The sequence below is a fragment of the Pollicipes pollicipes genome, unplaced genomic scaffold (assembly GCF_011947565.3).
Source record: "Pollicipes pollicipes isolate AB1234 unplaced genomic scaffold, Ppol_2.1 Scaffold_6052;HRSCAF=7182_pilon_pilon_pilon, whole genome shotgun sequence".
In the NCBI taxonomy this organism is placed as follows: domain Eukaryota; kingdom Metazoa; phylum Arthropoda; class Thecostraca; order Pollicipedomorpha; family Pollicipedidae; genus Pollicipes; species Pollicipes pollicipes.
In genome coordinates this window covers 6,210,917-6,442,897 of record NW_023596805.1, presented here as the reverse complement: position 1 = coordinate 6,442,897, position 231,981 = coordinate 6,210,917, and the positions used below count along the sequence as shown (strand labels likewise).

At 54.6% G+C, this 231,981-nt stretch overlaps 5 protein-coding genes and 1 pseudogene across 20 annotated transcripts; all 6 read left to right on the top strand.

Annotated features, from left to right (window-relative positions):
* The first annotated feature begins 5,197 nt into the window (after window positions 1–5,197).
* Window positions 5,198–190,989, top strand: LOC119104919 (calcium/calmodulin-dependent protein kinase type II alpha chain). 15 transcript variants are annotated; one of them, XM_037228657.1, is made up of 20 exons: window positions 16,398–16,497; window positions 21,632–21,845; window positions 40,310–40,404; window positions 46,474–46,533; window positions 70,032–70,086; window positions 82,743–82,881; window positions 87,462–87,564; window positions 91,260–91,343; window positions 144,150–144,244; window positions 147,693–147,815; window positions 153,237–153,320; window positions 154,304–154,346; window positions 155,668–155,757; window positions 160,629–160,679; window positions 164,871–164,939; window positions 182,647–182,691; window positions 185,628–185,703; window positions 186,385–186,479; window positions 187,801–187,918; window positions 189,021–190,989. In XM_037228657.1, exons 2-20 carry the CDS (start codon window positions 21,694–21,696, stop codon window positions 189,127–189,129), a joined length of 1,686 nt encoding a protein of 561 aa, XP_037084552.1. In that variant the 5' UTR covers window positions 16,398–16,497; window positions 21,632–21,693; the 3' UTR covers window positions 189,130–190,989. The 15 variants fall into 15 exon arrangements, with proteins under 15 accessions (XP_037084557.1, XP_037084567.1, XP_037084566.1 ...); XM_037228658.1 differs by having other exon boundaries at window positions 16,399–16,497; window positions 187,804–187,918; XM_037228662.1 differs by lacking the exons at window positions 16,398–16,497; window positions 21,632–21,845 and adding an exon at window positions 5,198–5,291.
* LOC119104923 (microfibril-associated glycoprotein 4) lies at window positions 93,794–95,287 on the top strand. Its single transcript, XM_037228674.1, has one exon. The coding sequence runs from the start codon at window positions 94,095–94,097 to the stop codon at window positions 94,992–94,994; it is 900 nt and encodes a 299-aa protein (XP_037084569.1). The 5' UTR covers window positions 93,794–94,094; the 3' UTR covers window positions 94,995–95,287.
* Window positions 95,408–102,248, top strand: LOC119104922 (techylectin-5A-like). Its single transcript, XM_037228673.1, has one exon. The coding sequence runs from the start codon at window positions 99,561–99,563 to the stop codon at window positions 100,557–100,559; it is 999 nt and encodes a 332-aa protein (XP_037084568.1). The 5' UTR covers window positions 95,408–99,560; the 3' UTR covers window positions 100,560–102,248.
* LOC119104925 (microfibril-associated glycoprotein 4) lies at window positions 109,761–113,487 on the top strand. The gene is made up of 2 exons (XM_037228675.1): window positions 109,761–110,960; window positions 112,589–113,487. Exons 1-2 carry the CDS (start codon window positions 110,690–110,692, stop codon window positions 113,209–113,211), a joined length of 894 nt encoding a protein of 297 aa, XP_037084570.1. The 5' UTR covers window positions 109,761–110,689; the 3' UTR covers window positions 113,212–113,487.
* On the top strand, window positions 125,503–130,271 carry LOC119104926 (techylectin-5A-like; annotated as a pseudogene).
* Window positions 190,990–199,273: 8,284 nt separating the features above from the next.
* Window positions 199,274–216,239, top strand: LOC119104918 (uncharacterized). Of its 2 annotated transcripts, XM_037228655.1 has the most exons (11): window positions 199,274–199,441; window positions 200,597–200,664; window positions 201,458–201,565; window positions 205,422–205,544; window positions 206,329–206,438; window positions 209,236–209,317; window positions 210,180–210,338; window positions 211,247–211,359; window positions 212,867–212,937; window positions 213,655–213,790; window positions 214,909–216,239. In XM_037228655.1, exons 1-11 carry the CDS (start codon window positions 199,378–199,380, stop codon window positions 214,934–214,936), a joined length of 1,062 nt encoding a protein of 353 aa, XP_037084550.1. In that variant the 5' UTR covers window positions 199,274–199,377; the 3' UTR covers window positions 214,937–216,239. The 2 variants fall into 2 exon arrangements, with proteins under 2 accessions (XP_037084550.1, XP_037084551.1); XM_037228656.1 differs by lacking the exon at window positions 201,458–201,565.
* The last annotated feature ends 15,742 nt before the right edge of the window (window positions 216,240–231,981 follow it).

Sequence of the window (231,981 nt, the reverse complement as noted above, 5' to 3'; positions counted from 1 at the left end):
ATCGTACAGGTGAATGAGCTTGAACTTCTGTCTAAATGTACGATTTTTTGTCGAACAGCGCTCAAAGTTACTTTTCAAATGCGTCATTATTTTCGTCCACTCGCTGGCCACGGCTAGTGTTAGCCGCGGGGTTGAAGATGTGCAGCCAATAGAAACTGCAGCGTCTGACATCGAGTTTTTGTTACAACGATTCCAAGCGCGCGTGCTTAAAACTAGGCCACATAATTTTCCTCATTTATCAATGCTGACTGAATGTTGAATGCGTCTAGCATACAACTTAGCCATGCTACCACAAATTGTTGACCGACTTCGATTTACATCCGCGGAGTCCTCAATACTTTGCACAACCCAGATAAAGATCCTGACAAAGCCTCTGATTCCTATCAGTTAAGAAATAGTCCACTGGACCATTGGGAAATGAAGAACACCGGCGATTTATTTCATGCAGTTGTTTAATGCACAATTTCTTCAATTCATTGATGATAAAATTCAGGCAAAATTGATCTTGCGGTAGGTTCTGGCTTCTATTCCAGTTAAATAAGGTAGAAATAAAACATAAGAAACATACCCTCATTAACAATCTGGCCATATCATGGCCGTACACTATTTTTTTGGATGAGGGGAGGGCGAGGGAGCGTTCAACTCTCAGGGAGCCTTTTATTTACCCTGTGCCCCCTCCTTACCAAGGCTCTGGCTTCGCGCCTGGGAGGGAGGTACGGGCCATGCTCCCTCCCTTAGGCCCAAAGGGGTCCTTAACCGACCTAATAGACACATGATTTTCAACACAAAACGCAGCAAAATTATGCGTCTTTGGGCCTTGAGGCGACCAAGAACAGCCGCGAGTGCAAGTGAAGGGCACATGAGCAGACAAAACTAACTCTTCGCTGATTGAGAGAGTGGTGATATATATATATATATATATATATATATATATATATATATTTGTATTTTTTGTTTGTTTGTATATTTGTGTATATATATATATAATTATATATATATATATATATATATATTCCAGGTGATATATAGACTGATGTAATGATATTTATATATAATGAATGACATGGTTATATATATATATATATAATGAGAGAGAGAGAGAGGGAGAGAGAGAGAGAGAGAGAGAGAGAGAAGAAGGAGAGAGTAGAGAGAGAGAGAGAGAAGAGAGAGAGAGAGAGAGAGGAGAGAGAGAGAGAGAGAGAGAGAGAGAAGAGAGAGAGAGAGAGAGAGAGAGAGAGAGAGAGAGAGAGAGAGAGAGAGAGAGAGAGAGAGAGAGAAGAGAGAGAGAGAGAGAGAGAGAGAGAGATATATATATATATATATATATATATATATATATATATATATATAGTACATTCTCTCTCTCTCTCTCTCTCTCTCTCTCTCTCTCTCTCTCTCTCTCTCTCTATCTATCTATCTATCTATCTATATATATACAAATGTTGGGGGTCCTATAAGCCGGGTCCATCAGATGGCTAGGCAGCCTTTCTTTCACGTTGCCCTCGATTTCTTTGCACTAGCTCGGAGGGTCGTATGCTGTTGTCGTTACCCTATATGTTACCCTGTCAGTACGCTCTCAAGCCACGCGGGCCTTCCACGAATTCTTCCCATTTGCCAGAAGGGCACTATACACCGTTGCTGGGGACCCATATGTTAACCTATTAGGGTATCTTGGTTGCTCAAGGACCCATCACGTTGGGCTCGACTTCTTTCCACTTGCTTCGACTTCGCAAATGTACCATGCTCAGGGTAGCCTAAATTGGCCTTGGGCTCTTCCCATTTGATGCAAGTTGCCGAGTACCCTCTATCCTGGTCGGGACCCGTTCATGTTTTCTGCTAACCTTCCCGGACATTCCTGATCCCACAGGGGAACGTGACATTGGTCTTGGGACTCATGCTGTCACATCTTCGCAAAGCACTTAGCCTCGAAATGGCAGGATCCATCATGATCTAAAGAGAGTGTACGCACTCCATGTATGTATGCACATGCGTACCTCGCCTCGTTGCAGGCGCGCAGCCAGAACCTTGGCAAGGCAGGGGCACAGGGCCCCTGCAAGTAAAAGCCCTCTTCAAAAACGAGTCGCTGAATATCACCCATTTGCTTATCAAAGTACGTTTTTCTTTGATATTTTTTATCTTTATTTTCTATAATTGGAATAGAAGCCAGAAGCTACCGCGAGGTAAACTCTGCCTGAATTTTATGGTTAATCAACGGAAGAAATCACGCGTCAGATGGTTGCATGACCTACATTACCGACACTCTTCATCTTACACTGATCCCGCGGACTTTTCCTCAACCAATAGAATTGAGAAGCTTTGCCAGAATCTTTACCTACGCTTTACAGAGATATTAAGGACCCCGCGAATGCGAATCGAAGTGGGTTAATTGTATTATTGTATATTGTATGTATTGTGTATTGTATTGTATTAACAAAATGCATTAACAAAACAAGTCATGTTTTTCTTGGAAACGTTCAACATTCAGTCAGAATTGGCTAGTGATACAAATAATGTAACGTAGATCTGAGCATGCGCACTCGCAAATCTTACAACAAAAACCTCGATGTCAGGCGTTGCAGTCTCCGTGGGCTGCGCAACGTTTGCTCTGTGGGTAATACTAATCTGTCGCCAACGGGTGAACGGAAATGAAGACGCATCTAAAAAGTATTTTTTAACGCTCTAGGGCATCAAATCTTACCTTTAGGAGGTAGCTTTCAAGGAAGCTATCCAAGTCAACCGGAACCGATGGAGTGAGTGTATTTATGTTGGAACGCTTTTTTCGCGGGCCTTTGCTACGTGGTGCTGGACGTTGTCAATGCAAGCCTAGTCACAGGAGCGGTGCCAGCGAGTTGGAAGCTTCGTACTTGTCACGGCAATACCGGAAGGAGGAAATTTAGCCAATGCGTCGAACTGGCGACCTATTTCCATGCTGCCCGCTGCGACCAAAATAGCTGAACGACTCGTGCACCGTCTGAAAAGCGGTTATTTCGAGAACAACCATTTGTTTTCGTCCTGCCAGCACGGATACCACGTCATCATTCAACTGAGACTGCCCTCACTGAGTGACTAATCGAGTGTATCGTGAGATGGACTCTGGTGAAATAGCTCTGTTAGTGGTCCTGGATTGTTCAAAATGTTTTGATGTGATCCATCACGGAAAATTGCTCGCCAAACTAAATATGTACAGCGTGGACAGCCATTGGCTATATAATTATTTCGAGGGACACACTCAGCGGGTCAGAATAGCTCGGAGGGACGGTAGTGAAGCCCTTTCAGAGCCACAGCCAAACACAATCGGAGTCTATCGGGGTGGAAGCCTGAGCTGTTTACTGTTTTCTATATTCTCGAGCGAGATGAACTTGTATAGCGGCAGCTCTACAGTGGTCCAATTTGTCGACGATACCCAACTGCTGGTTTGTGGCGGTAAAGAGCAGCTTGCAGATATCATTATTCGCTTTGAAACCGCTCTTCCAAAACTTGTTGACTGGTTTAACCAGAACAACTAAAAATTGATTCGGCAAAACTCGACTTCTGGTACTTAAAACAAAATATATGCTTCGTGATGTTCCCAAAATTGCTATCCAAGTTGGAACATGGACCGTGACTGGAACCAGACCTGTCAAGATTCTGGGTCTCACGATTGACAGAAACCTCACATTTCGACCACACATTGACCAGCTGACAGCTGAGTGTACCGGTACACGCATTGCTCTCATCCACGCCAGCCACCTCGTGCCGCGCTGCGCTCTGCAAACTCCTGAAAGATACTGGAGCCCCGCATTGTTGCAGGGGTCTCGAGCAATGGGCCCGGCCGTACCCCTGCTTGGAAAATGGGCCCCTAGAGCTCAGACGGGCACAGAGCCGACTGTTCTGCGTTGGCAATCTCTGGCGAAACAGAGAAATGCTCTGTCTCAGGGGCCCCCAATCGGTACGAAAGGCCCTCTTACCTGACCTATGAGATCACGGCTACTACATGTGGGGGTCACGTGACATACAGCCAGTCCTTCGGGGCCCTTATTCCCTGCAACCAGGCCTTTGATAGTCGGTTCCGTTTCGTCGCCCGGGTCCCCCTCCGGGCCTCATCGAACACTGACCTTGGTGGAGTCAGGATCCCTTGCGCGCGTGGGAACCTCGGTTAATCGGTGTGCCCCCCCCCCAAAAAAAAAGATACAGTGTTCCGGCCAGTATCAAGCACTGGCACCGGCTTTGTAGCTAATTGGGAGATGGGCACCCGGGCTTGTAACGATAAGGAGTGTGAGATAATGCGGGCCCATTTACGGGTCCATTTTGGCTTGTAAGGGGACCACCACCCAATCCTAGCGCGTCCATTTTGACGCTTTGTAATTTGCTCCCCCCCCCGCCCCACACTTAATAATGCTTCCAGCACCCCCAACGTAACCGCCACTTATAAATCAGGCATGGTTTCAATGCGTTAGCTATATGTGCGACATCTATAAACTTAGGAAATTGAGGTAGTGCTGCCATCTATTAAGTATCGAATCACGTGGTAATCATGGCAAATAAAGACTTTCCTGTTTGTATCGTTATACAGGAAGTATAGACACATAGGTTACGTTTAAATCATACCCAACTATTTTTGCTCAGCTCTGCTTCTGGGATGAGGTCCGGGCAGGGGCGCAACCAAAGGGGTGCTCAGGCAACTCGGGCCCGGTCCTTAGGCCTCGATTTTTTGTTTTTCGCCATAGAGGGCTCCCAACAGAATCGTTAAAATTGGCGTGACTCGTGCTCACCAAGCTCCGGGGTCTCCTTGAAGAAAATCCTCGCTACGCCCATGAGTGCATGCATGCAACACCTTTCATGTGTTTTTAGCACTCCATATGATGCACGACGTTTATGGTGCTGTCATCCATTTATATCTACATGCAGAAAGTTAGTGCTGAAAATACTATTGCATCGCTAATTGGCATTAGAGAAAAATAAGACAGCTACTGAAGATATATCATAACTTACTTTTTAAAAGTACGGGATGAAATCAATACTTCTATGCACGCCCAACATAGAGCCTTTGCAGTTTCTGCATATAGGAGCCTAAAATAACTAAGTCTAACGTTGTAACACAACAACCTGTGATATAGCGTTTTCGTATAGAAATATATGTTTTAACTGGTTGAATTTTTTTGAAAATGTGTAGTCCTTGCGCATGTCCGGCTTGCGCGCTCACCGGTTGCAGTGCGAGTTGATCTGTATGTGTGGGAACTGGCGGTAACGATGGCTAGCGGTGCGACTACGAAATTTAGCGATAATTACGACCTTAAGGAGGAACTTGGCAAGTAAGTTGCGGGCGCACCGTAGCGATTAATCCCACTGATTTACTTAATGTAAACGAACGATCGTGGTGTTTCGGGAGTTTGCACGTATTTTTGCTCCGGAACATTGGAGTCTTGAGTTATAGATCGGGGGCGTTCCGAATAATTATTGTTTCTTGTGATTCGGCTGTGGATCTTGTCGGAGAACGAATTGCACTTTTGGCGTTCCGAGTGGCTTGCATTACTTTGGACATCGCTTCCATGTTTTAAGGCAGTGAAAAACTTCAATCAACTAGCGGTACTGCTAGCTGAGGATGATTGCACTGAGGGCCGAGCCTGTACTGTAAGCGGCACATTATCCAAGTATCCATTGAAATGCAAAGTTTTCATGCTAGTATCTTAGGAAGGGATAAGCTTTTAAAGCTGGTCACCCATTCTAGATAAAATGTGGGATAGAAAAAGTGTGCCTGTACCATGTGATGGGCATTGCTCTCATGCTTACTTTGTAGATGGCACACAAGGGTGCTTACTGGCTATGAGGCCCATTGCTCAGGTCTACAATCTTATATAATCAATTTTATAGATGTACATATACATATGACATTATGCATGCTAAAATGAAATACAGATGCATGAGCAACTGTATCCACAGCATTTGGAATTGTTGGCAGTTCTGCATGACAGGTGTTCATAAAAATAACTAATCCTCTCATATCCTCAAATATTTTGCTTAACCCATAGGGATGACTTGTGAATATTTATTTCTTGTCCATGCTCAGTTTCAATAAAATTTCCTGTGACTTCACTAGAATGAGGGAGCTTTAGCATGGTGGCTGAACTCATGTTGGCAGTCATCAGGGACAGCCAGTGTTCCATGTTTTGTTGTTTGTTTTGGTTTACTGTGTAAAGAGATGTGTATCAGTATTCACATGAATAAATATGGGGCAGCTAGATTAATTTAAACATAAGAATACTTAGGTTTAATACATGCAACATTGTAATATACTACACAATCCTTTTTTGGGCCCACGGTACAATCAATCGGGGTTTTCAGTGACAATGTAGAGATGTGCTCGTGCCATTGGAAAATCTTGTATGTGACTTTGGTTGCCTCCATTTGCTCTCAGCTTTTTGCTGTTTTGGGAGGCAGTGCCATGTCTGCACTACAAGATTTTGTATTAATTATTGCATAGACACTTAACACACCCACCAGTAATCACAGCAGATTCATCACAGAGAACATTGGTTCTCCAGTGGGAGTTATGTTCTATCTATGCAATGCTATGGCCTGTCAATGGACCAAGAACTGCTATTGCACCGCTCCAAGTGTCTGCTAGTTAGAGTACTGATTATCACACTAGAGCTTTGTTGTGAACTCTGAAAGGCTTATTATGGCATTACCTTTCCTAAGACCAGTCTCTTTTCAGTGCAAACAGGTACGCAGGCAGATCTGTATTAAACATCCTTTGCTACTGTAACTTAGAATGGTTCTTGCATCCTGTTTCATTGCTTTTGCATCTCAGTTTCATGACTTGCATCCTGGATTTATTGCTCTTCTAACCTGGATTCATGACTCTTCTATCCTGGATTCATGGTTCTTGCATCCTGGACCCATGGCTCTTGCATCCTGAATTCATGGTTCTTCTATCTGGATTCATGACGTCTATCCTGGATTCATCGCACTTGCATCTTGTATTCATGTCTCTTGCATCTTGTATTCATATCTCTTGCAGCTTGAATTCATGGGTCTTGCATCCTGGATTCATGGCTCTTGCATCCGAACTCATGGCTCTTCACCTCATCACCTGAGGTCACTCCTGGGGCGTGGGATTGGTCACGCCTCGTCACCCGCGCACGTCCAGCGGACGAGCAGGGTGGCAAATGCACGCCAACAGTGGTGGCAATCACCCGGCAGCGGGTTTTTCCGGAGGTGGTTTTTTTCTCATCCAGGGATCGCGGTCACGGGACGGGCTCCTGCCCTGCCCGATCACCTCAAACTCCCAGTTATCATCGTCATCATCGTCATCATTGTCATCATTATCAGCAGCAGCAGCAGCGGCGGCTGTGGCCTGTGGCGGGCGTGCTGTTGACGGAGTGTGACTGATGGCCGCACCGGCTCCTCGACTGCCTTGCTCCGTCACGTCTGGACGCTGTGGCAAACTGCCAGAGATGTCAGGGGTCCGGGCAGCGACGTTGACGCCATGGCGCGGACCAAAGCTGCGCTTCACTCGCCAACTAGCTCATGTTTGGAGCGCTGCCGTTGCCATCTAGACCTGGTAAATTCCACAGCTGTCGGGCCCTTTTTTTTAGCACATGTACTTCCAAGCCTTAAGGAATCGCCAGCCGTATTTGGAACTCAGTAGAAGTGAAAGCTTTCTGTTGGGTTCCGGCTGTGCACTCGTTAAGCTACGTGTCTGGGAAACTGGATCTGGGGTCCGGCTCCCCGCCATGCGCGCTCAAGCAGGCTACGTCACATAGCATCAGCTCCTGAGTGCGGCATAACCCCCATAAAATCAACCAAAGGTTTCCCGCCTCGAGCCTTGAAATCCAGACCTTTCTGCCGCTGTCCCAGCACCTGTAATCGCAGAACATAGGTATCTATTTGCGAGCCTCCACCGAATGGATTTTCGAGCTTCCACGTCATTGTACATGCTAAATGTCACAGAGTATAAAACAAAAAGACGCATCTCAGGTGACCGTGCCGTGGTGGATGACGCGGCCAGCGAGGCCTGGACGTCCCAACAGCCGGCTGTCCCTGCGGGGATCACCGCGGCGTCTGCTCTCCTGTAACCCGGTCCTGGCTTACGCCGCTCCCGCGGTATCAGGTCGCCACGAGCGTGACGTCGTATCCGGCGCACGGACTGACGGTCTGCTTCCGCTCCCACGCGGCGGCACGGGTTCGAACCGCGGTTGCGCCATGGCCGCGAACGCTCGCAAGGCCGCTGTAGCCGATGCGCCGCGTCCACCTGTACGAAAATGAAATAGAAAAACGGTCCTTTGTGTTAGCAGCTATATTAAAGGATGACCACCGCGCGCCGTGGGCGTGGCGCGTGGTGATGTGTTGGTACCTGTGTGTGTGTGTGCTGGTCGTCCACAGTGCGGGTCGTCCGACGCGGGTCAGGTGTGCGACGCGGGACGGGGCGGGAGAGAGAGGGCCGCCGTGCAGTCCTCGCGCAGGTTGTGGCCTAGGTGGGTGGTGACGGGTGCTGGTGGGAGGTCATGGTGATGAGGTTTCATTTAACGCCAGGCCTGACCCGGCTTCGGATCCGGACTCAGGTCCCGCTCCGGTCACATTCAGGTCTGGCTCAGGTCACTTGGGTCTGGTTAAGGTCACATTTAGGTCGGGCTCAGGTCACGCTCAGGTTGGGATCAGGTCACATTCAGGTCGGTCTCGGGCCCCATTCAGATCGGAATCGGATCACATTCAGGTCTAGATCAGGTTTTATTCGCGCTGAGGTCAGGTTCGGCCTCGGTTGAGCTGATTAGATTTGCCAGAGTCTGATCTCTGATTGGGAGACCCCTTAGTCTGATGCCTGAGTAGATTTCGATTGAGTTCACTCCTGGCTGAGGCTCCGGTCGGCCGTGGCTGGCTGCGGTCGACCGTGTACCAGATGAGGTCAAAACACCTCTCTGCAAATCTCAGTGCGCAGCTCGGTAGGATGGGAGACGCCACGAAGATCACGCCGCATGCCAGCGCTTTGATTATGATCCTGACTTCAATGGTTTGACCAAGAGCTGGCTTAACCAGCGCTGATGGTGTTATGCGAACAGAAATCACCCAATATATGAGGCGAATAGGGCGCTCGCCCCACACTGGGCCGCAAAGGGAGTTGGTCTCCTCAGGCCTGGACTCTGCGGCTTTTAACGCTTGTCCCGTGTCAGTGGGAAGTAGCTCCTTTGGTCCGTGATAGGAGTGGAACCCTCACTGAAGACTTCTGCGTCACTGACCACACGCATTTAACATTTCGCTTTATCGATCAGATGTTTTTGATCGCTGGAACGTAAAGGCCAAAAGGCTTAACCCATTGGTTGCTCGGTGGCAGCAGCATGCTCCACGCTGGGGCTGAGGGCGGGTGCCGTGTCCGCATTGATCGATGGCTTGCGTCTCGCAATGCCATACAGCCCAAGACAAATATTTACGCTATCTGGAACGCGAGAACGCTTGGCGGCTGGTACTGTCGGTATCTAAGCAGAGCAGTGCTGCGCGGCGTATATACATGCCGCCTGGAAACGTCACCCAGCGCTTCGGGCTGGCTTGTGCTTTAGCCGGCGCTGACACCCGTTATACTGAAATGGAGGTTGGTGTACGTCATCGCATTCCATATGTATACATGAAAGACGTTGACGAATATTATATATATATATATATATATATATATATATATATATATATATATATATATATTATATATACTATCTTCTTCCCCATCTGTATTACCGATATGCTTGGTATCTCAAGCTGTATTGGAAGCTTGGTTTGGGGGTACGGAGCCGTGTTCGGGTGTGGGATTTTTCGGTTTTACTTGACATCATGGCGAGGATTGCGTTAGGGGATGGTTCGATGGGAAGTGGCTAGTGTGGTTACGGTAATGGCCTTCTGGCGTGCTCATGTGGTCCAGGTGATTGCTGCTTGACCATCGTGCCAGTCTTGGTTGTATGGATCGGCCTTTTATGGACCCCGCCAGCCCAAGCTTCAAAGCCTCGTCGACAACCGGGTTTGAAGCCAAAGCCTTCCTGCTGTGTGAGCTTTTTGTGCGAACGCGCGCACAGCGAGCAGCGGGCGGCGTTCCAACGCTGTCTTTTAGGACGCACGGGCAGCGGTGTGCGATGTGCCGACCTGGTCATCGCCAGCTTTCATTGAACCGGTGCCACGGATGAGGATGCTTTAGTAGACTGCCGCCTGTTTTATGCGGTGAGGTCTCGAATTATCCAACTAGCGCGCGTGATTTACTGATGTGCGGGGACGCCATGCAGTGGCAGGAAGAACTCGGCGCCGATATCTGGATGCCTCTGGAGAGCATGGGCTGTGGTGTGGGGGCTGGCTCTGCGGTTTGTCTACAGACGATGAAGTCGTGGTTTCATCAGTTGGTACCACAACCAGCACGTAGTCGGATGCTGCTGAGCTTCTCTGAATTTCAGTGTTCACATCTGATCTTTTTTCGAGCATTGACAATGACAGCGAACTGGCGTCCAGCTTGTGTTTGGTCTCCAGGAATATTGTTTGTTCAGGGTTGGTAGCAGCTGGTTTAGCTGGTGCAACCCGGTTGGCGGAAACTACTGGTGGCAGAACTGGCACAAACCGGCAAAAATGCAATGATTGCAGGAACGTGTTGTGCGCTATTGAGGCAAATAAAAACAGTTTAATTACATTATAAACTCATGAGTGAAACGACTACACTGACAGAAATGTGGTCGTTGAAACGAGATGGCGGGGCGATGATGAGTACGTTGGTTGTCACTTTGAAAAAATGCATGGACACTACATAGTTGATTGATGAAGTGAGAATCAAGCTGTTGAGACCTAAGCAACGTGCGGCTTTATGTGATGTACACATTCACTACTGCAGTATGATGAATCCGTGTCTCTAAGTGGCAGCATGTGCCAACTATCTCCAGGATGAAAAGGCATGCATGGTGCAAAGGATGCAGACACATTTTTCTGGTGTGTTATTTAAGTGCTTGTTTCATTCGACTAAGCTGAAACTACGAATGAACACATTTGGATGGCATTTGATTGGGATCAGGAGTGTTTTCACCGCCTTAGTATTTGGCGGTTCCTGGCAGTTTTTACCAGCTGTTGCCAGTAAACACAATGAATTGGCGGAAATCAGTTGCAGCCGGCTGAAAAATCCGCCGTGCGTTCATCTAAGGACGCTCGCTGTTCATGCTGTCAAATCTGGACGTTGGAAGTGGCAATCTTTCCGGTGATCGTTTTGAGGCGGGGTTTGAATAACGGGTTGAAAGTTGAAGCTGTTCGTACCTTCTCTCTTGCATTGCGGATGAAGGATCTTAAGAACCCGGTCACCGGTGTTTATTAGGTACAAAGAATGTGAGGATGCAGCCATTTCTAACGATAAGATATCCGATCGTTACAAGCCTCCGCCGTCAGCACTGCGGACACGTCGGTCGCTTGAACGCACTCGGTTGGTGAATGCAATCGACTTTTGCCATGCATTGGTTACCAATGCTGCGTTGCTGTATTGCTATATATGGTGTAACATGCAGCAGTGTTCTACATGTTGGGCTGCGATGTGCAGCACATCGGGTGCAACGTCATACATGCTTAGTTGTGGTATCGATGACTTTGACCGCGTATTTTACCGCGGTGACTACGACCGCGGTCGTTGCCGACCGCAGTGTGTTGCGAAGACTCTGACCCCTGACCATGGGTGGGGGGGTGGGGGAGGGGATGGGGAGGATAGCCAGGTAAGGGATCGCTCAGTCTCGAACACAGCCGGCTTATCAGGGTATTTCTCCGAAAACCTCAGTCAGCTGTTGGCATCACGTAGAATTAGTTCTGCGACACCCATATGCGTGTGAATGAGCAGAATTCCTCAGGACGTGGACGTAAGGACAAATAATGACGTCATACTCAGATGTCTAGCGTGCCCACCTTGGGAGCTGATGGCCCCTGCCTCTGACTTTGACATGTGGCGTTGGAAAAGATACGCGACCGGTGATGAGTTCCGTTCAGAGTTACTGTGTCGGGTGAATACCGAGTACTAGACGTGCGTGCTCATATATACAGGTGGCTCCAAATCTAATGACGGCACTGGATGCTGTATTGTCTCTGGTGACCGCACAAAGCGTCTTGCTTTGTCCCAGCACTGCTCAGTATCCACCGCTGAGCTTTGTGCTATCAGAGAGACGTTGGGGGTACGAAGAGGAATACAGAGGGAGGTGCCGCCATGATCGACCAAGTCTTACGCCCACCGTTTCTCACGTTAACGACGGAAAGCAAATGGTCTTTGCTTGGGTGCCCGGGTACAGCGGGCGGGCGAGAAATGAGAGGGCGGACACTGCTGCTAAAGAGGGTGCAGCCAATATTCGGTCATGCTCAGGTAGGACACCATACTGTGACTTTAAGTAGTTTCCGTCTGCTCATCTTGACGAAAAATGACCAAAGTCCCGGGATTAGGCGAGCGCAGACACCGAAACAGACTCAGATCAGTGCAAAATACAGTGGATGGGTGAACATCTTCCCACCGGAAAAGCAGGGAGAAGGAAGTCAGTGTTTGTCCCCTCCATATACCCCATACCTGCGGAACCCATAATTATCGTCTAGCTGGAGCTCAACCACCAACGTGTTCTAGCTGCGATCACCGAATATCGGTTGGCCACGTGCTCGTTCAGTGTCATAGTGTTAAATTGTTCAGACATCGGAGTGGAAAATGACGCCTTTCCTTTTCTTTTTATGTACCCTCACAATGTTCTTTCCTTCATCCTCTCCACAACAACACCGGTCAAACCAATAAACAATTTTATGGAAGCACCATTAACTGCCATTCAGTACCGGTAGTGTAGTGGTTGACGCGTTTGCGTTAACCGCTGCGCGTCTGGAAACCAGAGGTACGGGGTTCGATTCCCCGCGGTGCCTGCCCTTCCTGCCAGGGTGAGAGGCAGGCGACGCCACATGGCTTCAGCAGCGGAGTACGTCGTTAAGGCCCAATGACACAGAACTTAACAAAGCATTTGGCATACGGGTTACATTGCCCGCATTGGATATGGACAACGTTTGCATTATCCGATGCATTCAATGGCTACAATTTGACTTTATATTTCAGGTGACCCAACAGAAGAACCAAGGCCCATCCTTCATCATATCCTGCATCCTGCAAAATATCATCTATGAGGAATGAAGACGATTATGCCGGCCTCCTGCAACTGTCACGCCGTGCATCCCGCATCACTCCTTCTGTCTGTATTGAGCTGACTTGGACGGTGGATCGCAATACAATTCTGAGACACAAATACATCTTTTTTTAGTTCATGATGAATTGAAATGAGCTACATGCTTACAGAACATGTATTATAAGCGCAGATACAAAAACATACTACTCCTGAACAACATTTGATGATAATGCAGCAGGCATTGGCAGATCCCATCGGCATGCAATGAGACTGAAAGCCACAGTCTACATGTTAATAGCATATTCAACGTCATTTGAATGTTCTATTACACCACACGGTCATAGGGATACAAGAACACCTCAAGGTAGTGACAAGAGTGTTAATTATTTGGAGCCAATTGTAACCAGTCCAAATGCACCATAACCTCAAATGCCACTCTGATCAGACGCATCGGTCCAGTTCTAACGTGCCTTGATTCGTTCGCAACCCACCGATCTCAAGCCACGCTCAGGCCAGGGTGATATGTTCAAGATTGCCCAAACAACAAAAACAAACAAATCAGGATCGTAACACGAGCGCCAGATCAGCTCCCGATAGTTTCATCCTCGCCGGAAACGGGTTGTCGATTACATTCCCAGACGCGGCACTCGATTACGCCCGTCAGCAAGCGCGGATGAAGTTCATAGGCATATGGAACGATATCTTATATATGTTTTCCTATGACTCAGACAATTTTAGGCTAGGTCAAATGTAACCTAACCTTTTGACGTCCCGGCACTAATGATTCACATAAGTTTTTGCACGTCAACAAAACGTGAATTGAGGATGCCGATTCGGTGGCAAAATTTTGGTTTAGCGGCGCTGGAGCTGAGCTGGACTGAGCAGACCCGCGCAAAAGAGACACAGATTTGCGTGAAACACTGGATGGGTGAGGGGTGTAGCGTTTGATTTATGCACTGTGCACTTTGGTGGAACAACCACCAAAATTTGCGCCATTTATGGTGCCTTTGATAAACTTATAAACAAGTTTACCAAGGATAGGTATAAACAAGTACCACCAAGGATAAACAAGACCATGGTGCACCATGCACACCTATGAACACAGATTGAACGGGTGCTGATTGGAAGTCAGTGCTGAACTGTAGACCATGTGTATGGATGTCATTTTTTCACATGACCTCAATATAAAGGCGTGTAGTTACAGTGTTGGGAGGGGGTGGGGAGGGGATTGCCCGGCTTGGCATTTAGCCGTGCCCGCCAATTTGAGGACATGGGCCATGGAAGACCCATTTGTGTAGGCAGCGAGCGCCTTGATTTGAGTGGCATCAAATGAAGGATGTGAAGTTAATTGGAACAGGTCGTTCTCACTGTCATCAAATAAGTTGAGGTTAATCTAAAATGCTCTTATGTAGGTTGCAGGAACTAAAGGGAACAGTTTTCTATATTCCCTAGCAATTTGCTGAAATTTGGTGATGGGCTTATGGACACAGCCGTAAGGCAACTCAATCAAGGCTGCCTGATATTCCTGTTAAGATGAAAGGGCTGTTTATAAGGTAATTACAAAACTTTGAGAGAGAGAGAGAGAGAGAGAGAGAGAGAGAGGAGAGAGAGAGAGAGAGAGAAGAGAGAGAGAGAAGAGGAGAGAGAGAGAGAGGAGAGAGAGAGAGAGAGAGAGAGGAGAGATAGAGAGAGAGAGATAGAGGAGAGAGAGAGGGAGAGAGAGAGGAGAGAGAGAGAGAGAGGAGAGAGAGAGAGGAGAGAGAGAGAGAGAGAGAGAGAGAGAGAGAGAGAGAGAGAGAGAGAGATCATGGTTATTTTATGTCCATCATCACATACACACATGATGGCATGGCTTGTTAGCAGTGGTGCACATTGTGATTCGATTTCTTGTCACTGCTAGTGGATAATCATTTCCAGAGAAAAGTAGTTATTCGCCTTCATTGCTGGCGTTTGGCATGTTGAAAAATAGTGTTGCTTGCCATGAATTGAAATATGTATTTCAATTAAATGTTAGTTATTCGTATGGTCATTCACATGGGTAAAAAGCTAGTGGTTATATATATATATATATATATATATATATATATATATATATATATATATTACGTACAACGAAGACACCATGTGTCTACGCACATATCCACGTTGTGAAAGGAATGAGTGGAATGAATACCACAAACCTACCATATGCAAATTAACCGCATAAATATATGCAAACATATTTGTGTATACGTATACTAATAATAATACAAGTAATACATATATGTGTATAAATATGCAATATGCCAATACAAGGCATGTATACGTGCCAGCTAACCTTAAAAACGATACCATGGCTAGAATGCACAATTTCGTCAAGTGGATTCGTCTTCACGGTTTAACGGTGAAAAGCTATGCACTGCATGTGACAATAAGACAAAGTGTAGGATCCTGGTAAGGAATCGCCGAGCTGTTTCAGATGGAACATCTGATAAACAGCGAGGCAACATGCAGGCGTTGCAGGCATCATTTTCTTAAGGGCGTAAGTGGAAGTCATTATAGAAGTGACACCATGATGAAATTACACACACTTTAATGTGTATGTACTTCTTATGAGGACTGCAAGGTGTGCCTTTATCTCATTTTAACAATATAATATGCTAATTTCCCAACGCCAATCGGATTATGTTTGGTATCAACATCGCGGTGATTGCAAGCAAGTCGAGACGGAGGAAACGGTGCAGTCGACAGGCGCGGCAAACGCACTCCGGCGACTGCCACAAGGGCCTCACAGTTGCACCGTCAGGCACGCCCCGTCCGCTGGCCTTGTGTGCAGAGGCGGACTCAGGAGAAAGCCTCGGGGGGCGGCCGTCGGGGCGTTTGTGCCATCACTGCCCCGATGATGGAGGTGCTGGAGTGTACGCACCTTGTATGTATACTGTTGTAAGAAAATGATACGTTGCCGTAATCGCGTGATTTTTGCGTGATGTTCGGTCGATAAAGGAATACTTTTACCATCACATCTCAACATTTGGAAGTCGGCCCCCGTCGACCGACCTGTATTATGCTTATCATGCTTCGAGCTTCCCCCTCTCCTTTGCATGCCCTGCTTCCGTCCCCGTCCACCTTCCGACGCCACCTGTGGTTCATTGTGACCAGGCCGCATTTGCTCGGCGTGGGCCCTGGAGCCGCCTCTGCCCGCGCGGGCCTTGGAGCCGCCTTCTCTTCAGCGCTCGACGCCGCGCCCTGGCGCGCCTGACGCCGCCCCTGCCGGCACTGGACACTGGAACCGGTCCCACCGATAAACACACCGCGCCAGACCTCTGCTGGGTAAAGTGCGCTGCTGACAGGCCGTGGCGTCGGCCGTGATCCGTGATCGGCGAACCGTGATCCGTGGACGGTGAGCTGCGAGCCGTGATTCGTGATCGCGAGTCGTGAAGTGTGATCGCGAACCGCGAAAACGGACCCCTCGGCGATCCGCTTCCGATCCTGTCCAGCGACGGCGAAGGCAGGGATGGGTGCGATGAGTGACTCCCTCCGACCCCTGTGGTGGCTCCCTCTGCTGACGCGGCTGTCGCGTGCAGCGCGTGCTCTTCTGGCGCTCCTCGGGCCCCCGCAGGTCGCCCAGACGGCGCGCTGGTCGATCGTCGTCTCCTCGTTACGTTTAGTTGTCTGGTCGTGATTCGTTTCGCATTCGTGAAGCATGGTTCGCTGCGCGGGCCGGGTTTTGTGGATCTCTGCAAGGCCTTCGACGTCCGGGACCGAGCGATGCGCGTGACCTAACCCGGATAATGGCTCGTGGCGCGCGACTTGGCCGGGCCGCGTGCGCCTCGGACGGCTCGTGTAATCGAAGCCGGATTGATCCACTGATTGGCGGGCCGTGACTCACGTGATGCGCACGTGACAGTCGGGTACTGAGGGGCTGTCCGCTGGCAGTCGCGGCTGTGTGCTTTATCGCTGGTGCTGGTACTAAGGTTCCGCGCTCCCTGTTGTTGTTACGTCTGATGCGTTTCGAAATCTGATGCATGGCATCAGTGCCCCGCAGTCCAGAAGGAGATTGATCGGGTTTTGGCTGACGCTCTCTGATTTTAATGGGTAATTTTGGTAGATTGGCAAGAAACATCAACATTTGCGATGACCTTTCATGGGCTACCGCCCAGCCGCTGCGTCGTTCGTGCATGACTGTTGCTGTATACAACCGATTTTCTGCGATTGCAGACCTTGTCCGAATATTGCGTCGCCGCACTCCCCATCCAGTAGTAAGAGTGAGCACTGCTGGGTGGTGCTATCGTTGACCCTTGTGGCTGCGCGATTCTCCCCTCCGCTGGGGGTGAGATCGGCAGCGGCACTCATTCGCACAAACGCGGAGCAAATCGACGGGTGTCCCCTCAGGAATGCAGGAACGAACTCTGCTCCGGACCCCGCTGGTCTTTGGCCTGCGCTCGGGTCGTCCAAGATCAGCGTGGGGATGGCAGACTCAAGGTCAGGTGCGGCGTGGTCGAGTCCTTCCTGCGCGGCCGTGCGTTCGCACGGTCCGTCCTTCGGTTTCGGCGCTGTAACAGGCGCGGCGGATAGGACTCCGGCGGCTCCCGAGCAGCTCTCCGCGTCGTTACATCTACGGGGTCACATCTTGCATTACATCATTGCATCTCCCGCTCTGCTGCAGCTCTGCGATTGGTCCCCCTTCCAGTTCTCCGCCAACCTCCGCGATCGGCCATTTTTTCAGATTTCATCTGCCTCAACCTCAGAAGAACGTGTTGAGCAAATTCCAGAACTGCGTCGAATGCAAATATTTTGCTTGGCAAAAGTTGAGTTTTTATTAGGCCTGTCTTGAGCACAGAACTGTGCCAGTCGAATATTGTGCGCTCGGGTGGGGGTCAATTCGACCCTTCCCCTAAAATCTTAGTAACTAAGAGAGCGAGATACGCCAGATTCACGGTGTGTTGGCCTCTATGTAAAGTCACTCTTATCAAAACTTGGGGCTCCTAAGTCTTGACCCCTGGGTCGAATAAGGTCAAACAAAAGAACAGATACATGTGCTAAGCAAAAGTTCATTGGTGCTCATTTAAGGTCAGTGACCTTGTGGGACGACCCTTAGCATGTGACGGTGCCCAAAATCGCACGAGACTGCTTTGAATTTTGCATTTGAATAAACGCCAAAAATTTATAAGAAGCCCATGGAAGATGTATAATATATAATGATGTATAATATTTTATGAAGATGTTTGAGATACATAATGAAGGTATATATTTGATATCATATATGATATATTTCAGGAAGATATATGATATATTATAATGAATATGTGTAAAATGTTATCAAGAAACTCGAAATGAGCGCCAGAATCTACCTCATACAGCAAGCTCCACAGCAATAAAACAGATTAGTTTTGACCATGGTCTGATTCTCGTACCTGACCCTAGGTCGATGGAATTTGTTTTTGGTTAATTTTTGTATTACCTAAGAAATTATCCTACAAATGTATGAATTCGTCTAACACTGCGTTTTTGCATCAAACTTAACGATTCCGTACAAGCTGTTCGCCGAATCTATAGGCCTGACTTGGACCTGCCGTAGGTCAGCGACCTTACAAGGTACATCAAAGTTTTTGGTACCAGCCGATATGCTATACAATTTTCTACAGTCATGCAAGATTTGGCATAATCACGCCGCTTCGTTCGGAAACCATTCCGGAGGAAACTGTCGAGGTGTCGTTAAATTGACCCCCCACCCGAGCGCGTGTTAATCACCCTGAGTGTAAGGCATGAGGACACCTCATTATTTCCAAACCTGCCGGTAGATGCTGAGGCTTTGCTCGGCCCGACTCGACTCGACCTCGGTTCTGATGAGGCGTTCCTCAAGGTCGCTCCCTCGTCCCAACGCATTTTGTGCGCCGCCGTGGGCGGGCGTGCGCGTGGCGGCTATGCGGCCGCGGCTAACGACCTTGGCGTGGGCGGGGAGGGGCGTCTCCGTCTCGAGGTACCACGCGCCCGAGTCTGCGTGTCGCACTCGCGCTCAGGTGCAGCTAGAGATCTGCCACCGGCGTCGCCAAGCCCGTGCGAGGCACAAGCCGGTTCATAGGCCATGCTCCGTGGTTATGTTGCCGAAGTCAGTGCATATGTTCCTTGTTCTTTGTTCCTATGCCCCGTCCTTAGGTCGCAGGGGTGCAACCGGACGCCACTGCGGATGGCCGCTGAGAGCGGCGGCCGCTGCGCGAGCGAGGTTGAGCGCCGACAGCTCACTGATAGCTGCAGGGCGGTCGGGGACGTAAACATGCGGGAAAGGTCACTGCGGCGGACACACGGTTCACTGGGCTCCCGTCCGCTTTGATGTTATTTGATGTGGGCTTAGCCTGACTGAATCTGCTCAGAAGCTGCTGGGTTTGCGACCCCCTCAGACTCCCACCGGTGTTTGTAGTTTTGTTTGTGTCAGTTATTTATGTAACATATATATATATATATATATATATATATATATATATATATATATATATATATGTCATACCTAGATATCTATCTACTGATTTGTTTATACATATGTGTATATTATATCTGTATATGTATTTATTATGGTAGTTGCAGTTGTCCTTTTATCATGGACACACGGCTCGAGTAGTTATGATGAACAACACATGATGTCTGGGATGGAGGTAGCTGTGGGTGATGAGGTGACACAGCTCAGCAATGCCCTGATAGGCTCACCCCCCCCCCCCCCTTTGGGCGCAGTCTAAGAACGGGACACGGTCGTTTGAAGGACTATATGCCGGGACGCAGTATGTCCCAGGACGAGGCAGGCCATGTGATCAGTCCGGCAGCTTGACGAGGCAAGACATATGGCGGCGGATGCCACGGGACCAGCATCCCAAGCGGTCGGCTTCGTCACCGACAGTTTTGAAGTCCGAGGATTTCGTACTGGCTCCTGTCACCGCATATTTGAGTGCACTTTGCCAGACGGCAGGATTTTTCGAATTACTTCGGACTGCTAGATGTGGAAAGAGCTCCGCCCGAAGGAGGCCTTCCGGCACGACCTCGGGTGTTCGGAGTCCATTGGACGGCGACGACGACGCAGCTGCTGGCGATGGTGACGCATGTCTGGTTAGCTACTGGATCCTGAAGAAGTTCGCGACATCTAGGTCCGGTGGTTTTTCTCCGCTTCTGCTGGATGGCCTCGTGATCGTCTCCCGGGGGTGCCGTGGACAACCCAGGCCATCCGTGAGGACAAACCCGCCGCTGTCGGCGTTTTTGCGTCGCTTATGGGCAGGAACGTCGTCGGAGGCCGCTTTCCGATCTTTAATAGCGCATCAGGAGCATGGGATTCGGGGGAGCGAGTGCCAGCTGTTTCCAGCTTCTGGAAAGGCTAATGTTATCTCATTAGCTATGCATGGAGTAAAGCAAGTCGCGACGACGCTAGCTGACTCTTCTCAACCGCTCCCCCGCCCCATCAGATTGTCCGCCTGCTGTGGGTTCGGTGTTGGCCCTCACCACCGCCCCTGCCGTCGCCGCTGCCGTCGCCCCTACCCCGTACCCCGCCATCCTGTGATTCACGTCGGAGCGAGCGGAATGGGTCGCATAACTGGACACGTCACGCTGCGCTGCATCGGCCCTGGTGCAGTGGCGCTCTCAGGGAATCCGCGGGGTAGAACAGTGGCGCGCCCAGGGCTCCAGCAAGGGGAACAGAGGAATCGAACGCCGCGCGAACGTGGAGCGGAGAATAACTCAACGAAAAAATGGCAGAGGCGGAGGGTATGCCCCTCCCCGCACCACCGTCACCGCACCAGCCTTTCTACCGACACTGTCGACTGTGCACACCGTCCCGTCATTCGCCAGCCGCTCTGGTGAGGGATGACCAGACCGCACTGGAGAGGGAGATGGCCAGAGAGCCGTCAGACTGGCCAGTTGCGTAGGCGCAGCAGGCGGCACTTGGGGTAGGTCAGCGGGGGGGAGGAGGGGGAGATACTGGACACCACGCGGCGCGGCCAGCCCCCCATCAGCTTCGAACCACCCGCGCGCTCGTGCTGGAAGCTCTCTGTTGTTGCGGATAGAGTCGCGAAATTCCGCTGCCTCGTTTGCGGGATTTAGCGAAATCCCGTTAAATCCCGCGAAATCCCGCCATGCGTTCAGACAAGCTCCGGATGTTGCTGGGGCTGTTGTGCGCCGTTGGCCGCGGCAAACTCTGCGGCACGTTTCCAATAACATGCTCGGCAGATAAATAGCCACTGGTATGCATAATGCATGCGCTTTGCGGACCCCACATGTAGCTGTTCGAGCCACTCAATTCCCTGTTGAATGATGGATACGTCGCACATTGTCGCGAAGGTCCGGAACGAGGCTTTTCCAGACGCGGTAACCGGAATGGTAGCGGGCGCCGAGGAAAGCGTGACCCGCGGGCGTGGTGGCGTTAAGTGTGCAACAAAGCACGCGGCGGAAACACGCTCCGGAGCTTTCTTCTACGGCCACGCAGGCGCGCCGTGACCCGTGACCCGTGACCCGTGACCCCACTCCGCTCGCTCGACAACGACGCCTCGTCTTCGTAGACCCGTCCGGCCAGAAGCGCGTGACCTTGACCTCAAGTGGCCCCGACGCGACGCGCGGCACCATGTTCATGATGGGCTCGAAGCCGTCGCCGCGGCCGACGGCCGAATCGCCGCAGGCGGCGCGCTCGCCGCAGTCGCCGAAGGACGAGGAGTTCAACTACAATCCGAGCGGGGACTTCGCCCACCGCTACGACGTCCGGGAGTCGCTCGGAAAGTAAGCACTCGGCCAGGCGGGAGCCACTGACGTCATCGCGGGCACTGAGCCGACAGCCGGCACAGTATAACAGCCCCAGATTGTGATCCAGATCCAGCTTGCCGGGCATTAACCATAACATGGCAAATATATTATGTAACCTGTGCGCGGAATCGCGGGAAAAGCCAGCCGCTCGGCTCCGTGCGCCTGGGGATTTGGGATGTAATCACAGAAAAGGCAACGGTAGAGCTGGTGGAGTTCCGTGACGGTTATGGAAGCATGACCATTACTCTGTTGGACTTCGCGGTGGCGCCTGTTGATCGGAATGGCCTAACGCTCTGTGAAGGCGGCTCGACTACTGATGGGGGATGTAACGCGAAACAAACGTACCGTGACCGCCAATGGAGTTAGGATGATGCATGTATGATCATGATGATGATGCATGATGCATGATGATGATGATGATGATGATGCGTGATGATGATGGTGATCACCGGTGTGCAGTATCCACGAATCGGCTGTAGTCAGAGGGCTGTCCTGCGGTCGATACCTCACTGCGACGGCTTGGCGTGAGCATGTGGATTACCATTGGCTGGAGTAAGGGTCGCGGGCCTTCAGGAAAGGCCGCCATTTTGTCACGCATTTCTACACGTGCACACATTGCACTAGGGCGAATGTGATTTTGAGTTGTGGAGCTTTTATAGGAGCCCTTCTCATCTTGTGCTGTTTCGAAAGCCTATGGTCGCTTTTCCGAAAATCTAGCGGCGTTTCCAGAATGCGTAGGCCGGTGCCAACAAACACAGAGACTTGCTGGCCCGAGATTCGCAAGGGGAACGAAAAGCCAAGGAGCTTCTGGCGCGACTTGCTTGCGCTGATAAGCCGATCTGGACGCGGATTTAAGGCTGAGATGGCGGACTCAGCGCCGGAGCCGGCACAAAACGTTGACTGCCGTGAGGCGTTCTAATCTTCAGTGTTGCCAAGTGTGTGGATGCAAGGTGACGCCGGGAAACGACGCCAAGCAGAAGGCAAATGCGTCCACCGGCACGGACACCAGTGACGTCATAAGATCGCTGACGGAGCACAGCTGAAATGTACAGATTGATACGACCGAGCTCAGGTGACGATGCGTCGCCCACCGTCGTTTTGGATCGTCACAGCGTGCCTGGTGCGGTTACGCCAGATCGTCAAAGCGTGTCTGGTGCATTTACGCCGGATGAGTAGTTCTTTGGGGTGGGACTGAGGTAAGCGGCATTCCTCGATTATTGCTGTTGCGTGTCAAAACGGCTGTTGCCCTGCCACTGAAAACAAGACCGGTGCTTGGAAAATAGCTGCTGTGTTGTCATGGAAAATAATGACTACTTAGAAAACAACTTGTCCTGTCATAGAAAACCACAACCGTACTTGGAAAACGACTGCCGTCCTGACATGAAATGTTCGCTCGCGTGTAATGTTTTCTTTTAGAGGAGGGTAGGGGGTCACCTCGAAAACACCATTATCGAAACAAGTCTATTCCGTCGTGTCGTTTCGGCCAAGGAAAGCGAGTGGAGCCAGTGAACCTATGCTAGAACGTCATGCACTGGGATGATTTTAGCGCTGCTGCACGCACCACCGTACTTGATTTGGCCCGTTTTGAGTACTCTGAAAGGCTTCATCCGATCATGAGACTTTGGTCTGCGGTTTGCTTCATCACCTCACGGGCTTCGTGGTGGCTTCCACGTATTTCGCGTCCACATGTTGTGGTGCACAAGCTCCCGGCGTCTCTTATCGGGGAGAGACGAACGTGTCCGGTCCCGTTCGAGTGACACTGGACCACCGCTGTCCGCAGCTCTGGTCGCTGCAGGGGGCAGTGTAATCCCGACCGGTTTCGCACTCGCGAACCGAGCAGCATGTCGTCATGGAGTAAAGGCTGACGTAGCTTTGAGCCTTTGGCACTTGACCTGACGTGTGGAACTTTTCAGCCCGTCGGCTGACTGACCTGTAGCCTCGTGTGCAAATTGCTACGCGGCCCAAAATGTGGAAGACGAACGCCCCACGAGGCAGCCATGGGCTCTGTCCGCGCCAGGCTTGTCTCGTGGTTATCAATATATGAAGTACTACGTCGTGAACGGTATAAGTGCTGTTGACGTCGCATGTTCTTAGAAGTCAAGGCAATGACATGACTTGTTGACAGTCGCTTCGGGTTTGCGTTCTAGCCCGTCATGTTATGAAGCATAGTAACCGGACCATGTCGGTGGTGACCAGTGCTTTGCCATCAGAGCCATGCCAGGGAAATTTCGTCACCTGCCATGCTCAAGACCATATCAGGGGAACTTGCCATCTGTCATGGTCAAGGCCATGTCAGGGAGTTTGTTGCAAATGCCTCAGTATTTTTTGTTCGCGATTTACCAACATTGTCGTCTTACATAAGGATTGTTGTTACAGGCCCGTCCAAGACCAGGATCTTAGGAGGCCTGAGATGTCCTCGGGTTACCCCACATTACCCCACATTACCTCTCAAAAACGGTGTCATTCTTTAACTTGCATTAGCTCGATCCTGCGAACGTAAGGCCTCGAAGAGGCGGCAAAATGCGGTCGAGCTCTGCTCTCACATGAGACCGTAGGCACAGCGCTCTCACGCGAGACGGTGGGCACAGCGCTCTCACGCGAGACGGTGGGCACAGCGCTCTCACGCGAGACGGTGGCACAGCGCTCTCACGCGAGACGGTGGGCACAGCGCTCTCACGCGAGACGGTGGGCACAGCGCTCTCACGCGAGACGGTGGGCACAGCGCTCTCACGCGAGACGGTGAACACAGCGCTCTCACGCGAGACGGTGAACACAGCGCTCCCACACGAGACCGTGAGCACAGCGCTCTCACGCGAGACCTTGAGCACAGCTCTCCCACACGAGACTGAGCACACCGCGTCATTTGTGGCTGTGTGACGGGGCAGGGCAAACCACAATGGGGGCTGCTTGCTGTGACTCATAATAGCGTTTCTGTGACTCATGTTGAGCTTGTCGTGACCCGTATTGAGTTTTCTGTGACTGGTATTGCGCTTGCTGTGACTCGTCTCGAGCTGAGCCCTGGACTTGTGGCGCCCGTCTCCGAGAGGCTGTCCGTTGAGACGAGGCTGTCGTTACAAGCTTCGCGTCGTTGATTTTGCACGCGCCGAAAAGAGGCTGTCGTCGCGAGCTGGGAAAGCGTGGACACGTCGGGGCGTCTCTGGGACGTGGGGTCATCGGTATGTCCTGCTTCCCCTGACCTGACCCCGCCTGGCGCCGCGACAGCACCTCTGGGGTCTGGCTTGTGGGTCAAGATGCCCTTACGCTGGTCAGCCAGGGCTCCCCCCTCGGGCGCAGTACCAACCGAAGTCGTCCAAAATGTGATGGCTGAGATGAGGCGCATTTTGCCCTTTGCATCGCGGGTCTGCCAGTTCGCACAGTGGCGCCGAGTGGTGATCGGTGCTGCTGATAGTGGTGCCCGTGATTGTGGTCAGTGATGTCTGGTGCTGCCCGATGGCCTGCTGCTTGCCCTAACGGATCTCCGCTTGCCCTAACGGATGCTGCTGCTTGCCCTAACGGAACTTGCGCTAACCCCATGTCCGCCATACGGCCGTGGCGACCGCCAAGTGCCCGCGCCATGATCGCTCATTGCCAGTAATGGTCTCACGGTCATGCTGGCAATGACGGCTTAGGTAACGTAATGCCCCGATGCGAAAAATGGCCGCCGCATCATCCTACTGGCTCATCAGCCGTCGCGGCGGCTGTCCTGATCATTTACCAACATCCTCCCCCCAAACAACAACGCCAGGGTGCGTCTAATGACATGGCCATCGTCCAGTGACCCATATACCCCGGGCCGGGCTCCGCAGTGACCGCGCCCCAGCCGTGTCAGCGCCGCCGCTGGTCAGCGGACAGCACCGCTGACGTCAGCACCAGCTGACCGACATCAGTGCCGGTTCCGGTACGCCGTCCCTCGGTGCCGGCGGAAGTGACGTTCTTCCGACCGAGGCGTGGTCTTCTGCGTACGCCGTGCCGGCTCGGGCAGGGCGGAGGGCGGTACTCGTGCGAGATGGGCAGATCAGCCGGGCAGTGGGCATTCGGACGGGGCAGCGGTTAAGTTGAACGGTCTGTGAAAACCCTGATCGGGCAGGGCAGGCCGGCCCAGCAAGGCTGTGGGTGGCCAAGAGAACCGGTGGGCGGCTGACGTGGGCGTTAGGCGTTGTCGCACATGCACGGGGCCTCGCCGTTTGTCCAGCGGCGGTGCGGTGGTGATTTATGCGTGTGACTCATACCAGCCTGTCGGATGACGTAAGGCTGCATGGCTCAGTGCAGAGCTGGAAGGGAGGAGAGATTGCGTCACCGCATGGACGCTCCGGGGCTAGTCGTTGGCAGTGTGGTGGTGCGAGGTCACTACCTCGACGAATGGGGTCAGCGACAGGTGGCGCCACCGAGCGTTGTGGCGTGCGGGCTGACGGTCCTGGTGGGGCGGGCACCACTGGGGCGTGTCGTCACCCTCCGGCGGCGGGGGGCTTCTGAGCACGCCGCCCCGTCGTGGAGCGTGACCCGGCTTGGCCGGACCGGAGCGAAGTCAGCCGGGGGCTTCAGCCCAGAGGCGGCTCCACGACACGGAGGAGGGCAGGCTGACCACCGCTGGCCTGGACGTCCTGGCGGCTCGACCTTCTCTGATGCAGTAATGGGCGACTTCGTTAGCGATTGACGTCCTGGCAACGCCCTGCTGCAGCCGCTGTTTGAAGCCGTTCGACGTCCGCTGTTTGCAGGAGCTAGGCGACGCCGTTCGGTGTCTGGCCGGCCGCGTGACCGACTCAGGCGCAGGTGTGGGCCGGAGGTGCGTCCTGGTCGACGCTTCCGGGCGTGGGCGGCGGGCCCGCCGACCGGCTACGCTGTGCGTTGTCTCGTGACGGACTGCGCTAAAGCCCGCGGCCGCTGCCGGCTGAGATTGCGGGGCGTATTGGCGAGTCGGCGTCGTTTGCTTGTGCGCCCAGTAGAGAGTGTTGGCGTAGTTTAGGACACCCGGTGAACGGCTGAGGCCACGTTCTCGAAGCGGAGCTGCGCAGTTGGCTTCGCGGTGTCTGGGCGGTCGTCACAGCGATTGTAAATTCTCAAAGGTGCTCCTCGTTCGTGGCGCTATTTTTCAACTCTCGACATCTATTGATCCAAAGTAGGTAACCCAGCTGGCGTTGGGCTCCCGGAACTTCATTGCTAAGCGCGACTAGCCCATGCCCAGGTTGTGTTGCTCCAGTCCGTCGGATGCTGGGGCCTGCGGCTTTCACAGACGCCGTCGTCGCGACGAGGTCCTTTCCGCGTCGCGCAGTAGTTCGCCATCCCATGCCATCCACTCCGTGGCCGATTACCAGGTGGACGGTGACCGGACGGGCGTGTCGAGATCCGTGGCTGTCGAGGCCGTGGCTGACACGGCGCGTCCAGAGATGCCACCACCCACCCATGCGGTGCTCGTTGGCCCGTCCCCCCCCCCGCACTTCTCCCAGTCGGCGGTGCGCGGTTTGTTCTGGCTCCGCTCGTGGCGCGGAGTCGCCGGTCCTGGCCGCGGGCGCGCGAGAGTCGTCACGCTCGCCGCAGTATGCTATCCCCGCTCCAGCCGCCTAAATCACCTGCATTTCGGCGTCCCGCGCCCACGTGGCGTGTTTGTTCTGCGGGTCCGCCGGAGCAAACATAATTATGTCGCCGCGCCGGGGCGTCACGATCAACATGCAGCGCTGCTCTGCTCCGTCACGCTCCGGACGCCCGGCGGCGCGTTTTATTAGCTGGTGACCTTCAGCCTGCGTCCCCGGGGCTTCCCGGCGGCTGGAGGGGTCAGAGGTCGATTTTTGAAGTTTGTCCGCCGGGCCCCGCGCTGCGGAGAGGGGACTGGCGGTGGGTGGGAGGGGAACGAAGCGACTGGCCGTGGGCGGGAGGGGAGCGACGCGGCTGGCGTTGGGCTGCGGAAGGGGAGCGACACGGCTGGCGTTGCGCTGCGGGAGGGGAGCGACGCGGCTGGCGGTGGGCTGTGTGGTGGCTACTTCTTCCCGAGACCTTGTGGGATGGAGCGTGCGTGTAGTTCAGGCATGGTTGTCCTGCATTCTATTGGATCTCTGGTGCAAATGTTGACCGTGTCGATAAGCGTCGCCACCTGCAGCGAATGACCGATGGCAGATTACTCACCACGTAGTTCGGTGGACTAGATGTACACCTAGCAAACAGCAGCGTTGACAAACGATACATGAATGAAGCTCGGAAAGCCAGAGTAAACCAAACGTCGGACATTGGACGCTACTTGTGCTGGCACGAGCGTTGCCAGCCGGTGTGCCGCACTACCCAGGCCTCGTCCGTCGTGTCTTCCCAGCATTTCACTCACTCCGGCGTGGGCTACATTCAGGTTTTAATTGCGCTCGTGCCGGCGGTGGAGCGTAACGTTAACGCTTTAAAATTACTTCCGTGAGAATGTAGGCGTCGCAACGTCGGAGGCCGGTAGTATTAGCAGTGCTTGGTTGTAAGTTCTGCCGCGTGAGCTGCTTACCGGAATGGTGTCGGAAGGGCCGGTGTTAGTGGTGTTGGTTTCGGAAAGTCCTCGCTAAGCCTGGCTTGTTGTGTGAATTTTAAAACCGCCACTCAAGTGGTTCAAACTAATTTCGCTGTAATTTTCACTCATCTGTTGGCCAAGTCACATTAAGGAGCCTGTATGGTACCATGTGATACAGGGTTGCCTTTCTGGTCGACATACGACATCCCTCAAATTGACGTGATATTTCTTCACCCGACTGCGACTGTTTGGTCCTCACAGTAGGCATCTTTTCGAACTAGGCAGTTACAAGTCTTCGTGTTTGAGTTCAATCGACTCCGCGATTGTTACGCGTTTTATCGGGTAGGGTATCGCATTGATGCTCAGGTATGGAACGCGGGCAGTCGTGCTGGTTCTCCGCTTCTGTTCTTGACGTTTAGAATTACTGCTTTCGGTGCTCAACTCCAGTTCCCCTTTGAAGTCGCCTTTGGGATAGTCTTTAAGGGCTTGACACAATGGCACTCAACGAAGATTTCAAGGGGATCAAAGGAATCGCTCTAAGGTTTTTGAGTGTTGAGAAATATTCGGGGCGAAATCCAACTGCTGGCCCTATTGTTATCCACAGCTTTAAAATATTGGGCATGCCTGCCTCGGATCTAGCGGGTTTGCCTCGGATCTGGTCGGATCTGGGCTGCCGGCACTTGACTGTGACTGGCAGTGTTGTATTGCCAGGAGCATCAGGTTTGTGTGGCGGTAGCTGGCTTGCGTCTGCCGCATTCGGCAAGCCCCCGAGCTTCGTCGCAGCTGCTCCGAGGCCTCCGGTCGCTTCCTGACGCCGATTACCCGACCGCTACAGCTTGGGAGATATCCTCACTGGCCCCTAAACCCGATTCGCTCGTCTGGGCTTTCCAGCCGTCTATGAAAGGCAGGCTTCGGCCCGGTGCTGGGAATTTTGTTGTCGACTGATGCGAACTCGTCTTGAGCTTGTCGGCTTGGCGACAGCGCAACTGGAGGTCGCAGATTTCGCTCCGTAGCCCGGCGTCTGACCACCCTCTTTTCTGAGCTTCTGTCGGGGTCGGCTCCGAGGGGCGGACAGCCGGTCACCACGTCACCAGGTCACCGGTCACCAGGTCACCACGGTCTGTGATTCGTCCTTGCCTCTCGGGGAAAGAGCACCTCCATAATTACGTGAAGGTTTTGCTCACCGCTTCCGCATGACGTCATCATCTTCCCCCGCCAGCGTGTCATGAGCGTCCCCGCGAATCGCGAATCTTCCCCTCGAGTCGTGTTTTCGCGAGGTCCTTCGTGTCACACTGAGGTCGCAGTCATCAGGGTCGCTCTTCACACCGACAGTCCAGGACGTGGTTCGTGTACACGGACGTGATCTCTTCACAACGCGACACTGGGGGCGTCAGTGGCGTCAGAGGGGAAAGTGCGTCGGGCTGGGGATCGAGGGTTTGGTTTCGACCCCCCTCCCCGTCCTCGCAGAAGTCCTTAATTTGTGTCGTTTTCGCCACAAGTGGGGCGCTGGGGACACTTGAAGTGAAAGGCGCCGGGGTATAGCCGAGTTGTGGGAATGCGGCGCCCGTTGGATGTTTCCAACAGCGTCGTGATCTGTCCGAGTCCAGCCTCAGTTGTGATCGGACAGTGATCACATGATCACGTCCGCTCAGTGAACACATGACGGTCTGCCGTCGTCCCTGCTGTCTGACCCGGGGCATCGGCGTCAGTTTATCAGTTGTTATGATAGCGGCGCGACCGGCATTACCGACCACTCAGTGCAATGTCAGTCAGGGTAAATGTCTGTCGTTGCCAAGGTTAACCAATGTCAGTCAATGCCACTCAATGCCACTGTCAGCCAATGCCAATGTCAGTCAGTGTCAAAGTCAGTCAGTGCAATGGAGATGGGCTATGAACGCGAGCGATTCGTGAGTGACAGGCGTTGTGCCTTGTCGTCAACTGCTAACGGATTTGTGAGGGACCACACGCCTGTCCGCAGACCGACTTCGCGCCGTCGCGTTGGCAAGCATTATCCGACGAAAGGCCGAGATAAGATCTGATTTGCACCGATAAAGCTGTTGCTGATAGAGTGGCAACCTGTTCACGAGCCGGTCCGAGAGCCAGTGATGCGGTGGATGGGCCGTGTCGCGCCGGCCGTGGATAGCTTCTGCAGACTCAGGACAGCCATTTGTGGCCATCTGTTGACGATCGATACTGCCGCGGAGTTGGGCGGCGGAGCGCAGATCGGCACGCGCCACACTGATTGAGACACGTGACATGGTGATTTAAAGGGGAGGTTCCGAGTTTGAAGATGTTCAAGCAAGCATTAGATCTGCTGAAAGTAGCTCACTTGTCATTATTAGTATAGTTATGTAAGTGGAAAAGACTGCTCTAGACAACACGAATTATCTGTTAAATGTGCCCTTCACCATGTCGTTTATTATATCATCACACCTTGCACAACATTGATTAAGAGCCAGTTGACCGCCGTTAAATCTGGAAATCGTGCTTATTAACGCCAGACAGAAACGGCTATACAATTATATTTGTATTGGCCTTGATCGCCGCATGGCGGTGGAATGACAGGATTTGAATGGGGTTATTATGGTGTCGGGGATGCCTGGGCAATGTTGAAATAGTCTCCTCGAAAAAATTATGCTCGCCTTCGCTAGCGTGTTGCTAAGAAACTGCGGGGGTTTAGGTCATAAGCAGGGCAGGACCGCGAACTGCACCAAATGATCTTAAATATGAGCATTTCAGTTCCAAACGCCATTCAAATGTGGAACGCGCCCTTTAAGATACGTGGCACGCTGATTTAGACTCGCGGCACACTTATTTTGACACGTGGCACGTGTCTACATGCCAATGGCACGCGACATGTGTCAAGGACGCTCTCCATGACCATGCACCTCCACTTCATACGTCGGGAGCTGCCACTGGAAGTGACGCTGCTCTTGCCTTACGCTGCAGAGGCCTTGCGCTCAAGAGGCCTCAAGCTGTAGAGGCCTCTGGAGCATTCTGGCCGCTGAGCCCCGCCAAACAGAGACGAACTCACATCGCCGGCTACGGTACGCCCGTACTCGCAAACACGCGCAGCGCGGTCTACTGACGAAGCCGGCAGTCCACGATCGTGAGCCCCAGCCTTCCAGCAGCGTGTTCTTGAATCGGTCCCATGGGCTGACTCCGGGCTTGTTCAACGGCTCCGTGAAAGGAGTGCGCTGCGCTTTTACCGGTTTGTGGTCATCAGATACCCGGGTTGTCGCAAGCGTTCGGCATGCCAGCACGTAGTTGAGTATCGATTTTTAAATGCGAGCAAATGGACTCGACGCCCAGCAAGGCGGTAGCGGTGTAACATGTGCAGGTGCGAGTCTAAATTTAGTCGGAACGTCGGCTTCGGGTGGGGATTAGACACCCAGCTGATCATGATGATAACGTGACCTACATGACCCGCCTTGACAAGTCGTGGTCGCTCCAATGTCTCCACCATCGGAGCGGGTGCAATGGCGTGACGAAAGCAGACGTTGGTGATGACGTAGACGTTGCACTGAGCTTGTGACGGCGTCATTGAGGGACGTTGTGTAGGTTCTGGACGAAACGGTTGGTTGAAATTTTAAGAAAGTGCCTTGAACCGACCAAATTTCCAAGTCCTCCGGAACGCTTCATGTCTGGACTCGCCTGTCGCCGTCTCCTGCGCGCCGTGTTATGTTAGGCTCGTCAAGTTACCATGTATTGTTTATGTTTCTGACACCCGCCACACGTGCCGGCGCTACGTGGGCCTAGCCCAGAGCAGTCTGGCTGCCCAGCAGGCTCATGTGTCAGTTCCACACGGCTGCCATCTGACGGAGCTCCCGACAAACACTTTTAACCAGTCATTCAACCACATTATACGTTCTAAGTTCGGCGATGGCAGTGTTGCTTATTTTCAAGGAGGGCCAGCTGCAGCTGGTATCGTTGCATGGAGAGGTTAGAAGCCCTTTAATGTGATTAATGAGTGGACGGATATTGTTTTTCCCGCGCATCGGGTGTGCTCTAAACAAAAGGGTACCGGGCGCAAGCAACCAAGGTCGTTGACGCGCCTTGAAACCATATATATATACATGTCTATTAAAAACGAAGGGATATACTCATGAAAGAGTGTGCTTCTTATTTTAAGTATATGCCGTGTGGAGGAGGCTACAATTCTGAAGGTCGTTGATCGTCACAGGTCCACACAGTTATGTAACGTGACTTCGAAGCCCCCAGCTGGGTCGTGACTATCACACGTGCTCACCTTTAGTTGCAACATCCACACTACCAAAAACATTGCATAGCTCCCGGTGCGCAGGCACTCTAATCCCTCGCACGTAACGTGTGGCGGGGTTATGCTTAACCAACTAGCCTCTGCACTTTGTGTCGCCCCCCCCCCCCCCTGCTTCCCCCAGAGGAGGCCTGCTGTTGAGCCCTGTCTGGCGACGAGGCCATTTGGATCAGGGGCGTCTGCAGCACGCTGGTTGCATGTGAAAGTAATCTTACGGGGCTGGATTCGCCATGTGAGGACGCTTGTTTGAAAATCACTGTCGGCGTCGAGCCCCTTGTGTGATCGTGTTCATGTTTTTCTTGTTTCTTTTTTTTCTAGTAACCGTGGAGACTTTGGTCCGATAACATCGCATTTCAGCCTGTCTGAAAAGGTCAGGACATAATCCGGGCATAGAGTCCATAAGTTCTTTATGGACCGAATTGGAATCTCGGTCTTGGCCGGGGTAGAGGATGCCGCTGTTGAGCTCAGCCTGAGCTCTCACCCCTTCCTGCTGGAGCCAGTGTGACCCAGGACAGGATGAGACGGCACACCCCGCGGACGTTCGTCCAATGGGAGGAGCCTCGTGACGTCAGATCGTGCCCTGGCCAATCGCCGATCCCTGTAGGGTGTAAAGATGGCTTATAGATTTATGGGGAACCCGTTTGTTTGCTGTTGGGTTTTTACTGGACCGCTTTAAAAGTCGGTGCATGATTTATCTGGGCGAACATTTCGGTTTATTTTAATTCGGTCATTATTTATTAACTGCGGTCGGGTCAAAACGCCAGCGCTTATCCTCCAGTCACGACAGGACGTGGGTTTGACGGCAGCGGTAGGCCGTTGGTCGGGATGACCAGCTGATATTGATCACTGGCCAGCGGTGGGCTCGCGCATTGGCCGCCGACCCCACGTGTGTCCGACTTCCTCATCAAATGTATCACGTGGGTAACTGTATGCGTCAGTCAATGGGGCCAATTCAAGAGGTAGAGTGTAAAACTGAAGCAGGTCAAAAACCTGTTTTAGACATGTTGTTTAACGCCCCGCCATAAATGTTATGGGGCTTTCCATTGCCAAACTTGTCCTTCAGTGAAATTGTTCCAGCTGCCTTTCTCTGATTGTGAAGTCCTGCGCATGCTCCTTTCATGGACCTCACGGTCCATCTCCACCGGCCCATTCGTTTAAAGCTTTGTTGATGCCGCTGCGCCTCTTCCCTTTCGTCGTTCTACATGCGTGGGGAGACTGATGTCGCCGATCTCAGTTGGTCCGTGTGACGCCTTGCGCGCTGTCCGTGACGGGGGCGACGCTGGTGATGATGTCGCCACGTCCGCGTGACCTTCCCGGGCAAGATGGAGAGCAGGTGCACGTGGGAGCAGCTTGTATTGCGGCCTTGACCTTATCTGCGCCTTCCCGGCGGAGGCCGTCCTGACACTAAGAGCATGATGCGAGGATGAGTTTTGCACGGGGTACGTTGCGAATGCTGATTTGGGAGGCTCGCTACCTCCGCTAAACTTGTCTCGAGCCGAGGATCGGTGTTAAGCGGAGGGCCCGAGATGAGCCGGTCATTGTACGGTCCCACGTACCAGACACGGCCCCCGGCTGGCGGTTATGTAACTCCTCTGGGTTATTGAATTCAGTTTCCGCAGCAGCACGTCAGGTGCATCAGGAGGAGGGGAGGGCAGGGACGATGGTTCATCACGTGTGATTTTTGAGTGAGTGAATCAGTCCGTAGTGCAAAGCACCTGTTCTTACCTAGTTGTGCTATAGGTCTTGCGCCCCTGCATTACATAAACTCACGGCAGTGACCCCAATTTACGTCATGTTTGTCCGACCTTCATCTATTGGGCCGTCTGTATGCTGCGCAGATCAATGCATCGGCAGTCACCGCGCATTGCATTGCACCATTGCAGAAGTCAATTGGCTGTAATAGCTGTGCAGGGCTGTTGTGTTGTCTTGCTGCGATGTGCGACATAGAGCCCGACGTCCGGGAAAATAGGTTGTGAATTTAGATTCCCGTGATATTGTGCGTGCATTGATGTGAAATATTGTGCGCGTGATGTTTTTTTTTCTCTGTGCCCCAGCGCGAAGGACAGCGCTCTTGCTATCACCTCGTAGTGGAAACTATCGCGATTGGAAGAGTGCTCGATTGGAGTAAAAAGGACGTGCGTTCGATTCCTTGCTGGACTAAGTTTTCCATGCCTACTCCAGATGAGCAACACCATCTGATTGAAACCTAACAGTTCTGTCGTCATTGAGTCGCCCCAATTTCGCGTCCTTGCATCATGCAGGAACTATAGAATCCATCTGGGAATTGAGTCGCCAATAACGTCCACCGGATTTGCCTTACCGAGTTCTACCGAATTTCCGTGAACGCAACGCCAACTGACGCAGAAACGGACAACGAGAGTTCAGCTATGAATTAGGCAGAGTTTTAGTCCCCAGCCTCATGCTGTTTGGTTGTCTGCATGCCTACAACACCAGAAGTGTTTAGTGATTGTGGAGACTTGTAGTCACCAGGATGGTCACCGTCGTCACTCGTGAAAACCGACACCAGGGGGCGGGTCTTCGGCGCGCTGTGTGGACCTGCGGGCGATACGCTGCTCTCATTGGGCTCACGGAGTCGTTTTATTCATCACTGACTTCAGAAAGGATTTTTCAATAAAAATGACAAGTTATGACCCACAATGGGTATGCAGCATGTTTGTTCATAAACGAAGTATGTTCGATTTCTACTTGCCCCCGCTGAACAGATATATCACGTGCGCTTCGTCCGTGCTTGGCCTGTTTTAGATCATCTCCCTTCACGTACCACCGCGGAAGATCTGGAGGGTGGTACCAAACGTTCCTCCGTCAGCAGGTGCTGAGGTCCTTTGAGATCCTCCGAAGGTCCTCAGAGGTCGGTCTTAGAAGGTTCCTGCGAAGATTTGCAGCGATCTCCGAAAAATCTAGCCCACCATTTATTAGCCAATTTGGGCCCAGGTTTCGTTAGCGGCCAGTTTAGGTGATTGTTTCGATGGCGATTACTGAAGGAAGCACTAGGAAGAGATTGGGTGATCACAGGTGAAATAATTGTATGTACTTTCGGCTCCATCTGTCGCGTTGGCACGTAAACCATGTTTTTGTCAGTTAACTCTCCGGCTGTGGTCAAGTGTTATGAAGTCTTGAGAAGATGGAGTCCTGAAAAGGACTCGGTGATGTTTGGTTTTCAGCCATGTGCGCGACATAACCCGAATCTGTACTTGGAGCTGTTGAGATTTACTGCAGTCTTCTGACTGCGAGACCAGTGCTCTACCAAATGAACTAACTGAGAAGAACCCGCCGCCCCACAAAGCTAGATTATGCGGGTGCTCGACTGGCAAGTACGTTATGTGATCTGTCGTATAATGCTGCGTGTCTGGAAAACCAGGAGTCCGGGGTTCGATTTCTGTCGGTGCCCGCTTTTCCTGTCAGCGTGAGAGACAGGCGACGCCATATAGCCTCTGCAGTTGAGTGCGTCGTAAATTCCCAATGACCACGACGATTACCCCATCAAACTCTAATCGTTCCCAATCCTTGCAAACGAATAGGTCCTGGGGATGCGACCTCTTGCCCGTGTGGGATATTAGTCCTTGGTGTGTTATTTCTTACCAGTATGAGCTCATCGCCGCGGAAGATGGAGCCGTAGCAAATATTTGCGGCTATGAAAAACGCTCTTAATCAGATTCATGTTCTTCGAAAGTCGTATAAATACGTTGTGGATGGCTTAGGCATGTTGGGCACGTTAGGGATGCTGGAACCAACGGCACGAACAATGCCTATCTCAAGGAACAATGGGGAGAAATATCTGTGCAGTTGCGCTCGTACCGACGACTACGCAGAACCGCACCAATCAGTCTCCTTAATCTGATTCCAACCTGAACCCTGGCAACGGTGTCGTACTCGTGCCAGGAGACCGTCTCGGCATTTGACCGTTTCTGGGTTGGCTGATTGGTGCGGCAGTCCCGTGTTCCCCGAATCATGCACCCCGTTTAAGCATGCACCCCGTTGCACCCCGTTTAAGCACGGCCCCGCAACGTGGCTCCTATGACTCCACGTCAAACACACACACACATCTTGCGTGCGTCGCACAGCTCAGGTATCTTTATGGCAGTCGCGTGCTGCCTGTCATATCGCTCGCCGGGTTGGCGTGCTGCCAAATCGCCCGATCGGCTGACCCCGGGCCGCGTCTGCGGCCTACTTCCGGCCGCGTTCCGCGCGCGACCTGTCCGGCTCACGTGTGCGGCGCAGGCTGACACCTGTGTCGCTGCCATTGTCAGCGCGCCGGTGGTGTCGTCTGCGTTGTTCGCGCGTCGATGTATTGATTATCGTGTCGTCTGCCTGCCCCTGGTCCGTGAGGGCGCCACCTCCTAACATGCGGGAAGCGTTGCGGTGTCTCCGCCGGTTATGACAAGACGAGACCGGCGCTTTTGGCGCGGCTGGGGGAGCACCGCGATGGTATTTTTGCGCCGTCAGGCTCTCGTTATTTTTGATAAACGACGCGCAAATTGGACGTCGAGGCAGGTGAAAAAGTGGGCCGCGGGTGGTGGCTGTGTAAAACAGAAAACGATGCTGTCCATCCATTGCGAGGAAGGACCGTATGGCTTATTTTCGGTTGCAGCGGACATGTCACAAGTAATGGGCCAGGTGTGCCGAGGATGCCACTCGGTCAGCACCGCGACACGTGCACAAATTATACACGCAAAATCCTCGCAAAGCTCTCGCCAATCCCCTTTCATTCGTGGACAGCGTCGGCAGGCGAGCCCATCGCTCCACCCTGTCCTACTGTCGTATGCAGCGTAACGCTCCTGCAATATGCAGCGCAGGGCGGCGGCCGGGGCAGCGACTGGCGTGGCCGTGCGCGACTGGTGCGGCGCCCGCGGCCCTGACCCTTGACCTTTCGTGGCGAGGTCGCGGCCGTGGACGGTTTCTCTGCCGCGGCCGACGTTTGGCTGGGCGCCCGGTGGCGGGCGACGCCATGGAAGCGCTCATGGACGTTGTTTGCGTACGGGTCCATGCTCGGCGCTTTCTGCGACGTTCATGCTCGCCCGCGCGGGACGCCGCGTGGTGGACATTGGCTCAGTATTTGGCCACTTGTTTGGGGGGTGGGGGATGGGATGTCGATATTTGTTCTTGGTATTACACCCCCGTCTCAGAGTCACTGCCGGTTTCTCCTCTCTCTGCTCAAGATCGGCCGATCAACCCGCAGGGGCGTCGGCTTCGGCCGGTGTAAGGGGAGTAGCGCCCCCTCAGGTCCCAGCTCCGGTAGCGGCTGGACAGCGCAAGGCGTTCATTTCAGGGCCTAACGACCCTGCCGGAACGTGATTTCCTGTTGCCTGTCCCGTCCCATCACCCGCATTCCCGCATCCGGCCCTCTTATCACCCCTCATCCTCGTTTTATCGGGGTCGCCGTGTCCTCTCGCCCGCCTCCCCGGATTGATTAGATCCTGGTGGCTGAGGGGCTCGTCGTGCGGATTAGTCACGGCGCGTCCCGGCACTCCATTTTCTCCAGGGTATCCGGAGGCGCGGGGGAGGGGGGGCGTGGGGCCCACAAGGGTCTAGCGGCTTGTCGCTCGCGCCGCGGCTGGGTGCTTTGCGAGGGTTTCCGCTTGGGGCGCCTGGCCGCGCGCAGTGACATAAGAGGTCAGGGGGCGATGGCACTGAACCACAGTCGGGACGGGCCACCACGAGACGAGGAGAGAGGAGGGTGTGCTCTGTAGGTTGCGTACTGGCCACACGTGCGAGACTCACCGATACGTGCTGTGTAGTGGTGGCAGACCCCGATGCCCACCCTGGCCAGCGTTCCCCAACGTGCACCACGTGGTTCAACTGGGTCCACTTGACGTCCAGGAGCGTTCATGCTTCTTGGGGCGAAATGCTATGTCCCTTACGTCAAGCGGTATTCTTGATGGTCATTCGCATCTGCTTGATGGTGGCCAGCTGTTTTCATTCCGTACAAAAAATTGGATTCTGCTATTTACACTCACCTCGTTTATTAAATAACGATGTCATTGACGCCATATGACCTCTGCAGTCGGTGCGCCCTGATGCCCTTATTAGCAACAATAAAAACGAACGGCCAATCAGTATCGAGCTGGGCGGCGGTAACCCAGCAACTAGGCGCCTCGGGCTTGGCAGCATCTAGGCGCCTCAGGTTTGGCAGCATCTTGGCGCCTGAGGCTTGGCAAATTGGCCGGGCAGGTCAGCTATCAGGATTTGAGGTCAAAGGACAACGGATTGACAGCCGACAAATTGTGCGAAGAGAGGTCGCCAGATAACTGGAATTCTGGTGCCGCGAATTTATATTTTCCTCCTACATACCCTACCAGATGGGTTTTGCATCGCTAGTGGCGCGTGTTCATCTCTGCTTGTTTTTGCAACGGGTTGTATAACCGGACGCTGGTGGTCATGTCAGATGGTCATGTCTGTCACGTCGGTCTTTTGTTGACGGGAGCACGATTAACGGCCGACAAACGCCCCTGCGCGAGCGGGCTGTCGTGTGGCGAGCCAGCGTGCTCTGCGTTGGGGCGTAGACGCGCCGTGTGGCGCTGCTCGTTGGGGGAAACTTTCCCCGACCAACTGGGGTTTTGTCCCCGACGGGAGGCTGTTGGTCGTGGGTGTTAAGTGCTGACTTCTGGCCCACTTGAGCAGTCATTTTGTTAGGTTTTTGTTGCGTAGCTGGGATAAACGCTGAATGGTCATCGCTCGTTCGAAGTCATAATCGGTTTCGGTCAAAATCTGTTAGAAAAGAGGCAATAGATTGCCACTTCCAATTCGTGCATATTTTTCTTCAAATAAAGGGCGCGTTTCAGGCATACGCATTGATATCTTATGACAGCTAAGCAACGCAGAACGCCAAATAGACGGGAAACGCAATCTAAGCAGGCGGCGCAGTGTCGCGGCGGTTTGGGACTCACTCGGACAGGGTCTCAAAGCGAACTAATGAAAGTTACTAACCCTTCACCTGACTGATAACCAACGAATGCAAAGTTAAACCGTGCGGCGTCGCGGGGGGGGGGGGGGGGGTATAAGAGCTGTGTACGCCAACTCTCCTGTGGTTTTTGTGTATCTTGCGCGAGCGACATCAAGGTGCTGAAACGCATCGCTACGCAATCTGCCGAGCACAGCCATAGCACATTTCTCTCATTGCTAACCATCTCTCATTTCCGTACGGCTCGTTTCCTGAATGGCCGGCTCTGACGCGAGCCGGCGTCGCCATGCTGTACGGCGCCATGCCCCGCTGACATGTCGACGGCCTGTGGAGAATGTAAACAGCCAATCCGCGGGGAATGCGGGCGTGATGGGGTTATTTGCGCCGATGATGAGCTTGGCGGCCGGATCAGCTTGTTACTGCCCTGATGACCACGTGCTGATGTGCCTACGGTATCTTGCGAGTGCGCGTGTGTGTCTGTGTGTTGTGGGTGTGGCGGCAGCAGGACGCAGAACCGACGATAACTGATCATGACGCGCATTCCTCGGGCTTTCCTTCGACCGAGTGTTGTGGTGGCTGCACACGTATGCGGGATGTGGACGGGATGCTACAACAGCACACACAGTAGCATCAAGCTGAATGGATAGTGCCGTACTTAAGTCTTACCTGTGCTTGTATCTGTATGTTTTTGGACATCATTTGAATCTCGCAGACGTCCGGTTGGTGCAGCCTGTTGGCTGCAAAGCTTGCAATTTTGTCCTCTTTTGCAGGGGTGCGTTTTCCATTGTGCGAAGATGCGTGCAAAAGTCGACGGGGCTGGAATTCGCGGCCAAAATCATCAACACCAAGAAGCTCTCCGCCCGGGGTAAGTGCTCGCTGTACAGCTAATCGACACCCTCCTGTTGGGTTGCCAACCAGGTTATGTGCTTGATATTAGCGAGAAGGCTTTAAACTACTGTACTTTTATTTTACATGATCAGCTCGGAGCTCTTATGCTAACAGCAACGGGCTCTCAAACTGGGATCGCTTGTGATCACAGGCGCAGCTTGAAGCGCCGTGTCTGAATCATATAGCCGAGGTTGGCTTAGTAACTCCCTTAACGAATAAGTCCTAATATGAAGATCGACAACTCCAAGCATAATGGCTCTGAACTGATGCTGCCAGGTCATGGGGCAGGCTTTGCGCGATGAACGAGGGCAGGGTCCGTGGAGCCAAACTGTGTCCCGAACTGGGTGGTGGTGCACTGGGACTGAACTGGGAGGTGCGCACCTCTACCGCCTCATCATCTGCTTCGCTGCTCTCATCATCTGCTGCTTCCAAAAACCTTCATCGTCATCATTATTTGTGTTGCGGTTGGCCGACTAGGCACCTAATGTCTTGCCGTTGCTCAGTTGTGTTTTGACAGATCTTCCAAGAGACTCCGACTCTTATAAGATCAATATTTCTGAACGTCGTAGAACAGCATCGTTAGCCGTGGAATGGTCTTATCCACGCTATCGTTGCTGATTAGTGGTTACGTGGTTGATTAGTGGGTACAAAGTGGCGCCCTTTTTCATTGCTTAATTTGTATTGGTATGTCCTTAGCCAAAGACTTAAATCGATGTCGCTGATAAGGTAAAGAGGATATGACTCACCATCGATATGGTGCACCATCGATATGGTTCACGATCGATATGGTCGCGTAGAGTTCGGCACAGCACTTTTCCTACCGCTTCGGCAATGGTGGTTTATCGTCGAGTGTCTTTCAGCGGTATTTCCCTATCGCTACCCTCCCGGTGACAGTGACCCCGACTTCGTCTGCAGTTTTCGACCCTTCAACCCTCTTCCGCGGGACACTTACCCTGGGCCCTACCTGTGGGCGCGGGAGTGGTTGTCCGGGGTTTGTCGCGGACTGTCCACGAATCACCCGTCATCACTCGCTTGCTGACTTCCATGGCTCTAGCCCTGAGCCCGCCTCTGGTCCCCATTCCCAACACGTGACCTCCCCTCCCCATCCCCTGAGCCCGCCTCTGGTCCCCATTCCCAACGCGTGACCTCCCCTCCCCACCCCCTGAGTCCGCCTCTGATCCCCATTCCCGCCACGTGACCTCCCCTCCCCAGCCCCTGAGCCCGCCTCTGATCACGATCTCCAGCACCTGACTCCCCCGCTGCAAACCCTGGATGCGCCTCTGATTGTTCGCGTCGCGCTTCTCCCGCGCGGAGGAGCCCCGGCCGGGCTGAAGGTCAAGCGGCGGCCGGCCGCGCTGACCGGCGCGCCGTCGGCCGTGTACACTTCCGCGCCCACCCGCAATCGGCCCGCCGCGCGCCCGCGCGCCCGACACGGCCGCCAAATCGTGCCAGACGCATTCCGAGGATTCTGCGGCGGGCCACGTGAACCGAAGCCCGCTTGCGTGACGTCACCGGGACGCGCGCCAGCGGCGCAGGTGGGGCGGTGGACGTGGCTCAGCTGCCGCGCCGGTTCGGCCGACAGGCTTTGGGAGATCGGATGCGGCTTGCGTGCGCTCGTTAGTTGTTAAATCGCTGTTAAATCGTTGCTAAATCGCTGGGTGGCGGATTCATAGCGGGCAGATGTATCATATCATTCGATCATAGCAGGTCATCAGGTCATACCAAGTCATGTCGGGATCGCGTCACGATGCCATTGCGGTTGACACGCTGGGAACCTAGCGAGAACACAACGCTGAAGATGCGCTAACGTGTGCAAGTGACGTGCGTTGCTTCGAGTTCATATGCGGTGCAGTTCCGGCCTTTGTACGTTGTTGTAGTTGTCAATATTTTTCCTTTTTCATGGACCAGGCAGCGCGATTGCCATTTGATGTGTAACTTGACTGCAAAATGGAGGTTCTTTTGCGGCTAGTAGGAATACGACTCGGCGTTTTTCGTAGTGTTCCCATCTTTATCACGTGCATTAAACGTGTTACACTTCTGAAATGCACTTTCCGTTTTCGATGTTTGGCGCTGAATATAAGCCGCGGTCAGGCAGGGTGACGACCCGGACCTTCCCGCCAGCTGTCCCGCGGGCAGGCGGGGTGATGACTCGGACCTTCCCGCCAGCTGTCCCGCGGGCAGGCGGTGTGACGACTCGGACCTTCCCGCCAGCTGTCCCGCGGGCAGGCGGGGTGACGACTCGGACCTTCCCGCCAGCTGTCCCGCGGGCAGGCGGGGTGACGACTCGGACCTTCCCGCCAGCTGTCCCGCGATCAGGCGGGGTGACGACTCGGACCTTCCCGCCAGCTGTCCCGCGGTCAGGCAGGGTGACGACCCGGACCTTCCCGCCAGCTGTCCCGCGATCAGGCAGGGTGACGACTCGGACCTTCCCGCCAGCTATCCTGCGGTCAGGCAGGGTGACGACTCGGACCTTCCCGCCAGCTGTCCCGCGGGCAGGCGGTGTGACGACTCGGACCTTCCCGCCAGCTGTCCCGCGGGCAGGCGGGGTGACGACTCGGACCTTCCCGCCAGCTGTCTGCGCCGGCTGCGGGCCGCCGATGCGAACTGTGGCCGCTCGGAGGGAGGGGGCGTCTCTTGGCCGCCCCGCCGGGCTGGGACACGCTATGTGTACCTTGGCCCGCACGCTGCCAAATTACCGGGCGGCACGCTGGGCACGTTCGTTCCCCCTTGCCCGGCGAGGACGTGTCAGGACCGCCCGTCCCTTGCCGTCAGTCGGCCTCCCCCCCTCCCCCCCCCCCGCTCCTGACGTCTGATCAGCTGTTTGGGGTGGTCCGGTCAGTAGGTTTGGCGAATGTTTAGATGGGCGCGAGCCGACCGCTGTAGTCGACACAGTCACAGACATCAAAGCGGCGCCGGTACACCGTTCATAGGTTACCCTCGTGTCTCGAGCGGTGACGAATCTGTAGCTATATCCTTATGTTGTGCATTATAGACAAAATGCAATGCACTACATGCATAGGTAAATGTTCGTGTTCAATGTATGCTACGTTACTTATGTTATAAATTAAACGTGAGAGATACGTTGCAGCATTGCTTCGAAGGCTCATATGGGATGCTGTGGGCCTATGTTGCAGCGCCACGTAAAGTTGAAGTGGGATTTTCGGAGCCCTGTCAGCGGAGGGCAGATCTACGAATATTTTAGTTGACCTGACACTGCATTCGCAAATCATATCTTTCCGTCATTCTGAGCTCTAAAATAAAAACACCGACGAGAAAAGGCCAAACTAAGCTCGGGAAACTAACCTTGGCAGCAAGTTTTCTCTGATTGGTCTTCACGCACTATCACGAATTCTGAAGTGATGGCCACAAGTTCCGCTTAAAAGTCAGTTGCTACATGCGCCACGAACGGGTCACGATAAACTTATTATTAAGAGGTTGTAATGGCCCTTCTTCCCCTCCCCTTCGACGCCCGTGACCGGTATAGCCTAGCCCTGACCCCTGACCTGGTCTGGTGTCGCTGGATGCGGCGTACCACATGCCAATGACCCCTGGCCTTTGCCCGGTCTGGACGGCGGGCGGTTTTTCCGCGGCAGTGATGGATTAACGTCGCTCCCAGCCGTACACGGAGGCCCGTCTCTGCACTATATGACCACTGGCGGCGGCACAGCGCGGCTCTGGGAGACGGACGCCGTCGTTGGACCCGTGCTGCCGGGAGTCCTGTGGCGCCGGGCATGTGCGTATGCCGCAAACATGCATACAGCACACGCATGCGGTGGTGGTGGTCGCGGTCATTGAAGCTTTACAACAGCTCAGCTGACAGCTGCTGGGGCTAAAGGGTGGCGCCTGGCTCTCACACTGGCAGAAAGAACGGACACCGCGGGAATCGAACCACGTACATCTTCTCTCCCAGACGCACAGCGGTTAACGCAAACGCGGCAACCACTTCACAATCAGCAACCTTGCACGCGGCAGTCAGGGAATCTTTACAGATGGAATAAGACGATGTATTAGGATTATAAATGCGACAGCTGTGACACAATGGTCCTTCATGTAGCGTCGGGTATGTGTGCGTGCCTCATGCATGTATACAGCACACGCATGCGGCGGTGGTGGTTGTGGTCATGGGGTCTGTATAAGGACTGACGGCTGCTGAGGTCGGCTATAGGGCGGCCCCTGACTCACAATCAAACCCTGTACCTCTTCTTTTCCAGACGCGCAAACGCGACAACCACTACCTTTAAGCAACCCTGCATGCGGCGGTCACGAAGCCTTTACAAATGGACTGAGGACGATGTGTTCGGATTACGAATGCGGTAGTTGTGACACAATGGGCCTCGTGTGGTGTGCTGGTATGGACACGTATGTGTATGCCAATACCGCGGTATTACCAGTACAGACATTCTACGCATACATGCATACAGTGCATTTTACTAATGCTATAAATTCTATCCATGATCATGCATCTGTAATCCTATGCATCACACTGCTGCCAAAAGCATTCGGAAAGACGGATCGCCGCACGGCCTACATCAGTCGATGCGCCCTACCCCCCCCCCCCCCCTCCCGGAAGAACGGATCGTTGGTTGTTCGTTTTTCCGACTTCAGTTCTTCTTCTTCAGACCTCAAATTTCAGATTCAGATTCTTCAGACTTCCGGGACCAAACGCGCTCTCAAGCGGCAGCATTGTCTGAGATTGTTTGGGAGTTGAACTTCGGGCGAACCGATTTAGTGCTCGATGTTTGAGATTGCGCACGGACTTGCTTGAAAGAAGCATCCTTCTTGCCAAAGCGAATTCAGCACGAAATTCTGGCCGTGAAATCGTTCGCACGCGCTTTTATTTTGGCCCGTGGTGGAGTATTTTCGGTTCTCTAAGTTAGGTTTTCCACTTCGGTGGCCCGGTTGTCCTGGGAGTGCTCATTTGTCTTCGTTCCGACACTTTCTAACTTGTCGGTAGAACTTTGGCGACAGTCCAAACTTCACGACTTAGACCTCGGATCACGTTGTGGGTTTTGCATTGAGTGGCGGCTCTGAAGTCGAGGCCGCCTTATGTCATTGACTGAACGGAGTTAATCCCGAGTTACTCACTCAGTGGCGGACTCGGCCAATGCTGCATTCAACACATCCGCATTAGAGTCGGCAAACACGGCGTTCAATACGTTCGCAGTTTCCGGACCGTTGCGGTCGAGACCACCTAACGCCTGTTCACCGGCCGGAGGGCTTTGCGAATGGAGGCCATGACCCCGGCGCACCGGGGGTCATAGGGGTCACTTCGTCCGGGGTCGGGCGCGGCATCGGGGACTGGTCGCGGTGCCCTGTTGACCCCAGAGCTGCCGCCGGGAGCACTGGGGTCACGGCTGCCGCTCTGCACCGCGACCTCTGCTCCAAAGGGGTGCCAAGCACGACCCTGCCGGCGGGCTGTCCGAGCCAGAACGGCACCACTCTGGCTGATCACTGACCCGCGGGAGCTGACCTCCGCCCGTACCCAGTTGTCAGTCGCACCGACACTGGTGTAACCTGTGGCGTACCCTCACTGTGCGACACAGGCCACGTGGTGTATGGGCGGATACATGTATGTGCATATATATATATATATATATATATATATATATATATATATATATACACGTCTACGTCTACGTCTACATGCGTATACGCTTATGCGTGTGCGAACAATTTTGCCTGCGTACCTCGGTCTCAGGAGTTGTTGTGACCCCTCCGCTCCGTGTCTGGATCGCGAGAGAGGCTATGAATCGGTGCACACGCATGGTGACAGGCATCAGCCTTGCCGTGAGCCCGCAACCCCGGCCCCGTCGTGATCCGCCGGCCATCCCAGCCATGATCCCTGCCTCCTAACGCGGATCCGTGACGCCGATCCGGGCCCCTCTCTCCACCGGAGTTCGTGGTGTTGGTGCGACCTCAACAGGTGTTGACCTGATGTGACCTGACCTGGCGTAACAGTGGTGCTTGCGTGGGGATTACCATGTCCGGGGATCAGTGCTGACCTGGTCTGGTGTAGCGTTGCTGACCGGCGTCCCCTTCGTTGCAGACTTCCAGAAGCTGGAGCGCGAAGCCCGGATATGCCGCAAGCTGCAGCACCCCAACATTGGTGAGTGTCCACTCTGTCTGTCTGTCTGTCTGTCTGTCTGTCTGTCTGTCTGTCTGTCTGTCTGTCTGTCTGTCTGTCTGACTGACTGGCTGGCTGGCTGGCTGGGTGGCTGGCTGGCTGGCTGGCTGGCTGGCTGGCCGGCACAACCCGCCGGCGTTTCTGTTTCCAGTTTTTGTTAGTTTTTTTTTTACTGAGAAAGCCGGTGGGATCTGAAGGCATGGTGTGGTAGGAGTACATGGTTTTCCAAAGGCACGATAATTGCTGTCGTTTCTTCCTAATGTGAACTGTGTAATAAGGGGGTCGTTTTTTACAACACCGCGTAAGATCTCAATACAAATGCTAGTGGTACAGCTCAATGGCTCAGTTAAGATGTGGACAGTTTGCTTTTGTTATACGATAATCATCTGCGAAATATAAATCCAAGTATCACGTTAAATGTCGACAGAATGTCGATGAACATTGCTCACTGACATGGTTGGTGTAATGCAGGCAAAATACTTTGTTTTAGAGGTTTTTTTTCTCAGGTACAATTGTGTCCTAGAAATTCCATGCCTAATTATGCTAACCTCCTTTCTCTTCGCTGCCGTTTTAACATACTTTATTTTTGCTGTTCAGAGCGATAGTAAGAAAACAATTGCAAAAATAGCATATAGGTCACGGCGAAAACAAATTGCGCATCACATAATTTTGTGCCGACTGTTTTACTTGACAAAAGTTTTCGCCTCTGCCCGGTCCAGCTGGGATTTGTCATAAATCACGTGTGAATAAGAAGACGAAAGACCCATGTGTACAACTGCGGCATCGACGACCGATTATCTTAATTAGTTACGAAAAATAGGTCGGCCCTGTTCAAGCGTTTTTTCGACGCCCAGTGGCATCCGGCGACTCGGACAGAACACGCTCGACCTCAGACCGCGATACTGTGAGTTCGATCCGCACGGTCCGCGATGTTTTAGTTTGCCGGATGGTAGCCAACGTGAGACATGTCGACGCTTCAGGCCACGTGAAGGACGCCGATGGGGGAGTGGTACAGGGTTCGATTCCCCGCGGTGCCCGCCTTTTCTGCCTGAGTGAGAGGCAGGCGACGCCACGTAGCCTCAGCAGCTGAGTGCGTCGTAAAGCCCCCATGACGGAGGCAGTCGACGTGGGATATGTCGACGTAGCTTGTCATAGAAGATGCGCGTGTTGTAAAGTAATCCAGTAACTCACCGATGCAAATTGAATGGTAAAATAACGTAGGGGAGAAAGTGCTTCTGCGAAGTTTGCGCTGCCGTGGATTTGTCAAGCCGTGTCTTGCCGGCGCGCCTAGCCCTGCTGTTTGGTATTACCCTTGGCTGTCTCTCAGTCACCGCTTGAAACGGCCTGTTTTTGTCACGGTCGCGGCGGCGTCACGTCCTGTCACGGGCACAAGGGCAGCCCGTGCAGTCCACGACCGCGATTGCCTCGCCGTCTGTTCGTGCGCCGCAGCGGCGGCTCTGGTCCGTGCCCAGACCGCAGCCCTCATATGCGAGCGTGGCAGTCGCACCCGAGCTAGGCTCATGCCTGTCAGCCCGTCCACCGCCGGCGCACAAAGCCCGTCGCGAGCCCAGTGTGCCGCTGTACATTTGCTTCGTTCCCTCCGAGCTTATGTTAATGATGCTGGACGCCGTGCATTCTGTGCGAGGAGCTGCCAGCTAATTGTGACGTCACAGTGCTGAGCATTCAAGACGCTGTGTCCCGGCTTAGCGCCCCAAGCCGGGGCTTCAAGAGAGCCGGGCGGCGTGCGGGCACGGGTGAGGAATGTCCTGTGGGAGATGTGAATCCGGTTGAAGTTGTCTGCCTCCTCCCGGTGCGGGCCGGCGTAAAATCCATCGCAGCAGTGATGCCACGCGGTGATCAAAATTTTGCTGAGACAAAAAGCGACGCTGACCGGTTCGTTATTCGGTCGGCTATTGGGTGCGTTTCCGGTGAAGCTTTGGGCAAGCAATTTTGGAACATTAGATATAGGTTGTTGTTACTGGAGGGGCGGATATTCGTGAACAAAACATTACAGCTATCCTCGCTTCCAAGCCATGTAAAGCGGCGCAGCGGTGGTTTTGTGGCGTAGAGAGTGGATAGCGGCACGATAAGAGAAAAATGTGGATTATTTCAAAGCTGCCATGCGGTTTTCCTGTGTTGTGGTTGCATTGTGTATCCACTTAAGACAGAAAACACCATTTGAGAGACTGTCTCTGGTTCTTCAATGAGAAATACAACATTGTGGCGATTGTGACACAATCGAATGATGTTTGAGCTCGCGTACGCTGTAATGAACTTACGCTTCCCATGACTTAACTCACGCCCGGGTGACCGGTTAGATACCCATGACTTAACTCACGCCCGGGTGACCGGTTAGATACCCTTCGCTCGGGTGGAGTGCGGGGTCAATTTGACCCCCCTGAGATCTCAGGAACTAAGAGAGCTAGTACGTTAAATTTACAGAGTGTGTTGACCTGTGCGTAAACTCACTTAGCTCAAAGTTTGAGGTTCCTAGGTCATGACCTTTTGGTCAAATAAGGTCAAACAAGGTCAAATTCCAGGTTGGTCTCCAAAGTGCTTCTAGAACCTAGATAACTGTTTTAAGCAAAATGTCACATGATCAGTTAAGGTCATTGACCTTGTTTGACCTTAAGAAGGTCATGGCGACCAAAATCATGCAAGACTGCTCTGAGTTTTGCACTTGAATTAGCGACAAAGATTACGCTAGGCAGTATGCTCCTAAAAACAAAATGTTGACCAGGGTGATTTTAAGTCGTTGACCTATTCTGACCTTTAAGAAGTCCATGGAAGATGTATAATGCGGTTTCCGTTATCAATAAACTCGAAATGAGCACCAAAATCTGCCTCATACTGCAAGCTCTGCAGCAATAAAACATATTTTTTTGACCTTGGTCTGATTTCGGTACGTGACCCTACGTCAATGGATTTGTTTTTTTTCTTCAATTTTTGTGTTACCTCAAACTATTCTACAGGTGTATGGCTTCGTCTAACACTCCGTCGTTGCATCAGATTGGACGATTCCTTAGAAATTGACTTCGCTGAAACCATGGCCGATCTGCCATAGGTCAGCGACCTTATAAGGTACATCTAAATGTTTAATGCCAAACGATCCGCCATTTTATTGTCGACACCTGTGGAAAAATTAGGCGCGGCTGCGCCGCACTGTTCGGAAACCATTCTGGAAAACCTTCGGGGAGGAGGCAATTTGCCCTCCTCTGTAAACAGCAAGCTTCCACACGGATGGGTCGTGACCCGGTGGCCTGTAATTTTTGGAATTTGCGATGGCGCATGCCAGACTTCCTTCTGAAAACTGCGTGGGTGGCGGAGACTGGCGCCTGGCGGCCGGACACTTCCATGCGGTGGAAGGTAGAGCCCTGTTGGTGGCTTCACGTGTGGCAGCTTGGAGTCAGAAGTCCCCGAGTCGGCAGTCCCCGATTCAGCAGTCCCCGAGTCAGCAGTCCCTGAGTCGGCAGTCCCCGATTCAACAGTCCGTGGGTAGGCACTCCCCGAGTCAGCAGTCCCCGAGTCGGCAGTCCTTAACCCGTCAGCAGTCCCCGATTCAGCGGTCCCCGAGTCAACAAGCCCCGAGCCAGTAGCACCACAGAATCCAACTCGAAAAGCCGCCTCTCTTTCCGCTAGCCGTTGCCTCCGAGAGCGTTGGGGGGGGGGGGGGGGTGGCGCCCGGCACGTGATGCCGGCCGCCGGTGCCGACGTTCCGTTGGGCGTTTCCCACGGGGACGCGCGCCTGATGAATTTCATCCTCATCCGGTCGGCGGAAGGGCGCTCTCTCGCGCAGCCTCCGCCGCCGCCGAATGGCTGACGAGGTCGACGGCGACCGCGGCGGCGCTAGCGGCAAGACGCGGCGCGACGCTTAGGCCGTCCATGCTCGGCGCCTGGCCGATGGGCCGCCGCGTCGTTGTCGCTGCCGTTGCTCCGCGTTGTCGTCGTTGCGCTCGGCCGGCGGGCGGCCCTGGCGCGGCTGTTTCGGCGCGGCGGCGGCGCTCGGCGGCGCCAGTCCCGTGCCGGTCGCGCCTCCCCGATGTTATCATTGTTTTGGCTACCCGCGCTCGTGACGGCGCCTCTTTGTCGAGCATTGCTGGCTGCGCTCGTTTGGCCGTGGTGACGAGCGCGTAATGGTTTGGAAGAGACTGGGGGAAAGTGGAGAAAACTGTGGGGCGGGGGGAGGGGGCCGAACGTTGGCTCAGACTTCTCTGGCATGCCTCTCTTGCATGCCTCACTCCATAGGACCCAACAAGCACGATCTTCGCACAGGAAGCATTGTTCAGTGCAAGTTTATGTAAGAAAAGCGGGTGGAAGGTACACTGCTGGTGTCTCAAACGGTACGCATGTGGAGCGAACGCCTTCGGGTGGCGATGCTGCTCCGGGCGTCCGGCAGTTCGCAACGCTCAGCAGACAACGCGTGCCAAGCTGGCCGACAGACCATTCAGTCACGGAGGTGCACCTGCGCCTGTTGCCAGCCAACACCCGCAACAGCGTCCGCCCGCGGTGAGCGGCGATGCGCCTGCAGCAGCGTCGGCAGCCGGACACGCCTGCTGCTGGGGCTGGTCATCCGCGGCGACGCAGCGCGGACAGAGGCATTTATTTCCGGGCGACTACGCCCCGCCGCCATCGCCGCCATCCATCTCCATTGCCAGCCGCCGAGCACCGGATATCATGCAGTTGGGACTGTACGCTGGCAATGATCGCGGCTTGTCGCATGCCTTTATGATCTTTATGATCGTGCGCCGACGGGTGGCGGCCGTCGATAGCCGTGTCCTGAGGCGATCAGCAGGGCCGTCACGCCGCTGATGATGAGCCGGTCGGCCGGGCAACAAGGCGTGTGGGCAGGAGCGCACCCAGCGCCGCTAGCAGGGGAGGATGCAGGTGCGCCACGAGCGGAATCTGGATTGGGATCACGGCTCGTTTCAGACTTTCGTACCCAGCATACAATATTGATGTGCCGCAGTACATCTGCAGTCTTGCGCAATATTCTGAAGGTGCATATTTGCTCTCCATTTATGCATTCTAAACGGATGCCGCTGTCACAAATGGCACGCGACGGCGGACGGCGTGCGTTGCCGGGATGGCGGTAAATTGGCTGTGCCCGTCCGCAGTTTGACCTGCGACCGGTGACAGGGGCCGCGCAGGGGTCACGGACCGGAGTCAGGTGACGTCAAAGGGCAGCCCGGGCCCCGCCAAACACTGCGGCACGTTCATCTCTCAACATGTAACTCTGTCGGTGAGCTGCCACGATCGGATGGCAGCGCTCAGGGCTCACGCAATAAGCGCTGCTTGACGTGAACTATGATCCCAGAAATCCATCCATTCAAGAGACTTAGACTAAACTTCTGAGTTTTATAAGTATGAGGATACGAATAAGCTCTTCTGTAAATAGCCCCAGGGATGTGCGAGGCCTGGTTTCTGAGACGCTGCTTTTGTGGCTGAGGATCTGACGGATCTGGCGGATGTGGAGGATCTGGCGGATCTGAAGGATCTGGCGGATCTGGCGGATCTGGCGGGCAGTTTGGTAGCGGCACGCGTTTACCGCCCTGATTGCCGCCCGAGTCGGCGGCGCGAATGACCGCGCCTGTCGAGGCGTCAAGATGCAGCCGAACTCGGCGCACACCCGCTGCCTCCGCTCGGCTGGAGGTGCGCTGGTCTGGCCACATCCCCCCCCCCCCCCCACCCCGAGAAGCGCTCTTCGCCGGGGTCCGAGCCGCGATCACGCGGCGGCCGCCAGTCGCGCCAGAAATAGCCGCGCCACGCCACGCCACGCCGCACGCTCGCCGCCGGAACCGCCGCCTGCGCCGGAGTCGGAACCCGGCCGGAGCGGGCCGTCCGTGCGCGCACCACCGTCTGAGCGCGGCGCGTGGTGGGCCGCGGTACATGCCGCGCTGAACGTGGCGCGCTCAGCGGCGTGCCGCGGTTCCGAGGCGAGCTGCGCTGCCGTGGTAGGCGTCTGCGCTGCACGCGGCCGGGAAGAGAGACGCTTCCGCCGGCGCCGGAGGGCGCGACGCCCGCGGCGCGCCGGTGCGCTGCTGCGGCGTTTATGGCCCGGAAGTGCTTCCCCACGCGCCGGGCAGGCCATTAAATTAAAACGCAGGCCGGCTTTGCATGCAGATGCAGACGGCGGCTGCGGTCCGACGAAAATGAGGCTGCAGTCGAGCAGACAGCGGCCGCTGGCGGCCGATCGAACGCCGCCGGGTTGTGGGGGCCGCGCCCGGGACGGCGGGGACGGCCAGCACCAGCCGTGGCGAGGAGTCGCGCGCCGGCCGCCTCCTCTCCGCCTCGTGCCGATTCTTGTCTGTGATGCCTCGTGTTGCCGTGCGCCGTTGTGCTGCGCCGCCTCGTCGCCCTTGTTGATCAGCGCAGGGTGTGACACGCCTCGGTTGTACCGTCGCGACCGCCAGTGTTAATCGTTATCATGAAGCGAACTAAGCCAGCTGAGTTCGTGTTCGCACGCGGGGTGACGCGGGACCGTTCTGGCTCGTGTTGGACGAACCGCCAGCATGCTTGTACTGGGTGTGGCGATACCAGACAGGGTCCAAGCTGGCCAGGGGGCCGTGGGGATGCCATTTCGCTGCCCGTGCCGCAGAATGGAGCGGGATCTCTTCTTGCCGGCGCATCACTTGTGCGGCACCTACAGCGCAGTGCCAGTGAGCGCGTGCCGGTGAAAAGGACTCGCACCCATGGTTGCCTCACCGGTCGGGAATGTCGAAATGATGAGGCGCAGCTTCCACTGTGGAAGGCGTTGAACGTACGCTCGGAACGGTCGCGAATTCGCCTGCAGCGGCTGCGTGTCTGGTGTCATTTGGCCCGCGGGAAGGGACTTTGGTGATCTTTACGCGAAGCCGCTTGGTTCTTCGCCGCTTGTAACTTCACGTGAAGCGGCTTGGATTTTGACGTGAAGCCGCTTATATCTTGACGTGAAGCCGCTTGAAGCTTCACATGAAGCCGCTTGGATCTTCACGTGAAGCCGTTTGGGATAACGCCGGGCCGCTGTGCTTTCGCTTTGCGCGGAGTCGGGGCGGCGCCACAGACCCATCTGAGCAGTCTCACGGAGGGCTGCGCCGGCCACAATCACTGTCATTATCAGCGGCGCTCACTGCAGCGGGCGGTCTCTGAGAGTCCGGACTTCGGACCCCGGACTCTTGGCTCCGGGCTCTCTGTGTAGCAGTCGGACTCCTGACTCCGGACTCTTTCTGGCAGTCGGACTGCGGACTCCGGACTCCGGACTCCGGTCTCTCTTCTCTCTCTCTCTCTCTCTCTCTCTATCTCTCTCTCTCTCCTCTCTCTCTCTCTCGGCTCTCCTTCCTCTCTCTTCTCTCTCTCTCTCTCTCTCTCTCTCTCTCTCTCTCTCTCCCCCTCTCTCTCTCTCCCTCTCTGGCAGTCGGACTCCGGTGACGTTTCAGCGGGGCTGGCTGTATGAGGAGCTTGGCGCAAGCGGCAAAGGAGGCTCCGCAAACAAATTTCGACGTTTTCGGTGATAAAAGAGCTGCGATGCATTTCGACCAGTTGCCATTCAGTGGGATTCGTATCCTGGGACCTTTTCGGTAAAGATCGAGGTGAAAGGTCAAGGCACGGAGTACGAGGTGGCTGGGCACGGAACTCCATGGAAAGAGGATGGTGCGGTTCGGACCGTTGAATGAAGCCTGTTGAATGTCTGTCGTAAATGGGATGCACGAATTATGCACACGAGTTTGCGGTTATGTAATTTGTGGCTGACTCTAAGTCATAGGCCTGGACATAAATGTTCTGGACAGAGATTAGTTGTTCATCATTGCTCTTGATTAGCTCTTGCTGCGTTACATATTTAGGATGGCAGCAGATTTCAACTCGTAAACTCGTACGTTAGCATGCGTTTTTCATCTTTGTACTGGCAACGGGGTTTCCGTTCGTCAATTTTCGTTTGTCAAGCGTGATAACCGTTCCGTTCGGCGAAGATAGCGCATTGCTTGATGAAAATCCAGACCATGACTGCGGTTAATTCCTGTGTAGAGCAAGGCGTAAGAAAATCAGAAGAATGGCAGAGATGCTAGTTCCCTAAGGCTGTGCCCAACAACCCTGTAAGCTTAGCTCGTGAGCTCTATAAGCTTTCCATTAGACATTCGGCCATAAGACGTCTGTCTGGGCCACACCTCCACTCAGAAGACATGTCCATTAGTCTTATATTGGGTCGCGCGCGTTGCAGGCCGGCCGGTAGCCGGCCATGCCTGGCGGGCGGCTTCCATTGCTCTTTCCACTCCTCTCAGAGGGGTTTCCACTTCTATTTTTCCAACGTGGCGGCGCTGGGACTTACCCAATTGCTCTGATACACCCGACCGCCCGCTGCGACGAATCAGCGGGGCGGCCTCTCCACCGCTGAGCCTCCGGATTGTCCGGGGCGCTCACGCGCGCGCCCGGAACTTATTGGCCGATGGCGGTGAATCTCGGGCGGATCCCGGCCTCGGGCCGGCGGGCCGCCGGGGCACCAGCCGGCGGCCGCTTTGTTCAGCGTACCGGCGCCGGTGCTGTAGTCGGGTTTGTTGCCTGGTCACATGGCTCGGGGAGGCGGTGTTATGTGCAGCTAGTGTGAAGGCGAGTCGCAGCGGTGGGGCAAGGCGCCTCGCGCACGTCGCCGTCGGCTTTGGCGGGTGGGTGGGCGGCTGGTTGGTGGTGTCTGTGGCATGGCCGAGGCATGTGTAAAGTAGCATAGATATTTCGTGCGGGTGAAGTTGGTTTGCTAACATTTGAAATTCGTGCGTCCTATGTATGAATAAATCGTGTTCGCTGGCGTTAGGAACATTTGCGTCTCTGTTTTAAAGTTTTCAAGAATTCTTCCAAGGTGCGACGATTTCTAATGCTTGCAGTAAAGATATGTGTGGGGTTTCGGGTTTTGAAAGGCCAATGACCTCGTATGATATGTTGGTACAATTCACCCGGTAAAATTTAACGCTGCTCTCCGTCACGTGTCGCGTGTGACGGTGTGTGAAAACATGCGTGGTGTGTGAGAACGCGCCCCATTGGTTCAACTCATGAAATGCAAAATCCTCTCTCCACTTACAAAAAAAAAAACGCCGAATGGCGGGAGAAGATTGGGCTTCTACCTCAGCAACAGTGGGTCACACCTTAACCAATTGAGCACATTTCCGCTCAGCAAAAGACGGACAATCTGAGAGATTTTCCTTGCAATCGCACTTAACAAGTTACGTTAAATGAGCAGGTGAAAATGCCAATTATCCTCCTGAAATATGCACGTGTTTCACAACACTGGTCACAGTTGGTGGAGGCGTAGCCCGCTGTATATCTGCGGCTTTGTCATTGGAAAAGCCTCGCGTTCGCTGGCTTTCCGCCGCCCGTGAATTAGTTGTACAGGCGCGTGTTTCTGCCGAAGATCCCCCGCGTGGCGGATACACGTTACAGAGGCGTGTGACTGATCAGTCAGAATCCTGGAGCCGAAGACCCTCGGGAAAAAAGGATTTGACGGAGACAGGAGTATGTAATCGTACTGGCTCGTGTTCCAATGTGCAGCTGACCCTGGGCTCTCGAACGCAATTGGTGAATCGTCTCGCATGCCGTGTCATGCGTCGAAGAAAGTTCGAATCGGCAACAGTTTGGTGCGCGGCGATGACCGCCTTGAGAATGCAAAGTGCTCATCCCTCGGAGGAATCGTGGCGCATTGGATTGCCGTGGTCATTTTCATAAACGAATCGTTAAGCTGATAACAATTTCTTCATAACTGATTACGCCACAGGTTGCGACAAGGATTACGGGAATATCTGACGTGTATAGGGTTGTCTTCCCTCCCCAATAATGGTCGAATAGCTTTGATCCATCTGCACGCTTATCCACGCATGGGTCGTCGAGAAACTATTTCGTTCGTAAGGTCTCCTTACGAAAGAAATGGTCTCGTTTCCTTCATTCGTAAGTAGTCACAAGGCGCATAACAGCGCATGTAAGCAGTGCTGTTGCGTCCCAACCGGCCTTGGTCTCTGCATGGCGCACTTGCGCCCATTTTCATTGTTGCATGTCAGAACTAACCTGCCTATCAGCAATACTTCCAAAGGGACATTTCACAGAAACGTGCCTAGTGTTCAGTGAATTTCTTCGAGAACTCTTGGTAAATTATAACAGAGGACTTGCAAGAGCCTCCCGACCACTTTTCTGTACTGAAGCTTTTGCAAAAATATATACTTGCACAAGGTAACCTTGGAGAACGTTCAGTGTCGACTTTGTATGTGTCTTCACTCGACCAAGAACACAAATGTGATGTTTGAGGCTTATTTCGAAATCAAGTCAACCATTATGTACTAGGTGACCTTTTGAACTTTAGGTAATCTATTGATCGAGCCTCTGCGTAAAGCACAAACATGACCTCTCATTGAAAGCTTGTCGCTGCCAACATCTTAAGTAGCGGTCTTCTTTGTTACACTTTTTATCTCCTCACATGTGTCAAATTAGCCGCTATATATGTCGGAGCTCTGAAGCATCTGTATTGGCTAAGCTTGTGGTATAACTGTCTGATAAATGCTGGAACTTAGCAACATCTGAACCCCAGGATGTCATAATTTCTGGTTGCTACTTTAAAGTGAGTATCAACGAGATCAGCTGCTGTGCTGCCATTTGGAACGCTTCAATTATTTTAAGTCCGACGTGGATCCTTCTCAGCTGGTGATCCTTCGTCTCTGATTGGCGGAATAAAATTGGGAACGGCGATCAACGTTCGGCGATTGGTCCTCCAATTCATGCGGATGGAACGTTGGCCCATCCTTCTCAATTTGGGGAGGGGAAACCTGATTGATCGGGGCGGATCCATTGCAGGAGTTAGACGGTGTCCCTGGCATGGTCTTGGGATTTGCCCCCCGTAATCATGACAAGTAGCTTCCGTCCAAGTTCAAACTTCGAATTTCGATCGACAGATGGCGGGCTGAACGGCGCCTTAGCTTAGGCTGTCCCGCCGAACAGCAAAGCGTGGCGGCACAAGTGGAAGACGTGCGGCAAACACGCTACCGGCATTTCGGGCAGAATAAGAGAATGGTGCCACCTTATTGGTAATGCTGCATACGTGATGCATTTAGGAAATCGGCACGTGTTCCGAGCGCGGTCCGCTATCGAGCATGTCGAACACGTCGAGTTCCTTGACGCCGGGTGACATTGTGTCCGTTACTATGGTTTTGCTCATGAATGATGATTGGATTACGGGTTCCGTGCGCGGAAGTTGTACAAAAGCATGTGATGCATCTTTTTACCCAGTGTTAATGCAGACTTGCGGAGATATACGTTGTCGGCTTAAGCGTGTGGTGGTGGTCAAGCGTGCGGTGGCGTTTCATTTCGTGTAAATGTTTGATGCCTTTGCCATTTGTGGTTCTTATTACCCATGTGTTAACATAAGTAATAGGCCCAAATAACCCACTTCAACAAGCTCGGGTGGCTGTCGTTAAACACCGGAGGATAGCCAACTACTCAGAGGCAGCACCGCCAGCTCATCCTTAGGGGAATTACGGTTATTCAGGCTTCATTTTTCAACGCGACGCCCAGGCCGGATGCCTGGTTTCCAGACAGTTATGGTAGCGTATACTTCGTATTTCCTTTCCTCCGGTGGCGCTGTCCCAGCTGGTAGTCTAAGCAGAGCATCAAGCATCAAGTGATGGAGCCTGGTTCGGCGCTGGGGGCCCGTGCCGAGCCTGCGTACTGTTGCTGTTGTGCGCGAACTCTGTGCGGTGTCTTTCCATTCCAGCTCAGCTAGGTGCACAGCTTTCAACAGGCGATACCGTACAATGCCCAAAGTCGCACCAAAGCGTGGTCTTGAGTGCAGACAGTGAAGTAGTCAATGCGTCTGTGTTTACCGCTGCGCATGTGGGAAACCATAAGCGGGTTGCGGGGCATGGTGTGGTAGGTACGGGGTTCGGTTCCCCGCGGTGCCCACCCTTCCTGCCAGGGTGAGAGACAAGCGACTGAGCTGAATAGCTGAGTGCGTCGTAAAGCCCTGATGACGGCGACGAAAGCGCGTTTGGCCGGCATCCGGCGGCCATTGCCGTGGCGTCAGCCGTTGACGGCTCTGCCCGGCCCGCGGGCGGGGGCGCAGGTGGGCCGCCGCCCATCCAAGTCGTGGCTGTAACTCTCGCCTTGCCGGCCGGCGCACCTGCCCGGCTGGCGGCCAGGCCGTCCGATGTGGACCTTATGTGGGCCTGATGCGGCCCCATGTGGACCCGATGTGGCATCGATGTGGATCGGCCACGGGCGCCGCCGCCCGGCGCGGCGTCTCTGCCCGGTCGTGACGGCGATCACGTGTCGCGGTCGGCCGCCCCAGCCGCGCGCCGCGGGTCATTTGGCGCGAGAGCGTCGCGCCGAATCGCGCTCTGCCGCCGGCGCGCGGAATTGGTGGGAGCGCTGCCAGCGGCGACGCCAGGGACAGTCCTTGGGGTGCGCTCAGATGGCTCATAACTCCGCTCTGGGGACTCGCTGTGCGCTGTTGTCGCGTGGTCCGCGGCCCCGATGAAACTGGAAGTGTCTCAAATAGCATCCCTCCGTATTTTGTGCGCTGGCCGCGCCCCTGCCGGGGCCTCCGGCCGGACGTCGCCTGCGGCCATTACACGGTCCCTGCCGCTGATGGCGTGGTTTAATGGTCCCGGCGGGCGGTCGGCGTGCGACCGTCCGCGAATGGACGGAGCGCCTCCGGCACCGTCTGCCGACCCGTCGTCCCAGGGGAGGGGGAGGGAGGGGGAGCCTGAGGTGGGGCGGCAGGATGCGTTTGCTCGTACGTTGGGTCAAGAAACAAAGAAGGAGCATGCGTGTCGAGATGGTTGTTTGTATTTTTCGGCGCGTGTGGCTGTGGTATCATTGGCGTCGCATTTTATTATTGTAACGCAATATACCGACATGTAAGCATCGTTGTAACATGGGAGAAGGCTCGAATCTTGTCCCGCGCTTCTAAGTCGGGCGCGTTCTACCATCGGGCTGTGGCATCCTTTCTTTGCTAAAATGTCGTTGACACTGAGGTGGAGCGCGGCCTGGAAAGATACATTGCAATGTGACTCAATGTGTCTGCGTACCTGGTCGTGGTATTGATTTTCTGCCAACGCGGCGAGTAATGACTCTGGTGTCGTCCTGCGGCAAGCGGTCATGCAGAACCATCAAGCTGCGCATGATGCGTGCATTTACAAGGCTCCGATACTTGTCTTTTTTAAGATGGCTGTTTTGAGATCGTTCTCATATTTTCTGCGATGTTGAGCCTTGATTGTTGGTGCCGTAGGTCTTGTGGTATAAGACGAATGTCTACGTTTTTTGTACTTAGAATGAAGACAAAGATGGCCCGTTGTGGCCCGCTGTGGACCGGTCAGGCCCTCCCCGGCGCCGTCTGGGGCCACCGGCTTGAGTGGCTGCTGGGGGACGGCGCGAGCGTGGTTCCCGGAAAGGTTCTCGGCCGTGGCGCGTGTCGAGTTCGCGCCGGACCATGGCGTCCCGTTCTCAGAACCGGGTCACGGAGGTCACTTCCGGATGGTGACGTCATCTCCGTGGTTGGCTCGACGATACCCTGATGGAGCGGGTGGCATCATTGGCTGTTGCCGTTTTTCATGCGGGAGAGGATTTTCGCGTCACCACCGAACCTGCGCGTAGTGGTGAGACTCTGGGCAATATCGCCTTGTGGTTGTTGAAGGCCAAGAAAATACAGCTGAGAACCATGAAGTAACGAACTGTCTTGACCTTGACGGTTGGACCTATCCATGAAAACATTATCACGTGCTGTAATGTGCCACCACTGTTCGCGGGAGTTTGGCCAGGCTCAACGCGAGGTGTGAAGTGGTAGCGCGCGCATCACCGACGAAGAATGTGACGTAAGGTCATGAGGTCGTGCGACACAAGGTCTTAGGTGTGGATCGCTAATGTATGAAAAGGCTGGTGGTGACGTGTTGTGTATTTACTGGATGCAGATGTAACAGGATCTGCCTCGCCTGATGAACTGGCATGTGATGACTGTCCTTTCCTGTGTAGTGGTTTGGTTACTCTCTGCACGGTCGCATTCATGCTGATGTTTTGCCGGATGTTCGACATTGTTGGGAAGCTAAGCCCGTGGTCATGGTGATAAATCTCCAGCTCTCGTACTGGTGGCGGTTTAATTGAGATCGCGCTTTTTATCACCGCACGGGACCGCCGTGGCTTCAAGCGCAGACCGGCGCTGTTGAAAACCGAGGCAGCGCAAGACTTGCGCCGCGTGAAATCGAACGCGGGTTTTGCGGTCACGAGTCTAGTGCCCTTGACCACGCGATTACCCTGCTCACACCCTTACATGGACTGAGCCAGCACGCCTCTTGGCGTTGCGCGCTAGCATGGGAGTCATCGCGTGTCACATCAGGCTCAGCATGGGAATCATCGCGTGTCGCATTAGCCTCAGCATGGGAGTCATCGCCTGTCGCATCAGTCTCAGCATGGGAGTCATCGCGTGTCGCATCAGGCTCAGCATGAGAGTCATCGCGTGTCGCATCAGGCTCAGCATGGGAGTCAGCGCCGACGAGAACTGCAGAGGATAGGGGTGTCACAGATGTACCGAACCATACGCGGTACGTTCAGCGGCATGCAGCGGCGGACTTCGCTCCTTCCACTTCTCCGACGCCGGGCGTCAAACATCGTCCGGGCCTGCTGCGACTGCCCTCGTGCGACTGTATACGACCGCCGGCGCTGAACCGGACGCGTGTTGGTGCCGCCCCTCACCACCAGGGCGGCCAGGGTAGGACAGGCGGCGGGCGCGGTCGCCATGACCCGCCGCTTACCCCGCAGTGACCCCGCTGGTGCCCGGGTCGGTCCACCCGGGCCGGCCGGGCCGGCAGAGTTGCGCCAGGGAGGTGGCGTCGCTCATGGCGCGGTGGTGCCCGGTCGAAGGCTCCTCCGGCAGGGTCCGGCTCCAGGCTCCGGCCGGCGGCTGGGAGTCGGAGCCGCACGGCACTGTCTGTCGGCAGCGCAGACTCTCCTCGCCTCGCCTCGCCTGACTAGTCCGTTGCGTCGACCAGCGAGGTCTGTGGCGCTGCGTTGGTCCGTTGCGTTGCGTGTCCGCGCGTTGCGTTGGTGTGTCCGTCACCCACGCAAGGTTGAGCCTTCATTCCTATGCGGACTCGTGGAAGGGGCTTCGGAACAGAAGCCTTACGGAGCAGCCTCTTGTGAGGGTGGGGGAGGGGCGCGTAGCCACCGAGTGCTCCCTTGTGTGGGTTTTATCCACCGATCAATGTAGACTGGTCGTGTCACGCGGCCTTCACGTGGTCTGCTGTCACACTAATGCGCGGATTAAATGGCAATGAGTCCTTAGGGAAATTTACGGGCTCGTAATTGATTTCCCGGACGTTGGCAAGAGAAATGTGTAATGTCGTCCGCCTGATCGACGCACGGGTGGCCAAATTAGAGCGGGCATAGCGCCACTCTCGCAATAGCGGGGGAGCCATAAACTCATCTGTGTACTTCGCGTTGTGATGTTAGATACTATGAAGTGTTTTATTTATTATACGCTAGTTGCATTTCCACGGTACTGTGTCGTAGTGCCAGGGCTCCAGCGTAGTGCAACAAGTTAGTAGTTGACAGTGTTCGAAAATATCTAGCTCGGTCTCGACTTTTCCCCGTTTTGCATCAGTGCAAGTATCGAGTGGCGTCCGATGCACGGGCTGATGTGCGGTTTCTCAGGCCAGCGGAACTTGACGATGCACGCAGCAACTGAGGCCACATGGCGTTGCCTGCTTCTCAACCGGGCAGGAAGGGCGGGCACCGCGGGCAGTCGGGCCCGTGTTGGCGGCCGTTTTTTTTTAATCGGCTGCTGTTTCACTGGTGGTCATCTGACTAAACTCCGTCCAACTACGGCCAGCCCAACTGTTGGACTTGAGTGGTCGCCCTTGTCCGTTGCCATTGTGCGGGATGAAACGATTTTAACGTGACACGTACGTGACATTTCAACGTGCCATATGGCCAAGGAAACCGATGCTCAGTTTGTCTCGTTCACTGAATATGCCGTTTCCACTTGTCATTTGTTGCGGGGCAGTTCTTCGTAATTTAGTATGGGAATATATTGGCATGCTTGTCATGGAACATGGCGGGATTGGACCTACCGAAAAATGCCTTTGTGGCTTGGATGCTCAAAAGTTGGCAATGTGTTCTCATTCGTTTAGCGTCTCCTTTCGTGCCTCGAGCCTTTTATTTTTTATTTTACATCAGCTCCTTTATCGTCTGCCACGTTTTGCGCAGTAGGGCGGCAAGATGGATGTTGTTCATGACCATTACGACGGTGGTAGAATAACTTATCGGCATCCTAGTGACAAACTGTTGGGATGTGAAACGAGTACATGTTGAGCGGCAGAAAAGACTTTGGCGAGGCAGGCGCAATGCATCGGAAGCCATCATTAGCAGGGAAAAAGCGCCGCGATTCGGTCTCCGCGTGCAAATGTAGCTGTCTGCAGTGTTTTGACAGCCGAAATAGAACATGTCATTAAGTAAATGTGTGGATCGGTGTTAAGTGCTGTTCAGAATGGCACAATGCAACGACGGATGATTCGTGGGTTTGTGGATTTGCCTTTGTGAAAATATCTGCATTTGCCGGCATAGCACATGAAGACACGACCGTTGTTGCCATTTTACGCCGACATTGTTAGGGGATAATTATGTTGGCGCGGCTGGCTTCGCTTGACGTCATTGGCTGCCTACTTTGTGTCAATCACTCCGTCCAGATTGACGTGAACACTTCCGAGGCGCTGCTGGAAGCCTCCCCTCCCCCCCCCCCCCCGGCCACGCTGCTCCGAGTCAGCGCGCGTCTATCGCGCGCCCGTGCGACATTCAAACGGCTCGGTCGATCTGGCCGCCTTGGCAGTGCGGTCACATCCGCCGTGCCAAGGCTGATCGCAGTGACCGATGCAGGCTGCGATGCTATCGCCCCTCGTCCGTCCGCGATGGCACGGTGCCAAAGCGCGATCTGCGACGCAGTTGCGACGCGCGGCGGCGGCAGCGCGAGCGACGGTCCCGCGTCTTCGCGGTTGGTTCGCGCCGATCGACGGCGTCTGTTGCCGGCGCCGAAATGTCAGGGGTCACGACACGTGGCGCGAGAGGTCGCGCCGTCTAGACGGCCGACGTCCGAGACGTCTCAAAGTGGAGCTCGCGTAGCATAGCCTATTCAGGATTGGTCTGGCCGGTGCTGACGGAGGGTTTGGATAGGCGCACGTATCTCGTGATTGGTCGGGTCAGGGAAGGCGCACGCAGTTAGGGATGGGAGAGCCAGTGATTTACCGGGTTATATTTGTATTTGGTTTCCCTGTTGCGAAGCGAATGATACCGCGGTTTGAGCCATACGCATTGTGTCTCGTTCCTTTTTGGTCTCCTTTGCCCTATTATCGCGCAGTTTTCAAAACCATCGGGAACGCGGACCGGTTCGTGGACCGTACATGCAGCTTTTAAGCTCGAGGATCGCTTGATCCAAGGTTGAATCTGGAAACGCAGTAATGGAAACATCGTTCTTCGTCATGGCACGCGCGATCACACATTTTACCTTATTTAATTGCGATGGATAATAACCTCTTCACTGAGGGCATGCATTCCTAGTGGAAGCGACTCATTCCGTCGGCAGGTAGGCCTATAAGCAATTTGGGCACGTTGCGGTAGCTAGTCGTACATGTATTGCATTGAACTTTTTGAAAAGCTCTGCCACAGTTGAGAGCAATGTGTGCGTGGACAGCACACATCTTAGTCTATCATTTGGTTGCTTTCGCAACGCTCGAAGCTGCAGAGTTTGTGAGCACCGCGATCGTGCGCATCGACTGAAGTGCAGGAAACCAACCGCAACGCAGGTGGGAGCGGGTCTCGAATTAATGCACTCGCGACGTTAAACTAATTTCCAGCAGGTTTCCGACATATTCCGCGACGCCCGGCAACATGGACAACCGATCTCCTGTCTCCATCCACCGTCCCGGGTTTCATTTTCGGTCTTGCAACCAGCTGCCCGTCTTAAACTCCCTCATGATTCAGTGTCGCGGAACAGACGGCTTTACTGGCGGTGGGCTCACTGGTTACCGGGTCGTGGAGGCCTGTTCGGAACCGTTTTGCGGGCCTATTAACAACTGTTGCCGAGCGCCGCGCAGCTCGTCGGCAACGCGCTGGAATACAATTTAGAAGCGGGTGCGCGGGTTGGAGACCGGCTCCAGCTACGCTGCGGCCAGTGCTCTGAAGTCGCCTGTACCGCTGGCCCAGATCTGTGGAGCCCTACACTGGCGCGGTCTCGTCGCTCAGGAGCGGTGAGAACTCGCTAACGGTCCGGCATCGGAAGGGCCACGCCCTCACCGCCAAACCTCCACGGCTACTCCGCAGGCGGCCGCCTTGCGGCGGGTGCGTAGACGGCGTTCATGAAGACGGGCGTAACGGGGCGTGGGTGGAACTTTGAGCCTTGTTCGCGACATGACCCCGCTGACCCCATCCCCGGTGAGCGCGTAACGCGACCCTGGTTGACCCTAGCAGCCGGCGCTCAGCCAGCTGCCAACTCAGCAGCTGCATAGCCAGCTCAGAACACCCATCGACTGTCAGGAACCAGAGCGTCGCTGGGCCCACCCGGCCGTCGGCTGTCCGATCCATCTCTGGCGATGGGCCTGGTCCCCATCTACAACCAGGCGCTGGAGATGGCGTTCCACGGTTGGTGCGCCCGCTGCTCGTCAGTGTATGGGTGGTGACCGTCCCGCCGCCGTAGCGCACAGTCCACGGAAGTGCCACGGCTCGCCGCGCCAGTTTGTGGCGTTTCCGCAGCGTTCAGCGCGCCTCGCGCTGGACGCTCGAGTTATCGGTTGCCCGGAGACGACATTATCATCTGCCTCGAAGCTACCTCATCATATGCCTAGAGACGGCGTTATCATGTGCCCGGAGAAGACGTTATCGTTTGCCCGGAGACGACTTCATCATCTGTCCGAAGATGACGTTGTTGTCTGCCCGGAAACGACATTATCATCTGTCTAGAGACTATTTCATCATATGCCCGGAGAAGGCGTTATCATCTGCCCGGAGACGACGTTATCAGTTGCCCTGAGACGATGTTATTATTTGCCCGGAGACGACGTTATCATCTGCCTGGAGACAACGTTCCTGCGCTGCTTGCCTACGCGTTTGTCGAGTGTTGTGGCGGCTGAAGGCTTCCGGGCCGCCGGTCGACGCGTCACGCTGCACTGCTGTGGCCGTCAAGGCACCAAACCTGTTTGCCTTCGTGTGTCACCCAGCGCTGCGCAGGGCGGCGATGACGGCGCGTTCCCTTGTCACTCTGTCCATTGCAGGTGGCGAGTGGGGGGGGGGGGGGGGGTCATCGCTGGCTGCGTTCCGCCGCGCCACTCGAGCCCGCTCGTTTGTCTTCGTGAGCGCGCCGCAAACAATAGCCAGCGGCTGCGACGGCTCGCTGGGCTATCGATCGGGGCCGGACGGCGCGCCCGACACGCGACTGCGTGACGTCACTGGGGCACGGACGGGCAGCGGTACCCGGCACCGCTCCTGACGGGTACCTGTCGTGGGAAAGACGTGTGTGAGAGAGAGAGAGAGAGAGAGAGAGAGAGAGAGAGAGAGAGATGAGAGAGAGAGAGAGAGAGAGAGAGAGAGAGAGGGAGAGAGGGAGAGAGGGAGAGAGGGAGAGAGGGGGAGAGGGAGAGAGGGAGAGAGGGCGTGCTCGATAAAGAGGCCAGAGACGCCAAAGCTGAATTTCGCCAAAGCTGAGTCGAAATAAGCCGGCCACGGTCGTAGCCAGCCATGCCAGCTTCCTGCACTTTGAGGATTGCACGCCGGTCTGACACGCTTTCCGCAGATTCGTGTGACTAATCGTGGTCATGTGATCGTGAGATCGTGTTGTTTCCTTCAGACGCCCCTTTTCCAGTATCAGCGCCGCAATTCGCAGGCCACCCACCACCCGCGTGGGCTGCCACGGACTGCGTGGTACGCGGCGGGGCGACCGCGAGCTCACACTCGTTCCGCCTAGCCTCAGTTCCTGTCCCCCCCCCCGCCCGTCCTCCGCAGCGTTTGCTCGGTTTCCATCAGCCTCACCGGTCGCAATTGAAATGTAATGGCTGCTTCAATCGCAGTGGTGATTGGTTCCTCCGCACGCGCCGCTATTGGATGGAGGCCGACGGCTGAGGTGGTTTGTCCGGCCCGGAGAGGAGCTATGCTGGATGGAGGCACGGCCTGGTCGTGGTTTGCTAGGCCCGGAGAGGAGCTATGCTGGATGGAGGCCCGGCCTGGTCGTGGTTTGCTAGGCCCGAAGATGAGCAATGCTGGATGGAGGCACGGACTGGCGGTGGTTTGTCCGGCCCGGAGAGGAGCCATGATGGACGGAGGCTCGACCTGGCGGTGGTTTGTCCGGCCCGGAGAGGAGCCATCTGGACGGAGGCCCGGCCTGGCGGTGGTTTGTCCGGCCCGGAGAGGAGCCATCTGGACGGAGGCCCGGCCTGGTCGTGGTTTGCTAGGCCCGAAGATGAGCAATGCTGGATGGAGGCACGGACTGGCGGTGGTTTGTCCGGCCCGGAGAGGAGCCATGATGGACGGAGGCTCGACCTGGCGGTGGTTTGTCCGGCCCGGAGAGGAGCCATCTGGACGGAGGCCCGGCCTGGCGGTGGTTTGTCCGGCCCGGAGAGGAGCCATCTGGACGGAGGCCCGGCCTGGCGGTGGTTTGTCCGGCCCGGAGAGGAGTCATGCTGGATGGAGGCCCGGCCTGGCGGTGGTTTGTCCGGCTCGGAGAGGAGCCATGCTGGATGGAGGCTCGGGCTGGGTCGCATGGCGGACTGGAGAGAGACGCTCAGTCGACGCTGCACCACCTTCCAGGCTGCTGGGGTGAGAGGGTCATACTGTGTACGGTCAAAGGTTACCAAGCCCGCGCGATTTTAATATGGAAACAGGGGATTGTGCTGACCTGCTGAACTGCAATGAATTTAATGGTGTGGAGAAAAGGTTTGGCTGCTCATGGTTCCACATGCAGTGTTGTGTTAAATGATGGAAATGTGTGTTTGTGTGGTGTTGGGTCCGGTCCCCCCTGGATTTGGCCATTAAAAATGGCACTGTAATGCTTAGGTCTGTAGGAAGTAATGTCAGGACGGGAAAGGAAGAACGCACGCCTAGACGAACGAGAGCCGCCGACGGGAACGGGAACGGGAACGGGAACCACCCCGGCGGCGGCAAGCGCGCCACTCGGCGCCGGACTCGCGACGGCCCCTGTCGGCGGCTGATTGCGCCGGCAGCCTGCCGCCGCGTGCCCGAGCTGAGCGCAGTCAGAATGGCCTGCGGACGGCCCGCAGACGGGGAGCGAATGTGCCGGAGATTGCCTGCGAACCGGCCGGCATTGGCTGCGGTTTGGCCGAGGGCGGAGACGGAGGGGCGCTGCGTCGGGCGTCGGGGGCCGGCGGCTGCTCAGCTGGAGAGGCGATCGTTCCGCCGTGTCGTTCTCCGCCCGAACGCTCTTACGGACGGGGCGACGCTCCGCTGATGACCTTTCTTCCGAACGTGACGAATTGCAGGGTCGTTTGTCCTGTGGGACCAATCTCTTAGCTCGGTTGGTCTCAATATTGACCTGGACCGGGGGCGGCACATCTGGGGAGGTTCGGGGGGAACGGGCACGAGTTGGCGTCCAGTCCAGTTGTCTTGGCATTCAGCTATGTGCTCATAGCTGTGTTTAGGGTGGGGTACAGTTGTCACGCCCACGCTAAGGGTCCGCAGTTGGTCCCCTTCCCCCTCGGGAGCCGGGCTGTGCTTGGGGTGGTGTAGTGCCACGCCCACGCCAGGGGTCCGCAGGTGGTCCCCTTCGCCTTCGGGAGCCGAACGCCCTCCTCCTGTGTTCCCAACTTGGGCTGTTGTTTTCCGCAGCCCGGGAGGTCGGTAGAGTCGATGTTTTCGGACTGGGTCAGCGGAAGCCATATCAGCGATGCTGCGAACGCCAGCGAAATAATTGAGTTGCTGGTCGGTGAGCAGAAAGGCTGTTCGCGAGGCATTTTAAAATGTTAGTTACAGCGACAGTGCACCACCCGTTTCGCTGTGATTGTTTCTCCCCGAGATGCTCTGCTGGAATTATTAAGTTCGCGTAGTGCTTGCGGACTTCAAACACCCCAGCTACTGGTGACTGCGCAACCTGGATGTCATTTATGAAGTTGTATATTGCGGGGGACGTTCGTTTTTTTTGTCACAATAACAATATACGGATGCTTTTCTTGTATCATAGTAAGGGACGGTGAAGGTGGCATCCAACATAACCGAAAAAAGATCAAACAAACACAACTAGAAAGAGCATGGTGTGAACTTTCATGAGTTTGGGGGAGACATTAAAAGCATGCATTTACCAAAATGAACGCCACGCGAATACCGCTGAGCCGTAACAAACGTATACTAAAGCGTATGATGATGATATTAATGATAATACCGATGATGGCGATGATTATGATGATGATTGTTATTATAAGTAGTAGTAGTAGTAGCAGTAGTAGTGATAGTAGTAGTAGTAGTAGTAGTAGTAGTAGTAGTAGTAGTAGTAGTAGTAGTAGTAGTAGTAGTAGTAGTAGTAGTAGTAGTAGTAGTAGTAGTCGTGATGATGATGATGATGATGATGATGATGATGATGATGAGTAAGTGTGCTGTGCCCTGTGTCAGGGACCAGTGATTGAGAGTTCCTGACATCCCCGCACGGTTCGCAAGACCAGTTGGTCTGTCGGCTAGGCCAGTCGGCCCATCAGATGCCCCCTGTCATCTCTCGTCCATCTCCTCGTGTCTCACTTGCCTCCCTAGGTATCACTTGTAACACGCCTCGTATCTCGCTTGTCGCATCGTGTCATCATGGCTCACATGTTTCGCCCCTCTGTTCATCATCCTGACCTTTGCCTCATGTGTCGCAATGCTCGTCATGTCTCATCATGTCAGACCTGCCTCGCCAATTGTCATGTTTGATCTCGTTTCATCTCATCTTGTCCTTGGCGTCATTACCGTGCCTCGTCTTTGGCACCATTTTTGCCTATCTCATCAAGCATCACGAGCGCTGGCTCCTGGAGCAGCTTTTTGCTTTTTAAACGTGGAAAACTTAGCCCACCACTCGCGACTAGTCACCTACTTTTTAAACGTGGAAAACTTCAGCCCACCACTCGCGACTAGTCACCTACTTTTTAAACGTGGAAAACTTCAGCCTAACACCCGAGTAGTCACCTACTTTTTTAGACACAATAGACGTCACTCGATTTATTAAAGTTGACATGACCCGTGAATTGCGTAAGTAAGGCTAACGTATCATAAAGCAACATTGAACCTCAGTCCAAGATTCAAAAAGCCAGTCGCGGTCGACGCGCCACCAGCCCCGAGGGAGGTACCCTCGCACCCTGCCGAACGCACCCTCTTCTCGAGTGTAGCGTGCGGCGCCTAGATTCAAAAAGCCAGTCGCAGTCGACGCGCCACCAGCCCCGAGGGACGTACCCTCGCGACCTGCCGAACACACCCTCTTCTCAAATGTAGCGTGCGGCGCTGTATTGACCAGCCCGTATTGTTTTCAGTGCGTCTGCACGATAGCATACAAGAGGAGAGCTTTCACTACCTGGTCTTCGATCTGTGAGTACACCTAACGTCGGACGCGGCTCGCCGAACGCGCCAGCGTTGTCAGGGAGCCGCGGTGTTCTCTCTATACCGACGTTGACATAGGTCCATTGACATTCGCGTCGACCCGTCAGTGGTTCGGAATGCTCGGTGATGTACTTTCGTTGGCTAGAATTTGTCAGTGCTACGAGAAAATGCGTTGTTTCCCTTGCACCGATTTGAACCGCAATTCAGCAATCAGGACGATTGGGATTTAACAAACCACCAGCTTTGTAGTTATGTTAAGCGTCAAAATAAAAGAAGCCGTCCCCAAAAGCAAATAAACCACCGCCTCGTCCATTTACCATAAATCAGTTTTTTCGGTTCACCCTTATCCATGTGACACTGTCCGTTGGCTTTCTTCCTCTTAAGCAGCAACGCGCGGCCGTCGCCGTCGTCGGCGGCCACCTCCCTGATCAGACAGCTCCACCCCACCTCCCTGATCAGACAGCTCCACTCCACCGCTGGCCGGGTCCGCCCCGCCCTCCCTGACCAGACAGCTCCACTCCACCGCTGGCCGGGTCCGTCCCGCCCTCCCTGATCAGACAGCTCCATTCCACCGCTGGCCGGGTCCGTCCCTCCCTCCCTGATCAGACAGCTCTACTCCACCGCTGGCCGGGTCCGTCCCTCCCTCCCTGACCAGACAGCTCCACTCCACCGCTGGCCGGGTCCGTCCCGCCCTCCCTGATCAGACAGCTCCACTCCACCGCTGCCCGGGTCCGTCCCTCCCTCCCTGACCAGACAGCTCCACAACACCGCTGGCCAGGTCCGTCCCGCCCTCCCTGATCAGACAGCTCCACTCCACCGCTGGCCGGGTCCGTCCCGCCCTCCCTGATCAGACAGCTCCACCCCACCGCTGGCCGGGTCCGTCCCTCCCTCCCTGATCAGACAGCTCCACTCCACCGCTGGCCGGGTCCGTCCCGCCCTCCCTGATCAGACAGCCCCACTCCACCTCCCTGATCAGACAGCTCCACTCCACCTCCCTGATCAGACAGCTCCACACCACTGGGGGCCGGGTCCGTCCCTCCCTCCCTGATCAGACAGCTCCACAGCACTGCTGGCCGGCGTCTATGCCACCCTCCCTGATCAGACAATTCCACTCCACCGCGGGCCGGGTCCGTCCCGCCTGCGGAACACTTCCGTCAGGACGTGTTGCCCCCCCCCCCCCCCCCTCCCCCGCCCCGTGTTCGCCGCCACCGGAGCAGAGGCGGCGGCTGAAGGGGTGGTTTGCGGTAGGAGGTAGACGTTCCTTACCTGGCGGAATGGGACTGATATTTGATGATGTTAGCTCTACTTTCAATCGCGTGCCATGGAAAAAGCCGAGTGCAGTGAGGTCCCGAACTCCTCCGTGGTTGTATTCTGCGGTAGTACTCTGTGGTAGTTCTGGTGGTGTGGTAGTGGTAGTGTTTTAGGGCCGTCGACATCGAGGCTGTTTCGCGCCTACTCGAAAAAGGCTTCCGCCGTCACAGGTACCCTGTTTACATGGGCAGCTGTAATTCGAAGTAAGCCGGAAGCCGTTCTCAATGAAATAACCTGGCACATGCAGTTCTGTTCAAGGCTTGTTCAGTTCCATTTGGTGTTGTCGCTTTTTCAAGGGTTTTGCTTATTGTTCAAAACGATCCGAGTCCAAGATGGATAAGAAAGATAAAAAAAACGGGGAGAAGGCGAAATTAACCATACTGATACAAACGTTCCAATTACTGGGGGCCTGGAATGGCAATAGGCACAGAAATGCTGACGTCAGTTGCGCTTGTTAGGCGGCCGCCCTATTCAGGACGTAGGCGTCAGCTCTGTTTTATTTTATGTTTCTGTCTCAAGGTTAGATTAATTTACATCTGGGGTGGGCTCCATAATTCCAAAAACTATGTGGAGATAACGTTGGCCATTTTACTTAGTTTGGCTTTGTGCTCACCTTATTCGTCTTTGGATTGCTCTTGAAATACTTCCAGGGAATACTATCGAATTTCTGTTAGTTAACACGTATGGGTTCCAGGCCTTTTTGCAGACATTCTTCGTATGTCTTAAATACTTGGTTGACAAGCTGTTGGATGGAGGGATATGCTTTATATTAAATGACTGGCCCCTTAAAGAGATGTGAAGTCACGTCACAATTCAGAACAGTGGGACACCATCTGTCATCAAATGGCAGGGAAACAGAGGACTCAAATAGTTGCTACTGATGTTGTCAGGCAATTGGCTGCTTATCAGTGTGATGTGGGCGAGATTGGTAGTTCAATAATTCCTGCAGTATGTAAAAAGTCAATAATTATTTTGTTACACATGCGTCGCAGTCAGCTCGGAATTGTGTTTATGATTGCACCAGAATTGTTAAATTTAGGTTTGCTTATTTTTGCAAAAAATCACGCATATGAATTACGTAATACTTATCCCAAAAACATATGCAGCATGGACTTGTATGTAGTGCATAATGCTACCCGTCTTTGTATTTGTGAGTAGATATGTTACCTTGGTGCCTGTTTGTAGTGAATATCTGTCAGCCATGAGGCAGGTAGCTTAATTGATGCCATAATAAAACATCTGTCATGAATTTTGAGCAAAGATTGCCTGGCTGGTCCACGTATCATGGTCTTTACACTGTGCAAGTACAGCTGTTTGTGTCACCTATCCATCGGTCTATATCAGCATAATACTGCGAACTGCAATGATATCAAAGCGGTGTTTCGACCCTGGTATGATCAAGAGAGCAAATGTCTGCATTCTGTTTTGCCAGTCCATGGCAAGTCGTGAATGGAAATCCCGCGCTCAGATGCCGATGCTGCATTGGACAGGCAACACCAGGAGATGGTCAAGCTACACATACAGATTGTCTTTCCTTAGTTGACCTGAACAAGGTTGTCATTGTTCCATATTCTGCATGTCGGGCAGGAAAGACAACATTATTGCATCCAATTATTCCAAAAATTGTGAAATGGTCATTTCTCAGTTGCTGCATGATCGTATCATGACACGCAATTTTTAGCATCTTAATTTGCTAACCATAATGGTATGTTTCTTTCCCGAGTGATGGCAGTTGTCATCTGCTTCCATTTATATAATCCAACAAAAATAACTACCTATGCATAATGCTGGCACTCACGTAACACTTGCCGCTGAGCTGCAGGGGGGGGGGGGGGGGGGGGGCACAGCCATCCTATCCGGGGATGTCATCCATATCGTTTAACACTATCGAAAAGTGGCAACGCCGAGCTCCGTGGGAAAAGAGGTAGTCTGGGCGCAAAGCCTGGATGACGTCATGTGCACCATATTTGATGACGTCAGGGGCACGGAAGCCTCCTAATTAGCCAGCTGACTGCTAAACAAGCCATTGGTTTGAATGGTGAGAATGTGTTGGTGGCGTGCGGTTGGCCGTTCCCGGTTTGACTCTGAATGAATAGGTCCACGGTTCTGTCATGTAAACACTTTTTTTTTGAAGGGGATTGAATCTTCAAACATCATATTTTATAACCCCATCATAATTTTATATTTTTCGGTGGGGTTATACACAACTCAGGGGTTATACGTCATGCGGCGTTTGTAGCGCACCGCGTCTCGCAGTTGCTTGGCGTTTCATAACCGTGGGTTGCCATCAGTTGCCATGACTACGATTTGTACGTGAGATTTGCTGTGCAGTTTGTTTTGAACGATACGTAGCATTTAAAATGCTTGACCTGTTAGCATTTTATTATGCATATGTGTGCATGCTTGTAGGTACACATAATAGTAACACGCATGCTTGATGAACATACACATGCTTGATGGTAACACACCATAATGATTATTTTTCCGATTGGGTGTTAGCAATGGTAAAAATAGGCGAATGCAGATGCACACATGAAGCAAAACTATACAAGCCCGTGAAGTACAAAACACTGTTGACTGTAGCATCATAAGGCCCATGTCATAGGAATTTGCTGTACTCACCTGACACCATCACTGTGATGATAAGGGTGGGAGCTGTCACAAATCAATAATGCAAATGTTCATTATAATCATACCCATATATAGAGCAAATTCTGCGAAGTTGAACTGTTCAACTCTACCACCAGGCACTAAGCCTGAGGCTATCTAACGACAAGCCAGCCTTGGACAAGCCTGGTCATGGAATGCAATACACCACAAACGCCGCATGACATATAATCCTGTGTTATACAATCATGCATGCAAGAATGATACATTCTGAGGAGGCTAAACTGTTTCAGGACTCACCGTTCATTCCAGAAATGTGTGCGAATACCGAAGTGACGGATAATTTCTTCTCAGTCCACGTGGGAACCGCCAGCCGCACGCCACCAAGGCACACTCACAATTCAAACTAATGGGTTGTGTAGCAGTCAGCTGGCTAATTGAGAGGCTTCCATGCCACTGACGTAATCAAATATGGTGTACGTGACGTCGTGCAGGCTTTGCCTACAAACTACCTCTATTCTCACGCACGCTCGGTGCTTCACTTTTTCGGAACGGACGGTTCCACCTTGTAAGGAAGCCTTGCATGCTATAACGGAAGTTGTTGCTTTCCAGGCACTTAAGATTGTCACTAAGAGCCAGTAGCAATGTCCAACCACAATTTTGCCACTAAGTATGAATCATTCAGAGGTGGTCATTTCAGTAGTCGAGCTCATTGTGGCAAGCTTCTCATAAATGCATTAGTGTGGGAGTAAGTGATTTGTTGCTGGGGCAAGGCGAATTAAGGTGACATGATGCTGGGTGGCCCATCTGATCAGAATGTGTTTAATTCGCGAATGTAATTGGCCAATTAAGAAAATGCTCATTTCCTGCTAGCCCCCAAATGGCAGCAAATATTCATGTGTCACAGGCTCCAGGTGTATCTTAAGTCATCACAAGTGGTGCCAGTCAGAACAGTAAGCCACTATCTACATTGCAGATCGTGGGCAGTAGCCTTGCTTACACTTTTTGGAGCTATTGCCACTCATGAGTGGTCTAATGTATGTTACTTTGACATTGTCTCTGCTGTTGTCATGAATTGGCCTATAGTGTTATTCTTTAGGTCACTTCCTTGTCATTCTTTTTTATAAATTTGGTCCGAATCCTTTGAATGGACGGATTTCTGGGATCAGCGCTCTTGCTAAGCAGTGCTTGTTGTGTGAGCCCTGACCCCCAGCATCCGATCGCGCAGTTCCATGCAACGGCAGAATTTGGTGGCGAAAGCTTTACGTGCCGCAATGCTCGGCACGGTCCGTCCTGCCCTCTGACGTCAACTGACCTTTAGCGCGACCGCTGCCACCGGCCGCAGGCCATACCTGCCAAGGGCAAATAGCGAGCGCCCTAAAGCGACTCGAACCCATCCCGCCACGGATGGGTGGGTCGGAATGCAGGCGCTCTAACCAACTGAGCCACCGGGACGGACCTGATGTTTGCTTTACTTCTTGATTGCCTTTCAGTGATAAATGATGATGTTTCGAGCTGAAATATATGCTAGAATGTTTGCGAAATGTTCTCTTGTTTCGTGAATTTTTTTGTGGTCTTACTTTTTGCAATGCTCGATGTTTACATGTGTTATGCCCAATATTACGATTTTCATATCAGACTTTAACTACAGCGTACATTTGACAATCTTGACTAGGCAACTTTTGTGCTTTTGTGCTATAGCTTGTGCTTTTGTGCCGTGGTTTTAAAGCCTATGAGTTGCGCGCAGATTATTCTTCGAACGGAGTCCATCTTTCTCCTCGCGCTCCAGGCCGTCTCGCGCCCACCACGCTTCTCCACATCCACCATCATCACATCTCTCCACATCTCCACATCCACCATGTATACACAAAGTGCCGACGGCACAGTTCGTCTCAAAAGCGCAATTTCCGCCCACTTTCCGCTCCCGACTCGAACTACGCAGGATAGAACTGCTGACCGTTCATCTGACGTTAGACCGGTCTCAGCAATGTAAGCGCATCTCGGCGAGAGGTTCACCGTCGCATTATCTGTTCCGATCTTAATTCGGACTCCATCGGCTGCCCGTGTCAACAAGGCGTGTGAGATGAACTCGCTGCGCCGCTGCGGCCGGGTCCGCTTCGGGCCTGTGCTGTCTGACCGGGTCAGGTCGGTCGGCGTCGCCGGCGGGCCAAGGGCATTTATGTTGCATGACCTAATCGGTCTGAGCGACGGCGTTGGCCGGCGGAGGGTGTCCCCGGCTGTAGCTCACAGCAGGCTGCCGGGCAGGGGCGATCCCAGCGACGGCACGGGCAGAGGCGCGTCCAGTGGAGGAGAGGATGGGAGAGGGGCAGGGGAGAGGTGGGCAGTGCGGATGGATCGCGATGATCGCTGGACGTTGGGGAGATCCGATCAGTTCGTGTTTGGGGCGTAAATTGTATTTGTGATTGGCTGCTATCGCTGTCTGGAAGCGACCCGTTCGTTGTCGTCGCCAGCTCTGGGAAAGGGGGCCAATGAATGTATCTTACTATTTAGACCTAGACCTTGAGATTGAAGGATCTGTATGTGTCGCTGATAGGCACTCACGAAAGCTGGCTGGGTGTCAGCTTAGCCACCCTGGGTGTCAGCTTAGCCACCCTGGGTGTCAGCTTAGCCACCCTGGGTGTCAGCTTAGCCACCCTGGGTGTCAGCTTAGCCACCCTGGGTGTCAGCTTAGCCACCCTGGGTGTCAGCTTAGCCACCCTGGGTGTCAGCTTAGCCACCCTGGGTGTCAGCTTAGCCACCCTGGGTGTCAGCTTAGCCACCCTGGGTGTCAGCTGGGTGTCAGCCACTGGCCACCCGCCACTCCAGCGATGGGGTGTGCGCCTCTGTTCAGCGGAAGTGGGTGTTTGACTGTTCGATTCAAGAGCGGAAGCGTGCCGATAGAGGTGAGCGTTTTGATGGCCCTGTTAGGCTGCTCTTGAAGGTATCAAAGCGGACGATGTCATTGAGCTATTGGCGACGCCACTTAGGTGCTGCGTTAACAATGCCAGGGCACAAGGAGCCCTTTGGCCTGAAAATCGCTGCCAACAAAATCGAATTTGAGTTAAGAAGAGAGCACGTGTCTTAGCGTCTAGGACTCATTGCACGCGCTGGTGACACCAACAGCTCAAGCTGCGCCTCGAAGTTGTAGACAGTCTCGCGAAAATGGTGTCATTATTTGTGTTCGTTAAAACTGCATTCAACTTATTTGCCCGGTTCGCCCGCCTGATCTCAGAACATTGGATCGCCGCTGGACGGTTTTTCCTGTGCCTGCGGCGACGGATGTGACCTGGCCCTGCATTTGATCATGGACGTGGAAAGCTAGAGTGCTCTGAGAACACTAGCTGACGTTTCCTTTTTAAGAGATTCCTGGCACGTTGTTAACGACGAGTGATCCCCCTGTGGTCTCAGCCTAATGGGGCCGACGAGGCGTTATACGTGTCAGGCGTTCCCAAGGGCAGTGTGGTGGGTGACATAATTTTTGTGGCGGTTAATGGATTGGTCGCTTGCGCATACTAGATGAGAGCGCAGCGACTTTTCGGGCCGAGGTTGGCTGGTCGGCCGAGCACTATCTCATGTACCAAATGTGCCAGATATGCGTAGTGGACCTGGCGCTCTTCGGATGAACTGATGCAGTCGGCGGGTCTTGGACAAACTTGTACAGTCGGGGCATTTTGGTCGAAATTTTACAGTCTCTGTGTGCTGTTAGGAGAAAGCAGATTTTATTTGTCTTCATTTGATTTGTCTTGCGTTTGGACATGTTGGGCAAGTCGGCAAGTGCGAAGGCATAATCCAATATTTGTCGTGACAGTCAGGCGTGACAACGATACGCTGAATTTCGTGGGGCTTCTCGCGAGCGTGTGGGGTTTGAAATCGAGACTTGACGTCATGAGGCTCGCGGATGGTATGAAATCAGTTTGGCACCACCCGATATCGCTTAAATGCGCTCTATCTCTTCTTTGCATCGGGATATTCAATGTTCTGATTTCCGTTTGTACGCTGAGTGGATGGTAGCGTGTCGTCGAGCCACGGCGAACGGTGCGTCGGCATCAGCGCCTGCCGATGACGGCCGCTTTCGCCACCCGTCAACAGCAGGGGTGGCTGCTTCACGCGCGGCGGGGCACGGCCCTCCACTCGCCCGCGCGCCGCTGGGCCCGGCCGGTGGCCTGCCAGACCGCGCCCGCCGGAGACCGGACCGAGCAGAGTCACGAGCCCCGAGCCGGGCCGGCGGCGCAGAGGTGCCGTTCGGGACGAGGGGGGGGGGGGGGGGCTGCACGGGCGGTGAAGGACGCCGTAGCTCAGGGGTGACGTGCTGGGCTGATGAGTGTGTGGGTCTGGACCTAAGAGTAGAGTTTGCCTTGGTTATGGGCCTGCAGAGTCCAGATCTGCAGTCGTAGACATCGATTCCGGGATCCAGACATACAGTCATCGATCCACCTGATCCGCGGTCCAGACCTATAGTCGTGGACCTACAGGGTCGAGGATTCAGACCTACAGTCGTGAACCTACAGGATTCAGGGTCCAAACTTACAGTCGTGGACCTACCGGGTCAAGGATCCGGACCTACAGTCGTGTGTCTGCAGGGTTCAGGGTCCAGATCTACAGTCGTGGATCTAGAAGGCTCAGGGTCCAGATCTACAGTCTTGAATCTACAAGGTCATAGACCTACATGCCGCGCAGTCGGGGTTTTCAGACCCACCGCCGGCTGTGTCCAAATTTCCTCGCTTTCTAGGGCCTGTCAGGCGGTCAGATCGCACGGCCGTGGCTTCGAGGCTCCCACCGACTGTGTTGGGTTCTCCCTGCTGCAGCACGCGTCGCGAACTGTGGCGCCGGTGGCGGACGCGTTGACACGGGTCGCAAACCAACGGAGCGTGTAGCACGGTCATCACACCGAGCGGAACAGAGGGTCGTGTCAACGCTCCAGGGAGCCGGCGCGCGGCCTCGCCCCAGCTCACTCTATCGCATGGACCGGTGCCTTGGCCCACTCCATCGCATGGACCGGTGCCTCGGCTCACTCCGTCGCATGGACCGGTGCCTCGGCTCTTTCCGTCGCGGTGCATGGGCCGTTGCCTCGGCTCACTCCGTCGCATGGACCGGTGGCGACGCCGACAAAGCGGGCGGCTGCTCGTCTATCCGCTGGCTGCCAACTCGCGCCGCGCGCCGGCCGTCAACGGCGTGGTGACGTCACGCACCGGTGACGTCACGGACAAGCTATTGTTACCGCGGTAACTGGTGTCGTGTCCTGGCTGCATTGCCTTGTCGGTTGGTACGCGGTCAGCGGTTTCAATTTGAAGGCGATTGAGGGAATGTCGCTGCCATCCTCACACCGAGACAGTCTGCATGTTGTGTTTGGTTTAGACCTGCTCCAGTGCAGCCCACCCTGCGTTGTGCTGGGTTAAAGAGTGTCCCACTTTCGTGGCGTTTTGTCTCCGCCTTGGTGGCTTCAGACGTTGCAAAGCACGTTTTTGTTGCAAAGCACCTTTTGGACCAAGATCTCCCTGCGTGGTGCGAAGTTTAGCCCTGTTCTTAGTGACCTTGCATGCTGGTCGTCCAAATGTCGCCAAATCTCGTCGTTGATCGCCAATGTCGGCCCGGCAACCGCACCTCGCCAGAGCAGTGCGAAGCGTTGGGGCCAGACAATCGCAGAAGGGGCTCTGCGGGTTTCACCGCGACGTCTAGTGACCGCCCCGCAAGGCATGGGTGTGTCGCCGAGCCGCAGACACCCATCGGACGGCCCTAGCTTTGTCGTGACAATCTTGGCGCGGCGCGAATATTAGTTATCTTATATATATATATATATATATATATATATATATATATATATATATCTTATATATGATATCTTAGGCTATGGCGCGAATATACGCCCTTGGTTCGAACCATGGCGTGCGTCCGATTGTCCGTGGTATTATCTTTGTGTTTTCTTTCGTTGACAAATGTAGGCATTCGCTTTTCTGTACTTTTGGTTTGTCCGAACTTTTTCAGTTTGCAGTTTTCGCCGCAAAATGTTCGGTATTTATGGCCTTTTTACAGCCTACTTCAAACTGCTGTTTCGGGTCACGTATTGCCACGATATTTTGATTTACGTTTCCAGGTCGTGGAGATTTTTTTCAGGCTTGAATGCCACCAGCCGCATACCTAGACTCAGCCGCTTGGCCGCGGCGGGGAGGCGCCGACTTTAAGAACATGAGCCAAGGCAACCAGTCCGCCGCATTTCCGGCCTGATGTGCTTGATCCTCCTGTCTATCTCGGGGAATAGACGGGATTACATGAGTTTTACTTATCGTGTCTGCCGGTATTAGCACAGGGATGTTTAGCATACGGTCCGATGTGATGTTCTCTGGTGGCAAACGAAAGCACGTGCGTCACTTGTCAATGAAAACCCTTCGGCTGGTGCTGTAAAATTCTTATATGGGATACAGTAATTTTATTTTTTCTTAGGCTGTTCTGCCAGTCATACTGCATGAAAGCTCAACCGCATTGCTGTGTCGCCTAACACATTCATCTGTCGTCAGTCTGAATTAAAAATAAATCGCATTTCTGCGAAATGAAAATGCGCCTCATGTCCGGCCAAACATAGACGCTGGAGGGGGTGGGGCCATTTTGTCGTCATGGCAACCAAAGCGTGGGGCTTAGATTATTTTGGACGTTATGGGGGCTACGCTCCGGCACAACAGCACACTATTTAGTTCATTGAGCAGTTTGCAGTTTATCCTGGTACTTGTTGCTGATCTTTTTGGGTTGATTTACATCTGATCGTATGTTAAGTTCAGGCGTGATAGATCAAGAGCCATTGGGCTTTGGATGAAGCTTAAACGACTCAATACCTCATTCGTTTATGCAACTTATACCAAGATTCCGAGATCATCGCGAACTTTGCACGGACACGGAAGTCAAACACGCGTACGGAAAGACACTGATGTGGAAATTACCGAAATGGACAGCACACGAACAGCGCAACAGATACGGGACTGCGTTAATATTGGCAACGGGAAGCACCTTCGTTCGTAAGTTCGCGGAAATTATGCATAAGACCAGGTGGATAAGGGCTTATGGGAAAGTCCAACAAATAAGTCAAGCTCTTATCTTTGGTAAGATTTCAATGCACAGTTTATTATCGGCCTCGCTGCTACATCCGGACCGGATGGTACATCCGGGATTTCTCCGGGGTACATGGGAAATTATCGGATTTGGTGACTTGACTGGGAGTGCCGACGCAGCGTCAGCGATGTCAAACGTAGCTTTATTGACCGTACCATTCGTGACCATAATAACAGTCGCTTAATTGCTCACGTGTGCTGGTGGTGGTCGGCCATCAGCTGTCTGCCTCTCGTTCCGAGCGGCGCCAAATTAGTTGCGGTGAACTAATTACAGAGCTGTAATTAGTATAGCTCAATATTGGTGGCGGCTCGAGCGTTACGCAGCGCCGAATAGCTCCACAGCGGCCTGACAGCCCCCTGGGGTTCGTCGTGTGCCGTCCACCGTCCGTGGGGGTGATCAGTAGTCTGGTAGGGGTAACTCATCTTGGGGCGTGCTGCCGTCCCATGTCTCCGCTCGCTCGCCGCCGGGCGATTGCGATTCGAGGCACACTTCCTGCCGAGTTTGGGATTTTCCTGCAACGATTGGCGTGACCGACTGCGGCGCGTGTAACGTCGGCTGTTGCAGACGTTTCAGGGTGGGTGAAGGGGTGCCGGTAGTGTAGTGGTTAACACGTCTGCGTTAACCAGTGCGCGTCTGGGAAACCGGAGGTACGGGGTTTGATTCCCCGCGGTGCTCGCCCTTCCCGCCAGGGTGAAAGGCAGGCGACGCCATATAGCCTCAGCAGCTCAGTGCGTCGTAAAGCCCCAATCACACACACATCAGGGTGGGTGAAAATAGCGTCGCAGTTTTGCGGAGCGTACATGGCTGAAAGCCAGACACCATCCGGCCCTTATCGAGGCTCAATAGCGCCCGACGCCGGTCGGGAAATGAACTGGCCGAAACGTTGTGTGCACAGTAATACGCTAGACGACGACGATTGTCCTGACAATTAGGTCGTCCGCGAAGATTTCAGCATTCTCCGTCGTAGGGCCCGGCTAGGTCGGCACGGGAGACAGGGCCTGGACACCACGTATGTCTTTCCGCGCCGTTCCGCCCCGACCTGTGTCGTACAGACTGGGTCATTGATCTCCAGGCGGACTCGACACCCCCGTCAGACTGGATCACTGATGCCCAGGCGAACTTGACACCCCCGTCAGACTGGATCACTGATGCCCGGGCGGACTTGACACCCCCGTCAGACTGGATCACTGATGCCCGGGCGGACTCGACACCCCCCGGAGATCCGAGCTAATCACATCACACAGCAACCCGAATGTCCTTGTGATCTGGACCCCACAGGCTACAGGGCGTAGCACGCCACTGACCCCGACTCGTCAGAAGGTGGTCAGGTTTTCACCATGGGGTGGACGGAAGTTAAAAATGATAATTGGCGAGGTTTCTCGCCTGCCGCAGAACAACGCATTTCCTTGACCTCTTGATTTTTATGCACGAAACGAAATTTTAACCGTCAACATTTAGTCACGTTCGTATGAATATGTCATAAAGCTGATGGGAGGGCGCACTTAGTGGCCCCGGGGGCCACTATGTGCGTGCGCCCCTTGACCCAAGCACGCCACTGATGAGGCGGGCACGGTGCGCGTTATCGGCGCCGCACCGCGCTGACCGCGGCTGGCTCTGTGTGCGCGCAGGGTGACGGGCGGCGAGCTGTTCGAGGACATCGTGGCTCGCGAGTTCTATAGCGAGGCGGACGCCTCCCACTGCATCCAGCAGATCCTCGAGTCGGTGAACCACTGCCACCTCAACAGCATCGTGCACAGGGATCTCAAGGTGAGCTGGCCACTGTGGCTGCGTTGAAACAGAGGGGCGTGTGGGAATCTCGCGGCGAACACGCTCGTCTGGCGAGCTGGAGTTTGGGACGCATGCCATTGATGTTGCGTGGAAAGAACGGGCCGTACAAACCCGCCTGCCGCGCTCCGGTCACGGCCAAGCGTCTCCCGTCTCCTGGAGCTCGGCTGCACCCCTGTGGTGACCTGAAAGGTTACAGTTACAGCTACGCTCACACGTGGCTCTCGGTGATGGGTCAGTGTCGACGCCTCGGCAGCGCCGCGCGCGGAGATCTGGGTGCGGGTATCGCAAGGGTGTGTTCTGTGCGCTGGAGTGTTGGACCTACTACCGGTGACGGACGCCCAACCGTGACCTACATACCGGTGACGGACGCCCGACTGTGGCCTACATACCGGTGACGGGCGCCCGACCATGGCCTACATGCTGGTGACGGACGCCCGACCGTGACCTACATACCGGTGACGGGCGCCCGACCATGACCTACATACCGGTGGCGGGCGCCCGGCCGTGACCTACATACCGGTGACGGACGCCCGACCGTGACCTACATACCGGTGACGGACGCCCGACCGTGAGCTGTCCGTCGGAAGAAGAAGGCGCCGGGTGTGGCTGCCCTGCGCAGAATCCGCGCGGGCAGCGGAGGCAGCATTTCAGAGGCACTTTTGTTGATTCGCGGAGACACGCGATTTTGAAAGCGTGGTGCTGGCTCCAGCCTTGAAGTTATGGACTGATTCCCAGTTTGATTCAGTGCAGTATTGCGTGGTAGAAATGCATCAAATCCCGTGTGTTCGTGTTAAGCAATATCAATAAAACGCATCGCAGTCGCATTCCTGCCAAAGACTACACTGATTTCCTGGGGGCATAGCCTTGCTCTGGCCGTGGATTTGGCAGCGCGGCATGGTGCACAGAACCACCGTGCCGCGCTGCCTGCGTGCACTGTGCACCGTTTGCAGCGCGGCGTTCGTGGCGCGGGCTGGGCTCAAAAGAAGCGAGGTGGAGTTCCCACTTCGTTTAATTATGGAGCTTCGCCCTGCTCTGTTGATGAGATTAGTAAATCCTTTCCGCCCCAGAGCGAAATTGTCCTGTATCAGCCCGATCAGGCTCGTAAAAAGAATTTTTGTCGTAACCATAAAGAACTGCGCAGCACATCAGCACATCTCCAGGAGGTGTGGCGGCCAGAAAGGCACGTTTCTCAGTTAGCACACATGGTTCATCCAGCCAAGAAATATACTGCATGAGATAAAAGCCAATCTCAGGTTTAGACACGAAGCTGCATTTGCATCCACACCAGAGATATGTTGCGTAAGATAAGCCCAGCACTTTTCTGGATTTTCCCAATTTCTTTCGAAGCATATCCATTTCAGTCAGAAATGTACCAGAGGTGTCACAGACGCTTCTACACTGAAATGACGACCACATCGGGACAAATTATTTCTTACATTTGTCATGGCGCAGCTCAACGCGATAGCGCCATATCAGCCGTCAACTGTGAGGCGTGCCCGGTCTTTGAAAATGGCTGCGAAACCGATGCTGATACACAAATATAACTGCCAGCAAGCGAGGAAATGCATTTGTTTGCGAAAAGGTACATATTTAAAAAAAAAAATAATGTGGTGCAAAGAAATCACCACGACTGACGTGCTGAGGGTTAGAAGTTAGGAGAAATTCCATGGTTGTGTGCAGGCATCAGTGGGAGGTTAGAATCCCCTTAAGCTATTCTATGAAAAATAAAAAATAGTTGGATCTTGATTCATTTCAGTGCATGGCCTGACCAGGCCTTAGAATATGAAGATGTGCTCAAGATGCTGTCGGCTGTTTTTATATTCCGATAAGCACGATTTAGACACTCAGCAGAGGGCGTGACCCGAGCCTGTCAGATAAGTATTTTGCATTTAGGTGCTTAAGGCCGTGCGTTTGTGGCTTCGTCTTCAGCTCAGTGTGTTTCAACAGACTGCATGTGTTAATGGTCATCATTGCCCGCTCAGACATGTTGAATTCATCACATGTTCCCATGGATTTTCTCCGCTGTTTTTGGTCATTCCGTGTCACTCACTTTGTCCTTCGTAATCCACTGGAAGACATCAGCGCTATTGAGCGTGCACCAGTTTAAGTAGTGATAGGCATGCTGATTATTACACGGCTGTTGCTGAATAATAGACAGTGCACAATGTTGTATGAGCCTGGACATGTATTTTTATGTTACTTTATCTCACTTTTTGTCGGTAAACTTAGCGCTGGTGGTGTCGAGCGTTGGCAAGAATTGTCTAGGGTCCCAAAAAGTAATCTTGTGATCCTATGCTCCGGAAGCCTACCAAAACTCAACATGTCCAAGTAATACCAACCACAAGCGCCACAAGCCTTTTACCGGGGCTGTGTTGGCCTGTGGGTTCAAAAGCGGCGTCTCTAATGCGTCTCTAATGCCGAGTAGAAGCTGTTGTACAGCAGTCGCCGTGTGCTGGTTACAGGCGTGGGCACGGTAGGATGGCAACGCGCTGGAGTCGTTACTCGACCGCATTAGTGTGGCTTGCTTCCAGCGACGTCGCACATGCAAACGTGACGTGACGTGACGTGTTGGGCGTGACGTGACTAACGTGACATGTTTGGGCCCTGCTCGTCCAGCACTGTGGGCGCCGTTGATCTGGCTGACTCTTCACTAAGCGCTGTGTGCGGTAATCTATAGCGTTTACATGCTTGTTAATGGTGGCGCTGTCGTCGTGCTCATTAATTTGCTTCAAGTTCGGTTCGTTTTTGTCCTTCACTTGAAACCGATGGCCCGCCCGGCGTGATCTTCGACGACCTCGGCTCTTGAAGCAGTCATCGCTGCCGAGGACACCATGGATGTGGCGCTGTGGCGCAAGAGCGCCGCGTCGCCTCCTGCCGGCTCACGCCACGGCTGTGTCGATGTCTTCTGCTGTTGGGCCTGTCTGTCTGTCTCGGCGCTCGAGCCGCTCACATACAGTCGGTCCCCCCCCCCCCCCTCCTCCCCCCCCCGCCCCGCCCCGGGAGTAATTTTGCTTTGGTGGAAACGCTGGCGCGGGTGGAATTTAGGCCTCGGGTGGTTGTGGTGAGCAAACTGCTATCCTCTCTGGGCGCACCGTCAGGGGCTAGCGCGTCCGTGTCGCCCTGTTACGTGCGTTGCCTCCGGCCTCTGGAGAGCCTGATCTTGAAACGGGCGGAGGGAGGGGGGAGGACGGTCGGCCGGCACGTACGTATGACGATGGACGCGAGATGCCTTGAACGTTTTGATGTCGAGACGTCTTGAGAGGTCTCAGCGTTGAAGAGCGCCAAAGTGATACAGACGCGTGCGAATAGTCAAGTAGTAGTTGCATTTGCTGACGCCGGCGCGGAAGAGACATAAAGAAGGCGGGCGAGGGGAGTTAGTTACTTTGAGTTGCTAGCCCGCGGCCAGCGCCGCCTTCCGATGCTTCTGTGCATCTGGGCGCGCCTCTGACTTCCAGAACGCTGCTGGCTTTCAATGATCAACCAATCAGCGGCGGCGGTCGCCACTGACGGCGCGTCTGATTGGCTGGTTATAGCCGCCGGCGGTTCTGTGCCGTGCAGCCGGTCGCTTCGATCTCGGCGTTCGCGGGCAATGGGAGTATGTGGAGCGGACGGTTTTGGCATGTGTAAAGGCTGGTGGCGACACCGGGGGAGAGAGAGAGGCTGGTGGCGACACCGGGAGAGAGAGAGAGAGAGAGAGAGAGAGAGAGAGAGAGAGAGAGAGAGAGAGAGAGAGAGAGAGAGAGAGAGAGAGAGAGAGAGAGAGACGAGAGACGGAGACGGAGACCGGAGACCGGAGACGCGGAGACGCGGAGACGCGGAGACGCGGAGACGCGGAGACGCGGAGACGCGAGACGGAGACGGAGACGGAGACGGAGACGGAGACGGAGACGGAGACGGAGACGGAGACGGAGACGGGAGACACGGAGAGACAGGGAGAGAGCGGCTGCGGTTGTCGGTTTCGAGAGCCGTTAAAAGAAGTTTGTGAGGAGGAGGGTAGGTGGTTGATATTTGTGAAAATGTTTCTTACGCCAGCCCAATAACCCATTCTTGCTGGTCGCCCATCTGTTGTTTTTGTTAAAATCAGCGACACTATGCAGTGTGTGCGTGTTGAAGCCTGAGACGAGCCGCAAAGCCGCCAAATGGGCCACTAGATCGCTAGACCATACCACCAGACCATGCCCACCAGACAGGACCGCCAGACTAGACCACCAAACCAGAGAATCAGACCAGACTAGATCACCAGACCGTACCACCAAACCGGACAACCAGACTAGACCGTCAGGCGAGACCACCAAACCAGAGCACCAGGCCAGGCCGCCAGACCACCGAACCAGAACACCAGACCATACCACCAGACCATAATACCAGACCAGATCATACCACCAGACCAAACCACCAGACCAGGCTACCAGACCAGACCACCGGACTAGGCCGTCAGAATAGACCACCAGACTAGACCATACCACCAGACCGGACCAGACCACCAAACCAGACCACCTCGTGAGCAGCCTGCCTGCCGTGAGGCCGCCAGACCCCGCTGACGTGTCGCCGTGTTTCAGCCAGAGAATCTGCTGCTGGCCAGCAAAGCCAAAGGGGCGGCGGTGAAGCTGGCCGACTTCGGGCTGGCCATCGAGGTGCAGGGCGAGCAGCAGGCGTGGTTCGGTGAGCTCGTGTTGACGCACTCGGCCTGGTCTGGGGACATGTCGGCGCACGAGGGGGCCGAGCCGTGTCTAGCTGGCGTGACAGCGCTCCCGCCACGCTCGGCGGCAGCGTTTTTGCTTGCCGTCTGCCGGGGGCCGTGTCTGTGGATTTGATTTTTCACATTTGCTCTGTCTGTGGATTTCGATTTTATCGCGATTGTCTCAAGTTCCTCCTTTTTAAGTTTTGTATGCGTTTATCTGTTTTCGTTGCTTTTGTCGTTGATTGATGTCGCTTTCACTGGATCTTTGCTTTTTTCTTCTTCAGTCGCTTTTTATGCGACCAGTGTCATCTGTCGCTTCTTTCGCCGTCCCTTTATCTTGTCCGGTTCCCGATGACACATTGGTCATCCGCCAGTCCCTTTGTGCTGTCCAATGTCGTCTTGGTCTCTTCTCTCAATGTCTCTCAATGATCTCTTCCTCGTGTCCTCGTGCTTGCGGCCGCTGAAGGACCGTTGCCGCGGCGTCCCGCTCCCGTCAGCTGTGTCCGGAGCCACAGTGTCCAGTCACGCACTCCCCTTCTGCTGCTGCGAGTTAGCGCATGCGCAGGCTTGCCCGGTCCCTTCGGATACTTGAAAGGAGTGATGCGAGAAGTCCGACGTGTGCGTGCCACCGTGTGTGAGAAGTTGAGAGGGTGAGGAGTGTGGCGTGTGGTGTCGCCAGGGCCTGTTTCCAACCCGCTTGGTGTCGCCAGGGCCTGTTTCCAACCCGCTTGGTGTCGCCAGGGCCTGTTTCCAACCCGCTTGGTGTCGCCAGGGCCTGTTTCCAACCCGCTTGGTGTCGCCAGGGCCTGTTTCCAGGGCGACTGACCGGTGTCGTTGTCAGCGACGTTACCAACGGTGGCGTGCGGAACGGATGTCCGCCTCCCGTTGTGTGGATACTCTCTGTGTCCTCGTCCTCTACTCACTCCCTCCTCCCCGCTAATCCTGTCATTGGTTCTCATTGCATGCGACAGGGCCTGCGGGCACCAATCATTGATACGCTGTCGGTACGTGCTGCCGGTGTCCCATATGGGCCCTTGACGATGACGTCGCTGACCGTTCAGACGGGTTGATGGGAGAAGGCGTCTGCCGGCGCTGTCCGCCGCTCGCGGGCGTGGGCCGGCACAGAACACACAATGGCCGACGGTGCTCGGAGTTGGAGGCAATCTGTTGCGAGTGGGCTGGGCGTGCGATGGGAGGAAGATCGGGTGATGGGAGTGTCGCAGTGCTGTGACGCGGCGCCTTGGCTGAATGAAGTCATTCTTACTGGGCGTGGCGGAAGCGTCCTCGGTGGACCCTTGCGCACACACTCCTATTGTGGCGCGTAGCGAATGCGAAAACCCCGGTGGATGGCGAGACGGTCGCGACGAGGTCGGCTCCTCTAATGAACGCGCCGCTTGGGGACTGGAGTCTTGGTAGGGCACGCCGCGTTTCACCCCGAGAACGGAGAGCATGTCTTTAGGCGCCGGTGCTGGCGGGGAGGAGGGTGATCTCCGATACGTCGTCCCACCCTTCACGAGGATAGCGCAGTGGGATCGTGTACTTCCGCGCCAGAGTCCTGCGGCAGACCACCAAGCCGGACAACCAGACTAGACCGTCAGACGAGACCACCAAACCAGAGCACCAGACCAGACCGCCAGACCACCGAACCAGAGCACCAGACCATACCACCAGGCCATAATACCAAACCAGATCATACCACCAGACCAAACCACCAGACCAGGTTGCCAGACCAGACTACCGGACTAGACCGTCAGAATAGACCACCAGACTAGACCGTGCCACCAGACCGGACCAGACCACCAAACCAGACCACCTCATGAGCAGCCGGCCTGCCGTGAGGCCGCCAGACCCCGCTGACCCCGCGCAGTGGGATCGTGTACCTCCGCGCCGGAGTCGTGCGCCAGTACCGGGCGATATGGCACGCGCGGTACCCTCGTCGAAACGGGTTCATCTCATCCCATGGCCGCCGAACGCGCTCGTCCCTCGGCTTACGGCACTCGCGCAATGCATTGTTTGTCGCAACACGCTCGGTTCGAATGATCTCACCGATCCAGTTCGCCGCGAGTGGCGCTCAGCGCGCCAGGTAAACCCTGCGGAGGGGGGGGGGGGGGGGAGGCTTACACCAGGGGCGATGGCGGTCCTTTGCGTGGAGCTGCGTCGCCGGCGGGGTCACGCCGCTGACCTTTGGAGACACCCGCGGCGCCGGCAGGCGGGCTAAGCACGTCTGCAGAACGCGGAAGTGAGCTTTGAGAGTCGCGTCTGAGTCCGCCCGCAGCGACAGACAGACAGACAGTATGAATTGTGTCAAGGCCGCGGTCCTCGTGTTGGGCGGTTCGATCGAGGGTACGCGGTTATATTGGCTGTGGTGCGCCGATGCCGCCCGTTCGTTGGAAGCTGTCTGTTTATAGCGGCTGGTGAGAGGTCTGGCGTGGGGTAGGGGCATCGAACCGTGCTTTGGCGCTTTAGCGTGGACGTTGTTTTGGCGGACCTTGGACCTTTTGGACGTGGACCTTGCTTTGGCAGGTTCTCGTTGCGTTGTCTGTGGTGCAATTGAGGGAGGTCACGCCGGGTGGCCGAGAAAAGAAGTAGGAAATATCTTTTGAGGAATGTCTTATTCCCTGCATTTACGTACCATCATGCCGGACTTATTGAAAATGTGCGGGGTCATGGCTCCCTAGTGTCGTTTGTCTGTTTGTAAGTTGTTTGAACGTTTGTGTGGTCATCGTTTGGGGGCTTGTCTGCTTGTCTGTACGTCCGCCTATGTATGTTGATCACGTGAGTGCTCAAATGATTTATTCCGCCGCGTTGTTTTTGTGGCAAAACTTTATCTCACTGTGGCTGCAACCCGTCTAGTTGTTCTTCTAGTTCATAGGCACATGTGCAGATTATTGGCTACTCATATCTACTGACTACTGACTTCATTTGGCATTTCTTTCACACAGCCGTCTCCACATAGCGCAGCCTTGTTCGTCGTAGACGGCGTCCGTGTCTTTATGAGGTATCCTCGGCGTCACTTTTCGAGACACCTCATCCGAGTTCGTCCTCTTCCACATGTGAACCAAAAACCCGTCTGCCTGCTGTTCTCTAAGCTCAACGATCCCTCATCTTAAAGCTCTCTCGAGTCCCTAAGACATCTAAGTCTTTAGGGTCTCCGAGATGGAATCCTGGACACACGCACGCACGCACGCACGCAACGCACGACGCACGCACGCACGGCACCGCACGCACGCACGCACGCAGCCCACGCACGCACGCACGCACGCACGCACGCAACGCACGCACGCACGCACGCACGCACGCACGCACGCACGCACGCACGCACGCACTCTCTCTCTCTCTCTCCTCTCTCTCTCTCTCCTCTCTCTCTCTCTCTCTATCTCTCTCTCTCTCTCTCTCTCTCTCTCTCTCTCTTCTCTCTTCTCTCTCTCTCTCTCTCTCTCTCTCTCTCTCCTCTCTCTCTCTCTCTCTCTCTCTCCTCTCTCTCTCTCTCTCTCTCTCTCTCTCTCTCTCTCTCTCTCTCTTTCTGGTCTCTAAGATCTCTAAGATCTCTAAGTTTGAGGGAGATTTGTGATATATCCGCATTCCGTCTGTCTCCGAAGCCGCTAAGAACGCCCGCGCCGGACGCTGGGTGGACACACCGCGTGCCATGTATTCATTCAGTGACCTCCGCCGCCAGGATTCGCCGGCACTCCCGGCTACCTATCGCCAGAGGTGCTGAAGAAGGAGCCGTACGGCAAGCCGGTCGACATCTGGGCATGCGGTAAGTCCAGCTGGCCTCGTTCCCTGTTAGGCCTTTATCGCTGGTGATAACCGACGCCGCCAACAACAAGGTTTAGGTACATGACAACCAGCCCATAGCTGACGTTGAACATCTGGGTTAGGACTGTGTGCGGCTGAGTGAGTAGCTCCCCTCTGCGCACAAATCGAGCCCGGATGTCTCGGCCCCAACAGTGTCACTCACCAACCCCTCGGCCACTGACTCCCCCCCTCCTTTCCGGTCCGCCCCGCACAGCTGTTTCGGATTGTACAGTTCGTGCGATCGCTCGCCCTGAGGGGGTGGCGATGAGCGACACGACCAATGGGACGCGAGCTTTCGTGTGCTGTTGGCGCACTCGGGACTCGACTCCCGGCCGTGGCGTGGCCGGCCGTGGCGGGAAGCTCGGGTCCGAATCTCACTTGCGCCGTGTTTCCCAGACGCGAATATGGTCGTTACGGTCGCTGATGCTCCGTAGAGGTGCGTTGCCCAGTGCGTCGTGTTTTCTTGAAGAAAACAAAACAATGATGCGCCAGTCTTCCGCTGAATCGCTCGTCCGCGGCGCACCGAGACAAACCCGGCCCACAAAGCCTGCGCACTGTCGACGGCGGCACGCCGCCCACGTACGTGCGGGCTGCTTGGGCCCGAACATGTCCGCGTTAGCGTCGTGGCCGCTTTGCGGGCGCGGCGGCGGCCTAGAGTGGGCCTGGTAATGACCGGAATCACGATCACTCGACCGACATCGCAAGCCCGGTGCTTGTAGACCACTCTACCTTCACCCCCTCCTCCCTCGTCCCCCCCTCCCCCCTCCCCCCCCGCTTCCGATCTGGCTGTTGTGACCTAGCTATGGCCAGGTAGAAGCGATGCCAACGAGAGGGGGGAGGAGGGGGCGTGTTTTGGATGATTTTGAGACAACGCATGTTCATGGACGCAACGCCCATGAAAATTCGACGTCATAAAATCGTGGCACAGAAAAGAAATCCTACGAAGCCGCCATCACCTTGAGACGGAAAACATGGAAACACCGTGGAAAACGCAACGGCCGTGAAGCCTCGACCTCGCTTTTGGCGTAGCGCAGGCGCGACGGATCTGAGCCACGCTCGCCGAGCCATCATTCGGTGGTTACCGCCCCGGCGAGGACGCCGACGGCTGCTGTGTCGGTCGGGAATGGGGCTGACACGGCAGCTGTGGGCCGAGCGCCTCTGAATGGCGCGGCCTGGCACCGGCGCCGGCGCCGGCGCCGCGCCCTTCCATGGTTGGTGTTCCCTGGTTTCCCCTGACATGCCGTTGGTACACGATGCTCATTGCTTTTTATTTTTTCCCGGACATTAGTTTGTTCTAACCTTTGCCACCCGCCACTGCGTCGTATACTGCTAGCATTATAAATCTAACACGCAACAAAACGGCACAAAACTTCGAAATCCTGATAATTTCTGAAGCGCAATGATCATTTCACCTCGCTGGATCGGCCGGCGCCTCGCACCAGCGGCCGGCGCTTACTGAATCAGCCAGCGCTCCGCTTTCTCGCCCGTGACCACTGGCGGTAACCTATCAGCGGCAGGCGCGCAGTGGCGACAGCCGGGAGCGCTTTCTTGGCCGGCTAGCCTTCTATTGGCGGGCTATACTGGCCCTGGTCGGCCGCCCGGCGCCCTGGGACGACCCGTCACGTCCGGTGGGGACAGGAGGAGGGGGGGGGGGGGAGAAAGAGCTGTGCGATGCGGGAACATCGGGACGGTGTCGATGCGTGGTTTGTGAGGCGAAGGCCACCCGCCTTGGAGTTATTCATTTGTTGGCTGCAATTCGGGTGCGTGACGATTGCTGGTTTTGGGGATCATCTCTTCTTTCGATTAATTTTGAGGCAGAATAATAAATTATGCTACATGCACAGTGCCTGTGTCGGGTCAGCAGGCACTCTGCATCCATCGCAGACCCCTTAGCCTGCGCAGTCTTCCTATGACAATTCTGTGCCTCCCTCGCACTGAGCTTTTCGTGGGTATCGCGAACGATTCCGCTGTGCTTCTGGTCTTCAGACTGCTTCGGGTCTTTGGAAACATTTCTGTTACATTGCAACGTTACGTTGTGGCCACGATCCGGCCCGGTGGGCCAAAATGTTAGTTCGCCAACATGAAATGGACGAAAAACGTATGTATTGCAACTAAAGTAACATTGCATTGCCCTTTTCTTCTGGCTGAACGACCGCGATCGACAAGCAGCAATTTCGTAGAGAAAAACACTTGCACGAGACATAAAATTCGCGCGCAAGCAAGAGCACAGGCCTGTCTCTTGCGAAACGACACCATCCTAACGTTACCGCACGCTAACTTTCACATAAAACCAAAAAGGATTTTAGCGATGAGTGCATTTAGACATGGCAGACGACAGACATTCTATAGGTTCTAATAATGAAAGCGCTCCTCTGATGTCACGTTCCCGGACTACATTTTTGTCTACGGGTTCGCTTCCTTCGCCCGGGATGCGGTAAAGTTTTTGGCAAATTTTTATCCTTTGGGCGTTTTGTGCTTGGTTTCGTTCAACTTTATACTTGTCTTCACTTTTTGTTTTAATGATTTATCGTGTCCTGTCTTCTTCATCATTGATAAATTCCCTACTGCCTTGCTGCAACCAAATGTAGGATAAAGCCGTTCTGTAAGACACATCGCACCAAGTGAAATAGTGCCTTGAACCCTGGAACAATCATCGTGCAGCGTCATTTGCACTCCAGTCTGCCGGCAGGAGAGGTAGCTCTACACCCACGACATGTTTCTGCTCCGGAGTGGTGCGGCAATATTCCTTCTGGTAGTGCTCGGGGTTCCAGCTCCGTGCGACGGACTGTGCTGTCATTCGTTGGCAGGACAGGTCGCCGACCTGAACCGGATGGTCAGTGAACTCTCTGCGGCCGTGAACTCGGCAGTGCTGCCGCGGTTAACCGACATGCACGCCCAGATGCGAAACCTTACGTTGCAGCGGCAGACGTGCGCGCCGCTGGTCCACAGCGAGCCACTGGCCCGCGACTGCAGCGACCTGCCGACTGGCTCCCCCAGCGGAGTGTACCGGGCGTGGTTGAGTGGGCTGCCTAGACCGGTGCCGGTGTACTGTGACATGTCCAAAGACGGCGGCAGGTGGACCGTCTTCCAGCGGCGCGCCGATATTACACCCAGGCAGAACTTTTATCTCAACTGGCAGTCCTACAGGACTGGATTTGGAAAGCTCGATGGCGAATTCTGGTGGGGCAATGAACACCTGTTCCGGCTAACCTCGCAAGGTGGCCGACGGTACCAACTGCGCATTAACCTGGAGGACTTTAAGGGTGGAAAAAGGTACGCCTTATACTGGACCTTCAAGATCGGGCCAGAGAGTGATGGTTACCGCCTACACGTGAGCGGCTACGAGGGAAACGCCGGCGATAGTTTCAGGTTTCACAACAATCAGCGTTTCTCTACATACGATAGAAACAACCAACGGCGGCAGAGACGAAATTGTGCTCAGAGTTTTAAGGGTGCCTGGTGGTACAGGGACTGCCACCATTCCAACCTGAACGGACGATACCTTTCCGGACCGCATAAATCGTTCGCCGATGGCATCGAGTGGCTGCATTGGACAGGACACCATTATTCCCTGAAAGCAGTGGAAATGAAGATCAGGCCAGTAAAGAAGTAAGGGTTTCAAGCCAAAAACTTGCTTGAGTGATATGTACTCACCCCGACGGCATTTGTGATGGAAAGCAAAGAGGTCTGTGCTTGAAATGCTTGCATGGGGCTTGTAGAAACTAGAATAATCAAATTGTCTGTGCTTCTGGAACCCAACGCAAACAAGCAAACATATGTATCACGTTTCGCAGATCTGTAAGCCTCTGCCGAATCTTCCACATAGTGTTGTGTTTGCATGGTTACATGGACGATCAGAAACAAGTGTATCCATCCAATACTCGACTTATACACCTTGCAGCTTCACACCTGTTTGACTCCGCAAGTAACAGTCGTATCAAACGTGAAAGGCTTTTCCTAGCGCGAGAACATAGCAGTATCGTAGGTGTCAGGGCACGTGGCTCCTCGTTTAGGTCCTGAGGGGCGGCAGGAGCCCGAAGGGCTCTGAAACCGACAAGGAAGTACCCGATTTGCTCTCCAGAAGAGTCTCCGAATGACTGCCCATATGTCGCATGTAGAATCCCCGCCCGAAGGGACGTGACCCCAGGTTTTGGTAAGAGGGTTTCTTGACTGATTAGCGCAACATTCGGCTGACGATAAGGACACGCTCTGGTACTCGTTGGCATTTCGGGTCTCCTATTGGTACCAGAGATCACTGACACCGACCGACCGGTGAATGACTCCCTGTCGGTCTGAGCCCTGTGGGCCTGTTTCCGAAGTAGTGGCAATGCCGGGGCGATTTGCATTGGTCGGGCCCCTGAAACAGGGAGGGGCGTGTTGGTTATTGGTCTACAGTGCCTGGCAGGTTAGTTCAGGTCAGCTAGTTGTATTCATGAATCATTTCAACAAGTGGCTTTTGTTTGATTCGGTATCATTTAAATAGTAATTTAAACGCGGCAGTAGAACATGAGAACAACGTGACCACATTCGCACGTTGTCAGTCTTCCAGTCGTTTACGCATGATGGTCAAAAGCCAAATGATTAATATGAATCTAAATCCTCAACGCGTGTTACACAACGGCAAGCGAGCAATGGTTAAACTAGGAGACCATCTAAACTATCTAGCCTGGTACGAAACTCGTTGCGGGTGCTAGAGGCTGTGATGACCAGCGACAGGCGGCTCCAAAATGGAACTGTGCAATACGAAAAAGTCCTGCGTGCCCCCGATGGAGCCCATGAGACATGAAGGGCTCTGAATACAGCGAGGCCGGCGCGGCGGATGGCCAGATCGGTAATACCGCATCAACCTAGCGCTTGAACAGCCGCTGCCATTTAATCACTTGAAGAGCATCGGTGATGATTCTGACCACAAAGTTCATCACCCCTTGTGCTTGCTTTAGGTTACACGCTTCAGCCCCACCCTAGACCGACAGGCAGTGCATAAGATGAGGAAAAACATGGGAATGGATGAGGAGCTTACAAATCTTGGGCGAACGGAGGTGACGAATTTTGTCCAAGTAGCAAAGGACGGAGCTGCACTTTTTGACATCATGACATATATGCATCTGCTAGGAAAAATTGTAACCACCAGTGTCTTTACCAACGGCGAAGGTCTTCATTTGTATCCCACAATGTCAAGGTGAAAAGATGAGGGTTTTGTCAAGGATTGTAGAGTGCGAAAAAGGAGAAGAATTGTTTTAGCGGGGTTCGTTTGAAGGGAGTTAGACGTCAAGCAGGCTTGAATCATTTGGATGTTTTTTTCTGCCCAAATTTCAAAACGTATAGTTGGCCTGGATAAACGGAGTCTGGCACCAGAATGTCGTCGGCTTGGGACCCTGGACGTCTGTGAGGGAGGTAGAGAGGTAAGATGAGAGGTAGAGAGGTAGAGAGGTAAGATGCAAGGTCGCTCGGGAAGACGCTGAAGAGGAAAGGGCCGATGGGCATGGGCATAGAGGGCATATGCCACACCCTCCAAGGCTTTTGATTTCGCCCAGGGTAGACACTTCGCCGGCTGAAACAAGGAAACATGCCCTGACACCTGACTTGTTCCGTTCCATGGGGCTAAAGCACGTGGCGTCGTACGAGGGGCGCACAATAACTTATACGGACGGATCCAAAACTTCAGGCGGTGTCGGCTGTGCGTTTGCAAGAGGTACTGCCACTCGATCATTCACACTGTCCAAACACGCGCCGGTATTCACGTCCGAACTCGTGGCTATAATCAAGGCGCTCTGTTTTATTGAAGTTGGGAATGAGTCCTCGCACCTCGTTTTAACAGTTTCTTTGAGCCTTTGAGCCTTTGAGCCTTCTCTTGGTCTTGAGAACTTTGAACCCATCGAGTCCCCTTTTACAGGACATTTTGATGCGTCTCGCTGCATTGGACCAAGTTGGAAAGAAGGTGATACTGTGTTGGATTCCTAGTCATGTCGGTATCGTTGGAAATGAGCTCGCTGACGCGGCTGCAAAACGCGCATCACATGTACCATGTACGCGCAGATTGCCTCTTATAGGCCAAAATTTTATCCAGCCATTTGGCCTTTCTTGCAACACAAGTGGTATCTCTGTTGGATTGATGACACAAATAGCAAATTGAAACAATAAAATCCGAATTGGGACCGTGGTCTTCCAGCTTCCGTGACTGGAGGCAGGAAGAAGTTGTGCTTTGCAGGCTGCGTATTGGCCACACGTACGAAAGCCACCGGTATTTGTTGTGTGGTGTTGAGAGACCCCGATGCCCTCGTTGGCCTGCTTTTCTGGCGGTGCACCACGTAGTTGAGCTATGTCCTTATTTCGCCCGGAAGCGTTTGGTTTACTTTGGGCAAAGTGCTACCTCCCTTACGCTAAGTGACATTCTTGGAAATCATTCGCGACTTTTTGAACATGGCCGACTGCTTTCATTCCTTGCAAAAATCGGATTTTGCTTCATATATTCACCTCGTAGCTGAATGACAACGTTATGGGCGCAAAATGACCTATGCAGTCGGCGCGCCCAAAACCCCTAATAACCAACAAAAACAAATGTCTCGTATGCCAAGCTATACTTATCGGCAGCTTGGTCACGACGTGACGCACACTGGTAGTGGCGGTGAGATCGACGTTGAAGTTGTTGAAAGTCAGGGTGCAAACGGCGGCGTGAGGCGTGGGTGAGACCTGCTAGGGTCCTGCCAGGTCGATCTGTGTGACGAGGGGAAGCTGTAGGACACTGGCCAGCGTATGTTCTACCACAGCCGCTGAATCACCAAACTGTGTTTTTGGCTCACGCAGCGCTGCCTCATACACATCACAGAGGAGTGCACGGACAGCCTCTTGGGCTTGCCCGGTGAGACAATATGACAGGTGTGTCAGGCGCTCCGTGCCCGTCAGCACACAGGTACCGTGTTCGAGGGCCTTACGCAGCCTACTTCAAGTGGGCCCCTCCATGGAAGAGCCGTCGTACTTGTCTAGCGTTATCGTGAGGAGTGCTGAAGGTCTTCGGAAGTCTGCGCGTCCACTGGAAGTGTCGATATCCAACTCCAGGGCCGCTCATAGGGTTCAGCTTTCTCTTAGGCTCTTCGGAGTCTCGCAGCGGGCTCGTGATTCATCGTATCATCGCTGTCAGTCTTCCGCTAACCTCGGTCGCCATCCTCCCCAACCAGCTCCTGTGACCACAGCTCTTCCTCTTCCATAAACTACAGCTCAAGGTCATCTACCGCTACCGCGTCGGCAGCTTTACGTACCGCTGCACAAGCCTTACCCACCTAGCCTGACCTACCAGCTGTTCCTCCGCTTCGGTTGCTGCCATCGCTGCCCTCGTCTGAGCCTCAAATGCGCGCTTTGCATCGTTCGCAGGCTCCTTAGTCTGTGCATCTTTCCCTGGAGACATTTGTGCCTAGCTTTTCGCGGATATCGCGAACGATTCCGCTGTACTTCCGGTCTTCAGACTGCTTCGGGCCTTCGGAGACATTTTTGTTACCTTGCAACGTTACGCTCTGGCCACGATCCGGCCCGGTGGGCCAAAATGTTAGTTCGCCAACATAAAATGGACGAAAAACTTGTGTATTGCAACGAAATGAAGTACCTTGCCGCTCACTTCTCGCTGAAGGACCGCGATCGACATGCAGCAATTTCGTGGAGGAAATCACTTGCACGAGGCCCAAAATTCACGCGCAAGTCAGGGCACAGGTCTGTCTCTTGCGAAGCGGCGAATTCCTCGCCTTCCTCTACGCTAATTTTCACGTAAAACCAACGAGGGTTTTTGTGATGAGTGAATTTAGATATGACAGATGACAGACATTCCAAAGGTCATAATATTGAAAGCACTCCCTCGATGTCACGTTCCCAGACTACATTTTTTTAAACGATTTTGCTTGTGTCGCCCAGGATGCGGTGACGTTTTTGGTAAAGTTGCATCCTTTGGACGTTTTGTGCTTGGTTTAGTCCAACTTTATGCTTGACTTCATTTTTGTTTTCAATATTTATCGTGGCTTTTCTTCTTCACGCATAAATTCCATACTGCCTGCCGCAACCAAATGTAGTATAACACCGTTTTGTAAGACACATCGCACCAAGTGAAATAGTGCCTTGAACTCTGGAACAATCATCGTGCAGCATCATTTACGCTCCAGTCTGCCGGCAGCAGAGGTAAGTGTACACCCACGACATGCCTCTGCTCCGGATTGGTACGGCACTGTGCCCTCTGGTAGTGCTCATGGTTCCATCCCCGTGCGACGGATTTTTCTTTAAGCACTCTGGCGGAATGCGGTGTGGCGGCTTGCACCGAAAGATCAGTGAAGTCTCTGCGGCCGTGAAGTCGGCAGTGCTGCCGCGGTTAAACAGCGTGCAGGCCCAGTTGCGACACCTTAAGTTGCAGCGGCCGGTCTGCCCGCCACCGGTCTGTCCGAAGCCGGTTTGCCCGAAGCCAGTCTGCACGCCACCGGTCCACTGCCAGCCGCCGGTCCACGGCGAGCCGCCGGTCTACGGCAAGCCGCCGGCCTACGGCAAGCCGCCGGTCCGCGACTGCAGCGACCTGCCATTTGGCTCGACCAGCGGGGTATACCGGGTGTGGGTGAGTGGTCTGCCTAAACCGGTGCCGGTGTACTGTGACACGTCCAAGGGCGGCGGCAGGTGGACCGTCATCCAGCGGCGCGCCGATATCACACCCAGGCAGAACTTTTATCTCAACTGGCAGTCCTACAAGATTGGATTTGGAAAGCTCGATGGCGAATTCTGGTGGGGCAATGAACACCTGTTTCGGCTAACCTCGCAGGGTGGCCGACCGCACAAGCTGCTCATTATCCTGAAAGACTTTGATGGCGGAAAAAGGTACGCATTAAACCGGAACTTCAAAGTCGGGCCAGAGTGGGATGGTTATCGCCTTCACGTGAGCGGCTACACGGGAAATGCCGGCGATAGTTTTAGTTTTCACAACGGTGCTCGTTTCTCTACACACGATAGAAATAGCCAACACTCGCGAAGAGCGGGAATTTGTGCACAGAGATTTAAGGGTGCCTGGTGGTACAAGTGCTGCCACGAATCCAACCTGAACGGACGATACCTTTCCGGACCGCATCGATCGTTCGCCGATGGCATCGAGTGGAAACGTTGGAAAGGATTTTATTATTCCCTGAAAGCAGTGGAAATGAATATCAGGCCAGTATAGAAGTAGGGGTTTCAAGTCAACTCGCTTGAATGGTGTTACTTAGCCCGACGGCAAAGGCATAGGTGAAGGAAAGCAAGGAGGTCCGTGCTTGAAATGCTTGCACGAAGCTTATAGAAACTAGTATAATCAAATTGTCTGTGCTTCTGGAACCCAGCGGAAACAAGCAAACATGTGCATCACCTCCTGCGGAAGATTTGTAAACTTGTGCCGAATCTTCCACATAGTGTTGTATTTGCATGGTTATATGGGCGATCAAAAACAAGCATATCCATCCAATACTGGACTGATACACCAAGCAGTGTGACTCCTGTTTGACTCTCCAACCAACACTCGACTCAAACGTGAAAGGTCTTTCCTACCGCGAGGGTAAAGCAGTAGGGTAGGCAGCGGGGCGCGTGGCCCCTCCCTTAAATCCTGAGATCCTGCTGGCCAGAAGAGTCCGAATGGCTGGCTTTATGTCGCATTTGGAATCCCTGCCCGTAGGGACGCGACCCCAGATATTGGTAAGAGGGCTTCTTGGCTGATTAACGTACCTTTGACTGACGATAAGGACACGGTTTGGTACTCGTTGACATGTTGGGTCCCCTATTGCTCCCAGAGATCACCGACACCGAGTGGCCGGTGGACAACTCCCTGCCGGTCTGAGCCCTGTGGGCCTGTTTTCGAAGTAGTGGCAATGCTGGGGCGGTATACATTGGTCGGGGCCCCTGAAACAGGAAGTGGCGTGTTGGTTAGTGGTCTCAGTGCCTGGCAGTTTAGTTCAGGTCAGCTCGTTGTATTCATTAATCATTTCAACAAGTGGCTTTTGTTTGATTCGGTATCATTGCGATAATAATACAAATGCAGCAGTGCAACATGACAACAACGTGGCCACATTCGCACGTTGTCAGTCTCCCAGTCGTTTACACATGATGGTCAAAAACCAAATAATGAGTCAGAATCTAAATCGACAACGCATGTTACACAACGGCAGGCGAGCAGTGATTACACTAGGGGACCATCTAAATCATCTAGCCTGGTACGAACCTCGTTGCGGATGCTGGAGGATGTGATGACCAGCGACAGGCGGCTCCAGAATGGAACTGTGCAATACGAAAAAGTTGTGTGCCACCGACGGAGCCCGCGAGTCATTAAGGGCCCCGAATACAGCGAGGCCGTCACGGCGGGCGGCCAGGTCAGTAGTACCTCATTAACCTAGCGCTTGAACAGCCGCCGCCATTTAATCACCGGACGAGCATCGGTGACGATTCTGACCACAAAGTTCATCACCCCTTGAGCTTGCTTTAGCTTAGAAGCTTCAGCCCCACCCAAAACCGAGAGGCAGTGCATAAGATGGGGAGAACATGGGAATGGGTGAGAAGCTTGCGAATCTTGGGCGTAAGGAGGTGACTAATGTTATCCAAGCAGAAAAGGACGGAGCTGCACTTTTTGACAGCATGACATATGTGCATTTGCAAGGAAAAATTACTTTCCTTAGTGACCACCACTATCTTTACCAACGACGAAGGACTTAATTTGTGTTCCGCAGCGCCAGGGTGAAAAGATGAGGTTTGTTAAGGATTGTGGAGTGCGAAAAGGATGATAATTGTTTTAGCGGGGCTCGTTTGAAGGGAGTTAGATGTGAAGCAGGATTGAATAACTTGGACGGTTTCTGTCTGTGAAGATCTCAAAACGTGTAGTTGACGTGGATGAGCGGAGTCTGGCACCAGGGTGTCGTCGGGCTGGGACCCTGGACGTCCGTGAGGGAGGTAAGATGTAAGGTCGTTCGGGAAGACGCTAAAGAGGATAGGGCCGACCAAAGATCCCTGAGGGACACCGTGAGCCATCGGAAAAGCGAGAGAGAGAGAGAGAGAGAGAAGAGAGAGAGAGAGAGAGAGAGAGAGGAGAGAGAGAGAGAGATAGAGAGAGAGAGTGGAGAGAGGGTGGAGAGAGGTGAGAGAGGATGATAGGGAGAGAGCGAAGAGAGAAGAGAGGAGAGAGAGAAGAGAGAGCAGCGAGGAGAGAGAGAGAGAGAGGAAGAGAGAGAGAGAGAGAGAGAGAGAGAGAGAGAGAGAGAGAGAGAGAGAGATCACATCAAATTACATCACAAAACTTGTATTACTAAACGATTACAGCTGTTAAAAAGTAATCGTTTCAGAAGCGTCATCATTTTTGTCCAGCGGTGGGCCACGGCTAAATATTAGCTACTAGGCTAACGCTCCGCGACCTATGAAGACTGCAACGCCCGGTCGAGGTTTTTGTTGGTAAGATTTGCGAGCGCGCATGTTAAAAATTGCGTTACATAAATTGTATCATTAGTCCATTCCGGCTGAGTGGTGAAAATTTTTCAGGCAAACATGGCTTGGCCATGTTAATACACATTGCTGATTACCCGGTCTGCAATAAAAAATTTATATTCAAATTGGAACGAAGCATATCGATCTACAATCTACCTTCACAATATCCTCAATGACTATAGAACCCAGATAAAAAAATGTTGACAGGGCTTCTGAATTCTATCGGTTTAGAAAGAGTCAGCTAACTGTTGTAAATTAAGAGCGCCGGTGATTTATTCCATTCAGTCGTTGAACGTCGGATTTATGCAGTTTATTGACCCCAAAATGCAAACAGAATTGAGCTCACGGTAGCTCTTGATTTCTGTTTAGGTGAGAAGGTAAAAATAACAATGAAACGAAGAAAACCGTGTCACTTGTTAACAAGTAAGCCATATCCGAGGAGTTTGGGGGTGATCACCATAAGATGGGCTTTTGTCAACATTGTGTTCCCCTTCTGGCTACGCCCCTGCCTGCACACAAAAGCAGATCAAGTCGTATACGTTGCATGATGGGCAGTGAAGTGTCCGTTGGACCAATTCATTCCTAAGGCAGACAGCTTCCCGGAGGTTATTTGTCTGCGATGGTGTGGTGTGAGGGAAGATATTCGGAAAAAAGGTACTGTTGCAGGTGTCCAACACATGTTTCATGCACCATGCAGTAGTAACGCTGATCCAAAAGTATGCAACAAAGGCAGCCATATGATCAGTTCGCAGTCAGTCATGCGGGAGACATGGACCAGGGCAGTAGCCACCGACGGCGGACAGGAGCAGGGCCGAGATAAGGAACATATGACAGATTGGTCTTATTATGTGGCTTGATTCTTAAAAGAGAACCTCCAGTGTTATGGCTTTTGTCATTGTTTCTGTCAGTTTCAAGCTCCAGAATTTGTTTCCGACTAAAATGTTGCGACAAGTCTTGTCTCTTGAAAAGCAGCCAGCGAAATGAAGGCGTATGAAAAATCCGTCGCACATGTGAGCTGAGCAAATCTGTGAGCCATCGATCCACTTTCAAAATTCTCGTCAGGCTATATCCAGGCCGTATTTTGGCGTCTGCCCTGTGGGGCAGATGCTTCCGCAATGACTCAAAATGCCTACCTGCTCGTGGAAGTTGGTCTCCCCAGGAAAGACAATGTTACAATGGATGAATAATCTAGGGAAGCTGAATAGCCTTAGTTGCCAAATGATAGATGAGTCGAATAGGCAAGACGCACCAGTGAGAAACAGCTCTAGATGTATATTTAGCATAGCAGCCATGACATTTGAATGAAGAGCGATAGCAACCTCTATATCTGTCCCCCCCCCCCCCCCGGTCATCGGGTTCGCTTTCTAGAAAAAGTTCCCGAAGCACACCCTGAGCTTGCCCCCCTCCCCACACTTTTGAAGCGTTCCTACGCCTATGGTATCAGCCGAAAAAGTTTACGTAACCTGCCCTCCCCCGAAACCTTTTCTCATCGGATTTCGGTCTTTTGAAGTTGCGTGCTCGATATTAAAATGAGAAAACGTGTTATAACTTCCTAGATTCAAAATTGTCTTCTTCGCAGGAATGACTTCTCATTTCAAGGTAAGGTGATCTGTGTACTCGTGAAAAGCTCAGAACGGGGTGTGATTCACAGAAAAACATCTCGGTAAATCTTAGTTATGACATTCAAAATAATGATTCATTTCACAAAACTTCGAAACTATGATTCATTTCCAAAGCGCAATGATCATTTCGCTTTATTTGTTTCCAATCAGAAGTTTAAGCACACATCTAGCAGCATGTCCAAAGACCTGTGCGGCCAACAGCATGTCCACGGAAACTGGCCAGTCTTGCCCTGTCTGAGGCAAACGTCGTCTGAGAGAATCGACTGCGTTCGACTTAAGCAATAATGATTGCAAAACCACGTATAATATGTCACAGCTGTGTCTGCCCGCACTCATCCCTGTTAAGATTTACAGCGCTAAGAAGCGACGAGCTCAGTCCGCTCAAGTGACTTTGTAGGATCACAGGTAGAGCTCCGCTAGCCTGAAGTGGCGTAAAGCAAAGCTCTGGCCCTATGTTGACGACTATATTGCGCCTTCCTGCGTGTACTCTGCGGCCGGGACGGGTCTCAGCGCTGGAGTTCTGCGTCTCCGATCAACGAGCCCAGGTGTGTAGACGGCGAGCCCCGGGCCTCCAGCCGGCGAGCCCCGAACCGCCAACCTCCAACCTCCAGCCAGTGAGCCCCGGACATTCAGCCGGTGACCTCCGGAGCCTCCAGCCGGTGAGCCCCGGGACCTCCAGCCGGTGACCTCCGGAGCCTCCAGCTGGTGAGCCCCGGGCTTCACGCCGGTGAGTGCCGGGAGTTAAGCGGCGAGACCCGCGCCTCCAACCGGGAGTCCCCGATTAATAGCTGAGGAGCCCTGGGTGTGTAGCTGGCGAGATCCGGATCTTGAGTCGGCGAGCCAGCCCCAGACCTCCACTCGATGAGTTCCAGGCGTACAATCGGCGTTTCTGAGGACCGATATTGGCCATCACTTTGATGTCCATATCAGGCCATTTGCCATGGAGAATACTTTGTCAGGCAAGCGACAGGTTCTGCTTCCCTGGATAAGCTATATTGTTCTCCTGTCCTTCTTTGCATTGTCTTGTCCTCATGGTCGATGGCAAAGACGTCCTGAAATGGCCGAAACAGGCCTTTCCGTGGCCCAGAACCTTGGCCCAGTACGCATCATGGGAGCATCGGTAGCAAAGCGGGAGCTTCGACAACAGTCGCTGTTAGCCGTATGGAGTGTTGCGTCCGCTAAATGCTGTCTACCCAAGCGCGATCGGTGCTGATAAGCCCGGCGGCGCACCCCGTGGTATCGGGCCGTGCGCGCTGCCAATCATTATCATGCTCAATGGCGTTTTGTGGTCTGAGGCATCTACCATTTGTATCGGGTTATAATAGTGAGGAGCCGTAAGGCCTTCAAGCCGTTCGGCTGTCACGGAGGGGAGGGTATTTGCGCTGATACACGTTGCTTCATACTCGGACAGATCGGTTCTGTTTCAGTCCTATGAAGTTGGTCGGGAGGAAAATATTTTCATCATTTAAAAACCTTGGGCAAGAAGCTAGAGGACATTGGTTTGCTTATCCGGACATGGGTTTGCTTATCCGGACATGGGTTTGCCGTGATACCGCTGAACCCGCTTCAATCATTCAATCGCAGCACCGCAAGAGACGCTTTAAGCTTTGATTCAGCACGGTTCAGGTCAGCTTAGCTCCGGTTCAGCTCAGTTCAGCTCAGCTCAGCTCAGTTTCGGTGCAGCAGGGTTCAGCTCAGCTTAGCCTCGGTACAAAAGGGTTAACCTCAGTTCAGCTTCGGTTCAAGTCGGCTCAGCTTAGGTCAGTTTAGTTAGTTCAGCGTATTTCATTCACGAGAAATTCCCTCCAGCCATGGCTTTTTCTCCATTATTCCATCCCACCATTCATCACTCGGAGCAGTCAGTTTGATTATGCTGTACCACATTGATATATACCACATATGTACCACATATGTTGCACCACGTTGAGAAACTTGACGTCCCTAACATTTATTGAAGTGTTCGTTTGAAGCATTAATTATTCCTGAAATGAGCGCTGAGCATTACGGCATTAGAGTTATTTGGAAATGAAGAGAAATGCCCTTCACTCAGGGCTTTCGCTTTATTACTCCATCCCACCATTCGTTCCTCGGAACAATCAGTTTGATGCATATGTTGTACCCCATTGAGCAAATGGACGTCCCTACCATTCGGGTTGGCGGCAGTGATCAGGGTCTTGCAAGCATGTAATGACTGATGATACAATATAACAATCAGTGTGACCTCTGTTAGTGAATAGTCACTTAGTGAATGGTCACTCTGTATATGAATGCTAACACAACTGCATTTATCAATCAAAACCAAATGACATTCAGAGTAAAGCACTATCGTAACGACTGAAAGCCTGATTTGTCACAGTAGTAGCGAGACCTATTGCCACATGTGACGTGTGACATCCAAGAGGAGACCACGTCACTGGTGACAAAATTGTGGGCACACGTTTTCTGATAGCCCGATGAACCAATACCATTTGTGGATATTATGGAGATGATCGCCACATCCTGTCGACACGCACGCTTGGATGTAAATAACAACCAAGATGATCGTTTCCTGTCCAAAATCAGGCGGGGCAACCCATCGATTCACTAAGCAATTTGAAAATATCGGTTGGTTCCTAAAGTTACCCCAAAGCCAATGCAAAATTGTTGGCTCAAAGCAGTGCAAGAAAATTACCTGTCGTGGATATGCAACCGTTGCGCAATGGCGATGCCTTTGTTTCAAATAAACGGACATTTTAGCGTCCATAACTGAGTTGGTCACTTTGTGCTCGGTAAACCAGATTATTCACCGCACAATTAAATGGGTAGGTAAAATATGGCAAGATGCTGTTTGCATGTTTGGTTTCTTATGCATTCATTTGTGCATATCGGGCACCTTGTACCAACATCATACTATTACTAAGCAAAAAGCGGCATTAAAAATGCACGAGACATTGCGCAAAATTTGCCAGCTCTCTTGTCCGAGCTGTGAAAAATCGATCGGGTTCCAGCAGCTTCCGCCTGTGGTGGGGTCCGGGCTAATTCTGCAATATTGTTTTTGAGTTGTTCGATGTGTAGTGTTTTGTCGATCTCCTCTGTCGCGGCCTGTGGACAACGTCCAAGTGCATGTCGCCGTCCGCACTTAGAGGTAGAAGGTGCTCGCTGCCATCTCTATCAAGGCTCACTTAGAGGAGGAAGGCGCTTGCAGCCATTTCTATCAAGGCTCAGCGTTGGCCCGAGTGCGTAGCGAAGGAGTCCATCTCAACTTCTGTTGTAACTTAATGTACCTTAGTTTTGTTCTATTCGGCCAATGGCGTGGCCCGCTGAACGTAACGGGCTGTTACAGTTGGCGGATCGGTTATGCCTGGGACACACGTTGCAATGCCGGATCACTGTGATCCGACTTTGTGATCCTCACTCGTCACACTACCTCTCCTTCGGTAGCGGAACGGATAGGCGCAGTAAGGCCAGGGCAGTCGGCGCGCTGGAAAGCTCATATTGTCATCATCGACGTCCGATCTCCGGCCGGCGACGCGGCTACAGCCGTGTCAGCTGGGACGGCACCGTCTTCCACGCGTCCCAGCGCGGCGGGTCCTGAAGGGTTTTGCGGGCGCGCCGCGGCACCCGCATTCGCCCGCATCGGGCCGAGGCGCCACGCCCCGAGGTCATCGACTAACGCGGCCGGTCACCGACCTGGCGCCAGCGGGGGGGGGCACCCACCTGCCGGGCCCGGCGGCGGCAGCCGAGGGGGGGGGGGGGGGGGACGCGGCGGCCTGGCACGCGCCGCTGTTGTGTTTGCGTCCGCCGGCGCCGCACAGCTGGCGCCACTGGCATCGTGCCAGGCGTCGGGGACGCGCGGCGGACATTGTGGTGCAGCTCTCGACCCTCAGGGGGTTTTTAGGCGCCGCAGATGGCTGGAGGTCAGGGGTGTCAATAGTGTTTTGTGGCAGCTTTGCTGTGCGTTTGTGCAGGGGGGGGGGGGGGGGTAAATGAACTATTGGCACAGTAGCCACAGTAGGGTGATTGCTGGCGCCAGGGCGCACACTTTAAGCCAAAGAATGCATGAGAGAGTTCTGTCTTCTCCAGCGTCTTTGCGGGAGATATCGGCGGAACGCTCCGGAGGACCGCTGTTCGGCGCTCAACCCCGAGGCCGCTCAAGCACCGGGCCACGACTTTGGGTCCGCACCAGGGCCGAGACGCTTCAGCCTCAGGCAAGCCTCATAACATGTCAAAGCATCCAAGGCGTTTCAAGGCTGCCCAGCCACTGCGGCCGCGGCGAAGAGCGTCCTGGAAGAAGGTCCTGAAGAAGAAGGTCCTAGCGCTTTCGCCCAGACGCAATGCAGCTCAAGTACCCATAGAACCTCTGGAGACTTTGCCCGTCCATGAACCACTGCCTACATGTACGCCTTCCCTCCGGGATAGTCGACTTCGTGGCGTGGTATGATATGGTGCCCGACGTCGCCTCTTCTTGGATTTCCCCGTGTAAGTTTCCATCGTCGGACTGCGCGAGGTCACATCGCGCCGCCTCTGCTCGTTAACGCCATCGGGAGGCTTGGCCGGTGTCGCCTCCTCGGATGCGGGGCTCATCCGACGTCTAATCTGAAACGAACAGGTTTTGAGCGCAGCTCCCAGCTCCCGGACACCAGGCCGACCTTCGACCCGATTGTCGTGATCCGGATCTCCGTTAGCGCCCACTTAATCCGCCGTCGGCGCCTGCTGGATCGGCCGGCACCTCGCTGGATCGGCCGGCGCCACGCGGAACTGGACGGCGCCCCGCGGGATTGCCCCGGCGCCTCGCTGGATCGGCCGGCGCCACGCGGAACTGGACGGCGCCCCGCGGGATTGCCCCGGCGCCTCGCTGGATCGGCCGGCGCCACGCGGAACTGGACGACGCCCCGCGGGATTGCCCGGCGCCTCTCTGGATCGGCCGGCGCCTCGCACCAGCGACCGGCGCTTACTGAATCAGCCAGCGCTCCGCTTTCTCGCCCGTGACCACTGGCGGTAACCTATCAGCGGCAGGCGCGCAGTGGCGACAGCCGGGAGCGCTTTCTTGGCCGGCTGGCGTTCTATTGGCGGGCTATACTGGCCCTGGTCGGCCGCCCGGCGCCCTGGGACGACCCGTCACGTCCGGTGGGGACACGAGGCGGAGGGGGGGGGGGGGGAGGACGAGCTGTACGAGGCGGGAACTTCGGGATGGTGTCGATGCGTGGTTTGTGGGGCAAAGTCCACCCGCTTTGGAGTTATTCATTTGTTGGCTGCAATTCGGGTGCGTGCCGGATTGTTGGTTTGGGGGATCGTGTTCTCTTATTTCGATTAATATTGAGGCAGAATAATAAATTATGCTACATCCACAGTGCCTATGTCGGGTAGGCAGACGCTCTGCATCCGTCGCAGACCCCTTAGCCTGCGCAGCTTTCCTATGAGAGGAAAGGAAAGGAGAGGAAAAAATTCCTCCTAGAAATTTGTGCCTCCTTCGCACTGAGCTTGTCGTGGATATCGCGAACGATTCCGCTGTGCTTCTGGTCTTCAGACTGCTTCGGGTCTTTGGAAACATTTCTGTTACATTGCAACGTTACGTTATGGCCACGATCCGGCCCGGTGGGCCAAAATGTTAGTTCGCCAACATGAAATGGACGAAAAACGTATGTATTGCAACTAAAGTAACATTGCATTGCCCTTTTCTTCTGGCTGAACGACCGCGATCGACAAGCAGCAATTTCGTAGAGAAAAACACTTGCACGAGACATAAAATTCGCGCGCAAGCAAGAGCACAGGCCTGTCTCTTGCGAAACGACACCATCCTAACCTTGCCGCACGCTAACTTTCACATAAAACCAAAAAGGATTTTAGCGATGAGTGCATTTAGACATGGCAGACGACAGACATTCTATAGGTTCTAATAATGAAAGCGCTCCTCTGATGTCACGTTCCCGGACTACATTTTTATCTACGGGTTCGCTTCCTTCGCCCGGGATGCGGTAAAGTTTTTGGCAAATTTTTATCCTTTGGGCGTTTTGTGCTTGGTTTCGTTCAACTTTATACTTGTCTTCACTTTTTGTTTTAATGATTTATCGTGTCCTGTCTTCTTCACCATTGATAAATTCCCTACTGCCTTGCTGCAACCAAATGCAGGATAAAGTCGTTCTGTAAAACACATCGCACCAAGTGAAATGGTGCCTTGAACTCTGGAACAAGCATCGTGCAGCGTCATTTGCACTCCAGTCTCCGGCAGGAGAGGTAGCTCTACACCCACGACATGTTTCTGCTCCGGAGTGGTGCGGCAATATTCCTTCTGGTAGTGCTCGGGGTTCCAGCTCCGTGCGACGGACTGTGCTGTCATTCGTTGGTAGGACAAGTCGCCGACCTGAACCGGATGGTCAGTGAACTCTCTACGGCCGTGAACTCGGCAGTGCTGCCGCGGTTAACCGACATGCAGGCCCAGATGCGAAACCTTACGTTGCAGCGGCAGACGTGCGCGTCGCTGGTCGACAAGCCACTGGCCCGCGACTGCAGCGACCTGCCGACTGGCTCCCCCAGCGGAGTGTACCGGGCGTGGTTGAGTGGGCTGCCTAGACCGGTGCCGGTGTACTGTGACATGTCCAAAGACGGCGGCATGTGGACCGTCTTCCAGCGGCGCGCCGATATTACACCCAGACAGAACTTTTATCTCAACTGGCAGTCCTACAAGATTGGATTCGGTAAGCTCGATGGCGAATTCTGGTGGGGCAATGAACACCTGTTCCGGCTAACCTCGCAAGGTGGCCGACGGTACCAACTGCGCATTAACCTGGAGGACTTTAAGGGTGGAAAAAGGTACGCCTTATACCGGAACTTCAAGATCGGGCCAGAGAGTGATGGTTACCGCCTGCACGTGAGCGGCTACACGGGAAACGCCGGCGATAGTTTCGCTGGATTTCACAATAATGCGCGTTTCACTACAAAGGATAGGAACAACCAACAGCCGCGGGGATCAAGTTGTGCTCAGAGATATAAGGGTGCCTGGTGGTACAAGTGGTGCCACGAATCCAACCTGAACGGACGATACCTTTCCGGACCGCATCGATCGTTCGCCGATGGCATCGAGTGGAAGCGTTGGACAGGATACCGTTATTCCCTGAAAGCAGTGGAAATGAAGATCAGGCCAGTATAGAAGTAAGGGTTTCAAGCCAAAAACTTGCTTGAGTGACATGTACTCACCCCGACGGCATTTGTGATGGAAAGCAAAGAGGTCTGTGCTTGAAATGCTTGCATGAGGCTTGTAGAAACTAGAATAATCAAATTGTCTGTGCTTCTGGAACCCAACGCAAACAAGCAAATATATGTATCACGTTTCGCAGATCTGTAAGCCTCTGCCGAATCTTCCACATAGTGTTGTGTTTGCATGGTTACATGGACGATCAGAAACAAGTGTATCCATCCAATACTCGACTTATACACCTTGCAGCTTCACATCTGTTTGACTCCGCAAGTAACAGTTGTATCAAACGTTAAAGGCTTTGCCTAGCGCGAGAACATAGCAGTATCGTAGGTGTCAGGGCACGTGGCTCCTCGCTTAGGTCCTGAGGGGCGGCAGGAGCCCGAAGGGTCCTGAAACCGACAAGGAAGTACCCGATTTGCTCTCCAGAAGAGTCCGAATAGCTGCCCATATGTCGCATGTAGAATCCCCGCCCGAAGGGACGTGACCCCAGGTTTTGGTAAGAGGGTTTCTTGACTGATTAGCGCAACATTCGACTGACGATAAGGACACGCTTTGGTACTCGTTGGCATTTCGGGTGTCTTATTGGTCCCAGAGATTACCGACACCGAGCGACCGGTGAATGACTCCCTGTCGGTCTGAGCCCTGTGGGCCTGTTTCCGAAGTAGTGGCAATGCCGGGGCGATTTGCATTGGTCGGGGCCCCTGAAACAGGGAGGGGCGTGTTGGTTATTGGTCTACAGTGCCTGGCAGGTTAGTTCAGGTCAGCTAGTTGTATTCATGAATCATTTCAACAAGTGGCTTTTGTTTGATTCGACATCATTTAAATAGTAATTTAAATGCGGCAGTAGAACATGACAACAACGTGACCACATTCGCACGTTGTTAGTCTTCCAGTCGTTTACTCATGATGGTCAAAATCCAAATGATTAATATGTAGGCTCCAAATGATTAATAATAGGCTCCCCCAGCGGAGTGTACCGGGCGTGGTTGAGTGGGCTGCCTAAACCGGTGCCGGTGTACTGTGACATGTCCAAAGACGGCGGCAGGTGGACCGTCATCCAGCGGCGCGCCGATATTACACCCAGGCAGAACTTTTATCTCAACTGGCAGTCCTACAAGATTGGATTCGGTAAGCTCGATGGCGAATTTTGGTGGGGCAATGAACACCTGTTCCGGCTAACCTCGCAAGGTGGCCGACGGTACCAACTGCGCATTAACCTGGAGGACTTTGAGGGTGGGAAAAGGTACGCATTATACCGGAACTTCAAGATCGGGCCAGAGCGGGATGGTTACCGCCTTTACGTGAGCGGCTACACAGGAAGCGCCGGCGACAGTTTCAGTAATCATAACAAGCATCGTTTCTCTACACGCGATAGAAACAATCAACATCCGCGGAGAGCAGTAAGTTGTGCTCAGAGATATAAGGGTGCCTGGTGGTACACGTACTGCCACGCATCTAACCTGAATGGACAATACCTTTCCGGACGGCATAAGTCGTACGCCGATGGCATTGAGTGGAAGAGCTGGAAAGGATACTTTTATTCCCTGAAAGCAGTGGAAATGAAGATCAGGCCAGTGTAGAAGTAAGGGCTTCAAGTTAATAACTTGCTTGGGTGATGTGTGCTCAGCCCGACGGCATATGTGATGGAAAGCGAGGAGGCCCGTGTTCGAAGTGCTTGCATGAGGCTTATAGAAACTAGTGTAATCAAATTGTCTGTGCTTCTGGAACCCAACGCAAACAAGCAACCATTTGTATCACGTTCTGCAGAAGATTTGTAAATCTCCGCCGAATATTCCACATAATGTGATATTTGCATGGTTACGTAGACGATCACAAATAAATTTATCCATCCAATACTCGACTTAACACCAAACAACTTGACATCTGTTTGACTCTGCACCCGGAGTTCCCGGGAGTTCCCGATTACCAGCTGAGGAGACCTGGGTTTTATTACCAGCTGAGCAGCGCTTCGGAGTTAATTATTTGCTGGCTGCAGTTCGGGTGCTTGACGGATTATTTGTGTTGGTGTCGTCTTCTCTGATTTCGATCAATGTTGAGGCAGATATAACGCATGATGCTACATGCACAGTGGCTCTGTCGGGTCGGCAGACGCGGAAGAAGCATGAAGCTCATCTGTTGCTGATAAATCTGGTGGCATCATTTATGTTATGTTTCACGGCACTGGGTTAGCTAGCTCTTCATAGGTATGTCGTTGCCCACACCCCTAATTTAGCCAGGCATGCGATGGATATCGTCGAGTGGGCTGTGGCTCGTTGGCTCCACACCATATACGTGACCATCGGCGGCGACAAATCAAGTATGCAGAATACAAATGGAAAAGTTCGCCCCTTGCCAGGAGAGCCTTACGCGTTATGAGGTCTGTTTATATATATATATATATATATATATATATATATATATACCTATATATACTTATACACATAGAGATGTATATATGTACATATATCGGTACAGCCGTGCCCAGTCACACCTTGACTCAAGGTGCCATGATATTAAAATCATGCTCCGTCCGTGCTGGCCGCCCACCCAACAGTCCTCGCTCGCTCCGCCCCTCGCCCGCTCGATGCCCTTGACCCCGCTGTGCCCGCGGGCATGAGCCGACCGAGCGCCCTCGACACACAAGGTGTATGGCACGGTGAAGATTCTTTCGTGCTATTTGGATAAGGTACCGAGGCAAAATGGATCCATTGGACGTGCAATACAATAAGCGGATTGGGGTTCCAAGCGGTAGCAAGTAATTGTCTTCAGCACGACATGAGGTTAAAAGTGTGTAGCGGCAAAATTTTCTTTTTTTCCAACTCGTTTCTCATTTCATAGGTGAACTTGACCTATAATCTGAACTGATGATACCGTGCCACCAAAAAACGATGTCGCCCGGTTTAATTTTCTTTTAATGCCTTCCAAGAAAGCAGTTCGGCTCCCAACTTCAAGTAAACCAATGCCATGACGTGTTCGATATACGCGCCGGTACGGTACAGACAAAATTTGGTAAAGGCGTCTGCACGATACAGTTGGATTCAAGCCGTTGTCTGCGTAGGTTGCCGAAATCTGACATCTGTCAGGAAAACCTTAGAGCCATCGAATCCTCGGCTCTCGCGCGAACGCACTTGCGACTCAACGCGTATCGTTTCACACCCTAGCCTGGACGATTACCCACTCCTTTCTACGTCTAAATGTGTTTCGCTGCGATTTTATCTCAAAGCTCCGTTTCTCTGCGAGCTCACGTTGCCGAGCTGGGGGCCGAATTTTGATATGCGATTCGGCGATTTCTCTCACGTTGACAATTTCGCGCTTCCGGAGTTAAGGGGAATGTTTCACATATGTATCGGATTTTGAACTGAAATAGCCATCTTAAAGATCATTTGGTGTAGTACACGGCCCTGCACTTTTCAAGACGTAAATTTTGTCCAGTCTGAGCTACACGCCAAAAATATGTGCAGACTGTTTCGTTGTGACAATGTTAAGGTCACCCAGGCATTCATAACGTCATCATAACTTCATTAAAATCCTGTCATTCTATTAGTCGCGCAGTGGCAATGGCCAAGGAAAATACAGATATGGATTCATTCACATCTGGCATTCGTGAGCAGGGTTTCGAGATATAACAGCCGTTACTTGGCTCGCAATCATTGATATGCAGGGTACGATGACATGAGCAAACAGTTACGGATTGAGGAAATATTTACTAAACATGGACATTATGTTGTCTAGAGCAGCCTCTTAAACTTAAAAGCGTACCAATAGCTTTTCTTAGTTTTATTTCACCATATTTGAGGTCTTTTAATGCCTTCGAATGTGGAACATTCTAGTTAAACCAATGGCGTACTTGTGCACGCACCGGCGGCACCTCGCCAGTCAGATCTTATCCATAATTAAAAACAATGATGACCTGTGGAAGTTCGCTAACATGACATAAACGAAAAACAACTAGAATACAACTAAATGAACGAAGCAATGCCCTCCACGTCGTTCTCAACGAGCGCGAACGACAAGCAGCAATTTGGTACAGAAATATACTTCCACGAGACCGAAAATTTGCGTGCAAGTTAAACACAGATATGTCGCTTGCAAAGTGATATCTTTCGCCTCCAGGGGGCAGGGAGGCAGAGAAAAAGAGAGGTCAGAATGATCGTTATCACGTGCCGTCCTCTTCGCGCACATAGATCCGTCCCGCCCGGCGGTGCACCTCGCCGCCGCGGTCCCGTATGGGTGCCAATCGCCCTCGGCTGTCCCGACCCGGCAACACCTCTGACACGCGGCCAGCCGGCCTTCGCCGACGCGCCACGTCGTCTTCCACTAGCAGGACTGGGTCTCCACGTGTCAAGTTGCTGGTTTCGCAGCGACCCTTTCCGGTGCTCTTTAAAGTGCCGTTCCCGTGGTCTACTGTCGACGTAATGTCATTTCTGACTGCTCGTCCTTCGCACGGCATGATCTGTTGCGGCACTGTGAGACCCAGTGGCCCTTCCCTCGCCAAGGCGTTTGAAGCAGCGTTTGCCGTCTCGCATTAGTCTAGATCTATCGCCGGGAGACCTTTCCTGCAACTGGTGACCCTCCTACAGTCGATGCGTCTCTCCCGCACGCGGAGCAGGCGTTACGGCGCCCTGGGTGGCCAGCGTCGTCCGCCGAGACACACCGCGGCTCGTGACTGGAGCCGTTAGTCTGCGCGCCCACTGCAAGTGTCGATATCCAACTCCTGGGCCGCTCATACGGTTCTGCTTCCTCTAAGTCTCTTCGGAGTTTCGCAGCGAGCTTGCGATGCAGCAAGTCACCGCCGTCAATCTTCCGCTGCTTTACCTTGTTTGAGGAACCGTGACCAGTCCCCACGCCTTTCCGGCGGTCGCCTTCCTCCCCAACCAGCTCCTGTGGTCACATCTCCTCCTTTTCAACAAACTGCAGCTCACGGTCATCTACCGCTGCCGAGTCGGCAGCCTTACGTACCTCTGCACGAGCCTTACCTACCTAGCGCCGGCTGTTGCTCCGCTTTGGTTGCTACCATCGCTGCCCACTTCTATGCCTCAAATGCACGTTTTGTATTCTTCGCAGGTCCCTTAGCTTATGCATCTCTTCTTTGAGAAATGTGTGCCTAACTGTTCGCGGATATCGCGAACAGTTCCGCTGTGCTGCTTCTCTTCAGACTGTTCGAGCCTTCGGAGACATTTTTTGTTACATTGCAACGTTACGTTATGGCCATGATCCGTCCCGGTGCGCCTAAATGTTAGTTCGCTAACATGAAATGGATGAAAAACGTAGGCATTGAAGCTGAAGTAACCTTACATTGCCCTCCACTTCTCGCTGAATGACCGGAGTAGACAAGCAGCAATTTCGTAGATAAAAACACTTGCACGAGACCCAAAATTCGCGCGCAAGTTAGAGCACAGATCTGTCTCTTGCGAAGCGACGAATTCCTCGTCACGTAAAATCAAAGAAGGTTTTTGTGATGAGTGAATTTAGGCGCGGTAGACGACAGACATTCTAAAGGTTATAAAATCGAAAGCACTCCCTCGTTGTCACGTTCACAGGCTCCATTTTTTCTGCAATTTTGATTGCTTCGCCCATGATGCGGTGACGTTTTTGGTAAATTTGCATCCTTGGGCCTTTTTGTGTTTAGTTTCGTTGAACTTGATGCTTGACTTCATTTTTGTTTTCAATGTTTATCGTGCCTCTCTTCTTCATTGATAATTTCCCTACTGCCTTGCTGCAACCACATGTAGTATAAACCCGTTTTGTAAGGCACACTGCACGAATTGATATAGTGCCTTGAACTGTCGAACAATCATTGTGCAGCATCATTTGCACTCTAGTCTGCCGGCAGCAGAGGTAATTCTACACCCACGACATGTCTCTGCTCCGGATTAGTGCGGCATTGTGCCTTCTGCTAGTGCTCGGGTTTCCAGCCCTGTGCGACGGGCACTGCTGTCAAGCGTTGGCAGGAGAGGTCGCCGACCTGAAGCGGAGGGTCAGTGGAGTCCCTGCGGCCGTGACGTCGGCATTGCTGTCGCGGTTCGTTCACATTGAGACCCAATTGCGAGACCTTAAGCTGCAGCGGCCGGCCTGCGCGTCGCTGGTCGACAAGCCACTGGCCCGCGACTGCAGCGACCTGCCGACTGGCTCCCCCAGCGGAGTGTACCGGGCGTGGTTGAGTGGGCTGCCTAAACCGGTGCCGGTGTACTGTGACATGTCCAAAGACGGCGGCAGGTGGACCGTCATCCAGCGGCGCGCCGATATTACACCCAGGCAGAACTTTTATCTCAACTGGCAGTCCTACAAGATTGGATTTGGAAAGGTCGATGGCGAGTTCTGGTGGGGCAATGAACACCTGTTCCGGCTAACCTCGCAAGGTGGCCGACGGTACCAACTGCGCATTAACCTGGAGGACTTTGAGGGTGGAAAAAGGTACGCCTTATACCGGAACTTCAAGATCGGGCCAGAGAGTGATGGTTACCGCCTTCACGTGAGCGGCTACACGGGAAACGCCGGCGATAGTTTCGCCGGATTTCACAATAATGCGCGTTTCACTACAAAGGATAGGAACAACCAACAGCCGCGGAAACCAAGTTGTGCTAAGAGATATAAGGGTGCCTGGTGGTACAAGAACTGCCACGAATCCAACCTGAACGGACGATACCTTTCCGGACCGCATAAATCGCACGCCGATGGCATCGAGTGGAAGAATTGGAAAGGATACCGTTATTCCCTGAAAGCAGTGGAAATGAAGATCAGGCCAGTATAGAAGTAAGGGTTTCAAGTCAACTCGCTTGAATGATATTTACTTAGCCCGACGGCATAGGCATAGGTGAAGGAAAGCAAGGAGATCTGTGCTTGAAATGCTTGCACGAAGCTTATAGAAACTAGTATAATCAAATTGTCTGTGATTCGAGAACCCAGCGGCAACAAGCAAACATGTGTATCACTTTCTGCGGAAGATTTGTAAACCCGTGCCGAATATTCCACATCATGTTATATTTGCATGGTTATATGGGCAATAAAAAAATAAGCGTATCCATCCAATACTGGACTGATACACCGAGCAGCGTGACTCCTGCTTGACTCTCCAACCAGCATTCGACTCGAACGTGAAAGATCTTTCATACCGCGAGGGTAAAGCAGTAGCGTAGGCAGCGGGGCGCGTGGCCCCTTCCTTAAATCCTGAGATCCTGCTGGCCAGAAGAGTCCGAATGGCTGGCTTTATGTCGCATTTGGAATCCCCGCCCGTAGGGTCGCGACCCCAGATATTGGTAAGAGGGCTTCTTGGCTGATTAACGTACCTTTTGACTGACGATAAGGACACGCTTTGGTACTCGTTGACATGTTGGGTCCCCTATTGCTCCCAGAGATCACCGACACCGAGTGGCCGGTGGACAACTCCCTGCCGGTCTGAGCCCTGTGGGCCTGTTTTCGAAGTAGTGGCAATGCTGGGGCGGTATACATTGGTCGGGGCCCCTGAAACAGGAAGTGGCGTGTTGGTTAGTGGTCTCAGTGCCTGGCAGTTTAGTTCAGGTCAGCTCGTTGTATTCATTAATCATTTCAACAAGTGGCTTTTGTTTGATTCGGTATCATTGCGATAATAATACAAATGCAGCAGTGCAACATGACAACAACGTGGCCACATTCGCACGTTGTCAGTCTCCCAGTCGTTTACACATGATGGTCAAAAACCAAATAATGAGTCAGAATCTAAATCGACAACGCATGTTACACAACGGCAGGCGAGCAGTGATTACACTAGGGGACCATCTAAATCATCTAGCCTGGTACGAACCTCGTTGCGGATGCTGGAGGATGTGATGACCAGCGACAGGCGGCTCCAGAATGGAACTGTGCAATACGAAAAAGTTGTGTGCCACCGACGGAGCCCGCGAGTCATTAAGGGCCCCGAATACAGCGAGGCCGTCACGGCGGGCGGCCAGGTCAGTAGTACCTCATTAACCTAGCGTTTGAACAGTCGCCGCCATTTAATCACTGGACGAGCATCAGTGACGATTCTGACCACAAAGTTCATCACCCCTTGAGCTTGCTTTAGCTTAGAAGCTTCAGCCCCACCCAAAACCGAGAGGCAGTGCATAAGATGGGCAAAAACATGGGAACGGGTGAAAAGCTTAGGAATCTCGGGCGTAGGGAGGCGACTAATTTTATCCAAGCAGAAAAGGATGGAGCTGCACTTTTTGACAGAAGTGACATGTGTGCATTTGCAAGGAAAGATTACTTTCGTTAGTGACCACCACTATCTTTACCAACGACGAAGGACTGAATTTGTGTTCCGCAACGTCAATATGAAAAGATGAGGGTTTTTCAAGGATTGTGGAGTGCGAAAAGGATGATAATTGTTTTAGCGGGGCTCGTTTGAAGAGAGTTAAATGTAAAACGGGATTGAATAACTTGGATAGTTCCTGTCTGTGAAGATTTCAAAACGTATAGTTGGCCTGGATGAGCGGAGTCTAGCACCAGGGTGTCGTCGGCCTGGGACGCTGGATATCCGTGAGGGAGGTAAGATAGAAGTCGGCTCAGGGAAAACGCTGAAGAGATAGGGACGACCCATTGAGGGACGACCAAATGATCCTATGTACACCGTGAGTCAGGGAAGACAGAGAGATTGAGATAGAGAGAGAGAGAGAGAGAGAGATAGAGAGGAGAGAGAGATAGAGGAGAGAGAGAGAGATATAGAGAGAGAGAGAAGAGAGAGAGAGAGAGAGAGAGATAGAGAGAGAGAGAGAGAAGATAGAGAGAGAGAGAGATAGTAGAGATTAGAGAGAGAGAGAGAGAGAAGAGAGAGAGAGAGAGAGAGAGAGAGAAGGAGAGGGAGGAAGAGAGAGGAGAGAGAGAGAGAGAAGAGAGAGAGGAGAGAGATAGAGAGAGAGAGAGAGAAGAGAGGAGAGAGAGAGAGAGAGGAGAGAGAGAGAGAGAGAGAGAGAGAGAGAGAGAGAGAGAGAGACGAGAGAAGAGAGAGAGAGAGAGAGAAGAGAGAGAGAGAGAGAGAGAGAGGAGAGAGAGAGAGAGAGAGAGAGAGGAGAGAGAGAGAGAGAGAGAGAGAGAGAAGAGAGATAGAGAGAGAGAGAGAGAGAGAGAGAGAGAGAGAGAGAGAGAGAGAGAGAGAGAGAGAGAGAGAGAGAGAGATGAGGAGAGAGAGAGAGAGAGAGAGAGAGAGAGAGACGACCATCTCTTACCACCTGCCGCCGACCAGCAAGGCAGCTCTGAAACTACTTCGGATCAACTCCATACCATTGCAGATTTGCCAGAAGGACGCCGTGGTTAACCCTATCAAAAGCACGGCTTAAAGCGATGGAGGCGACGGTAGAAATGTATTCAATGTTAATCCGACGTACCGCGTACTCAACGTCGTTGATGAGGGTGTCCTGTGCTGAGTGGCAAGGCCTGTAAGCGTCCTATAATGGGGCTAAAAGCTCGTGGGCAACGAGGTGGCACGACAGCTGCATGCAGAGGACTTTGACGCACGTTTTGGACAGTAAAGGCAAAAATGATATAGGTCTGAAGTTTTTAGCGATGGCACAAGAGCCACATTTGTGAAAAGTGATAACAGAGGCAACATTCCAGTTCCGCATCGCTGCCAGTTCGGTAGCGATGCCTGGGCCAACGGGAGTTAAGTGTCGGCTAAATTCGTTGGCCTTTTCTATGGGCAGGTTCTCAGTGGCACCCAACCTCCCTTCGCGGTCTGGAAAGCGATGTTTTGATGCGTCACCAGAAACCAGCAGGGTCGGTGAGCATGACATCTCACAAGAAACCACACCTCGACCTCTCAAAGTGGCCTTTCACGCGGTTGGGAAGGCGTCGGCAAGTTTACAGGTCGGTTTCGGCCCAAGATTCGCGCCATATTTGGTACGCGCCATCGCGCTGCCGCGTCCGTCGTCGCAGGGCACCGCTGTCCTCAAGCCGTGGACAGTGGGGACGCTAAACTGAACTCCATTCCGCTCAGCTGGACTCCATTCCGCTCAGCTGGACTGCAGGCCGCCTGCGGAAGATAGACCTTATAATAACCTAACCTTTATAACGCTTCCATAGGCTAACTTTTCCTCTCAGCCGAACAGATCGCTGCCAATAAGTTCACGGTCCGGAGACAACTTTTACGTAACTTGTCCTCCCCCTCCCCCCCCCCCCCCACGAACCTTTTCTTGCCGGATTTCGGGCTTTCAACTTCACGTCCTCGATATTGAATTGAGAAAACGTCTTCATACTTCGGAGATTCAGCATCGTTTTCTGCGGAAGAAAGATCTCACATTTCAATGTAAGGTGAGTTGTCTGTTTGCGAAAAGCACGGAATGGGATGCGATTCACAGAAAAACCTCTCGGTAAATTTTAGTTATGGCATTTGAAATAATTATTTATTTCAAAAAACTTTAAAATCATGATTCATTTCTGAAGCGCAATGATTTTTCACTTTTTTCCCATCAGAAGTTTAAGCATACATCTAGCAGCCTGTCCGAAGACCTGCGCGGCCGGTAACATGGCCAGGGAAACTGGCCAGTCTCGCCCTGTCTGAAGCAAGCGTGGTCTGAAAGAGTCGACTGCGTTCGACTTAAGCAATGAGGACTGCAAAGCCGCGCATAATATGTGGCAGCTGTGTTTGCTCTCACGAATCCCTGTTAAAATTAACAACGCTAAGAAATGACAAGCCCAGCCCGCTCAGGTGGCTTTGTAGGATCACAGGCAAAGCACCGTTAACTTCAAGTAGCATAATGCAAAGCTCTAGCCTATGTTGACGACTATATTGCACCTGCCTGCTTATACTCTGCGGCCGGGACCGGGTTCAGCGACGGAGTTCTGCGTCCCCGACCAACGAGCCCAGGTGTGCAGCGGCGAGCTCCGGGCCTCCAGCCGGCGTGCCCCGGACGTCCAACCGGCGAGCCCCGGGCCTCCAGCGGGTGAGCCCCGAGCTTTCAACCGGTGAGCCCAGGACCTCCAGCCGATAAGCCCCGGGCCGCAGACGATAAGCTCTTGGGCCTTCAGCAGGTGAGCCCCAGGCTTTGCGCCGGTAAGATCCGGGTCTTAAACGGCGAGACTTGGGTCTCCAGCCTGTGACCCCCGAGGCCTCCAGCCGTTGAGTGCCAGGTCTTAAGCGGCGAGACTTGCGCTCCCAGCTGGGGGTCCCAATTACCAGCTGAGGAGCCCTGGGCTAGCCCCGGCTGTTCCTCTGCTCGGTTGCTGTCATCGCTGCCCTCGTCTGAGCCTCAAATGCGTGCTTTGCATCCTTCGCAGGCTCCTTAGTCTGTGCATCTCTCCCTGGAGAAATTTGTGCCTAGCTTTTCGCGGATATCGCGAACGATTCCGCTGTACTTCTGGCCTTCAGACTGCTTCGGGCCTTGGTATACATTTTTGTTACATTGCAACGTTACGTTCTGGCCACGATCCGGCCCGGTGGGCCAAAATGTTAGTTCGCCAACATGAAATGGACGAAAAACGTATGTATTACAACTTAAGTAACGTTACATTGTCCGCCACTTTTCGCTGAATGACCGGGATAGACAATCAGCAATTTCATAGAGAAAAACACTTGCACGAGACCCAAAATTCGCGCGCAAGTTAGAGGACACATCCGTCTCTTACGAAGCGACACCAAAGACGCCTTGCTCCACGCCAATTTTCACGTAAAACCAAGCCGGATGTTTGCGATGAGTGAATTTAGACATTGCAGACGACAGACGTTCTAGAGGTTATAATATTGAAAGCACTCCCTCGATGTCACGTTCCCAGGCTACATTTTTTTTTGTACGATTTTGATCGCTTCTCCTAGGGTGCAGTGTTATTTTTGGTGAATTTGTATCCTTTGGACGTTTTGTGCTTGGTTTCGTCGAACTTTATGCTTTATTTCATTTTTGTTTTCAATATTTACTGCGACTTGTCTTCCTCTTCATTGAAAAATTCCCTACTGCCTTGATGCAATCAGATCTAGTATAAAAGCGTTCTGTAAGACACATTGAGCCAAGTGAAATAGTGCCTTGAACTGTCGAACAATCATTGTGCAGCATCATTTGCACTGTAGTCTGCCGGCAGCAGAGGTAATTCTACACGCACGACATGTCTCTGCTCCGGATTGGTGCAGCATTGTGCCTTCTGGTAGTGCTCGGGTTTCCAGCCCTGTGCGACGGGCACTGCTGTCAGGCGTTGGCAGGAGAGGTCGCCGGCCTGAAGCAGAGGGTCAGTGGAGTTCCTGCGGCCGTGACGTCGGCATTGCTGTCGCGGTTCGTTCACATTGAGACCCAATTGCGAGACCTTAAGTTGCAGCGGCCGGCCTGCGCGCCGCTGGTCCACAGCAAGCCACTGGCCCGCGACTGCAGCGACCTGCCGACTGGCTCCCCCAGCGGAGTGTACCGGGCGTGGTTGAGTGGGCTGCCTAGACCGGTGCCGGTGTACTGTGACATGTCCAAAGACGGCGGCAGGTGGACCGTCATCCAGCGGCGCGCCGATATTACACCCAGACAGAACTTTTATTTCAACTGGCAATCCTACAAGATTGGATTCGGTAAGCTCGATGGCGAATTCTGGTGGGGCAATGAACGCCTTTTCCGGCTAACGTCGCAGTGTGGCCGACGGTACCAACTGCGCATTAACCTGGAGGACTTTGAGGGTGGGAAAAGGTACGCATTATACCGGAACTTCAAGATCGGGCCAGAGCGGTATGGTTACCGCCTTTACGTGAGCGGCTACACAGGAAGCGCCGGCGACAGTTTCAGTAATCATAACAAGCATCGTTTCTCTACACGCGATAGAAACAATCAACATCCGCAGAGAGCAGTAAGTTGTGCTCAGAGATATAAGGGTGCCTGGTGGTACACGTACTGCCACGCATCTAACCTGAATGGACAATACCTTTCCGGACGGCATAAGTCGTACGCCGATGGCATTGAGTGGAAGAGCTGGAAAGGATACTATTATTCCCTGAAAGCAGTGGAAATGAAGATCAGGCCAGTGTAGAAGTAAGGGCTTCAAGTTAATAACCTGCTTGGGTGATGTGTGCTCAGCCCGACGGCATATGTGATGGAAAGCGAAGAGGCCCGTGTTCGAAGTGCTTGCATGAGGCTTATAGAAACTAGTGTAACCAAATTGTCTGTGCTTCTGGAACCCAACGCAAACAAGCAACCATTTGTATCACGTCCTGCAGAAGATTTGTAAATCTCCGCCGAATATTCCACATAATGTGATATTTGCATGGTTACGTAGACGATCACAAATAAATTTATCCATCCAATACTCGACTTAACACCAAACAACTTGACATCTGTTTGACTCTGCACCCGGAGTTCCCGGGAGTTCCCGATTACCAGCTGAGGAGACCTGGGTTTTATTACCAGCTGAGCAGCGCTTCGGAGTTAATTATTTGCTGGCTGCAGTTCGGGTGCTTGACGGATTATTTGTGTTGGTGTCGTCTTCTCTGATTTCGATCAATGTTGAGGGAGATATAACGCATGATGCTACATGCACAGTGGCTCTGTCGGGTCGGCAGACGCGGAAGAAGCATGAAGCTCATCTGTTGCTGATAAATCTGGTGGCATCATTTATGTTATGTTTCACGGCACTGGGTTAGCTAGCTCTTCATAGGTATGTCGTTGCCCACACCCCTAATTTAGCCAGGCATGCGATGGATATCGTCGAGTGGGCTGTGGCTCGTTGGCTTCACACCATATACGTGACCATCGGCGGCGACAAATCAAGTATGCAGAATACAAATGGAAAAGTTCGCTCCTTGCCAGGAGAGCCTTACCCGTTATGAGGTCTGTTGTATATATATATATATATATATATATATATATATATATATATATATATATATATATATATATATATATATATATATATATATATATATACCTATATATACTTATACACATAGAGATGTATATATGTACATATATCGGTACAGCCGTGCCCAGTCACACCTTGACTCAAGGTGCCATGATATTAAAATCATGCTCCGTCCGTGCTGGCCGCCCATCCAACAGTCCTCGCTCGCTCCGCCCCTCGCCCGCTGGATGCCCTTGACCCCGCTGTGCCCGCGGGCATGAGCCGACCGAGCGCCCTCGACACACAAGGTGTATGGCACGGTTAAGATTCTTTCGTGCTATTTGGATAAGGTACCGAGGCAAAATGGATCCATTGGACGTGCAATACAATAAGCGGATTGGGGTTCCAAGCGGTAGCAAGTAATTGTCTTCAGCACGACATGAGGTTAAAAGTGTGTAGCGGCAAAATTTTCTTTTTTTCCAACTCGTTTCTCATTTCATAGCTGAACTTGACCTATAATCTGAACTGATGATACCGTGCCACCAAAAAACGATGTCGCCCGGTTTAATTTTCTTTTAATGCCTTCCAAGAAAGCAGTTCGGCTCCCAACTTCAAGTAAAGCAATGCCATGACGTGTTCGATATACGCGCCGGTACGGTACAGACAAAATTTGGTAAAGGCGTCTGCACGATACAGTTGGATTTAAGCCGTTGTCTGCGTAGGTTGCCGAAATCTGACATCTGTCAGGAAAACCTTAGAGCCATCGAATCCTCGGCTCTCGCGCGAACGCACTTGCGACTCAACGCGTATCGTTTCACACCCTAGCCTGGACGATTACCCGCTCCTTTCTACGTCTAAATGTGTTTCGCTGCGATTTTATCTCAAAGCTCCGTTTCTCTGCGAGCTCACGTTGCCGAGCTGGGGGCCGAATTTTGATATGCGATTCGGCGATTTCTCTCACGTTGACAATTTCGCGCTTCCGGAGTTAAGGGGAATGTTTCACATATGTATCGGATTTTGAACTGAAATAGCCATCTTAAAGATCATTTGGTGTAGTACACGGCCCTGCACTTTTCAAGACGTAAATTTTGTCCAGTCTGAGCTACACGCCAAAAATATGTGCAGACTGTTTCGTTGTGACAATGTTAAGGTCACCCAGGTATTCATAACGTCATCATAACTTCATTAAAATCCTGTCATTCTATTAGTCGCGCAGTGGCAATGGCCAAGGAAAATACAGATTTGGATTCATTCACATCTGGCATTCGTGAGCAGGGTTTCGAGATATAACAGCCGTTACTTGGCTCGCAATCATTGATATGCAGGGTACGATGACATGAGCAAACAGTTACGGATTGAGGAAATATTTACTAAACATGGACATTATGTTGTCTAGAGCAGCCTCTTAAACTTAAAAGCGTACCAATAGCTTTTCTTAGTTTTATTTCACCATATTTGAGGTCTTTTAATGCCTTCGAATGTGGAACATTCTAGTTAAACCAATGGCGTACTTGTGCACGCACCGGCGGCACCTCGCCAGTCAGATCTTATCCATAATTAAAAACAATGATGACCTGTGGAAGTTTGCTAACATGACATAAACGAAAAACAACTAGAATACAACTAAATGAACGAAGCAATGCCCTCCACGTCGTTCTGAACGAGCGTGATCGACAAGCAGCAATTTGGTACAGAAATATACTTCCACGAGACCGAAAATTTGCGTGCAAGTTAAACACAGATATGTCGCTTGCGAAGTGATATCTTTCGCCTCCAGGGGGCAGGGAGGCAGAGAAAAAGAGAGGTCAGAATGATCGTTATCACGTGCCGTCCTCTTCCGGCACATGATCCGTCCCGCCCGGCGGTGCACCTCGCCGCCGCGGTCCCGTATGGGTGCCAATCGCCCTCGGCTGTCCCGACCCGGCAACACCTCTGACACGCGGCCAGCCGGCCTTCGCCGACGCGCCACGTCGTCTTCCACTAGCAGGACTGGGTCTCCACGTGTCAAGTTCCTGGTTTCGCAGCGACCCTTTCCGGTGCTCTTTAAAGTGCCGTTCCCGTGGTCTACTGTCGACGTAATGTCATTTCTGACTGCTCGTCCTTCGCACGGCATGATCTGTTGCGGCACTGTGAGACCCAGTGGCCCTTCCCTCGCCAAGGCGTTTGAAGCAGCGTTTGCTGTCTCGCACTAGTCTAGATCTATCGCCGGGAGACCTTTCCTGCAACTGGTGACCCTCCTACAGTCGATGCGTCTCTCCCGCACGCGGAGCAGGCGTTACGGCGCCCTGGGTGGCCAGCGTCGTCCGCCGAGACACACCGCGGCTCGTGACTGGAGCCGTTAGTCTGCGCGCCCACTGCAAGTGTCGATGTCCAACTCCTGGGCCGCTCATACGGTTCTGCTTCCTCTAAGTCTCTTCGGAGTTTCGCAGCGAGCTTGCGATGCAGCAAGTCACCGCCGTCAATCTTCCGCTGCTTTACCCTGTTTGAGGAACCGTGACCAGTCCCCACGCCTTTCCGGCGGTCGCCTTCCTCCCCAACCAGCTCCTGTGGTCACATCTCCTCCTTTTCAACAAACTGCAGCTCACGGTCATCTACCGCTGCCGAGTCGGCAGCCTTACGTACCTCTGCACGAGCCTTACCTACCTAGCGCCGGCTGTTGCTCCGCTTTGGTTGCTACCATCGCTGCCCACTTCTATGCCTCAAATGCACGTTTTGTATCCTTCGCAGGTCCCTTAGCTTATGCATCTCTCCTTTGAGAAATGTGTGCCTAACTGTTCGCGGATATCGCGAACAGTTCCGCTGTGCTGCTTCTCTTCAGACTGTTCGAGCCTTCGGAGACATTTTTTGTTACATTGCAACGTTACGTTATGGCCATGATCCGTCCCGGTGCGCCTAAATGTTAGTTCGCTAACATGAAATGGATGAAAAACGTAGGCATTGCAGCTGAAGTAACCTTACATTGCCCTCCACTTCTCGCTGAATGACCGGAGTAGACAAGCAGCAATTTCGTAGATAAAAACACTTGCACGAGACCCAAAATTCGCGCGCAAGTTAGAGCACAGATCTGTCTCTTGCGAAGCGACGAATTCCTCGTCACGTAAAATCAAAGAAGGTTTTTGTGATGAGTGAATTTAGGCGCGGTAGACGACAGACATTCTAGAGGTTATAAAATCGAAAGCACTCCCTCGTTGTTACGTTCACAGGCTCCATTTTTTCTGCGATTTTGATTGCTTCGCCCATGATGCGGTGACGTTTTTGGTAAATTTACATCCTTGGGCCTTTTTTTGTGTTTGGTTTCGTTGAACTTGATGCTTGACTTCATTTTTGTTTTCAATGTTTATCGTGCCTCTCTTCTTCATTGATAATTTCCCTACTGCCTTGCTGCAACCACATGTAGTATAAACCCGTTTTGTAAGGCACACTGCACCAATTGATATAGTGCCTTGAACTGTCGAACAATCACTGTGCAGCATCATTTGCACTCTAGTCTGCCGGCAGCAGAGGTAATTCTACACCCACGACATGTCTCTGCTCCGGATTAGTGCGGCATTGTGCCTTCTGCTAGTGCTCGGGTTTCCAGCCCTGTGCGACGGGCACTGCTGTCAAGCGTTGGCAGGAGAGGTCGCCGACCTGAAGCGGAGGGTCAGTGGAGTCCCTGCGGCCGTGACGTCGGCATTGCTGTCGCGGTTCGTTCACATTGAGACCCAATTGCGAGACCTTAAGTTGCAGCGGCCGGCCTGCGCGCCGCTGGTCCACAGCAAGCCACTGGCCCGCGACTGCAGCGACCTGCCGACTGGCTCCCCCAGCGGAGTGTACCGGGCGTGGTTGAGTGGGCTGCCTAGACCGGTGCCGGTGTACTGTGACATGTCCAAAGACGGCGGCAGGTGGACCGTCATCCAGCGGCGCGCCGATATTACACCCAGACAGAACTTTTATTTCAACTGGCAATCCTACAAGATTGGATTCGGTAAGCTCGATGGCGAATTCTGGTGGGGCAATGAACGCCTTTTCCGGCTAACGTCGCAGTGTGGCCGACGGTACCAACTGCGCATTAACCTGGAGGACTTTGAGGGTGGAAAAAGGTATGCATTATACCGGAACTTCAAAATCGGACCAGAGCGCGATGGTTACCGCCTTCATGTGAGCGGTTACACAGGAAACGCCGGCGATAGTTTCAGGATTCACAACAATCAGCGTTTCTCTACATACAATAGAAACAACCAACAGTCGCGGAGATTTAATTGTGCTCAGAAATATAAGGGTGCCTGGTGGTACAAGTGCTGCCACCAATCCAACCTGAACGGACGATACCTTTCCGGACGGCATAAGTCGTACGCCGATGGCATTGAGTGGAAGAGTTGGAAATGATACCGTTATTCCCTGAAAGCAGCGGAAATGAAGATCAGGCCAGTGTAGAAGTAAGGGCTTCAAGTTAATAACTTGCTTGGGTGTTGTGTGCTCAGCCCGACGGCATATGTGATGGAAAGCGAAGAGGTCCGTGTTCGGAGTGCTTGCATGGGGCTTATAGAAACTAGTGTAATCAAATTGTCTGTGCTTCTGGAACCCAACGCAAACAAGCAACCATTTGTATCACGTTTCGCAGAAGATTTGTAAATCTCCGCCGAATATTCCACATAATGTGATATTTGCATGGTTACGTAGGCGATCACAAATAAATTTATCCATCCAATACTCGACTTAACACCAAACAACTTGACATCTGTTTGACTCTGCACCCGGAGTTCCCGGGAGTTCCCGATTACCAGCTGAGGAGACCTGGGTTTTATTACCAGCTGAGCAGCGCTTCGGAGTTAATCATTTGCTGGCTGCAATTGGTGTGCCTGACGGATTATTTGTGTTGGTGTCGTCTTCTCTGGTGTCGATCAATTTTGAGGCAGATATAACGCATGATGCTACATGCACAGTGGCTCTGTCGGGTCAGCAGACGCAAAAGTAGCATGAAGGTCATCTGTTGTTGATAAATCTGGTTGCATCATTTAAGTTACGTTTCATGGCACTGGCTCTTTATTGGTATGTCGTTGTCCACACCTCTTAAGTTAGCTGGGCATGCGAAGGATACCGTTGAGCGGGCTTTGGCTGGTTGGCTTCACACCATATACATCACCAACGGCGGCAACAAATGAAATATGCAGAATACAAATGGAAAAGCTCGCGCCATGCCGGGAGAGCTTTACACGTTACGAGGTCTGTTGTGTATGTTGAGAGATGGAGAGCAGAGAGAGAGAGAGAGAGAGAGAGAGAGAGAGAGAGAGAGAGAGAGAGAGAGAGAGAGAGAGAGAGAGTGAGAGAGTGAGAGAGTGAGAGAGTGAGAGAGTGAGAGAGTGAGAGAGTGAGAGAGTGAGAGATGAGAGATGAGAGATGAGAGATGAGAGATGAGAGATGAGAGATGAGAGATGAGAGATGAGAGATGAGATGGATGATGGATGAGAAGATTACAAATCCCGGATCTAAGGAGGTGACGAATTTTATCGAAGCAGAAAATGATGGAACTGCACTTTTTGACAGCATAACATATGTGCATCTCCCACGAAAAAATACTTGCATTAGTAACCACCAGCCTCTTTACCAACAGCAAAGGACTTAATTGCAATGCCGGGGTGAAAAGATGAGGGTTTTCTCAAGGGTTGTGGAGTGCGAAAAAGGAGAATTGTCGCAGCGAGGTTCGTCTGAAGAGAGTTAGATGTGAAGCTGGATTGTATAACTTGGATGGCTTCTTTCCGTCAAAATTTCAAAACGTATAGTTGGCATGGACGAGCGGAGTCTAGCACCAGGGTTTCATCGGTCTGCAGCTCTGAAACTACTTCGGATCAATACCATACCGGGAACCAGTGTGGGACGTCATACATGATGTCAGCGCAGTGTTTATCAAGCCTAGACTTGAACTGGTCAACTGAGGTTGACGACACGACCTGGTATGGAGGAGCGTTCCAATCGTTGACGACCCGCGTGCTGAATGAGTCACGACGGACGAGAGTCCTAGCTCGAGGTTTTCTGAGCTACCATTGGTGTTCTCTTGTCACATCCGAGCAGTGCCTCTTCAGGAAATCCTCTTCCGACGGCGACATACCTCCGTGAAACAGCTGGTACACTGTTACCATGCCTCCCCTGCGACGACGGTAGCACAGCGAGGGCAACTGAAGGAGAAACATACAAACATACAATATGCAAACCTTGCTTGTGTGTGATATTGTTGTGGCTGATTTATATTGATTATTACGGGTTGGATAGTGTTTTTTTTTTGGGGGGGGGGTGAGCAATAACAAGTGAATAAAATAGAACTGTTGTTCCGCATTCCCACACGGAGTGACCTCACCATCAGCAGGCTTGATTCCTTGACGTCATACTCCCTTTGGGTCTTAGATAAACGAAACATGTGATACTTCCTTCCATATCTGCGGCCTTGATGAGTGACACGCGGTGGCGCCACATTGATGTGCGGGATGTTGTGAATGGTGGTTGCGTGATTAAATTGATAATCATTTTGTGCTCTTGTTATGTAAGCTGATATATATATATATATATATATATATATATATATATATATATATATATATATATATATATATATATATATACGCATATATGTAGTATTCGTTATTTATGTGATGTACGCACGGGAGAGCGGGCCTTTCCTTTCAGGATAACATTAGGTAGCTAATAGCCCAGTTGCGGACCTAGTAGGCCTGCATCATACCTGCAAGTTAGTGCAAGTCGTTGCAAGTTATTGATTTTGTTCTTCTGAATTTGTAGTGTTATTAACATTGAAGAACAGCAGATTTGTTTTATGGTGTATGATCAACAGCTTGAGCGGATAACCAGCAATATTCATAGGCTTAATTTTGTTAATTTACATTAAGAAGAGCACACATTGCTGAACCTGAAAAAGTGGGAAGTGTGAGCAGCAACTGCTGTGAAGAACTCGTGGTAAGATTCTGGTTCTTGCTGGTTCATTAACATAATTTCAGAATGGATCTTGGTTCTTGCTGAAATTGAATCCCCACCTTAAGCCTGAGCTGGCTCTTGGTTCTTGCTGGATCACTATGCATATTCCACGCTGGGTCTTGGTACTTGCTGGATCCCTCAACATAATGCCAGGCTGGATCTTGGTTCTTGCTGGATCTCTTGACATAATGCCAGGCTGGATCTTGGTTCTTGCTGAATCTTTCAGCTTATTGTCAAGCTAGATCCTGGTTCTTGCTGGATCTTTCAACTTATTGTCAAGCTGGATACTGGCTCTTGCTAGATCTTTCGGCTTATTGTCAAGCTGTATCCTGGTTCTTGCCAGATCTTTCATTTTATTGTCAACCTGGATCCTGGCTCTTGCTGGATCTTTCGGCTTATTGTCAAGCTGTATCCAGGAACCAGGAACCGGGAATCGGCTCCCGGGAAGAAATCTTGGAAACCAGGCACTTTTTGGCTGAGATCAGGCTCAACTAGGAGCGTTTTGGCTGTCACCGGGCTCGACTAGGAGCGTGCTGGCTGTGGCCGGGCCCGACTAGGAGCGTTTTGGCTGTCACCAGGCCCGACTAGGAGCGTTTTGGCTGTCACCAGGCTCGACTAGAAGCGTGCTGGCTGTGGCCGGGCTCGACTAGAAGCGTGCTGGCTGTGGCCGGGCTCGACTAGAAGCGTGCTGGCTGTGGCCGGGCTCGACTAGAAGCGTGCTGGCTGTGACCGGGCTCGACTAGGAGCGTTTTGGCTGTCACCAGGCTCGACTAGAAGCGTGCTGGCTGTGACCGGGCTCGACTAGGAGCGTTTGGCTGTGACCGGGCTCGACTAGAAGCGTGATGGCTGTGACCGGGCTCGACTAGGAGCGTTTTGGCTGAGTGGCGCCGAGCTTGCAGGGCGTCTCTCATTCCGCTGGACCCCGGCCTGCTCGTCGCGCATACTACTCTGCTTGGTCCGTCGCTCACTGTTTCTTTGGTCGCCGTCTGCGGCTCGCGTCCTGTCGATCGCAGATGAGCTGTAGGGTAGCAGGGATTGGGGGAGTTGGCAGGGCCGCCCGGCAGCTAGTTCAGCAGGCGAAGCTACAGCGTGCGCCCGGTTTTAGATCGGAACGTGTGGGAACGTAACCCCCGCCGAGAACTTCCTAGGTTCGCAGGCTCAGTCTGCCTACCAGCGACTATGAAATGGAAATTGCCTGGAAATTCGTCTATTTTAGGCCGTGTATGCGGTGCAACTGACCACGGGATGTAGTTTCACTGCACGAGGATGGTTGCAGGGCACCACTGCAAGAGGATGGTTGCAGGGCATCGCCCGGCAGTGCTTTGTCGGCTACAATCTCTGGGAGCTCGGAAGATGGAGCCCCCCCCCCCCCTCCCCTCCGCCGTCGTCGTCGACTTGGCGCGGCGTCGTCGGAGGCGGAGACTGCGTCGGCAGACGACGACGGCGACGACGGTGGCGGCCTGATGAGCTCGGTGCGAACCGCGCGGCCAAAGCCGCAGCCGGTCGTGGAGAGGACGAGTGGCGGCGGGGCTCTGGCTTTAGTCGCGGTCGGTCGCAGTGCCACGTGTGGGACGTGCGCCCGCGACCCATCGTGTCGCAACCTGGACAGCGAAGCATTGATGGTGACACCGGCGCCAACCCGGGCGAAGTACATGAGGCACAGCATGAGCATATAACATAGTATCACATACGGCAGATTCAGCGGCCGCGGCGCCATCATTATAGCACTCATTGCCTCATTGATGCTGCTTTTTGTCGACATGGAGGAGAAATCATGGCCAAAAACCGCACAAAAACGGACAAGGTTTGTATTTGCTTGTTCGAAATTAATCCACGAGGAAGCTTTTCAGGTCTTCGGTTTGTGACGTTTACGGGGTTCGGTTCGTTGCAACGGAATAAGAAAATTACGACGATAATACGAAAATGATTAAGTCCATGTTAGCAAACATACCATAAAGTAGGATGCTGTGAAATACGATACGAAAAGTACGATGCAATAAAATGATGCTTTAAAATACGTCTGAAGTCGAACGATAAATTTATTACCTTACTGGTACTGCTTTTTTGCCGACGTTGTGAGCACGGAATACGCACTGCTTTTGATGGAATCCAGGTGATGTTACCCGCCAGATCGTTTTCACATCCGCCGGTAAATGCACACAGTTCTGCTTATTGTCCATGTCTCGCATTGCGTCCCTTGTGCCCGAACGGCGTCTCGTCCGCCGATGTTCGGAACGGGAAGTCGAAAACACCCTGCAGCGAGATGAACTCACCGCCCTGCGGTTGTGAGCCCGTCGCTTCACCCCACGGCACGGCGCACTGGCGGGCTCAGGCTCGGCTCCGTAGACGTCAGCCAGCGGGCGAGCCTGGCCGCGATTTCCAATTCCGCTAGGATCGAATGCCGAAACTTGCATAGCCCTTCAGTTCGTGATTAGCCTCGCTGAGTGGTGGCCGAGCTGCGCTGGCTGCCGAGAGCAGTGTTTTGGGCCGGGTCCGAGCTGCCGAGAGCGGCGCTTCGGGCCGGATCCGAACTGCCGAGAGCGGCGCTTCGGGCCGGATCTGAGCTGCCGAGAGCAGCGCCTCGGGCCGAATCCGAGCTGCCGAGAGCAGCGCCTCGGGCCGGATCCGAACTGCCGAGAGCGGCGCTTCGAGCCGGATCTGAACTGCCGAGAGCAGCGCTTCGGGCCTGATCCGAACTGCAGAGAGCGGCGCTTCGGGCCGGATCCGAGCGCAGTGTCCGGCGCTGACTGCGGGAGCTCGGCGGGAGAAGCGCTGTAACGTTCGGATTCATCGCGACAGTAGAAGCTGGGGAGGCCCGCAAGTGCGAAGGCTGGGTAGGTATGGACACGACGTCGGACCATTCAGCTCTATTTCCCTCCAATCGCCCTTGTGTCAGCACTGACGTGGGCGCGCTGTCGCTGGGTATCTGGCGGTACTAACAAAGGACATTGGTCGGCCCGTGGATAGCGGTGAGTGCTTTGCGGGGGATGTTGGCCAGCGGTGCCCGTCCGGCTCCCGCACAGCACAGCCAGTGCCATCGATGGCCAGTGCCATCGATGTACCATGCACAGCCAGTGTCATCGATGGCCGGTGTCGGTCCGGTCCCGCTCCGTCCCTGTCACCGAGAACGAGTCCCGTTCATCGCGCGGACCGGCGCCGTTCGTTCGTGTTGCGCGTCGGGCCGTTTCGTGGCCAGGTGCGGCCGGCGGGCTGTCGCAGCCTCCGTGCCCCCGCCCACACCCCCTAAGGCGAGCTCCAATGGCCGGCATCGATTGCGACCCGGCCGCCGGCAGAGGCGCGCACGGACCGGCGCCGGCCCGCCCGCGTAGAGGCGCGCACGGACGGTGCCAGCACGCCCGCGTAGAGGCGCGCACGGACCGGTGCCAGCCCGCCCGCGTAGAGGCGCGCACGGACGGTGCCAGCCCGCCCGCGTAGAGGTGCGCACGGGTGCGGTAGTTGTCCGAAGTGGAAGATTTAAATGTAGAACATTCACTTAAAGAGGATGTTTATTTCCACATTTCCATTATTGCATGGTTTACACATTTTAATCCACATTTATGCGAGATTTTGAACTAAAATAACTTTATTGAAGACCTTTTGATGCTGTTCACAATCCTGCCCCTCTTTAGACCAAGTTCCTCCAGTTTCCGAGCTAAACGCCCGCGGAAATGGGGAAATGCGTATCGGGGAGAGTATCTCAGTCACCCTGGTATTCATGACGTCAAAATAACACCATTTAAATTCTGCTATTCCATAAGCCATGCGGCGACCAAGGCCAAAGAAAATATAATAGTCGAGGCGTCCATAGCTGGCGTTCGTGAGCGCAATTTTCAGATGCAACGGCCGTCAACTGGCTCTCAATCAATGATGTGCCAGGTATGATGTTGTCAGACTATGACGCATTGAGGAGCATATTTACCAAACAGTAGACTCTCACTTGTGGGTAACAACCACCCTGTAATTCTTTTGCACATTGGGGCTTCGCGCTTGGTTTCCACCAGTCGGTGTGGTATGCCTATATCTGTGCAGCATTTTGGGCGGCAGCTCCAGCGCTCTGCGAGGACCGCTGCCCCACCACTCTCGAGAGGATCTCGCGGGGCGGCGCTATTTTGTATTCATCGCGCTGCGCCTCAGGGCAGAAATGCGGCACAATGGACCATTCTTGGAAGAGCTGCAGTTATTGATTTGCCGTAACACGCCATAAAGGAGCGTCCACTTTGAATTCGTCGCCATTGTCATGGGTGGTTCAGCTGGACGGAGGAGCCGAGCTCTGCTCGCGCCACGGGTGTCAGAGAATTGTGGCACGCGTGGGCGCTAGCAATAGCCTTTTGTCGCGGATAATGCCGGAAAGTGGCCTTATGCTGGGCATGAGCAGACGTCGGCTTTCGTAGAGCAGCTGATTCGGCTATGGGACACGTATATATCGAAACTCAATCCGGATCGGTCCGAATGGAAGTGCCGAAACCTCATTAATAAATGACGTTCGGGGGTTACGAGGTTAACAATCCTCGTTGGCGGGGTTAAGAAATGGAATGGTCGTCTTTTGAATGGAAATCAATAGCGTTATGAATGTGTTGGGCTAACTTTATGACCAGGATTACCAGACGTGACATTGTTAGAACTCGTGCAAGAGATGGTGTGGCGATATAACTGCTTCCACCTTTCATCCTTTCTGACTGCAGCTGCCTGCCACCTTCAACGAATCGGGCAGGTGCTGCAGCACCTGCCCCACCTCATTCTCCAGCCATGGGTGACATTTCGTTTTCCTCAGGCTCTTGTGTAGCCAGGGAACAGTATGGCACACCAGCGGAAGTGGCGCCAGCGGGAAGGGGGTCGCGTCCTCCAAGCGCACATGAAGGCATGCCTGTTGCGGTGTTCGTGTGAAATAGGACATCCCTGCTGCCGTGTTATGTGTGAAATACTGGCGCCGGGTGTACGCACGCCACTTCACGAAGACGGCGGCGGGTGTGCGTATGTGGGACGAGTTCTCAAATGTCATTATTTCCGCGGGCCAGCGATCGTCTCCCGCCATGGACACGGCTCCCGTGTTAATGTCGGGGACGGGCGACTGTGTCCTACCTCGCCCCTGCCGCTCCACAGCCGGGCCGAACGTGAACGCCGCGTCAGCGACCAGCCCCAAGCTGCGTCTTTGTCCGCGGCTTTGGTCCGCGCTCTGTCGGCCGACCGCGGACAAAGCCGCGCTGCCGTGTCAGCGCGCCGGTCAGCAACTTCTGCCCTGGACCCGGCCGAGTCGGCTCGGCCACCGCTGAGGGGGAAGGGGGGGGGGGGGGGGGTGCGGTGGCGGAACGGCGTCCCATCGGCCGCGGAACCCTTGTTGAGCTCCGTTAGTTCCGCAGCCGGGCTCGGCCGCGGAAGCGGACTCGAGCTGGGCGAGCCGAGCTGGCACCTAGCAAAGCGCCGCAAATGCTGCATCTGTAAGCACGGCAGAGCGACGACGCATAGCCGTTCATCTTGTTATCGGATTTAAGTGATGCATGCGATGGGTTCAGTTGCATGTCAGCTAAAAACGTGAACCACCAGCTGATGCCCAATGGTGAAGCTATCAACATTGCAATGGTCGTTGAAATGCTGATCCCGAAAACCAACGAATCTCGAAAGCCATCCATGGTTTCAGGGCTCGTTGGTTTTTAGCATTTGAATCCTGACTTGCGCCGTTCGAATGTTCGTCCTTAGAACGACGGGGATTCGCAAGGTGTTCATCTATGGGCGTTTTTCGAGTCCTGCATATCGGAGTCCGCAGCCGCAGCCGACAGCCACTGAAGAGCTGCCGGGTCCGCAGCTGTTTGCGGAACGAGGTCTCCTGTTGCAAGAGCTGCAGGAAAAATGCTCAGATCAAACAGCGGCGCAGTCATAAAAAATTAAAAACTACAAATAAATTAAGCGTTTCCCTCAGCGGGGCGGACGCCGCCCGTTTTTGTGAGACGTGCTGTGGAACTATTTTCTCGTGGTGTTACGTTGATGCGGCAGTCGAGTATGCTCTTTGCTCGTTAAGTGCTGGCTTTTTAAAAGGAGAGACGTGGTTACGGGGCGCCACGACGTACGTGGTACGTCGTTGCCCGGTCCGCTTCCTCGGCTTGCGCGAGGTAGTGGCCCCCTGCACAACTATCCGTGGGAAAAGAAGCCGGCTGCTCACCAGGCCCGTAGGACCGGCGAAATCAATGGGCGGCTGTTTGCGAGCGGAGAGCTGGCGACCTTGCGGTCGCCCTCAGCGGTCATTAATGCAGCCTGCATAATATGCTGTGTGGCGTGGTGCTTGGAGTGTGCCAAGGTTTGTCAGTTTCCGCGTGCGGCGCGTGGCACCCGAGCCCGTCTCCGTTATCGACAACTCGGCTACGCTCGGCGTCAGCTGATGGATAACGTCACTGATCAGCTGACGGCGCACCAATTCCGTCCGGGGGGCTGACAGCGCGCGGGACGAGCGGTGCTGCTTTTAGACGCCGGGGGCTATTAGCGTCTCGGAATAAAGTTGGTACTATTTCCGTCGTCATCCAGCAAGCCGGTTCGGTGGCGGTCGCAGAGGCGGCTCCAGGCGCGGTTGCGGGTCGGGCTCAGCGCGGCAGGCTGGGTAGAGGCGGAGTCAGACGACGGTTCAGGGAGGGCTTTTGCAGGTCTGCTCTCGATGATGTCAGAGACTCGGGCAGCACGCAGGCGAAAAGTCGCTATCTGAGTATGATGATTTCATATTATCCAGCGTGTCATGTGTCGTTCGTCTGGAGTGTTCGAAGTGCTCGACGGCGGCGGTCGTACTGTTCACCCCCGATTCCCGCCCGTGGCTGCACCGGGCGGGCTTCTCGTATTGGCCGGGACGTCGCGAACTCGCCGAAATTCTGCCACATCGGCCGGCGCGCTCCGTCTCTGTCGCTGCCGAAGCCGGATCCGCCTGTGTTCGATCACTGCCGACAGTGCTGACGCGAGCCGTCGCGCCGGCCTGGGATTGGCTACTGGCCGACGCACTCCTCCTAGTCGCTGTCGTCGGCCGTTTGCGTCGCTGATCAAAGCGCGGAGCATCGTGCGGCATCCGCAGGAGGCACCGCTTGGGCCGCTCCTCCGCGCTTGGCACGCTCTCAGCCGTGTCGTTCTTTGTTGTCCGCCCAGTGAGGCTGCGGCATCGACGGTATCGACGGGCTGCGCTCGTACGGTAGCAGTCGCGTGCTGCGGGCGGACCTCGAAGGCCTTATTGAACCCCGACCCGGTCTGTCTGGCTGGGAGTTCCGCCCGTTCCCGTTCCCCTCCCCCTTTCTCTCCCCCTTCCCCATCCCAGCTTTCGGCCGCACGCAGCATCTTTAAACGCATAATGCGGGGGCTCGGTCGGAACAGAGGACCTGTCTCAGTACCGGTACCGGTCCGTACTGGTTTGTACCGATTTGTACCAGTACCGGTTCCCCACCGGGAGTCCGCGATGGCGCACCGCCCCCTCCCCTCCCTCCCCCTCCGGGTAACCCTAACTGACACCCCATACTCCGTGTCGGCCGGCGGGGCCCCCGGTGCGTATTTCTGTCGTGAATAGCGCTTCAGTCTCATAGGGCGGCAGCCGGAGGACGCAAATAGGCTGCGGCTGTGCTGAGGCCGAGGCTGAATAGGCTGCGGCTGAGCTGAGGCTGAGGCTGAATAGGCCGAGGCTGAGCGAGCTGGCGCCGGACAGGCAAGGGGCGTCCTTCAGCTCCGTTGTCGAAACGCCCTCCCCGCCCCGCCTGCCGCCCACGCCCGTCTCCCTACCCCCTTCGCTATTCACCCAGGCGACCGGACTGTAAATCAGGTTATTTGGGGCGGTGTCCGCCGATGTTTTCTGGGAATGCAGGGCGGTTGGCCGACTCCCAGTGCGGGTCATGTGATGCCATCCATAAATCGCGGCGCGAGTGGCCCGATCTCCGCCGTCGTTCAGCACCCGTGATGGATTTTTGTGCTGGTTGTTCGGAGAAGCGGAGTTGAGATAAGAGTGCCGCGCCGAGCCAAGTCCGCTGTCCGCTGCACTCCGCACTCAGGAGTGCCTCTCCGCGCAGGGGCACTCCGCGGCACGAAGTCTGCCGGCTGGTTCCAGGCAGCTGCGCGAGTCGCAGGCGGGAAACTATTGTGGAGGGGCTGCCGCCGCGCGAACCTCGCTCAAGCGGGCGTCGCACATCCTGTCTTCGGTTGCCACTGCGCCACGGTGGGCAGTTTCTGCCACGTCGGTCTACAAATCAAAGAGTCGTTGTTCGGCTTTCCCGCGCTAGTTGATATTTGGCAGGCTAATTACCTGAAGTGTTGGCGCACGTGTTAGACTTGAACTCGGCCGTTTGTGTCGCCTGACTTTACACTCCTCTCCTGGCCCTGGAAACTGAGAAGGTGGTTGCTGTTCTATGCAACAGTTCATGGCATAACTTGGCATAGGGACCTCAACACCGTCCCCTGTTCCCTCTCCTCCCCTGCCCCCATGCGCTGTGTTTACGTAGTGAACTCCTCTGTGATAGTGAACAAGCACCACGGCGAACAGTTCCTCCTTCCGTGCACTTCCTCACCGGCTCAGTGTCCACTCACCTGATCTCACTCACCGGATCTTTCGGAGTCATTATCGCACTGTGGGCTCATCGTCACCGGTCTCACAGACCGGGCTGCGACTTCACCGTCTCCAATAACAATATACATCAATGTATACACACACACATATATATATATATATATATATATATATATATATATATATATATACATATATATAATACACAATGCATATTTTTATATAATAAACAATATAAAACAATATACAACAATGATAAGTAAGCACATATGGGGGAGGCGGGGGCGGAAATTGCCCCCCGGCACATAATGCCCTGATTTACGGCAGCAGATTTACGGCAGCCACGAACAAGGCGAGTCGCTGAATCCGGGAATCTGCAGGGCCGGACGTCTTCACAGAGCGATTCCAAGGCGGCTGTCCGTCGCAGTTTGACCTGACCCCTGACCGGAGGCGCAGCCGGGACCACCCGTCGCAGTTTGACCTGACCCCTGACCGGAGGCGCAGCCGGGACCGTCCGTCGCAGTTTGACCTGACCCCTGACCGGAGCTGCAGCCGGGACCGTCCGTCGCAGTTTGACCTGACCCCTGACCGGAGGCGCAGCCGGGACCGTCCGTCGCAGTTTGACCTGACCCCTGACCGGAGGCGCAGCTGGGACCGGTCCGGCCTTGCCACCGGCGGCCTGCACGGCGCTATTGTTTCTTAGTGCCGGCCCGCCGCCGCGTGGAGGGCCGCCGTTCCCGCACGCACTCACCCACTCACCACAGCTGCAGCCAGGGTGCCGTTGACCATTTTGAACAACATTATACCGGCATTTTTCGCTCAATTGTAGATGGGCTGCATGACCATCTGCAGTCGATGCACCTTACAACTTCCAACCATAGGTGGCTGCAGACAGGATTAAAAAAGATTGGCGTGATGTGTTTCCACCTAGCTCTGCCCCTCCCCCCCCCCCCCCCACCCGCGAAGGCAGCCTTGGCCGCCTCTCTGTTGCTCATCGCTGGGGGCCCGTGTCATGCGGACAAAATACGGCACGTGTCGTCTGTCCCTCACCGCCAGGGGCCTGCGTCATATGAACAAACGACGGCGTGCGTCGTGAGCGTAAGCTGTTTATAGTGGTACCGGTTAATTTGCATTAGCTGTGCCAATTGTTATGACAAGCATCGAAGTCTTGAGTACAGGTGGTCTAGTTCAGCCTCCAGCGCCTACTCGGTGCATTCTCGGGTACGCCGCCAGGTGGTAGGGGCCGTTGAAGTGTCTGTTGTGTGCCACCAGTTGGTGGCGGGGGGGGGGGGGGAGGGGGCGTTGATTTGTCACTGTTGTGTGCCCACTCGTGGATAAGCTATGGCTAAATGTGGCACGGCGGGGGTTCTGCGATCGCTTGCTGCTAGGCGGGCCGAAAAGAAGCAGCTTTCGCAAAGGCCAATTCAACCGCTTTCTGTCATCGTACGTTTTTTAGGGGGAGGAGGTATCCACAACAGCTGGGTGTACTGTAATGAAGCTTTAGCTTGTCAGCGACGAAGAGGGCAGTCCTTCAAACGCTGGGCTGAAGAACTGACGGGGCATTTTGCATGCAAGCTATCCGATCAGGCGAGGTTTCCCCGCAGCACTGCCACATCACCACACTTTGTTCTCCCTTCCTCTTGCTCTCATTCACACAAAAGCTGAACTAAAGAGGTCGAAATTAGATCCAGACCTCACCGACTCGGCGACAGCCAAGACACACATTCTGACATCGTCATTCATTCTGAGGAGAGAGCGGACAAGCGCGCTAGCGAAACCAGGGGCCATGGAGTTGAAGCCTAAGTGAGATCGCATTACAAATGAAGCGCGATGTGCCTGGAGTTCTACAACAACTCGCCTCGAGAACCATCCAGTTAGAATTAAGGTATAAATATAAATGGTATGTTTAGATTACATGGTATAAAAGGAATGAAGCATATACTAGATGCAAATAACTCGTTATCATGGTACATGAAAACCTCCTCCGCGGAATGTGGATCTTGTTATCCGAGCGCCGAAGGGAGGTCACGTACAGAGATGAAGCATCTCAAATGGGTTCCGTTATAGGACTCCGTCAGAAATAGCAGCCGGCGGCGAGACGACATCGTCAAGCTCACCCGTTGACCGTCCATGACCTTTCCTTGACCTTATGCGACGCGGAACGGCGTCTGCGTTGGCAAAGCTGAGGCGGGGACGGCGAAAGCGGACGGGAGGGGGAGGGGAGGGGAAGATGAACAGTTATGTCCCACGCCTGAAAAAATAGGTGCTTATTGGACGGCTCTGGACGGTAAGAAGCGTCTTGGAAATCACACTCTTATGTCCTCAGAGGGGACGTCGTCACTGATCCGCCCGTCGGCCCTTTAGCTCAGCGCGTGCTTTACGGAGGTCACAGGGGTCAGCGCGTGCTGTGCGAAGGTCGCAGGGGTCAGCGCGTGCTGTGCGGAGGTCGCAGAGGGTCAGGCGCGGGCTGTATAGATGCCACAGGGGTCAGCGCGTGTTTTATAAATGTCACAGGGGTCAGCGCGCGCTGTATGAGGTCAGAGGGCTCAGCGCGTGCTGTGTAAGGGTCAGCGGGGCTGTGACCGTGTGCGCTGGACGGCCATCTGTTGTGGCTCTCCCGGATATGCCCTGGCAATGTCGGCGGACAAGTGACAGGTCTTCGCCGGCTATTGGGCGCGTCCGCTGAAATTTCGCGCGGCCATGCGGTGCACATCGTTCTCGTTCATCATCGCGGACCGCTCGCCGCCGGACGCGAGTTAATGGCCGGATGGTCGACTGGTGCGCCGCATGACCGCCCCTGACCGTGTGTGACGCGATGTCTGGTGTGCTGTACCGAAACAGATGGTCCCGTGTTCTGCTGAACGCTTCAGTTGACGTTGCTGAGGGATTTGGTTGTGAACGCTATCGCTGTGCACTGTCTATGTGTGTGTGTGTGTGTGCGCTTGTGCGTGTGCGTATGGGTGTGCGTGTGGGTGGGTGTGCGTGTGTGTGTGCGTGTGTGTGTGCGCGTGCGTGCGTGCGTGCGTGCGTGCGTGCGTGCGTGCGTGCGTGCGTGCGTGTGTGCGTGCGTGTGTGCGTGCGTGCGTGCGTGCGTGCGTGCGTGCGTGTGTGTGTGTGTGTGTGTGTGTGTGTGTGTGTGTGTGTGTGTGTGTGTGTGTGTGTGTGTGTGTGCGTCGCGCTTGTGCGGACGCGGACGTGTCGGTGGTCTGGGGGCAGCTCGCGCTCCTGCCGTTGCGAGCCGCACGTTGGGCAGTCACGTTCTGACCTGTCACGCCCCGTTCGTTCCAGGCGTGATTCTCTACATCCTGTTGGTCGGCTACCCGCCGTTCTGGGACGAGGACCAGCACCGGCTCTACGCCCAGATCAAGTCCGGCGCGTATGACGTGAGTACGTCCCGAGCAGCGCCGCCGCCGACGCTCCGCCCCCAGACGCGTCGACGGCCGCCTGGCGTCGATTACCCCGAGCGTTTGTGGAGCGTCGGTGGCGGTTGGCCGGGGACAGCGCGTCGCCGCGCCGAGATGGGCGCGCTCGGTTGGGGTCGGGCGTCGACGGCCGGCTCGGGTCGTCGCAGTCGGCGCCACTCGGCGTCCGTCGACGACGACGCGGCCGCTGCGGTGGCCCCCACGGCTGGAGCCCGGGCCTGGTTCTGTTGTTTGTTTTTGTTAGCTTTGTAGGATGAACGACACACGCGGTTGCGTGACCCAGTACGGACCGTGGCTGATCTTGCGGTCACGGCGTTTAGCGGCTGTGACCGCGGCCGGTAGTCGACCCGGAGTTTGCTGCGGACATCCGACGCTCCATCAGCCTCGCCTCTCGCCGCTGTCATGTCGTCTAGTATATTCGACTAGATCCCAGCATATTCTGTTTTTTAGACATTCGTCTTGTGTAAATATCAGCGTTCGCTATTGCAGCTACGCACCCGGTTATCGGCGTCAAATCAAGTTGTGTGTTGCCTGGTCTGGGTCTGATTTGCCAGTCGGTCGGCACACGGCCGTCGCGCTCCTGTCGGCCGTGGCGCCGTTCGCGCCCGCGCGTGCTCATCAACCCGTGGGGGGGGGGGGGGAGGACAGGCGTGGTGGGGTTCGCCGCTGGACTCGACGCTCGCGTGTCGATTTCGGCGACAGGTCGGCGTGCCGATTTCGGCGACGGTCGGCGGCGGTGGCCCGTCGGACGCCGTTGCGGCCTCATCGCTCTGGGGGGCGCCGCCGTCCGACGGCCGGCGGCGATGATTAATTGGCGATCGGTGGCGCCGCGGAGCCGCGTCGGCTGAGCGTTCGAGCGCGGCTATGCGGTGGGCCGTAGGTCCGAGCCTGGCCGCTGCCATTTTTTCGCCGTCTCCGTCACAGCCGGCGCAGGAGCTTTATTATTATTTGTGGTTAGTGGCTCGTCGGTAAGGGCGGTTTTTCGCGGCCTCAGGAAGATTCGCCACGGTAGCTTGCCACTCGGATAACCGATAGTTAACCGAAGCGTCGTGGAATGCCTCGATTGTTCGAAGTGACGTCACTGGTATTGGCCGATCACGTCGGCCCGCTCTCGTGCCGTGACAGCCCCAGAACTGTAACCGTAACCACCCCTGTGGCCGAGACTGGCGCTCCCCAGACGCTGGGTCGCCCCCCCCCCCCCCCTCTCGAGAGGGCGATCTGGTTGATCCGCGACCGCGCTCGGGGCGGACAGCTGTTCAGCGGCGAGATGGCGCCAGCTAGGGGCCCTATCTCGATGTCAGTGTCATTGTCATGCCTGGCATGACAAGAGCCATCGGCGGCCCGACCCAGCAGAAAGTCCGGGGACAAAGTACCTGCATGGGGGGGGGGGGTGGAGGGGGGGGGGGGGTGCCACAGCTTGGGCGTTGGGTTTCTGGCCGGTACTCTGCACCCAAGAACACATTTGTGCTCCGAGGGAAGCGTCGTGGCGCGGAGGGTGGCCGGTCGGCCGGGCTGTGTGTCAGGTGTTTGTGTTGGCCGACCGGCGCTGGACCATATATCTCGAGCCCGGACTGTGGCCGCCGGCCTGATGACCGTGGCTGATGAGGGCCCCCGGCCGGCGAGCGGCGGTGGCGCGACTCCTGATCCGGAGGGGGAGCGGCCGGCCGTGGCCGCCGCCCGCGCCGGTGTCGGTCGCTGGGCCGCGGCGGCGGGCGCTGGTCGTGGGCAGCAGGCGAATGTTCAGCATGAGGTTTTTCATTAGGCAGCGTTTTTTTTTTGTGTGCCGAAGATAGACCGTAGGTTGGACCGTAGGTGGACGGAACGTAGATTTTAGGCATGTAGATGGACCAAGAAGCTGCTTAGTTTGCTTTGAAGCCATGTCAGGAAATGTGACGACTCCGTGTGGCTTGTTTCGCTGAGTGCTGCACCAATTAATGAGTTGGAGGTCGTGGTCTTGTCCAGTGACATTGGGGTTTCCCGGCCGCATGGGCTTGTGTTGGTCTGATTCAGGCGAGGCCTGAGTTGTGGTTTCGCCTGTTGAAACTGGCTGCAGCCGGCGTTCTGCTGAGGCTGAGGCAAAGGCGGTGTCGGAATCACGGCCGGGGTTTAGCGTTTTCGTGGTGCCACGTGCCACCAAGCTTCTGTGGTGCCGAGGCAACGTTCGTTGTTACAGTAGCATGAAAATGGACTGAGTTTAGAGGGAACAAGAACGGTCCTATAATTTGTACGTCATTTCATTATGGCGTCAATCCTGTCATGTCGCGTGGCATGCACATCCTTCAGCTTCATGTTCATCGTGCGGGGCTTCACGCTTGACGCTGAAGCACGCAAACTGCGGGCGCGTTTTTATACTCTGGATGTGTGGTGATAACTTTGTTGTCAATTTTTGCCCGCGTTCTAGCGTACGGCGACCGCCTCCCGCCGTCCCACGTTCATGCCGCCTCCTCCGCACGCCCTGCGGTGCCTCGCGCGCCGGTCGTCGTCGGCGGCACGGGCACCTCCCGCCCCCCTCCCGCCCCCCCTCCCGCCCCCGCCATCATTCATAAGCCGGTCCGATCCCGCTGTCTCTGCCGCCCTGCGGAGCGCCCAAGTGGTGCTCGCCGGGTTTGAACTGGACAGCGTGTTAGACCGCGTCTTTGGAGAGAGTTCAGTCTGGGATTGCGGCGCTGGGACCGGCTGACCGGCGTCGGGGCCACTTTGCAACTTCGCTAACCGCGTTTGTGGCCGCCTGTCGGGGGCTATTGTGGTCGCTGGCGGTGCAGTGCTGGTGCGAAGTTGTGTTAAACCCGCGGGATGTGTGTCCGAAGTTTGTTTTGTTGTGTGCGCTCGTGGCTCAAGCGCCAGTGTGCCTTCCATTGACTTCCGCCTGTTACTGCCCGCTTTTCCCAAGCAGAGGTATTGTGGCTTTTCCAGGCTAGACTAGGGCTTCTTGCACCCGGGGGAAGCTGGAGCCGCAAGCTTCGGAAGAAAACGTGTAGCTTTGGACACCCACGCTGAACTGGAGCCAAATCGTCGACTCCTGCGCGTGGTTCAAACGCTTTTGCGTGTGACGTCACCAGTTACGTTGAGCTATACGACTGCGTCCCTAATGCGCCTGATGTTCCATCGCCTGTTGTGTGTGACGTCACCAGTTACGTCGAGCTATGCGATTGCGTCCCTAATGTGCCTGATGTTTCAGCGCCTGTTATTGGCATGCAAGCTGCGGAGTAAAAATGGCATGCATATGTGTGCAACCGTGCATTTGTTTTCAGTGCCTGTCACGGTAATCAGTTCCACCAGATGTTGTGCGCACCGAATGTGAAGTGTTGGCGAGGCTGGGGTGGGTGTAATTTCTAAAGTTCCTGATGCTGTCGGCAGTACCCGTCGCCGGAGTGGGTGTAATTTCTAAAGTTCCTGATGCTGTCGGCAGTACCCGTCGCCAGAGTGGGACACGGTGACGCCGGACGCGAAGAACCTGATCAACTCGATGCTGACCGTGAACCCTCAGCGTCGCATCAACGCCACGGAGGCGCTGAAGCACCCCTGGATCTGCGTAAGTCTCCACCGACCGGCGCGCGCGCTCCGCGTCGCCTACGGTGGCCAGAGGCGCCTGCGTGGAGCAGGCCAAGTGCAGGGAGGCAGAGGATGTACAACCGGCGGCACGCATTTATGTGCAATTTTTATAAGTTTCACGTTTGTGTTCAAAGTTATCATTTTATCGATGTCATGTACTTGTTATATGCACATGATGTATCAAATTAAAGCCCTGTTACGGATACAATCTATGTAATATAATTGTTTAAAAAGTTATTATTTATTTAAACAATATATATATATATATATATGTGTGTGTGTGTGTGTGTGTGTGTGTGTGTGTGTGTGTGCGTGTGTGTGTGTAGGATAAATATAACACAGACACGCCCCCGTGGTCGTTTCGTTGCGAGTAATTCCCGTTATATATTGATGTACCGGGGCGGTCGGAGATAGTGCAGAACTGGATGCCATTTCCGGGACAGTGGCACCGGAACTGGCTGACTGACTGATGTCTGGTTACCAGCACTTGTTGGTAGCTGCTTCCTGTAAGCCAGAAGTCGCTGATCGGCTGAGAATTCAACGTGCGGTTGAAATGCGTGGTGCTCACAGCTCTGCCGTCCAATGGCAAAAAGGTCTAGGTGCCAGCAGTTAAAGTGCTTGGAAGAAACGTTTGTAGTTTTCGACGAACTAATCATGCGTAGATGTTTCGAGAGAAAAATTGAACATATTTGATGCAATTTTTGGAAATTTGACATTTCGTCTCAAAATGCGGTCCCCCGAACTGCATCAAATTATATAAATGAATAACTCAGTCATTTAAAATGGCGCTAAGGCCTTTTTGCCTTTGAACGGCAGAGCTTGTCAGGATTTCAAAGCACTCGCAGTTCGGCCTCATCATGCCTTTATTGCCGCGTCGTTCCCTCATCACGCGGGCCACGTGGGTCACGTGGGTTGGCGGCGAAAACAGCCCGGCCAATCTTCCGGCCTTATTTCGCGCCGTCAGGTCCGGGCCGGGGGCCTTCCTCAGGGCCCTTCTCCGTCAGCTGCGGAAGGCCCCAGGGAAGGCTGGACTGAAGGCGCTGGTGAAAATGTGTTGAGGAAGGGATGACGTGAAGCCCCGAAGGCTTCCCGGAGAGGAAAGATAAAGAATACAGGAAAAGATAGTGTAATGCTATGTAGATGCAACACAAAGATTGTAGATCGAAGACAAGATTTGTAGAAGGCAAAGTAGGGAGACCGACATCGTAGGGCTTGTTTGCCCCGAAATGGAACGTGCCGTTTCGAAAATCAGCATAGTGAACCGAAAGGACAACATCTGGCCCCAGTGTGCACTGTCCTTGAGTAGGCAATGAAAAAGGCGTAGTTTTCCATGCTGACTGCTCCGCTTCCGAGCGCGGGTCACCTGACCTGATGACCCGGCCCGGGCCGCCTTGGGCCGCCGCATGCCGTCGTGCGGTACGGTCTCTGTCGCGATGTGGTACGGCCTCCGGCAGCGCGTCACCAGCGCCGCCGGCGAGGCCCGTGCTGCGGCGTCGTCAGGCGTTATTACGGACGTGATGGGCCTGCGGACGACTAGAAAATTGACTTCGCGGCTGAGAGAGTGTGGGGGGGGGGGGGGGGGGGAAGGCGTCGTACACGCGCCGGGGTTGGGATGGGTCGTGCCGGGCGAGGTGGGATGAAGACAAATGTGAGATGGAATGGGATGGGAAGGGTGGGACGCGCGAGTGTCGTGCCTGCGCGCCGGCGTCGCACGCACGACGCTCCTGCGCGTGCATTGTATCGCCAATCTCCAGACCCCGCTCTCCGGCTGCCGTCCGCACACCACGGAACCAACCGACACGCATTGCCGACACGTTTGTCCCCCCCCCCCCCTCCCCACTCGACCAGTTCTTATCCGTTCCTTGCCCTTCAAAGCCGCCCGCAAGTTATCAGTGGTTTGTGAGGCAAATGATCGACTTGCCAGACGTCGGCCCGGCAGACTGGCCCAACGCAATAGGGTGGCCAGTGATGTGTCGTTCCGTGCATATTCCGGGGTGCTCTGGTTTCATAGTCATCGCAAGATTTTTGCCTGTCCCTCCCTCGCAGCTTGAGACCAGTGCCACCGATGTTTCTGCCCGGCTCCTTAAAGGGAACCGAGTCGCTGTAGAGCCACTTAGAAAACTAACAACAACGAAATCGGTCATATCTTTGGCAAATCTGGTCCCGGCTCTGCAGCGCATGTCGTGAAAGCCGTGCTGCCTGGGGAGAGCGCAGGTTAGCGAGCGCCAGGGGACCCCCCGCGGGAGCGAGCGCTTGTACGTGACCCCCCCCCCCGTCCCCAGTCGCGGTCGTCCGGCGGCAGCAGCCTTCCTTCCGTCCATCCTTCCCTCCTCCACCCCTACTTCAGCGCGCGCGCCTCCCACCGGTGCCGGCACGCCGCGTCACACGCGCTCGCTCGCGTGCGCCGCGCCGCCGCACGCGGGCGCGCGCGCTCGCCGCCGGCCATCGACCGCGGGCGCCGGCGTGCCGCGGCCGGCGATGGCGTTTTTGTCGCGGCTGCCAATGCCATTAAGCCATTCATCCGGCGCGCGACGCCCGCGGGCAGCGGCGGCGGTCGGTCGCGTCCGCGAGTTGGCGACGACGGCGGCAGTTCCGCACATCGATTGGGGGGGGGAGGGGGGGGGGGGCGGCGCGGCCAGCGCGGCGGCTGCTGACACCGTCGGACTGGGCGGCGGCGCGGTGGGTGGCGGAGACGGGCCACGGCGGATGACAGAAGCTGAAGAGAGGCGCGGTGGGTGTGGGGAGGAGACGGGCCTCGGCGGGGATGACAGAAGCTGAAGAGAGGCACGGCCAAAGGCAGAGGAGCGGGCTTGTGGCTGAAGTGGAGTGCGACACGTTCGAGCTGATGTGCAGACAACGTCGGGGCTGTTCCGCGATAACACTATGTCCGAAGGACTTAAATGCCGGCATCGCGCTGTCGTGGAGCTTAAGAAGGGCGCGCTGTCCTGTCTGGTCCATGCGCCTCTCGCGGCCCGGCTGTCCGCCGTCTTATCCGGACCAGGCACGGGGACTGTCTACACTCAACAGACAAACGTCCGGACAGCGGACAGTAACCGGTCATTAGAGCACAGCCGGACAGTAGACAGCAGCCGGACAGCAGACACTAGCCGGACAGCAGACAGTAGCCGAGCAGGAGACAGCAGCCGGACAACAGACAGTGGCTGGGCAGCAGACAACAGCCGGGCAGCGGACAGCAGCCGGACAGCAGACAGTAGCCAGACAGCAGACACTAGCCGGACAGCAGACAGAAGCCGGACAGCAGACAGTGGCTCGCCACCAGACAACAGCCGGACAGCAGATAGCAGTCGGACAGCAGACAGCGGCCGGATAACAGACAGCAGCCGGACAGCGGACAGCTGCCGGACGGCAGCGACACGGCGGCTCGACTGCCAGCGGCCCGCTGGCTGGTGTCAGCTGGTGCTGCCAGGCGCTGACGCAGATTTATTGGTGTCGCACGGGACAGCCGGGTGCAGGCGTTTTACGCTGCGTACTGCGCCTACATGGAATTGGGCGCTGCGACGCGTCTGCGGTGTTCTGATGCGGGAGGCACGGTGTCGCCGTTGCTGCGTGTCTTCTCCGGTCGTTTCAGTCCGACCAGAAACTTATCAGTTGCCGCCTCAGGTTTGACTCTCGTCATGGTGTCCTCTGATTTCACCATGGGTGAGACGGGGTTCAGAACTGCAGAATAATAGGGTTTGCTATCCCAAACCGGTGCAAGTCAGAATCGTAACTGGGCAAAAGGAGGCACCATGACCGATTAACGACGGCTGTAGGAGCCAGCGCGTGCACGTTAGACGCACGGGAACAGCACGGCGCTGTGAACCAGCATAGAATAACGAAGCCGGCCGCGAATTGTCCGGATAACTCTCCTTGTTATACGATAACTCCGTACTGGGAGGAGGCCGAAGGCCCTGTGCTCAAGGCCGCCCGCTGCCGCTCGCAGGGACGAGTCGTCGTGACGAGCCGCCGCGGGCCGCGTCGGTCACAGCCGGCAGTCGCCGCGGGTGTCAGGGCTGCCGCTCGCAGGGAGGAGGTCGTGACGAGCCGCCGCGGGCCGCGTCGGTCACAGCCGGCAGTCGCCGCGGGTGTCAGGGCTGCCGCTCGCAGGGACGAGTCCTCGTGACGAGCCGCCGCGGGCCGCGTCGGTCACAGCCGGCAGTCGCCGCGGGTGTCAGGGCTGCCGCTCGCAGGGACGAGTCGTCGTGACGAGCCGTCGCGGGCCGCGTCGGTCACAGCCGGCAGTCGCCGCGGGTGTCAGGGCTGCCGCTCGCAGGGACGGGTCGTCGTGGCGAGCCGCCGCGGGCCGCGTCGGTCACAGCCGGCAGTCGCCGCGGGTGTCAGGCGCGGAGATGGCCGCCGCCACCGCCTCATTAGACGTCGCCGGCGGCGGCCAGCTCGCAGACCGGCGTCCCCGCCGGCTGGACGGTCCTCTGATGTTGATCTTCCGACGGAGCTGCGCGGGGCCTGCGGCATTGGACGTGGCGTTGGACGCGGCGCTGGACGTGGCAGGACTGTGGCGCTGGACGTGACGCTGGACGTGACGCTGGACGTGACGGGAGCTGTGACGCTGGACGTGGCGAGGGGACGTGGCGCGGGACGTGGCGGGGTCTGTGGCAGTGGACATAGCGATGGCTGTGGTCAGGCTCGCGGAAAGGCTCGGTCAGTGGGTTGCCGTGACCTCTCGACATGGGCCTGAAGGCGAGGGAGGGCGGTATGGCCGGCACGCCGCCCAGTAAATGTAACATTGGTCGCCGGGCGCGCTGGATAAAGGCGCCTTTAGAGCGCCGTGACCTCTGTAGCTCCGGAGACATTCGTAGGGCACTCGCGTCTCGATAGCTTGCGTTGGCTGGTGTAGTCGGCTCTCGAGGGTAGATTGATGACATTTGCGAACACCGGTGGTGACAGTGGCTGCTGACCGCTCAGGACGGTTGATGACTCAGGGTTGTTGTCATTCGATGACTAGTGGGTCTTTTGGTGACTAGTGAGACATCTGAATGGCACTGAATTGGAACAAATGACTGCCGGTCGCATGACTAGCGTCATTAGCTTGCTCCCTTCATATGATGACTGACTTGTTGGTGGGCATTGGCACATTCTGATGACATCGGCCGTAGCTATGTGTGGACGATTTGGGCATTATGTGGTGAACGGCAGGCTGTAAACTGCTGTTAATGGTGGCTTTTGAGTGTGAGTGACTGTAGGTGACCGTTGACAACTGTTGGTGACCAACTGTAGCTGTTGCCGGCTGTTGGAGACAACGGAGGCCGCTGCGACTATTGCGGCGGACTATGACCAGCTGTGGTTGTTAGTCACCGTCAGTGATGACCTCTGACCGTGGATAGCCGTTAATGACCTGTGGTGACCTTCGGAGCCGCTGCTGACGGCGTCTGTCGTGTTTCAGCAACGCGAGCGCGTGGCGTCGGTGGTGCACAGGCAGCAGACGGTGGACTGCCTGAAGAAGTTCAACGCCAGACGAAAGCTGAAGGTCAGTGCGGCCGGTGTCAGGTCGGGCGGCGGGGCGGGCCGTGCGGCCGCGCGGCCGGTGTCAGGTCGGGCGGCGGGGCGGGCCGTGCGGCCGTGCGGCCGGTGTCAGGTCGGGCAGCAGGGCGGGCCCAACGGTCGGTGTCAGGTCGGGCAGCGGGACAGGCCCCACGGTCGGTGTCAGGACGGGCAGCAGGGCGGGCCCAACGGTCGGTGTCAGGTCGGGCAGCGGGACGGGCCCTACGGCCGGATTCAGGTCAGGCAGCGGGGCGGGCCTTACGGCCGTGCGGCGGGGAGGAGACGGGAGACACGCAGCGGATAAGAGGCGTGGGCGCGCTCCTGAGGATGGCCAGCTGGGCTGTGTGACGCCTGGGAGAAAGCGGATAGCCGTGCAGAGAGCTTGTGAATGCATTTGCTGGGATCAACCGAGAATTCTACGTAACGCGGTGCACCGGGTTTGTCGCACTTCGAATCGTTCCAGCGGGGGATAGTAAGAGCATATGGCAATCCACCCAAGTCCATCACCTACCAAATAGTGATCCATAGTGATAGTAAAAGTAATAATAAAAAGCCATCCACCATGGTGCCTCGCAACTGAAGGTTTTGGTTTTGGTTTTGACCGCCGTTAAAGGTTTTGATAAACTCGTGTGCACCCGTCGTCCTCCAGGGGATGTTCGCTGCTTGTCTTCGTCCTCTGGTTACGTCTCAGCGTTCAGGGACGATGCCGTTCTTGGCTTCTGTTCCTGTGCACCTGATCAACGTCGTCGCGATGGCCATTTTAAATCCCTCGCGAGACAGTGTTGGTTTCGCTGATGGCTCGGACGCCGCGGAACGCTGTGTATTTCGCCGTGGACCTGTCGTCACGTCTGCCGTCGTCGAGGGCTTGGGCGCCGCGGAACGCTGTGTATTTCGCCGTGGACCTGTCGTAATGTCAGCCGTTGCTTCCACTTGCTTTCACTTGGAGATTTGATGCGATTTTCTTTGCAGGGCGCGATCCTGACCACAATGCTGGCCACGCGCAACTTCTCGAGTGAGTTGGATGTTGGCTTTTTGCGCGATGCGTGCGCGTGTTTTTGACCTGGCCACTTTTGATGAAATAATGCAGATACGTAGGAAACATTGATTAGCTACCATATGATATATATATATATAATAATAATAATAATGATGATAATGATAATAATAATAATAATAATAATAATAATAATAATAATGATAATAATAACTACGTAGATAACGTAGGCAAGTGGGATAGGTAACGCTTGTTCAGAACTGGGAAGCGGTCATAGCTCTCAAGAAGTCCACTCATTGGCCTTGTGAATAGTGTAGCTTGCTTTGCGGTTGATGACTGATTGTGTCTCTTGATTTTTTTCCAACACGTCTGTATTTTTTTACGTGTTGCGTACACTGTTGTCCATAACTGCTTGCACATCACTGAGCATTCTTCTTTTAACCGCAGTATGTCAGCGTTAACCACGCAACTTTTACGTGGCGATGCGTGTCAATCTCCTTCGCTTGATTCTGTGCGTTTTTACGATTACGATTTACGATTTATTGCTGTGCGTTTAGCCCATGACACCCCATTTCCGGTGTCTTTGGCTAGTCTGTTTGAAGTTAGCTGCGAGCCGAATGCTTTTTCCGCCGTAGGGTTCACACCGGCCATGATTTGTTCACGACAAGCCTTGGGATCACTGTCTTATTGCCTCCGCCCCCTCCCCCTCCCCCCGCCTCCTCCTCACCGCTGCCCCAGTGGCGTAGTGACCCCTAAACGGTTTTGGAGGGGGCGAGGCTGGTTAATCAAGTATTGACCATGAAGCGGCGTAGGCCCACACTTGTTTATTTCTTCTAAAATTTCAATTTTTAGAAAGCTTTCTTCTAAAAAATGGCATTGCTCCCCTGCTGTCGCCCTCAGCGCACGGGGTGGCGTATCTCGACCTGTATCTTCCACGGCACGGTGTTTGGCTGCTGATGCCGGCCAAATGCTTAACCTAACCTGCCTTACTCCCCTCCCCCCTCCCCCCCCCCGTTACAAATATTGTGGAGGCAAGGGATGATGGCGGCATGCGGTAGCACCAATGTAAAGTATTTTTAAAATTTGAGACGGCTGCGCTGTTCTCCTCCCTTCCCTTCCCCTTCTCCCTCCCTGTCAGAGATGTGCCCGGCACGAAGCCGAGTAGGACTCCGGACGCCACGCCAACGCCCCGAAAACAAATTACGAAGGCGGATAACATTCGCTCTTTCGCCGCCTGGGGAAGGGGCTCGACCCCGCCCTCTCCCCCGCCCCGGCCCCCGGCCGGAGTCGCGCGAGCCGTGCGTGGCGACGGTCGCTTACGGGTCAGCGGCGTTCCCAGGCCGCAGCATCGTGGCTAAGAAGGGCGACGGCTCACATGTCAAGGAATCCACTGAGAGCAACACCACCGTTGAGGAGGACGACTGCAAAGGTGAGCCGATGGCGCCGCGCTGACGTCAGCAAATGACGTCACGCCGGCGACCCGCGGTGTTCAATGTGGCGACGGCGCGGCGGCTTTGCTAGGGTAGCGTGGTCGTTGAATGTCGGGATTCGCTGGTGGTGTTCTTTGTTGTCGTACGGCGCGATATGTGTGATGCGACGTCACGGTGGTATGTTGTTGTTGAGGTTTGGGGTTACAAAGGGTTTGCGGTTGGGGTTGGGTTTGGGGTTACAAAGGGTTTGGAATAGGGAGGTGGGGACGTCCCGCTGCCGTTTTGGGGTCGGATTTGAGCGCGTGCGTTCGTGAGTGGTTGGTCGATAGCCGATTGGACGCGGCAGAATGAAAGGACGGCTAGGCTGGACGTGTAGAGAATGCGCTTGCTGAACAGCCTCCCAGTGCGTATGTTCCGTTTGGTCGCGTTGTTGGAAGAGGCGGCTTTGACGGCGATTGGGGCGGGCGAAGGCGCAAACGCCCCGCGAGAGGCTGAGCAGGTGGCGTATACGTAAAGCGCGCTGCCTCACAAAGGCCCGATGTGACCTCGGTCGCGAGGGAGGCAGCGAGGCTGACTCCGGGCCCCCCTCCCCCCGCCCGACCCAGACCGGGCCGGCCGTGCTCCACTGGAGCCCGCTTTCCGGCGCCATTTTGAGGAGGTCACCCCGCCGCCGGCGCTGCAGCCAGTCCGGATTCTGCGTCGCCGCTCGAGCCTCGCTCTGCCGCTTCGCATACATGCCATCGGGCGGCGGTACGATGGCGTCAGAGCGTGCCGTTTGACGGTGCGGGCGGGGTGGGGGAGGGGTGGGGGTGGGGTGGGGGGGGGGGGGGGGGGGCTTTGCTCATCCGCGGGCTCTAAAACGCGCCGTGCTGGGCCTGCTTGGGATAGGCGCCTGGAAGAGCGGTGGAGACATGCACCGCCGGCGTGGGCCGCACCCCCGGCGGAGGCTAGGGTTGGCGCGGCGCGGGGCCCGGGCAGAGGCTGCGCGCGGCCCACGCGCCACCGCCGGCGCGCGTGGGAGCAGCTTCTGACATGTAGCGTTAGCTCGGCACGGCGTCGCCCTGTCGGCCGTTGCTTCGCTGTCGCTTCTTCTCACCCGCTCTCGCTCTCTCGCTCGCTCTCACTGTTGGTGTCGTCGTCGGCTGAGGCTGCACGGTTAACACCGGTGCTGTAGCGAGGGAGGGGGAGGGGGCGTAGCCGCTGCATGGTCGTAGCAGTCGATGGATGAGAGGATTGCAAATGTGGGAGATTTCGAGGGGGGTTGAAAGGCACTGTGTCTCCTTGTTTGTGAGGATGTTTGTGGTCTCAACGGGGTGGGGGGGGGGGGGGGGGGGGATGTGATGGAAGGCAGCTGTGCTGTTGGAAGCTGGATATTACTTAGGTGTCATGTGCATTCCCCTTATTAGGATGTGATGAGTTGAGAGCGCCATACAGAACGAAAAACAAGGAGTAATGCTTACTTAGTTCAGTCTTCGTTTTCGTAACGAGTTCTTTGTTCTCAGATTTTAGTGTAGATGCTCCTCGTTTACACTGCAGATTAAAACTTCGTATCGTCCTCACGTGCATATATGTTGGTTGCAGCTTCAAACAAGGATTTTGCATCAACGACTCTTGGTTCAAGCTTTCCGTTTGATCGTGCCTTTTTATAGCGTCCCTTTGTCAGTGGTTCACCTCCAAACATCAGAGTCAAAACCCTTAGTAGCCAATCACCTCACCGCGATCGCAGCGCCGCTTAGTGCGCGCTCACAACACCTAAGCTGTGTACCGCGGCCGCCAGAGGCGCCGCCGGCGGTGCCAGCACGCGCCGCCGCCGGCGGCGGGCTGGTGGGCGCTCTGCGTAAGATGGTGGGCACGCAGCCGGCGGCGGCGGCCGCCTCGGCCGCGCTCGTCAACGGCGCCCGCGGTGAGCGTGTGACGTCGCCAGACGAACGGACGTGTGACGTCACCGGCGCGGCTGCGACGCCCGCCGTCGGGACGGCCGGCACTGCACACGGGGACGGGCCGTCCAGCCGGGGGTGGGGTTGGGGCTCTAGTAGCAGGGTGGCGAGGTTTGGGTGTCCCTCCAGTTTTAACCCAGTCCCGTGGAGAAGCAGGGTCATTTCCCGGTCCGCTAGGTGGGTTCGGGACCCTCGGGGGCGCCAGGTGACCTCTGAACTTCCGTGGGAAACCCGGGGGTTCCCACGGAAGTTCCCACGCCTGCTCAGAGGTCGCCCCGCTACTTTTTGGAGTCACGTTTGTCGCTTCGGCTTAGAGCACCCGTTTGGTGAAGGATGCTCACTCGGACGTTCCCACCGGAACATCGCTGTAGAGAATTCTTGTATGTGTCCGTGCCCGCGGATGACATCAGTGACCTTCGGTGACTTTGTGACCTTCATTGACTTTTGTGAGCTTAGGTGACTTCTGCGACCCGACTCCACTGTTCGTGCACGGCGTTCAGTGGGAGACGTGTTGTCCAGGTGTCAACTGGCTGCTGGTCACAGCTGGCTGCTGGTCTCAGAAACGCAGGGGTGATTGTCGATGGACCGTGCCCTGGGGTCTATGGTGGTCTCCCTCATCCTCTCAGCCCCCTCCCCCCGCGCTCCCTCTGGAGGTGCCCTCGGGCAGTATTGGAGGTCGACACGCTCCTGGGTCAGGCCGGGGACCAGGAGGCTGGCCAGTAACGCGTTGCGGCTTAATCTGGAGCCGCGGGGATTTCCCCCGTGTCGCTCCCCCTCCCCCCTTCCAATGCTGGGGCGGCCCGTCTCCCCACCCGACCGAGTTTGAGGACCATTCGGCAGCACTAACGTTACAAGCACCGTGCACTAACACACCCACACCCACACTCACGCACAAGCACGCGCCCGCCGCGCCCAGCCAGACGACGCACTGCGACGGCGTCGGCTGTTATTGCCGTCGCGGCCCGACGACAATGTGGGAGAGCGGACGGTTCACTGCAGTACTCCTGACAGGGGCCCTTTCTCGTTGGGTCGTGATTAATAGTCTTGTATGTTTCCCGGGGCGTGTTTAATCAAGGCTCGTCAAGAGCGCGCGGCTGTGGTGGTCGACAGGCGCACTTTGCGCGAGCGTGTTGACATGTAGCGTTTCCCCTGGTGAGGACACGGGCCGGGGTCTCGGGGACACGGAAACATGGTTTTGAGAGTTGTGGCCCCCGTCACCAAAGTTGTTTTATCGGCCAGTGGACGCGTAGTGTCACTGCCATCCGCCGACTGTGCGCGCTGTGCGATCGAAGCTATGGAAAGCAGTAGGTTGGCAACGGCGGGAGCGAGATCAAGTAAAACGCATTGCACGTGCCCCCCCCCCCCCCTCCCTCCCCAAATAGGCTGGTAAGAAAGCGCCGACTTGGTCTGCACGAAACTGGGGGCAGCTTTCGACTCTGAGGCCTCTTTATGTTGGCAGTGTGCAGTGTTCAGCTGCCTGCTGCCCCTCTATGCATGTGTGCGTATGTGTGTGTGTGTGCGTGTGTGTGTGTGCGTGCATGGCTGATCTCCGCATGACCTTTCAACCTGGGCGTGCTGTCTCTGCGATGTCTGCCTGCCGTGCTCGCTACTAGACAGGACCTTCAAAGCGGAGGTCGCCGTTTTGCTTCCGCACACTGGAACGGGGAATTGTCGCAGGCCCGCCCAATCGCGAGAACCAACGTTGTTGGTGCAGGGCGCCCTGTCTCGCCGCCGTGGTCTCGCTCGGAGGACCGCGGACGGAGACGTGATCTCGCCGGCCACTGCCGGAGGCGTCACGCGTTTGGCGAGCGCCAGTCGTGCGCGGTCTCCCGCAGATCTCACCGGGACACGGATCGGATCAGATCCCCAGACCAGATTAAGTCCGCAGATCAGTGCACCTCTGTATTAAAGAGTTACTTACCGCTAACCACTGCGCTGTGCAACGCTCGCGCGGGCGGTTGGAATGGGCTGGAGACGCCAGTAGCCGTCCATAACTCCTGGGCCGTCCCGTAGGCCACCTGTCGCGTAATTTGGATGATAACCTCACTACACACCTTTGGGTGTAGTATTTCACCCTCGTAGGTTGATCACTGCAACCTTTGGGTGTATAACTGCACCCGTTAGATTTATCATTACTTTCGGTTTGGGCGTGCAATTACAACTACTTGGGTTTATTGTGGAGGGATTTTTTAGCGGCGCAGCATTTGCTCGCGTCCGGATCTCCCAGATCCGCATCTTTGCGCTCAGCCTGTTCGCATATCCTTTCGCTTGCGAGTGCTCGGGTGCTTCGTTCGCTGTTGTGTTTCGGGCGTTCGTATATGTTCAGCCTCCGTTTCGTTGCTAGATGCGTATGCGTATGATGTGATACGGTGTTCTTTAGTTATGTATTTATTTGGGAGCGTGGCGTGCTGTGCGGTTAGGCCGAGGTGGCGCAAAATTTGGCCCCAAGCCACTTTGTCGATAAAGCTTTTCAACTGGTCGTCATTTTGGGTGTCTTCCATGGTTTCGGAATAGCTCATGTATTAGCTCATGAAATACTCGTGTATTTCCTCTCGCTATTGGAAGTCACAACAACGGTGATGGCGACAAGCCTCAGTTTCGCCAATATGTTTCAATTCAATTCAATTCAATTTCAATTTAATTTAATCTCGTTCAATTTCGTCGTGTCGCACACCGCCATTAACTTTTGTTGGTTGACAAGCACTTAATTTGCGGACGGCGAAAACCAGTTTGACGTCTCCAGCCCTCTGGAGGTCTCTCTGGGAGCCCAGTCTCAGTGTTCTTGGTGACACACCGCCTGCAGCACGGCACTCTCCGCCGCACAGCACGCCCCTCCCGGGATGCCGTTTGGGTGGGGCGTGGCCAGGCGGCTGACTTGAGCTGTCTCTTTTCTCTCCGCCTCTCTCTCTATCGCCGTGTCTGCGTTTCGACAGAGGACCGCAAGGTGGACAGATCTGCCACCGTCATTGCCCGCGAGCCGGAAGGTACGTGACCTGACCTGACCTGACCTGGAGCCGCGCCGAGGCGGCGACGCCACCGGTCCGTCCCCGCGCTAGACTAGCGGCGCTCCGTCGCCCCGTGCCTGCGCCTGCGCCTGTGCTTGCGGCGAGGTGCCGCGGTGTGCGCTCCTGCCCCCGCCCCCCCCCCCCCCGTCCCCCGTCCCCCGTCCCTCGCCGCCGTTCCTGGCATCGGTATGCTGCTGCCACGGTCGGCGGCCGGCCTGCGCGGAGCCGGCGAGGCGAGCGATTTTTGTGGGTGTCGGACGATTTTGACTAGCGCCGCCCTCGGTGGCCGGCAGGCAGGCAGTGCGTAGTGTCTGTGGATGGCGGGAGTGGATGGGCGGGCGGTCGTGGCGCGGACACGGCGTTGGGCATCGGCCGGGCTGCCGAGCGGGGCGGGGAGATTGTCCGCGGTCGTATTGGGGCGTGGCGCCCGCTGCAGCGCGAGCGGGAAAACCGCAATGGGCCTTCGCCAAACACGACCGCCGGGGACGCCAACACGGCGCCGGCTTTGCCCACCCGCTCCGCCGCTGGGGAGGTTTTCCGCGATATTTGTATTTTTGGATACATGTGGCCGGACCTGGCCGGGGCCCGTCGGACGCGAGCATTGCGAAGGCGGCCGAGGCTCTCGGTGACGCTGGTTCAGTGCGTGTTTGTTGGCCGTTCGGTGTGTGAGCGTTTAGCGGGGCTCGAGAGAGTTGGCATGCCGTGTTGGGGAACGTTTAGCGGGGCTCGAGAGAGTTGGCATGCCGTGTTGGGGAACGTTTAGCGGGGCTCGAGAGAGTTGGCATGCCGTGTTGGGGAACGTTTAGCGGGGCTCGAGAGAGTTGGCATGCCGTGTTGGGGAACGACACCGCGTGCATGCTTTGCGGGCTTTGTTCCGCGTGAGCCACGCGACGTGTCCCATCTAGAGGTAGCTGTTTCGTCCACATGTTGACACGATGCACGCACGAACATGTCACAGACGTGGTGTTCTTGATGTAAGTCAGAGCGGTGTTCAGCTCCTGATTTTTCGACATTTTGGGTCCTTGTGCACAAAGGCCTCAATGTGCGATGCGCCAGGACGCGCTGGGTAAAAGACGATGCCAAGCTGGCATTGACATATTGTGTGGGGATACTCGGCGTCTTCAGCAGTGCTAATGGTCACGAATGGTATGCCGCCTGTGATCAGAAGCCCTGCTGTAGCTGTCCGACCGTCGCGATCCGGACGTCTTCGAACCGGCGCCTTCTCGCGCATCAAGGGGTGGTTTTTCAGCACGAACGCTCAAAATGCCGCCTTCGTCGCTCTGAGTGTGTTGTTGCCTAGTGCGTCGCCGCGCGTGTAAATACGGTGGGACGGATCGTCGGTGCGGGTGGGACTGGCGCTGGCCGAAGTCGGCGGCAGCACTGGGCCTGGCGCTCATCCCAGCGTTTCATGTGGTGGCGTCCCGGGCGGGCGGCAGTTATTCACATGTTGTGTGCAACTCCGCTTTGTTCGCGGCGCTGGGCCTCTATCGCTGCCAGCGGCGGCTGTCTGCCACATCGCACCGGCCTTTCTGCAGCATGTGACCCAGCGCCAGCTGTCGACGAAGGCTGGCGCTGGCGCTGTGCCGCCGACAGCCACCCGGTCGGCCGTGTGATCCTCATCACCCCACCTCACCCGCGTGTTCACCGTCACTCGTGTGTCTGCCTGTGCGCCGCTGCTGGGGCGGCGGCGTCCCCGGGCTGCCCCACCAGCCGCCGCCGCCAGCGGCCAGGCACGTGAGCGGCTGTCGCCGTGCTCAGCTCTGTGCTCGTGCCCGTCTCGGCGCTGCTCAGACAGCCGGCTCGGAGTCCGTGGTCGTGCCACGGTGTCACGTGACGCGGTCGTCACGTGACCCTCATCGCCGTGACGTGACGCGGACGGATCAGCGCGCCGTTCATAAACTGATCTGAGTTTTCAGTTACGCTGATCGTTCTGTTTTCCACCGTTGCGTTCGTCGAATGATTAATCGCACGTAGCCGTTTTACGGTTTGGAACCTCTATTTCTCTGTACTTTACTAATTCATGTCTTCTTTCTATTTTTGTTTCATGCCGCTACCCATGAACAGGTAACCAGGAGTGCAAGAGTGCCACTTTATATATTATGATTTATTTACTCTATGTTCATTTGTTATATTTATTATTTAATTCCATTGGTTGTGTTTTGTGATAAGCTCTCATTTTATGTATATATATATATATATATATATATATATATATATATATATTATATATATATATACATGTAATATTCCACCAAATCTAACGTCCTGGTGAACGGTCTGACGTGACTGAAAGCGTCAGCTCAGCGTGTGAACGGGGCTCACAACAACGCGAGGTGCTCTGGCCGAGTGTCTGGGACCCATCTGACCCAGGGGCGGCGCCAGGGTCTGGCGTCAGGGACACCCGAGCACCAGGGGGGGGGGGGGCAGCCTACTAGTCTGCAGGCGAAGCAGACGGCGCAGGCGGAAAACTGTAAGACAGTGTAATGTAGCGATGCAATGCAATGTAATGTAATAATGCAAGGTAAGATTGTAACGTAATTCAACGATATACAACGATGTAAGCGTCGCTGCCGCTGAGCACACATGGCGCCGGCCGGTCATACCCTCCCTCCCCCACCACCACGGGCAGTGGTCCCGCTCTGGCCCGCTCCAGAGGCCACGTGAGGTCACGTGAGGTCACGTGACCGGGCCGGGAGGGGTGAGCTCGCGCCGGGCGGCGGGGTCAGTCGTCGGGCCATCGCGAGGCAGCTGCGCCCCGACGCCGCGCGCCGGCTGCTGGCCGCCCGGGCGCCGCCGCACTGTGGACGGCAGCCTGGCTGCCTTACCATACCGGCGGCCGGCTGCTCGCGCCTGGGGTTGGGAGGGGGGGGGGGGGGGTGGCGGCCACAGGCTTGACTGGAGCAGGCCCCTACGGCCACTTCGGACGCGTGCACAGTGTGCCGAACTGTCTTCGAAAGATGCGTCAAAAAATGTCACTCATTGGTGTTCGCATTCCATTTCCAAGATTTTTCTGATGGCCCTTGGCTGCAGTCGCCGCACACTGTCATTTCGGGGGGGGGGGGGGTCAGTTGTCCTTTCTTCAGACTTGACACTTGCGACTCGTTAGTTACGCACTACACATGATCACAAGCTGTGCCGCTTCGCCCGTTCGCATGGCTGGAACTGGCTTTGTGCCTTGTTCACCTTCGCAGATGTTCTGTCGCTAGTTAAACTACCAGAATGTTTTGTGCGCTTCTTTTATTTCCATCCCTTTCGAGACTCTTCATAACAGTCTGTGCTGGATCAGCCCGCTTTCCGAATATTTTTTCGCGCCTGTTCGGTTTGCCCCGTGTTTACTGGACTGGACCGCGGTCCTCACACCGTTCTGATATTTCCCCCGAGGCGGCTGTTTGCTCTGACGGCTCCCGCCGTAAATCGAGCTGGCTCGAGTCCCCGCTGCTGACGCGTGTCCTGCGCCCCTGTGACCTGAGACCGGGTCAGCCCGCGCCTCACCGTTTGTGACGCGCGTCTGACCTGACCTGACCTGACCTGACCTGACCACAGTCTGGTGGAAATACCGGTCATCGCCCCCGGTGACGGTGTTCTGCACTTGTGACCGGTCCTGGACGGGCCTTTGCCGACCTGATGTGACCTTGACCTGTCGTAACCTTGCGTGACCTGCATCTAATAGTTGTCTGCCGGCTTCGGGAGTCAAGTCTATGTGTTCGTGACATTAAGCGCCGCTGGGATTGATTCCCTTGCCTTGACTAACGCTTTGGGTGCTCTGCACCGTAACAGCGGTTGGCCAGGGCCGGCGCATTTTGACCCACTCGGGCACCACGTGACCTCTGCTGTCCCCGATGTGGTACAGTCCGCCGAACCGAGCTGTCTGGATATCCTCTTGTCTCGCCTGGCCTGCTTTGACGGGCAATTTCGTAATCCGTCTGGATCCGCCCTCCTGGCTTGGTCTGCACTCGACCTTCCCACCCTTCTGTATCTTGCGATACCCCACCGGTGTCTGCCGAGCCTGCCGTACTGTGCTGTACCCGACCGACCCGACCCGACTCGAGCCCTACCCGTATTTGTACCCACACACGTATCCTAACCCGACCCCGAACCCGGACCCCGTACCGGACCGCGACCCCTGCCTTAACCCGTCGCGGTCGCTGCCACTGTCTGTCACGTCCACAGAGAACGGACCAGGCAAGTGCCAGGTGTCGCTGGTGCCAGTCATCCAGCGCAACGATCAGGTGTTCAACGGTGAGTGACGCCTCTCCATCGACGCACCCGGACACACACACAGACGCACAGAGACGCGCACAGAGACGCGTGCAGAGGACGCGCACAGAGACACAGAGACGCGCACAGAGACGCACACAGACACGCGCACAGAGGCACGTGCAGAGACACGCACAGAGACGCGCACAGACAGCCACAGACACCCACAGACGCGCACAGACACACACATACACCGCACGCGCACGCGCCCACAGCCACAGTCACGTCCACAGCCACAGCCACAGCCACAGCCACAGCCACAGCCACAGCCACAGTTACAGCCACAGCTACAGCACACACACCGCGGGGGGCTGACCGGCGCGCACAATCGCGCGGCGGGGCGGCAGTCGAGACGAAAGTGGCGCGGCGCGCCGGGTACAGCTGGCCTAGAGAAGTAGCGCAGGCATAGGCTGAGGCGTCGAACCCGACCCGAAAAAAAGGAAAAGCGTACTTGAGGGGTCCGTATCCTTCAGCGTCTTGCAGTGTCAGCGCGGGCTCGTTTGCGATCTAGTGTTGTGCCTGTGGTAGTGAATGGCCTTCCACGCCGATGTACTCGCCGACGATTTTGGAAAGGTGAAAGGTCACGCCTTGGACGCGAGCAGTAGCGCAGAGTGGTCGCACGCGGGCCGGATCGAGGCGGTCCTCCCGACGGGGTGAAGCCGTTGACGAGTGGGTGCGCTGGGAATAGGTGCAAATGGCGTGACGGTTGAGAGAGTTGGTGTCACACTGGTATGCGGGTTGAGCGCCGAACGGTACAGAACGGCCGCAGGTGACGGAGGGGGCCGACGGCAACTGGATTGGGTTGGAGGATAGCCGTAGGGGATTTGACGGCTGCTCTTGCGCCGGAGGTGCGGTGCGGAGGTGCGGAGAACAGGTGCGGTGTGGTGAAGTGCGGAGATGGGGACAACAGCTGCGGAGGTGTGGAAAACAGGCGTTCAGTCGGCGGTCTGTGGAACGTATGGAGACGATTCTGAGGAGCCATTTTTCAATGAACTTGGGAAGGTTTGAACACAGCTGTGGCAGTTCGCTGTGTGTGCGAAGACTGCTAAATGGTTGTGAACCTAGCCAAGGTTGCGGGATGGTAGCTGATGGCTCGAGGTGTAGTGCATGGATGAAGGAAGTCACTCATGCCGTGATGTCTACTTTCCGAATGGTTTTGGCTCGCTGCCTGCAAAGAGTTGAATTGCAGTCATTCGTGGCGGGACTGCTGTCGGAAATCCCCTTCTCTATCCCCCGCTTGCATCAGGTCCCATACTCAGCAGTGTGGTGGTCGGGCATGCACATTGCGGTAAGCGAGAGTCACCAGAATCAGTGCTGATAAAGGCAGTTTTGCAAGACGATAAGTGCTGTCGGGCCTTTCTGATGTGCTGTAAATAGCGCTCACTGCACGCTGAATTCGATGGAATAGCCCGTCGCGTGCCCTGTATGGTCCGCGAGGCCTCGGCGGTCTGTCCGCGGCTGAAAAACTGACCTACGTCTCGGAAAGTACCGGGTCCGAGGCCGGCACGTGCGCTGCCAGAGGCGGCCCGCACCGGTGATGCCACGTTCGTGGAAGCCGACCCGTGTTATCGGCCCGGCGGCGCCTCTGCCGCTGCCGTCTGACGTCATTTCTGAGCACGTGACGCGCGTCGAGCCGCTCCAGCGGCGCGTCACTCGGGCCGGTCCCTGGGCCGCGCTGGGGGTCGGCTCGCGATAGCCTCCTCGCTCTGCCCCCCCCCCCCCCCTCCCTCCCCCCCGGAAGGCCCCGCATCGGCCGGATGCGCGCCCCAGTCGCCGCCGCCGCCCGGCGACTCGCTCCGCGGCGACGGCGCGTGGCAGAGCCGGCACCGCGCTACTCCGCGAGATGACCCGGCGTGACTCGGTTCGCCGCGGTGACTCAGTCAGCGGGCGGCGTGGCGGGCTGACTCAGGCGGCGCGGCGGCGGGCGGACAGTCGTGCTCCGCGCCCGCCCTGCGCCGCTCGCCGCCGCCTGTGATCCCGCCGCGCGACGCCGGTCTTCGCCGACGGCTGAGTGCTTGGTGGCCGCGCGTTCCTGTTGGCACCGGTGTGTGATTGATGGTGCCGGGCGGGGTGCAACTGTACCGGAGCGGCAACACCGGCCGGCGGACCGGCGGTAGTGCCCCAGCCAGGCACGTGTCATCGGAGCGGGCGGACGTGCAGTTCCGCCCCTCCCCTCTCTTCCCCGGGGCCGTCGCCCGGCAGTGAGCCGCGTCGTCCGACCGTGACGTGCAGTCCATCGCTGCGCGAGGAAGTCGACTGTTGTCTGCCTGCACCCGGAGGTCGAGACCGCGACGTGACGTGACGTGACGTGCTGTGTGGAGCGGTGAAGTGTGCGACGCTCTGCGTCTGGTGCGCGTGACGGCCGTGCCGCGTGGCGGGAAAGAACGTAGTCTGGGAGGTTAGGCCGGGGGACTCCATTACCGGCCTGCGGCGCTGAACCGCAAACTACGGCCATGTGGCTGGAAAAGGGCGCCAAACGGCCGGCAGAGATGGCGCCATCTATGATCGCGCCACTGAAACAGCAGTGTGTGTGGAGGATCGTCAGCACAGGTGGGGCGCTTCTAGTAACGGCCGTGTTGTGGGTGAGGGTGAGGGTGAGTCCCGGCGGTCGGGCTCAGCCGGTCGCGGAAAGTTGACATTTGACCTCAGTTCCAAGTCGATATTCGAATGTAACGGCCATCTGATTTGACGGCAATGCCGTGTTACATGACACAGGGCGGACAACTTGCGTCTTTTCCTTTAGCCTTTTCCTCGTGGGTCTGGGAACGTCTGTACATTTGACGTGACTTTGCCCGCATGAATGGGACTATGTAGATAGTTGAAATTCTCGGTGTACCTAGCTTAGCAGCGGCGGTATTAAAGGCCACAGTCTGGCTGCAGTGGAAGTTCCGCCATGTTGGGACGTAGCCTTTTTTGTTTTGTTTTTTTACTCATTTTTAATATTCTTAATTTTATGTATCTTACGTCGCATTAGGGTCACTCTTGAGTATTCTCGAAAGTTGCGGGCTTCGTGGCACGCACGCTGCTTCGTTCTTACGTCAGTTCCAATAGTCGTCGCTACCTTCCATATTGACGCTCCGCCACACCACTGCCTGCCGGACGCCGCTGGCGTGCGGTGATGTGAGAACCGCTCTGGGCCCAGTTCCTCACTCACTTTCGGCAGGAGCACTGTGGCGTCACAGGTACGCTCCAGTGAAAAATGCCTTTCATTCTGTGTGGACACAAGTAAGATCAGCTGGTTCAATCCCATGGGGGCATGTATCGTGCAGGAATGGCGCACCCAAATGTTATTCGAATGAAAAGTTATCAGCATGCTCTGCGTTTTAAGACACCACCATCGATCACGCGATCCGTATGTGGTCAAGATCTGTCTATTCGCCAGACAGACGTACTGACAGACGTAACGCCTTCGGCGTTCGGAGCCCAGGGCAAGCGCCGCGCTGGTGTCCCTCTGCGCGTGGCTCGCTGGCTGTGTGCCAGTTGATGACGTCGCCTTGCGGCAGGGACGCGGTCCAAACCTCAGACGGCGCTGAGTCTCGGCTGCAGCGTGCAGCCTTGCAACCAGCACCCGCTTATGCAATATTGCACCGGAATGCAGGTCATGCCCGGGTGCACATTGGTGTTGCTGGACCAGTTTGGTGGGTGCGTTTGCACCGGGGAGGGTTTTACGGTGCAGGGACTGTCCGGTCTGGCCTGTCCGGTCTGGTCTGTTACTGTCCGGCCTGGCGCTGCTTGGCGACCGGTGCTTCGGGCTGGCGTGAGCCGGCTGCTGCCCGCTGTTGGGCCGGCCAGGCTCGGAGCAGCGGGCGACGCGTGCGTGCGCGCGGCGGTCAGTATCCTCCGGCCGCTCTGTGGACGTTTTGGGTGCATGCGGGAGCTTTGGAGTGTTTTGGGTGCTTGTAAGCTGGAGTGCTCCGTCTTCAGTCCCACATCGCGAGTTGGTCCAGGATCTCGGGTGCGGGTCCCGGCGATTTTCTCGTGTGATTTACGTCAACGTTCTCATCCGATTCCCGTCAACGTTCTCATGTGAGAGCGTCAACGCTCTCCTGTGTAATCCCTGTGGGGGTTCACCCGCGCTGTAGTCCCGTCGAAGTATTCGTGCGCTTGTCCCGTATCGAAACCATGACGCGCGATTTGCTCCGAAGCTTTTGCATACGAGTCCATTCAGATTTCTCCGGCCCGGGCGACGCCGCGAGTTCGCTAAGCCTGCGTCGAGGCTGGCTGGCGGGACGCGGCGCGGCCGCTGGCGAAGGCCGCCCGGCCCCCTCCGGGAGTTGCGCCGCCGGTTGTGCGGATCCGGGGAAGGCGTCGGCAGCCCGTCGCCGGGTCGGCGATGAGCCCGGCAGCGCCTGCCATCTGTTGGTCGAGATTGGTACCGGTGGCCGTTTGCAAGCCTGTGCTGAACGTCTTTGACGGATGTGTGGGCCGCGCGGCGTGGCGTTATCAACGCGGCGGAAGCTGGCGGTGCCGTTCCATTTCTCGCATGCCTTCGGTGACGGTGACTGCAACAGCGGTAGCGAATATAGTCAACGCTGGAGAGGCCGCCGATCGCGACTTTTTCCCGTTTTGCACGGCCCGCGCTCACCCCTCCCCCTCCCCCCTCCCTGCCGGCCGCTGGCAACACCGGGCGCCCCCCGGCGGCGGCCGCGCCGCGGCTGGCACGCCTGCGTTGACGGTCACGTGGTGCGCTCGGTCACGTGACCGGCCGGAGCAGCAATCAATAACGGGCGACCGGCGGCGGCCGGTTGACCAGCATTGGCAGAGTGCGCGGCGCGGGCGGCGGCGGGGCTGCGAGCTCGGCCGGTGCACGTGGCGGCGGGGTAGCAAGCTCGGCCAGTGCACGTGGCGGTGACGTTTGCGGCACGCCCGCCGCCGCTGACGCCTCGCGCGGCAATCTCGCGGAGACGGCCCGCGGCCGCTCGCGGCGTGGCGCCCCCCGGTTCTCGCCGCCGAGCGTGGCGTGCCGGGGCGCCGTGCGGTGCCGAGCCGTGCCGTGCCGTGCTGTGCGGACGTAGCGCCGTGCCGGGCGGGCGGCGGCGCAGGGCATGAGCCAGCGACCGGCGCGTGTGGAGCTGGGCTGCACGCGTCGCGGCACGGTCGCGCTGCTCATCGACGGCTACCCGTTCCAGAAGATCCGCGACTCGGAGTCGCGCAGCTACTGGCGCTGCGCGCGGCGCCAGTGCAGCGTGCGCGCCGTGCGCGAGCGCGACGCCGTGCGCTCGGTCAGCCACCTGCCGCACGACCACGCGCCGCCGCCGGCCGTCAAAAGCGAGGCGCCCATGGCCGAGCCTCCGCCGTGCGCCGGCGGCGGCGGCGTCGGTGTCGGTGTCGGCGTCGGCGTCGGTGTCGGCGCCGCCGCCGCTGCCGCCACCGCCGCGGCGCCGTCGGCGTCGGCGGCCGGGCCGGCGCCGCCGCCGCCGCCGCCGCTGGACCGGCAGCCCAGCTCGATGGAGAGCGCGGCCATGATCGTGCTGGCGAGCCGCAGCACCGGCCGTCTGGCCATGATCGTCGACGGCTACACGTTCGACCAGGCGGCGGTGACCAGCGGCGGCGTGACGCTATGGACTTGCGCCGAGCGGGAGGCCGGCTGCACGGCGTGCGTGGAGACGACGGGCGCGTGCGTGCGCAGCCTCACCGGCGTCGGCACCGGGCTGCCGCACACGCACGCGCGCAATTTCGCCCGCCTGCCGGACAACATGGTGCCGGCGTCAGAGTTGCCGGACGGCGAGCGGCGCGCGCTGGAGACGGTGTGCGCGGCCGGGCTGCGCGCGCGCGCCTCGGTGGGCGAGGCGGCGGCGACCGAGGCGCCGCTGGTGGCGCGCGTGCGGCCCGCCTCGCCGTCGACGGACCCGGCGGCCAAGCGCAGCCGCGTGGCGGCCGACGCGCCCCCGACGCCGGCGCCGACGCCGACGCCGACGCCGACGCCGACGCCGACGCCGACACGGAAGCGGGCGCGACTGGAGGAGGAGGCGGCGGCCGCGGTCGCCGCCATAGCGGTGGGGCCGGCGCCGGCGGCGGCCGGCAAGCGGCCCGAACTCTCGGCGGAGCTGGTGACGGGAGCCGGCGGGCGGACCGAGCTGCTGCTCGAGGGCAACTGCTTCCGGCGTGCGGCCGAGGAGGGCGGCGGCCTGGCGCGGTGGCGCTGCGCCTCGGCTGGCTGCGGCGCCGAGGCCTCCTCCAGCGGCGAGCGGCTGGTGGCGCTGGCCGGCCTACCGCACCGGCACGCGCCCAACGCGCCGCATAACGTGTTCAGCGCGCCGATCGTGGCGCGCCGCGCGCCGCGGCCGCCGCCGGCGGTCAAGGTGCACGTGCAGCTGGCGCCGGCGCGGCGGGGCACGAACGGACGGCCGGCGGCGGCGGCTGTGGCGCCCGGCGGCTCTGCCACGCCTTCCACCGACGGGTCGGACGACGTGTTCGCCTGCTCGCCTCCGGCACCGCGGCCACCGCCGCCGGCGACGACGGCGACGACGACGGTGTCGACGTGCGGCGGCGGGCAGGCGGGAAACGGTCAGTGGGTGATAGGGTGCGGCTGGGGGTGGCGACACGCGGGCTCGGTCGCCGGCATTGTCGGATGTGCGGAGGCGGCGCAGGAGGTTGGCCACCGAAGGCCGCCACGGGCCTGCGGCTCCGACAGACCGCATGTTTACGCAGGGGCTGCGGTTTGGAGCTGTGGTATGCGCTACCTGGGTATGCCGTAGCCGGTACGGATGGGGCTTTCCTGCCGGATTTCTGAGTTTCTACCCAGAAAGTGTGGGAAGAAATCTAAGATCTCGAGATATCTGCTAGCGGTATGATGGATCTACTCGTGAAATGTCCGTCAGGTATGTCATATATCTTAAAGCAAGGTATTTACCAAGGCTTCGTGTATCGAAAGACCACAGATGGCCGCGTTTCTCAGAATCTGCAGAACAAGTAAGCGGGGCACGGAGACAAACGGAAGCCGAGACAAGGAGGACATGCAGCGAGAGAATGTCGGCGAAGCTGCCACGAGCTTAGCTCGCAGTCGGGTGGGTGCAGACCCCGATCTGGTGCCGCGGCTGCCGTCCTGAACCGAAGAATGTGGTCATGTTCCGCACAAAGCTCTGAATTGGTAGTCAAACCGCTGCTGGATCGCTGTCGCTGATCACCACCCCAGCTGTCGCTGGTGAGCTGCTCTAGCGCTGGCCGAGCGCGAGGCTAGCGAGACGGTGGTCCAGTCCCGCTCCGACTTCGTTCACCTGCATGTGTGTGTTGGCTGCGTGCCATCACGTGGCTGGTGGGGAAGTCAGTTTATCCATCGGAGATTTAGCCATCTTTGGCAGCCCGCATGTGAGAAGTCGTCCTAAATTAGAGCACAATTCATGAACCTTCGATTATCCGTCTGCTACTCGTCCTAGCTTTTTCTTAATCGGGAACTGATTATACCGAGCCACAAATCCTCTCCAAGGCACGTGACCCTCGGCATATCCTCCCATCAGAGCGCGCCTGCTGCTTCCTCTCATGTCATTGGTAGTTGCGGTTCCACGGCTGTCCGGGGCGGTTTGCGCAAGCAGCCTGCTGTCCGTCCCGGGATGTGGGCTGACGCGATCCCTGGCTTTGAAACAGGTGATTCAGCCCGTTGCAGTTAATCCCGGTCTCGAGAGGCGTGAGCTGCCACGAGGAGTAGCCGGGGAGGGGGCGGGGTCATGACGTCAGGCGGGGGCCTCAGGTGCCAGCGGAGCGGGCTCGCCGTGACCTTGGTGACCCGTGACATCAGCGACCCCTGACATCGCCGGCCCCGCGGGCAGGCGCTACTTGTTCAGCTCAGGAGCCAAGGCCAGATGTCTCAGATAAGATCGCTGAGGTCACAGAGATCAGAGAGATCACTGCGTCTGAGATCGGAGCCGGGTGGGCGCGGACGAAGCCATTGCCATTGCAATTGAAGCGAATGCCATTGTTCAGCCTCGCGAACGTGCACCGAGACCTCTCGCTGCTGCCAGCTTTCCGAAACATGGGCGCCCATGACCGCGAACGCAACATGAATATCACTGACTTCCCCGGAAGACGAACGCCCGGAATTCCCGTCAACCGTCGCGCCACGATCGTCGGAGATCGAGCGTCGGACCCGTCGCGCCACGATCGCGGCGCGTAAACGAATGCATCATCTTCGAAAAGGTCGAGGCCGCGGTCTGCATCGTCGGTTGCGGCGGTGCCGACGCTCCGCCAAGGTCGGGGCTGCAGCGGAGGGCCCTTTGACCTTTTGTCAGCGGCGGCGGTGGCGCGGTTGCTGCGTGGGCGTCGCTGCCGTCCGCGGAATGTGCTGGGCTAGGTCAGGAGCGAGCGCCGCCCGGACGTGACGGGCCGCGCGGTGCGACATTCGGATGGCGCCTGGGGGGGCCCGGGCTCGATTCCCGCCGGAGGAAGCTTTCACCTGCCGGTTTGCGACCGGCCGCGGCGACGCGGCGGCCTCGGGCGTCGCATGTGCTGCGGAGCAGCGTCGCAGTCGTCTTGGCGTCGGCCCGGCACACCTGTCGACCGTGGGCGTGCCGGCAGTGCGGGCTGGGGCTCCCATGCCACCTGTCCCGGCACCTGACCTGACGTCTGCCGGCGGTGGGCCCGGCGGCGCGTCCGACACGGCCGGTGTCGCCGTGACACGGCCGGTGCCGGGCGTGACGCCGGAGCCGGCCCAGATCGATCGGCGTCTGGTGACGAGCGCAGTGCGGTCGGTCGGAGGTGGACGGGCCGCGAGACGGCGGCGCACAGCTCTGCCCGGCTGCTACGCTCGCGCCACGCTCCTGTGGAAGCTCGTGAGGAGTTGGAAGCCGGTGCCGACGCGCGCTGCTCGGTCGTGGCGAGAGCCGGCGTTGTACCGAGGAGGAACCAACCCCAGGCTGGGCGCGTGTTGAGTGGTCGCAGCGAGGGCGCGCTCAGTGGCAGTAGAACGCTGCGACGGTCCCTGTCGAGGCTTGGCGCCCTGGCGGACGCCGCGGGCTGGACTGCTGGTAGCGAGCGGCGTGTGGAGGACACGCCCTCTGACTGCGACTGCGGAGGCATTCGTAACGTGACGGGGCGTGGCGCGGAGGACTGCTGAAGCACCGGCTCGTGGCACCGTTGAGTACTGTCGGGTTGGTGTTGCGCTCGCTGGAGATTGTTTTGGGGTCAGTTTGAAGGTCAAATGTCTGCGTGCTTCCGGTGGTTCTGCTGGCCTGCACCGGTGACCTCCGCTGCTGACCTCCGTTACGGCCCGAATGCGAACTTCTGCGGAAAGCCTGCGACTTCTTCTGACCCGCTTGCCTCGACTACGGCCGATTTCATCCGATCTTCCGCGTACCGTGCCGGACGTGCGTGACCCCCACTGCTGATCTCTGATCTGCTGATCTCTGCTGGTCTTCACTGACCTTCGCTGACCTGCGCTAACCTTCGCTGGCGTGTTGACCCCCTGCGGACTGCGGCGAACTTGGTCGTCTTCATCCGGTCTTTCGCTGCCCTCCGCTGCCTTCCGCTGACCTCCGCTGACCTCCGCTGACCTCGGTTGACCTCGCATGACGGATACCGGCGTGACGGCGGCGCTGCGCTCGTGCCTGCGCCAGCGCTGGCCGCCGCCGGGCCGCCGGGTCTGGGCCAGCGCCTCGGACCGCCGACCCAAGCCTGCCGCCGGACCACCCGGAGGACCACCCGGAAGACCGCTTGGGGGACCGTTCGGAGGGTCGACGCCGGCAGACGCCGCCGGTAGGTGGCTGTGCAGAGATGGGACGCGGCGTGCGCGGTTTGAGAGGCGCTGGCGGAAGGCGCTCTCCAGCCGCGCACTGAAGCTGGATGTTGTGCGGTTCTGGGGTGCTGAACAGAAGGCTGGCTGGGCAGCGAGAAGGTTTCGTGCTTTATGCACGTAACTCCGTGCACTTCAGAACTGGTGACAATGGACGCGGCCGAGCGCTTCCGATCGATGAGTGTTCATGCAGCATCACGCGGTCAATGTTGTGCTCGCGTGGATATGGGCCCCTTCGCTCCACACCCGGCTCCGCCCTCATGCCCACGAAGGCAGCGCGCTGATAGGCTTACGTTCAATTACCTAAAGACGGCAGTGTCGGCGCCCCTCCCCCGCCCCTTTCCGAGTCAGGGGCGCTGTGAAGGGATGCCCCGCTCCCCCTAGAGACAGGGACACAGTGTAGGGCTGTGGATTCCGCGAGACGCCAGCTGTGGTTTGATGCCACCGCTGACCTTTTAGGTCCAGGTGTAAGGGTTGGAGGTCTGAGGTGTCTGTCTTGGAGTTGAGAGGCCCGGGTTCGGTTCCCACGACGGGAATATTTCGCCGGCTTCGTTTTTTTTTCATCGGGCTGTGGCCACGGCTGTCACCTAAACACAAGCATGTGCCGATAAACAATCCGACGCGGGTTTTGTGGCGTGGGATGGATGGATCGGCTCACCTGCCACCCTGCCAGCCGCCCGGTTGACAGTCAGACTGTCAATGTCAGACTGTCAGACTGCCAATATGTCCGGGACGCCGCCGGGCGACTCGGGCGATGTTGGCCGCCGGCGTCGGCACCAGGTCGGCGCCCGCTGACTCCCGGGCGGGCGGCGCGAGCCGCCCGCCGCCCACGGCTCGGACGCGGCGGCATTTCCTGGCGCCGGCGCGGCGCGGTGCGGCGCGGCTCGGGACGGTCGTGTCGATGATCCGCCGCCGGTGATCCGGGCGGCATGATCCGCCGCCGGTGATCCGGGTGATCCGGGCGGCACCGGCCGCTCGGCGCCGCTCGTGTCGACCGGCGTCGGTTGGCCGGACTGGTAACGACCGTCAGCGGCGGCTCTGCGGTGGGGCGGCGTGTTCAGTGGCTGGCTTGGCCGCCGAGTGCGGCTTGAGGCCGCGGCTGATCCGAATTCTGCTCGGTCTAGGCGCTCAGGCGACCTGGTTTTGGTGGTTTTGGCGGTTTATAAGGCTTCTTAAAGGATGAGACTCGTTGAACCCGGCCCGTTCCTATGCACGGGGATCTTTTTGCCGATATCTGGGCGGCTTTTCGTGCCCGTGTGGTAACCGACGGCAGGCATTGCTGCACGAACGACAAGCGGCTTCGGGCTTAGAAAGGCGGTTGTAAGCGACGCAGTTGTGTTTGTCTGTGTCTGTCCCGGCAGTTGAGGGACGCACGCGTTGGAAGACAATGTGCAATCCCGCGGGCGGCGACCGGTCATTGTCGCTACATGAAGTGATGACCTCTGCGAAAGTGAGCTAGAGAGGCCTAGTAACCGGCGCATGAACCTTGCGTGGGCTTGAAATGACCACACATATGTGTGAGCGTCACAAAAGACTAGCCAATGCCACGAAGGCCGAACGAGGTTCCTGCTTGCTGAAAGCAGCGGCGTTTTGCGCCGTGCTGTGTCTGGAGCGCTGTGGCGCGATGCTGCGGCTATCGGCGTCGCCGCCTTCTCGGTCCGTGCGGGGAAGCGTCGCTGTGTCTGTTTTGATTGGCGGCTGGGGCTGTGCTGCCGGCGGACGCTGTTTACGTCTGACTGTCGTCGATAGTCGGAGCACCGCCGGAGCACCGCCGGGCCCGGGCCGGGCCCAGCGAGCGCCGGCTCTAGTCTGTGGCCTGCTCCGGCCTGCCACGGTCTGCTCCGGTCTGCTCTGGCCTGCTCTGGCCTGTTCCGGTCTGCTCCGGTCTGCTCTGGTCTGCTCCGGTCCGCCCCGGTCTTCTCTGGCCCGTGTCCGGTCTTGTGCGTTTCACTTCGCGCCGGTCTGGCCTGGTCTGGTCTTGTTAGGTTCACGGAGCGGAAGGCGCGGGGGGGGGGAGGCGAAAACTCGGCTTTGTCGCGAGCACTGCTGTGAGGCCGCCAAATAGCCCCGAACACCGGCGCGCCTGTGACCCCCGAGCATGATCGGGTTTCTGTCCACCGCGCCAGCGGGCGTCTCGGCTCGGCTCGGCTCAGCTTAGCCCAGCTCAGCTCAGCATAGCCCAGCTCAGCTCAGCTCAGCTTAGCCCAGCTCAGTTCAGTTCAGCCCAGCTCAGCTCAGCTCAGCTCAGCTCAGCTCAGCTCAGCTCAGCTCAGCTCAGCTCAGCTCAGCTCAGCTGCCGAGCCGGGTCCGCTGCCGGGTGACGCATCTCATGGCCCGAGGGCATCTCTGCCGGCCGGCTGACGCCGCTGGCAGCCGACGGACACCGCCTCGAGCCAAGAGGGGCTCCGTCGCCGGAGGAGGCGGAGCGCTGCCAGGGGCGGGCCGTGCGTCAGGCGGCCCCCTGATGACGGGCGGCGGCCAGCCGCTGGCGACGGTCTCCGCCGCCGGTGGCCGCAGCGGCCGCGTCCGCGCTGTCTGTGAGCTTCTGCCGTAACCGTTGCCCGCAGGCTCCAGATAGGGCCGGGAGGGGGAAGGGCAGCGAACAGGAGCCGTGCTCTGGCATCGCTGCTTATTCGTCGGTTGGCGGAGAAAGAGGCTGAATCGGCGCTCTCGGGCACGCTCGGACGTCTCTCGCAACGAGCGCCAGACACCTCACCTGGTCAGGCGGCCGCGGCCCGGCCGGGCGACGGCGTGGCGGGTAACATCGGGACGCGGTGCCCGGAATGCCGGCACGAGCCGAGGCGAAGTGCCTGTCTGCCTGCTCCGTGGGCTTGACGACTCATTTGACGCGTTTGACCGCGACGACGACACATTTGGCCGGCGGCCGTTGTGGTGGCGTTGGCTGTCTCGGGGGGTGGCGGCTTACCGGGGTGTCGCGGCGACCGTCTGAGCCCCGGGTCACGCCGCGGGAGACGGCGTCCCCCCCCCCTCCCCCCTATCCTCGCTGTCGTGTCCTTGCATTGCAGCACGGCGGCCGGCTTACGGAGCGGGGTAGGGGGAGGGGGAGCAGGGACGCGCCACCGCATGAACGTTGCAGTCCCTGCCGTGCTGTGCAGCGGGAATGGAGGGTGACCTAAGCGGCCTACGCGTCCAGAAAGCGGGGGCGAAACACAGAGGTGCGCCTCGCCGTGAGCTCACGCCGTGAGCTCAGGCCAGCCCCATCCCCCCACTCGTCGGTCCGTGGAGCTGACGTCGCCCGCACAGGTACGGAGCCGGCGAACGGGGCGCATTCCACGCCGACACCGACGCTGGTCGGGCATTCCTGGACGGTTTCGCTGGCAGGCCGTTTTGTGCGCCGCGTGCCAGGGAAGCCGGTACAGTTCCAACGCGGAGCAGGCGTTGGTGTCCAGTTCTCAGCCCGGGCGGCACCAGCGGCTGTCACGGGACAGGGAGGGTGCGGGTTTGATTCCCGCCGCGGAAACATTTCGGTCAGCGGGGTTCCAACGGGGTGCGGCGACCCAAATGATCAAAGTTCCAGGCGTCGATGAACTACCCGAAAAATGTGTGTAAAGTCGCCTCTTCATTGTGGTGCAAAAGTAAACGACGGGTGCGAACTCTGTTCTATGGGCGCACAGTGACCTTAGTATGCTGAAGTAGTAGGTCGTAAGTAAGTAAATAGTAAGTTAACTAGTAGTGATATGCTGAACTTGGTTGAAGGCCCCAGCCATCACATCACCGAACCCTGCAGCCTTTCACGCGGCCAGCGATAAGTGGCGCTTACGCACACCGTATACAGAACAGTCGAGTTCCCGCAGGTGGCCGACAAAACGGCGCAATCTCCGCAGTCCTGTCGCGGCACGGTTCCTGGCTCCCGTGAGCTCCCGTGAGCCTGGCTCCGGGCTCCCGCTCCCATGTGGCCGCCTCGATCTCAGGAGTTTCGGGGAGGGTTCGCAACGACGTGTGTTTCTTTTCGTGCAGTCGGTGCGTTCCATGTTACGTTCCGTGCGTCGCGTTCGAGGCGTATCGCCTCGACGAAATCTCACCAAATCATAGGCGGACGTCTCAGCGTAAGCCATGCGTGTGGTGCACTCTCCCCCGGGTCTGACGTCCATACTGGCGTCGGCCGGCCGCCGATCATCGCGTAGCGGTCCTCTGCCCGGAGCTGTACCAGCGGGCGGCCCTCTGGCCGGAGCCGGACCGGCCGGCGATCCTCTGATCGGAGCTAGACCGGCCGGCGGTCCTCTGGTCGGAGCTGTACCGGCGGGCGGTCCTCAGACCGGAGCTGGACCGGTGGACGGTCCTCAGACCGGAGCTGGACCGGCGGACGGTCCTCTGGCCGGAGCTGGACCGGCGGACGGTCCTCAGACCGGAGGTGGACCGGCGGACGGTCCTCCGGCCGGAGCTGGACGGGCCGGCGGTTTGGCTGTCCATAGCGGGCTGCCGGAAATGCCGGCGAGGATTACCGCCGACGTCAGCAGTCGACCTCCCGGACGACATAACCCATCCCCACCCCTCAGCCCGCTGTCTGTGGTCCTCCCCCGAACTGGGCCGCCGAGGGTCGCGGGCCGGGCTCGGGTCTGCTGGCCGGCGTGTTGCGTGTTCTCTGGTGTCACGGCGTGACGGCCGTGACGGCGCGGGAGCCGACACAACGGGCCGGCGCTCTGCGGCAGCCGTCACGCGCGCCGCGGAGGGCGAACGGAGCAGGAACGGTGCCGGGCGCTCTCGTGATCAACGACCGGGAGATAAACAGACAGGGTCTGTGTATGGGGGGCGAGGGCAATGACCACCGTGGAGGGAGAGTGGTAGAGGTGTTACTTCGCAGCTCTGGAGACGCTCCGTGTGCCTCCTTCAGGTTTGGCGCGGCGCTTGGGCTCAGTCGATGACATTGGTCGTGGGCTTCGCAATGTGATCGGTCTGGACCCTGGGGATATTCACGAGCCCCGCTGATTGGGCTGAGATCGACGCCCGTGGCTGCTGACGCTGCCACGTACTGCTGAGACGGCGCCGGAAAAACTCCCTGCGGCGGGAGTCGAACCCCAGGTCATTTTATCCGGTTTTTCGCAGTCCGGTCCCTGACGTAGCGGCGCGTCGGATATGGTGACCTTGTGACCCTGGGCGGCTGTGGACTAAGATGCTTCGTGCCTTACGAGACCCATGAGCGTGTCGCCAAGCTCAACAAACTCGGACACTCCGCCCCCCCCCCCCCCGCCCCCCCCCCCCCGCCCCCACTTGCGCGAGAGTATCTCCCGGTCGAGGCGCCAGGTGATGCAGGTGGAGCCACGGTCAGTTGGTGTTAGTCAGCTGACCGCGTGGACCCCGCTGCCTTTCCCAGTGTGCGCAGAGGCCCCGGGCTGCATTTGTTACCGCCGCAGACGTCACCGATACATATTTTGTGCTGCTTCTTATCACTTTATATTGCGTCGTATTAATTACCACGCATTGCTTTTCTCCGCAAAGTTTCGGAATGGACGCGTGGCGAGACTTGTTTGTAAGAAGTGGGTGTTTTGCTGTCTTCAGCGATGCTCGTCCGTTCCTCAGTCACAACCGGTCTGGACATCGGTGCGGAATCGCGAGGAGCATCGCGCCACCGCAAAATGTTCCGAACACCTCACCTCGCAGCCCCTCGCAGTCGTCGCCGATTTGGCGACGCTGGGACGACAGAGATTGCCCTGTGGAGTGATCCTGTTATCAACCGCTCCACGAGCGGCGCGCGCCCGGACGTTCGTCCTGAGGAGGGTCCGAGGGTCGGGAGAGGACGCGGACGCACCGCCCGGCCTCGTTCTCGTCCTGTGCCGCTCGTGTCGGCGAACGAGCTCTGTGCCGTGGGAGGGGGGAGGGGGGAAGGGGGGGGGGAAGCGGCCGCGGCGACGCCGGTCGTCGCGACCCCTTCAAATAGACGCCGGAAGGGTGACGTCATGAGGTCGGCCGCTGACGCGGAGGCCGGGACGAGTCCGGGCCGGGCCGGGCCGGGCCAGGTCGGCGCGACCGCCGCGGGGAAGACGCGCGGCTGCAGACGGCGGCCGCCAGCCGTGTTTTGGAGGAGTGCGGCCGTGACCCGGCGGCAGGGCTATCGGGTGGGAGGCGGCGGCCGGCCAGTGACGGCCGCGCGCCGGCCGGCCGGCCGCCAGAGGGCGCCCTGTCGCCCGCGGAGACGGCCGCCGCGCACCGGAGTCAAGGCCGTGCCGCGGGGGCGTGCGGTGCGGCAACGCCCGAGTGGTGCGCGGCCGGCCCGGGTGCTGCGGTGGTGTCGCTGGTGCCGCTGGTGCGTGCGTACTCGCGGCGGTGGCGAGGCGAAACTGTGGACGCGAGGCCTGCCGAGGTTGGCTGGGTGTGATCTCCGGGTGTCGTCGCTCCCGTTGGAGACGGGTCGGGAGGGCCAGCTGTCGGAGACGGGTTGAGGCTCAGCTGCGAGGACAGCGGCCATCCCGGTGTAGGACGTCGCGTCACGTAAAGCCGATTCCAACGCGCACACACACTCAGACCCACGCCGCTGGTAGACCGGCGCCGGCGTAGGCCACACACTGTCACGGACATACGCACGCGCGCGCGCTCACACGCTCTCGCGCCGGTCGGCGGCCGGACGCCATGTCCCGGACGGTGGTAAGCATCGCCGTGAGCCCGAGCCCGGCCGCCGAGCTGCCGGCCAGCCGGCGGCGCGCCGCCACAGGTGAGTCGGTCGGCGCCGGTGACTGCGCCGTTCGCATGCTCCCGTCGCTGGCGTTCGCTGACGTCACTGTCGCCCGCGACACCAGTGACGTCAGCGGTCCGGACGACGGTTTCATAGACAAACGCCGACCTCGGGCACGCTTGCGAGCCGCGCGTCAAGCGCCGGCGACAGCGTGGGGCCCGTGCAGGCTGCTGTGATGTCTCAGTCGCACGTGACGTCACTGGTAGCAGCGCGGGGTCGGCGTTTGTCTGTGACGGCCGCGTCTCTGCCGGCGTTGGCGGATGTCCGGTGATTGTTAACGGTTAGTGACGTCCGCTAACGTCCGCTAGTGCTAACGCCGACCGGGCCGAAGCCGGCTTCGTTTCAGCCCGGCCGCCGCCTGCGCTGGAGACTGCCTGCCGGCTGCGTGCGTTGCTGTGGTTGTCGTGGTGGTTGTGGTGGTTGTGACGGTTGCGGCGTGCGCCGGCGGCAGGCATGTCCGCTGCTGAGCGGCGGCGTCGGCGGGGGCGCCCTCTCCACGCCCCCGCCCCACCCTCGGACGGCTTCGGGGGGCGCTTGCAGCGTCTGGCGACAGAGCGCGCGCATGTGGAAGGGTTTTGGTCGTGTGGTTGTGACCGTTTGGTTGTTTTTGCGCGCTTGTGCGATGACGCGTTCAGATCTTTGCTGACCTGGCGGGTTACGAGGCGGGTCTACAGGCGTTTGCGTTCTGCAGCCGGGGCGCCGGTGTTTTGGTTGAAGTTCGTCTCCCCGCCGGCTGTCCTGGCGCCGCGTCCTAACGTCCGTCCCTCCCATGGCCTTCAGGTCTGTCCTAGAAGCTATTGAACCATCATCACCGGATTGACAGACACCGTTTATTTGTTGGTCTCTTGTTTTGTATGTCATTTCTTTTGACGCATTTCATTTCAGATAGTCAGTTAATGAAATAGTCACTTTGACATATCGGTGTATAGTCCGATATTTTACGCGTAAGGCAGGTTTTTCAGACATCCTTCCTTGCTCATCATTGAATGACGTGTTTTCGTCATTAAGGATTGCTCGTTAAAAGACAACATCATTTTCATTTTCGCTGTACTTTGCTTTATTACCGCCTGTTTATTTCGCTTTCTGGTATGCCACTTTGCCGACTTGTATGCATCGCTTTGATACTTCATAAAGCTACCACTCTTGCTCGGATGCCTGACTGGCGTGAAGCGGCCGTTTGCTGTGTGCTGTTCGTTTGCTGAGCCGCTTTACAAGTCTGCGCCACTAGCGTCACCTATCTATTAACTCTGCATGTTGTGTTCCTGTGTCACCGCTAGATGGTTCTGCACGCGGTAGCAGCTCTCTGGACCCCGAAGAAGAGGGTGAGCATATGCAGCTTCTGGTGCTCGAGGACTAAACCAAAGCGAGGAAAGACTTGCTGCTATGACAGCCGATGGTAGTGTCGGTGCCTTTTACCGGTGTTCAGTTGATGGCACCGCTTTGATGACCGGCGACAGCAGACCACGCTTTAACCAAGCGACATTGCGGAACGGCAAGTGGCAGGCGACATGGAGTTCACCCACCCGTACTGCGCATCGCGGCGCTGCCACGGCGGGCCGGTTCGACACGAACAGACTCAGCCGGTGTGACCTCCCCGTTCGTTGTTTGGCCTCCGCCTCCGCTGGCCATGCCTGGCTATCAGTTCAAGGCCGGGAGCGGGATAGGCCTGACCGGGTGCGACCGTACCCAGAGATGAAGGGTCGCCACGCGACGGCTGGGGCGCGGCGGCGGATGCCGGCTATCGCGGCAGAGAGTGCTGCTGGCTGCGGCTGTAGCCGGCGGACGGGGTCGAGAGGTCGGCTGTCGCGCCGAGCGCCATGGTCGCCGCGCGCGCGCCGGCGAGCGCCATGATGGCCGCGCGCGCGCCGCCTGGCGCTTCTGTCTGTAGCCGTCCTGTCGTTGTTGCTGAACTGTTTATCCGTAGTGATGAGTCCATGAGGACGCACGTCTGCGGGCATGGAGGGAACGTGGAATTAGAGAAGGTGTTGGGGGAGAGCCTCCGTGGCTGATGTCGTAGAACTGCGTCGGTAGCTTGAGTGGTCCGTAAAGAGTCGAAATGTCCAAACGGCGAAAGGCGTTTCGGGCGAGGAGCTTGACTGGCACGTAGCACATGCTTCCACCGCGCCAGGATCGCCAACGGGCGAGACGGGAGGCTGGCAGTGACATGGTAAGCTGTCCGTGGGCAACGGATAGGGTCCGAACGTTGAACGTACGTAGAACGTACGAACGAACGTAGTCTCCTCTAGACGTTGAAGTGGGGGTTGGTGTCGATGCATCCCCCTGTTGGTGGATGTTGGGAGAGAAGTGGAGGATACCATGTTTTTTTTACGTTTTGTTAGGCGACCTGTAGACTCGCTCTTAGAGGGAGGGGAGGGGTGCGTTCGTGCCCCGACGTGTGGCGTTAGAGCGGTTAATGTAGATGCGCCACCTTAAGGACGTAGTCTCGGGTAGGTAGCTCTCCAGACAGGTTTGGTGACTCCCTGTATATAGATAGGCTGCGGCGAGTGAGCATTGGAGGTCACGTGATCATACCGGTGAAACCTGGCCCAGATTATCCGGACTTGGATCTCGGCGTCTGTAACAGATACAGTGGCCAGACATCTCGATTGCGTATTTTACATACATGCCGCAGGATTTTCATGCACGTAGTAGTCGCGCGTCACTCGCCGAAAGGAATATAAAGGAATATATATATATATATACATATATATATATATATATATATATAAAGTGCACTGGATAACTACCATGTAAAGCCGCGTCTTTTCTGCTCTGGGACTACGCGTCTGTCAGTGAGGCTGCGCGAATGGACGATTCACGGCTTCGCCTCGAACCAACCCCACCACGCAGCCGCGGTGGCTTGAGGCGGGAGTTATCCTCCGTTACCTCACCTGCCATCAGGCCTCTCGAGTCCCAGCGCCGCTCGACTCGGCTGGGGGGCCGCGGGCAGGCCGGACTTTGAATCGACTGCGCTCGGCTCGATGCGTACGCAGCTCCGTACGCAACTCCATGCGCATCTCCGTGTGCAGCTCCGTACGCAGCTCCGTGCTCAGCTCCGTACGCAGCTCCGTGCGCAGCTCCGTACCCAGCTCCGTGCGCAGCTCCTTGCGCATCTCCGTGCGCAGCTCCGTACCCAGCTCGTGCGCAGCTCCGTACGCATCTCCGTGCGCATCTCCGTGTGCAGCTCCGTGCGCAGCTCCGTACGCAGCTCCGTACGCTGTTGAGCTCGCAGCTCCGCCAGCTTCGGGGATGCTGGTCGCCGGCGCTGTCAGAGAACGTTTGGCAGTGGTCGGGGTGCTCAGCAAGTTCCGGAAAACAAAAACCTGCGGAGCACTGCGTCAAGAGAATTATGACCGCGCCCTTGTCATGTCAGACGTGGCCAGAGCTATCTTTCAGCTGCCAACTGTCAATAGACGATACGATGTATTTATTACATGGCGCTACTCGCCAAAGCTTCATTCACGTACATTGCATTCATTAAGGACAGCGCCCGCTGTATGTTCCAAAGGGCCCGTTGCGTGCTCGATAGCGTGGGGACAGGTCAGCGGCCAGTGACGGGACAGCGCGTGCAACGGACCATGAGCCTCGGTCCATTGCTGAAGCGGTCTCCACCTTCAGCGCCGGTCGCTGCCGCGCGTCGCGCCTGGTCCGACCAGTGCCTGCGCAGGCGTGCGATCGTGGCGCCTTCTGGTGCGCCGCCGCGTGCCCGCACAGCCCGCTGCCTTCATCCCCCCCCCCCCCCCCTGTCCTGGCACCGCACGGCAACGGTAGGCGGGGCTCCGGCGCGTAGAGCGGTGCCCCGGACCGCCCCACACACACATCTTACGCGCACGCACACTCACGCACACGCACGGTAGTCGGCACCGGGCCGCACCTGGCTCGGCGGCGTCGAGTGGTCGGTGCGAGACGCTCGCGCTGATTGCGCCCACAAACGTGGATCGCTGGCGTGAAAGCGAGGTACGAGCGACGAGGCAGGAGTGCGCCAGGTGCTGGCGGAGCCTTCTGCTTGCTGTTTACTTTTGAATGGAGTTACTCCGAGCCAACGCGAAGTACGCTAACGCTTCTTTGCTGTGGCGCAAGAAGACTTAAGCCGAAGGGAATATGCGCCATGGTGTAACACATAGCTGCGCCACAATGTTAATCATGACGTACGCTCTCGCAGCGCGCTGGAGAGGGCTCTGTAGGACTCGCAGTGTTCAGACTGGCGTGGGCGACGGCTCCGTGCTGAAGGCTAACAGACGTTGGGCGTGTCTTGCAGCGCGGAAGCAGGAGATCGTGAAGCTGACCGAGCAGCTGGTGGAGGCGATTACCGCTGGCGACTACGAGACATACACGTGAGTGCCGCCCATCACCACTGGCGACTACGGGACATACACGTGAGTGCCGCCCATCACCACCGGCGACTACGAGACATACACGTGAGTGCCGCCCATCACCACCGGCGACTGCGAGACATACACGTGAGCGCCGCCTATCACCACCGGCGACCACGAGACATACACGTGAGTGCCGCCCGTACAGGCTGGTAGCCAAAACTTTTCTCGGCGGGAGGCTACATTTTCCAAAGTTGGAAATAAGGTGGTTAAAGTATCGCTTACACGTTTTCGTCGTAAATCACGTGTGATTGTAAGTCGTATCGTCAGTGGTTTGTCGTAAAGATCGTATTTCACCCGTCTGTTTTGTCTACCGGATGTCCCAACTTGGCGACGGCAGAGCGCAATCGGTAAGGCGCTCGCCGCGCGCGACCTCGTGCTGAATCGCGTGTTTGAGCCCGGGCAGCGGCTGGAGTTTTATCGTCGGCGGCCTCAGCAGATGGGAGAGGTCGTGACCCGTAATGACCGATGAGGCGGACTGCGGCTCCACGCAGTCCGATAGGCGACGTGCGAGGCGTTCCGTGTGTCCAGACCGGTCGCTTCGTTGTGCCATGTCCGTGTGACCTGGGTGGGTGCGACCGACCTGTCGTCATTTCCGTGTGAGCTGGATGAGTGCGTGACCCGTCGCTAACGCCGTTACAGGAAGCTGTGTGACCCCCACCTGACCTCGTTCGAGCCCGAGGCCCTGAGCAACCTCGTGGAGGGCATGGAGTTCCACAAGTTTTACTTTGACAACGGTATGTCGAGGTTTGGCCGTGCTTTGGTGCGGGTCGGAACGGTGAGGAGCGCAACTTGTGCGACCTGCCTTCGCTCGTGCCTACGATTTCTGTGCGCGCCCAGGTTAACACGTTGGGCACGTTGTAATACCACCTTGTATGATAAATGTGTACAATATCGCCCGAAGGCAAAACACCCGGTGTTGTATTTGCTGTGCCCGCGTTGGCTGTGGAACCTGTTCGCCGCGGCGACGAAGCTGCGAGCGCTCGCTGCGGATTACCAGCGGCTAAGTCACGGTAGGGTCTGCTCGGGCCAAACGGCTCTGGGGCATTTGAACGTCGCGTTGCCGCGGTCCCCGAACTGGCATGTAGGCTGGCGTGCGATATTAGCTGATATTAGGGATGTTTCGGCTGGCGATGATAAGCGGGCGATAGGATGGAACTCTGGAGTAGCCCTTCTTCCATATATTTAAGCCGCGGTGAAAAATCCCGCGTAAGCCTTGATCATGGTCAGCGGTCGGTTGATAATCGTTGCGTGGCAGATGCTCACCTCGCCGACGGAGTAAGCTCCAAAAGTATGCGTCCGATATACGACATGACAAGTTTGATTTCCTTTACTTCAAGCGTGATACGTAGTCATTCTGGTGTCAAAGCCATGAATTGATCTCGTTGAGAATTGAGCCTGAGAACTTTGATCGGTCGCTGCGCCGAAAGCCAAGATCTAGATATCAGCCTCGTCATCATCACCTCCATCATCACCATCACCATGTGTGTTGTGCCGTTATCTCCCTATTATGCCACCCAGGTTACGTGCTAATTTGAGGGCTAGTTGTCGATACGTTTGACTCGATTAGTTTCAAATTGGCGCCGCTACCCCCGGTGGGAACTGTCACCACCCGCGATGGGAGCCGTCACCTTCCCCGATGCGGGCTTCACCACCCCGATGGGGGCCGTCACCACCCCCGATGCGGGCTTCACCACTCCGATGGGGGCGTCACTACTCCCGGTAGGAGCTTTACCACCCCCGATGGGGGTCATCGCCACCCCCGATGGGGGCGTCACCACCCCAAATGGGAGCGTCACCACCCCGGTGGGAGCGTCACCACCCCCGATGCGGGCTTCACCACTCCGATGGGGGCGTCACTACCCCCGGTAGAAGTTTTACCACCCCCAATGGGGGCCGTCGCCACCCCCGATGGGAACGTCACCACTCCGATACGGGCTTCACCACCCCGATGGGGGCGTCACTATCCCCGGTGGGGTGTCACCACCTCCGATGGGAAGCGTCACCACCCTCCGATGGCAGCGTCACTCGTTACTCGCACCTCTCGCCTCTCCCTAGCAGTGCTCGGCAAGTTCCGGAAAGCCATCAACACGACCATCCTGAACCCGCACGTCCACCTGTTGGGCGACGAGGCAGCCTGCGTCGCGTACGTCCGGCTATCGCAGTACATTGACAGGTGAGATGCCGGGTATGGACGGTGTATCGCAGTTTATGGACTGGTGAGATGCCGGGTCTAGACGTTTTGTCGCTGCATATGCACAGATGAGATCAGGCGGACTGGAGCTACGTTGACAGGTCGGAGGGGGGGGGGGGGTTAGCGTATGGATAGTCTGACACGCATTGCGTGGACAGATGAGGTCGGGGCAGAGAGAAGACATCGCCAGACATTAGTGACGTTGGTGACATTAGTGACGGTGGTTGGCGTTGGTGACGTTCGTGAGAGATGTCGACACTTGTTCTCCGGATCTACGGATACCGACGCTTTTCTGATGTCGTGAAATGTATTTTGCGTTCGGTTTAAGCGTGTGTTCTTCCCGTTCGCGGCGATGTGTTGTTACTGTGTACATCCTTGCTTGTTGTGTGTGTCGTGCGCCATCCCCGCTCGCTTACGCTGCACCCCCTCCCCCCCCCCCCCCCCGCCGAACGTGTTGCGTTGACCTGTGAGTTATGTCGAGTGCGGCAGCACGCTGGCAGAGCGGCGATGTCGAGATACCCCGGCCTCATCTGACCTCATCAGCAACACCGTGCTCAGACCGCGAGGCACCGACGTCCTCTGTCAGGTCCCACAGTCAGCCGCCGACGTCCTCTGTCAGGTCCCACAGTCAGCCGCCGGCGCCCGCTGTCAGGTCCCCCAGTCAGCCGCCGGCGCCCGCTGTCAGGTCCCACAGTCAGCCGCCGACGTCCTCTGTCGGGTCCCACAGTCAGCCGCCGGTGCCCGCTGTCAGGTCCATGACAGGGAACGCCCTGGCAAGGTTGCTGTCAGCTCTGATGCCCGTGATTTTGATCCACCCACACCGCGATCACGAGTGCCGGGGACCAGAGGTTATGGTCAGAAACCCGTGACCTTGGCCGCCTGACGCCTGCAAGATCAGGTCCCAGACGGTAGCGACCAGCCCTGCAGCATGTGCTTTAGCCTGAAAGGCGAAGTTGTGACATTCGGACCTGGATGCCCCCATTTCAGCACCGACCCAACCTGAGCTGAGCTGAGCTGACCTGACCTGACCTGACCGGACCTGACCTGACCTGATCTGACCTGACCTTGGGTGTCGGCTCCGCAGGCAGGGTGTACCGCACACCGAGCAGGCGGAGGAGACGCGGGTGTGGCACCGACACGACGGCAGGTGGCAGCACATCCACTTCCACCGCTCGCAGAACGGCGCCAAGTAGGCCTGCATCGTCGCCGCCGACGCCGCCGACGCCTCCGCTGCCGCCGCCGTCGCCGTCGCCGTCGCCGCCGACGGGTCTGCCGAGACGTGATCTTTCTCCATGTCATTGTTTTATGTCCTCCGCCGTGCTGGCTCGTTCTAGGTATATACAGCTCTATATATAATGGCAGGCGCCGCGGGCGGTCCGGTCGCTGATTGGCTGCGTGGGTGGCCGTCGGGCTGCTGATTGGCTGGCTGGATGGTTGTCTGGCTGGTGATTGACTGATCGGGCGGCGGTCTGGCCGGCTGGATGGGCTCCGACGTTGATTGGGTGCCCATTCGGTTGTGCGGCTGCCAATCGGTTGGCCGGCCAGCTCTCCGCCGGCTGATTGGTTGCTGTTACGGCGGCCGGCGACCATTGCCCAGGTTAGGCCGGCCAAGTCGAGCTCGGCGGACTGCTCGTTGCCTGCCGCGCTCCCGCCCGGGTCTACGATTGGTGGCGCCGCCGCCCGAGGTACCGCGGCGAAAGAAGAAGCTTGCGCCTCGCCGCGCTTGGCCCCTCTCTAGTCAAGGCCTGCGCGGTGCCCGCCCCCAGCAAATCAAAACCAAGATGGCGTCCGCCCCAGCCTCGCCCTCGTTTGTCCCGACCCGCCCCGCCGGGGCTCCGCGGCGCCCGTATTCCGGTCGGGCGCGCGCTGGCCGCCGCGAGGTGAGACTGCGCCGCCGGACGTGTTTTCTCGACGTGTCACTAGATGGCAGGGCGGTCGGCGCGCCCGGCCGCCGGTGTGTTGTGGATTCAATGTCTTTTTACCGTGCCTAACATGTCCGATCTATTTAGGTGGTCCTCTAATTATGTGCGCTGTCGTCGGGGCGTGTTGTGGGGTGGATGTGGCGCGGCCGCTGGCAGCAGCCGCGCGTGCGTAGGGTCTTGGCTGGGACGGACCACGGCGGCGGCCCGCGAGAGGCGGCATCGCTTACGGCGCGCACGCGCGAACTCGACCGAGGGCTGCCGCCGCCGAGTCCTGCGCTTTTGGCGTCATGGAGCGTTTGGTCCTTATCTTCCGCCGGCGGTGTTGGGAGGAAATTCGGTTCAGCTGTTCCTGTTGGGTGTTTTGGTATAAAGCTGTCGCCGCCGGGGCACTGCAGGCGCGAGGCGAACCTTCTAAAACGCGTCCAGGCAATAATAAGCCCATCACATTCAATACTCCGCCGTTCGTGCTCTCGCAGGTTCATTCGTCGTCCATAGATGCCGCTGGTATCGCCGGCGTCTGAGCCAGCGGGCACTTGCCATGTTGTTCACCCTTGCCGGCCTGTTGGTATACGGCGGCGCGGCACGGATCTGCTGCCGCCGCAGCTGCGCCGTAGTCGCCCCCGCACCTTGTCCGTGGTTCTCCAGCTATCGTAGTCTAGTGTGCGTGTCGCCGTTTTGGGGCGTTTCTACCGTGAGAGGTCGGTTCCCGTTGGCTTGTTTGTTGCGCGGCGCGGCGGACGCAGGCCGGGCGTTCTGCGCAGAGGCGTGCGCCGTGTTTGTCTCGCTGGTGAGCGGCGAAAGTGGCGCGACAGCTGGCCCATCGCGCTGGTGTTTATATGAACGTCTGTGCGTGTGCTGGCGTTGTGGGTTTCCCGTAGTGGAGGTGCTGTGGAGGTGACGTCACGAGCGTAACGGTGGTTGCGGCAAATTTGAAGACCCTTGGAAGACCACGGCCCCCGCCACGCGAATTTCTACCGATGCCGGAGTGGGTGAGAAGACCACGTGAACCGGTAGACACGGGTTGCCAGATTGGCCTCCCACGAGACTTTTTGAGGTATCGATGTTGCGTGTCTTATCGACCTATTTTATTCACAAAGTGCATCGCTAAACAAAATAGACTCTCTAAGCATCGTGGCGTTTTACTGACGTGGTGTCGACTGAGGGTGGGGTCGTGGGTTTATGCTGTCGCTGCTGACCTGGACAAGAAGCACCAAAGTCGCTGTTTCAAAAGCTCAGTAGCTGTTCTTATTCAGCCATGCGCCTGACGGGTGACCGGTACCAGGGGCCATGACCTCACTTAGGACAGCTGCTGCTGAGCTTGGCCTCCGGCTAGTTACGTATCGAGCTCGCCCGACGCCTACGCGGGTGTTTGGTCCGTGGTTGGCGGTAACTTGTGGAGCACAATGCAAGTCGTGTGAAGGATGCTTGGCGTCAACTTGTACAGCACAATGGAAGCTGAATGGAGAATGCTTGGCGGCAACTTGTAGAGCACAATGGAAGCTGAATGGAGAATGCTTGGCGGCAACTTGTACAGCACAATGGAAGCTGAATGGAGAATGCTTGGCGGCAACTTGTAGAGCACAATGGAAGCTGAATGGAGAATGCTTGGCGGCAACTTGTAGAGCACAATGGAAGCTGAATGGAGAATGCTTGGTGGCAACTTGTAGAGCACAATGGAAGCTGAATGGAGAATGTTTGGCGGTAACTTGTAGAGCACAATGGAAGCCGTGTGGAGGATGCTTGGCGGTAACATGTCGAGTACAATGGAAGCCGCATTAATGATGCTTGGCGGTAATTTGTAGAGCACAACGGACAGAAATGAGACAGCTGCGCACCGACCAGAGGAAGTGGAGGGGGGGGGGGGGCAGACAGCAGACAGGAAGTGGAGGGGCAGGCAGCGTTCCGAAGGTCGGTGAAGAGTGCTTGGCGGGCGCTGTTTACTTTAGCAGCCATAGCGGTTATCAGCGATGAAGTGGTTGTCGCATTTCACAGTTCGGTATGGGCGTCATATGACCGATGTGGTCTGCGTGCCGTAAAACCCAAACCACCATCATTTTACAGCTATCAAAGCTTAATTGGCGGGCTACGTCAAGTGACGATTTGTGACTGATTTTTAGTGTGAGCTCACACACGGCGGCGCCGCTCGGCTTCCTCAGCTTTGTCACGATCGCCCCCTGAGCAGAAGACAACAGAGCAGCAGCAGAAGTACAGAACACAACGGCTATCCTGGGGCTGCCCGGGGTCGCCGGCGGCAGCCCAGCCACCTGGCCACCTGACCACCGGACCATCTGACCGCCGGACCACCTGACTCACGGCTGGGGCGTTCGAGAGGAACGATCACACCTGTCAATCCGTCACCCGCACCTGTCACCGGACTCAGCCCGGCTTCTGCGCTGCTTCTGGCGCGCGTCGATCGATAACGTTTGAGTGGCGGCCGGAAGGCGCCGCGTTTGAGAAGGGATCAGGCGCTATGGCGGGCCGCTTGCTTCGTAAGCTTCGCAAATAGCTTGGCAGCTTTTCAGATAGAGACTAGAAGTATTTTCTCTATCTAATCGCGCCACATAAGCATGGCTGCTGCTTTGTGTCTCTTTGGGGATGTCTAGATTCTCCAAGGTATGTCTCGGCTTTCCTTCAATATAGAACTCGAATCACCAATAGGAAGCATCACCAAAAACTAGAAATGCCCTATACATGGGGAAAGCATGGTCCTTGTTACCCACTCCTACCCCAAAAGCACTGCTGTGCCGTCGATCCTGCCTTGCCGTCGAAGCGATGTTTCACTTCGCTTCTGAATGCGCACGTGTAGGCGTGCATTGTCTTGCTTTCCACCCTGCGCGCCACCCGTCCGGGATCGGTGGGGTTTCCCCAGCGGAGCGTGGGACGGCCATGGCCGGAAATTCCCCCGCTTAACCAAACACGACCATTAGGCCGAGCGCGGCCTGAGAGCTGGACACGGACCACCCGTCCGACGCTTCAGCCGATCGGCTCGCATCAACATAGCGACACCAAGTGTCCCCCGGAGCGGCCATGACGTCGGCTCCCCCTGCCAAAGTGGTCCATCGCGCCAAGGATGCATAGAGGCCAGGTGACCGGCGACGCAACATGCGCACAGGAATGTGCAAGTAACATGTTGTGAGGAGTTTGCCGCTTCGCCCCAGGAACCACGCCTCGCCGGCGCCGCCGTCGCCCCAGCTGGCATCAGAAGCGCCGCGCCGCGTGGGAACTGGGCCAGAGGGGACGCGCAGGACCCGCCCGAGGCGAGAGCGAGCGGACCTTGTGTCGTCGCCAGCGACGCCACGCCCGAGATCTGGCCCAGGCCACGTTGGGGGCCGGACTCTGGAAGCGGCGCAGGCTGGCCCGGCGACACGCTGGGCATAGCGGGTGAGGCGGCAATTCTGTTTGGACCACGCAAGAAAACGAGGGCGGGCCGACCGAGTTGAAAGGGTCCACCAGGAAAGACGAGGAGCCTCTTGAGGGAAGCGAAGGTGGAGAGTCCAGAGTGGACAGGGTCTCCCGGGGAGTTCCAAGGAGCGAGGAGCGGAGAAGGGCAGTGATAACCAGGCGGTGATATCTGGCCTGCGGACAACGGGGCACCGGCGACAACATGCACGTGGGAGTCCACAGGCTGTTGTCCCATCCTTACCGGGCCACGGGCGGCGGGCACTCTCGTGTCCCTTGACCCCTGCCTACCGGGCGGGCGCGAGCCACGGCCCCCTGTTCCCTCCCTTGTTAGGGAGGGCGGGGGGGGGGGGCAGTGGTCATGCGGCCCTCCCGGACGGGCAATGTGTTTCGAGCCCACTCCCATAACTAAGGGAAAGGGGGGGGGGGCGTGACATCTCATACAGTTCCGTTATGTCTTAGTGATTTTGTAAATACACATAGCGGTCTGCGTGTTAAATGGTTTAGTGTGGAAGAGAGGCAGGAGTGATTCGGTCGGGCGACGGCAGGGCACCCGCACCCGGCGTGGGTGGGCATGGTGACCGAGGCCGTTAACACGCGCTTCGGCGCGACGGGCCACCCGCTAACCTGCGTCGAGGCCATCTTGATTTTGCCGTTGGAAGCGGCCCCGGGGAGGCGCAGCGGCTCGTCGTGGTCCTCCTCTTTCCCGTGTCGCGGTCAGGCGCGCGTGCGGCCACGCCGCCACGCCCATGAAGGTTTCCCTTTTGCTGTGACGTTAGTCTGCTGGCTAGCTGGGTGGTTTGACCTTTCTCGTTCTCTTAATTGGTTTCCTGATTGCTCGGAGTGGCGGAACTCTTGCCGAACGCTGTCCAGCATACCCACAAGAACTCATCATGCGCACGCTGCCTTTGCTTTATCGCTGGCCCCAACCGATTTATTAACTGATTTCAATGGTGCTCGAGCGCGTGTATACCTTTCCCTATTTTAGCGGGCGCGTAGCTTAGGAACCAGAGGGGTTTATGTCTCGAGCAGGACAGGATTGTGAACAGCACCGAAAGGCCTTCAAGATGGCTGTTTGAGTTCAAACCCCATATAAATATGGAACACTCCCTTAAACCGCAATGATTGAAAACGCATTGGCCTCAGAAAAGAGTTCGTTGAGACGGATGTCGAATCTCCATGATTTTTTTTTTAAAGCAGCCACATAATCTTTGAAAGCTATCTCAAATGCGCTTTATAATTTTCAGTTGGCAATCGGCTAATTTGACCCTAAGGGGTCATAAAATCAGCTTACTTTCAATTGCGACCACCGTCCATGGTTGCATGAGCCAATTCCAGGCGTCAACGCCGTTTAGATCAGTAAGTGTCACCAACAAAACAGCCACCACCACACATCAAAGATCAAGTGATCGACCTGTAGTATAGCGAGGAGGTCGAAGGTCGGGAGAGGTCGAGGCCAAAATCAAACCAAGATGGTTGTGAGATGGGCATCGCTGGAAGCCGACTTCACGACGAATCAAATAGTGACATTGTTGTGCGATTCGCACCCACTTTGTTGCGTTGTTCTTTATTTGATGACGAAAACAATGTTTTTTTTATTTTCTTGCTCTTTATTTCGTGACGAAAACAACGGGTTTTGTTATGATATATTAACACGCGCATGGGTGAGGTGACCCCTCTCCCCGAAGGGCTTTCCAAAATTACTTGCCAACAGTGCAGCACAGTCTTGCCAAACTTTACATAACTGTAGCCAATGAAACCTGATTTTCTGGCATTACAAAATTAGGTGTACCGCGTAAGGCTTCGACCTGTGATAGATCAAAACCAGGCACGGTTGTGGGCGACGACAATTCATAGGAATCGTCGAATTTTATTCGGCACTAGAGCGTTTGACAAAGCCATGCATCTTTGTGGCAATTTTTGACAACTAGACAATTGCATTTAGGACAACAACTAATTTCAGTGGCCTTGGTGATGTGTGAAGGTCAGGTCGAGGTGAAAACCACATTTTTACCAGAGGCCTTGCTTTGAGTCGCAGTTTTTGACGCCCTTTTCGCGTTTCTTGGTCACAGGGTGATCAACAAGGATGTTTTTAACTTCGTTAAGTTTAGCAGAAGTCATTAATATAGAATTACCTTGATCAGACGTTTGTTTTTTTTAGGAACGCGTCGCATAGCGTAATACTTGGTATTTATTGAGCTTCAGAAATAAAAAAGTAGTGCATGGTTTGGTTACCGTTACCCTCTGAAGCTTGAATACGGCTACTGATTTGAAGGGAATACCAGTGAACTTTTCGTTAATGGAAGTATCTATGCTAAAAAATTATTGCATTATGAGGTCTGATGGAACCTCCGTCACCGATCTGAATTTTGACATCATTTGACCCTGTCTAACCTGAAGGTCATGACTTAAAAACCTCAGAATTTTACACAGCTAATTCTCTATATAGATCTACTTCTCCTAGAAATCCTGTATCTCTACTGAATTATATTTTGAGATTCTGAGGACCCTAAATTGACCTCGTACTCGGGCGTCGTCGTATTCAACCGGCACCTGCCTCCAACATCGACTCCTTGGTGCGCTATGTGCCTCGAGATGGCTGATGCGATCTTGGACGGAGGCCACAGCTGAAAATCAGCTGACCTTTCGTGACCTCTCGGGGTCATACCAGCCGATCCCGAGGCTAATGACTCTGTTTGTCTTTTGGGAAAGGTATGTATCTAAACCAAAGTCCAGTGACCTACAGGTCACGCAGGTATGCTACATCACAGCGCTACGCGGGTCGAGCCCCAACCTAAAATACTTTCATTCCGTAGGGGCTTAGGGGGCTCATTGTCCTCTTGTGTGTCCTCTTATAAGGCCCAGACGTTTGCCATTTTGGCTGGAGCATTTTTGTAACGTTTTGAGTGCAGCAGGGGCCAGCCAGTAAGGTGATGACGGTTCATTCTATTAGCATTCGCGTAGCGCTGTAGTGCGCGAAACGAAAGTCTCACCGCCAAAGTGACAATTAGTTTTTCACTGTGTGGAGTTTGAGGTAAAAGACGCGGTTCCGTTATTATTGCAAGCTTAAAGCAGCAGTAGCAAAGCCAGCCTTTGTCGGCCACCGTCTAGAGGCGTCACCGTCGGCCACCGTCGGCCACTGACTAGAGGCGTCACCGTCGGCCACCGTTCAGAGGTGTCGCCGACTGCCACGTCTAGAGGCGTCACCGTCGGCCACCGTTCAGAGGCGTCACCGTCGGCCACTGTTCAGAGGCGTTACCGTCGGCCACCGCTCAGAGGTGTCACCGACTGCCACGTCTAGAGGCGTCACCGTCGGCCACCGTTCAGAGGCGTCACCGACTGCCACGTCTAGAGGCGTCACCGTCGGCCAGTGTTCAAAGGCGTCACCGACTGCCATGTCTAGAGGCGTCATCGTCGGCCAGCGTTCAGAGGTGTCACCGTCGGCCACCGTCGGCCACCGTCCAGAAGCATCACCGGCAGCCACTCACCGGGGTTAAAGGCTACCGGCCCCTCATTCGGGCACGATAACAGCAAAGCCGATAATTCTCGCCAAACGGTCATAAATCGCTGCAGCCGACGGGGCGCGACAGGTCGGTAAAGGTCGCGACATCGCGTTAAGCCCTGAGGCGCCCCATGACACGCTGCCAGTCGATGTGACCGCCGAGTGCACGCCGTGACGACGGGGTGATCCGTCAAGATGGGGCGTCCTCGGCGCGTGCCAGTCCGGCTCGTGCGGTCATAGGATCAGGGTGTGAGGTGCGGGGCGGGTTCCGACGGAAGACGGCTGCGGGACTTGGGCGGGATTTGGAGGAGGGCCAGGAGGGAGTTGGAGGGAGTTCACTGGGAGTTGTGGCGTGACGTAGCGCTGGGGTTGTAGCGTCACGTAGCGCTGGGGTTGTAGCGTCACGTAGCGCTGGGGGTGTGGCGTAACGTAACGCTGGGGGTTGTAGCGAACGCGCGTCGTAGTGGGTCGGGAGCGAGCGGTGAGGGAACGAAGGTGGACGGTGAAGGATTAAGGGAGGACCGTGAGGGAACGAGGGTGAACTGTAAGGGAAGGAGGAGGGGCCGTGAGGGAGCGAGCGAAGACAGTGGGAGATTGAGGTAGGACCGTGAGGGAACGAGGGGTAAGCCCCTTCGGGAAGGCCAAGTCGGACTACCCCGGTCGTTCAGCGCTTGGAGTGATCGATCAGCATGAACGGACTCGTAGCTACAGTGCTGACTGTCATGTCGGCGGCTGTCTCTGGTAAGTCCAGATCGGCTCGGGGCTAGAATTACCTTACGGTGCTGTTTTTGCCGTTGGTTAGGGATTCTCTATAAAAGAAATTGAAGAAAACGTTTTTTGCTTTTTTGCGAGATTGCCTGCCGCTTGAAAAAACGCAAGCGCTTGCATGATTTAAGGAGGTGAACGGTAAGCTAGTGAGATAGCTAGGTAAGAAGTGAAAGGTAAGGTATGCATGTTTTAGGAAGGCTGTAATTACACGGTGCTCTGTTCCGTTGTTTGTTCAGTGCATTTGCGAGGAACATTATTCACATAGATGAAACATTAATACTAGCATTATTCCTCGAAGAAAAACCAAGCGAATGGAGATACAGATGGGTTAATATCTCGGCAGCATGCCTTTATCGAAACAACACCAGAAGTGATTTCAAATTGCCTGCCGATGATCATTTCTGCTATTGTTTCGATGAAGACATGTTGCCGAAGTATCAGCCCATTTATTTCTCCATTCTCCTGGTTTTCTTCGAAGAATAAGGATTTTACTACCGTCTTAGCTAGGCGCTCTGTTTCGTTTAATTTTTGAAAGCTGATGAATTTGCCTAGTGTTTTCGTACGTATTTTTTTCTGGCACTAGCCTCTTTTGTGTGGTGACGTTTCCAATTTTTTAAAATGCATGTAACACTGAATTACATATAATTTTACCAGTTATGATGATCCCTGATTTTGCACAGGCCATCATATGTTTTGCCGCAAATTTTGCGCCAGTTTGTACTGTCGTTGGAAGCAGCTTCTAAAACAGTCAAGTAAGCCTTGACATCACTATTTATAAGACTAAGCGGGTCTCCATGCGTCATGCAGGGATGCATGGAGACCCGCTAAGCCCGTCATAAAATAAGGGCAGGCGACATTCCATTTCGGGCGAGAGTAGTGCAATCTCTCTTAAGAAGATAGCGATAAAGACATAACCGGGTGGAAGCGGTGGAAACTGCTGGTATTCCGCATGGACATTTCGATAATTTTGTTTTTCGTCCCGTTCGTACGGCCATCATTTTCCACTTATTGCCACATTAGAATGTTGGCAACGTTGCTTACTATTAACGGCTGGATTATTATGTCATGTCCTCAGGCGGTACAGAGGACCTCCAGGAGGTGAGATTCGGGCTATGTAGGAGGGGGATTTTGTGACGAACCTGTCACTGCTTATGTCGTCATAGGAGAGCTGTTCGAATATGTCACAGTCGGCGCTGGTTAACTACGCATGTGTAATACAACAGACAGCTTCCGCACAAGTGACGACCGTTGTTGTTTTAGGTGCCCGGTTCGACTGCATTATTGGAAGCTTGCGCAGTCGCTGAATGCTGCGTGGGCTCCGGTGATGATTTGATGCGAATTCTTTTAAAGCTGTGAATTTTGCGCTTGATAAGCAGGGCCGATTACCTTCTGAACAACTAAGAATAGTCAAGCTCTCCTATTATTTCCGAAATAATCTGACCTTCATGAATATGAGGGACTAGGTATTCTAAAAATATGTGCAATCTCTGGGTTGATCGTGATTTATGGACGTGCTTGAAGTTTCGAGTTGTCCTTACGGTCAATTATGAAATGCGCACAAAAGTGAGGATAGAAGACGCGTGGCGCCAAAGCCTTGAAGCCAACGCGGTAATAGATAAAGATGCTGTTTGGCGGACCCCGGATGACGACATAGCATGTGCCCAAGGCAGTGTTCAACAAACGCCACAAAACAGGCGTGATTGCCAAAAATAAAAACACTCGCCCGTCTCCCAGCAGGAATCGAACCCGCGACCCTCGCGGCGACGACGACGCCGACGCCATGCACCCCGCTGTCATTTGACCAGCGGCAGTACCAGGTGCAGACGACGGAGAGCCATATCGGCGTGCTGATGGTGCTGGTGGCGGTGCCGCAGGCGCACGTCATCGGCTACAACGTCCGCACCCCCGGGTTCAGTAAGTTAGCCGGCAGGAGGCAGCAGCAGCTTCATGAAGCAAGCCGACCACATAGCCGTTTTTAATCGCTTCTTTTGAGCAGTTAAAATGAAAGCAACTCGGTTTTGCTTAGTTTATTGGAAGTGATGGTTGAACCATCCAATAACTCGTACGTACCAAATATGTAATACGCTGACTTCTCTTCCCTAACTTTGTACAGCTTTGTTCCTTCCTCCAGCTATTCACTTCTTAAGCGACGAAAGGTTTGTACAGAATTCTAACATTAACGCCGGCACAATGGGAGACTTTTATCACAAAAGGGTACTAGCGTTCAGGTGATTCCTTGGGTCACCAGGGAACAAAAGATGCGTGGTGTCAATACCGCCCGCCGTCTGCGTCTGTTGTGCTTGAAAAACAAACTTTTTGCAATCCAAATTTCCGCAGCGTCAAAAAACGCTTCTTCCTTTTCTGGTGGAGCTAATTTCTTCAGGCTATTTCTGTTTGGACGAACTGGGAACACAAGTAGGTTAAGTATCATTGTCTCCACGTTTTTTTCAACTATGAATTTGCGTCTGCAAGGTGACCACAGATTCGAGAAGTGATGGGATGTAGTGTGCGCATGCGGAAAGGCCTATAACGCGTGGGCGTTGAATATTGTTGCGATGGAATATTGTATTCTGCGCGAAGTGGTGCACAAATAAAACGACATGTAGTTTGACCGACAATTTTGGCAGACAACTGTTTCGGTAACAGAGGGCTGCGTATTACGTTTTTTGCTTGGAAAGCTGCTTGCTTCTTTCCAAAAAAGATAAAAAATCATAAAAATATCGGCGTATTTCTGTTTGGATTGTTAGCACTGCTGTCGTTTCCAAGATTTCCGCAAGATTCGTGCTTTGTACGTCGTGATTTAATATAGCTTTGTTTACATTCGATTGCACTCACGTCCACGTAAACGATCACGCACGTGCTTTCAAAACACTCAAGTTGGGACATTTTAACGAATGATGCTTCTGATTCCTTTCACCTTCCGACTGCGTAGGCCCGGCTATATAAGTCCGATTTTGGCAGCAGCGTGTGTGGTTCTGGTGGTAGCGCACGTGTCCTTTTCCAACGCTATTGAAATGAGCGTGACATTTTACTGAACTGTTTTATTGTTCACCATTTCATCTGTTCCAGGCGCCACCCTGGTTCTTAACAACGTCACAGGAGTGATGCAGAAAACCGTCAAAATGCGTCACCAGAGGGTAATACACACTGCCAATAGCTAGCACGCTGTTTTCGATGAGCGACCTCTCGCTTTCACTGGGTCAGACCATATCTGCTTACGACGACGTTACAGTGATTAGACGACCACGAATCATGACGCGACTATGTTTCGACGCGCGAAGACAGACCGCCATTTGCGTCCTTTTGGTCGTGCTTTTAGCTGTCGGCCTCTTTCTTCTCAATATGTCACGAAAATTGCATAAAACCAGTAAATCTCTTCACCTTCCTTATATCACTTATCCTTCACCACCACCTTATCTTCACCTTATATCACCACCTTGTATTCCTTATATATTATATGACCACAATATCACTTCATCTTCCTTCGTCACCGTATGCAATTCAATGATCGTCTAGGTTTGGCATTTTATCACTTCATCTTCATCTTCTTATCATATCACTTCATCTTCCTTCGTCACCGTATGCAATTCAATGATCGTCTAGGTTTGACATTTTGAGACAATAACTTCATGCGAAACGCACGCGATGTGAGAACATATATACATAACAAATGCGATATCACATTGTTGGCAGCTTCGTCATGCCTGCGAACGAATTCGTTGTTAACTTGTCATCAAATTGCAAGTCATGTAACTTCTGCGATCGCTGTGAACTTTTTCTTAGCAGTCGTAACGAGAAGCAAGCACCGTCGTTACCGAGTCCCGAACTGGCAACTTCGCGGTTGAAAGTCAAGCAACGCTCTGACCTTGAGCTATGACGCCCACATGTCGGCACTGGGGTTGGAGCTGAGGTGCATGATTTTGCCGACAGGTAGTGCTGCTGGTACAGGCCGTTACTGCTGGCACTGTTGAACGGAACTCTACTAACAGCACAGATGTAGTACAAGCCGACGAAACTCTAATCATCGTGGATATCATGGTAATCAGTTTGGAGTAGCCCGGGTTGTTATGAATGTGTTTGAATCACCAGTGCTTGAAATGCCAGTTTGTCTGTACTTGTTTTGGTAAATATTTCAAACAATGAGGCGTGGACACGAACCACAAACTGAAAATAAACTGCTTGCATTTATCATGAAATTTAAAACGAAGTCCAACACAGTGTGCGCAAGCTAGCAAAGCAGTTCAACGGAAGTCTACAACTGTCATAAACGAACACATTGCGAACAATTTAAGTACAAGCTCGGAGATCACCACGCAACAGAAACCAAGCAAGTGATCCAAGCAGTACAAAGCCTGTCGAAAGCGAAGCCCTGCTTGTAAAGCCGAGAAATTTATCGATCATATGCTACGCGATGCCGAAAGCAGCACGCCCACCCGATGACTGTTCATATTAGACGATTTTTATGCAGCAGTGCCACTAAAAACACACGCATACAGCAGTGCCATGCCTGCCTGTTCGCCTCTGTTCCCGCTCAAAGCTTGATAAGTCACTTGCTGCTTATGGTGTACTTCTCTTCAAGTGTTTCATCTGAGGTTAATCGCCTCCGAAGAGCGCCTAAATGTATATTTTTTATTTCCAGTCATACACTTGGCGAAGAACATGAGAGAATTTGCTGGCCTTATTTTTACTCGATGTAATCAAAGCATTCCTTTTGTTTAATCTACAAAGTCTTTTCATTCCGCCGCTCTCATTCAACTGCTGTTCTACATTTTCACAGTGTTTTATGTTTCACAATTCGAGTGAGCAATACCAAAACGTGTGATGAATGGTGCTATGAGCATTATTACATCTAAAAACAAGTGACTTGTCTTTTATGCTCATTCTGCTCAGCAATGCATCGGGTACATCAGGATTTGTACTTCTTGTAAATATTTTGCTGTGGGTGTCTCGGCAGTTTGGATTATCGCCCTCAATACAGTTTACATATATAAAGTACATACAATCAATACAGTTCTAAATATAATCTAATACGTGTCTGTCCAATGGTGGCAACCTTCAAAGCCACACAACAAAAAATGCCTAGGTCCCTTTTTCTTTATCGTTCTAGGTGATACCACCGAATGTATTGATGAGCCCAGAGGAATTGATTTCATTCATTTGCCCACATCACCAGGGTACGTGTCCGATTAGGTTGTATAAATCAAAGCTAATAGCACGTGTGCTATAAACCTGGCGGCCTACTCAAAACTAAAAAAAAAAACACATTTCGGACAACTAAACATCAACACGCGCCCGCGTCGCCGGCTGACTATCTTTTGCTCGGGTGGGGGTCAATTTGACCCCCTGAGAACTCAAAACAGAGATAGCCAGAGATGCCAAATTTGCAGGGTGAATTGAACTACATGTGAACTCACTTGTGTCAAAATTTGAGCTTTTTAGGCTGTAACCTTCGTGTCAAATCGGGTCAAACAAGGTGAAACTCCACATCTGTGTCTCAAGTGCGCTCAGACATCTTCATGCAACCGCCGTGAAGCTAGATGCTTGTCCTTAGCAAAATGTCAATGATGGCATTGACCTTGTTTGACCTTCATAAGAGTAAGGTGACGAAACATTTACGAGATCACACCTTTTTTCATTCGAATAAGTGGCAGGGGCCACGCTAGGCGGTATGTTCCTAACACAAAATCTTGACCAGGTTTACTTTAGGCCAGTGACCTACCTTGGCCTTTAATATCTCAATACAACGCGTCTGTTCAGGTCCCTATTATTGACAAATTCGAAATGAGCACCAGAATACTACCCCCAAAAATCGAAACCTCCCAGTAACACACAGGTTAGTTTTGACCTCGTTCTAACCTTCACCTGATCATTGGTCAATGGAATTGGTTATAATTATATATTAAATTTGTTCATGGCCTAACAAACTATCTCAGATGTGTATGGCTTCGTCTAGCATTCCGTTGCTGCATCATATTGAACGATTGCTCAGAAATGCCCTTCACTGACAATCAAAACCTGACTTTGACCTGATATAGGTCAGCAACCTTGGAGGGCACATGCGATTTGTTAAATCAGAACATTTTCTATTTAGTTTCTGCAGCTATGCAAAGTTTTGTGCGGCTACGCCTTGCCGTTTGGGAATTATTCCAGAAAACCTCCGGGTTCAATTTTACCCTCACTCGATCGCGTGTTAACATTCCTCAGGCCTTTGTGATGCCAGACCGTCAGCCCATATGTCTGAATTTTGTTGCGTCGGAGTGCCATGCATTGCATGTTGTTACATCGCACTCGTCTATTCTACAGCGTTCCATGAACTGAGCCCAGGAGCCAATGTCGTTAGACCAGAAAATATTTCTGATATTTTCATAAAATTGGCGCATATATAAGGAATTCCTTTCTAATATTCAGTCATCCCTACTGATATATATATATATATATATATATATATATATATATATATATATATATATATGTGTGTGTGTGTGTGTGTGTGTCACAAACAATGCCGTGTATATATATATATATATATATATATATATATATATATATATATATATATATATATATATGTGTGTGTGTGTGTGTGTGTGTGTGTGTGTGTGTGTGTGTGTGTGTGTGTGTGTGTGTGTGTGTGTGTGTGTGTGTGTGTGTGTGTGTGTGTGTGTGTGTGTGTGTGTGTGTGTGTGTGTGTCACAAACAATTCCAAGTATTCAGGGCGAGTTGTTGTCTTCCTGCTCGTCCAAGCCTTTTTAGAGCCGTCGTGAGCGATTTGACGTCGGTATATCACTCATACTCCAACTTTAATTCGCGTCGATATTGTGTTTTCGTCGACTGATTCGGCCCCCTTTTCCGTTCAAAAAATTCGGTACAGTTAGTGCTTAGTTTGGTGATGAGTTTATCGTTTGCAGGCCAGCAAGCATGTGCAGAAACTTTCGATAGCAGCATAAATTTATGACTACGGCTATCCCATATGGTCAGATGCTGTGAACACCAGCTTGGAAACGAAGCTTGCATTTTAACAACACTTTAAGAAGACTTTAAGAAGCCAGTGTTGTTTCCATTATGACAGAGGGCATTTTTACCATTCGTGTAGACGTATTCCTGTTTCTACCAACACGGCTTTTCGTACTCACCGCTTCATCGCAAATCCTCGCAACATCTCACAGCGTCTCACGTTCCATCGGAGCATGAGAGGTCGTCATCGATGAGCCGGCTTCTCTGCCGCCCTGGCTGCAGTCCCTCCTCCCGCCCTGGCTGCAGTCCCTCCTGCTACCCTACCTGCCGTCCCTGCTGCTGCCCTAGTTGCAGTCCCTCTCGAGCCACCGAACAAGCCCCCAAGCGTTTTTGAAGGGTTTCAGTGCGTCATATTCCCAAGGAAACGAATAGTTAATTCGCAATGTTACAAAGCCAGACTCAGCACAAGATAAGCGTAACCAGACCAATCCGCTGATACATGGACACGCTATCATGCACGGGTGTAGTGTCCTATTCAGTTTGGGAGCTTCAACCCCGACCTCCCAGAAGTAATTAGATCAAAACCGAGAGGAAGCCATGTTTGTGTACTTTGAAGTTGTCTTTTAACCATTTTCCCTCATCATCCTCCCCCCTCCCCCCACCCCACACACACTCATTTTGCATAGCCATATCGCTACCCCTGTGTGACTGAGCGAAGACACGTCGTTTCGCCATCCGCTTCTCTGCAACCGGCGTAATCACCAGTGGCATTCCTGCCCACAGCTTCAAAACCGCAGGCTGCGTTTTCAGCTCCTAGCCTGTCCAGCACTTCCCACCTCTGTTTCAATTGCTCAACTCTATTTCAGGACGAGTATGATTCGCCTCTGTCCATCTCTATTTCGGGACCAGAATAACTCCCTTCTGACCACCTCTATTTCAGGACGAAAATGACTCGCCCCCTGTTCTGAACTGCCATCCGTACGGCGATTCCTGCGCCGATTTGGTGATGGGGTTCCCCTCGGCAGAAACGGCCACCTTACCGGCTCCTCTGCTCCGGCTGACCGTAAGCATCCCACGCGTGACGTCACTGGGCCACGACTGACGCCGTTTGTGGTGTGTGTGGTGTGGTGACACCATTTTAAGTAACGTCACGGCTGACGTCATTCGCGGAGCCGAAAAACTCCGACTGATGATGTCATTTGCGGAGTTTTCTCGATCGGTGACGTAAGGCTCATAGTGTGACGAAAGACGTCATGTTATGGATACACTGCGTCATTTGAGGCGGGCGCAATAGTGGCGCACACGGTGGCATTCCGGCTGGCCGCGGCGAAGAGCGACCAGGAGCGGACGGCGATTACAAAGCTTCCGTGTCTTACTCGGCTGGCTATGAACGTTTGATACAGTGGATATAAATGTGGAGACGGGAAATGTTATCGATGACGCATGTTATATTAGAAGAGGTCATGCTTTGGCTACCTGAACGCCATTTTCAGAGATATGCTAGGTCTTGATACACATAAGCACGCTTTTGTAGTACGCTAGTTCTTGAAACGTTGTAGCCCAACACGACTTCGTAAAAACGGCTTTCAAATGGGATCGTGGGAACATGCCCTCATTTAGTCACCGTTTTCCCCAAAGTCCATCTTTCATGATTTTTTCCGGGGTGTTATATGTATATCAGCATGTTTTGTTTTAAAACCACAGTTGACTAAGCACTGGTGGTCTGTTTGGATGCTTCCTCGACCGATGTCATTATATCTTTAACTTCATATTAATGTTTGCCTAAAATGGTACCAAGACAGGGCTTGCTAATAGCGCTGGACGTCTAACACCCGAATACATTGTAGGCAACTGATGATGACACTGGATCGTACGGCATCGCCGGCATCAAGTACTCGCTCAACTCGACTGCGTTCAGCGTGGATCCGAGTGGGCTGCTCTACCTGGTGGACAAGCAGTGAGCGGCCCTGCTTCCTTCCTCGCGGGCGGTTTAGCTCAAAGTGAATGCTACACATTTGGAAATGTTCAAACAAGCATCAGACATGATGAAATAAGCTCACTTATAACTATTGGTGTGCTTTTAAGTGGAAGAGACTGATCTAGACAACACAATTTCTCTGCTTAGTAAAGATATTCCTCAATACGTCAGTGTTTGATTACGTCATACGTCATCGTGCCTTGTACAACATTGATTGAGAGCCCATTGTCACCCGTCATATCTCGAGATCAGGGTTACGAGCGCTAGATTTTGGCGACTCAACAACCACGTTTATCCTGCCTTGATCAGCGCATGGCTTATGGAGTGATAAGATTTTCATTACGTTATTACGGCGTCATGGATCCCTGAGTGACCTTGAAACAGTCTCCCAGAAATCGTCTGCACATCTTCGCGGGTGTATAGCTCAGGTACTAGAGAGATTTGGGTCTGAAGAACGACAAGGCTGTGAATTGCACCAAATGATCTTTAAAGTCCAGTCGTCAGTCATTTGACTGTCAGTCAAGTCGGGCCCCCAAATTTCGACACATACTAAAACGATGACTTGGAGGACGAATAAACCTACAGGACGGTGACGGCGTACAGATTCTGAACCTGTGCTACCGCTGAGGTCATTTTTACATAAACTAGCATGACGTGCAGCATAACGTGTACCACACGGTTGGTGCTCCATTAAATCCACAACTATTTTTGAAATACTGGTCAGTTCGCGCAGAAGCTATGCCAGAAGCGCCAAATGTGAAAAAATCTTGAGCAAGTTGCGTTTGAATAAACCAGCACTTTCTCCGTACGTTTAACCTTTGTGACGATCTGGGCGTATCAGTGTCCATCCCCCTCCGTGGAAAGGTATCTAGCGGGTTTTTCCTTACATCCACGAAGGGAATCTTCTTCGATCCATTATTGACGGTCGGCTTCTGTGAACTGTGGCGATCTGATTCTTCCATAAACGAAGAGGACGACTTTTTCCGCACATGTGTCTTGGTTTGACGACTCTCTAAAGGTCCAATATGGCAAAAGTGACAGGCGTTTACGCCAGACGGCTTTGACACGCGCCCGGCCGGGGGGGTTGAACAAGTCCCTTCCCCCTAACACTGATCTAGCACTGGTAAAAGACGAACGGTCACAGCAACACGAAATTTTCAGCACCTATCCATTTGTCAATTTGGAATCCTTTGTGCAAAGTTGAAATTTTATCGACCAAGATCACCGAACTTAGTTAGGCCAAGGAGATCAGCCTCTAAAAAACTTTGACTACCAAAACATTTTTTGAGGCTCACTTGCCATTGTTCAAGATTGTTATGGTAATAGAAGACGACAGGGCGGTTTTCATATTTCAGGTTTTTCGGAAAATGCGGTGTCAGTGACCTGACGTCAGGCCAATCCTGCTATTTTGTCGTAAATAATGAAAAAGTGTACGCATTTGTGTGTACTTTTGACATTTGTATATGAAACGAAAGTACTAACTTACACGTGCCCAACCGTCATAGGACAACAGAAAACATGACCTTTGTCCAGTTCATGGCCTATCTCTGTGCGTACCTTTTGAAACCTCACTCATCGTTCGCGTAGGCTTCTTGTACAGCAATTCTGAACGATGACCTGATCTGACCTAGTCCACGAGCGGAACAGAAATGGTCTGAATGGACTGCCCACAGTCTTAACCCATATTTCCATGCCCTTAACACCCGCCTTGATGTGTAAACAGATATCAACTGCATCTATCGGACCCACCGTTGCTGACTTCCATGACCCCTGGCGACCACACATTTGACCTGAGGTCCAAAATTTGGCATACACTCTTCATGAGTTGACGAGACATTCACAACGGCATCTTTGTTTTTCCCGTGCGGCGCCTTGAAGTTGGAGATCCAGGTGGGAAGTCAACTTCCCCGCCCGGCCGGGCCCGGTTGTTTCAAACCCCGGCCGGGCCCGGCTGTTTCAAACCCCGGCCGTGCCCGGCTGTTTCAAACTCCGGCTGGGCCCGGCTGTTTCGAACCCCTGCCGGGCACGGTTGTTTCAAACCCCGGCCGGGCCCGGCTGTTTCAAACCCCGGCCGGGCACGGTTGTTTCAAACCCCGGCCGGGCCCGGTTGTTTCAAACCCCGGCCGGGCCCGGCTGTTTCAAACCCCGGCCGGGCCCAGTTCTTTCAAACCCCGGCCGGGCACGGGTTAAAACGCATTCCTTGATAGGAGTGGGTAAAAATGACAGTTTCTGAAAAGATTATGATAGCATTCCCACTCCGATGGCATCTATCGAGTTGGAAGTTCGAGAGAACCTCGAAAACCGGCAGCTGCTCGAGACAGAACAGCTGAGCCTGACGTCACATCGCGGCGGCAGTCTTAGTTCGCTTATTTACATTTTTTTCGACGCAAGTGTATTTTTTTATTTGTTCGTCGTTAGTCAGCCAGGGTGTCATTATGTGTGCATTTGTTATGAGTTGTGGTCTCCATAAAGTTGCCCCTGGTCAACATGTATTACAATTTAAGACGCAACATTTTACAACGCTCAGATCCTTCCTTGAAAAAGTTAAAAACAAAAGTCTTTAAAACATGTTGTATTCAACTCATTACAAACTCTCGAAGCTTTGATGCTTGAAACGTTTTCATTGGTTGGAGAGGCACCTGTTCCTGAAACACCATGCTCTAAATTTCGACTGTTTTTGCAGCTGTTGACTCTGGTCTCCTACTCCAATTCTGTGTGTTTTTTCATTGCTTTCAATCCGCAGATTGCAGCCATTTTGAGCCATGAATACTTTCAGGGATGAACGCCAGGTGGTGGAGATTGTTGCTGAGGACAACCTTGGCAACGCACCGTCAAACAGTGCCAAAGCTGAGCTGATGGTAATTATGACATTCAACACGCAGTGTCAGTGTATGCATTTGAGTGTATGGTGTGCGTTGCAAAAATTGTGATGAAAAACTAAAGCACTTTGTGAGTGCACGCAGCTGTGAGCATGTAGGAATTATGTGTACATAACCGTCAGGCGCCACATGGTGGATTCTTTGGAGCCCCTTGCAAGAGGAGTTTTTACAACATCTGTATTGGAAACACCGGTGGCGGTAACAGACGTTGGGCCCGAAACATTACCATGCTTCGAACGCGTTACGCTATATGAAATCACCAGCAGTCAAAAGTGGACACATCAAATGGCGTCAAAGGAGAAGCCTGAACCTAAGCAGGGACCCATGGCGATAAAGATGGCTGAAAACCTGGCTGAAATGGTCCAATGTGAACCGATCTCGACCGCTCTCAGGCAAAGGGCGGTGAAAAAAGAACATCGATGCTTCTTTCATTTCGAACGCCATTCGAGTTGTTTTTATGCCAAATTTGGTTTTAATTACACTGGAAGTGAACTATGCTTAGTGTCGGATATGTCACATAAATACCGAAGTTACATGACGAAGTGTTGTCTAAATTCCGACCAAACATATCCAGCACCGCCGGATCATATTAACCACAGGCGGGGCTTTTTATTTATGATGGTGGAGGCGGGGGGGGGGGGGGAGGGCAGTGGGCGTAGCTTTTCTCACATTTTTTTACACAGCACCTATGGGCAATATGCGGAATTAATCAACTAAACGTCCTATTGTGACCCACACTAATTCTGAACAAGTTCCCACCTCCGCTGCCCGTGTCTACCGATAAGGCAGGCACGCAGTCGAAACACACGATCGATATCAGCGGCGACTGCTTGTTCAACAGGCGGTGCCAGTGGCGGACAATCAGCTGTTCTTTGTCCGCACGAGCCGTCAGCTGACTGACGCAGCCGCCGTGACGTCACTGCTGGAGGAGATCCGAAAGGCAGGCAGCTACAAAATCGTCCAGTCCCTGGAGTTTCAAGCCTTGAACTACGTTGCGCAGGTGACGTGACAACGTCGGCATGACTAACCCTTGCATTCCGCATTGTCTAAAGCTTTTTTTTCCTCTCGAATTTGGTGTATTCCGCGCGAAGTGACTCTCTACTTCGCCTTAAACAATAAACAACACATAATTGTGACCCCACGCTGTGCAATATTCTCCAGTAGTGCCGAAGCCTCATTCCTTCGTGGAGTTGGGACGTAAACGCAGTTTTCAACCCATTCTTTCCATTCAATACCTGCGGCAAACTTCGCAGACGTTTAACGTGGCTCCCCACCCCCTGGTTCGCCTCCACTGGCGGTCCCAATGGTTAACAAGATTTTCCAAAAATAATTCGTCAGCATTTGCAATTTTAGTCGCTTTTTTTGCGCAGGGCGCAGTAGCAGCTGACTGGTACCGAGTCTGTCCTTAGTTTTATGACTAGCCCCCACCTTTGAGTCTATATATATACCTATATCTATATCTATACATATGCCAGTCCAACAGTAAAGCAATGCGGGTGCAAGTGACTGGGATGTACTGGCCTTGAGTTCGAGACCGAGTGATGTGGGCTCGATTTCCGCCTTCAGAAGTTTCCGCCGTCCCGTTTTCCACCATGGTGGGGCGGTGCTAGAACCCCGACCAGTAACACCTTCAGACGCCTGCAGCATCACGCATACAGATCACCCACTTTGTATGTCCGTCTGTGTCTGTCTGTCTGTCTGTCTGTCTGTCTGTCCGTCTGTCTGTATGTCTGTCTGTCCGTCTGTCTGTCCGTCTGTCTGTCTGTCCGTCTGCCTGTCTGTCTGTCTGTCTGTCTGTCTGTCTGTCTGTCTGTCTGTCGTCTGTCTGTCTGTCTGTCTGTCTGTCTGTCTGTCTGTCTGTCTGTCTGTCTGTCTGTCAAGAGCCCTGACGACTGGCGGGTTTTGCAGACGACGGACGGGCGCCACGGGTCGTCTGGCACCGGAGGTCGGCTGTATATTTACGCAATCCGCCGAGACGGCCGGGGACTGCACCAGGCGGTCGGCCTTGACGACTTTCGGCAGTGAGTCCAGACTCGGGCGTCATGTTGGGGATTGCTGCGCAGTTGGAGATTCCCAGCCGGGCGAGTCCTCAGGGGACCCCAGGGGGGGGGGGGGGGGGGGGTCAGGCTACCCCGTCAGGCCCCAGCCCCCCTTCTCCCTTCAGCTGTGGTGTCTCAGATGTGAGCGAGAGCGCGCCAAACAATCTGGCGTGTGTCCGGTCTCAGTTTTTGCCTTCGCTTGCGTGAACATGGGAAAGCGAACCTCGGATATTTTCATCTCGCCCCTGCTGTTCATGGTGTTTAGCTGTGCATTGTAGACCTTACTTTTCCATTACAGTTATGCGTGCATACTGGGTTTAGCAGCCCCTTCCCCATGTATCATCCCTTTTTAGATCCCATTATTGTTTCGGTGAATTTCTCCCCAGTGTGAACTTTTTCCGAACACAAGGATTGGATACGGAAGTGACTTTAAGCTAAGCTTTCGGAACTGACTCTTGTCAATTGTTTTTTTTTTTTACATCCTGCTGTGCATCGTGTGGGGCATCAGGCATGGGCTCTAATCTGTGGAGCCTGCACGCGTGCATTCAGCAACATGTAGGCCAATCTATCCAGAGGCGGGAAATTCACGCCAAACCCGACGCTTCTCCTACGCGAGAACATTAACACGCCTGTGATGCCGCAGTTTTACAAGATAATTTTGATAGCATTCCTAGGTGAAGTGGACCTCGTTATGATCTTGAAGCCGTAATATGCTAGCAAAATTCGTCCGCCACTAGCGGACGTTGCCGTCATGCATATTGCAACTTGTGATTGAGTGAAATTGTTCTTTAACTTTGAGGGAGGGTTGTACGATCTTGCACGCGCTTTTATAACATACATTAGAATCGTTTGTAGCGTGTTCTTAGAAAAATAACGGTATACACACACATACATACACACACACGCATATACATAAGTATATAAATATATATATATATATATATATATATATATATATATATATATATATATATATGACTTTGTCGGAGAAGATCGGTCGCAGGCACAAGACTGTAGTGCTACGACTCACCGCATTTCCCGTTTTCTTGTCATTCCTACATAGCATTTGCGTAATTAAGTCTTTGAAATGGAAATCAGCGATGGAAATCCGTAGCCTTCCCTCACATGCGTACCATTCATTAGGTAGGAGCAATTCTTCGTGCTGTCTTTTGTGGATGATGAGTTTCTCAGAAAACGGGTCTTTTGCGCAAGATTCAATTAAGTCATCTGTGTACAGGGTGGATGAATGAAAACAATATATAAACCATTGGCATTCTGGGCGTTAGTCATTGACATCATATGCTGATGATGGAAAAGAAAATGCTCACCGTCACGACCAACCTTTTACAGCGCGCATGTCAATGGGTATGAGGGCTGGTCCTTTTGTGGCTGTTACTTCACGTCAAAATTTATTATTTTCATCGCACCTGGCGCATGCTAAGAGAAGAACTTCACCTTCAACGACGCTACAAGCTCCTTATCCCCGTAGGGCTATCACAAAGATGGCGTCGCCCAAAAGCGTCCAATTCGTCGAAACCAGGGAGGATCAAAAGCATCGAGGTAAGTTACGGAACTATGTATGAATTACTTTCTTCGTTAATTTCATAATCTGAATCGTGCGCCCATCATGTCAGGCAATTTTACGCCAGCGAGTCACATGGCTGAAATGAAATTTGTGCATGAGAAATACCACATCCCAGGCAAATTAATAGGCCGCTGCATATTGTTAAAATGAGGGGCAAGCAACATTAGTTGAACTTTGTTGATCCCGAACTAAAGTTTGCCTCATCTCAGCAAGGATCCAGAGGACATAACATGATACGGACATGGCACATTGCTATCGTCTATGCTAAAATCAGTGAAATTGGCTGCTACCTTTAAAATCCAAGAGCTGGTCATATTTATTGTTGTCAACTGCCACAACGATGAACAATTCTATACCTAACTCCTTATTCACTGCGACTTGAACTCCTGTAGGCATCCTGCTGCTGAGGCCATATGAAAAAAACAGCAACTTGCTGTTTGTTCCCTAACTAATTTTCCGTGCTGGATATTCTAAACAACAGTGTACATTTGGCCTGCAATTATTCATCTATGTCAAAATTTGCTGAAAGAAAAAAGAGGAAACTCAGTCAAAATTCGCCGAACACCAAATTTTGACTGAAATTGCATCCGTGCTAAAAATCTTCACAAGATATTCTTCACCACGTTCTCCAAAAAATGACCGTTACTGCAATATTTCAACGGTGCCTATTGTCGCCGTATGCCATTCACCAGGTGACGACAGGCAGTCAGTCGTGACTGGGCTGGCTGTTGGCCTGGCTGTGGTGGGCGGCCTTCTTCTCATCCTCATCGTCGTCGTCGTCGTGCGCGAGCGGACACATCGGCGGAACGGCGCCGATATCAGCGTCAGGTAAAACATCTCGCGGTTTAAGGAAAAGATGACCAGTTGTAAAACGCGACGCATGTTGCCTCACATCCTTGTAGGGAAGGGCCAGCGGCTGAGGAGGTGATATTAGCCCTCAGGAGTCACGTCTGGCCCGGGAGTTATCGCACCCGCGCTCGCCAGGGAGGGTGTGACAAATCTGGAAGCGGGGTGTCCGCAATAAGGGTGTAATAAGGGTGTAATAAGGGTGTAATAAGGGTGTAATAAGGGAAGGGTGTCCGCAATAAGTGAAGACAGCCTCATCCATGGGCTGGGCCAGAACGGGAGGTGGGTCCTCACAGGGACTTCGGCATTACTAGAGGTGGGTACTCACAGGGGCCGGAACATCACAGGAGATGGGTACTCACAGGGGCCGGAACATCACAGGAGATGGGTACTCACAGGGGCCCGAACATCACAGAAGGTGGGTTCTCACAAGGGCTCGAACATCACAGAAGGTGGATCCTTCGGGGGCTGGGCCACTACAGGAGATGGGTCCTCACAGGAGCTGGGCCAGCACACAGCTGTGCATAACACCAGCTAGACCATTATCGCGGCTGTGCCAGCACAGCAGCCAGCTATCTCAGGGGCTGGGGATCCCAGACGCAGTTCTATCTTAGCGGTCGGACCAGCTCAGGCAGCGGGACGCCACGGGGAGGTATGTAGAGTTCGGGGCCAGACACTTGGTGTGCAAAATAGATCGCCGGGCCAAGGTGGGGAGGGTCCGTGATAAACCAGCTCTTTTAGAATAAAGTTCCGTCGCCGACTGCAAACGTTTCAAGGGCTTTGCTAACGGTGTAACGTGCTACTGCAATTGCATGATATATAACTTGCTGTTATCAACTGGAAAATTAAAGAAGATTAGGTGGGGTTAAAAAAAAGAAAAGAAAGATTAGGATCTATTGTTGATTTATTTCTTTGGCGGTTACTACGCGCATGTAACTTGTCAGTGGAGGGAAACCTGGTCAGTAATAACTTCCTGCTTAATGAAGCTGGGCGCGGGATCTAGGAGCAGATAAATCCCACCCTCGTTGTTACGTGCTGGGCAGCTCACACCACCGCTCACTGGGCGCCGCCCTGCCCCTGACCTGGCCTGTTTGCTTCAGGGACGTGTCTCACTCGGCGGCGATGTAGGCGCACGGTACGCATCCCGTGGAAAGATCGGAAGTGGGTCAAAGACGGAATCATCTGGAGCACCGTCCTCTGTCACAATTGAGGAGAATATCACGGAGGAAAAAATGTCGTGGTGAAAGGCGGAAATTTTGCACGATTTTGCGTGTGGCTTGCCAGGTGATCCCGATGATGCACCCGGACGGTAAATACAGAGATTTCGCAAAGCGCGTCGAGAGAAAGGCCTAACTTCTCTGAGGCTGGATTTCAGTCTCAGCCGACGCCGAGACTGGACCCCGGTCTCAGTCATCGCTGAGACGGGACTCCGGTCTCAGTCATCACTGAGACGGGACTCCGGTCTCAGTCAACACCGAGACTGGACTCCGGTCTCAGTCAACACTGAGACGGGACTCCGGTCTCAGTCATCGCTGAGACGGGACTCCGGTCTCAGTCATCACTGAGACGGGACTCCGGTCTCGGTCAACACTGAGACGGGACTCCGGTCTCAGTCAACACTGAGACGGGACTCCGGTCTCAGTCATCACTGAGACGGGACTCCGGTCTCAGTCAACGCCGCGGCTGGACTCTAGCCTCAGCCAACACCGAAACTGACGCCGCAGCGTTCTACTCCGCGCCAGCTGCGCTGGAATTACGTCATCATATCTGGAATACCTGCGGAAGTGTTTCGTCGTATGCACTGTTGTGTTGGATTCCCATCGTGAATCATGAAATAACGGTCCGAAAATATCACATGTGTGTAAATGCGATGTCGAATATATTTCGAATGACGGAACGTCTATCACGTAGTGCCGGAAACTAGCTACAAGTCTGTAAGATGTCTGGCTTCACCAGTAACACGACTATCCAAATCGCCATCATAAAGGCACGTGCCATCTCTTCATTACTGTTCAGATCCCGGGCTAAGCAGGCGAACAAGGGTTCAAAGAGCGGACATGCGATCATACCAATAGGCGACATGTTGCAGTCTGCACAGGGAACAGACAGTGCCCGTGCGAGGCCATCGAAGGAACTAACAGAACACTCATACAGCCTCCGCCAAAGCTATGGTCCATTCTCTTTCACGCAGCGGCCTTTAGCTGGGCACCGTCGACCCCTGCGCGCCGCGCGAGGGGTGTCGGCTGTTGGACGGCCGACGTTATGTCAGGTGGAGAACGTAGCGCCCCTCTACCCCCGGGTGGAGAACGTGGCGCCCCCCTCCCCCCTCCCCGGGTGGGCAACATGGAGAACCCCTGCGGATGGAGGACGTAAGTATCTTAGTGCTCTCTCTCTCTCTCTCTCTCTCTCTCTCTCTCTCTCTCTCTCTCTCTCTCTCTCTCTCTCTCTCTCTCTCTCTCTCTCTCCTCTCTCTCTCTCTCTCTCTCTCTCTCTCTCTCTCTCTCTCTCTCTCTCTCTCTCTCTCTCCTCTCTCTCTCTCTCTCTCTCTCTCTCTCTCTCTCTCTTTCTCTCTTTCGCGTCCATTGCTGGACGGCCGCACGTCACTGCAGACCGGCAGAGTCGGAGGAGCTGCCGCCGTACTGGCATTGATGCCTGCAGTCACTGCAGTCACTGAACGGTCACTGAACGGTCACTGAGGGGTCACTGCGGTCACGGGGCGATCATTGATTGTGGATGGCCACCAAGTTCACTCAGTCCTCACGAGGCCAGGGCCACCGGTCCTCACGAGACCAGGGTCGCACCACGCTCACGGCTGAGGAAACCGAAACCCTTGCGCATCGGTCCTGGGCGTGCCTCCGCCACCGCGAGGGGAGACCCCGGGCGTGCCCGGCTTCTGTCCGCGAGAATCGCGCGAGTTCGCATGACTCGCGGGCGACCAGCCCGCTCCGGTGGGCGACCACATCTCCTTCTGTCGCTCACTCTCCTTGCCTCGCGCCTGCTGACAGTTCAACGTCAGGGTTTGCGGTTTTTTGCTCTTCTTCCCGTCGACAGAGTCTCGCTTTCCCAGGAAGCCATCGCCGGCGCCGCGAGCGCTCCAGGTCTTGTGCGACGGCTGCTGGGAGCAGGTTGGAGCGCGGCGCTCGCCGTACTGCCGGTGGTTGCCGAAACCATCGGCGACTGCGTACTGCCGTACGTGCGACTGCTGAGAGTTCTTCGGGTCCATGGGCGGCGGCGACGGCTGTGACGAGGTGGACTGGGACCCCCGCGCGTCTGCCGCCGGGCTGGCCGGACTCACCGGACTAGGCTTGTCCTGGCGGAGAGGATCGCCTTTGACTGCCGTCTGCCTCCTTCTTCAGGGATTCCTTTCTGCACGTCAGGGACGCGGGGCGAGCCCCCGACTGCCACCGTCAGGGTGGCGGCCCCTGGGAGAAGACTGCGCACGGAGCAGCGTGTCTCGGTCCGCCCCCCGCTCGACGCCTGCGCCACCTCGCGGCGCTCAATCCACTGAACCCAGACTCGCGCGGTTCAAGGCCGGCGGCGCCCCAGCTGCCGGCAAGCGCACCTAGGCATGGGTGCGGAGGGACTGATAGGGGCCAGAGTGCTACAGGAAACACCTCTGCATCGTCATCTGCCGTTGCTGTTCTCTGATTTGTATCGCGGACCAAAGGTGCGGTTGGCGTGCAGGGAGCAGCAGTTAAACTAAATGTCTTCGGTCCCAGAATGCACAGCGGGCAGAACTGCGTTCGTTTCCACGCTTCCAAAAAAGCTGCGATTGTTTCTACGTTTCTTAGAAACTGCGATCGATTCCACGTTTTCCCCCAAAACTGTGACTGTTTCCACGTCCCAAAGCAACTTTGTGTGTTTTTTTGACGTTTTCACGTTTCGCGTGGTGTTAGACTCTTCAAAACTCAGTCCGAGAGTTCTGTCAGCAGACTGTCAGCAGTGGCTACTGGGTGACAAGTCCTTGGTTCGTTGGCACATACGATTAAACCAATCAAACGATGTATTCTTCTCTGGACACGTGCAAAACCGCGCCGACATGGCGCATCCACTCCTGTAGACAAGGTTGCCGTAATCGGCATATCGAACGGCAGGATAGGCTGCCCGCACGTGACGTCACTAAACCCGAGCACGAACACCACGCTGGGTGTGAACAGCCGTGCCGCGTTGGCCGACCGGTGCAAAAGCAGCAGCACTTGTACAAAAGCGATGCCAGCTGACGCGACTGCCGCGTGCCATTGCAGAAACTTGGGCTGGGCTGTGGGCGCATAAGCAGGAAGAGGTAGATAAAGGTAGATAAAGCGGAAGAGGTAGATAAAGTGTTTGGAATTTGCGCAATGACCAAAAGTTGATTAAAGAATTATCGAAATGCCTAAGCATTTCTTAAGAATTATCAATAATGCTTAAGAAACTGTCACCGCCAAACGAGAACAGTAAAATAATTTCCAAATACATCGAGATGTTCTAGCCGACCCCATTTCGCGAAGCTGTCGTGCTGCTGGGTAGAACTAGCAGCGTGACACTGAATTACATGCGTTCCTTCATTTTGGCCTCGACAACTTTGTTTTTTTAAGTTGCAGGCACGTCTTCAAGGTCTCAACTATCTTTCCTCGTGAAGCGCCAAAGCTGAACATTTCGAACAAACGGTGCGGAAATGTCACGTGCAATGGCTACAGAATAAGCTTCATTGATTTCGGCGCATGATTGCGGACAAATGGAACACTGCGTTGGCGATTAAGTACATGATATCTCTCGGCACTGCAAGTTTGAATTTCATTGCTAAATGCAACATGCACAAATAATATTTTCTTGGCACAAAACACTCCTGTTCATGGAGCAGGGCACAAAGCACTCCTGTTCATAGAGCAGGGCACAAAACACTCCTGGTCATAGAGCAGGGCACAAAACACTCCTGTTCATAGAGCAGGGCACAAAACACTCCTGTTTATAGAGCAGGGCACAAAACACTCCTGGTCATAGAGCAGGGCACAAAACACTCCTGGTCATAGAGCAGGGCACAAAACACTCCTGTTCATAGAGCAGGGCACAAAACACTCCTGTTCATAGAGCAGGGGTATCCCCTGCACCACGGACCTCCTAGGAACACACTGCCACCGTACACTTTAGGCGTATCGGAACGAATGTGAATCTCAAAACATATCAAGACATCGCACATTCTCTCCAGCGTGTGGTAGAGGACGTACAGCGTCTTCTTGAAGACGTCGCCACCCCAGCCAATGCTGTCATGGTACTGTTCATACACGGTGGGCAAATTCTTGGTCTGCTTCGACCTTTCAAAGCATCAGATCGCATGGAAGCAGTGTCCTGACATTTCGGAACAGAAACGAGAAGAGTAGGGTGATTTTGCGTTCATCATCGCCTTCACCACTTTCTTGGTCCGGGATTTGATGTTATTAGAACGTGTGCAGCTTATGAGACTGGGTATAAACTTTACAACAGCTGCGACCCTGCTGCTATGGTCTCTCACTCTCCGGAATATAGCACAAAGAAGCATGATGAGCAAAATGTATTTCTGACTCATGATTAACCTGATTGTTGCGACATTAGCCTCAAGCACCTTACAAAGCTCGAGGCAATAACAGCCGTCAGAAAAATGCAGGCTACAGGCCGTGTACGGCAGATGCACACAAACGGTCGCGACGATATTAGCAATGACAGCTGTCAGCGAAAAACAACGGTAGCTTAAAGTGCTATTTCATGACTTCTTTGTCACACGTTAGGCTGGTGCACATTCGGCGAGTTCGGCGAGGGGGAACTCAGGGATTACAGGAAGTGGGCGGAAAGGAAGGGAGAAGGAGAGGAGAGAGGAAAAAAAGTGGCGTCGGTGACAGGCCAACTCCCAAGCGCGAAAACAATAATAAAAATAAAAATAATATCGCATATTAATATCAAATTGATATGCGAAAATAAAATAATAATAAAACCGAAAATAATATCTGTTCCAGTCCACAAAGTCATCTGTATCACCTTGGTTTCGCAGTTTGAAATCGCGTGTACGACTGGCAGGTATCGGATCCTGTCGTGGCCGGCGATTTCAACTGAGTTCCCCAGCGCAGGCTACTAACTGAATTCGAGTTTGTTTCTTGTTCGCAGGTGAGTACGGGCGGGCTTTGCAGCTGCCGACGGCGGCAGGCGGTGATACTGCGCCGGCAACAGAGAAACTCGGCCACATGGCGAGTCAGCGGCGACACAATCCTGTGCAAGCGAGGCGGTGCTGGCGGTCCCACCCTTTGACAATTGCAATGAACGCTCGTCCCATCGCAGGAGTAGCATACACGACCACACATCAACCCTGCACACGATTCATTTGCAGGATAGGCATTTGGCCATAGCTCCAAACGCAGTTGCAACTAAAGTCTACTTGGCGTCATGGCATGACTTTGATTTAGACTGATCTTAGTGACCGGACAACATCTTAACATTTCGTTTAAACTGACATGTAGAGGGCATGCCACCATCATTGTGGGCATGATGGCAGCTCTTCGCAAACTATAAAGTGCATTTGCGAGGAAAATTATGCATATAGATAAAACAATATTAATAGCTTTATTGCCCAAAGAACAAAGAGGAAAATGGAGAGATAAATGTGATGTTTCGGCTATATGCGTTTATCGAAAAGAACATCGGTAGCAAATTCAAAGTTGCCTGCCGATTCTGCTCGACCTTTCAGTTTTCGTTTCAAAAACAGCCAGCCACAGTTTTTACAGACCACCAGCATGCAGGGGATTGCACAAGGAGCAATTGTCAGTCATTTCTGCGATACAGCGCACATCTGATAATTAAAATACGCGAAAAATATGCGCATATGCAAATGAATTCAAGTCAACAAGCATCACGCATAGAACCATCATTTACTTCCGCAGGCGATTTCAAGTAAACAGGCATCTCGCATCACGCATCACTTTTACATGCAAACAATTTCAATGAAATAGACATCGTTTATCAAGTGTCAGGTAACACTGGTACATGAAAGCGATTTTAAGCCAGCATGTATAGCACACCAAGACACTAGTCACATTCACATAATCGTCCATGATGAGTCCTGTACATTAAAGTCTGGTCGCCAACTTCTTAAAAAAATAGATTCATCATTTTTTTCCTGTCTGGATGGTCCCGTGCTTTGAGGATAACTTTGAGCTCCAAAAGGGTTAAAGGGTTCGTATTTCCCTTGGATTTTAATCTCAGCGTGTTCTGTCAAAAAGATGGTCGCCAAAAGGGTTCGTTTTTATTATCTGTTTCGCTTTTAGCATCCCACAGAAGTTCATCACAACTGAAACGAGTAGGGCGCAATGACTTCCTAACACAGACTACGTACCTCCCATGTTTTTTCGCACAGTTTACACTTAAATTCGCAAACCACATTTCTTCGCATGGAAGCCCCCTAAAGCCCAGGCATGCATATAGAACATGTATTGCACCCCGGGCACTTGGGCTTCGAGATAAGATATTTATCTCGAAAGTTCTTTAGCTCCTCGTTGTTCTTCTAAGCTATGCGTGCGCGCAGTTTTAATTTTCTAAAGACGTGTTAAATTTTCTAGAGCAAGTGTTCATCTCACAATTTCTTGGAGCTCAACAGATCTTTTTATTTCTCAAGCACGTCAACTTTGGAACCATTTATGCTGATCATTAGATAGGTAAAACAAAACTCGTTATGGGCGCCAAATGACCACCACAGTCGGCGCGCCCCAAACCTCCAATAAACAACAAAAACAACACCAGAGATTTCCTATGGCGTCCAAACTCCAGGGCGGGAGCCAAATATATTCCGATGAATTTTTACGCGCAACTACCGAGAACAATGTTTCGCACCACCGATGTCGTATGTGACATCCGTTGGTTATTGAAACCATTATGGAACATATGGCAGCTGTGTGATATCATGAAACGTAAGACAGCTGTGCATCACGTTTTAACACATTTTATGTCCTAGGATATTATGCGCTCCTTAATTGCAGTCAACGAAAGCATTGTGCATTAGACATCAGAGACCAGATGATCACATCAACTAGCTGGCCAGCCGTAAGTAGACTCAAAGTCAAATGCTGAGCTCGATTTTGACGGTATTTCGTAGCCACCTTTAACTCATTTTGCCATCTATTCTCCGAAATACTAAGCCTCAAAATGACAGGACCCACCATGATCTGGAGACAATGAACGCGATTTATATATGAACAAACGTACCACGCCTAGCTCTCTAAGAGTGCGCACAGCGAAGAGGTACCACGTGTAAAAAACAGCATTTATAATATTTTTTTCAAATCGAATGGCCGGAGTACGAGGATCGTGTTTTTGGAGGAAGCCCCAAGCTCCAGGGGGCCACACCATGTTGCGTGGCCCCTATGACGACATCCAGGATCCGCCATCAGCGGAGATCACAAGGAAGGCCATGCACAGATTACTCGTCCCACGCGTTTCAGCTAAAAACACGGGGGCCTCAGGGTCTCAACAGCTAAAAACACGGGGGCCTCAGGATCTCAACAGCTAAAAACACCGGGGCCTCAGGGCCTCAACAGCTAAAAACACGGGGGCCTCAGGCTCTCAACAGCTAAAAACACGGGGGCCTCAGGATCTCAACAGCTAAAAACACCGGGCCCTCAGGGCCTCAACAGCTAGAACACCGGGGCCTCAGGGCCTCAACAGCTAAAACACCGGGGCCTCAGGGCCTCAACAGCTAAAAACACCGGGGCCTCAGGGCCGCAACAGTACTAGCAAATACCCTGGGAACACCACAACCCCGCAGTGCTCGGGAGCACCTGCGGTGCTGTGGCTGTGCTCAGCGGTACTCGCCGCCTCGGCCGGTAACCGGACGCTGTGCTCCCTCTACCTTGTAGAGCTGAAGAGCGGCGGCGAGCCGTTGCTGTCGACTGGACGCCAATGCCGGTGGTCTTTCTTCTGTGGCCGGGATAGTGCCTCGACGCCGCCACTGGTGCCGCCGCCTTAGGTCCGTTTATTAAGTGGCGATTTGTGCGTTCTGACGAACAATGAATACACTGTCATTGGTCATATGCGTTCTACGCTTTTTGACGATTGATTTGTGAAAGGCTGTGACACTACATTTTTACATAGATCACATAGATCACACAGATCACATAGATCACACATGTTAGGAACACATTTGACAACTCATTGTTAAATGTGTGCCTAGCAATAGCTAATAGTCCTTTTCTTCAGACATGTAGCCACTCCGAGCCTGATGTTGCCCAACAGGGGTGCGCTACAGCCGACCGCCATTGATTTTGCTGACAATTGTCCAGTGAGGAGTCTCGCTTCCGATTGTTGGTTCTGTTCGTTGATGGGTTTGGCCTCGTTTGACGGCCAAGGTACATGGTTCTTATCACAAATTGGTCACATGTCGCTGGCTTTCCTCAGAAAGTAACTTCTCAGACAATTGCTGCTGGGAGTATCGGCTCAGGTAATGCAATGTAGTTCATGATGCCTGCATGTCCGCCATACGGTAGAGCAAACAAAGTTGTTCTCATGTATCGAATGCAGTGGAAGTTCTTTCTAAGGAAACACAGTCATCGTGACATTATGACAGCGTGCATGCAGCTTATTGATTGCCGACCAAGTGAATGCATTCGTGAAACGCCATGTCCAAATAATAATCTCTGGTGATAAGCTGGTGGCCATCGCCATTTACGCAGGAGTTCATTGATCTTGCTTTTAACCGTTCACTCTGAATATTTATGCCGGTACACGATGTTTGCACGCCAGCAAGGCATAACGAGCCATCCTAATAAACGACACAGTAGAATGAGGGCCGGCCTGGGTCGTGAGGCGAAACATACCTGTTGTTAGTCGCGGACGACCTGAGCGTGGGAGAGCTCACCCTCGGCTCCTCCTCCAGTGCGCCGTGCAGGTGGCCGTTCCTGGCGACCAGCGGACTGGCAGGCCAGTTGGAAAGGCCGTTCTGCTGGTTCGCCTTGGATTGGGCACTCCGCTGAGGACTCTCAGGAGATCGATGCCCGAGGGGAAGATCTACGATGTCTAACAGTTCTCAGCAGCTCTGAAAGTTCACTCTCCAAGATCATTCAGTGCATCCAGCTCGATGTTTTGCTTCCTTTGACCTGTACACCCGCCTGAAGATTCGAGGACTCGCAACTTTGAAGAAAGGATTCCCGACGTCACGGCAAGGCACGGCAGCTCACCAGTTTGCAACCTTAGCACTCAGCCCAGCGTCTACACGCTTGTTGGGGCTGGAACAGCTACAGGTGACGTCATATAGAATACGTCACCGCCTGGTGCCGGGGAAACTCTTACTGCCCGAATCTGGACGTATTTAGGTACAAAATAGCAATGCGGGTGTCTGCCACAAAGAGCATTCCTGTCCGCGGATCTCCCGTGGTCTCTCATGACGACGCTGGACCACAGGACACCGGTTGGCAAGCCGCCACTGGTGCCACACGGGTGTTCATCGGCCTGCTGAAGGCATCTGGCCAGTACGCCTCCAACGGCTGGCGTTCACTGCTGTACTCCGCAATGGTCTACGTTTTGCTGACGTTATACACGCTGGAAAACATGAGGGAGATCGTGAAGATCGTTGTTGAGGCCCTGAACGGAGAGCAGTCCATCTTTGACGCAGGTTTCGGCATGCTGGTTGTCGCGGTCGAATTAATTCTTATGCACGCTGCACTCACAGCCAATTTCTGCTATGGTAAGCGTTACTTCGCACATCAGATGGCACTCATTCAGACTAGACTAGACAACGCGATGACGCTTTTCAATTTTCCGAATTGTGCAAAGAACATGAACAGAATTGACGGGATTCTGGTGTGGATTGTAATGCTGAAGTCATTGTTTTCACTATTTACCCTCCTATGGATTTTGAGCACCTTTCATGTTCGCTGCGAAGAAGTTTTGGGATGTTTTTATCTGATTGTAGGAATCTTCGCCCATTTTATGTTTTGCCCCTGTTTTGACTTACCGCCTCTGAAGTTCCTGTTCGCTGGTCAGCGTGTCGCCTGTGGCTTAAGAGTCGTGAACGCAGAGCTCGAAATCATAGCTGGCAGGTGCTCCGGCCAGGACTGGACCCGGGTTCGACGTGTGCGATTGGCCCAGGCAGGACTCTCCAAGGCGTTCACGCAGTTAACGGCTGGCATGACACTGTAACTGCTGATCACCATGCTGGTCGGAATCACAATGAACGCATGCATGTATCTAATATTAGCGTTCACAGCAAAAGAGGGATCGCTGTTCGTTGTGCTTATAATGACTATCCGGCTCATAATGTTGCAAGCCATCGCCATGGCTGGGCCGTGCGAAGCCAGCCAACTTGTTCTGCGTCTGGTAGGCCTCACCCAAGACCTGCTGCTGGAGATAGAAAGTCGCTCACCGGAGGTCATCCACGAGCTGAACTTGTTCCGCAGGGCGGTACGTCGTGACCTTGACTCCCTATGTGATATGGGCCTGTGCCGCCTCCAGCTGTCCACCATGCTGTCCATCACGTCCACGGTGCTGACTTACGCCATCGTGCTGCTGCAGTTCTACGTGACGGGGCTGGGCTCAGCCGGAGGGGGAGGTCATGTCAGCTCTGGTGATCGGTCAGGCAACGAATCACTGGAGGCGGGACTTTGATTTGGTCGTGGGCACCTTCTGCTATGCCCGAGCTGTTACTACCGCGGTAGAAGATCCTTAGTACCCACATCACGCCGAACGGAAGGAACCTCTAGACGAAATCTCTGACGTGAAGCATGCGTAGACAGTACAGCCAGTTCGCCGCGTGTTGCCATTGTTGTCTGCTTTTCACTCACTTAAATTGGCCTGAGCTGCTGTCGCTTTACATCACGCATGGACTGAGTGTCACAGTCATGGTCATAACATAGTCTTGTCATGGTCAAATCAGTCACAAGAGGAATCTCTACTAACCACCAAGCATGCAGTGTAAAATGTCGGATATACTTGCATTGTGCTTAATAGACAGGTAGCCCAGATCACGTTGTAAGTCTTCGCACCGTGAGCGCATCTGCTTCTGGTACGAACAATAATTTAAGCACAAATGTGGAGATCACAAATGTCGTCACTGCGCGCGATCGTCAAAGTTCATTGGCACGTAATCTAGGTTTTATCGAAGTGACTTCTGCACGAGTCGCAGATCAAGCAGACCGGCGTCAGGTTGTACGGCACGTTGTCCATCAAGTACGAGATTGCTGATCACAACGTACGTAGCGGTTGGCTGGAGGAGGAGTTGTGGAAGCTTGAAAAGCACCATCAATTTCCGGTAAAGAGGAAACGATGTTTGAATTCGACAAGCGTCTTTTCTACCTTCTGCAAATTTCATGACCGAAAATGTGACAGCGCAGAACACTTTCGCTGGCTTCAAGGTATGTTCATTGTGCAGTACATTTTCAGATGTAATTGGACGGTAATGATTACATTCACGGCCAATCGTCGTACATTGCGAAGGTGCAAATTTATGAAACTGCGAGCTTTGCTGATGGTTTTTGGGTGCAATGAGTTCACAGTTCTTCTGCTGATATGATGTATCGATTGGCCAGTGATAATTTTAGCCACAGCAAATTATCATCCACCGTGCGGGAACAGGGTGCTGGGATTGCGAGCGGTGTAAGTGTGTTTACTCAAAAATTGAAACCTGATAACGTGATTAAACTGATTAAGTGCAAGCTGATAGACAAGAGTTCGACAATACGCTTGCCGCCGCATGTAAAATGTGTTTGTAAGCAAGACAGCCCTCTTGCACCTGAATTTTCGGAGTTATCACTTTACGGTTTTTGTCCTGAGGCACCGCTATTTTATTCACCGGGAGGTACTGGCTAAGCGACGTTTTAAAGCACGCGTTGCCGTATTGACAGTCTTTGACGTATTGCACGCGTATTGACAGACTTTGACGTTCTAAGCAAGTTAATGATTGAGTGGAAACGGCTAAGCAAGATTCAGGAAAAATACACTTGAAAACCAAAATACACGAATCCAGAAAATCACCTGCATCTATGCAGACACTGCCCCTGAAGCACAAGAAAATAAAACAAAACATTCGGGCTTCCACATCCTAAGAACTGCTACATGAATGAGCTGAGCCAAACACAGGCGGCCAAACCGAAATGTTATGATGATGATGATGATGATGATTATGATGATGATGATGATGATGATGATGATGACCCATACCGACCGTTGCATTACCAATCTACCGCGAACATCAGACACCACCAACACTGCGCGAGCCTCGCAAACGTCGCGCGTATTCAGGATATCACGTCAGCGCACAGAGTTTTGTTAAGGGCTGCCGAAAACACACACGGCTCAGCCGGGAGGTTTCGATGACCCGCACCTGGTATCAGGATAGAAAAAATCTACGAGTAGACATCGGCGTTCATTACAATAAACCAAAAGGCTCTTCTAAACGTGCATAATGTTGCCAATGCTCCTAACACCGGATCCCATGCTGACATTTGTGCGTCCAACATTGGACAAAGATTACGAATGTGCAACAATCCTAAGATCTTCAGGTCCGCGTTAACTTATGCTGTTGGTGAATTTTTTTAGTTTTAAGTTGTTGCTGTTGGGCTATGCTCCACTGCTGTGGGTAGGTCTGCCATGTGTTCTAGTGGTGTGCACACTACCCTTAAACGTACGTCTCCAAGGTGTTCATTATACCGGGCATAAATGCCGCACATTGTGTCTTCTGCAAAAGATCCTTTGGCGAGGTCACAGGACATATTACATACTACGCCCTTTCGTATGCAGGTTCTTTTCCGTCCATTGGCATATACATGGCATATCCTTCTCACAGCTGGACACGAGGGGTCTCTGGCGCTGAGCGCACTATCATGACCATTAAACCAGGACCACCAGTCCACGCTACCTTAAGACCGCCCGCACCATTGGATCATACGGCAGCATTGATCTGTCTGCACAGCATTTGGAAAGGGAAGTCTCACATATGCATAACTCGTGCAACTTCTTCGCCGACACGGTGTCGCGTTAAGTGGCGAGCGTGCGGCACGAGCGGCGGGCCTCAGTCGGTGCTCTGTGTATCAGTTCCCACGACAAATAACAAATATGCAATTAGGCTACGGTCACGCGATTGCGGACCGGCATATACAGGCAGATGAACAGGGATTAGAGGAACAATATGAATAAAGGTCGTGTTAAGAAAGCACGGAGCCTTGTCTTGGTGGTCACCACGTGCGGACGGTATCCGCATATTATCATCAGGCCGTGTCAGGTCATCCAATTCAGATCAAATTTGTAAGGTTTTGGCCCAAGTTCACCATTTAGATGGCATGCGATTTAAGCCACAATAGTACATGCCTTAACCATTGTTGAGGCATTTGTGACGCTGTTTTCCCACTGATGTGGCTTGTTTGGCTCCTTAGATAACCAGACTAGCCAGTGTAACAATAGCTTCAGCCCTCTGACCTGATATGATGCAAAACAGGCGAGATATATCGGTATTCACTGGTGCATATCTGGTTCCAGTCTGGCCTTGACCTTGGCCGAGATCAGTTGTGGGCCGGCGGCGCTCCTTTGAGGCCAGTTGTGGGCTGGCAGCGTGTCCGCCGGGGCTGACGAGGGGGAGGGGTTCGGATGGGGCAAGACATGTGCCACTTGTCAGTCGGTATTGTAGCATTGCTGCAGTTAAAACTGGTGATTTCCAGCTGTTGCAACAGTGACCAGAAGATGTCGAACGAAGGTGAAAACGCTCAACAGCCCTAGGTCTCGTGCAGCAAGCAATTCATCGAAACAATGAAAATAAAGCCTAGAGCTCTCATGAAAAACGTTACCAATCTGGTGAGCATCCGGATGTGCTTGGTGCGATCAAAGACCTGACTGAGCGCCAAATTACAAACGTTGCAAAGCTCATAGATGAGCATTTAATCGACAATCGCATTTAGGACGACTAATTTCAGAGGCATTGGGTGATGTGTGAGGGCCAGGTCGAGATGAAAAACACATTTTTACTAGAGGTCTTGCTTTGAGTGGCAGTTTTTGACGCTCTTTTTGCGTTTCTTGATCACAGGGCGATCAAGAAGTATATTTTTAACTTCGTTAAGTTCAGTAAAAGTCATTAATCTAGAATTACCCTAATCAGACGTTTGTTTTTGAGGAACGCGTTGCCTAGCGTATTCCTTGGCATTTAATAAGCTTCAGAAATAAAAAAGCAGTGCAGGTTTGGGTTACCATGACCTTGTGAAGGTTGAATACGGCTACTGATTTGAAAGAAATACCAGTGAACTTTTCGTTGATAGAAGTATCTATGCCGAGAAATTATTGCATTATGAGGTCTGAGGGAACTTCGGTCACCGATCTGAAGTTTGACATCGTTTGATCCCATCTAGCCTGAAGGTCATGACTTAAGAACGTCAAAATTTTGCGCAGCTGACTGTCCATATAGATCTGCTTTTCCTAGAAATCCCGTATCTCTACTCAGTTATATTTTGAGATTTTGAGGATCCCCAAATTGTCCTCGTACCCGGGCGTCGTCGCATTCAGCCGGCAGTCCAGGTGCGCGCTAAAGCTCACTGGCATCAGCATGGAGCTCTATGAAATATAATTTACGAAAGCAATGCCCATCTAGCACCATCTTCGTTTCAGTGAGGCCTTGGCATCACATGACCTTTTGACCTATTTGTCTTGCGACGCTTCAAGCATCGATACCTTGGTGCGCTTTGTGCCTCCAGATGGCTCGTGTGATCGTGGAGGGTGGCCACGGTTGAAAATCAGCTGATCTTTCGTGACCTCTCGAGGCCATATCAGCTGATTCCGTGGCGAATGACTAGATTTTTTTGGGGGGTATAGGTATGTATCTAAACCGAAGTCAAGAGACCTACAAGCCAAGCAGGTATGCCACATCACAACGCCACGCGGATTTAGCCCCAACCTAAAATACCTTCATTTCGGAGGTGTTTAGGAGGTTCATTTTCCTCTTGTGTGTCCTCTTAGAAGGTTCAGACATTTGCCATTTTGGTTGGAGCATTTTTTAAAGTTTTGATTGCAGCAGGCGCCAGACGGTAAGGTGATGGCGGTTCGTTCTATCAGCATTCGCGTAGTGCTGTAGAGAGCGGAATGAAATTCTTCACCGCCGAAGTGACAATTTTTCACTGCGTGGAGCTTGAGGTAAAATACGCTGTTCATTTATAATTGCAAGCTTAAAGCAGCATTAGCAAAACCAGCCTTTGTCGGCCACGTCTACAGGCATCACCGTCGGCCAGCGTGAGCGGTGGGGAAACGAGGGACAAAGCCGTTCGGGAAGGCCGAATCGGACTACCCCGGTCGTTCAGCGCTTGGAGTCATCGATCAGCATGAACGGACTGGTAGCTGCAGCGCTGACTGTCATGTCGGCGGCTGTCTCTGGTAAGTCCAGATCGGCTCGGGGCTAGAGTTACATTACGGCGCTGTTTTTGCCGTTGGTTAGGGACTCTCTATAAAACGAATCGAAGAAAACGTTTTTTGTTCTTTTGTGAACTTGCCTGCCGCTTGAGAAAACGCAGACGCTTGCGTGATTTAAGGAGGTGAATGGTAAGGCATGCATGTTTTGGAAATGCTGCGGTTACACAGGCTCTGTTTTGCTAGATGTTCAGTGCATTTGCAAGAAATATTATTCACATAGATGAGACAGTAGTAATAGCCTTATTCCTCACCGAAAAACCAAGAGAATGGAGATATAGATTGGTTGATCTTTCGGCAAAATGCCTTTATCGAAACAACAGCAGAAGTGAGTTCAAATTGCCTGCCGATAATCATTTCTGCTATTGTTTCGATAAATGCATGTTGCCGAAGTATCAATCCATCTATATCTCCATCCTCCTCGTGTTCATTCGACGCATAAGGCTATCACTATCGTCTTATCTACGTGCTCTGCTTCGTTTAGTTTTTGAAAGCTGATGAATTTGCCTGGTGTTGCTGCCAGGTCGACGCCAGAAACAGGATGTCGGCCTCGGAGGCGAGCTCGGTGGGGCCGACGTAGCCGCGCGAGGTGCCGGCATACAGGTACGTGTACATACAGGTACAGGCAGGCGCGAGAGGGTAGCTGGAGCACCCCTGGACCCTCCAGCGGAGCTCGTCGAACTGACGCAGAATCCGTTTGGTGAGCAAACCTGGCCGGGGGCAGTGGGTCAGTCGTGGCAGAATGAACGCCGGCGCGCTGTCCAAGACGAGACGGGCGGCGTGCTCCGCCTCGGCCAGCACCTGCAACGGCGGACATGAGAGCCTGGTGCACCCCACAGGTCGGCCCAGATAGCGGTACTAGCACCGCTCGCCGATCACGAGGATCGGCTGACCCATGAGCTGCAGCTGCGGCGACGGGCTGCCGATCGGCAGCAGCCCCGACTTGCGCGCGTTTGACTTCAGTCCGCACCAGTTGCATAGCTCCTCCAGCGTGGTGAGCGCGGTATCCAACGCCTCCGCGTCTTGACCGAGCATCGCGCGCGTCGAGCGCTCGGACCGGAAGCTCCATTCCCTGGGGAATAAGATGCCACTCAGCGGGCAGCCCTGCAGCACGCCGCACGTGGCAGACGTGGGCTCGGACGTGCCCTGGGCTGTGGTGAACGTCGTCGTGCTGTCGTCGTGCAGATTTTCCAGAGTGAACAATACCTCCCCGGGCAGGTCGAGTCGGGTGAGCACACTCCGCAAGTACCCGTGCAGGAGGCTCTGAATGCGTTCGCCAGGTCGACGAAGCAAACGGGCAGCTGACCGGTGACCTGTCGTCGCTGGGCGGTGATAGCGCTCTGGAGGATGGAGTTGTGCTCTAACATCCCGTCATAGCTGCGGAAGCCCTTCTGCTGGCAAGACAGAAGGTGCTGAGTTTCCACCCGGGTGTGTATCAGAGGAGTGCCTGCGGCACACCTGTACCGGACTGCCATGCAAAGCACCGCTGACAACGGCAGACCCGTCCTCCAGACGACCCTGGAAGTCAGCGTCAGTCAGTTGTGTCGGAACCGGTGCACGGCCACCTTGTCGTCAAACGCCGTGCATGTCGCGGCCTGGCCAGCTTTACCAAGCGTGACAGCGGGGCGCATGATGTCGAGCATTGCCAGTGCATTGGTAAGGAACCTGGCGTCCCGCGTGCTGAAGGGAATCGAGGACCGATTTAGCATTGTTTTTGTGGATGTCTCCACTCGCGATGCCATCCTTAGCACTGCTGCGGCCACATCGGCCACATCGCGGCCACATCGGCCACATCGGCCACATCG

What these genes read in the sequence shown, in the direction of transcription:
- LOC119104922 (XM_037228673.1), top strand. Translation starts at nt 99,561, where the DNA reads ATGCCTCTGCTCCGGATTGGTACGGCACTGTGCCCTCTGGTAGTGCTC.
- LOC119104925 (XM_037228675.1), top strand. Translation starts at nt 110,690, where the DNA reads ATGTTTCTGCTCCGGAGTGGTGCGGCAATATTCCTTCTGGTAGTGCTC. An exon ending in CTGCAGCGACCTGCCGACTG is followed by an intron (nt 110,961 to 112,588) that starts GCTCCCCCAGCG and finishes GATTAATAATAG; the next exon opens with GCTCCCCCAGCGGAGTGTAC.
- LOC119104919 (XM_037228657.1), top strand. Translation starts at nt 21,694, where the DNA reads ATGTTCATGATGGGCTCGAAGCCGTCGCCGCGGCCGACGGCCGAATCG. An exon ending in TCGTGCACAGGGATCTCAAG is followed by an intron (nt 82,882 to 87,461) that starts GTGAGCTGGCCA and finishes GCCGTGTTTCAG; the next exon opens with CCAGAGAATCTGCTGCTGGC. An exon ending in TCAAGTCCGGCGCGTATGAC is followed by an intron (nt 144,245 to 147,692) that starts GTGAGTACGTCC and finishes TGCTGTCGGCAG; the next exon opens with TACCCGTCGCCAGAGTGGGA.
- LOC119104918 (XM_037228655.1), top strand. Translation starts at nt 199,378, where the DNA reads ATGGTGCTGGTGGCGGTGCCGCAGGCGCACGTCATCGGCTACAACGTC. An exon ending in TCAAAATGCGTCACCAGAGG is followed by an intron (nt 200,665 to 201,457) that starts GTAATACACACT and finishes TTTTGCCGACAG; the next exon opens with GTAGTGCTGCTGGTACAGGC. An exon ending in GGCGCCGATATCAGCGTCAG is followed by an intron (nt 213,791 to 214,908) that starts GTAAAACATCTC and finishes TGTTTGCTTCAG; the next exon opens with GGACGTGTCTCACTCGGCGG.
- LOC119104923 (XM_037228674.1), top strand. Translation starts at nt 94,095, where the DNA reads ATGTTTCTGCTCCGGAGTGGTGCGGCAATATTCCTTCTGGTAGTGCTC.